General features: G+C 38.3%; 5 protein-coding genes across 12 annotated transcripts in view; 2 read left to right on the top strand and 3 right to left on the bottom strand.

Moving 5' to 3' along the window:
- FRY (FRY microtubule binding protein) overlaps positions 1-78,360 on the top strand; it is a 258,661-nt gene extending 180,301 nt beyond the window's left edge. For 2 of the 5 annotated variants that reach the window (XM_039239839.1, XM_039239843.1), the window contains 28 exons: positions 2,013-2,095; positions 7,237-7,387; positions 7,936-8,039; positions 8,803-8,988; positions 11,400-11,598; positions 13,059-13,180; positions 18,367-18,554; positions 19,849-19,943; positions 21,177-21,784; positions 22,702-22,799; positions 23,188-23,358; positions 27,098-27,238; positions 29,307-29,486; positions 31,338-31,499; positions 34,134-34,208; positions 36,691-36,861; positions 39,981-39,989; positions 42,903-43,103; positions 43,649-43,810; positions 46,485-46,651; positions 48,106-48,295; positions 53,221-53,370; positions 54,503-54,601; positions 56,656-56,739; positions 65,262-65,279; positions 67,163-67,273; positions 75,796-75,998; positions 76,901-78,360. In XM_039239839.1, the coding sequence (XP_039095770.1) occupies positions 2,013-2,095; positions 7,237-7,387; positions 7,936-8,039; positions 8,803-8,988; positions 11,400-11,598; positions 13,059-13,180; positions 18,367-18,554; positions 19,849-19,943; positions 21,177-21,784; positions 22,702-22,799; positions 23,188-23,358; positions 27,098-27,238; positions 29,307-29,486; positions 31,338-31,499; positions 34,134-34,208; positions 36,691-36,861; positions 39,981-39,989; positions 42,903-43,103; positions 43,649-43,810; positions 46,485-46,651; positions 48,106-48,295; positions 53,221-53,370; positions 54,503-54,601; positions 56,656-56,739; positions 65,262-65,279; positions 67,163-67,273; positions 75,796-75,998; positions 76,901-77,159 (4,387 nt within the window). In that variant the 3' untranslated portion in view covers positions 77,160-78,360. The remainder of the gene's footprint in view (positions 1-2,012; positions 2,096-7,236; positions 7,388-7,935; positions 8,040-8,802; positions 8,989-11,399; positions 11,599-13,058; positions 13,181-18,366; positions 18,555-19,848; positions 19,944-21,176; positions 21,785-22,701; positions 22,800-23,187; positions 23,359-27,097; positions 27,239-29,306; positions 29,487-31,337; positions 31,500-34,133; positions 34,209-36,690; positions 36,862-39,980; positions 39,990-42,902; positions 43,104-43,648; positions 43,811-46,484; positions 46,652-48,105; positions 48,296-53,220; positions 53,371-54,502; positions 54,602-56,655; positions 56,740-65,261; positions 65,280-67,162; positions 67,274-75,795; positions 75,999-76,900) is intronic. The other 3 variants (XM_039239840.1, XM_039239841.1, XM_039239842.1) reach the window with 3 other exon arrangements.
- Positions 78,361-103,110: 24,750 nt separating this feature from the next.
- Positions 103,111-110,582, bottom strand: ZAR1L (zygote arrest 1 like). The gene is given in 5 exon segments (XM_039239827.1): positions 103,111-103,254; positions 107,611-107,685; positions 109,116-109,208; positions 109,955-110,015; positions 110,017-110,582. Coding segments are annotated over 5 exon segments (939 nt in total).
- Positions 110,583-113,072: 2,490 nt separating this feature from the next.
- On the top strand, positions 113,073-173,071 carry BRCA2 (BRCA2 DNA repair associated). Its single transcript, XM_039239825.1, is given in 27 exon segments — positions 113,073-113,617; positions 116,115-116,360; positions 121,384-121,489; positions 122,141-122,187; positions 122,283-122,323; positions 122,509-122,620; positions 123,376-123,425; positions 126,761-126,872; positions 127,681-128,799; positions 130,729-135,534; positions 137,373-137,468; positions 139,162-139,231; positions 146,289-146,725; positions 147,181-147,362; positions 148,665-148,852; positions 151,132-151,302; positions 151,808-152,162; positions 155,820-155,975; positions 156,079-156,223; positions 158,060-158,181; positions 160,820-161,018; positions 161,235-161,398; positions 161,488-161,626; positions 168,764-169,008; positions 171,045-171,191; positions 172,101-172,635; positions 172,638-173,071. Coding segments are annotated over 27 exon segments (10,158 nt in total). The 5' UTR covers positions 113,073-113,550; the 3' UTR covers positions 172,739-173,071.
- A 163-nt stretch (positions 173,072-173,234) lies between these two features.
- On the bottom strand, positions 173,235-207,717 carry N4BP2L1 (NEDD4 binding protein 2 like 1). Of its 3 annotated transcripts, none has more exons than XM_039239828.1 (5): positions 207,371-207,709; positions 180,157-180,284; positions 179,782-179,870; positions 177,345-177,421; positions 173,235-176,265 (listed from the first exon to the last, which is right to left on the bottom strand). In XM_039239828.1, exons 1-5 carry the CDS (start codon positions 207,541-207,543, stop codon positions 176,007-176,009), a joined length of 726 nt encoding a protein of 241 aa, XP_039095759.1. In that variant the 5' UTR covers positions 207,544-207,709; the 3' UTR covers positions 173,235-176,006. The 3 variants fall into 3 exon arrangements, with proteins under 3 accessions (XP_039095759.1, XP_039095760.1, XP_039095761.1); XM_039239829.1 differs by lacking the exon at positions 177,345-177,421 and adding an exon at positions 177,227-177,295 and having other exon boundaries at positions 176,116-176,265; positions 207,371-207,713; XM_039239830.1 differs by lacking the exons at positions 173,235-176,265; positions 177,345-177,421 and adding exons at positions 176,288-176,790; positions 177,227-177,295 and having other exon boundaries at positions 207,371-207,717.
- A 5,579-nt stretch (positions 207,718-213,296) lies between these two features.
- N4BP2L2 (NEDD4 binding protein 2 like 2) lies at positions 213,297-281,120 on the bottom strand. 2 transcript variants are annotated; one of them, XM_039239832.1, is made up of 10 exons: positions 280,950-281,120; positions 278,394-279,649; positions 268,451-268,575; positions 264,750-264,838; positions 264,280-264,356; positions 260,790-260,936; positions 219,496-221,255; positions 216,853-216,938; positions 215,845-215,888; positions 213,297-213,726 (listed from the first exon to the last, which is right to left on the bottom strand). In XM_039239832.1, exons 2-9 carry the CDS (start codon positions 279,647-279,649, stop codon positions 215,865-215,867), a joined length of 3,564 nt encoding a protein of 1,187 aa, XP_039095763.1. In that variant the 5' UTR covers positions 280,950-281,120; the 3' UTR covers positions 213,297-213,726; positions 215,845-215,864. The 2 variants fall into 2 exon arrangements, with proteins under 2 accessions (XP_039095763.1, XP_039095762.1); XM_039239831.1 differs by lacking the exons at positions 213,297-213,726; positions 215,845-215,888; positions 216,853-216,938; positions 219,496-221,255; positions 264,280-264,356 and having other exon boundaries at positions 260,849-260,936.
- Positions 281,121-288,358: the final 7,238 nt, after the last annotated feature.

Raw genomic sequence — 288,358 nt, 5'->3', positions numbered from 1 at the left:
CTTCAAATTCCTCTAAAGCTCAGACCCAAAATTATTTTCTTCAAGACAGGAAAACAAAGGAAAATAACAGATATTACACTTAGGTGCCAGTTTTTACTCCTTTTTTTTTTTTTTCTTGTCAAGCTAACGCTTTGCTGCACTGTAGTTTTGGTCTTCTCCAGAGCAAGAAGAACAGTCTAGAAGGGACTTGCTGCTCTTGTTCATCTTGGCTTCATGACCTCTGCCTAACTCTCCTTTAGATATATGTCAAAGGAAAAGAGAAGGATTGTCATCCATTCTATAATTCTTCCTGCCTGGTCCCTGCAGAGCATGATTATAAAACCAACATGTACCATATATAGATCTTGAGCTCTCTGTCCCGTGGAAATCTCCAGATGTGGAATTTTTCATTATTCTGCTTTTGTTCCTTGATGAATGAGGTCTGGGCTCTGTGTACACCATTTTTAACGTTGCATTTAGCAGTATAAATATGATTAAAGAACATCTTCAGAAGGTAATAGGCTTCTCACTTTACTCATCTTGTAAGCTCAGTCTGGTGTAGACAGACTGAGCAGATGTCCTAGATGTTCTGTTTTATGGATTCACAAAGCAATAGCCCAATAGATATGACAATAATGTTTGAAGTACAGAGTTACTGGGGAAAAGATGACTGTGTTAAAAAATCTGTTGCAAACATTTAAGAGGTGCATAAAACCAAAGTCATCACTGTCCGAACTGTGTTCAGCAAATCTAAATGAGTGATGCAACGTTCTGAGGTTATACACCCGGGACAAGGCAAGCATCTTAATGGCACATCCAGTACTTTTTCCTAAAGTGTGTCTTTTTTCCATACACTGGAAGATAGCAATAGCCCTGAACTTCCCAGTGTTCTAGAGGGAAATAAAGCATTGATCTGTGGTCAATTAAGGCAGAACACCCCGTCAGTAATGAAGGGGAACACACCTGCTCTGGTTTGAATTTTCCAGATGTTTCTAGGTATTTTTAGCCTTAATTCTTTTCTTTGGTTGCATGTATATTAAGTGGATAAGACCTGTTTATGTCATTTTATATAAAACAAATATAGATACAACATTTTATCATCACTTCTCCTCAGCCACACCCTTGCACCACATATAAGCCTTTAGATGATAAAAATGCTATTGATTTGAAAGCCTTTGGTGCCTTGAAGATAGAAGGCATTTTAGATATTCAAGGTAGAAATATAATAATTAATACCTTGGTAGTTGGATGTCTCATGGGTTGAGAAACATTCTTGCATTATTTCTTTCGATTCCCACAACAATTCCAGTGAAGTAAAGGGTGAAGTATTTATTTTTCATTTTTGGCAGGTGTGGAAATAGGGCCCCCAGGGAGATGCAGGACTGGCCAAGGTCACAGAGCTAGTGAGTGAGAGCTCAGTCCTAAAATCCCGTGTTCCTCCTGCCCAGAGGCAGTAAGTCACTAAAAGAATCCTTCTAATGCTGTCTTCCTCTTGTTGACACTGGACAAGTTATACAACTTGTATATATAACCCTACTTACCCCGTTTCCTCACCTATGACCTTTTCCTGAAAACCTTCAGATCATTTCAAGGAAAACTGTAAAACAGACAAAGCCCAAGATTTGTTATGAAACCATTTTTGTATATTTCCAATTCTATCTACTTTTCCTTAATTAAGCAGCAATTATGTATTGACCACCTACGACATGCCAGGCAGCTGTGTGAATAAGGGGTTCCTATTATTCAGTGCCATTCCTAGTTTCTTTCTAACCAAATGCCATTTCCTAGTCAATTCAAATATTAGCCTTAAAATATTTATCTTATCGAGACTTGAACTTGTGCTCCTGAGCAAGAGTGACCACTGGCCCTCTTGAGGAAAACAAAATGTTTGGGGTACAATTTTTACAGGATTTCTTTAGGAAAAGCATCATTGGAACTTGCTGCCAAAAACTCAACCAATAAATAATAGTATGAGTTTATGAACAATAGCACACGTGTGTCAGTATCTCTGATGGTCGTTCTTGTATTTGAAGGTTTAGTAACGTCATTAGAGCCCACACTCGCCTAGAGTCAAGATACAGCAATAGTTCTGGAGGATCATACGATGAAGATAAAAGTAAGTACCAGCGGGATGTGAGGGTTCAGATGGAATGCAGGTATTTGGAGAGTAGAAAATGAGTGCTTTGATTATTCTTGTTCTAATTACTAAAAAGGGACCCATAAATATTAAGTAATCATGTGATCCAACTGTGCAGGTGGGCATAAAGTCAGCATCCTAAAGTAAAAAGAAGCTCCACAATGGGCAAATCAAAATGAGAAAACCTTAAACTACTGCCCCAATCTGTACTTTTATATTCCCGGCAATTTTCCTTGGTGATACATATGGGAAAAGGCTAGTAAGAAATTGTCGATTTGAGAATCGATGTTGCAGCTCAGTTATTCAACCTATCTTAGAGCATTTGACCTTTAAGCTCTGTCCGTCAGCTCACCCAGGGTAGGATCTGTTTTCACCCTGAGACTCTCAAAGGCATAGTCTCAGTAGCCAAGCGAAAATTACTAAACTGGGAGATATAATTGTCACAGGAATTTCTTCATACCCTGAGAAGGAAGGAAAACCAAAACGGCCAATACATTCATTTATTTTGTTTAAGCCCTGAACAGCTTCTATGGATGAGGAACAGGTAAAGGGTATCATTTGGTAACAAGTTACAAAAATTCTGGAACCAAAGTACACCCCCTGTGACATTCAGTATGGTGAGGGAATCAGTAAACTATCTGATGGGATTCATTTGTCTGTTTTGGAGGAAATTGTAAGTATGATGGTATTTCATGGATTAGGTTCATTTTGTAAGTCACTGCTTAGGACCTTTGTAGCTGCTGTTTTGATTTGTTTTGTTTTTATGGAAAATGTGCCCAGTGGGTAAGAGCTAAGTAAGTCTAATGACAGCGTATTTCAACTGCTATTACTCTGCTTCTTAATGCACAGATAGGCAATTCTCTAGCATTGAAAATACCAATGGAGGGGATGTCTAAAATCCATATATAGTTACCATACTCTAACTTAGGTTAAGTTTCAGCTATGTCCCTATTAAACTTCTTACTAGTACCATCAGTCTGAAATAAAATAAGCTGCTTGTATTTTCACCTCTTTCTGTGCCCCATCAGGGCACATCCAAACACTGGATATTTGCATCTCAGGAGAACCAACCATCAGTTTTAGATGGGACTAGATTTTACAGAGGAGGAGAGTAGTAGTTGAGAAATGGAGAGTTGTTGGTACAAGAAAAGTCTGGATTGCTGTGCAATATTTAAAATTTGGGGACAAAAAAATTACATCATAAAAAGGTGAAACAGTCAAATCCTGCCGCCCTCCCCCAGAATATGCCAAGCATAACAAAACATAACACTCTATGACTGTGGATCTATGTTGCTCAATTTTTGGTGCATTAGTAAGACCCAGCAGTTGTTTTCTGAAGTGAATCCTGACCTTGCCCCTGGAAACTCTCTTTCCTGACATCCCAGAAGTGGGCTGTGTCCTAGTACCTGCCCTTGTTGGGAGACTCAGTCTTCACAGTAGGAAGGCACCCCCTCCACCTGCTCTGCTAACTGGTTATTCAAGAATATTGCTGTCTTGCAATTGATTCCTTTAAAGTGTACCTCTTTGCTCTGGCTCCAGGACATAGAATTTGATAGAATCACTATAATAAAGTAACAGTTATTTTGAAAATACATAAATAGTAAATTTCAAAGGATAATTATAATAAAATAATAATTAGGTCATTACATAAACTCAGATCACGGGCTCTAGGGACAAAAAGAAAAAGTAATGGAAGTATTCGTGAAGAGGGGAAAAAAAACATTGTGAATAGTTGTGAAGGCATAAAAAGAAGTCTAATGTTATTGTTATGGCATCTATTTCACCTAGAAATACTATTTTATAAATTTGTTGTGCCTACATAAGCAGCATTTTAATGGGAAAATTTTGGCATAGAATTTGAATTCATTTGAGTCATGTGTCAATAATATACCTTACATGATTACGGTTGTTGACCAGAGAAGTTCCAATTCATAGCATGTCTGTCATTGGAGAACTGAGATCTTATATTTTAAATTACTCATATTAAGAGAAAATGAAATCAAGTTACTCAAACATATCCTTCCTTATCACAGAAAAGTCCAGAACATATGTATACGAAGGTCCTTTTCCAAGTGTTTAAGTGATAAACCTGGACTCTGGCTATCTGGAGGAAGCAGAGCATCTAATGGGGGACAAATACCCTTAGGACTTTGGTAACTGGTTTTTCCCTGATGTATTTTTGGTTCTGGTTCTACACATGAGGGATATAGCCTATGCTACAAGAAAAGCAAAGATTGGTAGACTCAATTCTAAAACCTTATGGCCAGCCATCTGGTATATGTTAAGGGTGATTATTTTCTCTCTGAATTCCTGGGAGGATCAGTACAGATAGGAGGAGTAAAAAGAATCAGGTGAGACTTAGTGGCCTGCGGCTTCATAATCTGGGTTTATCCAGATGGAATGGCCATGTGCAGCCTCTTAAAAGTATTCTCTATTTATTAAAAAAAAAAAAAAAAGATAGTAACCTTGAGTAAAATGGACCAGAAAACTGATTTAGACCTAGATCTATAAAGATCGCCCTGTTAATATTATGTAAGCTGTTTTAGAACTACTTAAAATACTTGGATTATTTTCCAAGGCCATAGGTTAGTGTATGTGTCCCCATAATAAAGATACAGCTAGTTAGCCTGGATAGCAGCTGAGTCCTAGAGGTTTAGACCTAACTGTAGAAAACCAGCTTCAGGCCAACTTATTCCTAATCCAACCACCAAAAATCCAACACATTTTTGCTGGTATCCTGTGTACCTGAGAACATTGTTGAAACAAAGAAAAGTGTATCCTTTCTTAACAGAAATATCGCAAGTTTCTTTTTTCTTAATTCTTTTATATTCTCTCCATTTTTGTTCTCCTTTTAAGTTTTATTATACAGTAGCTGATTACTTACAAGTGCATTTTGCAACCAGTTTATCCTGGATGGTTAATTTGCTGAAAGTGAAACATTCTGTAGGTAATTTACCAGGAGGTCTGAAATGAGATGAGGAATTATCATATATGCTTTACATTTTTTCTGGGCTAAAATTGTTGTGGCCTAGCTTCATAGCATAGAATTTATAGGGTTCCAGTTGCTCAATTTTTGATGCGTTAGTAAGACCCAACAGTCACTTTCTAAGGCGAATCCTGACCTTGTCCCGGAAACTCCCTTCCCTGACATCCCAGAAGTGGGCTGTGTCCTAGTACCGGCCCTTGTTGGGAGCCTCAGTCTTCGCAGTAGGAAGACACCTGCTTCACCTGCTCTGCTAACCAGTAAGCCCAGCATTCTACATAGGACCAGCAGCCTTGGATCTATTGCCTCTCACAGCCTTTCAGAGTGCAGCCAAAAAAACTTTATGTGGGAGAAATTGCCTAAAGATGATCCAACACATCATTCTTCTTAATACACTATAACCTATCCCAGGATTGAGCCAGCTTGTCTGAAGCCATGTACCGGGCTCATATCATGTGACCCCAAGTGGAACTGCTTGTCTTTGAATGCCACTGGCCTCTATTGAAAGCATTATTTAAAAAAAAGCTCCATCACGAGTCTGGCTAGAGGTTTATCAATTTTGTTGATCTTCTCAAAGAACCAGTTCCTGGTTTCATTGATATGTTCTATTATTGTTTTGTTTTGTTTTTAGTTTCTGTATCATTTATTTCTGTTCTAATTTTTATTATTTCCTTCCTTCTGCTGGATTTGCATTTTGTTTATTCTTTTTCTAGATCTTTTAGGTATAAGGTTAGGTTGTTTTGGAACTTGTTGCTGCGCTTACTTTAAAGGTATTGTTGAGGAAGTTCATTCATTCAAAAAATACTTGTTGATTCCCTGCCACATGTCAGATACTGTTCTAGGAACTAGGGAAACAACAATGAAAAAAATAAAGTCTCTGCTGTTGTGCAGCTTATTTGAGAGTTGGAGGAGGCAGTCAGTGCTGGAGAATGGGTGATCTGTGCCAGAATGGAAACTTAAAGCAGGGTGAGAGGATAGAAAATGATTGGATTGGGGGGTAGATTTCAAATAGAGTGTCCTGAAACTCCTCTGCGATAAATTGGTACTTGGGCAAAGGCTTGTGTGAGGTGGAGTGAACCACATGGCTCTCCAGGAGAGCACTGCAGCCAAAAGGGAAGCTAGAGTGAAGGCCCTGACGCTGGACGATGCCAGACGTGATCACAGAGCAGCAAGAAGCCCAAATGACTGGGGTGGTATGAGCAAGGGGAATGGAAGTAGGAAATATGGCAAGAGAGAGACACCAAGAAGACCGTGTAAGGCCTTTAAGGCCATGGTGTAGAGCTTGAGTGGAGAGGGGAGCCACTGGAGAGTGTTAAGCAGAGAGAAAGACATGAATGAACTTCTGTTTTAAAAGGATCGCTCTGGCTTATATGTGGAAACCAGACTGTAGAGGGGCCATGATGGAAGTAGGGAGCAGTAGGGAAGCCATTGCAGTAACCATGTGAGAGTGCATGATGCCTTACCTTGGCAGTGATGGAGATGGTGAAACGTGGCCCCATTCTGGATATGTTTTGAAGGTACAACTCACTGAATATGATGTCAAGATACCTAACCTCTATTTCCCCTCTGTTAAGTAGGGGTAAGAGATACCTATTCCTGGGCTAATTAATTATTAATATAATGTGCAATGCCTCGAGAAGTGCCTGGTAAAAAGTAGGTATTCCCTATGTTAGCTTTTAATGTAATTATTTTTAATATTACTATTATCCTCACCATGATTATCATGATTATGAGTTGGATGTAAGATGTGAGAGAGAAGTCACGGATAGCTCTAAGGCTCCTGTCCTGAGCAGACTTGAAATATGGAATTGCATTTTACTGCAGTGGGGAAGACTGGAGAAAGACCAAGTTCTCACAGTGATGAGAATGATTTAATGTTTTCTTTTTGCATGTCTGTATTTTCCATTGCTCTATAGTACATAATTGTATATTAGATTATCAAAACATAAAGGCACTAAAAATCTAATCAAGTAATTCTAACCCATTGATCCTATAATTCATACTCACCAAATGGGATGGTTAGAGGGTTTATTTTTACTAGCCTACATTTGTAAGATTCTTTCTACAAACACCTAGTAGGGAAAACAAAAATCATCACTCCTAAAAATAATACATGCTTGTCTTTCTCATCCTATAGATGACCCAATTTCTCCATATACGGGCTGGCTGTTGACTATAACAGAGACCAAACAGCCGCAGCCCTTACCCATGCCTTGTACTGGAGGATGCTGGGCCCCCCTGGTTGACTACCTCCCAGAGACCATCACTCCCCGGGGGCCTCTCCACAGGTAAGTAGCATCTGTGGGTAGTGGGAAACGACTGCTTCAATTTAACTGGACTTTTCTTTCCATGAGAAGAGGGAAATCATTCCAGGTCCTATCAAATGAAAGGACCTCTGAAGTCAGAGGGACCATGCGTAACTTTAATTGCAGCTCTCAGCATATTTGTAGAGTTTGGTTGAGTATTAACTAATGTGCAAAGCTGCCTTGTAACTCAGAATTTTTTCTTGATGTAATGTGGATGTGGATATGCATTCTGTGATAATTTTTAGATTGTGAGTAACTTGAAATGAGAGCCCTTTTCTCCTCTTCCTCCCTCAGTTCTTATTACCTAGTGACTAGTAAGACTCCCTAGTATGTGATTAGCTCAGCCAAAGTTTCTCCCTTTTGTGGAATTCTGTGCTTTTTCAGAAATTAAACTCCATTTCCCTGGAATAAGGATCTCACATAATTCTTCAGTAGGGCTCAAGAGTTGTATTTAATTGTGACTTAATGATCTATCAATGTATTTCCATCCTCTTCAGAAGTTACATTAATTTCATCATGTCATTGATTAGGTGCAATATTGCTGTAATTTTTATGACTGAGATGGTGGTGGATCACAGTGTGAGAGAAGATTGGGCTCTTCATCTACCATTATTACTCCATGCGGTCTTCTTAGGTAAGACTGGATCTAAGAGGAACTCTAGACAATACGGTCAAAACTCTATAGACATAATCCAGAGAGCTTTCCTTTTACATTGACATCCTGTTTTCCTCATTTCTGAAATATTTAGTCTCTTCCATTTATCATTGCTTCTATGTGACATCTGCTTCTACAATTTCAATTGATCAGTCATTGCTTAAAATTGCCCTATTTCTGCAATATAGAGTGGTAACTCTGTAATGCTCTATCTATAAAGATACCCAAAACACATTGAGCCTCTTTGAGGGTCTTTGGCTAGATGTGATCAATTTAAAGCCATGAGACACTGTCAGCACACAGACAAAAAGAATATAGAGCACAGCAGGCCAAGGACCGAGATTTTTAAATAGCCAAATTGTAGAACAAAAATGGGAAGAGGAACAAGCCAGGGAGGCTCAGAAGTTTAGTTACGGAGAGATGAACAAAATTAGAATCCTTCAGTTAATAGGGAGACCCAGGGAAGAGACCATCCTAGGAAGGAGGAATGCTAACCATGTCAAATGCTACTGAGAGGTCAAGAAAAGTCCACCTATCAGCATTTTATTAGAGCATTTGATTTAAGGAATAAAACATTTTTCCTAAGCTCAACTTCTTTATGTTGGTAACACAAACAATAACAAAGAAAACTGAACATTCTTTCAACATGTTCCTCCTGAGTAACTTGGAATCTTTACTATCCCTGGAATCTAAAGGAGCTGAAAACTTGTTTATACTAAGAGATTCCACTGTTTTGTTCCAGGTTTGGACCATTACAGGCCTGAAGTCTTTGAACACAGCAAAAAATTGCTTCTTCACCTCTTGATTGCCCTCTCTTGCAACAGCAATTTTCATGCCATTGCTTCTGTGCTCCTGCAGACTCGAGAGATGGGTGAAGCTAAGACTCTAACAGTTCAGCCGGCTTATCAACCAGAGTATCTCTACACAGGTAATAAAAGAAGGAGTGACAGAAAGCCTGAGACAGAATCACAAATACAAAGATAACTTAAGGTGTCCATGGAGCCCAAATTAACTTCTCTAATGTGATCACCACCCCTCCCCCTGCAACTTTCCGAGTGAGCAAGTAGGAGCACAGTAAATATGCACCCTTTCACTTGATATTACTTTGGTTTTCAAAATCCTTTAGTATTGAATGTTTTCAAATGTCTTTGTCTTTATTATTATGATTGCTGCTCTCCTTAAATATGTTCCTACTGATACATTGAAAATTATGTCCTTCAGGGGCGCCTGGGTGGCTCAGTCCGTTAAGCATCCGACTTTGGCTCAGGTCATGATCTTGCAGTTCGTGGGTTCGAGCCCCACGTCAGGCTCTGTGCTGACAGCTCAGAGCCTGGAGCCTGCTTCAGATTCTGTGTCTCCCTCTCTCTCTGACCTTCCCCTGCTCATGCTGTCTCTCTCTCTCAGAAATAAATAAAACAATTTTTAAAAAAAAGAAAATTATGTCCTTCAGCCAAGAGCATGTCTAAAACACTAAAGGATGAGAATGTACCAAACAGTGACTGCCCCCCATCACCTTGAGAGCAGGTTATTGCCAAGATGCCAGTTGTATCATTTGTGGACCTTCTAGTTCCCCTGAAGGAATTTTCACCTTTTTAAGTGACTGCTTTTTCTGGAAAGCACCATGAGTGGAAGTCTACTAAGAACCTTGGCTGTTTTGAAACCAAAACTTTCTTTTTAGAAATGAGAACAGAAAGTGTTAGCTGAGTCATGTTTGAGTCAAAGAAATTATTGTGATGTGTCCAGCTATTCATGAAAACTTTCCCCAAAGAGTTCACCAGTGGGTTTCATTAAGAATCAGAACATTAAAAATACCTTAAAACTATAGTGAACTAACATTCCTGAACATTTTGTGCATTGCATTGGCACTCAATATGACATGCACTTCATCTGTCACCATGTACTTTATTCATAACCCTGAAGAGGATGTGCCTGTTACTTAATATTTGTACCCAGTGCTGTCCTGTCCTTTGACAGACGTTAAGATATTCCTTTGGGAAGCAAATACAGAGTGTTTGAGTCTGAGACATAAGGACTACTGACCTCAGTGTAAGCCATTTATTTTAAACCAAGTTACACTTAATTGAAAATAATCCATCAATAGTCACTCAAAGACACAAAACTCTCTTCACTATAGATGTTTAATGAAAAAAATCTGAAGATTTTTGGCTGTCCTGACTCCCCAGGATAAGGATGTATTCCATTAAGCACATGGTCTTAGACTGAAAACATGCCCATTAGGTTGTGTATCTCTGAGTGCATCGGTTTTGCATTCACTACACCACTGGTGTGGCATAAAGTGGGGATTTACAAAACAAAACACAATATACCATAGGCAAGACAGACAGTGGAAACTAAAATGATTGAATCTGTAGCATACATGGAATATGAGTATGTGGAAAATGTCTCCTTTTCATAAACATTTATTAATACTTACTGAGCACCTACTTTCAACCTATGCTTTCAAATCCAAGCTAAAAACCTGTATGCTAGAAATTGTTGTCTTTTTCTTATTATAATAGGAGACTAAGCTACAGAGAAATTATATATAAACTCCCTGAGATCACACAATAAATGGCAGAGATGATATTCAGGCCCAGGGCTCCTTCTATTTCACTATATCTGTCAGATACACCAGAACTATGTACTTTTTGTGGTCATTAAGTAGTAGAAAAGGGATGAGTATGTATCTACATTTTCAAATCAACAATACCCAGAGATGTAGAATGATAACCAAATATGAGGTGGGGAACAAACATAGTATTTATTTATACCATATTTCTTTGACTACCGTGAGACATATTTTATCAAAACATAGTAATAGACATAATACTCACAGTTGTAAGCACACTTACTCAAAACATTATAACTTACCCATTATTAGGTGCTCGTATCATCAAAACTGGTACCATTTCACATATTTAAGTGGTCTAATACCCAAGAATAATTTGCTACCAGTACAGTTGGGTCCAGATGTTTAGGGGAACTGTTTGTCAGCCTGTGCGTGTGTGTGTGTGTGTGTGTGTGTGTGTGCGCTCACAGACACATGTGCAAACACACACACAAGCATACACCACTTCTTTTACAGAAAGCATCAATTCCAACACCAGGCTACAAAATAACAGATCACACTCCTATTACCAAATACACTCTGGTTTACACAGCAGTGCAACTAGTCCATAAGTAAGGAAAAAATATCAGTCTCATTTCGTCGTAACCATAGTCAAAATCAAATGTTTTCTCCAAAAAATTCAAATAACTACACCCTCCTGTATGCTCACCTCCTCACCTCAGTAAGCACCCTGCCTAGCACATTCTACCTTGATCTTCTTGTCTCACCAGGTGGCTTTGACTTCCTGAGAGAGGACCAGTCATCCCCAGTGCCAGACTCGGGGCTAAGCTCCAGTTCCACGTCCTCCAGCATCAGCCTGGGGGGCAGCAGTGGGAACCTCCCACAGATGACCCAGGAGGTGGAAGATGTGGACACAACTGCTGAAGCGGATGAGAAGGCGAACAAGCTCATTGAGTTTCTGACGACCAGGTAGTAAGGGGTCAGGAGACAGAGGCCTGTTTTTAGGTTGGTCTTTGGGGGAAATATCATCACTTTAGAACTACACAGATGAAAAAGTAAGCCCGCAGTTTTAGCAAAGCCTTCTTTTCGCTTCTAAATTGCGTCTGCCAGCGTCTGTGTACAAGGAAGATACTGGCAAAAGCTGTCTGAGATCCCACTGACGGCACAGTTGATGGGCAGCAAGTTCTGTGTATAAAGAGAATACAGCAGATGGAGGCAGGACACGGTAGCACCCCACAGTGAGGATGACTTTAGTCATCTATTAGAGCTGCCAGGATCTGAGAGTTCTGAGACTTGGCAAAGAACATCCTCTGGAAACCAAATATATTAGCCATGGTCGACCCAGGAGCAGCTGCAGAGGGTACTATTGTCTGCTCTTCTCATCCAGAGCCATTTATAAATGAAAGTCAGAAACAATAGGAAGCATGATGGAAAGGAAGCAAATAATCAAAATCAAGAAAAGCTGCAAGCAAGCAATCCCATTTTGTCAGCTCTTCTGTTTCTTCCTTCCACTGAACAATTTAGCTTGTAAGACTTCAGAATGTCTCTTACCCTGAGGTCCAGTATTTGTACCAAGAAAATCATGCTTACCTGGTACTGTTTGGGGGGAGGGGACTCTATCCTTTCTCGGTACATTAATCCCAGAAGTCTAGTCTGTATAGATGCTATCTGATACCCCCATGATTTTTCTTTCTCCCATGAACGCATCAATTAACGCAAAAAAGGGAAAAAAGAGCGTTTTCTTTCCTCGGTTAATGATTCAGAGTATTCTTTGCAGTTCTTAGCTCAATATAGGACTTAAAGAAAGGAAACTTAGGAAGGGGTCTGATGGTAACTACATCCAGGATGCTTCAGAGACCTGAATGGTCGTTGGCGAAGAAAAGTATGCTCGCCACTCGCCACTGTCCATACCTTGTGTTGGAAAAAGTATTCTGAAATTATCACATCTGGATCCATTCTATTCTTTCTGTTGAAAACCAAGTAGATATCATCAATTCATTTCTACAGTATTTGGTAGTCTAATGATAGGATCCTGATAAAAGCATTATCTCTGCAAATCTAAAAAGTACAAATGTCTAAGTCCATATTTTAATTAACATTTTATATCATTTTATTTGACCAATATGTAGCGCCTATTATGTGTAAACACTGTTCTGATGAATTGAGAGGTTTTAATTTTGTGAGTAAATTTTGTGAGGTTTGCATTTTGTGAGTAAAACATAAGAAAAAATATGCCTCCCTCTATTGGATAGATCCATTTTGAGTATGTTCTTAAGCTTTACCAGACTGAAATTTACACCCACATTAATCACTAAAATTTAAAAATCATATTGCGCTTTCGGAGTTACAACTGCATAGGTGGTTTTTAAAATACAAAATGATTATATTTAAGTGGTTATATTTTTAACATTTTGTATGTTTTGTTTAAGAGCATTTGGTCCACTTTGGTGCCATGAAGACATCACACCCAAAAATCAAAATTCAAAGAGTGCTGAACAGCTCACTAATTTTCTACGTCATGTCGTATCCGTATTTAAAGACTCCAAATCAGGTACTTTATCCTATTTCCCCAAATGCCACTTTCAACATTTTCTGTAATGGAGTGTATTCTTCCCATTATAACCATACACTTTACATATATGTATATGGTTCTGTATTTGGCATTGATAGCAGGAGAATATTCATAGGGGAGCCTTGAAGCTTGTTTCAAATGTGCCTAACTGGATGATTATTAATGTCATGTATTTTGCATTATGCATTTTGCATAATTCCCAGAGGTCACTGTTCTCCCTGCTCCATTTACCTCACTAGAATTAAACTGTTCCCTATAATATTAATTTTATTTCAAGGAGGCCATGACACAACACATGCATGGAAAGATGCTCAACATCAGTGATCATCAGGGAAATGCAAATACAAACCACAATGAGACATCACCTTACACCTTACATCTGTCAGAATCAAAAAGACAAGAAATAACAAGTGTTGGCAAGGATGTAGAGAAAGAAAAACGCTTGTGCACTGTTGGTGGGACTGTAAATTGGTACAGCCATTATGGAAAATGGCATGAAATTTGCCCCAAAAAATTAAAAAATAGAAATATCATATGATTCAATAATTTTGCTACTGGGTATTTACCCAAAGAAAATGAAAACACTAATTTGAAAAGATATATGCACCCCTATGTTTATTGTAGCATTATTTCTAATAGCCAGGATATGGAAATAACTCAAGTGTCCATCCATAGATGAATGGATAAGGAAGATGTGGTGTGTATGTGTGTACATGTGCAAGCATATATATAGAAGTAGATATATATTCATTCCATATATATCCCATTTATACAACATATATATTTTATATATAATGGAGTATATATAACAGAATATATAATAATGGAATGTTATATAGCCATAAAAAGGGATTAGATCTTGCCATTTGTGACAACATGGATGTACCTACAGGGTATTAACCTAAGTGAATTAAGTCAGATTGAAGAAAAAATATGCGATATGAATTTACTCATGTGAAATCTAAAGAACAAATGAATAAACAAAAAGCTGAATCAGACCTATAATTAAAGAGAACAAACTGATGGTTGCCAGAGGGAAGGCTGTAGGAATATGGGCAAAGTGGGTAAGGGGGAGAGAGAGATACAGGCTTCCAGTTATGGAGTGAATAAGTCACAGTAATAAAAGGCACAGCATAGGGAACCCAGTCAATGATACTGTAATAGTATTGTAGTGTTGCATAGGGATAGATAGTAGCTACACTTGTGGTGAGCTTAGCAAAACATAGAAGTCGAAGAAGTTGAATCACTATGTTTTACATCTGAAACTAATGTGACATGGTGTGTCAAGTATACTCAAATTTTAAAATTTTACAACAACAACAAAAAAGGCAGCCACGAGTAATAAATCTTATTGGCTATGTTCATACTCAACTGTGATATGCTATCAGATTTGAAAATGGGTTTAAAAAAGAATTTTGTGATAAAACATCTTTGACTTTGAAAGTATTTGCTAATAATTCCTGATGATCATTCAATATTCTGAACACAGTGTGATTTGTATTTAGCTTATAGTAGCATCATGATGTGTAAGCCTTTAGCTGTATACCATTCAGATTCGACTTGGCCTGGGCTGATCTGTGTGTGAAATTTAAATTTGGTTCCTCAGCATAATGCAGCAACTACCGCTACCTTTTTTCACACACCAGGCTGACCAAATGAAATATGGCTTGCTGGCTTTCCCAGCTGCTCTGATAAATAGCACATCTCACAGTTTGAAACATTCCAGATTAGCCACACCTCCTCTCATTACCAGAGGGTGCTTTCTAGAAAAGCAAACAATACTGATAAACTGAAATGAGTTTCTCATTTCAGGAATAGGATTGACATTTCTTGTTTGGAATGCTTTTGAAATGTTACCACCTCTTCTACTGCTTTTCCCCCCACTTAGAAGTCAGTTGTAAATGGTTGAACATAACCCAAAGGAAGAAACTTACCGTTTGTGTGCAAGCCATTAATCTGCTTAAAATCTTTGATTGCATGAAGATAATGAAAATGAAAATACTCATGAATCCCTCTACTGTTTTCTCAGAGGGTGCTTAGAGTCTGAGTTTTTTCACATCTTGCCCCAGATGCTTTTACTCACTACAGTTTCTTTATACACCCCTGCTCTCTGCCTGTTTCCACTGTAGCACAATAAAATATGTTCCTGGAAACACTTGTAGGAGTCAGGGTAGTGTAGCTGCTGTAACACACAACCCCCAAAGCTCAGAGGCTTAACACAGTAGACGGTTACTTCTGATCACATAACAGTCCAGTGTAGAACTGAACTGTTAAATAGTCTTTAATTTAAATAGCCTCTCTGACATCCAGATGGCCAATAGGCACATGAAACTATGCTCAGCATCCCTCCTCATCAGGGAAATACAAATCAAAACCACACTGAGATACCACCTCACGGTGGTCACAGTGGCTAAAATGAGCAAATCAGAGGACTCTAGATGCTGGCGAGGATGTGGAGAAACGGGCACCCTCCTACACTGTTGGTGGGAACATAAACTGGTGAAGCCCCTCTGAAAAACAATGTGGAGGTTCCTCAAAAAATTAACAATAGAACTCCCCTATGACCCAGCAATAGCACTGCTAGGAATTTACTCAAGAGATACAGGAGTGCTGATGCATAGGGGCACATGCACCCCAGTGTTCATAGCAGCACTCTCAACAATAACCAAAACATGGAAAGAGCCTAAGTGTCCATCAACGGACGAATAGATCAAGATGTAGTTTATCTATACAATGGAATACTACATGGCAATGAGAAAGAATGAAATCTGGCCATGTGTAGCAACATGGATGGAACTTGAGGGTGTTGTGGTGAGCGAAATAAGTCAGGCAGAGAAGGACAAATACCATATGTTTGCATGTATAGGAGGATTAGGAGGAACTTAACGGAGGACCATGGGGGAGAAGAAGGGAGGAAAAACTGTTGGGGAGAGGGAGGGAGGCAAACCATGAGAGACTCTTGAATGCTGAGAACAAACTGAGGGCTGAGGAAGTGGGGGGGTGGGTGATGGGCATGGAGGAGGGCACTTGTGGGGATGAGCACTGTGTGTTATATGGAAACCAACTTGACAATAAACTATTTAAAAATAAATAAATAAATAAATAACCTCTCTTAAGGATACTGGCGTAGTTTGGCAGGTGGCCTTCCACATTTGAAATTTGAAGTTTGAAGGCAGGCCTTCAGTGACCTTCCTTTGTGGCTCTGACCACCTCAGCTCAGAGGCCTCTCCTCAACCCTCTTCAGCCTGCCAGCAAGTGGAGGAAGAGACTGAGTGGAGCATTACTCAGGAGGAATTTACACCACATGCGGTTCTAATGTGGCATCCAGCGCTGCGTCCCATGTTCCACTGGCCATAACCCAGAAACAAGCTCCTGCAAGAAAGCCTGGGAAATGTAGGCTGCTGTGTGACACGTTAAATAGACTTTCTTAAGGACATTGTCATGTCACTGGTGGCATTGTCACCAAGAGCATGGTGGGGTTCTATAGTCCTACCAGTATAGTTCTAGCCTTCAGGTCCGTTCTGATTTCAGTAAGGTTTTGTTCATTGACAGAGGACCTAACCCCACATGTAATAAAATTAAGTAGGAAAATAAAACAAAATAAAGGTACAAATTCTGTTTTGAAACATAATCCATTCATAAATTGTGAACTGCCTATGTGGGTTTAACCCTGTATTTGCTACTTTGAATATATCTAAGTCCATCTTCCAGGACCCTTTGTTTGCTCTGCAGGAACATTCTCTTATATAGTCTAAAGGTCCCTAAGGTCAGATAGCCAAGCAGCAGCTAAGAACAATGACGTTAAATGATCCCTCCTGGTTCACTTTCATGTGACAATCAAATGTACCATGGAGTCCTCTAGATCACAGAGACAGCCAAAATCACGGTTTTCATCATGTCCTCTGACTTTGCAGTCAGTTTTTCTCCCACAGAGAGGCACAACAGAATACAGATCAATGGCCCAGAATTCAATCATGTGTTTTACTTTACATTTTGACTTCCATCTGATCCAGTGGTTTCCTGATGACTAAGATTAACCTTCGTGCTATTGGAAGAACCAATATTTGGGCAAGAGTTTAAATGATGGCTGCCTTCTTGGCAACATCTGCATTTCAATATCTGCATATTTATAGACTATTCTGAAGAACAAAGACTTTGGTACAGGCCTCGGTTGTGTTTAGAGTTGACTAGATCCACTAACAGCTTTCCTCTACAACAGTACTCTGAAAACTTGTTCCTAACAAATTCTCTTATGAAAAAAAGGAGTGAAAGTACTCCATGGAAAAAGGACTTCAGAAGAACAATGTAAAAAATGGGAGGGCAGTAAACAAGAATACCTTTGTGAGTATATTATGTGTCAGATGGTACAAAGCATTTTTTATTTTATTTATTTATTTATTTATTTATTTTTACAAATAGTTTATTGTCAAGTTGGTGTCCATATAACACCGAGTGCTCATCCCCACAAGTGCCCTCCTCCATGCCCATCTCCCCCCTCCCCCCCAACACCCATCAGTCCTCAGTTGGTTCTTGGCATTCAAGAGTCTCTCATGGTTTGCCTCTCTCCCCCTCCCCCACTATTTCCCCCCTTCTTCTACCCCACAGTCCTCCGTTAAGTTCCTCCTAATCCTCCTATACGTGCAAACATATGGTATCTGTCCTTCTCTGCCTGACTTATTTCGCTCAGCATAACACCCTCAAGTTCCATCCACGTTGCTACACATGGCCAGATTTCATTGTTTCTCATTGCCATGTAGTATTCCATCGTATAGATAAACCACATCTTCTTGATCCATTCGTCCGTTGATGGAGGTACAAAGCATTTTTTAAAACATTGAATTTTCGCAATGACTCTATGATATAGATACTATTATTTTCCAGTTAAAAACAAGAAAATAGGCTCATAGAGACTACATTTCTTTCCAGAGTCCCAAAAACCCCTGTTCAAAACTTTGCACTTTGTTGCAAAGCTTCTGACTCTACTACACTATGCCTCTTTAAGATCTGTTCAAATTTGGTGTTTTTTTAATTCTAAAATGGTTAATTCTTAAATAAGTACCACCAAAGGATAGCTCTTTGCAGTTAGCCTGATTGAAACCTATAGATAACTGATGCTCTGGGTTTGCAGAGTATAGATTGACCATCTCTGGCCTCCTGGTGCCCAGGTTTTCATCTGGAGCAACACTTGAGTGAAGTTGCACTGCAGACAGCCCTGGCAAGCTCTTCGAGGCACTATGCTGGTCGATCCTTCCAGATATTCCGGGCGCTGAAGCAGCCCCTATCAGCACATGCCTTGTCTGACCTTCTCTCCAGACTGGTGGAGGTGATTGGAGAACATGGAGATGAGATTCAGGTACAGAAGGAAAGGCCACCAAACTCATTCGCCTTCTCTCATGTCAAAGACGAGGACTTTCTTTGAGCCTTCTTTCTTTCACCAATTATCCCAGCCATTTGGACATATACAATTTATTTTAAAAGTTTCCAGATGTTTATATTTACAAAAATCACTTTGGGGGCGCCTGGGTGGCTCAGTCTATTAAATGTGCAGCTCTTGATTTTGGCTCAGGTCATGATCTCACAGTTCATGGAATTGAGCCCTGCATCAGGCTCTGTGTGGACGGTGTGGAGCCTGCTTGGCATTATCTCTCTCTCCCTCTCCCTCCCTTCCTCCCCATCTCTCTCTGACTCTCCCCTGCTAGCACACACACACACACACACACTCTCTCTCTCTCTCTCTCAAAATAAATAAACTTAAGAAAAATCACTTCAAGGAGCATTGTATAAATTCAGTGGATATTGTTTTATTGAGCCAACAATTGAAAATCCCCTGGTGACTCCTTGGTTGTTTTTGTTGTTAGTTTTAGTTGACTGGGAAGTGGGGAATGATATGAATTGTTTTGTCCTTCTGCCATCAGCCTAGGACGCTGCTGTGCTGTCTCCCCACCCAGAGAAGGAATCTCCATCATATCCATTGAGCACACTCCCCCTCTCTGTATAACTAGCCCTCGGTACACTGAAAAGAGCTGAAGAAGTAATGAACAGAATAGATGCCACAAGAAGACCCTGTACCTCAATCCCAGGGACCGGGGAGCATTACATGGGCGTTACAAGCTCTGTAGCTTGGGCCAAGCCCTTCTTTCCTTTCTTTTCCATCAGAAAAGTTGCTACATCCCAGGAGACTTACACACTTGCAAGCTCTAGCCTCTTCTCCTCTTTCTGGACATTGGATATGCTCTTCAAAATGCCACTGAGGCACAGACCTTCTCATACCTCAGCTCTTCATTTCTGGCTCAGATATTGACACTCTGTATTTGGAATGTCTACCACCCTCCTCATCGAGGGGCAATGATTGCCACCTTTAGCCTTGCCCTCTCCCCATTGGATTTCAGAGGAGGTTGGTCTGTTGAGGACGTCAGATCTAGGGAAATAAATCTTTGTGATTACCTACTAACTGCTAAGCCATCTGAATTTACTAAGTGGCCATTAAATTGTGTTTTTAGGCTTGGTAAGTTAAGGTAACATAGACTGTCTAGCACTCAATGATGTTAACGTTAGATTTGAATAAAGTTCGTGTTGATTACATTTATCTTCCAGAAGGGAACAGCAGTTTTAAGCAGTACAAAATGTTATCTTTGTGTGTCCGGCAGGGTTACGTAATGGAAGCCCTCCTTACGTTAGAAGCCGCCGTGGATAACTTGTCCGACTGCTTGAAGAACAGTGATCTCTTAACGGTGTTATCTCGGTGAGAAGAAGCTTAATGACTTTTGAAATCAAACATGCTGGACTCAATAGTTGAGACATGCCTAGACTTTGGGCAAAATCCAAAGAACAAACCTAGTTTTTGATGTATGACATTTTCTTTAGTTTAAAAAAAAAAAGGAAGCTATGACACACACAGATACATGTTATATAAGCAGTTTCACACATCTGAAAGATAGAGAAGAAATGTTAGTTCTAAATAATACAAATATTAATGCTTTTTCATTTTCTGTTTTATGACTTTGAGTACTCTTTCAAATTTTATAATTATACTGCTTATTTCATTGTAAACAAACCAAAACTACATAGTTTTTGAATGAATATACATAAAACTCATCTTGAACCATTACTATAAAAACAGCTGGAATTAATGTCGATTTTATATGAATAAGTTCCTATCTTAGGACCTTCCTTTTTAAATTTTTATTCCTGTTGCTCCTGCCAATGTTTAATTGTCCATTTCAAATCATTCACAAGTCTGTATTCCGTTTATATAATCAAGCTCATTTTGCTTGCAGTTGAGTCAGTGATGTTATCATAAATCACACTGAGCCTTGTTTCACTTTTAAGTTGGGCATTTTTTATGGATAGGTAATTACTAACATCATACATATTTTTCTATATAAATCTACAGATTTATCTCAATCAGTAAGAATTTACCAAGAATGTTGATAAAGAGTTTTATCTTTTCAGCCTGAAATAGGCTTAGAGATCATTTCTCATAGGTTTTTTTAGAAGTGTAAAAAAATTCCTTTGATGCAGTTACTAACTTTTTTCTTTCTAGATAATATCCTTTCCATTTCTGTTCTCCTTATCAGTCAGTTAATAAAATATTAAACTTGGTGTCTATCAGTCACACTTTATTTCTAAATTACTTCTGCCCAAATGCAAACAAAAATATAAATGAAACATCAGTAAACTTTACCACCAGCCCCTCTTCTCTAGCCTTTCAATATGCGTAAGTCAGTATTAGGTTTTATTCTCGTTTTGTTGGTAAGGGTTCTCATTGGCTTTTTCCCCAAGAGCTTTAAGTTTAGGAATAAGGAAATTTATCCCTGTAAGTTTAAGAGTATGGGGGTGGGGTGAACAAAAGAATAGATAGTATTTCCAAAGAATGATTTCCTTCCCTTATAGTTTGTCAGTGGATCTTAAAAGGACTGGCTCTTCACTAAATTATGTTGGCTTTCTATTGAACCTTTTTTATTTTTACACCCAGCTGTTCATCACCAGATTTAAGCTCTAGCACGAAACTAACAGCCAGCAGAAAGAGCACAGGACAACTAAATGTGAATCCTGGGGCAGCCAGTGGCAACACAGCAACCGCAGAACGGAGCCGGCATCAAAGAAGCTTCTCTGTGCCCAAGAAGTTTGGTGTTGTCGACCGATCCTCAGACCCACCCAGGAGTGCCACATTGGACAGAATTCAGGCTTGTACCCAACAAGGCCTCTCCTCAAAAACCAGAAGCTCATCCTCCTTGAAGGACAGCCTCTCAGACCCATCACACATAAACCACCCAACCAACCTGTTGGCCACCATCTTTTGGGTCACAGTGGCTTTGATGGAATCTGATTTTGAGTTTGAATACCTAATGGCCTTAAGGCTGTTGAATAGACTACTGGCTCACATGCCACTTGATAAAGCTGAGAACCGAGAAAAACTTGAGAAACTCCAAGGGCAGCTCAAGTGGTCAGACTTCTCAGGGTTGCAGCAGCTACTGCTGAAAGGATTCACCTCCCTCACCACCACTGACCTTACCCTGCAGCTTTTCAGTTTGCTGACACCAGTATCCAAAGTATCCATGGTGGATTCGTCCCAAGCCATTGGTAAAGCCAACGTCACTCATTGTCTTGCACAGTTCTGGTGGTTGTTATGTTTACATTTGGTGTAATAGATAATGGGCTTAGTACGTTTAACAATTCTATTTAGAAATGTTTCTTTGGGAATAGTTTGTATATTTCAAAATTATACATAATGTAAATTTTTAAATTATTTATTACTATAGAAGACATTTTTAAGGCAATAGCATAAAAGGCACAGAACTGATATATATATTAATTATCTCTCCATGCTTTCCAGATCAAATTGCAGATACAGTCAGTTTATTCCATTTTTCTTGTACAGATAAACATTTTTCTCTCTTTTTTCTTACCTCCTAAATCTCTTTTGTTTTCTTCACCTTTTTCCCCTCTTGAAAATTCTCTTGGTTCCCTCTTGTTTTGAATTAAGCCAAATCACCAGACATATTTTTAATACTATGGCATGTGGCCCAGACTTCTTTTCATGAAGGTAGAGCTTAACACAGGAGTACTAAGTCGTTACTTACCATTTTAAAGAGTTTTTTTTATTGCATTACATGAGCAAGACTTAAATTGGTTGGTCTATGTCCTCTCAAACAAGCTTTTCTTCAAATATGTTTTTTGACAAAAGTTTCAGAAACTTCGTTCATCTTCCATTCATCCTAATCTGCTTTTAAAAATCTGTGCCAGTCATCCTTATTCACAAACAGTCCATAGCAAGATAGTCACCATATCTCAGAATTACAAATCTATATCAGTGCCTCCTCTGTAACTGGTGTCATTGTTGTACATTTTTTCCCTGGATTTTGTGTTAGATCATAATAAAGCTGGTTCAAAAGACTGCTTTTGCATCCCCTCAGAATAAAATCTGCAATATTCTTCCCACTGTTAACAGTTAAAATGCACCATATTCAGCTGTCTCCACTGCCTCTTCTCTGATGCAGGGTTTCCACTGAACGTGTTGTGTCTCCTGCCCCAGCTGATTCAGCATTTTGAAAATCCCAATCAGTTCTGCAAGGATATAGCTGAAAGGATTGCTCAGGTATGATTTCTGGCTGGATGCTCAGGTGGATTCATATGGGCCTTTGGGAATGTCCAGTGCCAAACAAATTATCCAGAGAGGGAAATGAGTTTCCCCAAACCTTAAAATAATAACTGGTATTGCTAGTAGTTGACATCTCTGAGTAGCTGATGCACATTGTCTTTTGGTTTCATTATTGAGAAGACAGGCGGAAAGAATTTGTGAAAATCATATTAGCTAATTACTGAGATAAGCACTTCTGCAGCTTACCAAAAAGAAAAAGGAAAAAGTATGGATGTGTTTTCCAGATTCCAGAGCAAAATTGCAAACATATCTTATAGCACAATTGCTAACACATCTTTCTATTTATCAGGCACTTTTATCCTAATGGATTTTCTTCTCTTAAAAGGTGTGTTTGGAAGAGAAAAACCCCAAACTTTCCAACCTTGCACATGTCATGACCCTGTACAAAACACACAGTTACACAAGGGACTGTGCCACATGGGTCAACGTGGTCTGCCGGTACCTTCATGAAGCATATGCTGACATCACCTTGAACATGGTGACCTACCTCGCCGAGGTAAACTCTTCAATTAAGGACAAACCTACTATAGTTTCTATGGATAAAATACTTATATGGAATGGATAGCAATCTCTTAACTTCACTGAGTGTCTATTATATATTGTCATAGATGCTATATAGAATCATTTTAAATCTTCACAGAAACCCACTGATGTAGATACTATTATAACAAAGAATCTGAGGCCCAACCAGGTGAAATAATCTGCCATGTGTTTAAAGCCAGCCTTTGAACTGAGGTATACCTGCCTCAAAAGCTTAAAATCCTTCCTTTTACTAAGTAATACCTGTCAGGACATTCCAGAAATGGAGAAATTTTATCCTAATCACTCCAGGTGTTCATATGTTATTTAAGGAGTTACTATGTGGCTTGATATGTTTAACGGTTGTTTGTTCCGAACTAATTAACACAGCATATATTCTGAAGTAAACTTTTTATCTTCATCTTTAAGTTTGTCTTTAAAACTGGAATGGGATTTTTGTCCCCATAGAAATGTGTTTCTAGCACATTCTTTCCAAGCCCCTGTGTCCATTGGTGCTGCAGATACACAGCAAATGAAATGTATTCTGTGTAGCCCCTCCAGTCACCCACCAGCTTAACACACAAGGTCATGAAAGCTATGAGGCAAGTGGTCAGTAACAGCCACCTTGGGTTAGCACGTTCAATATTGCTCTTGCCTGAGGGATATGCATGCACCCACCTTGCCTGGGCCTTTTCAGGAGCGATCAGAGCAGTGCATTCTAACTTTCCTTTCAGTTATATCAACAGTACAGGGTTCAGATAAGTTATAGAATCAATGATTGTCTTAGAAGAGGGTCCTTGCCTCCTCCATCAACGTTGATAGTTGATCCTGCAGGATTTTGATTTGCAGATGGGGTCAGCAATACGTGAGCTGTATTCAGAACGTCAACACGCCAAAGAGCCTCTCTTATATGCCACCCTGCTGCCTTTGACAATCACGTTGGTCACATCAGCCCCACAAGAGTTGCTAAGAAAGCACACACATACCTCAGCTCACAAGAAATACTGGGACAACTGACTCAAATGCCCTGCTTACAATGGCAGACGGTGCCTGTTTTAAAACAAAGTGAAGTGTAAGTTAGCAAGGAGGCAAGACTTGTTTGGATCACTAGACATAGAGTCAGTCAGAGAGAGACAAATTTCGTATGAGTTCACTCATATGTGGAATTTAAGAAACAAAACAGAAGAATATAGGGAAAGGGAAGGAAAAATAAGATAAAAAGAGAGAGAGAGAGGCAAACCACAAAAGCCTTAAATACAGAAAACAAACTGAGGGTTGCTGGAGGGGAGGTGGATGAGGGATGGGCTAAAGGTGATGGGCATTAAGGAGGGCACTTGTTGGGATGAGCACTGGGTGGTATAGGTAAGTGATGAATCACTGAATTCTGCTCCTGAAATCATTAGTAACTGTATGTTAACTAACTTGGATTTAAATTTTTAAAAAAATAGAAAAAAGGAAAATAAAATAAAATGTAGATTTTAAAAGCTTCAAAATTACAAATGGGATGTGGCATATACATACATATTATTCGAAAAAGAATGAGCACTGACATAGGCTGACAATATTATGCCAAGTGAAATAAGCCAGACACAAAAGTACAAATATTATCGGATTCCACTTGTACGAGGTGCATAGAATAGGAAAATCTGTAGAGATAGAAAGTAGAAGAGTGGTTACCAAGGGCTGGGGGTAGGGGGTGATGGAGAGTTAGTGTTTTACAGTTAAGAGAGTTCATTTGGGATGATGAACAAATTCTGGAAATAAATAGTGGCCCAGGTCACACAACAACGTGAAAGCACTTCATGCCACTGTATTGTACAGTTGAAAATGGTCAAATTGGTAAATTTATGTTATATATATATATCTTACCACCGTGAAAATAAATAAATAAGAATAGATCACCTAATTTGTTCCATTCAGCCTTTGTCACAAATTGTCACTACAGATTTTATTATAAACCTCCCACCACACATAAGATACACTAACTTCTATTTCAAGTACTCACATACTTGTTCATTCATGTGTTGCCCAGGCATGTATGTATAATTGTAGGTCGCTGTGGTCAGGATTGCCACTGAATCTGTTCCGTTCACTTAACAGTAATTGTGTGTGTGTTTACATGTGTTGACATAGCTCACATAGTGTCATTTTCAACAATTGTGGGATTCTAACAGGTTAAGATAACACAATTTGCTGAAACATCTCCCTTTTATTTACAGTCATAACTTTTCTCTTACAAGTGGTTCTTTTATGTAGACTTCTTATCAGATAATATTTAGGTTATTTCATCTGGTGGTATTTCCCAAAGTTACTATCCAGATGAAGGAATACACTTTTTAGTTCTACACATTTGGGAAATTGGTCTCACAGAGACTTTCCCACTTTATGATACTGCCAACAATGTATAAACGTGTTCCCCATATCCTCACTCTATCTTATGACTCCACTTATTCCTTTTTTCAGCTTAATATTTTTATTGGTACTTTAAAATTATTTTCTTTATGTATTTCCTTTCTAGGAATAATCTTCATTTTTCCACACAATAGATTTGTATAATTGCCCATTTCCTCCTGTGTTAACTGCTCAGTTATTTCTTTTGACCCCATTTGATGTGAAATTTAAGCATTTATTTGAGTCCTTTCTACATTTCTTTATTTAGAATAGTAATATTTTATCCTCATAAATGTCTCTTAGATTTTCTCATTAGTTTGCTTTCCTTTTTGATAATATTGTTGATATCATAGTATATATCCATAAAAGAAAGTTTTGCAGGTACAGAAAAGGGGGGAGAGGACAGGAGGAGGAGGTGGGGTAAAGAAAAATCATCCAAGATAATTACATTATCGAGAGATTTCTTTCCTTTGTTATTCCTATATAACACACATCCATTCACATTTATTTTGGCCTCATCTACTATATAGAAATTGTATACCCTTCCTGTTTCAATTAATATTATCTGATATTTTTTATCTCTAAAAATGCCATTCTATTGATGATATGATATTTTATCATGCAATTTGCCATAATTTGTGCATCCATTTCCCTAGTGTTCAGCATTTACATTACTTGCAGAGCTTTTTTGTTTAGTTCTTTTGTGTGTTTCTTACCATCATAAAAAACACCTCGGTGAAATCTCATATATAAATCTTAATGTCTATCTCTAGGTTTGGAAAAGTTTCTAGAAGTACATTACTGTTTCAAAAGATAAAAACTGTATAGACATATGTAAGACATAATGTGAGTAAAAAAATATCATCTGTGTTAATTATATTGGTTAAGACCTATTTAAAAAAAAAAAGAACATAAACTGTTCTTAGTATTCTGGTTGTCACTTGCCAAATTATCCAAGTTACATTTCCACTGGTGTTTCATTTCCATCTTATATCCTCAGCAATACCAAGTATTATCACCTGCTAAACTTTGCCAGTTTGATAACGAATAACTTGTCTCTCTTGTTGTAATATGTGATTTTCAATAATTGGTGGTATTTGATGCTTTCCTTTTGAAGGTTTTTTTGTTGTATTTCATTTGTGAATATGATATTTATCTATTCAGACCTACTTACATTGCCTTTAATGATAACTTTGTTTCTTCAGTAGCCAGGATTTTCTTTTCCTTCCTAAGGAAAGGTGCAGTCCTAACGGTGCGGGAAGCACTGGCGCTTCGGTCTGAAGGCTGGTGTCTCCCTGACTGACGCTGCTCCTTGCCTCCCACAGCTGCTAGAGAAGGGTCTCCCCAGCATGCAACAGCCCCTCCTCCAGGCCATCTACAGTCTGCTCAGCTACATGGATCTGTCTGTCGTTCCCGTAAAGCAGTTTAATGTGGAAGTTCTGAAGACCATTGAAAAATATGTACAAGTAAGTATTCGGATGCCTTCACTTAAGAATTAGGATGTTTCCTGAGAGTCATTCCAGAAAGAGTGAGGCTTTGCTTATAGCTTATTCTTGGCTGGAGAGCTCTACAGGCTCCAGGCTGCACATTCATGCACTGATATCCCTAACCCCCACCCCCACCCCAACCCAAGAGCATTCGGGTGTGGTAGCTGACCACACCCCGAGTGACACACTGATGAGAAAGACGTGACCAGGCCCTGGTGTGTTTCTGAGCCCTCGGAGGACATGGTTCTGCCTCTTGGGGCTCACAGATGGGGGTACTGAAAGCATGCACCTGGCTGGGAGTGCCCAGCAGGGTTGTATTTGTGGGATCCTATTTCAAAGAAGAAGGAACCAGGGTGTGCCGGGTTCTAGGCCAGGCGTTTCAACGTACAAAGGGTTAATTCAGGGATTAAAATTGTCACTTTAGAGTTGAGGGAAGTAAGGTTAAGCAACCTGCATAAAGGTATTTGAAAATATTACAGCAAGCAAACAGAGGAGTGTACTTGGTGAGTTGCAGAGTTCAAGGGCAGATGCTAGGTTCTATCTGGTTAAACTCATTGACAAAGCCGTACACTGTAAACATTAGACATTTTTTACCCCATCCTCACTTGAACGTTGCTTACAGAAATTATTTAATGCTAAAAATGTTTTCCAAGAGACCAACTTGACAATAAACTATTTAAAAAAAAAAAAAAAAGAAGTATAAAAAATGTTTTCCAAGCTTTTTTATTGTTCAGGTTTCATGTGGCATTTCTCCAAAAGTAGTTGTGCACTTGGTAGGCATTCAGTAACACGTTCTCACTTCACAGCAGTCCTGGGAGCCAGGAGTTCAGTTCATATTTGTCTACAAACCCCTTGCCCCTAATAGAAAGAAAAAATTGTTTTACTAGACTGCCTATTCTAAGTGGCTCAGGACTGTGGGATATCTCTGTTATTCAATATCTTATCTTGAATGGTGACTGATTCCACCTTCAAATCATGACCTCCCTTTACGCAGAATTTAAGAGGGAAGGAAATATGTTTTATTTCATATGCTAGGCTAGGTAAATAATAATAATAATAATAATAATAATAATAATAATAATAAAACTTCTATCAAGTTAGTTTATCTGTGCTCAATATTTTTATGAGAGAAGCCCATCAGTCTGCCTGCGGGTTGTCAGGGAGACAAAGATGGCAAAAACAAAGTGCGTCTTACAGAAAGAGTAGCCCGTGACAAGCCAATAAGGAGAGGAAGGGCATCCCAGGACAACAGACTAAGGAAAGAGCTTGCCTGGTGTGGGGAACTCCAGAGGCAGCCTGGGGGAGATTACCTCTGTAGGCTGTGCTCAGTGTGTGTGGACTCCACGCTGCCCACCAGAGGGAGCCCTTGAGGGAGTCTAAACTGTTCTGAAGAGTTCTAGAAAGATCACTGTAGCAGGGGTGGGTATGCTGGACTTCAGAAGAGGCTGCAAGTAGAGGGACCTGTTAAGAGGCCATTGAAATCGTCCAGGCAGAGGCCAGAGAAGGATTCAGCTGACCCAGTGCAAGCAAGAATGGAGTGGAGGAAGCAGTTTATCAGGAGGGAGGGAAAAACAAGAGCTAAGAAGGGCTCCCAGAGTCCTGGGTTAGTTCATGAGGAAGATACAGAGCAAGAAAAGAAGAGAGCTCAGGGAGCAGATGGGGCAGGAGGAGGACCAAGGGAGACAGGAGACTGGAGGTGGGGAGAGTGTTGAGAAAGAGTGAGTGGTCAGTAGCGTAAATGCATATTGGGGGTTATTCTTATTCATATGAAGGAGCTACCTCATTGACAAAAAATGGTACCTTGTAATTTTAAACTCTTATTTATTTGAATGTGGACAAAATTTGGTATTTTCTTATTTGCCTGTTTCCTAAATGTATCTTCTGTATAAATTTTTTAGGGCATTTGCCTTTTACGTATGATGGAATTTTCTGCACTATTTTAAATCTATGAATTCTGACTGATCATAAGAAATTTCAGTAGTTGGCAATTGATTCGTTTTTAAAAAATGAAATTGTTTTTAACCACTGAATGTTTTATTCCCATCAGAGTGTTCACTGGAGAGAAGCTTTGAATATCCTGAAGCTGGTAGTTTCTCGATCTGCCAGCCTAGTCTTGCCTTCCTACCAGCACAGTGACCTCTCGAAGATAGAAATACATCGAGTGTGGACCAGTGCTTCTAAGGAATTACCCGGAAAAACTCTAGACTTTCACTTTGATATTTCAGAGGTATGTTATCTGTTTCTGTAAACTTCAGCAGGAAGAGCTAGTGACAGAGGTCAAAACTAGTTGTCTGGGGAAAGAGAGGCTTATTTTACGTGTATTTCAAGTTAAGTTTTCTAAGACCTGCACTAGGTCATGTTTTTTAAGAACATACTGAGTGTCGTATTCATCCAGAGCTCTCAATTGACAGCTTTGAAAAATAGAAACTAGCCTCAGTCATATAAAAATGATTTTTTGAAAGAGGTAATTTTAAAATAGAATGATCATAAGCATTTTAGGGGCGCCTTGGTGGCTCAGTCGGTTAAGCATCTGACTTTGGCTCAGGTCATGATCTCTCAGTTCATGAGTTTGAGCCCCGCATCAGGCTCGGTGCTGAAAGCTCAGAGCCTGGAGCCTGCTTCAGATTCTGTGTCTCCCTCTCTCTCTGCCCCTCCTCTGCTTGCTCACACGGTCTCTCATTCTCTCTCTCTCTCTCCCTCCCTTTCTCTCTCTGTCTCTCAAAGATAAAATAAACATTAAAAAAATTTTTTTAAAGAATGATCATAAGCATTTTATTTTTTTTTTATTTTTTTTTTTTTTACAAATAGTTTATTGTCAAATTAGTTTCTACATAACACTCAGTGCTCATCCCCAAAGTGCCCTCCTCCATGCCCATCCCCCCCTCCCCCCCACATCCATCAGTCCTCAGTTTTTGTCAGCATTCAAGAGTCTCTCATGGTTTGCCTCTCTCCCTTTCCCCCACCATTTCCGCCCTTCTTCTCCCGCTTGTTCCTCCGTCAAGTTCCTCCTAATCCTCCTATACGTGCAAACATATGATATTTGTCCTTCTCTGCCTGACTTATTTCGCTCAGCATAACACCCTCAAGGTCCATCCATGTTGCTACACATGGCCAGATTTCATTCTTTCTCATTGCCATGTAGTATTCCATGGTATAGATAAACCACATCTTCTTGATCCATTCATCTGTTGATGGACACTTAGGCTCTTTCCATGTTTTAGCTATTGTGGAGAGTGCTGCTGATCATAAGCATTTTAAAGCATGACCTTCACTCCTTTATCTGGCAGGTGTCATGTCATATCTTTATATCCACAACTTTGCTCCCTGACCTCCCAGTAAGACCAGCAAATGACTGAGATTTAAAGAAATACAGAATCTCTCTTTACAGATGTTTCCCCAAATCACACTACTTTTTACACCAGTAAAATGATCTGCATTCTTGCTTTGAGGGAGGGGAAAGGAAAGAAAAGAAGACTAGTGAGCCAAGCTCACTCTTTTCAGGAAGAAAAGAGAGGTTGGGGGGTACCTGGGTGGCTCAGTCCATTAAGCATCTGATGCTTGATTTCAGCTCAGGACATGATCTGGAGGTTTCTTGAGTTTGAGCCCTTCATTGGGCTCTCTGCTGTCAGTGCAGAGCCCTCTTTGGGTTCTCTGCCCCCCTCTCTCCACCTGTCCCCTGCTCACTCATATGTGCTCTCTCCCTCAGTTAGTGAGTTCGAGCCCCACCTCAGCTTCTGCTGACAGTGCAGAGCCTGCTTGGGATTCTCTCACTCTCTCCCTCTCTCTCTGACCCTCCTATGCGCTTGCTGTCTCTCTCTCTCTATCTCTCTCTCCCTCTCTCTCCACCTCTCCTGTGCTCATTCTCTCTTTCTCTCTCTCAATATAAATAAATAAACTTAAAAAAAAAACTGGAATGTGCATTTGAACATCAGGAAAATGAGCCTACTTGTAACCCTGATCTTCCCTAAGGTTTAATCAAATAAGCAATGTTTGGGTGCTACTGGGTAGAGCGATCCCATATTCCACAGAACTATTGAACAGGTAGAAGAACATGAGTTTTTTATTCTTTCTTGTCAAGACGCCAATCATTGGGAGGCGATACGATGAGCTGCAGAACTCTTCTGGGCGTGATGGGAAGCCCAGGGCGATGGCCGTCACCAGGAGCACGTCCTCCACCTCATCTGGCTCCAACTCCAATGTCCTTGTTCCTGTAAGCTGGAAAAGGCCCCAGTACTCTCAGGTACAGAATCCTAGACTCCCAGGATTGGAAGGGAGCTCAGGGAGACCTATCAAGTCCAACTGCCCATGTGATCTGGGGTTCCTCCATCACCATCCTGACATTGCCCAACTAATTGTCAACACTTGAGTGATGAGGATCCCATGGCACCCCAAGAGAACCTTTCTTATCTTTGAACAGCTCATTTCATTGAGTTAACATCTGACGTTTGCCACTTCTACCCATTGGTCCTAGTTCTCTTAGAAAATGAAATCTGATCTCTCACATGGCAGCCCTTCAAATGGATAAAGAAACCCTCTTCCCTCTGTCACTCGTTCAAGTGAGTTCTCTTTTCTCCAAATACCATATCCTTAGCTCTTCTGACCAGTTCTATATGATAGGGCTTCACAAAAACACAGAATCTGCCCTTCTGGTTGCTTCCTCAAGCCACAGTGCTTTTTATTTTTTTAAAGTTTCTTAAAATATAATTTATTGTCAAATTGGCTAATATACAGTGTGTCCAGTGTGCTCATGGTTTGGGGGGTAGATGTGTAAGCGATGACCACGGGAATCTACCCACACTGCTTTTTAGACCAGTAAAATGATGTAAATTCTTACCTTGATGGAGAGGGGAGGGAGGAGGGAAGGGACAAATGAACCAAGCTAAGGAATCAGGAAGAAAAGAGAGGGTGGAAAATAGTCTGATATCCTGCTGCTCCTGCTATGAATGAATACTGGGGGAGGCCTGTACTTTCTCGAGGAGGTGCAAATGCTTTGCTTTCCCACGGCCATCTGACTGCTGTCCCCTGAGCATGCACTCCGGTGGTTTCCATGGACAGTATGAGCCACACGGAGCAGAGCGGGCCGCTAGATCTCTCTGCAGTTCTCTTAATCACACCCCAAAACTGTATTTGCTCCACGGGTGACTGTATTAATGTCATCAGGCTCGCTGTCAAGTAAAACTTCTGGATTATTCAGGCCTCTTTGGTGACATTAATTACCGTAAATGGAAAAGGAATTTATTAACTCCCATAGCTCGGCTTCAAGCACAGCTGGATTCTAACTGAGGAACTGGATCCTTAGACTCCCTCTCCCCTTCTCAGTGTTCTCACCCCACCCCCACCCCCAGTCTTGGCCCTCCTTTCCTCTCTAGTGACTTCCTTCCAAGGCAGATTTTTCTGTTAGGAAGCACCAAAACCTTCCAGCAGCTCCAGAGTTATGTGATGATTTCAGGATAAAGGCATTCCCTTCCCAACACCTAAAGCAATTCTAGAAAAAAGACTCTTGCTGCACGTGTGAGGGAAACAAAGCCCCACTTAGTGGGAGAGGGGCTGCTCCCGAGATAAAAAGAGAGACTGTATTACTGGCAGAAAGCCAAATGGGTGGGTGCTGAGCAGAGACCACAGACATGCAGGTCTCACTGTCACCCTCCAAGGTTGGAGGAGTGGAATATATAGCATGGGGGCTGCTGGAACATGGCGGCTTCTCAGTGAGGGCTCACTGGGCTGTAGAGTAAGAGAGACTACTATACGTTCTTAGGGATTTGGAAAAGAGAAGAAAAAAATACATCCCAACTCCATGTTCCTCAGTATGGATTCCTTCCCCGAAGTGTAAAATGCCCACTAAAACTTAGGGAGATATTTTAGCAAATCTCTTCTCATCCTCCAATGTCAAGGTCTTCCTGTCTTTGGCCTTGAAAAGATACTGTATTGGGTGTCCCTTCTATAATACGGAAAGAAGAATGCAGTGAGCCACATTCCATTAAGAAAGAAAAACTATGAGCAATATTGGCCTCCTAGCAGTCTCCACATTAACTTAAATCAGATTAAAAGGGTAAGAATCATTTTACAGGGCTAGAAAGATTGCTTTAAGAGCATATCTGAAGTACATTAATATTTTTTAGGCTCTGGGTTTCTCTTCCTTTTCATTCTCAACTCCCCAATTATCAATTATCCCGAGATCTAGTTCGTCTATGTCATTGGAAAATGTGATGGTTTATAGAAGAATCTCCGTGCTTAAGTGTCTTAAAAATAAGGCTCATGAAGCAGAAGGAATCGAATCTGTTTAACTTTAGAAAGAATAAATTGAGAAAGATTTAATATGGCTTGCAGGTAATTGAATTTTTTAATTCTGCAGAAAGTAAAGTTATTCTCCCATCTGAGGAAAATAAATGTGTGCTATCACATAATAGATTTAATTTAGGTGTAAGGAAAGCCTTGCTAATGCTGGAAGTTGTAACAGACAAGAAAAGTTGATCAAGGGGAGTCATGAATATCTGCTGAGTTTCACACTCCTCCCTCAGGAAAACTTAGGTCAGCACTGCCCAGTAGAAACATAATGTGAGTCTTGTTTTTAAACTTTCTAAAAGTCACTTTTTTTAAAAAAGTAGAAACAGGTAAAATCAATTTTAATAACATATTTTAGTTAACCTAATATATCTCAAACATTATTACTTCAAAATGCAACCAACATTTTGCAATATTAATGAGATATTTTGCATTCTTTTTTTTTTTTTTGTACCAAAGTCTGTGTATTTTACATCTCAATTCTCACCGCATGTCAGGGGCCATAGCCTTGTGTGGCTAATAGCTGTAGTATTGGAGCAGATTTGATCACAGAACTGCATGATTAAAATGTGTTTTTGTATCTCTTTTTCAGAAGAGGACAAAAGAGAAGTTGGTGCACGTCCTTTCTCTGTGTGGCCAAGAAGTAGGATTAAGCAAAAATCCATCAGTAAGTTCCATGATTTATCACATTTATATTGATATCATATTGTTGGTCTTTTTTTACATTTAGAAAAGTCCGCTATAAATTACAGGTATGAACACACTCATAGGTTATTTCTCTCCACACTAAGATTTTTAATCTCACTTAGTTCAGAAACAATGAATGCTTTTGTTAGCTATTTGCTCCAGTTTGTTTGTAAATAAACACTGTTATTTTTATTTTTTTTAATTATTTGGATTTTTTTATTAATATGCCCAGACTTCCTTAAAACATATATATTTGTGTGTGTGCATATACATATATGACTGTCTCCTCTATCACTATATTTAATATTCCTTTGGGGTGTAATTTTGCTCTGTGTATACACATGTATATATGTATACACACACACACATATATATATATACACACACACACACATATATGACTATCTCCTGCATCATCATATTTAATATACCTTCCTTTGGGGTATAATTTTGCTCTGTGTATATACATGTGTGTATATATATACATATATGACTGTCTCCTGCATCACCATATTTAATATAAATTCCTTTGGGGTATAATTTTCCTCTGTGTATACACACCTCTTCCTGTGATGTCCTTATATGACTTGTGCACAATAGGGATGGAAATAATGATATATCATTATGTTTCTTTTCTTTCTTACAACATCCATTGATGTTACAGTTAAAACAACAACCACCACAACATGCTATTGGGCTTTGGAATAAATGAATAATCAAAGTATTAGAATTTAGCTCCTGAAGCTTTTATAAAATTTACGGAATTATGATTGTCTGTGAGACTATCATAGCAAAAGCAATAAAAATCTCGGGGTCTGGTTTCCCTGGCTGTTTTTATTTCATGTTCATCTCAGCCTCTTTGTTATTAACAAGAACTAAATATCAAACTAAATAATTTCCCAAATGAAGTAAGAACTAGCAAACAGTTGCTCCCGGGAGCTGTGTTTGAAACTCAAAATGTATCTACGAACATAGTTCACGAGCCCGTGAAATGTTAGAAGCCTGTAAATACTTGCTACAGTGCAGATTGGTGTTTCTTATGGTCGGTCGGGAATGTGCCCCTGCTAGCCAGCAGCTAAGCTCAGCTTCCACTGAAGCCACCTTTTTAGTGTTATCGCTCAGTGGGTTTGTTGCTGCTCCTGCGACATTACTGGGGGCAGAAGGGACGAGGAGATAGTGGCAGTGGATGAGGGGGCTGAGCAAGGGCACTTTACCTCTGTGGGGTGAGGACCATTTCCTATCGCCAGCCAGAATGGCACGTCCTCCTCAGATCTCAACTGCCTGTTTCCGTGCTAGAAATATTTACCTAGAGTATGTCACCCGTCAGAGATGAAGTGCCAGCCGGGAAAAAGAGCCTTCCACTGAGGAAGTCCAAATTGTAGCCCCGTCTCTCACACACTAGTTGGCTGGCCCTCGGTGCTATTTGTCTCATAGACCCATTTTCAGTTCCTGAGCAAACTGTGTGTTGTGGGCCATTGCATGAGAACATAGTGCAAGTCACAGGGCTGTGCTTAAACACTGGAGGAAAAAGGGACATTTCGAATCCATTCATTCTTTTTACTTTCGAGAGGCACTTGTTATATTAAATTCATACAATGATTTGCCTGCTTCTCAAGGACTAGACATTATAATGGCTAAAAAAATCATACTGTTCACTTTTATTTAATATCAATATGTTCAGGAGAGGATGGATAGCAAAACATTGAGGTCCATTTGCAATTTCTTATTTCTATAAAGTTATATTAAAATGTCCCAGTGGGAAAAAAATCTAAACACAGAAGATGGCTTTAAGATTATTAACATACAGGAGGTCTTAATAGGAAAGAAATGTTCTGTCCTGTTTATACCAACAGGAAGAGAATTTAGGTATAAATTATGAGCATGGCTGCTCCCATACTCGTCTGTAATTCAAATGAACAAGGACTGTACTTTCTGTCCTCTGTATCTTATTCTTTATTGGTTTGCGGTTTATCTCTGAAAGGGTTAAATGCTTTGCACTCACAGGCCTTTCTTTAATAACAATTCTTGGTATCAGTAGTCCTTAAAATAATATGTGATAATATGCATGTGAAGTGTACGTGCATGCGTACAATTTCTAACCTCAGTTGAGAAACAGTGGAAAATTTCTTGGCTGGTCTAGTTTGTCTGTGAATACACACTTGGTTGTCACACACACACACACACACACACACACACACACACTCCGATGGGATCCAGTCTTCATTAAGAAGCAGCAACGTGACTTGAACTTTTTCCTCCTGTGTGAACTTGCGTCTTTGCAATGAGTTTAATCTGAAGGCACCTGTCCAACATAAATAATAAGAGAACATTCTAAAAATACCCACTTAAGGAATTAGGTGTGTACTGGAAATAGATGGCCACGAAGAGCCAATTACAGTTTTTATAGCACAAACAACCGAAGGGAGAACTGTCTCTCAGGAGAGGACTCTTGTGATTCGTAGGTGATTTTTTCATCGTGTGGGGATCTGGACCTGCTGGAGCATCAGACCAGCTTGGTATCTTCTGAGGACGGCGCCCGGGAGCAGGAGAACATGGATGACACAAACAGCGAGCAGCAGTTTAGAGTCTTTAGGGACTTCGATTTCCTAGATGTGGAACTGGAGGATGGAGAGGTACAGTATATTCTCTGTAAAAATACCCCCTCAGCCTTTCCTTGCCTAACGAGAACAGTTTCTTTTTACCTGCTAACTAATCAGGTTTTATAACAGACTCTTTAATTGGAAAGCTGTAAACTTTATTTTCAATCAACTTATTCAAAGTACAGCGGCTTAACTCTGGCAAAAGTTACCACACCCTTCCTGTCTGAGTCCACAGCGTATAAGCTGCCAAGTTATTTCTAAATGGCAGGGATCTGACGTTTAATGACCACACAAAGACTGTGTGTGTGCAGTCCAGAGATGAACTTTAAGGAAAAAAAAAATCACAGACACATTCAGGTCCTGAGCCTGTTCGCTGGTACCTGGGTAAAACATGCTAAGCGTCTAATTATTTCAAAAGTGAAATGACTCTAATTCAGTTACTTCAAAGCTTGCCTGCTCCGACAGGAGAATACAGCCTCAGGGCTCCGCATCTTTGTGCCGTTTGATGAGATCACGACAACTTGAAACAAGATCTAGTGCACGGGAGAGCTCTTTGCTCCGCTCTGGGCTAGTGTTCCTGACACCTGGAGCAGCTGAATTCATGTCTCAACCGGCAAATGCAGATTTGTGGATTCGAATTATAATTATGGTAATAGGATGCTTTCAGTTATGAATCATGTTTTTGAAAACCGGGATTGGAAGGAGGGGCCTCATTCTGACCCTCTCATTTCAGTAGCTTAAAGGCACGTTCCAGCTGGGGGTAGTCTCTGCCTCATGGAGGAAAACGAAATTGACCAAAGGGAGACTGGCATGAGTAAAACTGCCTGGTACTGAGCCGGGTCCTGGTATGACTTAACGTACTGAGGCTCACATCCAGCTAAGCGCACTGTCTTTCCCAGACAAAGAAAGGGCTTTCTGCCCAGTCTTACAGTTAAAATGGAGGCCCAAATGCAAAGTTTATTCTATCCTGTGACTGGTAGGCATCTCCTGACTCAACTAGAATCTTGTGGGAAACGGGCTTCTAGCCCCTGCTTACCTTCCCTAAAAGGATGTGATTGCAGACCAGTCCTCTTATGTTGAGGTAAGGCCAAGAAGCTATCCGTTTTTGTTCCTCCCAGCCAAGGCCCACCCTGGATGTCTGGGGAGAATTATGTCCCCAGAATGAAGAATGTTTTCTTTACCTGCTCTTTCTATAGAAAACAAGTTTAGCAGACCCAGTCATTAAAGAGTGTAAAGACGCGAGCTGTAAAGCACCTTTAAAATAAGTGTCAGCTTTTCACCTTGAATTATTCCAGAACCAGTAAAAAGTATTGCAGTTTTTTGACTGTTAACCTTAATGAGTGATAAAGAAATCAGTCACTAGATGTGGCGAGGACTGTTTTAAAAAGTCTAAGCCAAAATACAACAGTTTAGAATACTTTCAAAATGTCTCTGAGTCAGAGCTATATGGAATGTCAGAAAGATTAGCTCCCTGATCTGGGCCACTGACCTAATCTTTGTTCTTGGCCTAGAATTCAAGCTTAGGCACCCTCTTCACTCTGGAAGTTAAAGTAAGGAGGGAAAATTTGATGAAGCAAGAGAGGCATCATTTTCTAGTCTCAGCCAAAGTTAAAAAAAGAAAATGTCTCATGGGACATGGCCTGGCAGGAGTTATGTAAAGTGGAGGAATCAGACACAATTTCCGAACAGATTTAATTTCTATCAAAATAAAAGAAGGAAAATATAAGGTGCCCCTCACTTGAAAATAAATATTATACTAATGTTTTCGGGGCACCATAAATAATGAATGCTATATCTACCTTCTAGTATTCTTATTCTATTATTCTAGCAAACATGAACTCCAAAATCATAGTGATCATTTTATCTTACATGATTAAGATTTTATAAGAAACTTGAGAGTGTGGGGGTGCCTGGGTGGCTCAGTCCGTTAAGCGTCCGACTTTTGATTTTGGCTCAGGTTGTGATATCACCATTCATGAGTTCGAGCCCTACCTTGGGCTCCATGCTGAGTATGGAGACTCCTTGGGATTCTCTCTTTCTCTCTCTCTCTCTCTCTGTTCCTCTCCCATTCACACTCAGTCTTTCTCACAAATAAATAAAACTTAAAAAAAAAAAAAGAAAAGAAACGTAAGAGTGTGGAAGTATATATTTCATCCAAATAAAATAAACCATCTGAGAATATTTTGCTACTTCTCAATAAGATTGTAATAAGGGGTTCAGCAAGCTTACAGGGTGGTATAGTAAAAACGCTCGAGGTTTAGAATCAGGCACGTCCAACTCTGAATTTCAACTCTGCCACTGACCTAGCTCTATGACTTTAAGCGTGGATGCGGTTTCTTTGGCTTCCTCATCTGTTAATTGGTTATGATAATAGCCTGTCGAGTTGATGTGAGGATTAAGAACCTCTATAAAGCTTCTAGCACAGTGTCAGGCACATAGTAGGCATTCCTTTGTCCTGTGATTGGTGAATACTTTTAGCATATCCTCATCTGAGAAAGCCAAGCATATCTGGCATCTACAGCAAAACACAATTAACAAAAAAAGACAACTTTTTTTATATCTATTCCTTTTCATTAAATAGTCTCAGAATTTACTGACTCTTATCTGTAACACTTTGCCCTTGAACTTCCTAGACTCTTTACAAGGTGCCATATCCTTGCTATTAATTGCACATTAGCAGTGAACACCCCAGAATGACAAACACTAGTCTTGTGAGACGAATCAGGCGATGCCACCTTTTTTTTTTCTCCCCGTTGATGACCCTCATTCATTTCCCCACAACATTTAACAATTTTCTCACAAAGAAAACTTTAAGCATCCCCCCCATCCACAAAAAAAGACGTTGAGGAGCACAAGTTGTCAGTCACTGAAGGGGCAAGCTATTTCAGAAAGCATATTTATGATCTGTTACCCCAGGTACATCATCCACCCCTCAGAGGATTGGAATGGCTGGTGTTTGGTACTGATTTCCATCTTTGGGGGTTTGTGTAGCTTTACCTTTTTTTTTAAGTTGCATCAACTGAAGTATATATTGTTGCCACTGTTTTTTGTTGTTGTGTTAAAACTAAGATAAATGCACTTGAGTGTCTTTAATATAATCATTTTAAATAGACCTCTTATTTGTTTTTCTGTCCATTCAATCTGCTACCAAGGAACTTCAGGTAAGATGATGCTATGTTTAATTCAGATCCGCTAAGTAGATGTTTTGCAACATTGCAGATTTATAACAACATAATTGCTTTTTTCCTCCCTTCTAGCGTATGTGTGCCTATCTGCGTGCATATTTACACTGAGGTGTGTGTGAGACAAGAAGTGTTTTTCTTTGTTGTTTCAGGATGGGAATAGTTTGTAAACTATAAGTACAAGATAGTTTTAAAATCTTTCTATGCCTAGGCTGGAAGTTACATAATTATATCTCTTGAGAGAAAGTGAGGTTTTAAATATGATCCATAGAAATCTTATAATGCCTGAGAATAATGCACAACAGAATTGGTCGTGTTGTTAAACTCCCTGATTAAAGGTAAAGTCAACAAGCTGTGTCTAACAGTCTACCACAAACACTTCCAAGCAGATCCACTTGTTTTCCAGGAATTAGGAGCTGTCTTTGTTTGCAGCTGTATAACGTTTCATCCAAATGAGAACCATTTCTCAAGTAAAAGGGAGTGCTAATAATAATTGCGTCCAGGCAACAGGCATTAACCGGGACCATTGTGGGCATACTAACCTATGATCACCCTACTATCCATTGCCATGTCAGACTTACTCTGATTGGTATATTTGGGGAAATATATTTTGACCACATTACACCTACATTCCTTCACCAGTAATTCTTATTTGACAGAGTTCTAGTATTTAAAAAAATTATTTCAAAGAATAGTATTTCTAACATTTCCAGAATGTTCAATCACTAAAACTTTCTCATCTCAGTATAAATTCTGAGTAGTTAAGTTTGATAACTGACATATGCAGATTGTCTTAAATAATTAGCCACCTCCTAAATTTTCTCACACTTGGAAAAATCTGATATAATCAGTAAAACACTGTGGGTTGACTTTTAATCACCACACACACTTGAGCTAGACGATAGCACTCTTCCATCTAAATTCTTTAGCCACCACCGGGGAAAGAGCTTCAACACCTTTGCTTCTGATGGAGAGCTATTGCATCCTCCAGAAAGCCATCCCAATATTATTCCTGCGACAGAAGCCTTCACTTACCCCCAGTTCTCATGCCTGGTCCATCCAGGTCTTCAGTAGAGGTGCAGTCATATCCGTAGGAACAGCCTTCCTTGCCTGACCCTAAGTGTCTGTCCATGTTTCTCTGCAAGCTCATGGCTCTGTCTCAGGCTCAGTGTGGGAGACTTCCGGAATTGTTGTCTAAGATAGTCCATCCAGCCCATCCACTGATTTGATGCATGAGAATCAGCATTAGGGTTTATGTTTTACATTCATATTTTGTGTATTTCTCCCAGTAATTTGTGCATTCTTTTCCTCTGTATTCTTATTCTTTCCATCTTTTTAACTTCTTCACACATTGCATTTTCTTTTTCTTTCCAGAACTCTTGCCTCTCCCACATTGTTTTTTCATTTTTTCACTGAAACAGCTATTTTAAAATCCCAGCACAACAGGTTACCTTTTCCACTAGGAAAAAAATTATTTGGTGACAGTTTATCCCAGCAGATGCAGATAAAGGTATAGATACAGGTAAGACAGCAGATATAGCTACAGATATGGAAAGCATATTCAAAGTCTCCTTTCTCTTTATAGTCAGAGAGTCCTAAGAACAATCATAAACATCACACATGGGGATCAATAATGAAAATAATTTCTGTGTCATTTCCAGAATGTGTTCAGGATCATTACCTGTTGCCTTCTACCATGAATAGCCAAAACAGACTTTGGAAAAGCTAAGCATCTGTTCTATGAGAGATCTATGAGAATGGCAAACTTTCCTTCATTAGCATCCAGGAAAAATAGGTCCTTAAACCAGAAGAAGATTAATAAATTTAATGTTCATAGTTTTAACAGTGATTTGCATCTCTGTTATGGTTACGCTACTCACTGAGCTCTCAACAGTTGTTTCTTTTCAGCAACCCATCAGACAGTGTTTCACCCGACTAATAAATGAAAAGATTCTGGGCTAGATTTTGTTTAGATTACCTGTTTGTGTAGGTTAAAACTTGCTTATCAAGGGGTTGGGTACTGTTTCCCTTGCTTTATTACTGTTTTAACAGAGAGAAAAATAAAACCCAAATTCCTTTCTAGGAAGATATTTTGTGTGGATAAATAAACTTACTTAATATCAGATGGTTAGTACAGAAAGTCTGAGATGCAGCTAGAAGCTTGAACACTTGGATTGCTGCTTAGCGCAGTTGTTAGTAAATTAAAAGGCAGCAATAGTAATTTAGGACCAAGTCAGTGATTTCAGGGAAGCACCTCTTTTCTACGCTGGGACAATTATTTAAAGATGAGCCTAAAGCAAAAGTCAAGCCACGCTGCTCTGGCCTCTGTGTAGTGCATGATCCGTCAGACTTCGCCCAGCTGCTCTCAGATGTTCTTTTAACTGCATTTGATCTGCAAAAACCGCTGTAGCAGGAACAGGCTGGAATGTTTACCTAATGCTCTTCTACTTAATACCCAAAGGATGTGGAATGTGCTACAGCATAGCTCCTACTTTTTCTCCTTCTGAAAACGGTACTAAACGGGCCGGGGAGGGGCATACCTCTTTAGAGATTGTTTTAATATCAATGGTCTCTTTCTTACAGATTTTCGGAAACACAGATCATTATAGAATTTACTAAAGTCACATTTTAAAAAATAAAATATCACCCACTGTGCCACCAGGGAGAAGTGTGTAAATGCTTCTCCCTGTGATTTAATATGCATCTAGGTGAAAATAGTATGCTTTTACTACCTTTCACATCATGGGAACAAATTGTTTGGTACCAAAGTAGTCGAGGGCTTGAGAGTTCCTCATGAAAACATTTAATTCTAAGCTGTGACTTAATCAGATGTGTGAAGGTGTGAGTGCAGGAAGATCCTGGCATAAAAACCAGCCGATGGTGTGATTTCAGGGTGAGAGTATGGACAATTTCAACTGGGGAGTGCGCAGACGTTCTCTGGATAGTTTGGACAAGTGTGACATGCAGCTTTTGGAGGAGCACCAACTTTCAGGAAGGTCTCCCAGCCTAAACAAAATGAACCATGAGGATTCTGACGAGTCCTCCGAAGAGGAGGACCTCACAACCAGCCAGATCCTGGAGCACTCAGACCTCGTAAGTAGGAACCTTCCCACCATAGGAAACAGGAGGCCTATTTTCGTAATTAAAGCAGTTGTGTGATTTCCAGTTGCTGCTAAAGAACCTTTCCACAGCTGCTAAACTAAAATCTGAAATGTCAGGTGGTGTCTAGCTGATTGTAACACGCCTCTTGCCTATAGGTTGCTAACGGACACAAATACTGGGGTATTTGTTCTAAGCCCTTAATGCCATCAAGTCTGTTCAGGCCTGGACTTTTCCTCAAATAACTTTTATGAGGCTGGAATCTTTTTAAAAATTCCTGAGACATCTGAAATTTTGGGAAATATAACAGACGTGGATGTGGTTCTCTGCAAATATGAGTGTTCATGTTTTTGAGTTCTGTGCCTTAATACCCTCTCTCAGCTGCTGTGTGTATGTTCTGACAGTGAAATATGTGCGTTAAATAATACCTACCAACCAGCAGCCAGCTCAGACAATGGTTCATAACTCTGGTGTAAAGAATAATTCAAGCTTTTAGAGAAACTTCACTCTGTGTTTTATTTGCTTCGCTTTCTCAACAGATCATGACTCGTTCCCCTTCTGAGGAGACGAATCCCTTGGAACCGCTCACCACAGCCTGTGACATGACTCCTGCGGACCCTCATTCCTTCAACACCAGAATGGCTAGCTTTGACGCGACTTTGTCGGACATGAATAATCTGCAGATTTCTGAGGGCTCCAAGGTGAAGAGATTTTGGCAATTACAATGGCACTTAAAGAAAGAGCACCTTCCATCTTCTGAGACATCTTAGGGGGTTCTAAGTGGAGAGACAGTCTTTATCTTTTTCTTCCTTGCTTTTCTGAAATACTTGAGTTTGTGCACCTGGGCCTTTGTTTTGAAGCGGTTATACTCTCACAAATGAGCAGCCGCCTTCTTGTGGGTTGAAAGAGATTCAGTCTGAGGTCTTTTTCAAATGGAACACTTTGCATCTCCCCTATAGCAGAAACACTGCTGATTAATGGCAAAACAAATCGGTGTGTGTCTGAGATGGCTGTGGCTTAGAAACTGCTGTTCTTTGTCATGACTTTTACAAAACAATATGCTAAGTGAGGAGTGCGTGTGTGTGCATGTGTTTGGGGAAATTTTTTCCTCTGTAGGAACCAGCTCTACAATCTGTGCATTGATTCCATTCTGGCCTTTTGACATACTATTGGAATTTTCAGTGTTGATCACAATATTATGCCAGATTTGCACAAAACTATCCTAGCCAGACTGAGGAGAGAAGTAAGTAATGGATACAGTTTTCTTATTTAAAAGGTCAGGTCTTTAAAAAGGTAACAATGTACATTTCATTTAAAGTTTATTTTATCAAATTTCCCTAAAATATGGCAAGCAGAAAACCACCCACTCCCACACTGTGTTCACATAAGTGCCCACATTTATGCCCATCGGTATAGAATTTTATTCTCTTATACTGGAAATACCAAATTAATCTCCAACTGGTGTTAGGAGAAAACTTCCTTTCTCCTGAGTTTGGCAGTACAAGTTTGAAGGAGAAAATCATAAACATAATTTTTAAAATGTATAAAAGTACATTCTTTCTGATACTTCTAATGGAAAAAATATATAATATAGGCTCTTGTGTGTTCTTTTATAGTAGGCTTAAGACAGAGCTGAGATCAAGGGAAATCTGTGTCCTTCAAACCAAGGACAACCAACCAAATCACAATCACTTAAAAATACTGAAGCTTAAAAAATGATTTCTAAGAAAGCCTCATTGCAAAAGGAGTATGGTCAAATTCTTAGAGTCAGCAAAGTCCTTGTTTAGCCAAAAGGGGTCCAGAAAGGATACTTGTCTGAGATTAAAATACCAGAATCCTAAGGTTAGTAAATTTCATGGAAAGGACATCACAAAATAATTGTGAGGTTAGCATTATTATTTGCATTTGCTATTTTTCAGTCCTAGAAAAGTCATTTTCTCCAGTTTTTTTTTCTAGTTTGAATACTAAATCACATAGATTTCTCCTAGAAAGCACTACCTAAGTGGTAATATATTTATGGACTCACACAGAAATCATCTAATTCTATCAAGGAAAAGTTAAGTCTAATTTCTGAAAGGCTGTCTCTGTTTTCCACATGAGCTGGGTTTCTGTATCTGTGTGATACAGCCGTGATGTTAGAAAAAGAAAATAAAGGATATTTTTGTAAGAACCCAGCCCTCCCCTAATAGATTAAGTTTATATGCACTAATAACCCAGACCAGTCACCGACAGCCAGTCTCGTTGGCACCACTCTAGTTTTGAAAAAGCAGATATGGATAAGCCTCTGAAACTCAGCATTTACGAGCAATTCCTTCAAAGACATGAGATATCTTGTTTCCCTACCATATCTTTAAACACTCCTCTTAACTTCCCCATTAATCCTAGATTCAAAATACTAACCGGGTGGCCAGTGGCAACCTGTGATAATGCTCTAATTCATATATATTTCTCTTTGGCCTTGCTTTGTTTTGTTTTTTAAGAAAATGACTCACTGAATGTGTGCGTGTGATGTCTTCCTTTCCTCTTCTGGTCTGTAACCCCGTTGCCTTCCTTCCTCTCATAAAGAACAGTCAGTTTCCCAGCTGACTCCCCCTGGCCCACGTTCAAACCCAGCCTCCTTTTCCATTCTACTTGCTGTGTCTCTCTCCTGCCCCTCACTGATCCCAGTTCTGCCTGACCTAGAGCCCTTTCATTTTGCTGCTCACTCTATAGCAGGGCGAGAGGAGCGACTCCCATCCATTAGCTTCAGGGGTTATTCCCAAGAGCAAAGAATGTGTGTGAATGGGTCTTAGAGATTTCCAGTATGGAAAGACCTATCGACGGGGCGGGATCAGTGAACAACTCTGGCTCACTCGTGTACTCTGCAGGTATTTATTGGGCATTTACTATACCAGTCACTGATGATTCTAAATTCCAGTTTCCAGAGGTAAAGGAATTCTCTACCAGAGAGTTCCCTCCAGAAAGGCTTGCTTTAGAAGGTGAGGGTTGTACAGTGAAAAGAGTGAATCCAAATGCTCTGATCATCTCTGGTGTCAGGCAAGTCTGTTTCCCACACATGAGCTGTCTATAAAATATGAGGGGTCTCTGTGTTTAGCATTTATACCCCCATAATCATGGGTCGAGTATGGCAGTCTACTGAGAACCTCCTTGCAAACTATTGCAGACAAGAATGAAAAGAAAGTAAAGAATTAAAAGTACCCCAGAGAATGCCCGAGTCTAGTTCTAGAAACTCACTGAATTGTAGCTGGGAAATAAGGGCCCCCAATTTCTATCACTCTCAGGATTTGTCTCTTTTATTTTTCCTTTAGTTGAACAGATTTTCCCAAATATATTCTCACATGGTGGGGGGATTCCTTCCTCGTTTTCTTCTTCCAGGCTGAAGCCGTCCCGGAGGAGGAGGACGCCGCCGTGCACGAGGACGATCTTTCCAGTTCTGTCAACGAACTCCCAGCAACTTTCGAATGCAGTGGGAGCTTTAGCCTGGACATGACCGAGACGGAAGAAAAAGGCAACCGAGCACTGGACCAGTTTACTCTCGCAAGGTAAAGCAATGAGTGGTGATGGTGTACCTGGCTCATCATCTTGTAGTCACTGTATCTCAAGTGAGGTCACATGGACAGTTGCTGGGACTTATGAATGAGGAGTCCAAGTTGACTTCTGACTCGGAGGACTCTCTGCTGGTCAGAGTGTGCAACCTAGTGTGGAACTAAAAAGGATACTCGTAAAGCCATTGAGTAACACAGAGTCACATAAAGCCATAGAGTAACGCAAAAGCCAAAGAGGGGTCTGGGGACATTGTCCAAGCTTTGCACGCTTTGAAGATAAGCAAGACTGGCAAGTCCTTGGAAATAAGGAGTTCTTTCCATTTCGAGTTAAAAGACGAGAACAAGAGGCTCTTGTTAAATACCTACTCTTTTTAAGTGGGCGGCTTTCAGCCTAGTCACTGATTGTTTCTGAGACTGGTGAGCTATAGTCAGAGAACATGAATGGACAAAAATAAAGAGGAATAGATTTTAAAAAAACCCACCAGTGCAGGGTCTAGAATAAATCACAAGTGATATAGGCTACAGATTTGCTTCTGGAAAAGAAAGTCAGAATCCTAAAATCTCTCTTCTGAATGCGGAGACAAGAACAAAATAGGTTTTGATACGGCTAACAAAGACCTTCTGTTATGGTGAGCTGTATCTGGCCTTCGAAGGACAAGCTGACGGTAATAATACCTAAGGAAGAATCTGACCTTTCACTTGTGTTTATTATCTTGCCTTTCCTCATTCCCCCTTGGTCTCTCTCACCCAGCGTTTCTCTTCCTGAATTCTCCCTTTCTCCCTCGTCCCTCTCCCCCTGGGCATTCATGCATGTGTGGCCATTGATACTTTCCCCCTCAAAGGAAAAGTTAAAAGATTCAAAATTTTTGTAGTAATGATTTATAATGGAAAGTGAAACGGAGAGAAAGTTCCAAAGCATGTAGTGTCTGTGTGTCTGGGGAATGGCCACTGGGAAAGGCAGTTGCTGGAGTCTCCAAGAGACCTGACTCTCTAGAAAGGAGGTTAAGGGGAGCCCAGGTGGCTCAGTCGGTTAAACCTCCGGCTTAGGTCATGATCTCCTGTTTTGTGAGATGGAGTCCTGCATGAGGCTCTGCGCTGAGAGCATGGAGCCTGCTTGGGATTCTCTCTCTCTCTCTCTCTCTGCCCCTCAACCCTCATGCACACTTGCACTCTTGCTCACTCTCTCTCTCTCTCAAAATAAATAAACTTATAGAAAACTTAGATAAAAAAAAAAAAGAAGAAGGAGGTCAGAAAGGGAGAGATCACAGAACTTCTAGAGGTGAAAATCCTCTTTCCAGGAATCAGAAGAGAATATCTGTGAAGGAGAGCCAGTCCCCAAAGCAACCTCAAAGGGAGGAGGGGACAGGACGGCTGACGGGGTTAGAATTTATGCAGCCTGGTAAAGGATGAGGACGGTCACTTCTTGACATGGTTGTTCTCGTCTTTCACAGCTTTGGAGAAGGTGACAGGGGGGTCTCCCCTCCTCCCTCGCCCTTCTTCTCGGCCATCCTTGCTGCATTTCAGCCCGCGGCCTGTGATGATGCAGAAGAAGCCTGGCGCAGCCACATCAACCAGCTCATGTGTGACTCAGACGGCTCCTGTGCGGTGTATACGTTTCATGTGTTCTCCTCCCTGTTTAAGGTACGGTGCTCACTCGCAGTTCAGAGGGCTTGGTCTCGTGGGGGAGCCCGCTGGCTTCCGATTTCAGGAGGGGTGCTTGTTGCATTCTGGGTTTGTCTTATTTCCTCCTCCAGACTCCCCTCAATCGCCTCTGACTTCAGCCTTTCTTCTGTGTAACCGCAATCTGCTCAGCCTTCTTAAACTGGAATTGCAAAGGCCTTGCCCCCAAATGAATGAGTCTACACACTGTCCTGTTTGCTTTTGCCATTCTGCCTGTGTCGATGCCATCAATCCCAGGCAAGCATGACATGATGTCAGAACCATGGAGCGGTATCTTCTGCCGAACCTCTCCTGCATTCCTTAGGCCCCTCCTGTATCTCTTTTTTCTTTATTATTCATGTTTACCCTTGTGTTTAATCTCTTTTCCTGGCCTGAATTCCTTAAACATGTCAGCCGTAGCTATGAACACTTGCTTCTCCTCACAGATGCTTCTAGACACATGAACAGTCATACTTTGCTTCTCCTGAGTGAACGACAGCCTGGCTAGTCCATATTGTGTCTTTGGGCAGATTGGAAACAGACATCCCTTCCTCCAGAGCATTGCAGTGCCTGGTGTGGCCAGCAGAGGGCAGGCTGGATCTCAATCCCTCTGCCAGGCACCTGTGGTATTTTGCACACAACTCAACGTAGCAGTCTGTTTGTGGACGCTTTCCGATTTCACTTATTATCCCCAGACACTCTTACAACAACTACTGAGACAAAGAGATGGAGGGGACTTGACTTTTGATGGGGTGCCCGAAGGTTTATTTTTATGCTCACCTGTCTGTTGGTGTGCAAATACGTCAGTTCCTCTGTGCATCTTGCTCTGAACTTTACTCTCTAAATTTCATCAAATGATTGGTGGTGGGTGGAGGGAGGCAGCAAAAGAAGAGAAACCCACTTGTTATGAAGAAACCCTGAAAGTCTTCAGTCATTACTGGAATTAACTAGCCCTGTGTGCTGTATTCGAAGCAGAGCTTGTCTGGGAAAGTGGCATGGCTGGAAATAATGCTCGGCTATGAAGATGAGGCTATAGGTGAAGACTGACTGACATGGCAACATGGTTACCATAGAGTTTAGGAGAAAACTAGTTTTAAAAAACCCAGCATGTACAGTACTATTTTTTTAAAGAGTCTAGAAAACAGTGAAGATTATACACTAGTTAACTCAGGGTGATGAGATTATGGGTGTGTTTTTCTCTGCTGCTTTTTACTTTGTTTAGAGCTTCTATTTTCCTCTAATGAAAATGCCTTTCTTTCAGCATTTTTTTCTAAACTTGTATTTGATCACTTACAAAACAGAACTGCCACTAAGAATCCAGGGGAAACAGGAAAAGGGACTTATGTAGTTCCAGCCTTCAATAGACATGAGTGGTGGGTGAATGAATGAGCAGACAAGGAAGAACCCTCTTACACTGTTTTGTAGGTAGAGTTCTAGGGAGTATATACCAAGAGGGACAGTTACTTGGTTGGACTGAGGGATGGGCCCACTGATCACCTTCAGGAAAAGCCATCACAGAAGGGAAAGGCAGGAAAATAAGGAATTCCGTTAAAAGTGCAAAATGAACCACATCTTCTTTATCCATGTGGTTTATATACACAGTGGAATACTACTTGGCAATTAGAAAGAATGAAATCAGACCATTTGCAGCAACGTGGATGGAACTGGAAGGTATTATGCTGAGTGAAATAAGTCCATCAGAGAAAGACAGATATCATATGTTTTCACTCATATGTGGATCTTGAGAAACTTAACAGAAGACCATGGGGGAATGGAAGGGGAAAAAATAGTTACAAACAGAAAGAGAGGGAGACAAACTATAAGAGACTCTTAAATACAGAGAACAAACTGAGGGCTGATGGAGGGGAGGTATTGGGCAGGGCAGAGGGGAAAATGAGTGATGGGTATTGAGGAGAGCACTTGTTGAGGTGAGAGCTGGGTGTTGTACATAAGTGGTGAACCACAGGAATCCACCCCAAATACCAAGAGTACACTTTATACTCTATGTTAGCCAATTTGGCATTATATTAAAAAATAATAAATAAAATTAATTTAAAAATAAATTTTTAAAAAGTGCAGAATGAAGAAAAAAACTAGGACCACCTTCCTTAAAGAATTTCAAATTCAAGAAGCCACTATTTAGTTACTATAAAAAGTAAAGTCTGTTTTTGAGCCCGATGACCCTTCTTATGACCTATTTTTGGAGAATTGTATTCTGCTAGTACTAATAGCTATACTTGCTCGCTTTGTTATTATGCTGCTCTCTCCCAAGTCTTCAGTTTCATTTTAGTGCTATCTTTTAGAAAGTCGACTGGGCAAAACGAGGGCTGTGTCTGGGATTAACTGGGAGCTGGAGGGGTGGCTCGGTTAAGACAGAAGACAACTGGCTGCTGAGAGATAAGAATTCCAGAAGCATTCTAACACTGCGCTGACTAAAATTTTAACACGAACTATGAGAAAGTTACCATTTGTTGTTGTTAAGGATTTAGGAGCAAAGTAGTTTATTTGTAATATTGTTCTAAAGCCTATTTTAAAATAATGGTTAATGGTTAATAATTTACGTTTGGCTGCTGTAGTAATTTTTTCTCATTACAGTCACTAGTTATTTGTGCTCCATTCCCTAGTCACGAGCAATACTTTTCCCTCTGCCCAGCATAGCCATTTCCTCTTGGCCCTCTACTGTACTCCCAGTTACATGCAGACCCCTGACTGGAGCTCACTTCTGCAAATGAAACCTTCCCTTCCTTCTTTCTCCCTCCCCGTCACCTGGGATCCCAAGCACATTGTGGTTACTTCCGTCATGCTTGTCACATTCTATCAGAATCCCTTGTCTGTCTGCCCCGGAGTGGGCAAGCAATGGTGCCTGATTTTGATTTCCCAGCAGCTGGCACCATTGCTACCACACAATAGGTGCTCAGTAAATGTAAGAAGCATGAATAGGAATCTTTTTTTAGTGGAAATCTTAGACAGTTTCTGACTTGATGCCGGTAGGCCAGCAGGCTATAGCATGAGCTGAGAGGTGGGGCTGGGCCCTTGGTGGGGCACCTTGGGATTTGGACTTTATTTTTCCATGCATGCATGAGATCAATCCCTATGGAGCATATCTGCAATAATAATAATACAAATGTGTACCTCCTATTTCAGTTTTTGGTATTACACTTTGTCTTAAGAACTTTCTTAACTGTCATCAAATGCTATGTGATTGAGAGCGATACTAGTAACAAAATAGGTATTAATAAAACATGCTGGAAATGAAATACATTTTGGACATCCAGCCTGCTAAGCTGTTGGCCGATCCTCACCGTGTCTGTTTACTCATTTCCAACATTTTTCTGTGAGTCTGAAGGCCACATTTCCCTATATTTAGTTGGATTTGGGAGGGGGTAGAGAGGAGGTACCGTTGCTAAAATAATTTGGTTTAAAAACAAGGAATTGATTTCTAATGGTCCAGTGTGGACATCTTCCCAAGTGTCTCAGTCACTATCCATCCTTTCTGCCGCTCCTGTGTTAGAATATTATCATTATCACACAGTGTCACCAAATTATACAATGTGTTTATATGGAAGTCAGGTGAGGACAAGACTGAGAGTCTATCCCATAAATATCACCTGCCTTTATAAGAAGCTCTAAAGCTCCCTAACAGATAGCTTCCCAGACCTCACCTTATCCTTAGGTAAAGTGGAACGAACCCCAAACCCTTTGGGGACCTGGATCCTACTCCCAGTTCAAATCCAGCTGCCATGTGTGATGCTAGACATGGCACTTCTTTGTTTCTGCTCTAATGTTCAGCCGCGTTTTTTTATTTTTTCTAATGGCATATAAAAGTAAGTTAACACCATAAAGACATATGTATGCCACACATACACCAAGATTCTCATATATGTTAACTAAAAAATAATTAATATGCAGCATGATTGGCACTTTTCTAATATAAATTATAAAGAACCAACCTGCCGTTGTTTGGGGGACATGCTACTTTCCTCACAACAGGGCAGCGAGGATTTCTCCCAGATTAGGTTCCACAACTCAAAAAACATGACATCTCTTTGAGTTTGAAAGCCGATACCTAGGACTGGAATTATTGTTTGGTTCAGCATTGTGTTCTTTTTGTTAAAAAAGAACTGTGTGTTGGAAGTTTAGGGGCTAAGAAATGTTCCCATTTTGGCACTGACACAGGCACAGTGAATCAGATTCATCCTAATTCTGGCTTTGCCCTCAGACAGTACAGGAGGACCTAGCTATTAGGAAGCATCCTCGATTTGTGGAAGGAAGGTGAGCTCTGGGGTCAGGCTCACCCTTCCTCTGTCACTTCCTAGTTGCATGACTGTAGGCAAGTCATCTTAACCTGGACTTCTTACCTGGTTGCGAGGATTAATGAGGCAACGTATGCAATGGTTAGAGACACCGGACCAGATGCGCTCTCAGAGGGAGATATTATTCCAGACCCATGTAGTATTTACTTCCATTCTCCAGAGGCTCAAATGGCACTGTTTTGGTGCTCTTTTCTCGGGAAGCTGTGGTCTTGGGGAACAGAAAAGGGTTACATCTCATGACCTGTTCTGTCTCATGCACATTGACGTAACCTCAGTAACTTCTCACTGATCTGACAGACAAGCGAGGTGGACTCAAGCTGCTCACCAGCACTGCCCATCAGCAAAAAGAAAAACACAATTTATTTAAAAGATTATATAAGCATCCACAGTCTGAGAAACACTTTAAGAAGAAACTTTGCCCACACTGGGTGATTATTTACTTGACTTTAGACCAACATTCACTGTACTCCCCATCTCCACCTCCACCTGAGGACCTACACTCATTTGATATTTTTATAAAGATCTAAAAATGGTTTTTTTCTAGTATATGAGTTAAAACTCAACCTTACAAATGGTCATTATTTTGCCTTTCAGAATATTCAGAAAAGGTTCTGCTTCCTAACCTGTGATGCCGCCAGTTACCTAGGAGACAATCTCCGGGGAATCGGGTCCAAGTTTGTCAGCTCTTCTCAGATCCTCACATCCTGCTCCGAATGCCCTACTCTCTTTGTAGACGCGGAGACTGTGAGTGCCCCGGCCCTGCTCTGGGGGCAGATGGCCGGCCCAGCTAAGGGCATGAAACATACAGGAAGCACGTTTGTCTTGTGGTTTGTTTGAAAGATACTGTCAGTGTTTGCGAGCAGCACCATGTAGTGTCATGACCCCCAAAGGCCTGAGTCTGCATAGTAATGACTGTACATTGCCAGCCATGGCCAAGTCATTTCAGAGACTCAGGAGAAAAATCCACCTTGGTGCTTCCTCCATGTCCTTGGCACCTCTCTCCACTCGGTCTGGATTTGCCAGCTGTTACAATGAGCTAACCCCCAGAGGTGACCTAGCCCATCCCCACAATGCCAGGTTGTCCAGCCAGATGGGTCCTCATTTTCCTTACTCCCAAGTCTCAAACAGAGATAGACTGTTCGCTGGAGGGATTCATCCAGCCCAAACTGCAAGTGATGAGTTTGAGTGTTCAGCAAAGCATCCTCTGACAGACTGCTAAATCATGACTTTATATATAACTCTAAGCCTGCATGACCAGTGAGTTCTCTGAGGGCAGGGGTGTGTATTACCTTTCGCTACATCCCCCATGCATATCACACAAATGTCTCATCTGCTGAGTGATGTACTAATAAGGTTTAGAACCAATGAGGATGTGCTTTGATTTCAGAAGTCTCTGAGGAATTAATCTTTCTAAGAACTTGGTGGTTGGCTATCTTGCAGCAAAGAATACAGTAAAAGAAATCATTCTATCTTAAATGATTTGAATCAAAGATTAAGTATAAATTGTTCAAAAGTCTATTTGGAGGTCTGTCTTCACACTACGTGGAATATTACTGGATGAAGATATTAGAGTTCGTTCATCAAAGGGGTATATTTTAATGTGGGCTCCTATGGGATACTTGTTAAGATTTGAGTATACTGATAGGAAGAAACTTGGATATTTTTGTAGGAGATTTGGATTAGTGAGCTAGTATTCAGTTACAATTGCATCTGATAGTGGAGCAAAATTACACATTGCACACCTTACTAAAAATGGACCCACTGGGTCCTACTTTACATTATTTCTATATATATTTCTCTTTTGTATTTGTGTAGCCATGCCTGTGTCTAGTTATCTCTCTAGTTGTTTTAATACAAATTATTTTCCTGTCTTTAGCTCCTTTCTTGTGGACTTCTGGACAAGCTCAAGTTCAGTGTTTTAGAACTGCAAGAATATTTGGATACCTACAACAACAGGAAAGAGGCCACTCTCTCAGTAAGCTTTTGTTTCTGTGCATCTGCTCTCAGTTAAAAATCTAATGGGGGCGCCTGGCTGGCTCAGTCAGTTAAGCGTCCGACTTCGGCTCAGGTCATGATCTCATGGTTTGTGGGTTCGAGCCCCGCATCAGGCTCTGTGCTGACAGCTCAGAGTGTGGAGCCTGCTTCGGATTCTGCGTCTCCCTCTCTGCCCGTCCCTGCTCATGCTCTCTCACTTTCATCTCAAAAATAAACATAAAAAAATTTTTTTTAAAAAATCAAATGAACCCACTTATGAGCTCTGGAGAGGTGCTGTGATTAAGATAGGATCTTTGGGGGAAGAAAACTTCATCTATTCCTCTGTTAAGAAGACTACAATTCCAATTTAATACTGGTAGAACTGTAAACAGTATGGATTATACAAAAATGATACTGCAAAAGAGAAATTTTCAGCTTTCATTTTAGCCCCATAATTTCCCTACTTAGAAACTGGGAAACATGGGTATCTGCTTGACATGTCTCCCTGTCAATGTTATTAACTTTTCTTAGGGATGTGACATTGTTAATTATGTCCTTCCGGTGTTTGCGCCTCCTGAAACTCTCTGGGATGGGTCTCCGCCCTCTCCTCCTAACCACCCCCTGGTAGCCTTCTCTCCCTGACCCATTGCTTCTCTTGATTTCAGCTCCAGCTCTTTACTCTTTTTCCTTCATAGAGCTAGACTGCAAAGTGTCAGAAACAGAAGTGATCCAGAAACCAGGCATGCAGACCCCCTGATTTCTGACAAGTAATTGTGTGTAATAATTGTGGGACACTTCTTATAATGAGTCAGGCACAATAGGAAAGTCATGGATTTTGAAATCAGATGGACGTGTGTTCAAATCACAGCTCAGCTACTTAAGGGTTAGGGACCTGGAATAAGTTACTTACCTCCTCATCTCAGATTCATCATCTATTATAAGACAGTGATAATCAATTGCAGAATTGTTGTAAGGGTATAACGATTATAATAATCATATCACCTATCATCTCCCGAGTCCCTTCTACGTGTCCAACTACCTGTTAAGAGTTAAATTTCTTAAATTAAATCATGTAATACAACTACTCTGGGAGTTGCTACTATTGTCCTCATTAGCTCGGAGGTATTGAAACCCAGGTCTAAGGGACTCAAAAGTCCATGCCCTCAAACACAACACAATATGTACTGCCTTTAAAATAGAAATAACATATGTAAACTGTAGCACAGTGCCTTATACATAGAAGACACTGATTACAAAGCTACTTGTGTTTTATTTGTTGCTCTTGTTATTGATCTTTTCACGACCTGTCCAAGGGCAAGAGTTCTGACATTCTACTATAACAGTTCCCATTGTCTTCTACTTCTATGGCTCCTTACCCATCATGCTTCCCATTCTCCATCATCAGTTAATACAAGTAATCCTTCCATCCTTCTTGGTGCACAAACCAGTCTTTTGATGTCAGACGCAAGTTTCAGTTCTTCAGTTCTTATTGTTTTGTGTCCAGAGGTTGCTTTTCACATCTGAATTAGTTACCATCCCAGATACTTAAGGCTGGTAGAATCTCTAAATAGCTGAGCTATTATTATTATAATATCCTTTCTTACACTGAAGTAGACCCGCACCCATAGAAACCACCCAACGTGACAGAGAGGTAGGTAGGCCGTGAGTCACGTTACATGGTCCAGTACCAGCCAACCTGTGAGGAAATATTGATTTGTATCTCCAAATATCAATCATATGAAATATTCCTAACCGTATATGATTTTTTAAAAATTATACATAAATTAGGAGTGGACTGATGAAACCATTCTCCAGGAATGATATATCACAATGTTGAAATTATAAATGAGCATCACTGAACCCAAATGAATATATATTTTAATCTCAAATAGTTCATCTTTAACCAGAAAAAAATACTTTCAAAAAGTTATTGTAGCAAAATTTTATTTTACTGTGATTAGAAGCTTAATCGATTTTCCCTGTCAGGATAGATGATAAAAATGTTTTCAGGACATCACTGATTTTACCTATGTCTGTATCTCTTTCTAACAACAGTGGCTTGCAAATTGTAAGGCAACATTTGCAGGAGGATCAAGAGATGGAGTAATTACCTGTCAACCAGGGGACTCGGAAGAAAAGGTAATAAAAACCTGTTAGAATTTATCTTTTCCATGCTCTGACACCATGTGTTGATTTTGATCCACCCAAGAAGCATAGAGCATGAGAAAGAAGCAGCACAATGGGGCCACCCCATTCACGAGAAGCCAGTAGAGTAAGACACAATGATGTTCAAGCCAAGCATGACTGTGTGTTGATGAGATTTCTGGGGGGAGTCTTCTTTTTGGAAAAGCAGAGGTATAAAAATGATTTTTGTGCTGGACATCATTTAACTATACTAATAATTTCCTAATAAATCTGTTTAGAACATAAAATGAAATTTCATTCGTTCTTCACTGAATCGGTTTCTTCAGTGAAGGAAGTCTTTGTTGACCTTTCAGCGATCACTCTAAAACAGATGTTTTTTCTCATTTAGAATTGCTTTAGGTAACACACCTCAGACCAGCTGGTTAGTAAATGTATGCTGTATTGTCAGGGAAATGGAGCAGATTATGAATGAATTAAAATAATTCATTCTGCAGTTATGCACTAAGTGCCTCCTGTGAGGTCCATATGGTGGACACGATAATGAACAACAGACAGGCCTGTGTCCTTGTGGAGCCTCTGATCTCGTCAGGGAGACAGACATGAATCAAAAACTCATCTAGGTGCAAATGGCAATAAGTGCTATTAAGGAAAGAACCGTAAGCTATGGAAGGGAATCTGATCAAATGAGGAGGGCAGTTCTGAGAAGATTTCTCCATGAAAGTGCCATCTAAGTGGAGATCACAAATACGAGCTACAGATAGCCAAGTGAAGGGGAATGAGTAGAGAGCCTGTGCAAAGGCCCTGAGGCAGGAAGGGACCTGGCCCTTTGTGAGAACCAAAGAGAGCCTGTCTGGCTGCAAGTGCAGAAAGAGACTTGGAGAAAAGTTTGAGAAGAGGCTGGAGAAGCTGGCACAAGCCAGACTATGCAGGACTTGGGTGTTTATCTTAACAGCAATGGTAGGCAATTGAAATGTGGTTCTGAGTAGATTCAGGCTCTCACACGCTACTGTGGAATCAGACTGAAGTGCTCAAGAGTGGATTAGGGAAGTCAAGTGAGGAGACTCCCTTACAGTCAGGCAGAGGTGCCACCCTGGAATGACATCATCACTACTGGAAAAGCATTTGCGATTGTGCACCCTTCAGAGGATGAGAAATCATCTTCCTGTGTTAGAAACAGTGCTTTACTCAAGTGTAAAAGCAAAAAAATTGAAGAGTAAAAATCTCCCACAGAGTGTCAGTGGATCAGTTTCAGTTTGGTAATTGTTTAACAAGTTTGCAGTGCTGTTATGAGAGCGCTTAGGCAAGCTCCCTGGTAAGCGTTAGTGAAGAGGTGAGAGATCAAACAAGCAAACTACAAGACTGACAAATATCTAGATAGGGTTTTGAAGTGTGGGTTGCATTTGCACATCACTCCCCTCCTTGAGGACACATTTATATTTCATATTGTGTCTTCCAGAAAATTTTCATATCCCTGGAGTCATTGGTCTTCCTTGGCATGGGAGGCGGGGCAGGCGGTGTCAGCCCCACTCTGTAGATGAGGAAACCAAGCTGGACTTGTCCAAGGCATCACAGTTGATAGGTGATGAGCATAAACATTGCCTGGCCACAACATCTGGAAACAGGCAAATGTATACAACAAATGGTTTACCTAATTACCTTTTTAAAATACGGGTTTGATGACACCACGAGATGTCTCCCCCGAGCAATGCACAATTGAATGTGCAGTTAAAACTATAACAAACTCTAGCCTTTTCCATCAGTGCCCATATGTGCAGCTGTGATGTGCTGCCTCAAAGGACTGTAACTCGGATTTTCACGGAATACCATGAGCATACCCCAGAAGCAGCTTTATGTTAAAATACATTACATATCTTGCCCTTGTTACAGATTTTTTTTAGCCATCCAGTAGCACCCATGCCTTCTGATTCTAGGCCCAATTCCCCCTCCGCTATACTCTGCTATTAAAATAAATTCTGGGGCGCCTGGGTGGCTCAGTTAATTAAGTGTCTGATGCTTGATTTGAGCGCAGGTTATGATTTCATGGTTTGTGAGATCAAGCCCTACACTAGGTTCTATGCTAACAGCATGGAGCCTGCTTGGGATTCTCTCTCTCTCTCTCTCTCTCTCTCTCTCTCTCTCTCTCTCTGCCCCTTCCACATTCATGTTCTCTTTTTCTCTCTCAAAATAATTAATTAATTAATTCAGTCCAGAGATAAGTTACCAGGTTACGACTTTTGGTTAGCAAAACCTAGTCTAGTTCAAGATACAGTTTGTATAGTAGAATATAAACACAGTTATCTAAACATTTACCCTCAACCATGTAATCCTGTTACATTGTCTATAATCAAATCTCAATCAGGAAAATGGATTAATACATTGCAGATTTTTTACAAGCAAGTGTCTAAAACAAAATTTATTATTTAATTATTTGTTCCTTTGCTTACAGCTTCCTGGTTAAGTCTACAAACTTAGGACTTCTGGTTAAATTATCCTATTTCCCAAACATTCCAGTTTTCAAACATGTGTTTCTGTTGAACTTGTAGTTTTTCTATTATTTTGTTCATTTGCTCCTTTCCCACACCCCATTTTTTCCTCCACATCTCTCAAAAGGAGATTTTTGTTGTTTTTGATTAATCTTCTTCTTGCCCATTTATTCTTTTCCATTTCCTCCTCATCCACCTCTTTCTGTGCTTCTATGTTGTAGTCCTTGTTTCTTCCCTTCTCTTTTCTTGTTTTTAGACTTCATTTCTTCATTCATTTATATGTGCCAGATCTGTTAGTATTATAATAAAGCTTGAGGATACAAAGATGGAAAGAAACTAATAGTTTTCAAGCACTGTAGATCTATAATCTCGTTTGATCTATTCCAACAGTCCTCTGAAGGATTTTTCCAATTTTGCAGACAAGAAAGTTGAAGCTGAGAGGCTACCTCTGCAGGCCAGATTAGTTTAAAGGTAAAAACATACACATAGAAAGAGGCTGGTGGACAATTTCCAGCATCTGTCTAAATGTCTGTATGGTTTTAGGCACCTGTGTATATAAAATGCCCAGAAAGGATGTGAGTGGGCTCATAGGAAAAGGTCAACAGAAGGCCAAATTCTGAGTCGGATGTTTCCGGCATTTTTGCAAAACCAGTTCGGCTCTCTTCCCATTGCTGGTATTAGCTCAGTGCATTAGAATTTCCCTGCACAACCTATAGACACACTGATGATAGGGAACTCAGACAATGAACAAATGTCCTGAAGAAGCTGCTTTTGGTCCTTTGTGACAATTCTGAGGATGAAGCTGGACTGGAAGACAAATTGTATACCATCTACCAGAGAGGCTGCGCTCTGAGTCAGTTGAGGCTGGGTAATTTATTTACATCCTCAGGATCCTTTGTCTAATTCTGTTTAGTAGACCCTGGATGTAGTTTGGCCCTGGGCCTGCAGCTCAAACCACATATTCTCTAATCCCACCCACCTGCCTGAACCACTGCTGACTGTGTGGTATGGCTAGGTGCAGTGGGGAGTGTCAAAATGAGGAAGACTGTGTTCCCATTGCAGATAACATTCATACAGGGCTGAAAATGGGCTCTAAGGGCAAACTGGGGGAAAAGTCTTTACACGCTACTAAAGGTGGGCCTTGAGGATAGATGATGGTGTCACTCCATTGAAATAATGATCTCATGTCCAGAGTTGCTAAGTTCAGTTACCATTTGGCTTCCATCCCAAAGCAAAACCCAACAAATGTTTGACCTCAGAACCCAGCTTTATCTAATCTCAAGTGATTAGAGGTTAGATAATCCTCTAACTCTCCAACTCTTTTGTTTAGTCAGATTCCCTGTCTTCTGGAACAGTTTGATGTTGCCAGTTATCCTGAGCACCATTTGCACGGAGACAAGTGAAATGGGGATGGGAAGAGATGATTCACAGAATCTATGTCTGAATATAAATAGGGAAGTAAACACGCCAATGAGTAAACAACATGAGTGTTTGTTTCAATGAGGTCTGTACTTTATGAAAGGATTAGTACTTGCCTTACCAAACTTAAACGTATTTTGTGAGCTCTTAGAGATGTCAGTCTGCTAGAGATGGAGACAGTGTCCACATGGGCATATAAAGTCTTCCCACCGCAAGTCCTACCCAAGTCTGGTCTGGTCTTTGCACAAGCTGATTTCTGGTCATTCCTAACAGGTGACATGAGTGAGAAATCACTACAGAATGGTTTATAGAAGAGAATACAACTCCTTCCTGGATACTGAATATTTATTTTCCAGTTTCTTTTTTATTCCCAGCATGAAATTCCAGACAGCAAAATAATGTAGAAAGTTTACACTGGTGGCCTATACACTGTAACCCAGTTCACGGACGTGTTTTATTAAGCTTGTACAATATTTTCTTAATTGACCTCACATTAAAAAACTAAAATTGTTCACACATGCACATACACTTACAACAGAATGCATCTCTAAAAAGGGGGAACCAGAAACACTAGGCCTGCCTTCTGACATGGCGGCAGTGAGCTTGGGCTCAACACCAGCCCCTCTGGTCTGCTGTCCTCCATTCCTGCTCCACATTGACTTCCTAACACTGAAGCCAGGAGCCAGGTGCCAATCATTATGATGATCATCACTGCTGTTTTGTTTTGTTTTTGTAAGAGAAATGTGTCTTTGTACTTAAGGCCCCTAAATGGGGAAGTGAAAGGTAGATAAATAGGGCTGTGTGTTTCAAGAAAAATGGGCTACCCATCAGCCCCCACTTGAGAGTGTAACTTTTTGCCTGTGTGAGAAGCATTTCTACATGCACAAGATTCAAGTGCATGTCTGCTGAAGCGCTCACTGGGGCATATGTTAGAGGTACTGTACGTGCTCTCAGTGCATGTACAAAACAAAAACGTTTCTTAAAAAAAAGTTTGTAATGCTTGGGGACATATTTTGAGAGGAGGCTTATTTTAAAAGGCACAATTAGTAAATGATGTAGGCTTCTAGATGATTATAATGGCGATTCTCCGAGAATAACGCACAGCATTCACTGAATAGAACATAAGACAAGGAGTATGATCTGCATGTGTCTCATGTGAGCAGTTTCACTCATTTGCAGACACTGCTTTACCAGTGTTTTCTCAGCGTGAGCAAAAGGAGGGACACGTCTCTTCATGACCCAAAACAGCACTTCTAATTAAGAATTTTGGTTTCCACCGACCTCTCCATTTCCTGTGGAAGACATCTGGCATGGCTACTATAGGCAGTTGAGTTAACACCAATGGGGGTCAAGGAAGAGACCCTCAGCTCCAGGGGCTCCTGGAGGCAGCTTGGGTCTTAGCCCTACAACTAATGAAGGCCGATCACATCCCAAGTACTACAAAGCTGGAGATATTTCCATTTCACTTGTTACAAGTGAGTTTAGTTGGCACACTCCTAATTTGACAGGTATTTCTTAGCACTGCTTGAACATCTGACTCTTTGGACACTAGTACAATAATTTACAATTAGCCCTACTGCATTTCATTTTATATTCAAATCATCACTCCAGTTACTAGCATCTTTATGGGCAGTAACTCTCTCATTTACATACTACTTGTCCCTGCATAATCTATGAGTGAGTTGGCCTGCAACCAAATTGAACAGGACAGGTGACAGTTTCTGCAGTCAATCTATTAAACATCATCCTTTAGATGGAGTCAATTGCTCTTCTTTAAGGAATCCTCTTTCCTTTGTTGACTGAAAGGAAAAGTCTGCTGAACTTCAAGTTTTCTCAGAAAGAGTAAATACCAGGGATGCTTGTGTGGCTCAGTCAGTTAGACATCTGACTCTGGATTTAGGCTCAGATCATGATCTCACGGTTAGTGAGATTGAGCCCCGCTTCAGGCTCTGTGCTGACAGCGTGGAGCCTGCTTGGGATTCTCTCTCTCCCTCTCTTCCCCTACCTCACTCATGGGCGCTCTCTAAAAATAAAAATAAATAAATAAATAAATAAATAAATAAATAAATAAATAAAACTTGAAAAATCTTTTTAAAATAGTAAATACCTCAGGCTGTGTAATCTGTATCATAGGCTTAAAGGTGTTTGTCTTTCAAAACGTTAAAAGACATTTATGACCAAGGTCCAAAAAACTCTTCAACATAATACAATAGTCATCAGTATGCCATATCCAAGTGGTATTAGCAGCAGGTGAGTACATGTTGTTTATACCTACCTGGGAGATTAGATGCATCTATGTATTCCTGAGTTAAGAAAGCTGCAACATTAGGCTAGATTGTCTAAACTTTATCCCGTTTAATTTAAACCAGTGGCTTTCAGAGATTAACTATCATGAAAATAATAGCTATTACGTTACACTGTAGCTCATCTTCTGTCATGGTGAAAATTTCTTGGGTGTTTACCTGACTGGCTACATTATAAGCATAGAACTCATTTCAGAGCAGAATACAGAGAAACAAGAATGGCTATGCTACTGTAAATGAACAAAAAAATCAGATTATTCTGGGTTTTTAAGCTACACTGCCTATAATCAGTTCTTAACATCTTGGTTTCTTGACTTTTTTTCCCTCATTTTGAGAAAACAAACCTCTAAATCCAATTTATAAATCAAGTTATATTAGGAGTGCAGGAGTGGGGCTTGAAGAAAATCCTTCTGACCAAACAAAACGGTGACATTCCCATAACATTTTCAAACGGAATCTTAAGTTACCAAAACATAAACATGTTAATAAAGACTGATGAGGGGATTATTTTTAAAACCTGAATATAGGAAAACATTAGCACAGGAGAGATAAAAGGTTTTAACATTTTCCATAAAATCACCCCTGTAAAAAGGCATTTTTCACTATCTTTTCGAGAGCTCTGACTGCCTATGAGGCCCCAACCTGTGGCCTAGGAAACAATTCTGAGATAATAAATATCAAGGCGGCTTGCACCAACCTACCTAAAAAGGAGAATTTAAGACAGACACTGAGAACTGGTGTGTGTCAAGTTGGCCATCCCCCAAGAAATACAATTTTGTGCCCTGAGAGCTGAGTGGGAGGAACTGATTGACAATGAAATTCCTCAGCACCAAGCTGGAGTCAAAAAGTCTCATTTGCCTTTATTGAATGGAGGACATTCTGCTTTAACTGATTTGATGACCTTCTTGGATTACAACCTTGTTTTGGAAAGCGGTAAAAAGATAGCACTTATTTTCAGTACTTAAGGTTTGGTTATAGAAACAACTAGTCATAAAGTTTCCTTGAAAACAGTAAATACCTCAGGCTGTGTAATCTATATCACAGGCTTCAACATATTTATCTTCCAAAGCTTTGAAAGATATTCATGGCCAAGGTCCAAAAAACTACTCAATAAACACAACAGTCATCAGTGTACCCAACTCACACAACATTAGTAACAGGTGAGGCAAGAAGAGACCATCAGAGACCAGAGGGTAGAGTTGGGGGTGGTTGGTAATGGTGAGGCTTTATGTTTGAAGATACTAATAATTTGATAGTTTTATTTTTTCTGTATACAGTACCTTATATTGAGTATAATACATTAAACTGATAATAACAACCCAGAGATTTTTTTTTAGAAAGAGCTTTAAAATAAGTAGTTTTTCCTATCAAGGATTAGAAACTGAGTTAGATATGTCTTTAAATATTTTGAAAATCCAGAACCAGATATATTGATCCATAATTAGGAATGAACAAATTGACTTTTTAATATTCTGTCAGATTCTGGTTATCTTTCCACACACTCACAGTTTCCTTAAAGCCAAGTCTATGATTACAATGATACCAAAAAATGGAAGCCATAATTGAACATGACCCAGTTACAAATGTATATGCTAAACTACCCATCAGTTCTAGATTACTTTTAAATATTGTCTGAGAACAAAATTATAAAAAAATGAAATACAAGAAAATTACTGGTCATAATCTTACTCCTGTTTGGGATTATACAGAGTAGGCTTATTCCTTTGAAATGACTACATCTAGAAATCCTATAAAATATTCTTAATGAGGATGGCAAGCTGACTCTAAAGAAAATGCCATTTAGATTGTGAATTATATTCTATGTTAACCAGATAGTCATAGTTCAGGAGATAAGAAGCCAAACAGATGAAAGATTTTGCCTTAACCAATAGTTAGCAATAGCATAAGCTGTTTGGGCTACAGTTTTTTGAAATTACTCAGTTGGTCTCCTCACAGTTTTACTATATTCGCATATTATTCACAGTTAAACACTAAAATCTTCAAGCAATAAAAGTTTTGACTTCTAGTGTCCAAGACTGACAAAACCTAAACCAACTAATCAGGGAATCTAAACGATTACAAATTATATTTTTCAGTGACATGTTTCCCATTCCAGCTTCTTTTTAACTGGACCGCTGTGCATGTGGAATGGGTACAAGATGTGCAACCATTTATCAACTTTGGGCAAGCAATGCTAATACTGCTGACGGTTCTGCTCTTGGAAGAGGGCCATGCTTTCCGTTGCATGCATTACACTGACCCTGTACTTTCTTTCCTTTCCTTTGTTTCCTGTGCCATGCTTGCTGTGTAGCAAATGGAATCTCTTGCAGTAAGTTAACTTTCTTTCATACTCTTTGTCCATTTTAGGCATGGACCCATAACAAATCTTATTTTTACTGTTACTATTATATCTCTTAGCATGTTTTCCCCTTTGCGTTTCATTTTATTTTATTTGGTAGACTCACATGCAGTGAACTAGTAGCATTCTGGGCTGCTTTCGTCCCAAAGAAGAAACTTAAGTTGCTATGAATTCTCATGCTATCGGTGGGATATTCTGAATAATAACCAGCGTTATCCTACACTTACAGAGGTCACAGTTCTCATAACTAGGTTTCACTCTAAATTGTGAATGTAATGTTTCTAAACAATGCTTTTTTATTTATCTGCAAGCCTCTGGCAGTTACCTTTTATATCAGATTTTAACAAACTTCCATAAAGAAAGGTTTAAATGATCAAAAAGCAAAATGCTTTACTGAAACAACCAAAGATCTAATTTGGGTTAAATTAGATCTAATTTGGGTTAAATTTGTGAGTGTAGCTACTTCTTTAAACTTACATTCATTACCAGCATTGAGAGATCAAATAAATCTAAACCTAAATCTAGAATGGTTATTTTCCCCCCAGGGGCCAGGAAAAGGACAGAAGAAAGAAAACTTCATTCACCATAGCCTTAGCATGATTTTGGTAACTTTTAACAGTTAGGATCAAAAGTCTGTTAACAACGCTATTTATAGGATAGCTTCCTGAAGCCTAAATTTAAATTCTTACAATTCCTCTCCCTCAACTGATTTGGGGGAACAATTTTAAATGACCTCAGAAGCTCTCAGTTCTAAGCTGAGTTCTTTGTGACTATTAGCAAAAGAAAGGCCCTATTTATCCTTACTTAACCACATTTGAAAGCTGAACAGTGACATGTTTAGTTGAAGCCACATATTTAACCCACTTTCACTGGTGCCTGCTGAGCCATGAAATTCTATCTCATGGAGGCTGCTCTTTTCCTTTCACAGAATCCACATCCACCACCCGGGAGCTAACTCAGTCTTTGAATAAAACAGGCAAAGTGTAGAGGCCATTGCAAGCAGATACGGCTCAAAGAGTAGTACAATCCTTGATGTTGGAATTTCTTGAGATGTATTTTTCCCTCATGGTATACATAAGCCATATAGTGAAAACATTTTAAATTCCAGAGGTATCTATAGGGCTCAAGGGCCATTTTATATGACTAGTTTTTAATGTTCTTTCCACAGAAAGTTTTGAATGTGTACTTAATTTCTCCTTTTCATAAGCGCTTGTAGCCCTTTTTATCTCTGTAATTGAACAAACATTTATTGAGTACCTAGTAGAAGCACTGTCAATAAAACTGATACAGCACCTTAGAGGAACATATGACTGACTGCTGTGTTTACACAGACTTTAACATTAGCATCTGCACACTAAAAGGCAGCCACAGTTGTCACAGTGTAACCTCCCAAAATGCCGAATTTATAAATCTAACACCTAGAATGACTTTAATGTTTTGCCTTTCAGTAAACATTGAAAAATTTTTTCAATTGAAAAATTGCCTTTGAATAAAAAATAAAACAATTTTAGCCTAGAAAAATCAAGACAACCACAATTAAGATGACCGTGGTTATAATTTGTAGATATGTAATTGGCAAATATGTGGGAATCTGGCAATTCACTGAGTCCCTTTATAGCTACTCCTCCTCTCTAATTAGTCCTCTTCTGGGAACGATTCTATATTATATTGTGATTTTTCTCACTGATATTTATTGACTGGATTTGATTGTTCTGTTTCGTCTGGAATAAGAACAGCTAGTTATGTTTCCTTGATTTAAAGAAAAAAAAAGTTTTTCTACCCCGAGATTTCTCACTTGTTCTACAAGAGTGATCTTTAATAACTATTTCTTCCCATGCGAACTCTCTCTCTAGCAATTGGAACTGTGCCAGAGGTTGTATAAGCTGCACTTCCAGCTGCTGCTGCTCTTCCAGTCCTACTGTAAGCTCATCGGCCAGGTGCACGAGGTCAGCTCCATGCCAGAGGTGAGCCACACACCTCCCGCCCCCAAATCCCACCGTGAAAGCCATTCCTTTCCTTTTGTTCTCCCCTCCCATCCCGTGTATAACTGTCCAGGTGATTTTATTCCCACGGATTGATCTGGCAGCACCAGGAGTAGGGTTAGGCAAGCGACAAGCCTAGGCTCAAAAAGACAACCCTGCGAGGGAGGGCCTCCCTGATGCTATCCCTAAAGATCTCTCTTGGCCCACCCTCATCCTGGCCCCAGTTCCGGACATCGATTTTTTAAAATGTTCCCGGTGTTATGGTTTCTCTTCTTTAGATTTAGCTTCTTGTACTTGCCACATCTGCGACAGGGATAGCGAGGACTGAATCCACAGTGCGTTCACACCTTCTAGACCTTCTTCTCCCTACTAGACTATGCGCAGGCTTAACGACATCTGTCAGGGAGTTAAATGTGAGGAGCTGAGGCCATAGGACAGATGTGGACTAAAGGTGCAGATGTGCTAGGTGCCTGTGTACAGCCAGGAGCTCATGAAACCATCCGACCAAGAGTGGTGAGATGAGGGTGGAGCCCAGGAAACCTCACATCGGAGGAGGGGAGAGGAGGGGAAACACACATGCCAGCCATGTCACCCTATTTATTACTCAGTTTGATAAAAATGAAAATGACTGGATAGTTTTTAAGGATACTTTCAAACACCAATTTCAAGGGAGGGGTATGAAGACCTGTTTCCAAACTGAGTTTCCTCCACAGAATTACAAAGTATTAGATAAAAGAGAACACAGTTGATACAAGTTATAGGATCTGTTGTCAAGGCAAAGTTTGCTCATTACTATTCTAGCAAATATTAACAGGACCCTTAGAGTCCATCTCTGCTCAAAAAATAATGCACATGCAAACATAACTCATATCATTTTCTATATTTGCAAAGCAATTTAAGTTTCACCTTAGAGTAATAAATTATCTATTCATACCATGTGTATATGTGTTATGCATAGTTATTTAAATCTAGTACATTTAAAGTGAGTTTCTCATTATTTTAAATATAGGTAAGTTTTAAATGATACACACATTCACACAGTATGTAAAATATCCCTAGATTTAAAGTAATTAGGATATTGACTTTCAAACTTAAAAATCATACACATGAATTTCTGATATCTTTTTTAATTAAAGTATATTTGACATACAATATTATATTAATTTTAAGCATACAACATATTGATTTGACATTCATATACATTCGGGAATGCTACCCCAATAAGTGCAGTTACCAAAGTTATTATAATATTTATTTTATGCTATACTTTTCATCCCTGTGACTTATTTCATAACTAGAACTTAGAACCTCTTAATCCCCTTCACATCTTTCACTCAGTCCTCAACTCCTCTCCCCTCTGACAACCCCATTTGTTCTCTATTTTTAATCTGTTTCTGCTTTTTTTTGTTTTTTGTTTTTAGATTCCATATAAGTGAAATCATATAGTTTTTGTCTTTTCCCATCTGATTTGCTTAGCATAAAACACTCTATGTCCATCCATGTTGTCACAAAGGCAAATCTCATTCTTTTTATGGCTGTGTAATTATCCATTTATGTGTCTGTGTACATCATCTTTATCCATTCATCTATCAGTGGACACTTGGGGTGCTTCCATATCTTGGCTATTGTAAATAATTCTGCACTAAACAAAAGGATACATTTCTCTCTTCTAATTAGTGTTTTTGTTTTCTTTGGGTAAGATACCCAGTAGTGGAATAAGTGGACCATATGATAGTTTTATTTTTGATTTTTTGAGGAACTTCCATACGGTTTTTCCACAGTGGCTGCACCAGTTTACATCCCCACCAACAGTGCACAAGGGCTTCCTTTCTCCAGTCTCGCCAATGCTTGTTACTTCTTGTCTTTTGGACATTAGTCATTCTGACTGGTGTGAGGTGGTATCTCATTTTGGTTTCGATTTGCATTTACTGATGGTTACTGATGTTGAGCATCTTTTCATTGGACTATTGGACATTTGTATGTCTTTTTGGAAAAATGTCTATTGAAGTCCTCTGCCCATTTTTTCGTCAGGTTGTATGAGTCTTAATATATTTTGGAGATTAACCCTTTATCAGATACATCATTTGCAAATATCTTCTCCCATTTAATAGGTTGCTTTTTCATTTTATTGATGGATTCCTTTACTGCACAAAATATTTTTAGTTTCCTGTAATCCCATTTGTTTCTATTTGTGCTTGTAGCTCTTGCCTGAAGAGACCTATCCAAAAAAATATTGATAAGAACAATGCCCAAGAAGATACTGCCCATCCTTAATCCATTTTACTTTTGTACAGGGTATTAAAAAGTGGTCTAGTTTTTCTAACACCATTTAATGAAAAGATTTTCTTCTCCATCATATATCTGTGCCTTGTCAATTAATTGACTGTGTAAGTATGGGTTTATATCTATGCCTTCTTCTCTTTTCCAAACATCTGTGTGTCTTTTTCTTCCAGGACCATACTGGTTTTGATTACCATAGCTTTGTAGTAGAGTTTGAACTCTGGGATTAGGATACCTCCAGCTTTGTTGTTCTATCTCACAATTGCTTTGGCTTTGGGGGCTCTTCTATGGCTCCATATAAATTTTGGGATTTTTTTTTTCTAGTTCAATGAAAAATGCCATTGGTATTTTCACAGGAATTGCACTAAAGCTGTAGGTTGCTTAGGGTAGTTTTGACCTTTTTAAGATAATCTTCCAATACATGAGCACGGTATATCCTTCCATTTGTGTCCCCTTCCGCTTCTTTCATCAATGTCTTGAAGTTATCAGAGTGCTGATCTTTTACCTCTTTAAAGTTATTCCTAGGCATTCTATTCTTTTTCATGGAATTGTAAATAGGATTGTTTTTCTTAATTGCTCTTTCTGATTAGTGTACAGAACTAATTAGTTCTGAAATGTAACAGATTTCTGTGTATTAATTTTGTATCCTGCGACTTTACTGAATTCATTGATTCTAATAGTTTTTTGGTGGAGTCTTTAGAGTTTTCTATATACAGTATCCTGACATCTGCAAATAGTGACAGTTCAATGTCTTCCTTACCAGTATGGATGCCCTTTTCTTTTTCTTTTCTGATTGCTATGGCTAGGATTCCCAGTATTATGTTGAATAACAGTGACAAGAGTGGGCATCCTAGGCTTGTTCCCGATCTTAGAGGAAAAGCTTTCGGCTTTTCCCTGTTGAGTATGATGTTAAGCTACAGGTATGTTATATATGACCTCTATTACATTGATATATGTTCCCTCAGTACCCACTTTAAGAGTTTTTTTATGAATGAATGCTGAATTTTGTCAAATGCTTTTTTTCAATCTATTGAGGTGATCATATAATTTTTATCTTTCATTTTATCAGTGTGGCTTATCACATTGATTTGTAGCTATTGAACCATCCCTGCAATCCCTGAGATAAACCCCCTTGATCACGGTATATGATCTTTTTAATATATTGATGAGCTCTGTTTGCTAATGTTTTATTGAAATTTTTTACATATAATTAGAAATAGTGGCCTTTAATTGTTTTTTCTGTACTGTGCTCATCTGATTTTGGTATTAGGGTAATGCTGGCCTTGTACTCAAATGAATTTAGAAGCATTCCCTCCTCTTCAACTTTTGGAATACTTAAGGAGGAGAGATACTAAATATTTTTTACATGTTTGGTAGAAGTCACCCATGAAGATATTTGGTCTTGGACTTTGTTGGGAGTTTTGGGATTACTTATTCAATTTCATTACTAGTAATTTGCTCAGATTTTCTATTCCTGATTCAGCCTTGGAAGATTATTTCTAGGAATTTATCCATTTCTTTTAGATTGTCCAATTTGTTGCTATACAATTTTTCAGAGTAGTCTATTATAATCTTCTGTATTTCTGTGCTGTCAATTGTAACTTCTCTTTCAGTTCTGATTTTATGCCATTAGTGTTTTCGCCACTGGTCCTCTCTTTTATTCATAATGAGTCTGGCTAAAGGTTAATCAGTTTTTATCTTTTTAAAACATATTTTTTAATGTTTGAGAGAATGTGAGAAAGGGGGGAGAGAGAACATGCACAAGCCAGGGATGGGAAGAGAGAAGGAGAGAGAAATGCCCAGGAGGGTCCTCGCTGCTATCACATAGCCAGATGTGGGGCTTAAAATCACAAACTATGAGATCATGACCTGCTCTGCAACCAAGAGTTGGACGTTTAAGCAACTGAGCCACCTGGGCACCCCCATTTTTATCTTTTCTAGTAAGCCACTCTTAGTTTCAAAATTGATCTTTTCCATTTTTTTTTATTCCATTGCATTTATTCCTACTCTGATCTTATTGTCATTTCCTTCCTTCTGCTAACTGTTTTGTTTGTTCTTCTTTCCCTAGTTTCTTCAGAGGTCAGGTTAGATTGAGATTTTTCTTATTTCATGAGGTATGCTTGTATCACTGTAAACTTTCCTCCTGGAAATACTATTGCAAGGGGGCCTGGATGACTTAGTTGGTAAAGTGTCCGACTTCAGCTCAGCTCATGATCTCATAGTTCAAACCCCACATTGGCCTCTGTGTTGATAGCTCAGAGCCTGGAGCCTGTTTTGGATTCTGTGTCTCCCGGTCTCTCTACTCCTTTCCTCGCTTGTACTCTGTTTATCTTTCTCTCCCTCCCTCCCCCTCTCTCAAAAATAAAACATTAAAAAAAAATACTATTGCTAAGTTCCAACAATTTTGGACCATTGTGTTTCCATATTCATTTGTCTTGGGGTGTTTTGATTTCTTTCTTGATCCATTGTTTAACAGCATGTTGTTTAGGCTCCATGTGTTTTTTCTAGTCTTTTTTAATAATTAATTTCTACTTTCATACCATTGTGGTTACAAAAGCTGCTTGATATGATATCTATCTACTTAAATTTATTTAGACTTGTTTTTTGGCCTAACATGTGATCCTGGAGAATGTTCCACATGCACTTGAAAGGAATGTGTATTCTATTTTTTGGACAGAACGGTCAGTATATTTCTGTTAAATCCTAAATCCATCTGGTCTAATGGCACTCATATCTGCTGTCATTTTCTGTCTGAATAATCTATCCCTTGACGTAAATGAGTGTTAAATTCCCCTACTAATTTTGTATTAATGTCAATTTCTCCCTTTATGTCTCTTAATATTTACTTAATATGTTTAGGTGCTCCTAGGCTGGGCATATAGGTATTTACAATGGTTATATCAGATAAAATAGACTTCGAAGTAAAGATTAACAAGGGACAAGATACCTTATATCTTCCAATGAGAAGATATAGGTATTGCCACCCCAGCTTTTTTTTCCACTTCCATTTGCATGGGATATTTTCTCCATTCCTTCACTTTCAGTCTGTATGTGTCTCTAGGTCTGAAGATGGGCTCTTGTAGGCTGCATATAGATGGATCTTGTTTTCTTTTTATACTCTCATTCATTCTATGTGTTTTAATTTAGTCCAGTTACATTGAAAGTAATTATTAATAGGTATGAACTTAGTTTGTTGTTTACTGGTTATTTTTATAGTTCTTCTCTTGTTTTTTGATGACTTGTCTTCAGTGTTATGCTTTCTGGTTTTGGTTGTGGTTACCATAAAGTTCATATATAACATCCTATGTGTTTAAGCAATATGTTTTAAGTTAAAGTTCGAACATGTTCTAAAAGCTACATTTTTAATTCCCCTACCCCATTTTATGTATATGGCATCATATTTTATATCTATTTTGTGAATCACCTAATTTTTGTAGATACAATGGATTTTACTAGTTTTTTATTTTAGCCATCATACTAGCTAAGTAATTGATCTACCATCTTTAGTATATGTTTACCAGTGAAATTTTTTCCTTTCATTATTTCTTCTAGTTATGGACTCTTCTTTGCTTAAAGGCGGCTCTTTAACATTTCTTGTAAGATTGCTTTAGTTGTGATAAACTCCTTTAATGCTTGGGAAACTCCATCTCCTTCAATTCTGAATGATAAGCTTCCCAGGTAGGGTATTCTTGGTTGTAGACTTTTTTTCCTTTTAGCACTTTGCAGGCCAAAAGGAAGTGGCATGATCTATTCAAAGTTCCTGCTAAGAAATCAGCTTATAGCTTGATAGGGCTTCCCTCCTGTGTAACTAATTGCTCTCCTATTGCTGCGTTTAAAATTTTCTTTTTAATTTTTGACATTTGAAGTATTATGTGACCTCCTTGGGTTCATCTTATTCAAGGCTCGCTGTACTTCCTGGGCCTGGATATGGAGTATTTCCTTCTCAAGGTTAGAGAATTTGTCCGCTATCACTTCTTTAAGTTATTTGCCCCTTTCTCTCTCTTCTCCTTCTGATCCCTATAATGAAAATGTTAGTAAAATTGATGTTGTCCAAAAGTCCTTAACTTATCCTCATTTTTTAAAATTTGGTTTGCTTTTTGCTGTTCAGCTTGGGTGCTCCCCATTACTCTGTCTTCCAGATTGCTGACTCATTCTTCTACATCCTCTAATTTTAACTCCCTCTATTATATTTTTCATTTCAGTTATTATATTTTCCAACTCTGGTTCTTGTTTATCTGAGTTCATCTACTCAAGTCTAGGGAATATCTTTATGGCCATTCCTTTGAACTTTTATTAGATAGATTGCTCATCTGTTTTGTTTAGTACTTTCTCTCAGGTTTTATCTTATCCTTTCATTTGGAACATATTTCCCTCTTTCCTCATTTTGTCTGTTTCTTTGTATTAGATCTTAAAAGTAGTGGCCTTCTGTAAAAGGTGTCCTCTGGAACCCCGTAGTGCATTCCCCTGGCCACAAGAACCAGGCACTCAGAGGTGTCCCCTGTGTGGGCTGTATGTGCCTTCCTTTGGGGACTGGGCCAGGATTCCTGCAGGCATGTTGGGGAGCAGGGCTGACCCCACCTGGGCTGGCTGAGTCAGGCCTGCTGCTAGATGGAGTTTACCCCTGGTGCATCTGGCTGAGAGGCCTGCCTCTCCTGGCAGGTCTGCTTGTCACAGCAGGCCAAGCAGTGCTAGAGGTTGTCAGAACTGGCTACCCCCAGCATCAGGCCAGCCAGACTTGAGAGGAAGAAACCAACACTTCTATTCCCTGAAAAAGTTCCTATAGATCACTGCCTATCTGACACATGCCCTAAAATTAGTCAATAAATCTGCTTCATAGATAGCTCAGATGCTTTTCATACTGCTGCCTCTGGAATGAGTCTCAGAATGATTGATACAGTATGCTGAGACTTTAAAAGCAGAATCTCAGTTTACTATAGTCCTCCCCCTCATCTGGAGCCCCACTGCTTCCCAAAGCCAGATGTTATGGGCACTCATCTTCCCCATTTTGATTCCCAGGACAAGGGGTGCCTGATGTGGGGCTTATTTCCCTCCTCCTTAGGGACCACCACACCTAGAGTTTGGTTCTTTACAATATCTCTGCCCCTCCCACCCTTATCAATGTGGCCTTTCGTTATATCTTTAGCTGTGAAAGAGCTGTTCTGCTGTCTTCAGGTTGTTTTCAGGTTGCAATCTATGAAGCTGCAGCCACAGGCTGTCCATGGAGGAGGTGAGCTCAGGACCCCTTCCTCTGCCATCTCCCCTAGCACCTTCTCTAGTATCTTACTTAAAAGGATTACCTCAGTAAATTTTAAACCTAAGACTGCAGTAGGTAGTTGTGTTTAATTGGCATCTGTATGAAGACAATCCTGGACCAGTGGGCTAGCTGGGCATGAAGACAGATGAAAATGTTCAGTAAATCAGCTTTCCAAAAGAAGACATCATCGACTTACATTACAAAAGACCAAATAAACCTTTAAATGCACATCTTTTTAAAATGCCCTTGAGATCAAATTGTAAAACAGTGGACTTCCATAGAGTATTTGGGGGGCATGAAGAAGTGACTAAGTTCTCTTTTTATGATTTCTCTTTTGGTACCACTAATTTTGAGGTAAAATATCTCTTACCTCTGTAACATGAATACTAACATTACCCTGAGATTTTTCTTCTTCCTTAAATTATATCTTCTTTTCCCATAGCATATGAACAGTGAGAAAATATTATTTTGCAAACAAGATCTGTGTTCATGATTACAAAGTAATCTAAAGTATACTATGCACATTATATACATCATCTCATCTTTAAAGTTACCTGTGAGGCAGGTAATGTCTTCAATCTCACAAATGAGAAAACTGAAACAGATGCAAGTCTGCTTACTTGACTGTGGTCCCACAGTACAGTGCAGAAGAGGCATTTGAATCCAGCTCCACCCAAGCCTGTTGTCTTAGGCATTTTAACTCTGGGTATGTCCTATTTAAATAAAAAACATGTTAAAGGCAATGTTAACCTCTCATCTAAGAAGAGCATCCCCATGGTTGATACATAAAGTTATCCAATGCATACAACCTGCTACACATACCATGTAGTAATTTTGTTTGTCCTATTTTAGTTTACCAAGAAATTAAGCTTATGCTTAACCAAACCTTAATATAACGAAGATTTCTTCTCTTAGGGATGCAAAATCAAGACTGCAACTAAATACAGTAAATATAACTTTTTTTTAACAGCTGCTAAATATGTCCAGGGAACTGAGTGACTTAAAGAAAAACCTGAAGGAGGCCACTGCGGCCATTGCAGCTGACCCTCTCTATCTAGAGGGTGCATGGTCTGAGCCAACCTTCACATCGACCGAAGCAGCCATCCAGTCCATGCTGGAGTGCCTGAAGAACAACGAACTTGGCAAGGCATTACGGCAAATCAGGGAATGCAGGTAACTCTACTATTGCTTTTAGAAATGGTTAAAGGACATTCATACCTAATAGTTACTGTGTCATGGTTGGGGACTGAATCACTACAGAAGGGACATCCAGATATTTTATACACATCCTTCTCAGCTCTTTACCATTACCATGCCAGAAATAGCAGATTTTAGAACCTATATGTTTAAAGTAGAGGTGTTATTTTTATCCTTTTGTCATCCCTAAAAATGTGAAACACTTCAGATTATGTTGGGGTATACTTTGAGGACTATTATCTGAATAATAATATTATAACTATTATTATTAGATATTATTATTAGATATTAGAATAACTAATATCTGTATCATCATCCCCCTACATTTTGATACTATCTTCACATTCATCGGAACCGGAATGTTATAGCAAATAAATGTTTTATGGTTATCAAATTCCGTTCTGGTATTTAGAAGCTTTAGATGTTTTCATCAAAACCAGTAACATTCTACAAGGTTATGGTGATGTTTGCAAAACTCTGAATATGCTAAAAGCCACTGAGTTTTATGCTTCAGATGGTTGACTGTATAGTATGTGAGTTCTATCTCAAAGCTAGTCTTTTTAATTTTTTTAATGTTTTATTTATTTCTGAGAGGGAGAGAGACAGCATGAGCAGGGGAAGGTCAGAGAGAGAGAGAGAGTTACAGAATCTGAAGCAGGCTCCAGGCTCTGAGCTGTCAGCACAGAGCCCGACGTGGGGCTTGAACCCACCAACCGTGAGATCATGACCTGAGCTGAAGTCGGACACTTAACCGACTGAGCCACCCAGGCGCCCCAAAGCTAGTCTTTTTAAATAATATTCTTATATTACAGAGGCTCATAACCTCTCACCATTGTGATCAATAGGGCCTCTTACCTGTGTTGTTTTCTTAACTGCAGAAGTCTGTGGCCCAACTACATCTTTGGAAGCAGTTCTGATGATGAGGTCCAGACACTACTGAATATTTACTTCCGTCATCAAACTCTGGGACAAACGGGTACTTATGCATTGGTGGGATCTAACCAGAGCCTGACCGAAATCTGCACCAAGCTGATGGAGCTGAACATGGAGATCCGGGACATGATTCGCAGGGCCCAGAGTTACCGAGTCCTCACAGCTTTTCTTCCAGACTCCAGTGTTTCTGGCACTAGTCTCTGACAGGAGCCTTCCACCCCCCATGGATTCCAAGCTGGGGGTGCTGTCATGCTGGGGTGACGTCATTCAGTGTCTTTTCAGCCTTCAGAAGGCTTGGTCAGACTGTTCTCCCTCTTGTTACCTGTAGGACTTTTTCTAAACAGGATGACAGAACTTCCAACATGTAGCAATACTGTAAGAACCAAGGTAGCATAGAACATTCTGGGACAGACTCCATCCACCATGCTGTGTGGCACAAAGGTGTTCTCATTTTACTGAGCAGATGCAACTCACTACTGAAGAAAGTGACTTCCATTGCATACCAAAGCTGACTACACTGAACAATACCTTCCTTTCTAGAAACAATTTTAGATTGGCAAAAGTGCAATGTTTTCTTCACTTAAAAAAATGTTTTATATTCTAAAACTTGTACATTCTTTTATTTGTCCTTTTTTTTTCTTTTTTCTTTTTTTCTTTTTCTTTTTTTTTTTTTTGGTGGGCTGAGGAAGGGACAGGCAGAATGAAGCTGGCCACTGAAAATTGTAAGACGGTCAAAAGCTGACAGCCTGTGTATGTGAAAAGGGAATTGTAAATGGACAATTTAATATACACTGTAATTTGAATACAATTACTGTATCTAAAAGGAGCTGCTATGAAGTACCTTTCTTATGTTGCTAGGCTACTGTTTCTAAAAGCCTTGGATCTCTTTGCAGGAGTCTGATTAGGACCCTAGTCCCAAATATGGTCCAGACAGACCTTTTTGTAAAGGTCTTGGCTGCTTTTTACTAGAAGGTTGCTTAGATGAGCATATTTATACTACAAAGGATGAGTGTTAATTTTAACCGACTTTGCCATTTTGTAGAAAAAAGTTAAAGAAATTCACATTACAAATTCTGAGTCTTTTCACCGGTCACGCATGCATATTTTAATATCCATTTGGATAGCCAGAAGTAGAATCATAAGCTATGAGTTGTCACTTTGTTACTTAAGAGATGTCATATTTTATTTGTAACATATATGTAAAGGGCCATTCTTCATTTTTCTCCTTAAACTTAATGCTGTCAAGTGTTAGATGTGTGCATGTAAAACTGTTGCACATCAGAAGCATATTCAATGTTTATCTATGTAACTTATTCACTCTGTAAATACATTTAAAGTTTTTGTGATGTAATCTTGGTTGATATTCTATTCAGAACTTCCTTTAGACTTAAAAAAAAAAAAAAAAGACAAAATACATATTGACCCTGGATTTTATTTCTGGTTTAGAAGATCTTTGCCTTTGACATACATTAAAAGTTGTGCATGTAGGTTGCCATGGTGACAACCATAAGAGGCACCATCCATGTATGGCCCACAGTTGGCACTCACTGGGGCTGAGCACCAAGCACAGTTCCTGTTCCACAGAGGGCCTGTCTGTAACCTCTTTGTGAGTGGACACGGCTAAGACTGTGACTTTCAACCAGCAATCTCTATAATGAGCCAAAGAGAGAAATCTGAAGAGTGAGAGCTCTAATCGTCGACCTCTATCATTGGGTTGTCAGCCTTAAAATTGTGAAATAGAATTAAAACTCCTACTCTGCAGTATAGAGTTTGTCACCAATACTCACTGAGCTCTACCCCATGTGTAAAAAGAGAGAGACACACAACAATCTAATGGCTACAGTCTTCCTTCTCATTTTAACTAGATTAACAAATATAATTTGCTTTTCTAACATACAAAAGCTAAATCTTAAGTAGAATTTTCTAGAAGTAGCCTGTTAACAAGGAGTATGAGCCAAGATGTTTTTTATGTTCCCATAGGTACAACTATTAACTAATTGTAGTAACTTTGAGGAGGAGAGGGTTCAAGATGGCAGCATAGAAAGATCCTGAACTCACATCCTGCAATATACAAAAAATCTATAATTATATTCAAAGCAATTCATACAGAAGGGGACCTAGAAACTGGATGAATAGAGCCTTCACAAAAAGGAAACGCACTGAGACAAGTAGAAGAGGCAGAGATACGGTCATTAAAGAAAACACACACTCCTGGCACACTGTTCCATGGTCAGGAAAGTTCTCAAACTTACAAACTTTCTTCTGAAAAGCAAGATATGTGAGATCTGTATCAGGAACCCTAGCCCTTACATCCTGCACAGGAGACAGGAGTTCCCAAAACTTTGCACCAGACTATGAAATCCAAAATGAGTGTGTCCAAGAAAATTATAGAACTGACGGGAAAGGAAATCCTACTCCCCTTTTTATGTTGTTTTTTATTTTATTTAAATCCAAGTTACTTAACATATAGTATAATAATGGTTTCAGGAGTAGGATTTAGTGCTTCATCACTTACCTATAACATCCAGTGCTCATCCTTCAAAGGCCTCATGTACAGGTACTCGCTCAACCCAGAAACCAGTCCATAAATAGCAAATCAAAAGTGCACACATCACAGGTGAAGGAGACTTACTTCCTAATTTTGGAGTACCTCCCAGAGAGTCAGGAGGCACCTGAGGCTCTCCATGGAGACAGACACACTGACAGCAGTCATTTTTGTTTCTTCTGCTATGCTGACCCCAGCACTGGGAGATGCCACTTTGGAATCCTCCCTCTAGACTGCTAATGCCAGGAAACATGCCCCCACTGAGGGCCCTATACAACCCTGCATCTCAGCAGGTCCTCGCAGCCAGCCTGGCCAGGAACCAGCCCAACCGCATTTGCACAGCTACCTTAGCTACTGCCAGGTGCACAGCCGGCTGGGACAGGGGCCGCCCCTGCACAGCACTGCACCACAGCAGTGTGGCACCAGTGCAACAGGGGGGTGCACACAGCTCACAGAGCTAACGGGCCTGGCGCATCGGAGTCTAGTGTACAGGGGATTGTGCTTCTGGGCCCCGTCGGCTCTCCTACGTGAGGCCACTCCTTCAAGACCAGCAGCCATAGTTGAACTACCTAATACACAGACACAGAGCTTGGCAAAATGAGGAGACAGAGCAAGATGTTCCAAATGAAAGTAAAAGCCAAAACCTCGGAAAAAGAGCTGAATGAAATATATAAGCAATCAGCTCAGTAGAGTTCAAAGTAAAGGTCATAAAGATGCTTACTGAATTTAGGAGAATGGATAAACACAGAACTTCGACAAAGAGAAAACAGAAGAAGGTACCAATCAAATCTCAAGACTACAGTAACAAATGAAAAATACACTGAGGGAATAAACAGATTAGATAATAGAGAAGAATGGATTAGCAATTTGGAAGACAGGTAGTGTAAATCACCCAAACTAAACAGCAAAAGAAAGATGTTTTTGGACATAAGAATAGATTGACATAGCTCTGGGATAACATCAAGCATACTAACATTTGCACTATATAAAGATCACATGAGAAGAGAAAAAGGAGCAGAAAACATATTTAAAGATAGAATAGGTGAAAAACACCCTAAAATAAGGAAACAACGTACAGGTACAAGAAGCGTAGAGTGTCCCAAACAAGATAAGCCCAAAGAGATCCACTCCACATCAAGGGATATTATAATAAAAATGTCAAAATCCAAAGATAAAAGAAAAATTTCAAAGAAAAAAATTATTTGTATATAAGGAAACCACCAGAAGACTATCACCTTATTTTTCAGCATAAACTTTGCAGGTCAGAAGTGATAGGCATGATACACTCAAAATACTAAAGGGCGGGGGGGACCACTTATAAAAAAAAGAAAAGATACCCTACCCAGAATGGTTTTTGTTCAGAATTGAAGAGGAGACCAAGAGTTAACCAGATAAGCAAAATCTAAAGTTCATCACCACTAAACCAGCTTCATAAGAATATTAAAGATTACATTAAGCAAAAAAGAAAAGACAATAAGAAAATATTTGAGGGGCACCTGGGTGGCTCAGTCAGTTAAGCATCCGACTTTGGCTCAGGTCATGATCTCGCGGTTCGTGGGTTCGAGACCTGCATTGGGCTCTGTGCGGACAGCTCAGAGCCTGGAGCCTACTTCAGATTCTACCTCCCTCTCCCTCTGCCGCTCCTCTGCTCATACTCTCTTTCTCTCAAAAATAAACATTTAAAAAGATATATTTGAACGACAAATCTCAGTGGTAAAAGTAAACATATATAAAAAGTAGTGAGTCAACCAATTAAAAAGCTAAGATGAGGTTAAAACACAAAAGTCGTAAAAACTAAACCTCCAATAATTAGTTAAGAGATCGTCTAAGTAAAAAAGATGTCAAAGAGACAAAACATGGGGAGCAAGGCAAGTTAAAATGTAGTATCTTCAGGATGCGTTGACACTTATAGGACCACCTACTTAAAATAGGCTACATACGTACATTTGTATACATGAACTTCATGTAACCATAAGCCAAAAACCTATAATTGATACACAAAAAACAGAAAGGAATTCAAACATGACACTAAAGAAAGTTATCAAATCACAAGAGAGAACTACAAAACAACCAGAAAACAATTAATAAAAGGAGACTTACTTCCTAATTTTGGAGTACCTCCCAGAGAGTCAGGAGGCACCTGAGGCTCTCCATGGAGACAGACACACTGACAGCAGTCTATCTATTGATAGATACCTATCAATAATTAATTTAAATGTAGATGGACTAAGTGTTCCAATCAAAAGATACAGGATGACTAAATGGATTTAAAAAAAAAAAAAAAAAGACCTATCTATAGGCTGCCTACAAGAGACTCACTTCAGACCTAAAGACACATACAAACTGAAAGTAAAGGGATGGAAAAAGATAGTCTATGGAAATGGAAAAGAAAGGAAAGCTGGAGAAGCAATATTTATATCAGACAAAATAGGCTTTAAAACAAAGACTGGGGAGCACCCGCATGGCTCAGTCAGTCGTGACTTCAGCTCAGGTCATGATTTTGTGGTCTTTGGGTTCAAGCCCCACGTCAGTCTCTGTGCTGACAGCTCAAAGCCTGAAGCCTGCTTCAGATTCTGTGTCTCCTTCTCTCTCTGCCCCGCCCACTCACTCTCTCTCTCACGCACACTTGCACTCTCGCTCTCTCTCAAAAATCAACATGAACATTTTTTTAAATAAATAAAGGCTATACCAAGAGACAAAGAACAGCATACATAATAATCAATGGATAAATCCAACAAGAAGATGCACAGTTGTAAATATTTATGTACCCAGATTAGAAGCACCTAAATATATAATACACTTAATGACAGATACGAAGAGAGGTATTGACAATAGTGTAACAGCAGGGGATTTTATATCCCACTTACATTAATGGATAGATTTTCCAGACAGAAAAATTAAGGAAACATTGACTTTGAATGACAGTTTACACCAAAAGGACTAAATAGTTATATACAGAATACTCCATCCAAAAGCAGGAGAATACACATTCTTTGCAAGTGCATATGGAATATTCTCCAGGACAGATATTAGGACACAAAAAGTCTCAATGAATTTAGGAAAATTGAAATAATACTAAAATGTCTTTCCTGACCACAACTACATGAAGCTGGAAATCAACTGCACAGAGAAAATTTTAAAAACACAAACATGTGAAGACCAAACAATATGCTCCTAAACAACCAAGGAGTCAACAAAGAAATCAAAGAAGGAATAACAAAATACATGGAGATGAATGAAAATGAAAACACACTGCTTTGAAATCTACAGGACACAAAAGAGGCAGTTCCAAGAGGGAGTTTGTAGCAATGCAGGCCAACTTCAAGAAAACAAAAATCTCATCCTAATTTTATACCTAAAGTAGGTACAAAAAGGACATACAAAACCAAAACTTAGAAACTTGGAAGGATAAAGTAAAAAAAAAAAAAAAAAAAAAAAAAATCAGAGCAAAAATGATGCAACAAAGATAAAAAGGAAAGATTAATGAAACTAAGAGATTAGCTTTTCGAAAAGATAAAATTGATAATGTTTAGCAAACATTGGGGAAAAAAGGGGATCCAAATAAATTCAGAAATGAAAAAGAAGTTGCATCTGATACCATGGAAGTACACAGAATCTTAAAAGAATGCTACAAATAATTATATGCCAAACATTGGACAACAATAAAAAATAGAGAAAATTCTAGAAACATACAATCTTCTAAGACTGAACAGGAAAAAGAAAATCTGAAGAAACCAATTCCTAGTAATGGAACTGAGTCAGTAATCAAACTCCAAACAAAGACCCAGGACCAGATGGATTCTACCAAACATAATTTGAAGAAGGAATTCTTCCAAGCCCATTCTCTGAAGCCAGCATTATCCAGGCACCTAAACGAAAAACACTATGAAGAAAACTGCAGGCCATTATCCCAGATGGACACTGATGAATAATTCCGAGAAAATATCAGCAAAATGAATTCAATAATACATTACAAGGAGGAAAAAGGCGGTCCAAAATGGCAGCATTAGAAGTCCCTGACCTCACCTACCCCATGAACATACCAAATCAACACCTACACATGGAATAATTTCTCCTTAAAGAGAAACAGGGCTGATTGAACATCTTCTGCACAACAAAGAATAGGGGAACCACACAAAGAACAGCAGGAGTGACAGATGCCTGGTACTGATGGAAATTCCACACCTGACCCTACAAAATGCAGTAGGAAGGGATAGCATTAAAAGGGACCATGATCAGGGGTGCCTGAGTGGCTCTGTTGGTTGAGCTTCTGACTCTTGATTTTAGCTTAGGTCATGATCCCAGGGTTGTGCGATCAAGCCCCACATTGGGCTCCACACTCAATGAAGCCAGCTTAAGATTATTACTCTCTCAGGGTACCTGAGTGGCTCAGTCCACTTCGTTAAGCGTCCAACTTTGGCTCAGGTCATGATCTTGTACTTTGTGAGTTTGAACCTCCTCATTGGGCTCTGTGCGGACAGTTCAGAGACTGGAGTCTGCTTTAGATTCTGTGTCTCCCTCTCTCCCTGCTCTACCCCCACTCACACTCTCTCTCTAAAAAGAAATAAACATTAAAAAATTTTTTTAAAGATTCTTTCTCCGTCTCCCTCTGCCCCTCTCCCCCACTCGTATTCTCTCTCTAAAATAAAAAAAATGGGGGGTGTGGGGAACCATGCTCGGATTTCCCTAACTTAAGGCACAATAAAATAAAACAAAAAAGACAGCAGTTTAAAGGGCAACTAGACTGTAAGTGAAGGAAACTCATTTATAACTCTAGAGCTTCTGCCAGACAGTGTGGGAAAATGGCTGCAACTCTCTGTGCGCTCATGAGTGCTGCCAAGCCTCACTGTTCATGCCCCTCCATCTGTTAGCAAGGGCAAAAGCAGGCCACAGAGGCTCTCGCCATGTAGCCACCTCTGCAAGCCCCAGACCCCTAGCCCACACCAGTTCTAGCTATCATCCCAAGGCAGCCACCTGCCAGAACACATCCCAGCCTCAACCATCCCACCACAACTGCCTTTGGGTGGCACACACCTTAACACCCATGATGTATGCCCACTGCAGCTCCAGCCACTCTCACTAACGTAGTCTGTAAGTGGAGCACCTTACGACATCGCTGGCACGTGCCAGCTTCTGCTTCACCCACGCCCCCACATACAAAGCCCCAGCCTATGCCCACTCCAGCTCTAGCCATCCCACGAGAGAATCCCTGGTGCAAAGTGCCCCAAATCCTCCATCTGCACCTGATCATGCTCCAGCCAGCTGGCCAAAGCTGACAAATACATGCCATCCACACAGGGGATGTTTCTCCAAAAGGCTACGCCTTCAATATTGAGAGTGGTAGCTGTTTTGCCAGATGCATAGAAACCAAGAAAGTCAACATGAGAGGAAAGATATGCTCCAAATGAAAAAACAGTACAAAACTTCACAAAAATAACTACACAAAATAGAGATAAGCTATCTGATAAAGAATTCCAAGTAATGGTCATAAAGATATTCACCAGACTTACAGAAAAATGGATGAATCAGTGAGAACTTCAACGAAGAGATAGAAAAAAATATAAACAAGAAATAGAGTTGAAGAAAACAATGATGAAAAACACACTAAAGGGAATCAACAGCAGATTAAAGGATGCAGAGGAATAGAGCAGTGATCTGAAAGACAGAATACTGGAAGTAACCAAGCTGGGAAAACAATGTTTTTAATAAGAAGATAGGGAAGTTGGGAAGATAGCAGAATAGAAGGATTCTGAACTCACTTCATCCCATGGGCACACCAAGGCAGTAACTACATCAATGAAACTAACTTGGAATGTGACTGAAGACTGGCAGAACAGATCTTTCATAGCTAAGTCATAGAGAAAAGGCCACATCAAAAAGACAGGAGGGGCAGACACTTGGTTAAGGAAACTGCCAGAGTGACTAACCACAAACAGGAGGGCCATTACAATCACTGAGAAGCAAGGGGATCAGACTTCACACTGGGTACTCCCAGCCTGGAGACCCACACTGGAAGGATGAGTTCCCTAACATCTGGATTTGAAAATCATAAGGGCTTACCACTAAGAGCTTTAAAAGTCAGTGGAGCTTAACTCCACAAGAGCCTGAGGGTGATAGGAGACTGATCCCCTACTCTAAAAAAGCCATCTCACTAAATTTGGCCTGAGACACAGCACAGAAGCTACAGCTTGAAAAACACTCAAGGTATACATGAAGGAGATTTACTGACTAATTTTAGAAAGGGTACCTGAAAAGCAGGGATCTGCAGAAGATTTCTCTGAGAAGAACAGTGTTGATAGGCACCATTTTTTATGCCCTACCCCAGCCTAGGGAGGAGCTAGTTCTAATAATCTTTACCTCACCAACACTACATGCGCTGCCCCAACACACCACTGTAGTCCTGCCCCACCCAACCCACAGGGCATGGAAGGTGCCCCTACAAAGTGGATCCTGCCCCTCCACTCCCAGAAGGCAGCTATGGCCTGACCAGACCAGCATATCAAAGTGATTCCTGCCCTGAGGAGGTGGGGAAATAACCACACACACAAGCGTGCTTGCATTTCCTACAGTTGGGCCTTTTAGCTGGCTGTGCAGAAAGCAAGCCTTGCCCTTCAGTGTGCCTGCAGCTGTGACAGAGGCTACTTGCAGACAGCTGGTCTGAGTGCTGACCCCACGCACCAGTGAATTCAGGTAGCTAAAGCTGGGTCTCTAAACAGTTTAGGAAGCAAATTCTGCCTAGTATCCCCACAGAAGACAAAGTAGGTCACTGGAGTTAGTTGGGCTGAAGAACAGCCCCTACCACCAGAGTGCCCATAGCAATCTCACCTCAGCCACAGAGGGGGAGCACATGCAGCCCACACAGTGGATGGGCAGCCCTGAAAAGCCTAGTTTTGGTGACCAGGGAGTGCTACACTACAGGGCACCACAGGATCCCTTCTACACAAGGCTGCTACATTCTGGACCATGAATAGTAGCTTACGTCCCTAATGTAGAAACAAAGAGAAAGTGGGGACATAGAAGACTGTCTCCCCCAATGAAAGAACAACACAAACATCACAGAAAAAGAGCCGCATGAAATGGAGAGAAGCAATATGCCTGAAAGATTTCAAAGGAAAGGCCATAAAGATACTTCTCACTTGAGAGAAAAGCAAATACATCAGTGAGAATTTCAACAGAGACACAGAAAGTATAAAAAGAACTAGTCAAAAGAGAAGAACCCAATAACTAAACTGCAGAATACAGAAAGGGAATCAATAGCAGACAAGAGGATGCAGAATGGTGAATTAGCAACCTGGAAGGCAGGGTGATGGGAAGCAACCAACCGCAACAGTAAAAAGGAAAAATCAATAATAAAAAATGAGAATAGGTTCAAAGGAACTCTTCAACATTCAAAGTATAGGGATCTGAGGAGAGAGAGGGAAGGAAGGAAGCAGAAAACCTACTTGAAGAAATAGCTGAAACTTCCCTAACCTGGGAGAACAAAACAGATATCCAGGTCCAGGAAGCAAAGGGACCCTAATAAGATAAATCTAAGAAAGTCCAAACGAATATACATGATAACTTAAATGGCAAAAAGGAATGATAAAGAGAATTTTAAAAGTAGGAAGAGAAAACAGTTACCTATACAAGGAAAATCCTATAAGGCTCACAGCCCATTTTTCAGCAGATACTTTGCAGGCCAGAAGATATGATGTTTTCAAAGTTCTGAAAGGAAAAAAACTTACCACAATGAATACTCCAGCAGTCAAGTTTATCATTCAGAATTGAAAACAGATTAAGAGTTTCCCAGATAAACAAAAGTTAAAGACGTTCACCACCACTCAACAAGACTATATGTATGTGTGTATATATATATATATATATATATATATATATATAAGCAAACTGAATTCAACAATGTCTTATTTTTTAATGTTTATTTTTTGAGTGGGATAGGGTCAGAGAAAGGAGAAAAAGAATCCAAAGCAGGTTCTGCACTCTCAGCGTAAAGCCTGAGGTGGGGCTTGAACCTACAAACTATGAGATCATGACCTAAGCCAAAGTTAGACACTCAGCCAACTAAGCTACCCAGGCACCCCTGAATTCAACAATACTTTAAAAGGCTCATTCATGGATCAAGAAGATGTGGTTTATATATACAATGGAATACTACAAGGCAATGAGAAAGAATGAAATCTGGCCATTTGTAGCAAAGTGGATGGAACTCCAGGGTGTTATGCTGAGTGAAATAAGTCAGGCAGAGAAGGACAGATACCATATGTTTTCAGTCATATGTGGAACAGGAGAAACTTAACAGAGGACCATGGTGATGGAGAAGGGAAAAAAATAATTAAGGAGGGGGAGAGGGGCAAACCATAAGAGACTCTTAAATACTGAGAACAAACTGAGGGTTGATAGGGGTGGGAGAGAGGGGAAAATGGGTGATGGGCGTGGAGGAGGGCACATGCTGGGATCAGCACTGGGTGTTATATGGAAACCAACTTGACAATAAACTATAAAAAAGAATTTTTAAGGCTCATCCATTATGATCAAGGGGGATTTGCTCCAGATTTGCAAGGATGTTTAATATTTGCAGGTCAATCAACGTGCTAGATCACATTAACAAGAGGAATGAGAAAAACCATCATCTCCATAGATACACCAAAGGCATTTGACCAATAAAAGCATCCACTCATGATTTAAAAACAAACAATTTGATTTAAAAACAAACAATTTGGCCTCAGCCTCTACTACAAAGCTGTCATCCTCAAGACAGTATGGTATTGGCACAAAAACAGACCCATAGACCAATGGAACAGAATTGAGAACTCAGAAGTGGACCCAAAAGTATACAGCCAACTGATCTTTGACAAAGCAGGAAAGAATATCCAATGGAAAAAAGACAGCCTTTTTAACAGATGGTGTTGGGAGAACTGGACAGCAACTAGCAGAAGAATGAAACTAGATCATTTTCTCACACCATGCACAAAAATCAACTCAAAATGGATAAAGGACCTGAATGTGAGACAGGAAACTATCAACACCCTAGAGGAGAAAGCAGGAAACAACCTCCTTGACCTCCACCGCAGCAACTTCTTACTTGACACATCCCCAAAAGCAAGGGAATCGAGAGCAAAAATAAACTGTTGGGACCTCATCAAGATTAAAAGCTTCTGCACAGCAAAGGAAACAACCCAGAAAATTAATAGGCAACCAACGGAATGGGAAAAGATAGTTGCAAATGACATATCAGATAAAGGGTTAATATCCAGAATCTATAAGGAACTCACCAAACTCCACGCCCGAAAAACAAACAACCCAGTGAAGAAATGGGCAGAAGACATGAACAGACACTTCTCCAAAGAGGACATCCAGATGGCCAACAGACACATGAAACGATGCTCAGCATCCCTCCTCATCAGGGAAATACAAATCAAAACCACACTGAGATACCACCTCACGCCAGTCAGAGTGGCTAAAATGAGCAAAGCAGAGAACTCTAGATGCTGGCGAGGATGTGGAGAAACGGGCACCCTCCTGCACTGTTGGTGGGAATGTAAACTGGTACAGCCCCTCTGGAAAACAGTGTGGAGGTTCCTCAGGAAACTAACAATAGAACTCCCTTATGACCCAGCAATAGCACTGCTAGGAATTTACCCAAGGGATACAGAAATGCTGAGGCATAGGAGCACATGTACCCCAATGTTCATAGCAGCACTCTCCACAATAGCTAAAACATGGAAAGAGCCTAAGTGTCCATCAACAGACGAATGGATCAAGAAGATGTGGTTTATCTATACCATGGAATACTACATGGCAATGAGAAACAATGAAATCTGGCCATGTGTAGCAACATGGATGGACCTTGAGGGTGTTATGCTGAGCGAAATAAGTCAGGCAGAGAAGGACAAATACCATATGTTTGCACGTATAGGAGGATTAGGAGGAACTTGACGGAGGACCAAGGGGGAGAAGAAGGGCGGAAATGGTGGGGGAAAGGGAGAGAGGCAAACCATGAGAGACTCTTGAATGCTGACAAAAACTGAGGACTGATGGATGTGGGGGGGAGGGGGGGAGGGGCATGAAGGAGGGCACTTTGGGGATGAGCACTGAGTGTTATGTAAAAACTAATTTGACAATAAACTATTTGTAAAAAAAAAAAAAAAAAAACAAACAATTTGGTTTTAGAGGAAATATACCTCAACATCATAAACACCATATATGAAAAACCACCACTGGGGCGCCTGGGTGGCTTAGTCGGTTAAGCATCCGACTTTCGCTTAGGTCATGATCTCACGGTTCGAGGGTTCGAGCCCCGCGTCGGGCTCTGTGTTGACTGCCAGCTCAGAGCCTGGAGCCTGTTTCAGAGTCTGTCATTCCCTCTCTCTCAGACCCTCCCCTGCTCATGCTGTCTATCTCTTTCTCCTAGAAATAAATAAAACATTTTTAAAAAATTTTAAGAAAAACCACTACTAACATCATATTCAATGGTGAAAACCTGAAAATATTTCTTCTAACATCAGGAAGACAAGGATATTCATTGTCATCACTTTTATTCAACAGATTACTGGAAATTCTAGCTACACCAGAGAAGAAAAAGAAAATTCATCTAAATTGGTAAAGAATAAGTAAAACTGTCACTATTTAAATATGACATGATACTACATATTGAAACCCTAAAGAGTGCACTAAAATCTATTAGACCCACTAAATGAATTCAGTAAAGTTGCAGGATACAAAGTTAATATGCTAATATCTGTTGCATGTCTATATACTAATAATGATATGGCTTAAAAGGGAATTAAGAAAATAATCCCATTTACAACTACACCAAAAATCATAAGTACCTAGGGATAAATTTAACCATGGAGGAAAAAGACCTATACTCTAAGAACTTTAAAACACTGATGAAAGAAAATGAAAATGATACAAAGAGATGATGCTCATGAACTAGAAGAATTAATGTTGTTAAAATATGCATCCTACCCAAAACATTCTAAAGATTCAATGCAATCCCTTTCCACACATTTTTTACAGAACTAAAATAATCCTAAAACTGATCTGGGACCACAAAAGACCTCAAATAGCCAAAGCAATCATGATAAAGAAGAACAAAGCTTTAAATATTAAAATCTCATCTTTCAAAATATACCACAAAGCTATAGTAATAAAAGCAGTATGTTAATGGTGAAAAAAAGACACATGATCAATTGAACATAATAGAATCCAGATATAATCCCACACTTACATGATTAATTGATCTATGACAAAGGAGGCAAGAATATACCATGAGAAAGAAAGATACGGTCTTCAACAAATGGTGTTAGGCAAACTGGACAGCATAAAAGAATGAAACTGAACCACATTCTTACATCATACATAAAAGTAAACTCAATGTTAGTTAAAGACCTAAATGTGAGACCTGAAACCATAGGACTCCTAGAAGAAAACAAAGGCAATAAACACCTTGACATCATCATTAGAAACATTTTTCTAGGGGCCCCTGGGTGGCTTAGTCGGTTAGGCGTCCGACTTTCGCTTAGGTCATGATCTCACGGTTCGTGGGTTCGAGCCCCGCGTCGGGCTCTGTGCTGACAGCCAGCTCAGAGCCTGGAGCCTGTTTCCAATTCTGTGTCTCCCTCTTTCTCTGACCCTCCCCTGCTCATGCTGTCTCTCTCTCTCTCCTAAAAATAAATTAAAAAAAAAAAAAAAAAGAAACATTTTTCTAGATAGGCCTCCTCAGGCAAAGGAAACAAATGGAAAAATAGTGGGACTAAACCAAAATAAAAACCTTTTGCACAGTCAAGGAAACCACCAGCAAAATGAAAAGACAAACTAACTGAGTGGGAGAAGATATTTGTAAATAATACATCCAATAAAGACTTAATGTACAAAATATATAAGGTTGTCATATAACTCATACCAAAACAACAACAACAAATAATCCGATTTGAAAATGGGCAGAGAACATGCATTTACAGTTTTTCAAAGAAAACATACAGATGGTCAACAGTCTAATGAAAAGATGCTAAACATCACTCATCTTCAGGAAATGCAAATCAAAACCACAATGAGACATCACCTCACACCAATCAGAATACCTGGTATCCAGCAAAAAGACTCTTAAATACAAAGGATACGTTGATGGTTGCCAGAGGAGAGGTGGGTGCAGAGATGGATAAAATAGGTAAAGGGTATTAAGAGGTATACACTTGTATTATCAAGTAAATAAGATGAAAAGTACAACATAGGAAAGAGTCAATATCATAAAAACTTTGTATGGTTACAGATGGTGACTACACTTAACCATGGTCAGCACCGAATAATGTATAGAAATGTTGAATCATCATGGTATACACCTGAAATATAACAGGATATGTCAACTATACTTTAGTAATAAAAAAGAAGTAATGTTAATGCTCTATATCTCAATAGGTGTTTGGGTTACATAGTTTATGCATGTATGCATTTACTAAAATATAGTAAATGTACACTAAAAATATGTGCAGTACATTGCATCTAAATTGTATATCAAGGGGTGTGTCGATGGTTCAATTAAGGGTCCAGCTTTGGTTCAGGTCATGATCTCACAGTTCTTGAGTTTGAACCCTACATCGGGCTCTCTGCTGTCAGTGTGGAGCCCACTTAGGATCTTCCGTCTCCCTCCCTCTGCCGTTCCTCTGCATGCATGCATTTGTGCTTTCCCTCTCTCTCTCAAAAGTAAATATTAACAAAACATTTGAAAAGAAAAAATTGTACATCAATAGAAAAAATAGAACTGCAAACAAAACATTGGTCTAATGATATGCATGGTGACAGATTTAGGATGAAATGTTACTGTCTGTATTTACTTTGAAAACATTTAAAAAAACTAAAATGAAGGATGGGCAGAGGAATGGATACATGAACAGACTGAAAAATCAGGTATAGTAAAATGCTAAAGTAGATTCTATGTGGTAGATATAGGAGTATTTACTGTAAAGTACTTTTTTGTAATTTTTAAAAAGTTTTATTTATTTTCGAGAGACACAATGTGAATGGGGGAGGGGCAGACAGAGAGGGAGACACAGAATCTGAAGCAGGCTCCAGGCTCTGAGCTGTCAGCACAGAGCCTGATGTGGGGCTCAAACCCACAAATGCAAGATCATGACCTGAGCCGAGGTCAGAAGCTAAACCGACTGAGCTACCAGGCACCCCACTATAAAGTACTTTTGATATTTGAATATTTTCATTAAAAAACACTTTAAAAATGAGAATAGGTTACGGACCTGTTGCACAATATCAAGCCAATGAACTTTTGTCTAGAGAGTCCTCCTAGAAGAAAGAAAATGACAGAAAATTTATTTGAAGAAATAATAGCTGAAAACTTCCCTAATCTGAGAAAGGAAACAGAAATACAAGTCTAGGAAGCACAGACAAGATGAACCCAAGGAGATCCACACCAAGACACACAGTAACTAAAACGTCAAAAATTAAACAACCTGAGAATCATAATAACCTAAATATATAAATTATGTAAGTATATATATAATAGTACCTTATATATAATTAGTTTATATATATTTAAATATATATTATACATAATTTACTTATTTATATACATGTATATATATACATATACACATACATATTATATAAATAAACCTATTACATACAATGGAAACTGCATGTGGCAATAGGCTTATTTTTCAACAGAAACTTTGCACTTGATCCTAGCCAAGGCTGAGAAGTGATCAATGGAAATTTTGAAGGCCAGAAAGAAGTGGCATAATATAGTCAAAACATTGAAAGGATAAGCCTGCAATTGGTAATACTCTATTTGGTGAGTTGATCATTTAGATCTGAAGAGATAAAGAAAAAAAAGTTAAAAGTTCATTACCACTAAAACAGCCTTGCAAGAAATGTTAAAGAGATATCTTTAAGTGAAAAGAAAAAATCCTAACTAAAAGTGTGAAAATGGTAAAAGGAAAAAACTTCACTGAGAAAAGCAATCATACAGTAAGGGTAGTAGGTGAATTACTTATAAAGCTAGAATGGAGGGTATGAGACAAAAGTAGTGAAATCAGCGTTCTGGTCCAAGATGGTGACACAGAACACCCTGAACTCAACTCCCTCCACAAATACATCAAATCTACACCTATGCATAGAGTAATTCTTCCTGAAGAAGAGCTAAGGGCTGCCTGAACAAATTCTGCACAACAAAAGATAGACAGACCACATAAGGAATGAACCGCAAGACATATGGAGATAGTAATGAAAAGAAACTCTACCCCTAACCTTGTGAACTGAAGTGGGAACAATACTGAGGGACCATGAGCAGATTCATCTGCCTTGAGGCATAGGAAAAAAAGCCATGGTTTCAATGCACAATTGAAATATAGAAGAACCAGTCCTAGAACTCTGCTACATGTCAGAGGGTACTGCTGGTAGTCTGTCCTGATCAGGAGGGCTGGGAAGCACCAGAGTTTAAGCTCCTCTGGTAAGCTACACTGGTAGCACAGATGGAAGCATGGTCTGGGCAACAGATCTGGTCTGTGTCCTCAGTGATCCCTAGGCACCCAGCTCTCACCAGACCCAGCCATTCTACCAAGGTGGCCCCAGTACAGCACACAGCAGGACCTCTGGTCAGTATTTCCTATAGCTCTGGCCATATTGTCAAAGTGATACAGGCACAAAACACCCTAGAACATTCCAAAACTGCACCACTTGGGCTCCAGATGACTTGCTAGGCCTCCGCTATCCACAGTACCCCAAGAACTTACCAGCCCACACCTACCTTGGCTCCAGACAACTCACCAGGGTACCATATGCACAGAGAAACCAGGGTTCACTAGCTGGACCTCACCTTGACTCCAGACACACCACCAGGTTACTTCAGCATAGAGTGCACCAGGATACCCTGGCCCGTGACTGCCTCAGCTCCAGCTACTCTACCAGAGCACCCCTGTATGGAGTGCCTTAGGACCCCGAGCATACACCCTGCCTTGCCTCCAGCCACCTGCTAAGTAGAGTGTCCAAGACACTCTGGCTTGAACCCACTTCACCTTCAGCTGTCCTACCAGGGCACTACCTGTGCAGTGAGTCCCGGAACGTCCTGGCCTGCCCCAACTTCAGCTCAAGCTATCCCCACAGGGCATACCCAGCATAGAGTGTCCCAAGAACTCCAGGCAACACCAGCCACGCACCCAAAAGTCATCATGAAATTACAATGTACACAGGAGATAACCATACTCAAGACCATTCCCTCAAGTCTTAGAGAAGTATCTGTTCCACCGAATTCAAAGAAACACAGAAGTCAAGCCAAATGAGATAGAGGAATACACTCAAATCAGAGAACATGATAAAACTTCAAAACAAGAACTAAATGAAAAGGAGATAACCTGATAGAGTTCAAAGTAATGGTCACAAAGATGCTCACAAAACTAGAGAGAAGAGTGAAAGAACTTGATAAGAGCTTCCATAAAGAAATAGAAAATATAAACAAGTCAGTAAGAGTTGAAGAATATAATAACTGAGATGAAAATTACACTCAACAGGCACGTGGATGGCTCAGTTGGTTAAGCATCCGAGTCCTGATTTCGGCTCAGGTCAAGATTCAGACGGTTCATGGGTTCAAGCCCCATATCAGACTCCATGCTGACGCTATAGAACCTGCCTAGGATTCTCTTTCTTAGTCTGTTTCAAAATAAACAAACATTTTAAAAAAGAAAAGAAATAAAATTACACTAGAGGTAATCAACAGATTAGAGAATGCTGAAGAATCAGTGACCTGAAAGGGAGAGCACCTGAGCTAGATGGTAAAAAAAAAAAGAAAACAAAACAAAACAAAAACAAAAACAAACAAAAAAAAACCCACCACAAAACAAAAAAACTATTTTTTAAAAACTGAGGATAGTCTAAAGGATCTCCTAAACAACCTTAAGTGAACAAACATTTGCATTATAGGGGTCCCAGAAGAAGGAGGGCAGGGGAAGAGGTAGGAAACATTTTAAGAAATAATAGCTGAAAATTTCCCTAACATGGGGAAGGAAACAGACATCCAAGTTCAGGAAGCATAGAGAGTTTGAAACAAGATAAACCTAAGGAAGTCCAAAAGATGACACATACCAATTAAAGTGTCAATAATTAAACACAGAAAAAGAATCTTAAAAGCAGCAAAAGCAGCTACACAGGAGAGAATCCCCATGGCTATTAGCCAATTTTTCATCAGAAACTTGCAGGCCTGAAGGAAGTGACATGATATATCAAAGAGCTGAAAGGGAAAAACCTGCAACCAAGAATATACTCCCCAGCAAAATTATCATCCAGAAGTAAAAGAGAAGTAAAGAGTTTCTCAGGCAAACAAATTTAAAATTCATCACCACTAAAGTGGCCACTCTTTAAGTGGAAAAGAGAAGGCCATAATTAGAAATAAAATTGTGAGGTCTATTAAAACTCATTAAACTTCACAACTGGTGGCAAAATCTATTCCATTCTTGAAGGCTAAGTTTCATCCATGGAACATTTCATTTATTTCACACTCAACCTTTAGGTGTGGGAAAGTGTATTGAATTTTCTTTTTCTAGTTCCTTTCTGGAACACATGTTATTCTGTAAGAAGAAAGAACCTTAGAGAGCCCCCCAGGAAAAGAAAGATAAGACACATCTTTCGTGACACAAGAGAAGTCATTTTAGGCCCCCAGCTATTTTCCATGATCTATGATACCCTACAGGCTCTACCTGCCAAAACAGACTTCTTAAAAAACTTCCTAGGAGGTGCCAAACTTAAGAAATTCTGGATGTTCAGTGAAGATTTTAAAGGAATATATACAGTGCAGAAACTAAAAAAAGAAAGAAAAGAAAGAAAATTATGAAAAGACAAGTTTTATGAGTAAAAGCAAACATACAATAAAGGTAGGAGAATAATCACTTTTAAAAGTGACTTAAAAGTAGCAAAATCAATTCTATCCACAAAATTAAAGAGATCCACAAGATTTTAAAATGTAACAAGTGACAATCTGTACATAAAACATGATGGAGGAGGGAGTTAAAATCTCATCCTTTTAGATGTGCTATAACTTAACTGACCATCAACCTAACACAGACTGTTAAATACTAAGGGTGTTATATATGACCTGGTGGTAATCACTAACCAAAACCTATCATTGATAGGGAACGTTTAAAGAAAACCAAGCATAACACTGAAGAAAGTGAAGAATCATAAAGAGCAAGGGACAAAGAAAGGAGAAGAGAAGAACCACAAAACAACCAGAAAATAATCAAATGGCAATAAGAACATACCTATCAATAATTAAATGTAAATGATTTAAATGCTATAAGCATAAGATGTAAAATGATAGAATGGATGAAACACCAAGATCAATGTATATGCTGCCTATAAGAAACTCACTTAAGACCTAAAGACAAATACAAGCTGAATGTAAAGAGATGGAAAAAAGATATTCCACATGAAGAGAAGCAGGAAAAAAAGCCTAGGTAGCTATACTTGTATCAGACAAAACAGAGTTTAAAACAAAGGCTGAATAGCCAAAGCAACTTGAAAAAGAAAATCAAAGCTGGAGGCATCACATTTCCAGACCTCAAATTATATTACAAAGCTGTAGTGATCACTATTTTTCTAGTGGTACAAAAATAGACACATAGATCAATAAACGGAATAGAAAATCCAAAACTGAAACCACCACTATTGAGTCAATTAATCTTTCACAAAGCAAGGAAGAATATCCAGTGGGAAAAAAAGTCTCTTCAAAAAACTAGTGCTGGGAAAACTGGACAGCAACATGCAAAAGAATGAAACTGGACCATGCTCTTACACCATATACAAAAGTAAACTTGAAATGGATTAAAGATCTACATATGAGACATTAAATCATCAAAATCCTAGAGGAGAACACAGGCAGTAACCTCTTTGACATTGGCTGTGGCAATTTCTTTCTAGACATGTCTATTGAGGCAAGGGAAACAAAAGCAAAAATAAACTATGAACACTGCATCAAAATAAAAAGCAGTGAAGGAAACAACCAATAAAACTAAAAGGCAACCTACTGAATGGCGGAAGGTATTTGCAAATGACATACCCAATAAACGGTTAGTGTCCAAAATATATAAAAAAAACTTCTACATCTCGACACACACACACACACACACACACACACACACACTCCAACTAAAAATGGGCAGAACACCTGAATAGACATTTTTACAAAATGACATACAGATGGCAAACAGACACATGACACGATGCTCAACATCACTCATCATCAGGGAAATACAAATCAAAAACACAATAAGATATCAATTCACACCAGTCAGAATGGCTAGTATCAAAAAGACAAGAAACAACAAGTATTGGCAAGGATGTGGAGAAAAGGGAACCCTTGAGAAATACTAGTTTATTGAAGAAGTAAACTGTTACATCCTCTATGGAAAAGAGTATGAAGTTTCCTAAAAAAATTAAAAATAGAACTACAATATGATCCACTAATACCATTTATCAGAAGAAAATGAAAATCCTAATTCAAAAAGATAAATGGACTCCTGGGGAAGATGGCAGAGTGGAAGAACCCTAAACTCACCCCATCCCACGGATACAACTAAATAATACTTACATCAGAATAAACAATCCAAAATAAAGAACCCAAAGACTGACCAAACAAATTCCACAACTAAATGTGGAGAAGAGGCCACATCAAAGAGGACAGGAAGGATGAAGACTCATTGGGAACCTAAACTTCAGGGATCTGACCGCTGGAGGAAGGGAAATCTCCATAGCATTTGGGTTTGAAACTCATAGGGACTGAATTTCATGAGTGCTTACAAACAGCCGGACTTAAAATCTGGAAAAATTTTACTTATTTATTTATTCATTATTTACATATAATACCCAGACAGTCACATGTTAAATTCTAAGCAATGTGTAGACTGTAGATTCATTAAAAGTTTAGTGATGTGCACCCGAAAAACAAACAACCCAGTGAAGAAATGGGCAGAAGATATGAACAGACACTTCTCCAAAGAGGACATCCAGATGGCCAACAGACACATGAAACGATGCTCAGCATCCCTCCTCATCAGGCAAATACAAATCAAAACCACACTGAGATACCACCTCACGCCAGTCAGAATGGCTAAAATGAGCAAATCAGAGAACTCTAGATGCTGGCGAGGATGTGGAGAAACGGGCACCCTCCTACACTGTTGGTGGGAATGTAAACTGGTACAGCCCCTCTGGAAAACAGTGTGGAGGTTCCTCAGGAAACTAACACTAGAACTCCCCTAGGACCCAGCAATAGCACTGCTAGGAATTTACCCAAGGGATACAGAAATGCTGAGGCATAGNGCCTAAGTGTCCATCAACAGATGAATGGATCAAGAAGATGTGGTTTATCTATACCATGGAATACTACATGGCAATGAGAAACAATGAAATCTGGCCATGTGTAGCAACGTGGATGGACCTTGAGGGTGTTATGCTGAGCGAAATAAGTCAGGCAGAGAAGGACAGATATCATATGTTTGCACGTATAGGAGGATTAGGAGGAACTTGATGGAGGAACAAGGCGAGAAGAAGGGGGGAAATGGTGGGGGAAAGGGAGAGAGGTAAACCATGAGAGACTCTTGAATGCTGACAAAAACTGAGGACTGATGGATGTGGGGGGGAGGGGGGGATGGGCATGGAGGAGGGCACTTGTGGGGATGAGCACTGAGTGTTATGTGGAAACTAATTTGACAATAAACTATTTGTAAAAAAAAAAAAAGTTTAGTGATGTGTTGTATGGAACCAGAAAAGGCCCAAAATAGCCAAATCAATGCTAAAAAAGAAAACCAAAGCTGCAGGCATCACAATCTCAGACTTCAAGATGTATTACAAAGCTGTAATCATCAAGACAATATGGTATTGGCACAGAAACAGACATTTTGATCAATGGAACAGAATAGAGAACCCAGAAATGAATCATAAACATATGGCCAACTAACCTTTGACACAGGAGGAAAGAATATCCAGTGGAATAAAGACAATCTCTTCAGGAAAAGATGCTAGGGAAAGTGGACAGGGACATGCACAAGAATGAACCTGGACCATTGTCTTACACCATACACACAAATAAACTCAAAATGGATAAAGGACTTAAACATAAGACAGGAAGCCATCAAAATCCTAGAGGACAAAGCAGGCAAAAACCTCTTTGACCTCAGCAACTTCTTACTCAACACATCTCCAGAGGCAAGGGAAACCAAAGCAAAAATGAACTCTTGGGACCTCATCAAAATAAAAAGCTTCTGTACAGCAAAGGAAACAATCAGCAAAACTAAAAGTCAACAATGGAGTGGGAGAAGATATTTGCAAATGACATATTGGATAAAGGATTAGTATCCAAAATCTACAAAGAATTTACCAGACTCAAAAAAAATTATCCAATGTGAAGAAATGGGCAGATGACATAGACACCTCCAAAGAAGACATCCAGAGGGCTGACAGACACATGAAAAAACTGCTCACCATCACTCATCATCAGGGAAATACAAATTAAGACCACAAGGAGATATTACCTCATACCAGTTAGAATGGCTAAAATTAACAACTCAGGCAACACAGCTGTTGGTGAGGATGCAGAGAAAAAGGATCTCTTTGGCACCACTGATGAAAATGCAAGCTGGTGCAAACATTCTGGAAAACACTATGGAGGTTCCTCAAAAAGTTAAAAATAGAACTGCCCTATGACCGAGCAATTGCACTACTGGGTGTTTATCCAGGTGTGCTGTTTCAAAGGGGCACACACACTCCAATGTTTAAAGCAGAACTATCAACAATAGCCTAAGTATGGAAAGAGCGCAAATGCCCAACGACAGATAAAGAAGATGTGGTATAAATACACAATGGAGTATTGCTTGGCAATGATTGATGTTAGCAAAGTAAATTGGAAAACTTCTCAAAAGGATTCACCATCCTAGATGCCATTAAGAACATTTGTGATTTAGAAGAAGATACCAACATTACCAGAAGTTTGGAAGAAGTTGGTTCCAAACCTTATGGATGACTTTGAGGGATCCAAGACTTCAATGGAGGAAGGAAGTACAGATATGGTGGAAATAACAAGAGAACTGGACTTAAAAGTGGAGCCTCAAGATGTGACTGAATTGCTGCAATCTCATGATAAAACTTTAATGAAGGAGGAATTGCTTCTGATGGATGACCAATAAAAATGGTTTCTTGTAACAGAATCTACTCCTGGTGAAAATTCTGTGAATATTGTTGAAATGACAATGAAGAATTTAGAATATCACATCAACCTCGTTGATAAAAGCAGCTGTGTAGTTTGAGAGGATTGACCCCAATTTTCAAAGAAGTTCTACTGTGGGTAAAATGCTATCAAACTGTATCACATGCTACAGAGAAACTATTTGTGAAAGGAAGTCAATGGAGGGGACAAACTTCATTATTGTCTTATTTTAAGAAATTACCACAGCCACCCCAACCACCTTAGGGTGTCAGTCGGCAGGCAAGCTCGACCCTGATCAGTCAGCAGCCATCAACATCAAGCCAGTACCCTCCACCAGCAAAAATTACAACTTGCTGAAAGCTCAGATGATGTTTAGCACTTTTCAGCAATAAAGTAGTTTTTAATTAAGGCATGTACATTTTTTAGTAATGGTATCACACACTTAAAAGACTACAGTATAAATCACAGCATATATAAACTTTTATATGCGCTAAAACCCAAAAAAATTCATTTGACTCACTTTATGGAGCTACTCATGTTATTGCGGTGGTCTGAAACTGAACCTGCCATAGCTTTAAGGTATTCACATAATTTGCCCATAATCTTGCATCTGCGACACCCAGGATTTGAAATTAGGGGCATGCTGTGGAGTCCTATTACCTAAATGTATACCTCTCAATTCCATAGCTCAAAGTAGAAATCTAAAAGTCCTTTATTTCAGGTGCCTGGATGGCTCAGGGAGGCGAACACCCAACTCTTGGTTTCAGCTCAGGCCATGATCTCATAGCTTAGGAGTTTGAACCCCGTGTAGGGCTCTGCACTGACAAGGAGGAGCTTCTTGGGTTCTCTCTCTCCCTCTTCTTCTGCCCCTCCCCTGCTCCTGCTCTCTAACTTTAAAAAAAATAGAAAAATGAAGGCCATTTATTTCTGCATTCCCCACTTCCAATCCTTTATAATTCCAACATTATCTTGAATTGATGTACTACTCTCCATCTCCATGGCTACCACACTTGTCTGACTCATCATTTTGCTTGTGCATTCATTAATCTCCTAACTGGTCTCCCACCTTCCACTCTACCTGGTTTTCCCCAAACAGAGTGAGTTATTTTAATAATCTGGGGCACCTAGGTGCCTCAGTCAGTTGGGCATCTGACTTCAGCTCAGGCCATGATCTCACAGCCTGGAGCCTGCCTCAGGTTCTGTGTCTCCCTCTCTCTCTCTGCCCCTCCCCTGCTCACACTCAGGGTCTCTCTTCTCTCTCTCTCTCTCTCTCTCTCTCTCTCTCTGCATGGGCTGCTATATGCTTGATTATGGCCAAAAGAACTTATTGTAACCAGAGCCCTGTCTTCTCCAGCTTCTGTCCCACATTAGCCTCAGAGGCTCCTATGCCTGGGACATGCCAAAAATGTGGCCCACCTGCTCAGATCAGAGACTTTGCTCTTTCTGTTTCCTTGGATCAAAACCATTTTCTTTTCTCTAAGCTTCCTTATCTCACAGGTCTCCATTCTCATGCTGCCTCATCCTAACCACCCTGCCTAAAAGCTCACTCTGTCATAGCACCGTTCCCTTCATGGCACTTACCACATCTCAATCTGAGAAAAAAATGTATCTGTGTATAAATGCTCTGGAGCAAGTCGGAGTCCATGTGATTTCAAATCCTGGCTCTACACTTTGATCTCTCTGTGGCTCCCTCTCCTCATCTTTTTTTTTTTTTGTTATGTTTTCTTTATTTCTGAGAGAGAGAGGGAGAGAGACAGTGTGAGCAGGGGAGGATCAGAGAGAGAGGGAGACACAGAATGTGAAGCAGGCTCCGGGCTCTGAGCTAGCTGTCAGCATGGAGCCTGATGCGGGGCTCAAACCCACAAACCGTGAGATCATGACCTGAGCCAAAGTCGGACACTCAACCGACTGAGCCACCCAGGCGCCCCTTCCTCTCCTCATCTCTTAAGAGAGGATATAATAGTTTCTACTTAATATGGCTGCTATGGTGAGTTACAATCCATAGCACATAATAAATGCTGTTTAAGCACTTGCTATAATTATTATGAGTAACTGAAAGCCAGGACCTTGCCCCCTGATCTTCTCTATATTCCCAGTGCTTAGAACAACCAGCTGAGAAAAGTCTGTCAAGTGACTATTGTTCCCCTTCATTGTTCCTTTCATATAAGTGACAGTATCTACCATTTCACAGTGCTATATGGATGTTTTTACCCCAGGATCACCAATTAATGTGACTTCATGGTCTCTTTTACACGCATTTATTTTATTCTACCCACATTGTTAAACAACCTACAAGAAGTACAAAAGCCTAGTCCATTTTCCAATACCAGGTCAGATCTAAGCTGCAAAAAAGGAACAGTACCATAAATTACAAGGAAAGCCTGGGTGTCCTGTACGAGTCATACTGCCTGTCACATGGTGGATTTAAAGCTGTAAGTATGGTCACAGGAGAAGCTCTCATCTTCGCAGCAGCCACACAGTTTCTGTCAGTGCGGCTTCCTTAGATCAATGCATCTTTTCTTTTGATGACAGGAACAACAAGACTTGGAACAGGTCTTTAGAAAACAAGGAGCAGTTTGAACACTAAATAATTATATCAGTGTTTCAAATATCATCAAGTCAAATACTTCTCCCCACCATCCCTATCCCTGATATCTTCCTACTCCTTTGAATCCTAGGAGAAGTCCTAGACCAAGTTGTACAGAACCACTCATATCCCATTAAATGCCATGCATTTGTTGCGATCAAAGAGCAATGATGACATTTGAGAGGAGGCCAACCAAGAAGATCTAATGTCAGAAAAAGGTTTTAGAAGTTAGAGTTTATAGAATGTCTTCACAAATAGGTTTTTCTATCTATAGCCAGGTAGGGGTGAGGGGCAGTGAGTCAGTATTAAGTGATTTGATGATCTAGGCTGGAATATTTGAAAACACTAGAGCAGTGTCTCAGCCAGCTGTACTGTACCCACCAGCAGACATCTGGCAATTTCTGGAGATGCTTTGGGTTGTCACAACTAGGAGGAAGGTGTTCTAGAGGAAGCTAATTCCCTTTTTGCTCCCGAAATGCTTCATCTTTACTATAAAATGTTCTTAACCATTATCCCATTCTGTTTTCTAAAATCACACCCCATGGAGACCTGTATATCGCCATTGTCCACCCTTTCAACTCTGTTAATCTTTAAAATTGATCAGTACTGCTCTATTTTCTGCATAGGACCATAGCTAAAAAAAGGAAGTTAAGCTTTACAATTTATATTGTGGAAATAGATGAAAGTCTAAATGATTATTTAAGAAATGTTGTACTACATTGATAATTTCTACCCTTCTAATGACAAATATGCATCCTTATAAGAAAATTCTAGTAGCTAATACTCACATAGTGTTTGCTGCATGCACTATTCTAGGCACTTGATATAAATTCATTTAACCCTCACAATACTCTTACTGTGGAAGAAAAGGCATAAATAAATAGATAAATAGATAAAGGATTTACTCTAAAGGTAGGTTTCTGTTTCTGGCAATGGTGGAGTAGGTAGTTTTGACCAAGCCACCTGCTTAGGAGAATTAGAAAAGCTGAGCTAAGGAAGTAACTTTTACAAAGAACTATTTGAAGCACTAGAGAATTATCAAAGCATTAGAGAAAGAAACCCAGCAGTGGAAGGGAGCCTGACATTTGGGACTATTTCCTCCCTAAAGGTCTGCCAATTATGGAAAAGATGAAAGACAGTGGAAAGCTGAAAGGAAGTCTGACAAGTTGATGTAGCTGAGGGATCATCTTAAACATGCCGAAATGGAAAAGACTTGCTAAACAGTTCAGGTTTTATTTTGGGACCCTGAAAGGCTACAACCTAAGAATAAAGATGAACCAAAAATTGACCAGTTTTACAGATGCTGAAGCCCAGTTTCAAAACAGCTCAACCCTGATTAACAAACAGCAATCTAAAACTGTTCATGGTCCTATCTTCCCACTGGAACAAAACAAATCTTCTGTGAAGGAACATACTATCCTATGCCTCAAATTATCACTATAATTCTTCACATTTAATAGGCAACACTCAATCAAAAATAACTATAGGAGGTATATGAGGAGACAGAACAACAAATTTGAAAACCATGGAAAATGGCAAGGATAGCAACAAAACCATAGGCCATTAAGCTAATGGAGTTATTGAAAACAGATTTTAAGATTATGCTTACTATGTTCAAAGAAATAAAGACTAATATTTTCAATAGAGAACTGTAAGTCATTTTTTAAAATTTTTTAAAATTTTATTTTATTTGTATTTATTTCTAGGAGAGAGAGAGACAGCATGAGTAGGGGAGGGTCAGAGAGAGAGGGAGACACAGACTCTGAAATAGGCTCCAGGCTCTGAGCTGGCAGTCAGCACAGAGCCCGACGCGGGGCTCGAATCCACAAACCATGAGATCATGACCTAAGCGAAAGTCGGACGCTTAACCGACTAAGCCACCCAGGCGCCCCTGTAAGTCATTTTTTAAAGACAAAAATGATAGCACTGAAAATAGGATAACTTAATTCAACAGATGGATTTAATAGCAGATTGGAAATAGCTGAAGAAAGAATTAGAGAAATGAAGATAGAGTGAGAGACGGAGCATTATGGGGTGAAATACCCATTGGCTGATACTTGTTTTCTCTTATGAAATCTTGAAGCATCAACATTTTGGCAAAACCTTCAGCTAATTCTGTTTAAGTGTGATCGTCACACAGCATTGAGTAAGTGAAATTTGTGAACAGAGAGGAGATATTGAAAATGTAATGTTATGGCCTCTTCATTTAAAAGTGTGTGCTAAGAGACAAGTGATTATGAGGGACATAAGTGAAATAGGTTTCCTTTAGTGTAAGTTTCTTAGCATTTTAATAGATCTTTTTCAAGGGCATATCTTGTAGTCCTATTCCACTGGTTGCTTCAAATGTGAAATAGACCTACTGACAAAGTCCTTTCGTTCTTTGTCTTGTAACTTTGAGAAGCTATTTACCCTCTAAGTTTTCATTTCTAAAAGGGAGATAAAGAGCATGAACCTCAGAGGTTTTGTAAAATAAATTTAAAAAAAAAATTTAAGTTTATTTAGTAGATGATACCCAAACTGGAGCAAGGAGACACAAAAGCATAGGAAATACAGAAAAGAACATAAAAGGCATAAGGGATATGGTAAAAGGTCTAATATGAGTCCCTGGAAAAGAGATAATAGGGCATAAATAATATTTTAGAAGATTATAATTGCTAATTTTCCAAGAGATAAAAATCTTCAAGCTATAGATTCAAGAAATGCTTCAATCACAAGCAGGATAAATACAAAGAAACCACAAGTAGGCATATAATTGTACAACTACTGAAAAGCAAAGCAGAGAGAAAGATCTTAAAAGCAAGTAGATTTAGGAAGGAGAGAAAGTGATAGATATTACTTCAAAAGAGCTGCAGTAATACTAATAGCCAACTTCAAAAACAATAAAGGTCGGACCCATAAAGGGCAGAAAGAAAACTACTGCCAACGTAAAAATTCTATACCCAGCAAAATTATCCTTTAAAACATCATCCAGGCAAAAGAGGATGTGTCACCTTCAGACCTGCACTACAGTAAATATTAAGACATATTCTTTAGGTAAAAGGAAAGTGGTCCCAGATACAAAAAGGAACAAAGAGCAGCAGAGAGGAAATATACATAGCTAAAGTTAAATGAATGACTATGTAAAATCATGTCTTATGAAGTTTAAAATTAAAATATATAACACTAGTTTATAAGTTAGGAAAAGATAAGCGGGGTTAGAGTGTTATAAGTTCATTGTGTTGTCAAGGAGAGGTAATATTAATGATTTATGCAGATGTTGATAGGTCAAAGAATCATGTTTCAGTGTCTAAGGTAACTGCCAGAAGAATAAACAACCCATGAATAACTACCAGTAGAGATGGGGAGTTATTTTTTTATTTTGAAGAAGTCATTTCAACTGAACACAAGAGGAATATAAGAAAATATTTTTAAATGTAAATTATGTTAAACATAAAGAGATTAAATGAGAATGTCCAACTAGAACATCTAAAGGTAAATCATTCATAAACTCTTAGGCTAGTTTTTTAAATATTTATTCCTAAGTAGGACAAGAAAGAGTATTTTTAACTAAGTGAAGGATTGAGACTTCTGAAAAAAGTCTCGGTTATGAAAACCAATTATGTCACACTTCTCTGAAAAGTTTAAAAAGAGGTCTCCTGCAAGGTGTTTTGGAGAAGATCTAATTATGTGACTTCCTAGACCCTGGAGACATCATCCAATATGATCACAGTTCTAATATTGATTACTTACCTTAAACTTGATAATTTATTTTCTTAATGAACTTTAAGCCTTCTAGTCTGTACCATGGGCATAACACCTACCTCAAAGCTTAGATTCCAGGAGATCATGTATGCAAAGCACTTAGCCCAAAGTTTGGCACATAGTAAAAGCTTGATACAGGTTCCCTATTAAGTTACTACATCCATATGTGTTTGTTGAAACACTATGTTGTACACCTGAAAATATGACACTGTATATTAACTAACTGGAATTAAAATTAAAGCTTAGAAAAACATTACTACATCCAAACTACACAAAGGGTGATTGATAACCCACACACGAGGCCCATATATAAAATACAATATAAAAGATTTTTTTAAAGAAAAAATAAATTAAAAATAAATTTTAAAAATTAAATAAAGCAACATAAAAGAGTCAATATGTCTCCTCTCCTACACTCCCCAAAATCCAGAACTTTTTTCCAGAATGTTATAAAAAGTCAAAGCATAGAGAACTTAACACTCCTATGGAAATACCCAGTTCTATCAGATTCTAACATTTTGCCACAGAAGGTTCTTACTTAACAACGGCAACATTATAGACTCAAAGTTCTCTACATGCTTACCTGATATTGGACTGCTTATACTCGATAAGGGTTAACACTCTTTTGGCATTTGGAACACAGGTGTTTGAAATAAACCTAAAGAGAAATAAGGGTATTTTAAACACACACACACACAGATTATATGTACCTCGGGCTCCCAGTTCTTAAATTAAGTAATCTATTCCCCACTCTGTGCCCTACTTTCACCCAAGCTCTTAAGTGGTGCTATCAGTCCCTTTTTCCTCACACTTTGAACCTCATTTTCCTCACCTGTAAAATCAAGATACTACCACTTGCTTTTTCTATAATTCTGACAACAAACCAATATTGGACACAAAGTACCATAGTTAAAATCTTCCGTGGGAAGTAGTTATTATAATTTTACTCATTGCATGGGCTGAACCCTTGACCTTTGCCTTCTGTCTTAGTCTATTAGCCTGTAGTTTTTCATTTTCTCATTATTTCCCCACATTTTCTCCTTGCTTTAGTTGGTGAACTATTCCTACTTATCCTACTTATCCTGCCTGGACAGCATGATGTCCTACACGGTTACCTCCTGTGTTATTTCTGCACCACTTCCAGGCCACAGATGCCACTGTGTCTATCACCATGTTGCATCTTATCTCCTAGGAGAATAAATTTCTTAAGGAGGAGTTCTAGGTCTTGTTCCATTTATCCTAGCGTCTTGGAGTATGTTAATGAAACCCATTGTTTTTCTTCTGGCAAAAGAGGGAAGTAATTTTAGAATAGTTTAAAAATCTATTTGCTTCTAGCGTCTAGTAAATGGCTAATATGAAAAGTAAAGTTTTCATTCAGGTCTTAGCACGCCTCCTTATGGGCCTTGAGCCACAAAGCAGCACCTCAAATGTGAAAGCCGAAGGACTCCGACTCAAATGCTTGTTGAAGTGAATGAAATAGCCAGGTGTAGACTATTCCAAAATGAAGGGCCCATGCCCCAGCAAAGGAGATAGAAACCACTGAGCCCAGCCTACTGTTTTCATAGAGTCTATAGTGACCAGAGTCGAATCAGGGGAACTGGAAAGGCAGATCATAAAGTCTTTCCCAATCTTAATATGTTGACAGTGAATTCAAATTAAGGATGAAAACTGCTTAGCCTGAAGAAGTCTCTCCCAGTCCAACCTTCACAATGAATTATTTCTCTTATTGCTCCACCTTGTGGACAAACTGTGGAAATTTCCTAGAACTAAGGTCTAAAAACAGGTTCAAATATACCAACTAAAAAAGGATTACAGATAGTTCCATTGTACACAAGAGTTCCCCTAAATAATCTGAAATTTTGTTCCACAGAACTACCAAACCAAATTTAACATCAATTTTGAGAGCCTCAAGTGTTCATGTGGACAGTCCAATTCAGTTCGGTTCAAATATCAACTAAGTATCTATGAATTCCCTGGCACAAACGGTGCCAAATGAATGAGACAGCATTATGGTCATGCTCCATTAGGAAACTCTCTGTTTAACATCTGTATCTGCCCCATCCTCCTCCATGCCCCACTTTTACTTACCTTGTTAGTTCTGGAAATGCACCACACACAAGCACTCTCCCATCTGGTCTTACAATCTTTACAGTGAAAATAGCCATATTTGGGGTCCAAAAACTGCAGATAAGGGGAAAAAGTCTTTTGCAATCTTTGGGGGGAAAGCCAGATCCTCTTTCCTTATGGTTTTGTATAAAAAACAAAAAGCCTGGGCACCTGGGTGACTCAGTCAGCATCCAGCTCTTGATTTCGGCTCAGGTCATGATCTCACAGTTTGTGAGACCAAGTCCTGCATCCGGTTCCATACTCACCGTGCCAGAACCTGCCTGGGATTCTCTCTCTCTCTCTCTCTCTCCCTCTGCCCTTCTCCTGCTTGCATGCTCTCTCAAGTTAAATGAATAAACAAGAAAGAGAAAAAAAGAACAAAAAGCTTCCTTAACCCCATTCATAGCTCTCCTCAAGGCTACTATGAAAATGTAGCATTTCATCTCTCAGGGATTACTCTGGGATTCCTATTTCTCCTCTCAAACTTTTCTAATGTTCTTTCAACAATCCCATCAGCACAATCTCCCCCAAAAGAAAATCTGGTCACATATTTGACAGACCTGAAACCCCATTTTATCTCATACCCAATAGCAATGGTTGCCAGACTTCTGGTTTTCACACGCTTAAAGTGACCACCCTATTTTACCAAAAAGTTACAAAACATATAGGCCATTTAAATCACATTATCAGAACCACCTCTCCTCCATCAAGTATAAGAAGAAAGTGAAAGATTTTTCTCTGTTGCCCCAGAAATGGAAAAGAAAAGAGCAAAGACAGGGTGAGGCTAGCAGAGGACTGAGGACAGGGAGGAGAAAGTTCACCTGGAAGTTGGGTTTTCTGAGCAGATCTGCTCTGCCGACTCTCTGTGTCTGCTTCATCTTCCTCCCCCAACTCAGGATGCCTAAGCTCCTCCTGTGTGTCCTCTTCAGACGTTGGCATTGGTGGTGACTGCTGCTGCTGCTGGCTGGCCTCTGCAGGATCCAAAAGTGCCTTTGTCTCCTGCTCTTCCCCCTCCTTCTGCAGCTGGATCAAGTTCCTGCGACCTATCGCTGGTGAATAGATTCCCCAGGCCAGCAGGGGTAACTTGTGGCCTGTGCTGCCCCACGGGGAGTGTCTGTGCAAGGTGTGAGAACCCAGCGAGCACTGCACGGACTTGTCCACCCGTGGGCTCACCTGCACGCCCACCTCCCTGGTGTTGGCCTTGCAAAGTCGCAGGGTGGGGTTCATCTGGGAGAGAATGGCCATAAGCCGCTCCCTCTTAGAAGGGTCCATGCAGTACTCAGAGGCATTTGAGGGCACCACCAACCCAGTCCTGGCCAGGAAAGTGGGGGAACCAGTGTTTCGCCTCCATTCAGGCTGTCTGTGCTCATAGAGTCCTGGCTGGCCCAAAGGCATTGTATTCCCATAGCCCTGGTATGAGCCATAGGGAACACGGACAAAGCGTTCCATCTGCTCACCCACCCCGCAAGCACAGCGCAAATCCCAGTGTGGTCTCCTTGTTTTGCCTTCCTTCCCTTCTTTTCCAGATCAGGTTAGTTTAGGTCCATTTCAAGCTTCTCAATTTATTGCGGATTCTGATGGGAGCTGCTGCTTATTACCCTAATTAAAGGATGGGAGATCTACCCATCTACAGAGGTCTCATTTCCACCTGACCTAATTGCCCTTCCTATCTCTTCAATTAACTCTTCCAGAATCTGTTTTCTTTTTTTTTTAAATTTTTTAAATGTTTTATTTATTTCTGAGAGAGAGAGAAGAGAGAAAGAGAGACAGCTTGAACAGGGAAGGGTCAGAGAGAGAGGGAGACACAGAATCTGAAACAGGCTCCAGGCTCTGAGCTAGCTGTCAGCACAGCTAGCTTGAACCCACGAACTGTGAGATCATAACCTGAGCCGAAGTCGGCCACTTAACCGACTCAGCCACCCAGGCGCCCCCAGAATCTTTTTTCAAAGCTGTTTTTCACTTGGATTTCTTATTCACACACATGCTTTCATTAGCAAGTCACTCAAGTATCCTATAGTGACTATTTTATAAATCCTGTTTTAAAGCACATAGTAAATCAAATACAAGTAGTAAGTTATTTGTGTAGCAAACTAGAAGAGTACATGGAAGTATATCACAGTAGAGCCAGTGAATGTAAAGACCCTGGTACCACAGAAGCAAGGAAAATAAAGTTATTGGGGTGAGGGGTGGGGTGTATATGGTACCAGAAAAATGTACTTTAGAAGGTTGTACTGCATGACAACAGCTCTCATTAATTCATTCTTAGTGAGGACCGCTCTCCCAAAAAGGTGAAAAAAGCAAATTGTTCTGATTCAGAGAGTAAATGGAAACTTAATCACAGGATAGTTAAGTATCTGAAATTAAAGGGACTTGAAGTGAAACCCGGGCCTTGTTACTAGGCAAGCCACTAAACTAGGTTGGTTTCCCCATGTGACAATACTAACCAATGTATAGGATTATTATAAGATTAAATGTGATATTACCTATAAAGCACAGAGCAGAGTAACTCATGAGTGTTCAGTAAGCGTTAACTAGACCTGGATACGGATCACAGCTGTGTTCCTCTATTTAGACCTGGATGATCAGAAGCTTTGCTATCTGCATCGGTAAGGCTTCCTGCTGGAACAAAAGAATAGGACCACAGTAAAATGACACATATGTAACCACGAAGAGCCCAGCCTTTTGATCCAAGGTTTGTTTCTCGCTGTTTACTGCTCAAGAGCTTTGTGACAGCAGCAAGATCTATAAGCAGCTCTCACCCCAAAATCTAGCTGCAATCTCGGTTATACAACAAGCGGTAATCAAGCATCCTGCTACACAGGTCACAGGGCCTGTGAATGATGAGGACAGATTCCAGTCTTCCAAGGCGACTTGGGGAGAAGACAGGCACAAAACAGGATGACTGGCCGCTGTAAGAATGTAAAGAATACTACGGAAGCCTTGTAGAGCGGAATACCCGCCGGAGAGAGTTAAGGTGGTTTCAGTTTTTCAAGGCTTAAGAGGTCTTGGAAACCTGCCACCTACGAGCAACGCGGGGACTGGAACTAAAGTCCTCTGGCTTCAAATCTCAGCCCTTTCCACTCTGGAGAGCACGCAGCCGGGAAGGCAGTTAGCCGCAGCCACGGACCACTCTGGGGGTTTCCGAGGGCGGCCACTTTGGGGGACGCCCGTTCTTAGGGGAGAGCAAAGGTCTTTCAAAGAGCCCAGGCCGTGCCCCCTAGCGGCCACGCAAACGTGAGGCGGAGCAGAGAGAAGGAGGAGGAGTCGCGGAGAACACAACGCGTGCGGCTGCCCCCGGCAGCGCGGCCTGGCGCTCTGAAGTCTCAGGGAGAAGACAACAGGCCCCCCCAGCGCCCTCTTTACGTGGTTCCAGACAGGCCGTTCAGCAGCGGAACCAGAACTCGGCTTTCGCCACACAGACGCTCCAGAGCCTGACTTCCGGGTGGCGCGCACGTACGTGCGCGTCATGGCGTCACCGCGTGACGTATCCGGAGAGCGGGCTTTTGGCGCGAGCGTCTGAAACAGCGGCGACGGAGGCGGAGCTGCTGGGACTCCGCGCCCTGCTTGTTGTCAGAACGGTGGGTCGCCGCGCGCAGGAGCCTGCGGGTCAGCTTTCTGATCGAGGTGCCGGCGCCTTTTTTGTCAGCCTTCTCCGGCCAAAAAGAGCTCCACTGGCGGAGGCGGTTAGTGTTGGCTGGGTGGAGACGGATTGGCCGGGCCTCCGCCGTGAGAGGCGGCCGGGGAACGCCTCTCCTTCCCGGGGTGGGATCCGCGGCCGACCTGGCCCCGACTGCGCGTAAGGGCCGAAGGTTCGGCTTCTCCGCCGAGGATTCTCGAGCCCTGGCCCTCCCTTGGGACTCCTCTTCCTAACTTTGGGCCCCGCCAGCCGCCCAGGGTTTCCCCTGAGCTGCCCCAGATGTCCCAGTCTGTAATGTCCTTAATTGGGAAATACGATGAAGTTACTTTAACGGAATCTTGTTTTACAGCTCCTGGTGCGCTGTATCCGTCTTGCTTCAATCCTCAGGCAATTGCCGTATTACGAAGATTTACTGATTTGAAGTTGTCGAAAGATACTGATCTCTCACTGACTTGCAGCCCCTAGCCGCTCGTGACTAGTTAGTGAAAAGTAAATATTTAAAATTCTGAACTTGAATCGCGCTTCCCACGTTTTAAATGCTTAATGTGGCCAGTGGCGACTGCATTGGACAGCACACAGACGGAATGCTCCCATCATCGCCGTGAGTTCGATTATCGTCCCAAAAGATAGGACTGTGGTAAATAAACCATGTAACTTTAGGCAAGTTTACCTGGCTCTCATTGTACCTTAGAGTCCTAAGGTCTGCGTCCCTGTGAAGTGTATTTTGGTGTTGTGTTTTGCAGTTACTTACCAAGCACTGGAGTAGTATTGTAGATAAAAATGCCTCTTGGATGCAAAGAGAGACCAACTTTTTTTGACCTTTTTAAGACGCGGTGCAATAAAGCAGGTATTGACCAATTTTATATGTATTGATCATTTACCTTCAGAAAATGTTTTCAGAAAAATATGTAAATATGCATGCTTGCTGAAAAGAATTCAGTACTTCATGTTTATGTTTACACTATAAACTGTTCCTTATGGAGTCCTACATCCATTTAAGAAAATGGTCCATCAACAGTTAGCCTAGCCGAATGATGAGTGTAGAACCCTGGGGATAAACAGGAGACTAGCCTCTTAAAATCAGCAGTAGGAAGAATTGCTTTTAAAGCACAGACGTTCTAGGAAATCAGAGCTTTGGTAAAAGCATTGGTGCTTTTTTTTTTTTTTAAAGAAATTTTTAAGGTTTTTATTTATTTCTAGGAGAGAGAGACAGCGTGAGCAGGGGAGGGTCAGAGAGAGGGAGACACAGACTCTGAAATAGGCTCCATGCTCTGAGCTGGCAGTCAGCACAGAGCCCGACGCGGGGCTCGAACCCACGGACCACGAGATCATGACCTAAGCGAAAGTCGGACGCTTAACCGACTAAGCCACCCAGGCGCCCCAAAGCATTGGTGCTTTTAAACATTTTAGTCTCAATACTCAAACTATTAAAAATGATTGAAGCCCTCAAAGAGCTTTTGTTTATGCAGACTGCTATGTAGAAACTAAAACTAAGAATTAAAAAAAAAAGTTTATTAATTCACTTAAAAATAAGCCCATTGCATGTTAACACAAATAACATTTTTTTAAAAAACTGTATTTTCCATCCAAAAAGAAGGATGGCACTGTTTTTCTAGTTTTGCCTCATGTTTATTTATATTTGAGAGAGAGAGAGAGAGAGCATGCAAGCAAGTGGGGGAGGGGCAGAGAGGAAGGCAGACAGAATCCAAAGCAGGTTCCAGGCTCTGAGCTGAAGACAGGGTTCAAACCCACAAGTCATGAGATCATGACCTGAGAAGCAGTCTGATCCTTAGCGGACTGAGCCATCCAGGAGCCCTTACAATTTTGCACTTTAATATCTGGCTTAATAGAAGATGGCTGGATTCTCATACCTGTTTCTACATTTAATCTATTGCAGTATGTTGTTTTGGTAGAAGTACATAAAGAAGCGCCAGCCTCATACAACAATATAGTTGAAAAAAGGAGTTTCTTAACAGTCTTCAGTTAATTGTGGATATTTTTCTTTGATAATACACCAAAAATTGACAAGTGGTAGTTTAAGGGTTGCATTATGGGTTGGAAACCATATCATCAGCTTTTTATATGCTTGTTACATTGAATTCTGTTAGTTTTTCTTGCACTTTGAATAATGTTGGGCATTGATAATTTGTAAAGTATCAGTGTTGTGGATTACAGATATTCCATATATTGATACATTGTATTAAACTAAAAATCACATGTATTAATTCACTAATCTCATCAGAAAAATCTAAGATTAAGAAGATAAGTTTACAGAGACTTAACAAACTTTAACAAAATTTGAATTCCCATTTAAAAGCTCTCATCTTATCACTGGCAACAAACTTTATTCTACAGTGATAGGCTCATTTCATTTTTGAGAAAATGTTCACCAATTCACCTGACTCAAAATGACATTTGTTCATTGTTCTTTCTACTAAAAGTGGCTTTCCATGAGAAATGTACTAATTCAGCTCGTAACTCATCACTTGTGCTTTTTTAGACAACTATTGTACTTAATATGAAGACTTGCTTTATACATACTTACCATTTTGTCACAGAGAATATTAAAAAGATGTGCTCAAGGGTGGGGCTTTATAAAGCTAATTTTTACTGCTTCACTAATGATATTTTAAGTTGGACTGGTTTTTTGGTTTTGTTTTTGTCAAGTGCATGATGATGATGGATACATACAGTTACTAGCACCGATTATTGCCACTGCCTTGACTCATGCAAGCATGTCATCAGTTTTACACATGAGGGGTGCAAATGTCAACATTGTGAAAAAGAGAAACAATGCCTTCGTGTTATTATGAAAATAGTTTTGGCCTAATGGAGCTCTTGAATTTGTCTTGGGGACCTTCCCGTCCCCTATCCCCAGTAGTCCAGAGACCACTACTTTAAGGGTGGATAGATCATAGTAGAAATTCTGTCATTTCTCTTTAACAGGGAGTCTTTTTATTCCATTTGATTTGTGAGCCTACGTGTTCCCGTACTTACAGATTTATCACATCCCTTTATGTACTCTTTGTAATTAAATTATATATCTGTGGAATGCATTCTTACTATGAATGACTTGTTTCTGAATCATGAATATAAGAGAAAGAAATCTTTAGAAAAGCTAACTAATATGGCTAGGAGCAAGCACCTTCTAACATTTGTAAACTCTTGTGAGACCATTAGATTGGAAGGAGAACAGATTAATGACTTGTTTAATTAATATGCTTTAACAAAAGTAATCTACAGTCAAAATCTCAAGCATCCTTTTCTTTGTTATGAGCCTCACTGGCTCATGAACTTGCCTGCCATTGATTAAAACCAAGACGGAATTTTTATTTTTCTTACAGATTTAGGGCCAATAAGCCTTAATTGGTTTGAAGAACTTTCTTTAGAAGCTCCAACCTATAATTCTGAACCCACAGAAGAATCTGGATATAAAATCAGTTATGAACCAAACCTCTTTAAAACACCGCAGAGGAAACCTTATCATCAGTTGGCTTCAACTCCAGTAATATTCAAAGAGCAAGGTCTAATTCTCCCAGTGTACCAGCAATCTCCTTTAAATGAATTCAATAAATACAGAGTAGACTCGGGTAAGTAATGTGGTCCAGTAGACCAGGGAAAAACATGAACCAGGGATTGAGACAAACTATGTTAAAACTCCCAGCTCTACTGGTAATTGTGCCCTACTGGTCAGATCAACCTCTTCGGCCTCACTTTCCTCACCTGAAAAAAATGGAGATGCTGAAAATAATGCCTGATAAGTTTGGATTAAATAAAATAATGCACTTAATAAGTGTTTCTTCCCTCCTTTGATTTAAGATATCCTGCCTCATTTGTTAAATTATATCTTTCCTCTACCAGAAAAAAAAAAAGTGGGACTGGTTTGATGTTAATTAAATAAACTCTATTTCTGCAGGTTATCACAGAAGACAGAGAAGGGTATTTTTATTAATTTTCTATACATGTCTTTTGATTTGGTAACAGTTTCCCTGGCATACATGCCAGATATTCTAATCAATCATGTAATAAGATTATATATTCAGTCATTCAAATGTTTATTACCTACTTAAATGATATATTCTCCCTTTCTCTAGAGTATTTATTACTGTCAAGTAAGAGGAATTAACAGGAGACAGATAAAAAGAACAGTTTAAGATTGAATGTGGTATGTGTCAAAAGCAAAGTACAAAAAGTACAATGAAAGTTAGGAAGAAAACATAAATAAGTTTGGGAGGAATTGAGGAGTGATTTATTTGAATTAAACCTTCAAAGAGAGGTGAGATTCAGAAATGTGAAGATGATAGAGTAATAATGCATGTACTAGGTGGAAGAGAAAACATGAGAAAGATGTTTGTTAAGAGAATGTCATGTAATTCAGATTGTTGGAGTGCTGAATGTCTAAAAGGGACCAATAAACAACCTAAAAATAGAAAGAGCACCTAGAGCCAGGTATTGAATGCCAGACAATTGAATTTATTTGATAGGTTGTTCAGCAGAAAAATCACATGTAAATTTGATCATGCTACTTCCTGCTTCATATCTTTGATTACCTCCCTTTGCCTTCGTGATAAAATCTTAACTCCTTAACATGATTCACAAGGTTCTTTTTTTTAATCTAGTCTCTCATTGACTCTTGCCTCCTGCCATAATCCCCCTTCCACCCATCTGCAATTTACCATTCATTCATACCGAATTTCTTTTTGAAGGCAACTTGCTCTGTGGCTTTTTATACATTGTGACCTCTACCCAAAAGTTAGTTACTTTTTCCTATCTTTTCATCTAACAAGCTCATCTTTCAGGTCTTGATTTATCCCTTTGCTTCTGGGAAGTTTTCTCTGTCACACTCATTTAGCTTCTAGTGGAGGAGACTTAAAATAAGCAATTACAGTGGAATACATACTATGAAAGAGGAATTCGTGGTAATGCACATACAAAGAGGATATAATGGCAAAGATTTTTCTTGTATGTTATTGGATACCAAGTGGCACACAAAGTGAGTATACAGTAAATATTTATGGAATAAATGAGTATTTGTTTTGCTTTAGAAAGCCTAAAAACTGGCCCCAATTGTTGGAGATTTGTTCTTCAAAATGTGATGCCTAGATTGTGAGAATCTCCTGAAGTCCTGAATGAAAAGGTAGATTTCAGGCCCTACTTTGAATGTACTAAATTAGAATCACTAGGAATAGAGCCCATACATGTACATTTTAAGCTAATGGGGTGATTCTCATGGAAACGGAAGACTGGAGGCAGGGAGGCCAGATAGGAGACATGCTCTGGTCCAGGTGGTAGTGGGCCAACAGCCTGAATTAGAGCAATGGTAGTGAGAGTGGATATGGAAGATAGAAAATGTAAAACCCCACAGTCATCTAAACCTGGAGATTTCAAAGGAAGGATCCAATCACAGGTTTAGAGCATAACTAAGAACATAATGATGACATTCATAGACATTATAAGCACTGGAGGGAAAACAGGTTTAAGAGGGAAAAGGCTTGAAAGGATGAAAAAAAGTAGGTTGAGTTGGACTGTAATTTGAGAATGATGTTAAGGTGGTGTCCTGAAGGATTTGGGGAATACAAGAGCACACAGACAGGAGAGAAAGTTCTAGGAATCAAAGTGATAAAGTCATCACATGTGGTGAGGAAACTGATGATGACGAGGCTTAGGATAGAGCCTTAAGGAGTATTTAGTATATGAAATGTAGACCACAGGAAAGAATCATTCATTCAACCAATATCCCATACTTACTTTGTGCATGGCCAATTTATTAGGCATTAAAGGTACAAACATGAAGAAGATGCCTTTTACTTCTAGGAACTCAATCTTGTGTAAGATAAAATATGTAAATAAATGTACGGTGTGATGTATGCTATAATAGGATCACCTGTGAAAGTGCTATGTTGTGGGCATAGTAAAGGGAGCAGCACTGTTTTAATGTGCTCAGGAAATGCTCTGAGCATTAAACCAGTTGATGCCCAGTCTACTGAATCTGGAAAAACATACCTAAAATCACAGGTTTATTCTCTAATTTAACCTGTTGGAATTAGTCTATCTATAATTAGGGAGGGACAGGAATAAATTAATAAGGCCACTCTGGACTCGCTGCAGAGGAATCCAATTTTTTAAGGTTACAGTGCATAAATAATTCTGTCTGTAGTTTCGTGATACTTCTGTTTTTGTTTAGTTTAAATTCAGTATTTAAATGTAAGACTTAAGTTGTTTTTTTAACCTACTTGTTTAGTTCTAACCTCTTTCGTTTTAAAAAAAGAATAATCCCTAAAGTTTCATGAGGAAATGTGCTATTTCTGCTTCTCCGCAGTCCTTCCTTTTGCATAAAATCCTATGAGTTTATGTCACCATTATTCAGCCTTTTTAGGAGATTCTCAGATTACTTGGCAAATGTTTATTTGGATAGGACTTATTTTTACCTGGTTCATTTTTTTACTCTTTATTTTTTACATTTGGGTTTTTCATTGCTAAGACATTATTGATACTTTATTATCAACCGAAGTTCTTTGTTTACTTTAGTGTTCATTCTTTGTACTGGTCTGTGGTTTTAAACAAATGTATAATGTCGTGTATCCACCATTACAGTATCCTACAGAATAGTTTCACTGCCCTAAAAACCCCTGTTCACCTGTTCCACCGCACCTCCACCGCAAACCCCTGGCAATCACTGATCTTTTTACAGTCTGTGGTCTTCTGCGGTCTTTTGCAGACTGTCACATAGTGGGAATCATACAGTATGTAGCCTTTTCAAACTGGCTTCTTTTACTTAGCAACATAAGGTTCTTCTACATCTTTCATGGTTTGATAGCTCATTTCATTTTATCACTGAATGATGCTCTATCGTATAGCTGTACCAGTTTGTTGATCTGTTCATCTATTGAAGAACAGTTTGGTTGCTTTCAAGTTTGGGCAGTTATGAATAAAGCTACTATGTCATGTGTAGATTTTTGTGTGGACCTAAGTTTTCAGCTCATTTGGGAAAATACCAAGGGGCATGACTGCTGGATCTTACTTATGGTAGGAGTATGTTTAGTTATATAAGACACTTCAAACTGAATCCCAAAGTGGCCGCGCCATTTTACATTTCCATCAGCAGTGAGTTTTTCTTGTTCTTAATCCTCATCAACATTTGGTATTATCTTTGTTTTGGGCGTTAGCCATTCTCATAAGTGTGTAGTAGTAGCTCATGGTTTGGTTTATTTAAGTGTGTGTTGTTGTTGTTTCCCTGATTAAGATTTTTGTTAAAGTGAACTTGGAAAAGGTGAAATTTTAAAAATGCGGTCAGCTACTTTTTACTGTCTTTAACTAAAAGTCTCATTAGAGAAAGTTGGATATTTTGTTGAAGTGGGGTATACCTCACACATATATTTGGCTTAGTCATGATTATACCCATTTCCTGTTACTTGAGAAATGAGTAATAGAACGCAGTGCTTTGTGTGTGCTGCTGCAAGTAGTTCTGTTTGGTCTTTGCCTTATTTTATTAACACTAATAAACTAATTTTCCCCCAAACTTTTCTAAGTTGGAGATTATAGGATCAGTTAAAGCAACTATTTTTTTAAAGTAGTTTTTAAGAGTAAGAGGAAGTGCCTTGAGTGCCATATTTGTGATACAGAAAACAGGAATATTGACAAACTGTAAATTGGATTTGATAGAGCCACATATAGCTTTAGAAACCTGGACTGAGCCTTATTGCTGAGAAAATAGATGTATTAAACAACTGTGGAAGTTTTTTCTAATCATTGCTAATTCATCCAGCCAGGAATTGTGGCGTGACTGTAACATTAGGCACTGATTGTAGTTCCTAAGGAGACAGTGATAAATAAGAGCCCTACATCAAGGAGCTGACATTTCTAGGAGGGGAAGCAGTAATGGTGTATGATAAGCTCTGTGGGGAACATACAACAGCAACAGTCATTTAATCTCCTGTTAGGGACCACTAAATTTTTCCAGAGGAGGTAGTTGTAAAATGGAAGCCTGAAAGAGGATGTTCAGGTCAAGAGAAATAAAAAGAGAAAATCAGTTTGTATAAAGGCCTGCAGTGAAAGCATTCTTGCAGGATATGCAAGTGGTTGTGTATGGTTGAAAAGTAGAGTGTAAAAGAATGTCATAGAAATTAAGTCAGATCATGAAAGTCCTTGTTACTAGAGACTTTTGTTTTGGAGTGTGAGCTTGCTCTTGAGAACCAGATCTTGAAAGGTTTTCAGCAGAAGACTGATATGATCAACTTTGGTACATTCGTAGGTTTTATCTTCCATAATACCATAGTGCATGTGACTTAATAATAGGGCATAAAACATGCTATTCTATGTTCCACTTGTGTGGAATTTAAAAACATTTCTCCTGCTATCTCATGAATTCCTTGAAGTTAAAGCAATTGCATTTCCCCGAGTGTCTTACATATATTATATACTTGTTGAACGGGGGCCCACATCCTTTGAGACCTCCACTTTTGGAAAGAATCAACAAACTGAGAAACCAACCGAACTCCCCATACATTTCCTTCCCAGTATAGATAAGGCTTTTTGTTTTTAAATACTTCCAGAGAATAAGAGTTCACAATCCAGAGCATATACATACTCAACTGAATTACTGTACTGTTTCAGGAAAGGATATGACCAATCATAAACATAAAAGTTGTTGCACAATGAAGTCTAAAATGGATCAAACAAATGTTACCAGCCCACCTCTAAATTCTTGTCTTAGTGAAAGGTATGTTAAAGCTGTTCTATTAAAATATTTAAATGAAGCATTTTCCTACATATGCTGTTTGTTTTCTAGAAATGCATCTAATTTTCATGCTAACATTTTGGCTAAAAGCCTGAAAGAGGATCTTCTATTTTTAAATAATCTCTGTTTAGGTTGAATTTTTTAATTCAATAATTTTTACATTAGAAGCATTTACTTTGTTTTTCTTATAATGTTGAATTCACCTTTTTTGTCTATATTCTATGACATTTTTTAGTTTCATCTTATTACTGGTGAAAAGCAATGCCCTTGATATAGCAGCTTAAAATAATTTGTGTACTTTGAGAGAATATGATGATTTTATAAATTCACTTTACATAATTACATAATTTTTAAGTTCAAGATGTGCAGTTCCTAGCAGTTGAAATTTGTTAGTGCTTTATACATTACTTCTTGTGGACATTTTAAACTTATTTTAGTTGTTACTTAGTTTTTCATGAGATATTTACTTTTTAAAAAGTAACAAAATATTACAAAGTAGTATAATTCTAATAAATAATATGACTGAGTCTTTTTTTCAATAAGATAAATATTTTGTTTCTTCTTGCCATTTCTGTTATCTTTGAATAATCTGGGGGATTTGTTGTTTTTTTTTTTTTTTTTTTTTCATTTTAGTCCTGTTCTACGAAGTACACATGTAACACCACAAAGAGAAAAGTCAGGTATGACTAAAAATAAGGTTTTGTTTAATCTCTAAAATACTCTTAAATTTTAATAAAAATAAAACTTTGTAATTTTCCCCTTGTTTTACCCCCAGTGGTCTATGGAAGCCTATTTCATACACCGAAGCTTATGAAGGTAAATAGTCCACCTAGTTCATTTTTCTTGTGTAGAAGTGAGAATTTGACAACAATGTCCTGCCTTTGGCCCAAAATTTACAAATATGTATCTATGCTAGGCATTCAGTAAACAATAAATGAAAAAATACTTTTAATCATCAGTGCATTTATGTGAAATAAATAAACTGTTTTTCTTATTTCCAGGGTCAGACACCAAAATGTATTTCTGAAAGTCTAGGAGCTGAGGTGGATCCTGATATGTCTTGGTCAAGTTCTTTAGCCACACCACCAACCCTTAGTTCTACTGTACTTATTGGTAATACGAGCAAATGTGTATCATGTACGATGGTAGATAATGTTGATATAGTGTCATCTCTAATGCTTCTGACAAAAAGAAAATAGGAAAAGATAATTAGGTAGTAATTAGATTAGATAATACCTTCTTTGATAAGTGTGTTAGTAGTTGAGAATAATTGTATTCTATTTAGTGTAGCTTGGGGTCACAGGTACATTATGTGGTGTCCTAGGAGTGGTATTCTGTAGGAGTCCATCTATATGCAAGCCCAGAGTTTTTTAGTTATTATTCTGGCAAAAACACATTCTGTTTAGATTCTTTCTTTGGCTAGGATTTAACTTTTTTTGTTGCTCAGATGAAATAATAGAGGTAAAGGCATGTTGAAAAGTAAGAAGTATTTAACATATAATAGGCCTTTGCAGTATATTATTATCTAAATAAATGCTAAAGTCTGCAAGCTTTATCTGTTAAGTCATGACCCCATAACTCCATCTGATTTTCTCAGTCTTTATGGATAATATCACCTTAAAGTCAGGGTCATCAAACCACACTTTCTTAGCACCTGATGAGTGGTACTAAAGACTTGAATGTAGCTTATTCACTATGTTGACTGACCTAAGTACCATACTTGAGTCAATTCATTTTGTTTCAAATGCATCATTTATTCCAGTAGTGTATGTCTCTCGATGTATAACCAAAAAATACTGTAGTTTTCACATTAACTTTAGCGTCTGCTGTATAATACAGTACAGATAAATTGAATTTTTTTTTTACAGTCAGAGAGGAGGAAGCATCTGCAACTGTATTTCCTAATGACCCTACTGCTGTAAGTAAATATGACAGATTGATTATGCTATTGCAGTTGCTTACAATTTTGGAATGCCTGGAAAGATTATTTATCTTGCATTTTTCATTCTTTAATTTATGATTTATCTAAGCCTTTGAGTAAGTCTCTAAGCCTGATCCTATATGTGATTTTCTTGACTTCTAGGAAGTAATGGTGTCTCTAAGTTGAATATACGTATAGTGAGACTTTTTATACTAGTGACTTTAAAATATAACTTTTTAGGGGCGCCTGGGTGGCTCAGTCGGTTAAGCGTCCGGCTACGGCTCAGGTCACGATCTCACGGTTTGTGGGTTCGAGCCTCGTGTCAGGCTTTGTGCTGACACCCAGCTCAGAGCCTGGAGCCAGTTTCAGATTCTGTGTCTTCCTCTCTCTCTGACCCTCCCCTGCTCACACTGTCTCTCTCTCTCTCTCAGAAATAAATAAAAATATTTTAAAAATAAATAAATAAAATATAACATTTTTAAGTTTATTGTCAAGTTGGTTTCCGTATAACACCCAGTGCTCATCCCCACAAGTGCCCTACTTCATACCCATCACCCTGCTTCCCCTCCTCCCGACCCCCATCAGTCCTCAGTTTGTTCTTAGCATTCAAGAGTCTCTCATGGTTTGCCTCCCTCCCTCTCCCCCACTATTTTTCCCCCCTTCTTCTCCCCACAGTCCTCCGTTAAGTTCCTCCCAGTTCTCCTATACATGCAAACATATGGTATCTCTCCTTCTCTGCCTGACTTATTTCGCTCAGCATAACACCCTCAAGGTCCATCCGTGTTGCTACACATGGCTGGATTTCACTCTTTGTCATTGCCATGTAGTACCATTGTATAGATAAACCACATCTTCTTGACCCATTTGTCAGTTGATGGACACTTAGGCTCTTTCCATGTTTTGGCTCTTGTTGAGAGTGCTGCCATGAACATTGGGGTACATGTGCCTCTACGCATCAGCACTCCTGTATTCCTTGGGTAAATTCCCAGCAGTGCTATCGCTGGGTCATAGGGGAGTTCTATTGTTAATTTTTTGAGGAACCTCCAAACTGCTTTCCAGAGGGGCTGCACCAGTTTATATTCCCACCACCAGTGTAGGAGGGTGCCAGTTTCTCCACATCCTCACCAGCATCTAGAGTCCTCTGATTTTCTCATTTTAGCCACTGTGACCAGCATGAGGTGGTATCTCAGTGTGGTTTTGATTTGTATTTCCCTGATGAGGAGGGACGCTGAGCATCGTTTCATGTGTTGACCATCTGGATGTCCTCTTTGGAGAAGTGTCTGTTCATATCTTCTGCCCGTTTCTTCACTGGGTTGTTTGTTTTTCGGGTGTGGAGTTTGGTGAGTTCCTTATAGATTTTGGATACTAGCTCTGTATCAGCTATGTCATTTGCAACTATCTTTTCCCATTCCATCGCTGCCTATTAGTTTTATGGATTGTTTCCTTTGCCATGCAGAACTTTTTATCTTGATGAGGTCCCAGTAGTTCATTTTTGCTCTTGATTGCTTTGCCTTTGGGGATGTGTCAAGTAAGAAATTGCTGTGGTTGAGGTCAAAGAGGTTGTTTCCTGCTTTCTCCTTTAGGGTTTTGATGGTTTCCTGTCTCACATTGAGGTCCTTTATCCATTTTGAGTTTATTTTTGTGTATGGTGTGAGAAAATGATCTAGTTTCATTCTTCTGCTTATTCCTGTCCAGTTCTCCCAGCACCATCTGTTAAAGAGGCTGTCTTTTTTCCATTGGATACTCTTTCCTGCTTTGTCAAAGATTAGTTGGCTGTATACTTTTGGGTCCATTTCTGAGTTCTCAATTCTTTTCCATTGTTCTATGTGTCTGTTTTTGTGCCAATACCATACTGTCTTGATGATGACAGCTTTGTAGTAGAGGCTAAAGTCTGGGATGGTGATGCCTCCCATTTTGGTTTTCTTCTTCAATATTACTTTGGCTATTCGGGATCTTTTGTGGTTCCATACAAATTTTAGGGTAGTTTGTTCTAGTTTTGAGAAGAATGCTGGTGCAATTTTGATTGGGAATGCATTGAATGTGTAGATTGCTTTGGGTGGTAATGACATTTTAACTATATTTATTCTTCCGATCCATGAGCATGGAATGTTTTTCCATTTGTTTGTATCTTCTTCAATTTCTTTCATAAGTTTTCTATAGTTTTCATCATACAGATCTCTTACATCTTTGGTTAGGTTTATTCCTAGGTATTTTATGGTTTTTTGAGCAATTGTGAATGGGATCAGTTTTTTGATTTCTCTTTCTGTTGCTTCATTATTGGTGTATAAAAATGCAACCGATTTCTGTATGTTGATTTTGTACCCTGCAACTTTGCTGAATTCATGGATCAGTTCTAGTAGGCTTCTGGTGGAGTCTCTCAGGTTTTCTATGTAGAGTGTCATGTCGACTGCGAAAAGTGAAAGTTTGACTTCTTCTTTGCCAATTCTGATGCCTTGGATTTCCTTTTGTTGTCTGATGGCTGATGCTAGGACTTCCAGCACTATATTTTACAGTGGTGAGAGTGGACATCCTGTCGTGTTCCCGATCTCAGGGGGAAAGCTCTCAGTTTTTCCCCGTTGAGGATGATGTTAGCTGAGGGCTTCTCATAGATGGCTTTGATGATGTTTAAGTAAGTTCCTTCTATCCTGACTTTCTCGAGGGTCTTTATTAAGAAGGGATGCTGTATGTGTCAGATGCTTTTTCTGCATCTATCGACAGGATCATATGGGGTTTTTTTTCTTTTGTTGATGTGATGTGTCACATTGATTCATTTGCGAATATTGAACCATCCCCGTAACCCAGGTGTGAATCCCACTTGATCTTGGTGGATAATTCTTTTTTATGTGCTGTTGGATTCGATTTGCAAGTATCTTGTTGAGGATTTTTGCATCCCTATTCATCAAGGATATTGGCCTGTAGTTCTTTTTTTTTTTTTGCTGGGTCTCTGTCTGGCTTGGGAATCAGAGTGATGCTGGCTTCATAAAATGAGTCTGGAAGTTTTCCTTCGATTTCTATTTTTTGGAATAGCTTTAGAAGAATGGCTATTAATTCTGTTTTAAATGTCTGATAAAATTCCCCAGGGAAGCCATCTGGCCCAGGGCTCTTATTTGTTGGGAGATTTTTGATAACTGATTCGGTTTCCTCACTAGCTATGGGTCTGTTCAGATTTTCTGTCTCTTCCCATGTGAATTTTGGTAATGTGTGTGTGTGTTTAGGAATTTGTTCATTTCTTCTAAGTTGTCCAATTTGTTGGCATATAATTTTTCATAGTATTCCCTGATAATTACTTGTATTTCTGAGAGTTGGTTGTAATTAAAATGTAACTTTTGCAGATCTTTAAAAGCTATTTTTCTAACCATGATGAAAGTCTGAAGAAGAATGATAGGTTTATCCCTTCTGGGCCAGACAATGAAAATAAAAGTCTAAGAGATGCTAAAAGTCAAGGTAAGTCCTTCTATTGAATTGAACTACTGTTTTTAAGTGACAGCATCGGAGTATTGCTCCTACCTTTCTTAAAAAGAAAATACATTGCTTTTCCTTCTTAATTAAGGTCCTGTGAGTAGAAGCCAATGTGATTTAAATGAAAATGTTTAATCTTAGTAAAATAACATTCAAGATCTTATTGTGACACCAAAACAAAACCTGGAACATAAAACTTACAGAGATAAAAATAAGACTGAAAATTAACAAAATGTGAAGGCCTTATTACTAATTAGAAAGTAATTAGGGTTGCAGATGCTAAAAGTTTCCTAATCAGATCATTGAAATATTGCATTTTTCTTAGTCTCTATGTAGGCCTGTATAAATGTGTACGATTGGATGACTCTGTGTGTGTGTGTGTGTGTGTGTGTGTGTGTGTGTGTAAAATCAGATTTTACTCTGTTATTGTAGGGCCACAAAATTAATTTGGAACATCTGGTTTGATAAATCTTAGAATGTTAAATTGCGAATTATATAGTAAGATTGCGTGAGATTTAATTGTACAGAACTGGTAAAAAAGGTTATTAAGACCCTGGAATGTGAATAGAAGGCTTTGGGGACATTGGAATCAGCCTTTACCAGAAGAACAGAGGAAGGGTGGCACCCTCCACCGCTCCCTAAAAACACTAGCACTCAGGATAACCCTTTAAAATACCACAGTACATGTTATATAGCATATGCTATCTCTATGAGAAAGGTTGCAAGAATAGTATAAATTCTATGTCTGTATTATAAAATGTTATTAATATGCTTCTGTTTTAAATTTTAACAGGATTGGGGAAAATGTTAGGGAATTCATTATATAAAGTAAATAGCTGCAAAGACCATTTTGGAAAGCCAACACCAAATGTCTTAGAAGATGAAGTACATGAAAGAGTTGCAGATGTTTCTGAAGAAGATAGTTTTTCATTAAGTGTTCCTAAATGTAAAACAAGAAATCTACAAAAAATAAAAACCAGCAAGACTAGGAAAAATATTTTCCATGAAACAACCAACAAATGTGAAGAAGCCAAAAAACAAATGAAAGAAAATAAACATTCATTTGTATCTGAAATGAAAGCAAAGGTCAGGGATCCATTAGATTCAAACATAACAAATCAGAAGCCCTTTGGGAATGGAAGCAACAGAATCTCCAAGGAAGTTGTACTGACTTCAGCCTCTGAATGGTCTCACCTAACCCTCTCAGGTCTAAATGGAACCCAGATGGAGAAATCACCTCTATTGCATATTTCTTCTTGTGACCAAAATAATTCAGAAAAAGACCTCATAACCACAGAGAAAGAATGTACCAACTTTATTACTTTCAAAGATTCTTTGCCACAGATTTCAGGTGTACCAAAGTGTACAGAGACGATATTAAATGAGGAAATAGTGGTAAATAAGACAGATGAAGGGCAATGTCTTGAATCTCATGAAGACTCCATTCTGTCAATAAAGCAGGCGACATCTGAAACTTCTCTAATAGCTTCTCCACTTCAGGGTATCAGAAAGTCTATATTCAGGATAAGAGAATCACCTGAAGAGACGTTCAGTGCTGTGTTCTCAAATAATGTAACAGATCCAAACTTTAAACAAGAACTTGAAGCCTCTGAAAGCGGATTAGAAAAACATTCTGTTTGTTCACAGAAAGAGGATTCTTTAAGTACGTGTTCAGTTGACAATGGAAGCTGGCCAGCCAGTATCAAACATACTTCTGTAGCTTTGAAGAATTCAGGTTTAATATCCACTTTGAAAAAGAAAACAAAAAAGTTTATTTATGTTATTAATGATGAAACATCTCATCAAGGACTAAAAACACAGAAAGACCAGGAATCGGGACTGATCAACTCTTTGGCCCAATTTGAAGCAAATGCTTTGGAAGGACCACTGACGTTTACAGATGCTGATTCAGGTACCTGTGTGTGTGTGTGTGTGTGTGTGTGTGTGTGTGTGTGAGAGAGAGAGAGAGAGAGAGACAGAATTGTGCATATAGTTTTGTGGCTGGTGACAAGTTCTCTTATTTGAATATGTGAGTCTCTTTCTCTAATCTTATATATTACCTGCTTTCCTCCAGTAGTTTCTTTTTTGGTTTTCCTTCTGTAGTTTTTCCGTTTTTTTAAATCGCTATAGCTGGTATTCAGAAATATGTCTACATATATTATTGTTTAGGCCTTTGATTACCAGTGTTCAAAATCATTTTATTCAGACTTGTTGGATCAGTTTGCAGAGTTACACTGTATACAGTATCCCTCTTGAGACAGAACATGTGATTCAGAAGCATCAAAAATGTGACTGCTTCATTCCTGCTTTAATTTTATTGTATGCAAATTTGACAATTCTGTACATATGTTGTGCTGTTTAGTATGGAAAGTCTCTAAATCATGTAAAAAATAGGGGCGCGTGGGTGTCTCAGTCGGTTAAGCTGCCGATTTCGGCTCAGGTCATGATCTCACGGTTCATGGGTTAGAGCCCCGCATACGGCTCTGTGCTGACAGCTAGCCCAGAGCCTGGAGCCTGCTTCGGATTCTGTGTCTCCCTCTCTCTCTGACCCTCCCCTGCTCACGCTGTCTCTCTCTCTCTTTCTCAGAAATAAATAAAACATTTAAAAAAATTAAAATAAATAAATCGTAAAAAATAGAAAAACTAAGTTTAATGTAATTAGCTAAGTTTAATATAAGTCACTTCTAAAATAAGAGTGGTTAGGGGCGCCTGGGTGGCTTAGTCGGTTAAGCGTCCGACTTTCGCTTAGGTCATGATCTTGTGGTTCGTGGGTTTGAGCCCCGCGTCGCGCCCTGTGCTGACTGCCAGCTTGGAGCGTGGAGCCTGTTTCAGTCTGTGACTCCCTCTCTCTCTGATCCTCCCCTGCTCACGCTGTCTCTCTCTCTCTCCTAGAAATAAATAAAACATTAAAAAAATAAAATAAAAAAAAAAAGAAAAAAATAAAATAAAATAAGAGTGGTTATTGTTGTTGTTATATAGTTTTCTTAAATATTTAGAGACTACTTAGAGATATTAATATCCCTGGGTGCCAGAGTATCCACAGTGAAACTCCATTTTTATTTGAGCAATGATACTTTTATTAGTAGCTGAATTGTATATTAAAAAGGCAATTTTATCTTCCTTTGAGAAGATTTTAGTAGGTTCAATACTGGAGTGTAAAGGAACTGTTTGAGATTTGGGTTAATTTCCAGAAAAGAATGTTTGATACTTTATATATCAGAATTAAAATCCGTGAAACAGCTAATAGTGGTGATCACTGATTAAATGAGATTAACATTTTTGACTTGCTAATAGGGAATTGAGAGGGTTGATTAAACAAAAAAACTCTGAGCAGTTTCATTCATTTGCCTTTAAAGCTGAGATTAGGTCATCTTGCAGTCCCTTCATCTGTAGAACCTATTTTTAAAAGCTGATTTTTTTTTTTCAATATCAAAGACTGAATTAACTAAAGGAAGTGATTACTTTTCTAATTCCTTTCCTTTGCCTTGCTTTGTTTTTTATCTTCTATTACACCCATATTAGCAATGGATTTTTTTTTTCCAAGTTTGTTTTCCAATAAAACTATGAATTTTTCTTATGGTGGCCACTTTCTTGAACTGCATACTAATTTTAATTGAATTGATACATGGTAGAAAAGAATATTAAGTTCAATTTGTTTTTAGTTGACAACGTAATAACTTCTGACAGAGACTGTTTAGAATTCTTTGTTTTAAGCTTGACATTCACTTCTTGCTTTTCATGTAATTCTTACCATAGATGCTACCTTTTTACTTAGTGGAATATATTTAATAAATGTGATTGATGGTACTTTAATTTTATCACCTTGTGTCTTTTTGCTTAGGTTTATTACATTCTTCTATCAAAAAAAGCTGTTTACAGAATGATTCCAAAGAACCAACTTTATCTTTAACCAACTCTTCTAGGACAATTCTGAGAAAAGTTTCCAATAACGGAAGCAGTACTCCTAATTCTAAAATAATATCTCAAGAACTTGATTATAAAGAAGCAAAAATTAAAAAGGAAAAACTACAGTCATTTATAACCACAGAAACAGATTGTCTGTCATCCTTGCAGGAAAAACACTGTGAGGATGATACAAAAAGCCAAAGAGTTTCAGATAGAAAAGAAGAGATCTTGCCTGCAGCAAGTCCCCCTTCTGTGCCATGTTCAGAAGTCGAGGATAGTGGTATTCACTTTCAGTCTCTGGAAAGCTTTTCATCTGACGCAGATAATCGCAGCCAGTTAACTCCTGGCTCCAGGGATCCTCCATCAAACCCAGTCATGCGTGCTAGAGGAAGAGAATCATGTAAAGTGCCAGAGACACTAAAATGTAAGAATCCTGCAGCTGGTTTTGAATTAACCAAAACCCTGGAAGAGAATCAAGAAATACGTGTTTTAAATGAAAATTCTAAAAAAGCTAACCTGTCATCAACTGAAAAATATGCAACAGAAGCATCACCTTCTCTGAAGGTACCACTCAACCAAGATGCACATCTCACAGTAGTCCAAAAAGACCAAAAAGAAACTGCTTTAATTTCAGAAATAACTATCAATACAAACTCTGAAGAGCTTTTCCCAGATGAGAATGATTTTGTCTTTCAGATAACTAAGGAAAGGAATGTTCCTGATGTAGGAAGTATTAAAGAACTTGATGATGCAGACCTGTGTTGTGTAAAAGAACCTGTTCTGGAGAACTCTCCCGTGGTAGTGTATACAGATAGGGATGACAAACAAGAAGCTGAAGTGTCAATCACAAAAGATTTTGATTCAGCAGACATAGATGATCTTACAGAAAAGAACAGAAATAGCATAAAGCAGCAACTCAGAATGACACTAGATCATTATTCAAAATCAGATATCACCTTGGATTCAGATATGAAATCAAATGGAAATAATGATTACACGGATAATCCAGCAAGACTATCAGATCCAGTTCTAAATCACAATTTTGGAAATGGCTTCAGAACAGCTTCTAATAAAGAGATAAAACTCTCTGAACACAACATTAAGAAAAGCAAAACGCTCTTCAAAGATATTGAAGAACATTATCCTACTAACTTAGCTTGTATTGAAATTGCAAATACTTTATTAGAAAGTCAAGACAAACGGACCAAACCTCATGCACCTGAACCACAGTCAATTAATATTGTATCTGGGTGTGTGCAGAGGAGCGCATATGTTTCTGATAGTGAAGGTGATCACACAACTCCTCCAACTTTATCTGTAAAGCGAGATTTTGATTCAAATGATAATTTAACACCTAGCCAAAAGGCAGAAATTACAGAACTTTCTACGATTTTGGAAGAATCGGGAAGTCAGTTTGAATTTACACAGTTTAGAAAACCAAGACACATGATACAGAAAAATCCATGTGAAATGCCTGAAAAACACCTGACTATCTCAAATACCATTCCAGAGGAACGGAAAGATTCTGATCTTCATCTCACAACTAATGGCCCATCTGTCGGTCAGGGAGATAGCAGCAAGAAATTTGAAGGTATAGTCGGAGGTAAGCAGAAGTTTGCTTGCTTGTTAAAAACCAGCTGTAACAAAAATGCTTCTGGCCATTTAACAGGTAAAAATGAAGCAGAGTTTAGAGGCTTTTATTCTGCTCGTGGCACAAAACTGAATGTTTGTAGTGAAGCACTGCAAAAAGCTAAGAAGCTGTTCAGTGACATAGAGAATATTAGCAAGGAGCCGTCTGTAGAAGTAGATACAAGAAGTTTCTCTTCAAGTAAATGTAATCCTGTTTCAATGTTTACGATAGAAAATTATAACAAAGAGAAAAAGTTAAATGAAAAAAATAATAAGTGCCACCTAATACTACAAAATAATATTGAAAGGACTACTGGCATTTTTGTTGCCAAAAATACTGAAGGTTGTGAGAGAAACACAGAAAATGAAGCTAACAAATATACTGATGCCAGTGGAAATACTTACAACTTTGGAGAATATGATGGCAGTGATTCAAGTAAGATTGATACAGTTTATATTCATAAAGAAGAAACTGGCTTGCCATGTATGGATCAGCACAACATAGATCTGAAATTATCCAGCCAGTTTATAAAGGAGGAGAGCACTCAAATTAAAGAAGGCTTGTCAGATTTAACTTGTTTGGAGGTTGTGAAAGCTGAAGAAACATTTCATGTTAACACATCAAACGAACATTTAACTGCTAATACAATGGGGCAAAATATAAAAGATTTTGACATTTTTGATGTATCCTTTCAGACTGCAAGTGGGAAAAATCTAAGAGTCTCTAGAGCGTCATTAAATAAAGTTACGCATTTCCTTGATCAAAAATGTACAGAAGAAGAATTGAATAACTTTTCAGATTTCTTGAATTCTGAATTACTTTATGGCATAGATATCAACAAAATAGACATTTCACGTCATGAGGAAATGGAAAATATTGAAAGAAAAGACAAAATAATGAAAGAAAGTGACCTCATTGGTACTGAAAATAAATCACTGACTCTCCAGCAAAGACCGGAATATGAAATCGAAAAAGTCAAAGAACCTACCATTTTGCATTTTCATACAGCTAGTGGGAAAAAAATACAAATTGCAAAGGAATCGTTGGACAAAGTGAAAAATCTTTTTGATGAGAGAGAGCAAGATAAAAGCGATATCACTAATTTTAGCCATCGAGGGGCAAAGATGTCCAAGGGCAGAGAGGAGTGTAAAGGTGGGCCGGAATTAGCATGTAGGACAATTGAAATAACAACTGCTTCAAAGGATGAAGAAATGCAGAACTCTCTAGAGAAAAACCTTGTTTCTGACGAGATCGTGTTGGTACCCAGCCTCTTAAGTGACAATTTATACAAACAAACTGAAAATCTTAAAATATCAAATCGTGCCTCTCTGAAAGTTAAAGTACATGAAAATACAGAAAAAGAAACAGCAAAAAAGCCTACAACTTGTACAAATCAATCCACTTATTCAGCCACTGAAAATTCAGCTTTTGCATTTTACACAGGACATGGTAGAAAAATTTCTGTGAGTCAGGCTTCCATACTTAAAGTAAAAAAATGGCTTAGAGAAGGAGAATTGGATGATCAGCTAGAAAAAACAGTGTATGATGAGTCAGAATATCTTTCAGGAAATAAAGTTGATAATTCTGGTATTGAGCCAATAGCAAGGAATGTTAGAGAGAGAAAAAACACCAGTGTCTCTGAAATAATGTCCACTGTAAGAGAAGCAGACACAGACCCACAGAGCATAAACAAAGACATTTGTGTTCAGAAACCTGTGACTAATTTCTCATGCAAAAATGAAAATACAGCACTTAAAGTGACCATTTCTGATTCAAATAATTTTGATTCCATTCAGAAATTGAATTCTGATTCACATAATGCTGTGCCTGCATACGCTACAGCAAGTAGTGAAAGAGTTTTAGTTGCACACAAGACAAAAGTGACAGAGGAATTTACAGAAAACTGTGATATGGCTACTAAGCAAAACACCAAGAGTAAACCAGACACTTACCAAGGGAAAATTGTGGCAGGTTATGGTAAGGCGCTGGATGATTCAGAGGATATTTGTCCTAACTCTCTGGATGGTGCAGAATGTAGTTCACCTTCACATAAAGATTTTGCTGAGACTCAAAGGGAACAAACTCTACAACTTAGCCAAAGTATATCTGGATTCGAGAAAGGTTCTGAAATACTACCTTGTCAGATTAATTTGAAAACTTCAGATATGTGTAAACTTAGTACAAGCAAGCATCCTCGGTCCGTCTCTTGTACAAGTGCTTGTGGGATTTTTAGCACAGCAAGTGGAAAATCTGTACAAGTATCAGATGCTGCATTACAAAAGGCAAGACAGGTGTTTTCTAAGGTAGAAGATAGTGCCAAGCAGCTCTTTTCCAAAGTATCATCTAAACATAATGAGGAACACTCAGACAAGTTCACAAGAGGAGAAAATACTATGATACATACCACCCCAAATTTACCATCATCTGCTTTCTCTGGATTCAGTACAGCAAGTGGGAAACAAGTTTCAGTTTCTGAAAGTGCCTTATACAAAGTTAAGGGAATGTTAGAAGAATTTGATATGATCAGAACTGAATATAGCCTTCAGTGTTCGTCTACATCTAGAGAAGATGTATCAAAAATGCCTCCTCCCTCTTGTATTGATAAGAGAACCCCAGAACACTCTGTAAACTCCAAATTGGAAAAGGTCTCCAATAAAGAATTTAAATTATCAAGTAACTCTAACATTGAAAAAGATTCGTCAGAAAATTACTCTGTGAAAGCTTTTCCATATCCCTCTCAGTTTAAGCAAGACAAACGGCACTCGCTACTAGGAAACAAAGAATCGCTTGTTGAGAACATTCCTCTTTTGGGAAAAGAACAGGCTTTACCTAAAAATATAAAAATGGAAATCGGGAAAACTGCAGCATTTCCTCATCTTCCTGTGAAAACAGATATAGAAATTCATTCTACTGACTCCAAGGATCCAGAAAACTATTTTGAAACAGAAACAGTAGAGATTGCCAAAGCTTTTGTGGAAGATGGTGAGCTGACAGATGCCGAACTGTTAAGTCACGCCAGACACTTTCTGTCTACATGCCAACACACTGAGGAGACGCTTCTGTTAAATTCAAGAAAAGGGAAAAGAAGAGGAGATGTACTTGTGTCAATTGGTAAGTGTCTGTTTTTTCCTTTTAGGTTGCCAATCACTTAAAAATCAAGTCTTTAATAATCCTGGTATACTAGCTTACAGCAATTCAAGTATTAGAAGCTGTATTTTTACAGACCTTTGTGGATGGTTTAGCGGAATGTGATTTAATCTCTGAGCCTGTACCAAGAAACATGTTCTGAGGTTATTTTAATGTATTTTTAGAAATTACTAATCTAGTTATAATTAAGAAGCTGCTGTTAAAAGTTTGTTTCCCTAGAAAATCTGAAACTTGTAACAGCTTGCGTTTTACAACTTACTGTTTTCATATAAATATGAATATATAGAGAGAGGAAGATCACAGAGGTTCTAACTCTGGCTCCTGTGAACTTAAAAAATTGGTTTCAATTATAGGTGTTGGTTTGCCTCCTTTTTTAAATCTAGGAAGTGTTCTAAAGTCAGTCATTTTTGGCAGATAGTATTCTGGTCTTAATGCCATTTGGACTTTATTCTGACTTCTCTTTTAAGTGTATATGGAACAACTTAATTTAATTAGGTTATTTGACTAGGAATAATCTTAAATCATTGAATCTGTTGATCAAATACCATTAAAGTAAATGCCAAAAGTAAAGTGGATGATCCTAAATATTAAATAACTAACTCCTTTTTAAAAACTATGGACTCTTAAGATTGAGTTGAATGAGTTACCACAGGTCTTGCCCAGTCTCTTCTTATTATAGAGAAAGACACTGAAGCCAGTGTCTTCAGCTCTGTGCCTTCAGTTGCCCTGGTGGATACAGAGTTTCTTAATTGTTATCCAGGCCACGTTCCATATCAAGTTTATGTTATGGGAAAAGTAGAAAGTTTATGATATTTACCTTAAACTGTTGCTGTGCTCTGGTGAAAATTTTGAAGTGCAGATGCTTAAAGAGATTCACTGTTCTTTTATGGAAAATAATGGCTTTGTTTATAGGAACCCATTTTGTTCATGTGTGCTCCCAAGTGGGTTAGCCTGCTTAGGGAAGAAAAAAAAACAAAACTCCTCAGACTTGTAATAATTGTTCTCAGCATCATCACTATTTAATTTCCCTCACTTCTGATATATATATGAATATACAATTTAATCAGCTTCTGCTTACTTGTTAAACAGTTAAATCACTTCATAATCTAACAGTTGATAAAGCTTTGCATGGACATTTTTACTTTCTATTAAATTCTACAAATTCATTCCCTTTAATAAAGCATCAGAACCCAGTGTACCTATTATCACCTGTTATCCCAGTATGCCATGGACATGCATAATTTGAATTATGGTTAACTTTTGCTCTCAGCCCTTGTAGAATTTTTAAATAAATATTGCTAATATTTTAATGTAATTTTGGTAATTTCAAAAAGTATTTCTTCCTACTCACTCTACTTGAAGGACCTGTGTAATAAATTTCTATTCGAATTTAATGCAGAAAAAAAGTTTTACTTGAAGAAATTCTGTTTTTTCTTATTTCCGGTAAACTTATAGTTACATTTAGTGCCAGTTTATCCAATTAAAAAGTAGCTTATCACTAGTATCTGGTAACATCTTTTTATCCCTACACCCTAGCTATTAAATAGTGTTATTTTAAATGGTAATAAAGAAAGAAAGAAAGAAAGAAAGAAAGAAAGAAAGAAAGAAAGAAAGAAATTAAGTTGATATAGAAAAATGAATTGCCTCTTTCAAAGTAGAATTATTATGTAATTATTATGTATTTTTTGCTTAATAAATTGTAAGAGTCAGGACTTTAGTTTTAAAAAATGTACTGTATAGGCTTTTGAAAAATAGAATTGCTACTATTTGCTTTAAAAACATGTATGGAAATTTCTTTTTAGGAGAACCCCCAATCAAAAGAAATTTGTTAAATGAATTTGACAGGATAATAAAAAACCAAGAAAAATCCTTAAAAGCTTCGAAAAGCACTCCAGATGGTAAAATTTGCTTTGTATTCATATCTTTTCCCTCTCTATAGGTACTACACACAATATTTTTTTAAGTTAACTTTTCTCAACTTTTTTGGGTATGTAAATAATTGGACAAGACTTTGCAGTGCGGTTTGTTAAAATTATGTCTTGCTTTGTTCTGTGAGCTTTTCCTTCATAACACCAAGTATGATGTGGAGCTTCTCTGTAATGACTTTTTAAATTACAAAGGCTATAAAAATTTAGGAATCTCTTAGTATAATAATTTAAGGCTTAGGTTCTGGGAATCGAGTCAAGTTTTTGACCTTCACCATTCCACCAAAATCACCCTTTCCTAAGTCATAGTGATCTCCATGCTGGCAAATCCAACAAGCATTTTTTGTCCTCATTTGACTGTCTTTCAGCCACATATGACAGTTGGTCACTCCTCTGAGACCATCACATACTCTAGGTTCTCCTCCTGCATAGCCACTTCTCTGTTGTCTTTGCTGGTTCTTCTTTATTCTTTCCTTCCTCTAAACATAGGAGCGCCCCAGGGCTCTGTCCTTTGAGCTCTTCTCTGCCTAAACTTCAGTTTCAGTGACTAGCAACATTGTTATCTATAAGCTTAGCCCATCCTGGAGCTCCAGACTTACTTATGCATTTGCCCTTGATACTTTTCCTACTATGCTAATAGGCATCTCTAAGTCACTGTAGGCAGTGCTGAACTCCTGATTGTTGTCCCAGACCTGCTCTTTCTGTTCATTCCTTTCTCACTGCCATTCTGCCAATTGATACATCAAAACCTTGATGTCCTCCTTTACTCTTTTATTTCTTCATACTTCATTCATATCCAGCCCGTTAACAAGTCCTTTATGTTTTACCTTTGAAATATAACAGAAATCTGATCATTTCTTCACACCTCTACCCCATACCATCTTCATCTAAGCCACAGTCAAAGTTTGTAATTCCTTTCTCTGTTTCTGCATCTGTCCCTCCTCCAGGCTGTCTCAGCATAGCAGCCAGAATCATCCTAGTAACAAAAAGGTCAGATCATGCCTCTTGATTGCTTAAAACTCTGTGTGGCTTCTTATTTCATTTAGACTAAAATCTGAAATTCTTACCATGGAATAGTTAAAAAAAAAAAATGTAACTATTGCTCACTATATATTTGGTTCCTGAGTTTGGAAAGGAAGAATTCAAATAGTAAGGGATAACTATGTTAGACTGTAGAGGCTTAGTTCTGAAACACATGCAGTAAATCCCACAGTAAACCCTTAATGACTACACAGGATCTTCCTCATTCTTTTTTATGGTTGCATAGTATTTGACATGTGGCTGTATCAATGTATTTTAGTTTAGGCAGCCAATCTTGTACTATTGAACTATTTGAAAGTTTTAAGAAGTACATGTTGCATAGTGAGAACAATATCTAAAGTTTGGCTTGTAAACCTTCATAAGACTAAATTTTAAGTTTGATGCATGGCAGTTAACTAACACATTTAAGTTATGATTAACATCAGCTGACTAAATTTATACTGATTTTGTTGATATGTTTATGCTGAGTTATTTGGTATATAGTTATCAATTTGTGTGTCAAATATATCAAGTCTATAGTATAGATTTTTTATGTAAATATTTACAATTATTTGTAATAAATAGGCATAGGAAATAAAACTTCATTTAACTTTTCACTAATACATAATGTAAAATATTTTTCTAGGCATCATAAAAGACAGAAGCTTATTTATGCATCATATTTCTTTAGAGCCAGTTACCTGTGGACCCTTTAGGTAAGACCTGTTCAGTTTTTTTAATAGGAAAAGTATGTTTTTTAATAAATATTTCTAAAAATATTCTTTTATCTCTCCTCCCTTTCAAAACCCTACTCAAATTACTAAGAGAATTTTTTAAACATATAAATCCACAAGGACAATAATCAGAGAAAAAACAAATTTTGGAAGCCAAAAAGCATAAATGATTTAGAACACCATAGAAAGCTGAAACTTGACATTATAGCAAGCAGAGAAGCTACCCAGTTTCCCCTTAAAAAACCAGGAAAGACTCAAATTGGCACAACATGTACTTCTGACGGTGAGGTAGAAAATAGGAAGATTAGTTGAAAATCTGTTTAAGAAACACCTATACCCCTCTCCCATACTGAAGGCAGCCAGTTATCCCTTTTGTGCTAGAAGACCTGGTAGGAGATTGTCTGGAGAAGATGAATTGGAGGGATTCTGAATTGGGAGGTGGGGAGACACAGCAGACACAGTTGAAGGGAGGGTACTGAAAACAGAGATTAAGTAAAAAATCTGCTTCTTAAGTATTGAGACTCACCAGCCTCTTTCTCAAATACTGGCAGCCAGGTCTCTAGGCAGAAGACTGGAAGGTTGTTTTTTTTTTTCTGGGGAACATGACTAGCCCAATAGAAAAGACTGGAAATACTTACAAATGCAGGTACTCAAATGAAACCACGTATCCAGAGCACCAGACAGTGATGCCAACAATTAACAAGTCCCTCCACAATACACTTCATTGTTTGTTTGTTTGTTTGTTTGTTTTGAGAGAGAGCAGGGGAGGGGCAGAGAGGGAGAAGGAGACAGAGAGAGAATCCAATCCCACTGCCCACACAGAGCCCAACACTAGGCTCAGTCCCATGAACCGTGAGATCATGACCTGAGCCAAAATCAAGAGTCAGGTGGCACTTAATCAACTGAACCACCCAGACACCCCATACCTTACTCTTAAATAAGATCAGAAAATCAAGGATCACTAGTATTGGAAGAAAGCCTCTGTGATAGTTTCCATAGTGCAAAAACAAACAAAAAAAGAAAGGAACTTGGAGGAAATAGACCATGCTTGGAGGTGAATAAAATTTCGAAAATATATACTAATATTCCCAGGATAGAGAACCAATAGAGGTAATAGAAGATAAAAGTTATGAAATCTCCAAGAATATAGAAAAAAAGAAAAAGATGAAAAAAGAAAAGACAATTGGAAAAGTCCTATGGGCCTAACCTCTGAAAATTTGGAGTTGGGGAAAAAAGAAATAAATGGGAAATGAAGTTTTCAAAGAAATAAGATACTTTATCAATACTGAAGGACATGAGTTTCTTTGATTAAAAGAGACCTCTGAGTGATTGGTCACATGAATAAAAACTGACTCACATTAAGGCACATCCTTGTGAAATTTTAGAATGCTGCAGGCAAAGGAAAACCTTAAATTTTCTAAGAGGGGGGCAAAGAAATCAGGTTTCTTAAAAAAAAAATGTTTAATATTTTATTTATTTCTGAGAGAGAGAGTGTGAGCAAGGGAGGGTCAGAGAGAGAGGGAGACACAGAATCTGAAACAGGCTCCAGGCTTTGAGCTGCCTGTCAGCACAGAGCCTGACGCCGGGCTCGAACCCACAAACCCCGAGATCATGACTTGAGCTGAAGTAGAACACTTAACCAACTGAGCCACCCAGGCGCCCCAAGAAATCAGGTTTCAAAGTTTCAAGAGTCCTAATGGTATAAATCCTCTCATCATTAACAATGGAACCTTGAAGATTATGGATTCTATAATGTATACTACAGAGCAGTGACTTGAAAATTCTGAGAGAAAATGATCTCCACCCTAGAATTCTGTCACTGGCCAAAATATCAAATAAGTGTGAAGTAGACATTTTTCAGATGCAGAGTACCAAGAGGTTTATCTCCCATACACTTTTCTTGGGGAATCTCACAAAACCCTCCCATAACCAAGAAGGAGGAAGATGTAGGATTTAAGAAACAGGAAGTTAGCATAGGAAAGAGGCAGAGGGAGTCACCCAGATAGACAGTGATTTTAGGGGAGACCCCAGAAAGATAGCTGTGTCGCTAAGCCGAGACTGGCAGCTAGCCCATTTTTGACCAGAAGAATAGTGTTCTGGGATAGTTTGCCTACAGGATAAAATTGAAGCAGAACCTGATGTCTTAATGCAGTAAGAAACTTCTTGGTAAAGATGGTGGATTGAGCATACTCCCATCCTTCCATTGCCTTCCAGAATTTTACCAAAATCACAGTGAGGGAACCTGCACATACCAAAGATAGGGAGAACAGGAGAGGAGACCACAGTGGCTGTTTTTCCAAGGGTATGGAAGAAAACAGATTAAAAGGCTTGTAGGGGGGAGAGAGAGAACCAACCATTTCACACCAAAGAAGTCTCCAAAGCTGAGGAATTAGTGGATCTTCAGAATTGGTAGTGAAGAAGGAAGGAGCCAGAACAAGGGTATGGGGTGAAAATACATCACCCCTTCCACTCCATGAATCTAGACAACTTCCTGTTCAGTGTAACAGAAGACTAGGGTTAAGTCTCCAGAGAGGGTACACAATTAAATGTTGACAGTCAAATGCATAACTTGGGAAGACGGGAAGATGAAATAGAAAGGATGGTTAGTGAAGCAGAAATGGTGTTGACAAAGAGCTAAATCTTCGTCTTCCAAGTGGCTCTTCAAGAAGAAGCAGTTACAGAAGTGTCACTTAGAGATAATGGATGTGAATATCACAGAAGCATCTAAAATTGTAGAAAGCAGTTATAAAAACTTTTCTAGCTGGTAAATTATTTAGTCCAAAGCTATGGTTTAAACTTTTTAATGTTACCTTTTCATAAATAACTATCTGTGACATTGTTGAAAAAAGTCATTGGTCTACATTTCTGGAATATATTCTCCAGTAGGCTCCTAATATACATATTTTGAAAGTAGAAACCCAGGTGATTTTGTTTCCGTTTTCAAAAGAAGGTTGTAATATTTAAAATAAATGCTATTTATCTGCATATTGCCTTAAATTTCACACACGATACAATACTTTTATGCATTTAGTACGCATGCCTAAGGATCTAATTTACCTAAGTATCTGATTTATACTGTGCAGATAGATACAAAGATAAATAAGTCTACCTCAGATTGCTAGTCCTGGAGCCAGGCATGGAAAGAATTACTGTGATAAAAGTACTAAACTAGGTACAACAAAGTGACGTGACAGCGTAGAAAAATTGGCACCTAATTATGGGACAGAAGCTTAACAAGAGCAGTTCTCCAAACGAAATGTAAAGAACGCTTGGGCGAGGAGGGCACTCCATACCCTGGGAAGAGAAAGAAGTTGTGTGGCTTTCCTCATGGGATTCAGTGGGCTGGGGTGCAGTGGGGGCTGGGAGGAAACAAAACAAGAAATGGGGAGGTTAGCACCTATAAATAGGAAGCCTTCTGTGTCATTTCTGACAAGTCGCAACCTGGGTAGGTGACCACTTGTGGAAGGTTGTAAGAAGAGGAGCAGCATAACCAGACTTGTGTTTTAGAAATAGACCAAAGTGAAAGTGTCGCAAGGAGATTAGTAAGGAAAATTTAACACAGGTACTAGAGTAGAGACTATAAATGAGTGGGAGATTAAGATTCAGAAAGATTTGGCCAGGGGCACCTGGGTGGCTCAGTCGGTTGAGCCCCCCAACTCTTGATTTCAGCTCAGGTCATAGGATTAAGCCCTGAGTCAGGCTTGTGCTGAGCATGGAGCCTGCTTAAGATTTTCTCTCCCTCTGCCCCCCCTCCCCCAACAGACACACACACTCTAAATAAATAAATAAACAAACAGAGAAAAACATATTTGACCAGATAATGGCTAACTGGGAATGTCAGAGTATCTCCACTTATTCAAGTAGACATGTTAGTCATGACCTACAAAGCAAATGCCTCATTTTCACAGGATTCTTAATATTTAAAAACAAGGGAATACAAGATAAATGAAAATAAGTTTTGGAGCAGAAGCTTTATTTATTCTTCTGCACGAGATCTCTCAATCATACTGATCTCTACATCAGTCCAGCAATTGCCCCTCTCTCTCCTGCATTGATACCTGTCTTCCTCTCTACTGGCTTAGTCCCATCAGTCGGGTAACTGCTATAAGTCTCTGTCTTAACAAGAAACACTATTCTTGATACCTCTAATCCCACCAGTCCATTTTCTTACCCTCTAAATCACAACTCATTAAAATGGTCTCCACTCATGTTCTCTACCTCATGTCTTCCCCTCCTCTCCTGAACCCACCCCACTCTCCAATCACTGTGAACTACTCTTTATCAAGATTGCCTGTTACCCAGCAATTGTTGAATCTTGTCCACTCTCCACCATCTGTTAACTTAGCATTTGCATAGTTAATCACTCTATCTTCTTAACACTTTCTTTAACTTCTGGGACCTCTCTCTTCTCCTTTTCCCACTGGCCATTCTTTCCCTTTTGTTGGTTCTTCTCTTAAATCACTAAATGTTAACTTCCCTCATGGTTCATTTGCAGATCGCTTCTCTTCCTGACCTTCCTCCTTCATAACTGTCTCATCCACTATCATGACTTTATATACCCTCTATTTACTCATGGCTCTAAAATTAATATTGTTAGCCCAGATTTCTTCCCTGAACAACATATGCATTCATCTAGTTACGTCCTTGACATTTGTATTTGGCTGACTAATAGACATCTCAAACTTAACAGCTTCAAAGTTTACCCTAGTCGAATTTACCCAAGGGATACAGAAATGCTGAGGCATAGGAGCACATGTACCCCAATGTTCATAGCAGCACTCTCCACAATAGCTAAAACATGGAAAGAGCCTAAGTGTCCATCAACAGATGAATGGATCAAGAAGATGTGGTTTATCTATACCATGGAATACTACATGGCAATGAGAAAGAATGAAATCTGGCCATGTGTAGCAACATGGATGGACCTTGAGGGTGTTATGCTGAGCGAAATAAGTCAGGCAGAGAAGGACAAATATATGTTTGCACGTATAGGAGGATTAGGAGGAACTTGACAGAGGAACAAGGGGGAGAAGAAGGGCGGAAATGGTGGGGGAAAGGGAGAGAGGCAAACCATGAGAGACTCTTGAATGCTGACAAAAACTGAGGACTGATGGATGTGGGGGGAAAGGGGGGGATGGGCATGGAGGAGGGCACTTGTGGGGATGAGCACTGAGTGTTATGTGGAAACTAATTTGACAATAAACTATTTAAAAAAAAAAAAAGAAATAAGTTCACTAAAAAAAAAAAAGTTTACCCTAGTCTTCTTTCCTATGAAAGTAAAAGTCTAACAACTCTGCTTTCAAAATACACTCACAACATAGGATAGAGTGTGTCATTTTTTTGCTCAAAAACTAGCCCATGACTTCCCATCAGAGTACATTTGGGAAGCCCTACCAGGGTGTATGGTTGTCTCTGATCTGGCCTTCTTGCTTTATTTCCAATCCCACCTGCTGACTTTCTATGCTCACTCTGCTCCAGGTATACTTAGGCGTAGCCTGGCATGTGATGTCTGTGTGCTCACAGCCCTGCAGCTCCTCTCCCAAACACCTACCTGGCTCTCTTTCTCATTTCCTTCAAGGCTCTATACAAATGTCACCTTATCAATAATGTCTTTCTTACCAACCTTTTTAGAATATTACTTATTTTGCTGGACACTTCCTGTCCCCCTTACTGTGGTTTTAATTTTCTCTATAGCATTTAGTACCAATTGACATATTTATTTGTTTGTTTCCCTCCACTAGAATGTAAACTGTATGATTTTGTTTTGTTCCCACTATATCCTCCAGCCAAAACAGTGCCTGGCACACGTAGTAGGAACACATTAAATATTTGACGGCTAGATGACTGAATAACTAAATGAGTTCCAGGGTAGCTTTAATCTCCAGGGGTTTAGGGTTGGGTAAAAGGAAGTATGCAGTTTTCAACAAGATAGCAAATATTAGGAGAAGTATGAATGCTAGGGAAGGTGATAAATTTAGTCTTGGACATGTTGAGTTTGAGATGAGTGTGGAACATCAAGTTAGAGATATGTGGTACTATATGAAGTTTAAACTGTAGGAATAACACCTAGGGGGAAAGTCAAGCATGAAGATACAGATTAGTATTTTTAGATACTAATGTTAGATGATAATTTAGGCAAGGAAAATGATTCAGTCACCCAGGGAAGGAATCCAACTTTAGAGACGGGAGTTTTTTTAAGAGTCAGAGGGGGAAAAAAAAAAGAAACAGAGGGACAGTGGTGGTGTAGATGTTAGTGGTGAGAATTTTAAGAAGGAAAAAAGTCAACTGTCAAAGGTGATGTGGAATGAGTTTACATATGAAACTATGTGTGTATGTATGTACATATATATTTTAGACACTTGGAGGTCATTAGCAACTTTGTTGAAGATAATTTCTGTAGAAGAGTGGAGAAATGAGAGTTCAATGGAGTAGAAGTTGAGGAGGTAAAATAGCTAGTTTAGATTACCTGTTTAGGAAGGCTGGCCATGAAGCTTACAAGGAGTATCAGCTTGAAGGGGAGGTAAGTCTGAGAAAAAAACATTTCAAGGATACACAAAGCTTTCTGGCTAAATGAAAGGAGCACTAAAAAACAGTATAAACAGGTGGTAGAAAGAAACAGGAAGGAGGTAGAATAATAATGGAAAGACTGGGGCTCCTGAGGAGACTGAGTTATTAGATGGAGTCAAGAGTACAGTTGAAGGTGCTAGCCCTGAGAAGAGGACGGACTGGTAGAGGAGGTAATAAGGAAGGAGAACAGTGCTAGAACTGGAGAGAGAGGATCTGTGTTTGACTTTCTGTTATGTGAAGTAAGTGGTAAAGTCAAAGGATGGAAGTCAGTGTGTGAAAAAATAGTTACAGACTTGAAAAGTACGGTATTGTTTTGGATGGCAACCATGATGAAATGCAACACAGTTGCCAGACTAGGATTGCCGTATGGCAGGTGAGGTTTACAAAAAAATAATAATACATATATATTCTAAAACCTTTACGTATGTGTACATTTACTGGCAAATAATCAAATACTTTTTCCTTATTGTAGCACAACTAAGAAACGGCAAGAAATACAGAATCCAAATTTCACTGCACCTGGTCCAGAATTTTTGTCTAAATCTCATTTTTCTAAACACCTGGCTTTAGAAAAATCTTCAAGCAATGCATCCGTTTCAGGGCAAACATTTTGCACAGTTCCTGCCACGAGAAATGGAAAAAAGAGACCTGTGATTACTCCAAGCAAACCAGTGAAAGTCTTTGTCCCACCTTTTAAAACCAAATCACGTTTTCACCAAGATGAACAGCACATTAGCAAGAATACTACTAATGTGGAAGAAAACAAACAAAAACCAAAAAACATGGATGAGCATGGTTCTGGTGATAGTAAAAATAGTATTAATGACAGTGAAATTCATCAGCTTACCAAAAATAAGTCCAGTCAGGCAGCAACTATGATATTCACAAAGTGCGAAAAGGAGCCTTTAGGTATTGTGTGAAAATTTGTCTTGACATATTTTTGCCTTCCAGTTAGATGTTTCTCATATTTAAATAATGCCTGGAGAACCTGACCCCTTTTGTGATGATTATAATAGTTTCAGGACCTTTTTAATGCTTTAGATTTTTCCTAAGTCCAAAGACTAGCTTCAAAGTATTCTAATGCTTTCTTTCAAAGGTAACTACTTGTGGGCTTTCTTATTAAGAAAGCAATTAGACACACAATCTAAGGCTGCTATTACTGGAATATATATATTTAACAGGCTACTAATTTTCTTCCAAATTTGAAATAAAAATAATAGATCTATCGTTTGCAAGATGAAACTTTGCTTATCCCTGATGATCTAAAATTAGAGTGTATTGATGCATATGCCTTTATGAAACAAAGGTGGTGCTTTTTAAATTTTATATTTAAGCTTATTTTTTGTTAATTTATCCTTGAATAGATTTAATTGCAAGTCTTCAGAATGCCAGAGAAATACAGGATATGCGAATTAAAGAGAAGCAAAGGCAGCATATTTTCCCACAGCCCGGTAGCCTGTATCTTGCAAAAACTTCCACTGTGCCTAGAATCTCTCTCAGAGAAGCCGTAGAAGGCCGAGTTCCCTCTGCGTGTTCCCATAAACAGGTACGCTTTTGTCTGCAATGCTGCTAACTTTTGTAGTCTAGTATAATTTCATTTTATTAACTAGTATCTCTAAACTGTTTTGTTCAAAGAAAGAACCAATGAATGCAGGAACGGATAAGTGAAATAATTTTGTTTCCTAATCAGCCTACAGCAGCAGCTTCCTTCTCTGCTGTTCCACCAAAGTGATCTGTGCCCCGAAATTGCTATTTCTCTTCCCTCTTCAAATGTAAAGTGTAAATAACCCATAGCCTTGAATCCATTAAGAGCTCTTTACATTTAAAAAAAATTTTTTTTAATGTTTATTTATTTTTGAGAGAGAGAGAGACCGAGTGCAAGCAGGGAAGGGGCAGAGAGAGACTGAGACACAGAATTGGAAGCAGGCTCCAGGCTCTGAGGTATCAGCACAGAGCCCGATGCAGGACTCGAACTCACGAGCCCATAAGATCATGACCTGAGTGGAAGCCGGATGCTTAACTGACTGAGCCACCCAGGTGCCCCAAGCTATTGACCTTTTTGAAAGAGGGTTCTTATTAAGCCAGTACTATCTACTTAGAATTTTAGGCAATGGAAAGGTGAATATAATACTGATAATATTAATAAGTAACATTTATTGAGTAGTTTTTATGTGCTAGCCGCTCTCCTGAGCATTGGGCCTGCGTTGGTTGCATCTCCCTTAATCTTCCCAAGTGCCTAAAAGAGAGGCACTGTTATTTTGTCCGTCATTTGCAGTGGAGAAGGCCGAAGCACAGCAAGGGTTCAGGAGGTGTCCCCAGAGTCACTTACCTGGAAACTCTCATCCACTAGCCACAGTTCCAAAGCAAGGAGTGTGACTCCGGAGTCCAGTCTGAACAAAGGAAGAGATAGTTTGGAGTGAGGCATGCAGGCTGAACGGAGGCCAGGCCTGGATACAGATCTGACCTCCTGAGGTCAGATGCCCCAAAACAGTTACACTTTTCACTCTCTTTTCCTTTCTGAATTTTTTAACTTAAGAAGCTTTATAAAATATTAAATTACTTCCTTATACCCAGAATGACTTCCTGTGGCAGCTGTAGCAGGAGACATGTACACAGGGGGAATGAAAACAGTACAGAAGACTCTTGAATGTAGGAGTCATTTATACTACATTAAAATGTTTAGCTCCGAGTAACTGAGTTCAGTATTTTGATGGTGAATATTTTAATATTTAAATGGAAAATTTTGGCAAATTCGGTTTGGGTTTATTATAATTGTTTTTTATTCTGTGAAGCATGTTTTTTTGTTCTGCATTCATTATCAAATGTTTCTATCATTTATCTTGTGCAGTTATATATGTATGGCGTTTCCAAACATTGCATAAAAATCAACAGCAAAAATGCAGAGTCTTTTCAGTTTCACACACAGGATTATTTTGGGAAGGAAATCCAGTGGGCTGGAGAGGGAATACAGTTGGCTGATGGTGGATGGCTCATACCCTCCGATGATGGAAAGGCTGGAAAAGAAGAATTTTATAGGTACTCTATGCAAAAAGAGATTTTGTTAACTTTTCTATATTCCACCATCCCTCTTTTTCTCTCAAACTTAACAAGTTGGCCATAGGTCAAAGTTATGTACAGTGAATTATTTTAAATACATTGTGGTTCAATTGACATTCTGTTGCAATCTTTGAAAAGTGAATTATGGTTTGTCCTTAAGATTTAATAATGACTTGTTTTTTCTTAAATTGGGACATTTTTCATATGTGCTTATAAAATAAAAACTGATAAGAAAAGTTTGAACGGGCTTAGCATAGATACATACACACACACATCATATTCTCTTTCATTGTGTATTTCAACAAATACAAAATATATTTAAATACTATAAGTTAAGCAGAAATACTCAAGTATTAATAATACCAGATAACTAGTAAATTTTACTGCCCTAAAACATCAACAATTTAAAAACTATATAACCTCTTATGTTTCTAACGTTTATAAAAATGTGATTTAAAATTTTTGCTACCGGGGTGCATTACCATTTACCTAATTAAAAAAATTAATTTAAATTTACCTAATTTAAAAAAATAAATACATAAAATAGGCTAAGTAGTCAAGAGGCTTTACTGAGTCCCTGACATTTAGTCAGTGTCCTGAAGGAGGGCAAGGGAATGAGCATAATGTGAGGAAGGTATCATTGGCTATAAGCAAGATATGCTTATTTGAGGAACAGGAGGAAAGTGAGTGTAGCTGGAGTAGAATGGGCAGGAGAGGAATCCTAACAGATGAAATAGAGAGATGGGGCCTTATAAACCTTTTAAAACCCTTGGTTTTAACTGAGTAACCATTTTTGCCCTAAGTAAATCATAAGAAATGTTTAAAGCAGAGGGCTTACATGATCTGCTTTAATTTTGAAAGAATGACTCTGGATGCTTGTGGGGATTGGATTGTAGGGAGGGACAATGATGGAAGAAGAGAGACTACTTAAGAAACTGTTGAGGTGATCCAGGTGAGACATGGCTTCTTGGGCGGAGGAGACAGCAGTGGAGTTGGTGAAAAGCAGTTGGATTCTGGGTATATTTTCAAGGTGGCGCCATCAGGATTTGCTCATGGATTGGATAAGGAATGTGAGAGAGAGAGAGAGAGAGAGAGGAAAAAAGCCCCAAAGATCTTAGCACTGGCAGCTGGAAGGGTGCAGTATACTGACAATTGAGAAGACCAAAGATAGAAGAAAACTGGGGTTCCAGGTGGGACATTTGAAGCTTGGGATTTTAGTAGGCATCCAAGTGGAGATGTTGAGTAGGTAATTGGATATGCAAGTCTGGAGTTTATAGGCGAAGTATGAACAAAAGAAATCAGCTGCATAGTTGTCAGCATATCGATGGAACTTTAGAGGCATAAAACAAAGTTTGAGAAAGAGCAACCTGAAAGTTAGAAATAAATGCCAGAGTGTGGTGTGTTGCAAGCCAAGTGAGGACAGAGAGCTTCAGGGAATAAAGAATGACCAGCTGTCAGTTACTGCTGATAAGTAAAGGAAGATGAGGACTGAGAATTCACCATGGATTTAACTATGTAGAGGTCCCTGTTAGTCTTAATGAAAATAATTCAGTAAATTGAAAGAGGCATCTGGAGAAGGAAAGAGGAGCAAAGGGTGTTAGTTTTGTTGTGTTTTTTGAGGTAAAAAAAAACAAAACCCTATTTTTTTCAAACTGATGGAAATTGTTCAGTAGAAAAGAAGGAAATCTCCCCATCATGGAGAGAGAGGATCAACATTCCTGGATCAACATCCTTGACTAGGCAAGAAGAGGTGGAAGCTAGTATACAAATGGCAGGAGATGGTGAAGGGGAAGGGTCCAGATGCTGGTGTGGGGGTGGTAGCTTCTGGAAGTTTGCTTGATTACTTGTTTCCCTAGTACTCAAAGGGAGAATGAGAAAGGAAGAGGGGTTAGAGATTCGAGCAGAAAGAGGAAGATCTTTAAAAAGCACCTGGGCTAGAGAAAGATGTTCTTAGATGATTTGTAAAACAATCTCTTTGAAGAAAAATAATTTAAAATAAAATTATTTTAAATTATGGATCTCATTCTCTTTAGAAATAATTGTACTAATATGCTAAGTGAAATTTCTTAGTATATTTTGATACATGTTATATCATTGTCTAAACTGTATTACTTGTTATACACTAACTCAAAAACTTTTATTGAATGATTTTGTACAGTGTAGTGTTAGTGTTTGTGCAAAGAATAGTCATGTTTATTGAATTCAGTATCATCTTATGTGTTTTTTTTCTTCATAGTATTTTACCTTTATTTGTTCAGGGCTCTGTGTGACACCCCAGGTGTGGATCCAAGTCTTATTTCTAGAACTTGGGCCTATAATCACTATAGATGGATTATATGGAAACTGGCAGCTATGGAATTTGCCTTTCCTAAGGAATTTGCTAATAGATGCCTAAGTCCAGAAAGGGTGCTGCTTCAGCTAAAATACAGGCAAGTTCAATGCATTACATTATGTAATCACGTAATATGGTAAGGTTGGGACATCTGTGCAGACTGTGGCTTCTGCATCACAGACATACACGATCATTTGTCAGTGACTGTGGCCATCCCACACCACTGCTCAGTTGTACACAGCAGTTCTCTGGTCATGCTCCAGCCCCCTTAGGAGAAGTCACATTCATGCACCTCCCTTCTCTCTTCCCCCACACTCCCTTAAACTCTTGGCTTATGAGAAGAATATGAATTACTAATTTGATCCATTATTTGGGGATTGCTATTAAAACATTTTTGCATTTGGGGAATTTTAATATTTAATTCCTATTTTAACAATATAAAACTTGCTATATTACTAGCTATCAAATTTTAAATTATCTCCTGTCTCAGTAGTTCTTCAGTAAAGGTATTTAATTTTTATTGTCAATTACTTGGTGACTTTTTAAAAATAAAAATCTAGACTCAGAATTCCTAAAATAAACATTTTTCTTTTTCTTTTTAGATATGACATGGAAATTGATAGAAGCAAAAGATCAGCTATAAAAAAGATTATGGAAAGGGATGACACTGCTGCAAAAACACTTGTTCTCTGTATTTCTGAAATAATCTCATCAAGCACAGATCTATCTGAAACTTCCAGCAGTAAAACTAGTAGCGTCAGTACCAAAAATGTGGGCATTGTCGAGCTTACAGATGGATGGTATGCCATTAAGGCCCAGTTAGATCCTCCGCTCTCAGCTTTCGTAAAGAAGGGTAGACTGACTGTGGGCCATAAGGTCATCATTCATGGCGCAGAACTGGTGGGCTCTCCCGATGCCTGCACACCACTCGAAGCCCCAGAATCTCTTATGTTAAAGGTAAATTAAATTCGTGCACACTCTTGGTAATAATCAGTCACTGATCCAGTTAAATTCTAGGGAGGTTTTACATTTAAAATTTTAAACTTATGCCTGTTAAAGATGCTCCATTTCTTGAAAATGTACTGATAATCTTAATATAAGTGGCATATTTCTCAGTCTGTTCCATTTATTTGTGCCGTTTTTGGGAAACCCAGAGATATTTATTGAGCTAAAATAATTTGCAGGAGCAAAGTTGTACCAGATTTGATTTTGTGCTATGGGTACCTATAGCCGTTGGTGCCATCGTGTTCTCATAGTCCTACTCTGCCTCCACCCTGATTACTCCATTAGACTTGTATTCCAGTGTGATTTGAGAATTCAGTTTCAGGGATTCTTAAAGATATAATAATAAGGCACCTGGGTGGCTCAGTTGGTTAAGCATCTGACTCTTGGTTTCAACTCAAGTCATGATCTCACAGTTTGTGGCTTTGAGCCCCGCGCTGGGCTCTGTACTGACAACTTGGAGCCTGTCTGGGATTCTTTCTCTCTCCCTCTCTCTCTCTTTCTCTGCCCCTCCTCTGCACACACTTGCTCTCACTCTCTCTCAAAATAAGTAAATAAACTTAAAAAAATGTACCTTTCATCTCTATGTAAACTTAAACCTACATAATAGGATTTTGTCATATTGAATAGTTTACAATACTGATATGAGAAATTACTAATATTGCACAATCAGATTCACTTATGAGGTAGTCTTATCAGCAGTTTATTTCTGTTGTATTCTGGAAGTCATTTTATAAATGCCTTAAACATTTTTAAGGTAAAGAGATACTTTGTCATTAACTCCACATTGTATTGCTTTTAGAAATCAAGCTGAAACAGGCTTTTGTTTGTTGTTTACAATACCAGCGTTGCCGTGGCTTTCAGCCTTTTGTTTTGTTTATATCAAATCAATGCATGTGCATAGTTTTAAAACTCATATGATATAAGGCTTATGACCATCCACCCCATCCACAAAGCAGTTGTTGATGCCATCCTGCCTAACCTCCATTCAGTGCTCCCCAAAGGCAAACCACTTTGAATCCCTTTGATACTTTCTTTTGCTTATATTGCAATGTCATCTTTTCCCCTTCCATTTAGACATTAACTATTAGCTTCCTGTTGTGTAAGTTGAGGAGTGAAGTCTCTATTCACTGTTTACATTATAATGACTGAAAAATATTTTTTGCAACTCAGCATATAATATACTAATTACATTTTCTTTACAACTTACTGCTTTCCTGGAGTTAACTATCTTGCTTTTGTATGCACATGTATGTATTTTTAATTTTGTGTCCTTATCACCAACTCATGTCCACACAAGAGATAAAATTAAAAACCATCTCAGTCTGTTAAAATACCTTTATCAATTCCATTTCTTTTTCTTGGAGCTCTCTGGGACTTCTCTACACTCCTCCATTCTGAAGTGGTTATCTTCTATGTATGCTGACCTGTTACCATCCTGGAAATTATTTTCACCTCTTTCTGTATTGGAAACCCTGTTTTCTGGGCTTCATATCTGTATGGATTTATTCTCTAGCTCTGAGGACACATAACCAACCCCCACAGGCTTCTTGAGAGAGGGAGCATGCAGCTTTTTCTTTGATCTTATTGTAAGGTGGCTGAATATAGAATTTGAAATGGAAATAACTTCTTCAGAAATATCTTCTTATTTCTGGTATAACTTCTGCTCAATTCTATGCTATTCTTATTCTCAGTCCTTCACTATATTTTCTATTTCTAAGATCTGTTTGAAGATCATTTGTCTACAGCATCCAGAAATTTCACAGTAAGTTAATTTGGTGTTGGCCTGTCTTTTAAAATCAACATCCTGGGTACAATCATTGAGTTCTAGGAAATTTTCTTGAAGTAGTTCCTTTGATAATTTCTTCCTCCTCTATTTTTTCCTTTTCAGTTTTCTTGAACTCCTAATATTTGGGCAGTAGGCCTCTTTGGTCTTCTCATATTTTCTCCTATTTTCTATTATCTTTGTTCCCCCTGCTTTCTAGTTTTAATTTTCTAATTTCTAAAGTGAATTTGTACCTATCAGCATAATTTTCCACTTTCAAGAGGACTTTATTATTCCCTGAATGTTTCTTTTTTTTATTATTACATCCCATTCTTGTTTCATTTTAGATACAACATCTTCTCATATTTCTCAAGCTACTGATTAATATTTTGTTTTCTCTTAGTTTTTTCTGCTTACTGTAATAATCTCTGTTTTTGGTTTGTTTGGATCTCTCATGTTGGAGAATTCCTTCAACTGGTAATTGTTAGCTGTTCTTTCCTCTTCAAGAGGGGCCACTAATGAGCTGATCAGAAGCTCTGTGTGAGGTGGGCTTTGTCAACTTGTCAAGGGATAACAGAGACTTGACTATTTTCATTAGGAGACCCTCAAATATCAGTGACTGTTCTGAGAGCTGAACAGAGTAAGAAAACCAATAGACTCATTTTCAGCATAAAGATTTTCATTGCATTTTTGTTTTCAGTATAGAATCTCACCCTTACCCCAGCTGCCTCTGCCTTGTGTTCCAGAGTCCAGGATGTGTATGGCCTGTTGAGAAAGTAAATCGTCCTGAGTTCTTGGTGTGAGGGAAGGACAGTCACCTGGCTACTTGGGATAGGAAATGAAATCTGAGGTCTTAATTAACTTTATGCAAAATCTCAACCATTCTATTTTCAGCTGCACCTCACATTCCTTCCTCCAGAGGTACTTGCTGCCTCCAAATTCTGAGTGATTTCCCTAAATTATTTTCTTCCACGTTGGCTCCATACAAGGTTGCCAGCTGAGTAATGTTGGGCAGATTATACTTCAGGTTTGTCAATCTGTAAATGGGAATAAGAATGAAGCAGGAGTATGGAATGGGAATAAGGATTGTTGTAAGGATTAACTGTTAGTAGGTGTAAGGTACTTAACACCATCCAGGCACCATGATAAGTGCTTTAATACTGTTTGCTATTTTTATTAACTGTAAATGTTCTTGGGCTGCTCTGTTATTTACTGGACTTAGTTGTCCAGTAAGCTTTTAGATTCCAAAATTTTGCCAGTATCTCATCTGTTGTCCTCCTATCTCTAGTTCTCTTTGTCCTTGTAGGGTTTTTGAGGGAACTTAGATAAATAAGTACATTTTAATCCATCATGTTTAATTTGAAGTCTCTTTTATTAATTTTCTAATAGTAATATTTACATTAAGACTATAGCATCGTAAAAAATTTTTTGAGAGACTATATTTTGAAAGTTTTCACTTTTGTATAATTTTTCTTCTTTTCTTCATGGGGCTTTTAAAAGTGAATATGTTTGAAGTGAAAGGAAGAATTAATGAAAATGTTATATAAAATCTGAAATAGAATTGGACATAAACTTAGAAGTTGATCTGTCCAGGGGCGCCTGGGTGGCTCAGTCGGTTAAGCGTCTGACTTCGGCTCAGGTCATGATCTCACGGTTTGTGGGTTCGAGCCCTGTGTCAAGCTCTGTGCTGACAGCCAGCTCAGAGTTTGGAGCCTGTCTTTGGATTCTGTGTCTCCCTCTCTCTCTGACCCTCCCCTGCTCACACTGTCTCTCTCTCTCTCTCAGAAATAAATTTTAAAAAAACATAAAAAAAAAAAAGAAGTTGATCTGTCCATTAATTTGTCCAGATTTCTGCAAACAGTACTCGACCTGCTTGCTGGTATGCCAAGCTTGGATTCTCTCCTGATCCAAGACCTTTCCCTCTCCCCTTGTCATCACTTTTTAGTGATGGAGGCAACGTCGGTTGTGTTGATGTGGTTATTCAGAGAACGTACCCCATACAGGTAAGATACATTTTTGACGCTTACTATGTATTTCTTTCTCTGGGGACCGTTAATTTGAATGACCCCTTCCTACCTTGTATTTTTGTTTCCTACATCATCACAGTGGATGGAGAAGACTCCATCTGGATTATGCATATTTCGCAGTGAAAGAGAGGAAGAAAGGGAGGCAACAAAATATGTGGAGGCCCAACAAAAGAAACTAGAAGTCTTATTCAATAAAATTCAAGCGGAATTTGAAAAGCATGATGGTAAAATGAGTTGTATATTATAAGTTGTTTTAAATAGGAGGACAGGTTTTGTTTTGAGTTGTTTTAATTAGATGTTTTAGAGACTTCTCTGATTTAACTCTTATAATTGGGTGAATTGTCTTTACTTTGAGTAATAGACTTTTTTTTCCTAATTCTATATCTGAATTTTTAAATTTTTAAAAAAATATTACATGGGGGCACCTGGGTGGCTCAGTTGGTTAAGTGTCCAACTCTTGGTTTCAACTCAGGTTATGATCTCACAGTTTGTGGCTTCAAGCCCCATGAGGGGCTCTGTACTGACAGCACGGAGCTTGCTTGGGATTCTCTCTCTCCCTCTTTCTCTGCCCCTCCGCTGTGTGCGTGTGTGCATGCACATTCTCTCAAATGATAAATAAATAAACTTAAAAAATAAAAGCATTACATGGATATACAGATAAACATTGAACTGACCCCTAATTATCACCTCTTTATTCAATACACTGAGCTTTTAGATACTTGTAATTGTCTTAGGCAGTAAAACATTATATAACCACAGTACTCTTCAGAAGTCTTATGTTTTTTTGTTTTTTAACATATATTTTCGAGAAACAGGGAGAGACAGAGCATGAGCAGGTGAGGGGTAGAGAAAGAGAGAGACACAGATTCTGAAGCAGACTCCAGACTCTGAGCTGTCAGCAAAGAGCCCAGCGCAGGGATCGAACCTACGAATCGTGAGATCACGACCTGAGCCAAAGTCAGAAGCTTAACTGACTGGGCCACCCAGGCACCCCTCACTTTTCAGAAGTCTCAAGTAAACTTCCTCTTAAGCTTCGGTACTAAAATATTTATGGTGTCCTTTTTTGGTATTACAAAAAGAATAGAAGCAAGAGAAAAAGTGCCAAATTGTTTTCCCCCAGACAAGTACCCTATGGTATCACTTACATGTAAAGTAAAACAAAGTCAAACTTATATAAAATAATATAGTACTTACGGTGGTTACCAGGGAATGAGGGGGTAGGAGGATAAAGTTGATGGTGTTTAAGGATAAAACTTACAATGAGCAGTAAATAAGCTGTAGTGATGTAACACACAGTATAATAAACATAGACAATATTGTACAGCTGTGCTGTGATAAATATTGATATAGTGGCAATCCTATTGAGTATATAAATATATCAAGACAACACATACACTTTAAATTTACACATTATTATATATCAAATATATTAAATACACAAGAAAGATAAACACTGAAAAAACAATGATTTTCCCTAAGCTGTTTATCATTTTCTTTTTTTTTTTTAAGCTGTTTATCATTTTCTTTCCCTGTTGTCCTGGTCTACTTTGTGTAACTTCTGCATTTTTGCTGCTGTGGTTGTTGGTTTCATTTTATTATGTCTGGAGCTAGATCTTGTTTTCCCTGTGGCATCACTTTTAATAAAAATATCATAGTATTTTTTATATAAAGGATATGAAATTTATGTTTTTTATCTATATTGCTGAAAATTTTATGTTCTGCATTTTTTTCATGATTTTCCACTTCATGTTCTATATAAATCTGCAGGAAAATTGAACTGTTAATGTTTGATTCACCAGCTCATGCTGTTTTCATGATTAAATGAATGATGAAATCATTTACTTAATTTAAAACTTTTACTCTTAAGTAAACACTCTGGGTGACAATTTTTTAAACCATGCGTGAGTATACTAGTTTCAAATTTTCCTGGAAAACTTATAGCAGATAAATTGTGTTTTGCTTTTTAGGCTCCCTTCTTTGGGTACTTTTTGCTTGTTTCTCCAGTTTTCAGTGTTCTTAAAAATGTGTGGGTTAGCTAATTAGTGATGCATTATTCCTAGAAAATACAACAAAACGACGTACATCAGTACGTGCATTAACAAGACAGCAAGTCTGTGCTCTGCAGGACGGTGCAGAGCTTTATGAAGCAGTGAGGAACGCACCAGACCCGACTTCCCTTGAGGTGAGAGAGGAAGAGGGCACAGCGAGTCCTACCCTTAATCCTTTAAGGTGGGAAGCTGCTGTCAGTCTTCTGGCCATTACAGGAGATGCTGTGTGGAATTGGTGTGTTTCTCAAAGATGATGTGTACATTTCTGGGGTCCTCAGTCATGTGCCAAACCAGTGCATTTCAAGTCTATACCAAATGGAGGAGAGAAGGATTAAATAATATTTCTTAATGTCTATTTCTTTTTGAGAAGCAGGGGAGGGGCAGAGAGAGGAAGACACAGAGTCCAAAGCAGGCTCCAAGCTCCAAGCTGTCAGCACAGAGCTCGATGCGGAGCTCAAACTCACAAACTGTGAGATCATGACCCGAGCCAAAGTCGGACACTTAACCAACTGAACCACCCAGGCGCCGCTTAAATAATTGTATATGTTAAATAAACGTGGTTTAAAATACAGGCGAAACTTGTTTACTTTTCATATAGAACAAGTATCTTCAAAGCAGTGTCTTAGTTTCCGTATTCTTACCTCCTTCCCAGATCCTACCTAGAGTTTATCTCATAATATTCTACCTTAAGAATATTTTGGTGGAAAAGTGTCAGAAGCACTAAACGGTGTTAGAATCACTGCTATGCCATTTATTAGCCAACTGGGCATAAAATAGCTATAGTATGGGCATAAAATAAGTTGTTTCAGCATCAAATCAGATAATATATGCAAGAATGTACTGTTATAAAGTTCCATATCAATGTGAGTTACTATTATTAGAATATTATATATTAAGATGAGCTACCTCCTAAATTTTTAGACACCTGGGTATCTAGTTAATGCAAATTCTAGGGTTAGTTGGCTAGATAGGGAGGAGAGGAAATTTTAAGAAAACTGTTGTTTATTGATTAATCTCATTTATTTGATGGCAATAAATCTAGTTTATAGCCTTAACTTTCTTAACTAGTAGGACTACAAAATAAATAGCACTCCATTAGGAGAGTGAGTAGTGCTGTTCTGAATAGAATTCCTTCATATTACCAAATGTTACAACTCAGATTGTCCCTGTGAGGAGTGAGTCCAGGTTTAAATTCCATGAATATATATACTTGCTGCAAGTCTATAAGTTAAGGCTTTAATATGCTGTCCTGAAAAATGCTCTCCCTCTATCTCTTGTATTATTACATACATTGAAGCTGTGCTGCGAGTCGTCGTAAAGGTAGTTTTAATTGCATCACAAAATTTAACAAAATATTTATTAGTCTGGTTTCCTTTTATGGAATTTATTTGTAAGGAGGATATAAGGTGACAGAATGAGCGTTGGAAGCCTAAGTTGTAAACCTGGTCCTGCCACTCTGTAGCGATGGGTGATTTATCTCTTGGGCCCCCCTCCACTGGTGTCCAGGGAAAATCTGTGAGTGGCTCATCACTAGGTCCTAAGAATATATGATTCTGGAGCTTCCATGTAGATAAAGTTGTCCGTGCAGTTCTTGGAGTGAAAGCTAGCCATCCATTTCTAAGAGACCTTGTCAAAAGGGTTTGTTTTCAGTGACCGTGTTGAATGTTGGGAGACTTGGGAAATCAGTTTGTTTTTTAATTGTGTTTAAACTAAACTAAGTCTTCATATTTAGAAAGACCTTTTCAGGGAACAGGGATTCTGTAGTTTCTCTTCCCGGTATGGATATTAACATGTGTGAGGCCATGTCTAGTATGTTCTGTGTTGGGATTCTATTTCCTGTTTCACTTGATTTTATTTTTTGTTCATTTATTTTTGTTATACTGGGTGAGAATCCCAAGAGATGTAGACAGCAGTTTGCTAAAATGACTGGGAGAGAAGTGTGAAGGCAGAAGTGCTTGTAGCACATGTCTGTTTTCAGTCATACCTGCTGTTCCAGAGAGTTAATAAAATTGTACTACAGCAGGCCAAGAATGGGAGTTCTTAGTGATTCATTCTCTCTGCACATCAGTTTCGTCATCTATAACATATATACAATATAGTGCTCATCTCCACAGGGTTATTTTAAGGATTAAAGAATTAATACATTTATCACACACAGATCCATTTCTTAGATGTAGGGAGCATGTCAGTTACAATTCACATGTCAGTGATTTGTAATGTTGATGACAGTTATGATTATTACAGTACATTTATAAGTAGGGGGTTGATTTAGCTCTGGGGTAATTTGTCACAAGATAGGTGAACAGTTTAAGGCATCTGAAAATATTTGTTATGGGATAATTTTTATATTGTCATATTATTAAAGTGAACTCAATTCTGTTGTATTTTAAGCCCATTTAAAGAGATTCACGGGGCACCCTAGGTGGCTCAGTCGGCTAAGCATCCAACTTCAGGTCATGATCTCATGGTCCATGAGTTTGAGCCCCACGTTGGGCTCTGTGCTGACAGCTCAGAGCCTGGAGCCTGCTTCGGATTCTCTCTCCCCCCCTCCCCTTTCTCTCTCTCTCTCTCTCTCTCTCTCTCTCTCCCTCCCTCTCCCCCTCCCCCTCCCCTTTCTCTCTCTCTCTCTACCCTTCCCCTGCCCATGCTCTATCTCTCTGAAAATAAACAAACATTAAAAAATAAAGAGGTTCATTTACAGTGGGTGAGGTTTCTTGTTTTATTTGCTTTTTAATCTAATAGAATTTGCCTTAATATATTAAATGGCCATAGGGTTATCTCAGTGAAGAGCAGATAAGAGCCTTGAATAATCACAGACAGATGTTGAATGATAAGAAGCAAGCACAGACCCAGCTGGAGTTCAGGAAGGCGATGGAGTCTGCTGGGCAAGGAGAGCAGATGTTACCAAGGGATGTTACAGCTGTGTGGAAGCTGCGCATCATCAGCTATGGGAAAAAAGAAAAAGATTCAGGTCAGTATGCAAATGTTTTTAAGTTAAAGCACTATTTATTAACAAAATGATGTCAAATGCTAAAGTATAAAGTTAACATGTATCAGAGGAGCAAAAATGGACTACCAGTGCCCACAAAATAATGCTGTAATCCTTGGATCTTTGTTGTTACCATGTTAGTTTTATAAGAATTTTAATGATTATTAGTTCTGTTATGTCGTTTTTCTCTTTATCTAGTTACACTGAGTGTCTGGCGTCCATCATCAGATTTACATTCCTTGTTAACCGAGGGAAAAAGATACAGAATCTATCATCTTGCAACATCACAATCTAAAAGTAAATCTGGAAGAGCTAACATACAGCTAACAGCAACAAAGAAAACTCAGTATCAACAACTACCAGTATAAACTTTTCATTATAATTTTTTAATTTTGATGAATGCCTATTAGTTTAGAGAGTCTGCATACACTGATTTTTTTTTTCCTTGTAGGCTTCAGATGAACTCCTATACCAAGTTTATCAGCCGAGGGAGCCCCTTTACTTCCACAAACTATTGGATCCAGACTTCCAGCCACCTTGTTCTGAGGTGGACTTAGTAGGATTTGTAGTTTCTGTTGTGAAAAAAATAGGTAATCCACAGTGTATTTTTAATTACAGCTTTTTATGAATGCTTTTGGAAAATGTTATCTTTTAAAATCCGTCTTCCTTAAGATTAGTTGGAGTTACAAATCAGCAAATTCGGTGACTAGTGATTTGAAAGTAGGCCTGTGTTAACCTCCATTTTTAATGAAAAGCAATTTTACGTTAGTACAGGGAAAGAGCCTGCATCCTATTCTGTACTATTTAATTTTAAAGAAATTGCTAGAAATGTTTTTGTAGCATTTGAATGGTTACTGGATAAATAATTCTAACCTCTCTCTGCAGTTTACTGAGCTCTCAAGCCTCCACCTTCCTCTTCTTTGCAGTATCCCTCATTATCCCAAATAACGTTCTAAAGCCAACTTTGCTTAGTATGGCCACTCCAACTTTTGTATGGTCAGTACTCGTTTATATGGTACATCTTTTCCCACTAGGTATTTTTAACCTATCAGCATCTAGATACAAAATTGGTTTTCTGGCAGGCAGCCCACATCCAGTTGGATCTTGCTTTCTTATCTAATCTGAGGGTCTCTAGTCTTTTAACCAGTGTGTTTAATCTGATCAGCTTTAATGTGATTATAAGCATGGTTGGATTAAAATGTACTACCTTGCTAGCTTTTTCCCTCTGTCCCATTAGTTCCCTGTGTTGGAAGGTTATTCTCTGTGATGTTTCTACACATTTTGTAGCAGCCATTGTCTCAGACTCTCACTTCAAGAATGCTTGTCTAGCCAAAAAAATCTTGGAAGGATGGAGATCGTGTCTGCCTCCAACACAGAGGGCACATTTGTTTCCCAACCAGGAAATCTGATCTCTTTTTCTAGGAGTTTGATTTTTTATTTGTTTATTGTTGTTATTGTTGTTGCTGTATAAATTCCATGGGTGAGATTCTGATTATATTCTGAAGGAGAGAGACTGTGTGAGGTAAAGAGAGGAGTCCAGGAGTACAGTGCCAAGGTGTTTGGTTGAGCACATGGGAAAAAGCTGTCATTTACTGAGAGGGAAAGAGTACAAGAAAAACAGATGCGTGGGGAGGGTGAGGAGCTCAATTTGGTCATTTAAGTTTTAGGTGCTTAGTCTAAACAGAAATTTCTACTTGACAGTTGAGTATACAGGAGTCTGGGGAAATGGTCTGGGCTGAAGATATGAACTGGGACATTATCGACGTTTAGGTGCCGTTTAAAGCTGTGAGACTAGATGAGGTCACTGGGTGTGGAATTAGCTGCAGAGGTGGCTCGGGCGTTCTGATGCTTAGAAGCAGGCAGATGTAAAGGAACCAGTGAAAGGAACAGAAGGAGCAGCCTGAGAAGTGGGAGGAATACTTACAGGAGTGAGCTGCGCTGAAAGGCCAGAGGGAAGAATTCCAGAGAGAGGAGAGTGATTCAGTCTTGGATGGTATTTGATGGTTGAGACAGGGAGGTGAGGGCCAGGAAGGGGCTGTTGGCTTGAGCGCCAGGGAGGAGCCACTCTAACGGTATGGTGGGTAGGGGAGTGGAAGGAGAGGCACGCACACAGTGAATGCAGGCACTGTAAGAAGATCATGCTTCAAGCAAAGAAGGGAAATGGAGCATCACAAGAAGGAGATTTGGGATCAAGAGAATGTTTGTTTTTTCCAATAAAAGTGCTAGTAGCATCCTGATGAGATAGTGTACACTGATGAGAAAGGTCCAGTAACAGGGGTGAATGTTTTTAGAGGGTGGGGAGCAGCAGCGAGCGAAGAGCAGGGGAGACCGCTACCCCAGCGTGACGCCCTGCAGCACACGAGGGCGGCGGGGCAGCTGTGGCATCAGGAGGAGAGCCAGGCTTCAGTTAGAGCAAGCCCGCGAAGATAGCCGTTACATGAATGGTCGAGGGTAGAGGGGACTTGGCCAGTGTAGGTGTTCCAGGAGGCAGGGAGAGGTAGGAGATGGTGGGAAAGGAGGTAGTGTACGAAACTTTCTGGAGACAGGAAATAGGGCAGGACCTAGGCGCCTGGCTGCTTGTGGAGACTTTACCTGAGATCTCATGGCCCTGAGGTGGAACGTGGTGAGGAGGTGAGGTGTGCAGGGAGGAAGACGTGTGGGGACCTACCAGGACCCAGTGGTTCTTGACTTCCTACTGTATCCAAGACCATTTTGATCCCCTCTTACTGAGTAGTGGCTGAGTACTTGAGTTTCTTTCCAGTATATATTGCATATCCCTGGAAGATAACTAGCCCTGTTCTACATCATTTTTCCTAGTTCAGTGAGATGCCCTGTGATTCATTTGCTTTGCTGCTGTAACAAAGTACCACAACTCGGGGAGCAGAAACAACCAAAACTTACTGTCTCCGTTCTGGAGACCAGAAGTCCGAAATAAGGTGTCGGCAGAGTCAGTTCCTTCTGAGCCTATGAGGGAGATGTGTTGGGTACCTTGCTCCTCGCACCTGGTGGCTTGCTGGCAGTCTCTGTTCGTGGCCTGTAGGTGCAGCAGCACGATCTCTGCCTTCATCTTCACGTGCTTTCTCCCTGTGTGCTGTCTGTGTCCAGATGTCCGCTCTGTATAAGGACATCATCGTAACGACTTCATCGTAACTTGATTATGTCCACAAAGACCTTGTTTCCATATAAGGTCACATTCACAGGTACTGGGGGTTAAGACTTCACCATCCTGAGTAGGGGACACAGTTCAACCCACCAACACCCTGGAATGTTCACTTCTGTCAGTCCTGGTTGTCTGCTTTTCCCCTGCAGCTGTAGTCATTATTTCTGATCGGAAGAGGAAAAAAGTAAGATAACCATTCCATTTGCTTTTCTTCAGATTTATAGATACTAGAATTCTCACATTTTGTGTCATTTCACCAATTCAGAGAAGGAGATGAGAAGCTAAGCCGTTCTGTGCCTGGCCAATCCACAGCCTTGTTTCTTTCATCACCAATTTTTAAATTTTACATCAGAATATTCCTCATTTCACTTTTGAATGAACAATTTCTTTTTTTTTTTTTTAATTTAGTTTGATGTTAAGTGTTAGAGGAAGAAAATTCTGTTCAAACGTTTCAACGTGCCACCTTAAACTGGAAGTACTAGTTATCTGTCACTCAAATCTAATGCTGATGTGTCCTGACCTAAAATCTTCAGTGGCTCCTGTCCCTTAGAAAATGAAACCCACACTTCTCAGATGTCTGAGAAACTTTTCAACTCTGCCTTAAAGCACCAGCCCACGTGCCTCAGCTAAACTATGTCACTTTAGGTTCCTGATGCAGCATGTAGAATATTTAACACTTCCGACCTTTACAAAATTAGTAAAGCATTCGCCTTACTAACAATGCCCTTTGTCCTCCTGTCTTAAGGAATTGCAGAACTGCTCTCATTCGTTGCTCAGCCCAGCCGAATAATGTTCCACCCCAGCTGGGTGCTTATGCCAGCATCAGATCGTCCCTCCTCAGTTTCTGCGGCGTCCATTGGTTGTTTCAGCACCATCACGTGCCTGTCATCTTGGGTCCACATTTCTGAATCTCCTCCAATGATACTGTGATCTCTTCAAGGACAGGGACTCAGTTTTAGTTTCTTTCTATCCCCACTTCTAACAAAATGGGGTGGGGGAAGTGGGTAATTGTTGAAAACTTCAGGTATATGCAATTTCGTAAAGTGCTCATAGTAACACTGTTCATTTGCTGTTATCATCCCTTTGTACAGATGGGGAGACTGGGGCTCAGAGAGGTTAAATAACCTGCCCAAGGTCACAGTTACATAAAGGATTATAACACGTATGTTCAGGCTCTAATGCCTAAGTGTTCTTAAACTTCCCACTAACAAAACCAAACCGAGTTCAACCATCTGAGAGTTGGGCTTCAAGTAGGAACTTCTGGGTGTTCAGTCTGCTGTGTTACTATATTACAGAAACTGGTATCAAATGAATTAATTAAATGAGATCACTTCTTAGGATAGTTTCCTGAGAAACAGTTTACAATGATCCCTCCCCCAGTGTCCCCTGATGTCAGCATCCTGGGTGACCATGGCACCACTATTAGAATCAGGAAGTTCACATTGGCACAGTATTATTACCTGCACTGTAGACCCAAGTAAATGGGAAGTTTGGTATACTGTTTTCCTTCTTATGGTCCTGGATCCCACTTTCATGGCATCATCATTGCTCCCAGTCTTCTCTAGTCTCTAACAGTTCCTCAGTCTTCTCTTGTTTTTCCCAATCTTGACTCTCTTGAATAGACTGATCAATTATTTTGTAGCATTTTTCCCAAGTTGGGTTTGTCCGATGTTTTCTCACGATTAGAATAAGGTTATACATGTTTGGCAAAAGTGCCCCAGAAACAGTGTTGTGTCTGTCCTTCTCCCTTAGCAAGGGAGAAGACTATGCACATCATATTTCACCTCATACTTTCACCAATTAATTGTAGCATCTATCAGCTGACTTCGGTTGCAACAGTTTTTACTGTGCTATTTGCCTAATGATTTTTTTTCCTTCTTTCGTTCTCCATTATTGGAATTCTGCTGTAAGGAAGAGCTGCCCCCTTTCCCCAAATTTACTTACTTGATAAATATATCAGTATGGAAGAATGAATATATATTTTATTCTGTGCATTAGAATGCAATACCTACATTATTTTGTTGTTTAGATTGTTTCAGTTTTGGCCACTAGGAGTGTTTTCAGGTTGACTCCTATAAGTTTGTGAGCACCTCTCTTTAGCATGACAAGATGTTCCGGGTTCACCTTGTATGTTCCTTGCCCCAGTCAAGTTGAATCAACTAACTACTTCTCAAAGAAACCCTGCATCTTTTTTTCTTTTTCCTTTATTGAGAAAATTGTGTTTAAAGCCAAGATCTGATTGCTAGATGTACTCATTACTACAGAGGCATCATTGCTTCTAGGCCCTTTCAGACAGAAACAGCTAGGAAGTGTGTGTGTATATGTGGGTTTCCTCCTTTGTGGTTGGTCTTGTTTGTTGGTGGGTAGGTGAAGTGTGTGTGAAATACTGTGGTGCTTAGAATCAGCTGCACAAAGACATACTGACATCCCTCCCACCCCAGTGCTGTTCCTCCCCTTCATTCTACACATGCCCTGTCTCTGTAATTTCTGGTTTAGCCTTCCTGTATTTGTTCTCCACAAGTGGACAGACACATGTACAATTTCTTATATCAGCTTCTTTCTTATATGAAGGGTAACACACTTTTATTCTTTGTGTATGTGTGTGTGTACACACTTTTCTTTTTTCACTTAAATGGTATCAGTTCATAGCAAGCTCTCTCTTTTTCTTTAATTCATAGATATTCTATTCTTTTGAGTGCAATTGTAAATGGGATTTTCTTAATTTCTTTCTGCTACTTCGTTATCAGTACATAGAAACACTATAGATTTCTGTGTGTGAATTTTGTATCCTGCAACTTTACTGAATTCATTCATAGTAGTTTTTTGATGGAGTCCTTATGATTTTCTGTATAGTGGCATATCATCTGCAAATAGTGAAAGTTTGATTTCTTCCTTACCAATTTGGATCCTTTTTCCTTTCTTTTCTTTTCTTTTCTTTTTTTTTTTTTTTTTTTTTTTTTTGTCTGCTGCAGCCAGGAAATCTAGTACTGTGTTGAATAAAAATGGTAAGAGTGGACATCTTTGTCTCGTTCCTTTAGGGGGAAAGCTCTCATTTTTTAACCACTGAGTATGATGTTGGCTGTGGATTTTTCATATGTTCAATAGAAGCAGGGTTGTCTGCTTCTATTGAGATGATATGATTTTTTATCCTTTCTCTTCTTGATGTGCTGTATCGTGGTGATTAATTGCGAATATTGAACCACTCTTGTGTCCTGGGATTGAATCCCCCTTGATTGTGGCAAATGGGTTTTTTTTAATGTATTGTTGGATTCAGTTTCCTAATGTTTTGTTGAGGATTTTTGCATCCGTGTTCATCAGGGATATTGGTGTGCAGTTTGGTTTTGTTTGGAAGTGTCCATCTGGCTTTGGTGTCAGGATAACGCTCTCCTCATAGAGTGAATTTGGAAGTTTTCCTTCCTCACTCTGTTTTTTGGAATAGTCTGAGAAGAATAGGTATTCACTCTTACCTAATAAGTGTTCACCTGTGAAGCCATCTGGTCCTGGACTTCTGTTTATTGGGAATTTTTTTATTCCTGATTCATTTTCACTGCTGGTAATCAATCTGTTCAAATTTTCTGTTTTTTCCTGATTCAGTTTTGAGAGGTTACATGTTCCAAAGAATTTATGCATTTCTTCTAGATTGTCCACTTTGTTAGGATGTACTTTTTCATAACGTGATCTTTGTGTTTTTGTGGTGTCAGTTATTATTTCTCCTCCTTCATTTCTGATTTTGTTTGGGTCCTCTCTCCCTTTCTTGAGTCTGGCATTAGTCTGGTTTATCAATTTTGTTTCTTTTCAAAGATGTAACTTCTGGTTTCACTGATCTTTTTTTAATGTCATCTATTTCTGTTCTAATTTTTATAATTTCTCTCCTTCTACTAGCTTTGGATTTTGTTTGTTCTTTTTCTATTTCCTTTAGGTGTAAGGTGAGGTTGTTTATTAGGGATTTTTCTTGTTTCTTGAAGTAGGCCTGTATTGCTATAAACTTTCCTGTTAGAACAGCTTTTGCTTTATTCCAAAGACTTTGGATCCTTTTTTTACAGAGCACTTCCTCATTTTTTTGTATGTATAGCTGCATAGTATAAAATGATATGAACGTGCCACTGTTTATCCTACTACTCTCCTGTGCTTCAGTGAGCAACCTTGTACAGAGTGTTTTCATGAATCTTGTTCATACATATGTCACTATTATTAGAAGTACATCTTCAGAATTGAGTACTAGAAGTGGGGTTGCTGGGTGGAAAGGTAAGTGTGCGTCATTTTGCTAGGTTCCACCAATTTTTTCTCTAGAGGGTTGCACAAATTTGTTTTCCCACCAGCAGTGTAGGAGTATACCTGCTTCTCCACGGCCTCAGTAACAAAATATGTTGTCACATTCACACTGAAATTTTAGCACCATAAGCAAGAGGTTATTTTGGAAATTCTGAGCTTTCTCTAAACTTAGTTATTTTGATCTGTTTTTACTATTAGCATACCAAAAAATGGACATATTGCAAGTTTCTTGCATTTTTAAAACTTTATCTCACATATATAATGAAGTGGGATTTTTTGTTTTGTTTCATCTTAGGTTTTGCGCCTTTGGTCTATTTGTCAGATGAATGCCATAATTTATTGGCTATAAAGGTCTGGACTGATCTTAATGAAGACATTATTAAACCTCATACATTAATTGCTGCTAGCAACCTCCAATGGCGACCAGAATCTAAATCAGGAATTCCTACTTTATTTGCTGGAGATTTTTCCAGGTTTTCTGCCAGTCCAAAAGAGGGCCATTTTCAAGAGACATTCCACAAAATGAAAAATACTATTGAGGTAAAATTACTTTGTGCATTACCACACATTTTGGTGTTTTCTTATTTTGATGGTCAAATATCAAGGAAATTGTGGCTTCTGTGAAAATTGGATAGTTGAGAAATAAGGTGAGGGTTCCTCATAGATGAATTGCTTCTGAGCCTGAGGAGATGGGGGCACGACAGCTGGGAGGAAGTGATTTGAAGGAGGTGAGTGAGGAGAAACTCTGAGGAGGATGTTCAGAGCTACAGGCCAAGGGGGGAGCAAGAATAGTTACCCACAATTCGTAGCAGTATAGTTAATCACCTGCAGATTGCAAATCTAAATTTATAAATTTATAGTTTATATCTGTCCTTGATTTGAAATAATCTCAAGTAGGAGAATACTGAAATTATTTTCCGGGGCGCCTGGGTGGCTTAGTCGGTTAAGCGTCCGACTTTCGCTTAGGTCATGATCTCGCGGTTCGTGGGTTCGAGCCCCGCGTCGGGCTCTGTGCTGACTGCCAGTTCAGAGCCTGGAGCCTGTTTCAGTCTGTGACTCCCTCTCTCTCTGACCCTCCCCTGCTCACGCTGTCTCTCTCTCTCTCTCTCCTAGAAATAAATAAAAAACATTAAAAAAAATTAAAAAAAAAAAAAGAAATTATTTTCCATGGATAATGTATACATTTTATGCTTACATTGATATATATGCAAGTAATAATTATTAGCTACAGTTTAGAGTGCTTACTGTATGTCAGGCCTTACTCATAGCCTGTTGCATTCAATTCTTCCACTAATCCTATGAGGTAGGGAACTGTTTTTCCATTTTATCGATGAAAAAAACAGTGAGGTTAAGTCACACGGCCAAGTTGTTAGAAGCAGGATTCATACTTAAGCTCTTTGAGTGCATAGCCCCAACTATATTTTTTTAATATTTATTTATTTTTGAGAGGGAGGAGGAGGGGCAGAGAGAGAGAGGGAGACACAAAATCCTTAGCAAGCTCCAGGCTTTGGGCTGTCAGCACAAGCCAGACACAGGACTCAAAAACCCACAAAACCACAAGATAAGACCTGAGCTGAAGTCAGATGTTTAACTGACTGAGCCACCCAGGCCCCTGCACAGCCCCGACTATTAACCACTATGCAGTGCTGCCTCCCAGTACAGTTTTGGATTTTATACATTGCTAACCGGTAAAGAATATTCAAGAGAAGCCTCTTAGTTTAATATTAAAAATGTGTGTTATTCAAAATATATATATAAATAAAATTATATTTTAAAAGCATTAGAGTAGCCAGCTGTATAAAGGAAGCTTGGGTAATATTTTACCTAAAGACTCAATACGTATAATAAAGAATAACACCCTCATTTATCTGGTTTCTAAGTTGGGGGTGGAGTGAGAATCATATTCACAATTTGGCTTCCATACAGAGGAAAAACATCCCAGGTTATCTCCTAGGTTTTATTCAAGGATAGTTCAGAGACAACTGACTTTCATTTACACAGCACTTTCAAGTTTTACAAAATACTCTCATCAATTAGGTTAAATCATATAAAATTACAAGATATAATTTTATAATAATCATATAAAATTGCTGATATTTGACCAATTGTAACTTCTGAAACAACAGTTTTATGTGGCTTAACCTACACATTGTTTCCATTAGTTCTTGGAACAGACATGAGGCAGTTCTCTCATTTTACTACTGACCCAGGCCGTTATCTATAGATGTTAGATGATGTACAGCTATTAGTTAGGAAATAGAGCCGGAACTTGAGCCCCAGTCCTCCAGCTTCTCATCCAGTACCACATGATGCCTTGCTAATTAAACTGGCTGGTTGGGAAGATCTCTCCCATCTCTTTCCTTCTCTGATATACACACCCTCTCTCTCTCTCCTTCCAGCATGTTGGCTTTGCATTTTTACAGGAATATATGGTTGGACAGTTGCTATCAGATTTTAGGTGTGTCAATCTGTTTTTCTGGTCTGCACCTTTTATTGTTTTAAAGGCAGCATTTTCTGAAAACATGAATATGTGTGTTTTCATTTTACAAAACACCTTTTCCAATTTATTTTCTTAGAATATTGATATGTTTTGCAATGATGCTGAAAAGATACTTATGCATCTACTTAATGCAAACAACCCCAGGCTGTCCACCCCGACGAAAGACTATGCTTCAGAGCCACACACTGCTCAGACAGTCCTTGGCATAGGGAATAAAGTTTTGGTAAGTTAACTTAAGGAATTTTATAAATATATATCAAGGCAATACTGTATTCTGGTGTATATGGAGTAAACTTGGTAAAATGTAATTAAGCTTGACTAGAATGTATGGTTTATTGTTATGTGGGTCCTATAAATAATCTGGAAATTATATCTTGTTTATCAAAGCCAGAATGTAACCTTCTCTGGGGGCAAATTTGACAAACAGGTGCTTTCATTTTTAGCATTGCAAGTATATGTGATAGAAAGTAATGTTTTGCCTATGTCCTTTTGCTAGGAGAACTGACTATTCTATACAATTAGGGCTGTGTCTAAGCTCAGTTTAACTCTTTAAATCACCGTACATGCAAATTAAGCTATAAGGTCAGTAATACTGACTGATGACTAAATCTCAAGTAGCTAACAGGTGCTTAGTGTATCTATATTAATTCATTTAATCTTCACCACAACCCATGGGATGAAAATCATCTCTGTTTTGCAAATGAGGAAACTATGGCCTAGAGAGGCTGAACAATTGCCTAAAGTCATAAAACTAGAAAAGTAGGTATTAGAACCTAGGCAGTCTGTGCTCTTAAAATGATTTAAAAATGCTTATCTTTGTTTAAGTTGTTTATAAAAGAAAGATTAAAGCATAAGTTAAGTTCCCCTGCCTCCTTTTTTGTCTTTTAGTACAATTAGTCTTCATTCTTCTTTCTTTTTGTGTCATTTTTATATCCTTTATGCAAAACTGTTTCCTTCTGGAATGAGAACAATAATATAAGTGTCTCTTGAAATCATCTGACCTGTGAGTCATGATGGGCGTGAGAATGTGTGTGGTATTTGTGTGCTTAAATATTTCTAATGAAAAGCTAACTTAATGATGTTTTATATATTAGTGCATCATTAACTAGGCTGCTTTTTGTCTTTCTATTAGATGTCTTCTCCCAATAGTGAGACGAATCACCAGAGTCCTTTATCACTTTGTAAGCCGAAAGTAAAGTCTGTTCCCACACCTGGGCCAGCCCAAATGACTCCAAAGTCTTGTTATAAAGGGGAGAAAGAGATGGATGACCCGAAAAACTGCAAGAAGAGAAAAGCCTTAGATTTTTTGAGTAGACTGCCTTTACCTCCACCTGTTAGTCCCATTTGTACATTTGTTTCTCCAGCTGCACAGAAGGCATTTCAGCCACCACGGAGTTGTGGCACCAAATATGAAACACCTATAAAGAAAAAAGAGTTGAATTCTCCTCAGATAACTCCACTTAAATTTAATGACACTTCCCTTTTGGAAAGTGATTCAATAGCTGATGAAGAACTTGCATTGATAAACACTCAAGCCCTTTTGTCTGGTTCGGCAGGAGAAAATCAACTTCTGTCTCTCAGTGACTCCCCTAGGACTGCTTGCACGAGCTCCAAAGATTATGTCAGGCTGAAAAGGCATTCCTCCGCGTCTGGGATCAGAGACTGCGAGAACCCCAGGCCTGCCCCGAAGGATGGGACACTGGTGTGCAGGACACACGTACAGTGAAAAGGATATCTATGAGACTGCAAAGGCAACAAAAGCAAATATGACAATAAATCAGTTACTGACTCAGCCTCTCCAGTTTGTAAAAAATACAGTTTCAAATTGCACATCAGTGTTCGCATAACGAGAAAAGAAATAGTTTCTGATTTCCCTGTGTGCCTGTCCATCACAGGAATGCTCTTTGCCTGCCTCTGTACTTTTATTTGTTAAAGGTCTTAAAATTGACTGTATATTTATTAACTAATCAAGAAAAAAATCTCCTTTAAATCTTTATGATTGGATTTGGCCACTGGATTTGATCAAGTATTATTTTACGAAGTAAACATACCTTTTTCTTTAAATTGTATCCTTAAGTAAATTAAACTAGGTGTCTAAGTACAGTTATTTTGACTCCTGTAATTCCTTTTAGTTTAGTTCCTATTTTAGGTGGCTTTGTTTTGTTTTGTTTTTCGGAGATAGCTTACTGTGACCCGTTTTTCCCTAACGAATGTGTTGATTTTCTTATAGTTCTATCCTGATCAAACGTCAGGAAGCATAAGGTACAGCAGTGGTGGTTTCTAAGACCCGTTCTTCAACCCCACGTCAGCATAACTACAAGAAAAACAGAATTCTCAGTGTAATTCCTCTTTATGATTCCAGTGTGATCTCTGAAATTATTTTAATTAAAAATTCAAATACTTTAAATCAGATTTCATAGTGTTAATGTTTTTTTAACAAAATAATCATCTGCAATTTAAGAGAAAATCGTTCTTTCAAATTGGCACTGTTTCTACCTGCTTTATTTTTAGCCCTGTCACAGGACTCGGCAAGTACCTCCTTTAAACCTGGTTTTTTTCTAACCACCAAGGCAGACAGTAATAGTTCAATATGTGAGGATATTCTCATTTGTGACTTTCTTATGCTTAATAGAGAAAAGAGAACACAGTTCTAACCAGGAGCCAATAGGTTGGAGAAGCTCTGAAATCAGACCATTTACTATGTCTTAAATTTAGATAAAATATCGTGTTTTCAAATCTAATTATAAACACATTTCAAAGCCAAGAATAAATCTTTTAAAAAGCAATTTTTTTCTTTCATAACTGTGATCCGTGGTTTTTCTCCCCCTCTAAAAATTAACATAACGCTAGTCCACTCTCCAGTTCTTTTTAACTCAAGTGTTCTGCCAGTCTTATTAACATGTGATTTAAGTTTGGGTCACAAAACAATTTGGTCTTCCCATCCTAATCATGTACCAAGTGATCTGCTCTGGAACAGGGAATAAAACTTGAATCTCAGATGAACAAAAAGAATTAGGAGAATTTAACCTGAACTGCCAGTACCTCCTTCATTCTTCCTTACCATTTAGACTACACATTAGAGAGAAATCTCATGCACACACTCCTTTTTTATACGTTGTAAAAAATATAGGAAGCTATATAAGCAAAATATGAAGCTTAAGTATATACGGATATTATCCCCTAAGAAGTGATAATGATTACAAAGTCAAGAATGTACACCGTAGGATAAGGGATAAATGGTAAAAGCAATTTGTGTTACTCAGCAATCACTTAACAAGAGCCTGTCTCAGACAGAAAGCACTATGCCAGCTCTGTGAACAATGCAAACATTAATAATACAAAGCTACAGGTTAAAGTTGAGTGTTCAAAAAATTAGATAAATCAGGAAACTTGGGAATTGAGAGAAAAAAATCACTTCTAGCTGGCATAAAGTTGGCAGCATTTAATCAATTATTTTTATGCTTCCAAACCAAGTATTTCAAGAGTCATCTAGGGAAAAAAGAGACAAATAGGAAAACTACTCTCCCGAGCTCTTTAAAAGCTCTGGGTCTAAACCTGGGGCCATGTCATAGTGGTTGCTCAGAAGAAGTGAATAAAAAGCCATAAGATTTCTATAGTGTCAGGTATTGATGCTAAAGTAATAGTCTTTCCAATGTGCACAGATCAAATAATTTATATAAGCATGTAAAGTATAAGGTTGCTTTTGTCTCCTACTTACTGAAGAAGACTGGTAAATAAGTTTATGATATAGAAAAACTGGTTCTTAATATGGTAGAATTCTGTGGGATTTAGGTAATTATTTTTTTATATCGTTGAAACAAAGTCTAGATTCAATGACAAATTCATATAAAGCAATACCATATATAATTTTTAATAACCATAAAAGCACCATTATATAGGACACTTAAAATAATATTTCACAGAACATCAGAAAGAAGCTGTTGGCCAGCAAAAAATAAAGCATACATTCTACATGATCTTATCTATCATGGTCTCACACCAAATTAATCTGATTCTAACCTGCTGAGGTTTGATTTGGAATCATAAATTCAGTATTGGTATACGGGGGGCATCCCAGATTTGTGGTAGAACTGTATTGTCTTAAATAATGCCACAGAAAATGCCAAGACTGCTCATCTTATAATGAGCGTGAGTTTTACATATCCCTATATGATTTATATCTTGGGATGCTTATTACTTCCTTGTACTCCCACACATTTGGGTAGTCAACTGATTATACACATATCTAATAACTGCTGAATTCTTTCCTCTTTAAAACTGGTGTTTATAAAGTCAGGCTTCTTTAATTTACACTATTAGCACAACAGCCAAGAAAGTTAATCAGGTTTCATCCTATTTGATAAAGTGGCAGTTAAAACACAAGATGTGACTTGAAATAATGACACTGATTTTCCTCCGTAGCTTTTAGAGCTATTGAGAAGGGTCCAACAGACCTTTTCAACAATGACACATCACAAGAATAAAGGAATAATTTGTCAAAGTGTCTACTTTGAAGAGCGATATTCCCTTAGACATATGCTATCTAGCAAATGCATTTTAAAGGAAAATCACTATCATCATGACAGCCACACATCTCACATTTTTGGATACATAGATTATCAAAGTAGCAACGGCACTAACATTTTCCTGTCTCCCACTTCCCCACCTTTCAAACTTTCCTGGTGGAGATGAATTTCCTGGAAAAATAGATTACTTCTGAAAAAGTGGTACTGAAACTTCTATATATTGAACTTATGTGACTGGGTACGTTCTCAGGTTTCTGTTTCCAATTAATTGTTACCCTAGAGAAAGTGACTTTGTTTAATCAAATCAGAATTCCAGCATCAGACCATGTATATAGTATCCCTTTTAACAAATGCTTGTTGAAAATGAATATAATGACCTCTGCCGAAAAACTTTCAGGTCCGACTATTTACACCGGAATTAGAGCTCTGGCTAAAACAGAACAAAGAATAAATACCAAAAGTTGCGGTAAAAACTGATTTAGGAAAACTGTGAATGCCTGTACGGTAGGCCTCTAATATCCATGGTGACAGCCACCTCTTCTGTTACAGGCGCTCTCGTTTGTGAAGCCACTGTGAGCCCTCCGGGTTGGAAACTCCGCGCAGGCGTTCCAGTATCTGGCCCGGTCGGAAGGCGATGGGTTATTCCTGTCCTGGTTTCTGTTCATTCTGCTGGGCTTTTCCGCATGAAGCACACTGTGAAAGGTAACACCGTGTTCATACCGTTCCTTCATTCGATGTATTTTTTCTCTTGGGACTCCGTGAATGTTCCTTCTGCATCGAAAAATGCAAACATGTACTTAAGGCAGTATATCAAAAGGAGTTACATGTATTTTACAAGTCCTGCATCATTATATCAATATCAATCCCTAGCCTCAGGATTTAACTCTCACTAAAGCATAACATCTCTTTAAGGAGTTATCTTTCAGGCTCCACTCCAGTTTTTTTCTGCTGCTCTAAAGCTAACAGAGTTTCAGAAATGCTTTGTTTTTGGATATCTCAATTCTGTGCTTCAAGGTATAAAAGAACACCATGAGATCTATTTATTATATATTTGCCTGTTAATCAATGCATATATCTATAATCAATTTGTATCAGTTCGAGATACTTCTAGATGCTAATTAAAATAATCTTAAATTCAAGTGGACATCAGAATCAACTGGGGATATAGTTCAAAATGCAATTACCAGAAACTCCCACTGTGGCGTGGGGCCCATGAACTAGGATTTTTACAACCACCCCAGGCAATCCTGATGGTTTGGGCCACAGACCCATTCTGGAAGCACTATCTGCTTGTAACTATAGGATAAATCAGTCTTATTCCTAAAAAGTAAATTCTGATCTCACTGATTACTTTAAATCATTGACATTATCAAATAGCACAGTGAGTATCAACACCCATGCACTCAATCAACAAGTTAGTATTATTTGGATACTTACTGCTTTATAAATTAGAAGCAGCATCTAGGTCATAAATGAACCACAGACTGTTCAACATCTAAAGATCTTTATTTAACCTCAATGCAAAAACACCACTGACATGTGCAATCTCATGCAGAGAAAAGTGCTTTCAAACGTTCATTAATGAAGAAGCATTTTAGCAGAAAGTTAAATGTGTCCTTTAAAAGGACCAAGTCCAAGCCAAAGTATAGCATTTAGCATTATATTAGAAAACTGACCCAAAACTAAAGTCTTCACATTAATAAATCCGAAGTTATCAATTTCCAAGAATTACCATTTCTGGCCTGAAAACTACCATGTCCATTTCCAGCCTGAAAAGATTCTTTTGTTCGGTCTGAAATACCTGAAAACAGCAGGATACATAATGAGGAACTAGAAAAACAAAGAAGTACCTTGCTAACTCTTGAACGTTGAATTTCCAGCGAGTGTCAGGTTCTCGGAATATAACTTCATAGTTATTTTCAAGTGCCTGATTTTTCAAAAGTACATAAAACATTGAAGACATGGTATGTATGTTTGGGAATGTTTATGCTGCCATTTAACATTTACTATAAATCTTTTCTAAAAGTCCTTTCATTTTACCAGTAATCCAAGGCTTTAGTTTATCTTAACAAGTACTGTTGGTTCATTTCCATACTTAGCCACACTCAGATTATATTATGGTTCCCAATGATAAATTTTGGTCAATTATGTCTACTACGTAGGAAAATGATAAAGGTTTTTTGTTTGGGGACTTTTTAAAAAAGATAGCTGAACTAGTTTTAAATATCCTGTCCACACATATGAGAAGTGAATTCAGGGGCTCCTCAAAGTCCCTTATGTGATTATCACTGAGTTTCCCTCGGCCAAATGCCTTGTCCCATTCCTCATGCCTCAGCTGGAAAGTGAGGGTGCCCTAGGAACAGACCTTATGCGATAAAAGTGATTTCCCAATACTCTTTTTTTTTTTTTAAATGTTTTATCTATTTCTAGGAGAGAGAGAGAGCGAGCGTGAGCAGGGGAGGGTCAGAGAGAGAGGGAGTCACAGACTGAAACAGGCTCCAGGCTCTGAGCTGGCAGTCAGCACAGAGCCCGACGCGGGGCTCGAACCCACGAACCGCAGGTACATGACCTAAGCGAAAGTCGGACGCTTAACCGACTAAGCCACCCAGGCGCCCCTCCCAATACTCTTGAGAAACTCTTCCCGCCAAGAGGGGCTTTCACCACTATGTACTACAGTCTGGTCCAAAGCACAACACCCCATTTTCCTCAGGTGTACAGTCTGCATATAAACATCCAAATAGTCTTTACATTCATAAATTGCCTACTCCTTTTTTATCTCAAAATGTGACCTCTATCGTCACTATTGTTTATTGTGTTATAAAATACAGAAACAAAACATCTAAAAGATTTTCTCTTCATTCTTGACATTGAGAATGGACCCTTCTAATTAGAAAAAGATTCAGATATCATATCTGGAAAATACCTAATTTCTGGGTCTTAATAATAGCTGTGGGTGGCTTAAGAACATTGTACATTCCAGGGGCACCTGGGTGGCTCAGTCGGTTTGGCGTCTGACTTCAGCTCAGGTCATGATCTCTTGGTTGGTGGGTTCAAGCCCCGTGTCGGGCTCTGTGCTGACAGCTCAGAGCCTGGAGTCTGCTTTGGATTCTTTGTCTCCCTCTCTCTCTACCCCTCCCCTGCTCATGCTCTGTCTCTCTCTCAAAAATAAATAGACATTAAAAAAAATTAAAAAAAAAAAAAAAGAACATTGTACATTCCAGATAATAAAAAAATAAGATGATGTTTTTCCTTAAGCCACTCTCCCACTAACTGTTGGTTTCGAGTTGTGCCTTAATTAACTTGACTGTTCATGTCCCCATTGGTTTCTCCCCCAAGTGGACTCTTGGTCCATGAACTGAAGTAACTACGAAGTTGATGTTCATTCCTTCCTACATTCACCCAAAGTCCCATAGGCGGGGCCTAAGTAAACCTGATGGATGTACAGTTGGAGAAAAGCACACCTGTATGTAAGCCCTTTTGCCCCCAGATTAAAATGAAGCCATAAATAGATGCCACGAGCCCAGTTTCTCAGAGATCTTCACTTTACAGTCAGACAAGTGGGTATTATGTGTAACAAAATTAGACTACTCAGCTCTCGTCTTCTTGACCTGTGTGTTTCAGGATCTTTTCTCCTGTCTATATGCCCAATAGGGAATGAGAACTTATTACCAGAAAAGGTGAAATATGTCTGAAAATAGAGCATAATTTAAAATACAAACATAGTTTTGTTCCTCTTACTGTTCTTTTCTATTCTGACAATAGGGGAACTAAGTTGTTATCTTTGTATATTTATATTTGTATTCTAGTATCTTAATAGGGTTACAGTGTTAATCCTAAGTCTGTTTAAAAAAGAAAAATGTTGCCCCGGGACTCTCATGCGGCAACACTAAGCAGTACTAAAATCCCTGCTTGTGTGGGATTTCAGTGTCCTGTTAATATAATCTACAACTTGGCCAAGAAGCACCACCTACCCCAATATTTCTCTGCAAGTTTCAGAGGGCGCCCCTGTGTATATATGTCTCCCCTTCGAAAAGCAAGACAGAAAAACTATCAAGAATTTGGACCAAGGAGTATTTAAAAACGTACCCTAAGGGGTTGTTAGCATCTCAGCAAGTTTCAGCCATTCAACAATAAACATTAAAATAAAACCTGTTTACCTGCTCTCTGAGAGAACTACTATTAATCAAGATGAGATCATGGCAGATCAGAAAAAGAGGAAAGAACAAATGGTTCAATTTTCTCACAAAATTTCTGGAACTGAGAAATCAGAATGATGCTGGTTCCTACCATGACTGCATAGGGCTTCATTTCCCAGGCGTGGAGGTTGGTATTATCAATAATAATGGGGGATATGCCATTCCTCATTGCTTTTCTGGCTGCAACACAATGTTATATAACAGTGAGCAACATGCAACAATCAGAAGGGTGAGCGTACTCCACATTTTATTTTTATCACAGGATGTCCTCATTACACAACTTTAGTGCCACCTATTTCAGAACCCATTATCAATAATTTTCTTTTTCCTGTAATCTAGGGAGGTTATGCTCTGGCATTCTCTTTGGGAAGGGAAGGATAGCAGAACGTTTTACTACATTCCTTCCATAAAACGTATTCTATGTGCACAATAGGGTTTCCCGGGAGTTTGGAAAGGAATTTGTCACCTCTTTTCTGGTTCCACTTATGCGCTTCCTCCAGGAAGTCAGGATTGAACTCATAGGCACCATCTTCCCTGAAGAAAAAATCATCCGTGCTGAAAATCAGAGCCCTGGGAAAGTCGTGTTGCAATTGTCTAGAAAGTGGGGAAATAAGAGATTACTTTATGACTAGTCACAGTCATTATAGAAATTATTTCCTTCCATCTCTAACATTTAGTGGTTTATGAGTCCACCAGGTTGTGTGTTGCTGAAATTCAATTTAAGGAGAGAGATGCTTGTTATTCATAGGAGGCAGGAGAAAACTGAGAGGCGGCTGTGTGTGCAGCACAACTCCTAAAACTCAGAAGTGTGGTCACCACATTGACTTCTGCTGCACCAAAATGACTCTAGACACAACTCGAAGGTTAAGAAGAAGGCACGATGACTGCGGGCACTAGTCCTCCCAGCCATTGTGCAGTGAGGTACCAGTACCCCCCACAGTCCTGCCCCCGGGTGCCATGCTCCAGGGCTGCGGCCCCTCCCTTCCCCCACAGGCTTTCCCTTGTCCTGGGTCCCTCTCCCTGGGGCTCTGCTCTCTGTAAGGACCCATCTGAGAAACTAGTTCTTGCTGAGGTATTATGTAGATAAAAGTGATGTGTGTATGTGTATGCACCACCCCAATAAGGTAACATATTTACATTTTCACAGTGACCTAACCCAAATGAAAAAAAGCACAGCAAGAGAAGGAAAGAGGTAGACCCAGCATTCTCCATGCCTTCTTAAATTTCTATCACATTTCTCTGAATATGAAAATATCACGGAAAAAAAGGAAAAGTATCATGGAGTGCCCCGTATAAAACAAAACAAACAAAAAACATACTAAAGTCTGCACAAAATCAAAGAGAAGATGTTTCCACTTGAAATCCTTATTCAGACAATTTGGTGGTGCGTTGGGTAAGATGCATATTACAGTAGTAGTAACTGGGTAAACCTCTGAGCTTCCTCTCATCTGTAAAAATCAAGTATAATTTCACCTATCTTGCTAGGTTATGAGCTAATAACATGCAAAACATGAAATGTGGCACCTGACACAATGAGCGTTGGTTTCTTTTTCCCTGCAGCACCAAGACAAATTTAATAGGTAACCAGAATATATGACAAAATGAATACACTCTGAATAAAAGGGGGGAAAAAAGAATATAAAAAAGAGAAAGGTTGGAAGAAAAAAAAGATTGGGAGAATGACAAGAAAAGGAAATGCAAAGAGAAAAGCAGAGCTGTTCAACTGTGTTTGTTTCTTCTTCATGAGAAGAGTTATCTTTAATCAGAAAAGAACAGAATGAGCCCAGATCATAAATAATGTCCTAGGTTGCTCTGAAAAGCTTGGATTCAATTCTTGACTCTTCGATATCCAGTCATATGACCTATCTCTCTAAACCGTTTTCCTGACTGAAAAACACAGATAGTAATCACTACATAAGATACAGGAACTTCTAGTAAGGCTCAAATGAGATAAGATATGGGAAAACATTTTGCAAATGGTAAGGTACTTTTTACAAGTGTAAAGTACTATTATTTTATCAATAATTATAACACAGGAGATCAAATTTACCAACCCAAACTATTTATATGCCACAGTAATAAAATGCATTGGAGTGTGTTTGTAATCATGAAACTACTGTAAGTGAAGAAGATGAAAAAAACAAAATAAAGCAAATGCCTCAATTTTCAAGAATGAGTGAACATACTCCAGAAACAGTAAATAAACATTTTGGTCAGAATTCTTCAGAAGGCTTGATCCAATTTAAAAAGAAAGCAGCATAGGGGCTCCTGGGTGCCTCAGTCAATTGAGTGTCCCACTCTTGATTTCAGCTCAGGTTCTGATCTCACGGTTCATGACAAGCCCCGCATGGGGATCTGCACTGACACCATGCAGCCTGCTTGGGATTCTCTCTCTCTGCCCCTCCACTGCCTCTCTCAAAAATAAATAATAACACTTAAAAAAAAATTCAATGGAGGTAATCTTACATTTTGATTTAAATAGGAATCTGATGGTCTGTTGATAGCCTTGTGGAAAAATGTAGACAAGAAGTTATAATGTAGTTTAATACCCAGAGATTATTAGATAACTATCTAACTCATTAAACATTTATTGAGCATTTAGTATATGCCAAGTGCTGGGTGAAGTTAAGGTACAAAAATAAAGTAAAATAGCTGCTTTCAAGGAATTCACAGCCTAGCCAAAGGGCCAGATGCAGCCAATCTACAGATGAAGGACAAGAGAACTTGGGGGTGGGAACAAGATCTGACAGGAAAGTATTATGAAGGAGATGATATTTGACTTGGATCTTGAGAAATGAGAAAATGCTGTTGCTTGGGGGAAGCGGTTAAAAGCATGAGAGATGAGGGGCACCTGGGTGGCTCAGTCAGTTGTGTCAGGTCATGATCTCAGGGTTGTGAGGTTGAGCCCCACATACGGCTCTGTGCTGACAGCAGGCCTGGAGGCTGCTTCAGCTCCTGTGTCTCCCTCTCTCTCTGCCCCTCTCTCACCTGCACTCTGTGTCTCTCAAAAATAAATAAACATTGGGGCGCCTGGGTGCCTCAGTCGGTTGAGCGTCCGACTTCAGCTCAGGTCATGATCTGATCACGGTTAGTGGATTAGAGCCCAGCGTTGGGCTCTGTGCTGACAGCTAGCTTGGAGCTTGGAGTCTGCTTCGGATTCTGTGTTTCCCTCTCTTTCTGACCCTCCCCTGCTCATGCTGTCTCTCTCTCTCAGAAATAAATAAAACATTAAAATTTTTAGGGGCGCCTGGGTGGCTTAGTCGGTTAAGCGTCCAACTTTTGCTTAGGTCATGATCTTGTGGTTCGTGGGTTCGAGCCCCTCGTCGGGCTCTGTGCTGACTGCCAGCTCAGAGCCTGGAGCCTGTTTCAGTCTGTGACTCCCTCTCTCTGGCCCTCCCCTGCTCACGCTGTCTCTCTCTCTCTCTCCTAGAAATAAATAAAACATTAAAAAAAATTAAAATTTTTTAAAAAATAAGTAAAAAATAAACATTAAAAAGCACAAGAGGTAAGGGGAGGAAGCTAATGCTTTAGGGCTTGTCATGAGAAGGGAGCTCTAGGGAAAAACAAGAACAAAGACGCTAAGGATTAAAAGTGGCAAATCATATTTGAAGTGGTTCCCCATTCTGTGTGCTACACAATTTAAAGAGAAATTTGGCAAGCTGGAATATATCTGGAGAAAAGTGACCAGGTGTGAAAACCATGGAAACCATATCAGGTGAGTAAAGATCATCAAAAGAATGTACAGGTGTTTAAACTGGGAGCAGATGATAAAAGTGATTCATGACAGTTACCCTCTGATACCAGAAAGTCTGTTGCATGGAAAGGTAATGAACTGATTTCATGGATCAGCAATTTGGGCTGGGCTCAGCGCAGCTGTTCTGCAGGTCTGGCCGGGGACTGACAGTTCATTGCAGCTACAATCATCTGACAAGCGAGGGGCTAAATGGTCTAAGCAAGCCTCATTCATTTACAAGTCTGGTGGTGCTGGCTGCCTGCTGGCTCTTGGCCCACGTGGTCTCTCACCCTTCAAGAAGGCTAATCCAGGCCTCTTCACAAACTGCAGTGCTGCAGAGGGCAAGAGTGCAAGCTTCTAGGCTTCCACCACATTCTACTGGTTAAAGCGAGTCACTGGGGTGGCCCACAGTGCAAGGGTAAGAAACAATGGGACAGGTGGCAAGGAAAGCTGGCCATAAAAGAAAGTAAGTGACAGAAAAGTATAAAGGAGATTTGATGAAATAAATGTTTCCATATAAATGTCTTTTATTTGACTTCAAAGATACTCAAACTGAAAAGCCCAAATCTCAAATCCAAACTTTAACCTCGGACACAAACAATTATTATAACGACACCTTAGAAAATAATCTATAGGCAGCACTAAACACATGTGTATTTTATATTTATATGTGTGTGTGTATTTTGTACTTGTGAGCATTTTATACAGTTTTTAAATTCTTTTCATCAATGTTATCTAGTCTAAATAATGAAAGCTGCATTCAGAGGTTAAATAATAGTGTATTTTTTCCTTATCTTTGTATATACTAAGTTAAGCAAGCAACTATGTATATGGGTTCTGAGATTTATTTTTTCTTTTTGGTTCCAGATTCGATATCCTTTCAAACTTTGGTTTCATTTGTTTTTTTATTAAGTCTGCCATTCATCAGTTTTGTTGTACTTTTTTACCATTTTCAGAGTTGGATTTCCTTTGTACATAGTCTTGTCTGCTCTTGTTCTCCTCTTTATGGTTCAAATTATCTATTGGAAGTTACTATTCTCATTCTCTAATGTTTCCTTCAAAAAAGCTTTAAGGGGCACCTGAGTGACTCAGTCTTTGGCATCCAACTCTTGATTTTGGGTCATGTAATGATCTCCTGGTTCGTGGGTTTGAGCTCCACGTCAGGCTCTGCACTGGCAGTGTAGAGCCTACTTAGGATTCTTTCTCTCCCTCTCTCTCTGCCCCTCCCCAACTCACACTCTTGATCTCTCTCAAAAATAGTTTAAAAAAATTTATTTTAAAGCTTTAAGACATGAGTGTCCAACTGACATTTTATTTCAATCCTATTTCCTTCTAGAAAACAAAACAAAACACACACACACACACACACACACACACACACACACACACACCAGAGAAACTACTGCCTTCCTTGATTGTAAAATTTTGACTTAAAGTAAAAGTTAAATTGTTCCGGACCACCATGGGGTTAGGCCACCTGCTCATCATTTCCTAGGACATATCTGACCATAGCCTATTTAGTCCTCACAACAGTCAGGCAAAGATAGGAATGTTTTTCACCTTTACAGCTCTCATGGGATCTGGGGAGGCTCAAGGGAGTAGGAGGTTTATATGATCTTCCTGAATAATCATTCCTTCAGAAACTTGTTTTATCTTCACCTGAATGTTAAATTAGCACTGGCAGGTACACTAGCATCTGGAACCTACAGGACAATGAAAGCTCTCCTAGCTAAACAAAGAACTGATTAAATAGACAAATCTTGAGATTCCCAAACTTAGGTGGAAGCAATAAATACCATTCCATCAGCTTCAGAAGTGATGAGGACAATGCATTAGCTCTAGCTTTCTGTATGGTGGCCAGGAGCCACATGCTTTGGGGAAATGGAGAGAATGAAAATAAAAGAAAAGGAAAAAGTAGACAATTACTGCCACAGCACCTTCACTTCCACAGCTCAAATTCCCCCCTCAAATTCACTTAAAATCACTACTATGAGAGAAACTCAAGGTACTCATCTTGATTTCACTACTTATCACTCTTCCATGTAATTCTTTCTTTAATCGTAAACACCCATGGAAACATATTTAGGTATCTATTAGCCACTCACTGACAAAGTCCAATGTTCCTATGCAATTTTGAATTGGATGCCCAACTTTTATATGGAAATTTTCCAACATGCAAAAGTAGACAAATAATACAGTCATTCCCCCAGTACCCATGACCCAGGTTCATCAATTATCATAGCAATTCTCATTTCATTTGCTTCATACTTCCTTTCACCAAATATCCCATCAGTGCTCACATTGCCCTGCTTGTCTCCTAAATGTATCCCTAGGGCTGATTTGTTTGAAGCAAGAGCCAAACAAGATCCACACATTGTATTGGGATGCCAAGTCCCTTACATCTCCCTTCTTCCATCACTTTTCTCTCTTCTTTTTATTTCCGCCTGAATTATTCCCCATAAGCTTTCATATTTAGAAGACCTTTAGAAGTAAGTTGAAAGAATAATTCAATGAATAGTGCCTATCCTTTATCTAGTCACCCCGTTGTCAACATTTTGCCTCGTTTATTTCTCACGTACGAGCTTTTGATGAACCACTCAAAAATTAAGTTGCAGACATCATGGCACTTTCTTCCTAAATTCTTTGTCAAGTATCTCCTATGGATAAGAACATTCTCCTACGTAACTACAGTAACATTATCACATTTAGAAAATGAACGCTAATTTATAATATCTAATGGTAATAGAATTTTTAAATTTTTAAATATTTCCCTGATGGTCCCAATAATATCTTTCATAGGTTTGAGTACTGCATTTGGTTATTATGTTTGTGTCTTTAATCTAGAGCTGCCCTTGTGACTTCTTTGGTTTCCCTTTTTGAAGAGTCCAGATCAGTTGGCTTAAGTACACCCCACATTCTATGTTATTTTGGTGATTTCCTCATGATTAGATCCAGGTTAGACCAGGTTACACCTTTTTAAAAGGAAAGTACAGAGGTAATGTTTGTGTACTTCTGTTTGCACATAATGACAATTTGTACTGTCATGTTCATTTTTGTCACATGGCTTTTAAAAGGTGGTGTCAGCCAGATCTCTCCAACCTAAAGGAACATTGTTTCCCTTGTAATATTATGTAATGGCAGGTCGGATGGTAGGGGTGGGTGCGAAACTGTGAGACCCCAGGTAACGATCCCGTTGCCTACCAGCCTTTTGCCCAGTGATCTTCACATTCACTGCTGACCACTGCCTGAACCAAGTATTACATCAGGAACTGCAGAATACTGATTTTTCTCATTATGTAATTTCTTCTATATTTACTTTGTGGCACTATCTCATAAAGAGGCGCTTTCTCTCCCTTTTACTAATCTTTACCATCATCATTCTTTACAATATTCAAATCGTCCCATATTTGGCCAGGAGGTCTCCCTTCAAGTTGGCCCCCGTGTCTTATATAGGCTTCTTTGTCTATACAATCGTAAAAATACTGTTTTTCTTTCTAATTAGAAAAGACATACATATTCACTACAGAATGTTTTTAAACAGAAAACTGCAAAAAAGGGGAAATGCCTATATTCCTGCAGCTAAAAATAATTATTAACATTATGACCTTCTTTTCAGGAAATAGATAAAAAGATAGATAGCTGAGTGAGTAGATAAATAGGTAGGTAGAATTTCGTATCTGATGTTCTGTTACATAAAAACAGAAACATAGACCACACCAAATTTTCACAAACTTACTTCCAAAACTATTATTCCAAAACTCATGAAATATATTTCTATGACATAATTTTTAATGATTCTGACATAAATATTGACTTGGATATACCATAATTTACTTCACCAATACCCTAGAGGAAGGCATTTATTTTTATCCCCAACTTCTTTGATTATCAGCAAGATTATTTTACATGTGCTAATTATTTAGAGGTACTCTTTTATGAATTGCATTTTCATGTCCTTTGCTAATAAACATTATCTGTTTCTTACTATGTAATGTCTTTTTAATTTTGCTTATGATAAACTCTAACAGAAAAGTCTTAATTTTTAGAAATATTTCTAGTCACATGTACCATCTTTTATTTTCTACTTTCTACCTTTGATGATACATTTACAGCAATCTTTCCCACTCCACGTTTATATAAATATTCATCCTTGTTCTATTACATTTTACTCCCCAGTCCATCTCAAATTTTATTTTGGTATCATGTATTGGTTAAGCATCTAACTAGATTTTTCTTCCACATGGAAAACTGGTCATCCCAAATCCATTAATAGAATAATCTATCAGTTCCCTATTGTTTTGAAATACTTTTTATTATATACTAAATAATAACAAATAATGAGGCCTCTTATTGGACTTTTGATTTTTTCTACTAAGCTTGATGTGTAAATTCTTCATTATCTTCTTTTCCATTATCTACTGACTATTCCAGTCAGTAGTTGTGAATTTTTCCTTTATATTATTTATATTTTTATTTTCTCATTTTGTTGAAGAGGACTTTCTGAACACTACCACACGAAAGGATATTTTTATGTAAGCTCTTCACCCAACGTGGGCTTGCGAATCTTGAACTCAAGAATCACATGCTCTACTGAGGCAGCTTGGCACCCCAAAGGCCTCCTTTTATTGTGTCTTTGATTCTCCTCATGGTGGGCTAAAATTGGTTGTTCCAATAAATTTCCTTTTCTTTTCAAGAGTGCTAAACACTAAAGAAGGAGCTTGGCATATATCATCTCTCCTTTAGCTTTATAACAATCTTATGAAGAAAATATTTTCTCTAGTTTTTAGATAAAGAAACTAAGGCTTCAAGATGTTATATAACTGATCCAGGTTTACACAGCATGGGTGCTGTCCCTGAATTTTACCTCAGGTCTACACAGAGTCAGGATACATGGGTATTAGGTACTTGGCAAGCTCTTGTGGATCTGAGAAAGACTGTCTATTGTCTTTACACATTAGCAGTTTGGCTCGAAGAGAATTACTGGATTACAGTCATTTGCCACAGATGTTTAAAGTTCAAATATGTCTTAGTTAGAAATGGGTTTAACTGGGGCACCTGGGTGGCTCAGTTGGTTGAGCGTCCAACTTCGCCTCACATCATGGTCTCACGGTTTGTGGGTTTGAGCCCTGCGTCGGGCTCTGTGCTGCCAGCTTGGAGCCTGCTTCAGTTTCTGTGTCTCCCTCTCTCTCTGTAGACATACCACCTGGATCTGATAAATGTTAACATTTTCTTTCTTTTTTTTTAATTTTTTTTTGTATGTTTTATTTATTTCTAGGAGAGAGAGAGACAGCGTGAGCATGGGAGGGTCAGAGAGAGAGGGAGTCACAGACTGAAACAGGCTCCAGGCTCCGAGCTGGCAGCCAGCACAGAGCCCGACGCGGGGCTTGAATCCACGAACCGCGAGATCATGACCCAAGCGAAAGTCGGACGCTTAACCGACTAAGCCACCCAGGTGCCCCACATTTTCTTATATTTGTTTTGTTGGCTTAAAATTCAAATAACTTCCCCCCACTGCCGCCCTTAACTCTGGCATTCCCAGACACCTTTACTATATTTCTCTTTTCTCTTTTCCAGGGAACTTATCACCTCCTAACATAATATCCAATTTCTTTATATTCTGCATCTGCTTCCCTACAGCTGGCATACAAGGTCCGTGAGGGCAAGATCTTTGTTTTGGTCACTAATTATTCTCAAGCACTTAGAAGACTACCTGAAAAATAGTAGGCGCTCAATAAATATTTCCTGAATGAATAAATGAAGGGAAAGTGTATTTTTATATGTATTATACGTGTGGACTTAGTCCACTCCTTTTAATGACTGTGTAGTACTCCATTATCAGCAAGCATAGCTAACATTTTACTGTGTTCTAACACTATTTGCATGGCTTTACATTTCTTATATAATGCGCAAATAGATCTGTGAGATAGGTACTGTATTGTTAGTAACTCCTGTGTTACGGATGAAGAAATTAAGACCAGTGGGTGGATACAAAATCAACATACAGAAACTGGTTGTGTTTCAGGGCACCTGGGTGGCTCAATAGGTTAAGCCTCTGATTCTTTATTTTGGTTCAGGTCATAATCTCAGAGGTCCTGAGATTAAACCCCATGTTGGGCTCCACACTGAACCTGGAGCCTCCTTAAGAATTCTCTCTCCCTTTCTCTCTGCCCCTCCCCCACTCACACGTGTGTACTCTCTCAAAATATATATTATATATTATATATTAATTATTAATATATTATATAAATATTAATTATATAAAATAAATTAAAAATATAAATTGGTTGTTTCTATATACTAATATCAAAACATCTGAAAAAGAAATAAAGAAAACAATCCTGTTCACAATATTGATAGAAACAATAAAATATGGGGAGTGAATTTAACCAAGGAGGTGAAAGATCTGTATATTGAAAATAAAAGATACAAAACATGACATCAAAAACATAAAACATGGGTGGGGGAGTAAAACTGTAGTGCTTTTATTTTATTTATTTTTTTAATTCCAAGATTGTATTTAAATTCAAGTTTGTTAACATATAATGTAGTATTGGTTTCAGGAGTAGAATCTAGTGATTCAGCACTTATATACCACACCCAGTACTCATCAAAAAAAAAAGTGCCCTCCTTAATGCCCATAACCCATTTAGACCAACCCCCCACCCAACTCTCTTCCATCAACCCTCAGTTTATTCTCTTAAGAGCTTCTTATGGTTTGCCTCCCTCTGTTTTTATCTTATTTTTCCTTCCCTTCCCCTATGTTCATCTGTTGTGTTTCTTAAATTCCACATATGAGTGAAATCATATGGTATTTGTCTTTCTCTGACTGACTTATTTTGCTTAGCATAATACACTAGTTCCATCCACATCATTGCAAATGGCAAGATTTCATCTTTTTTGATGGCTGAGTAATATTCCACTGTGTGTATATATGTGTGTATACATACACACATACATATATATACACATATACCACTTCATATTTATCCATCATCGGTCGATAGACATTTGGACCTTTCCTTTTTCTTTTCTTTTCTTTTTTAAGAGAAAGAGAGAGAGAGAGAGAGAGGGTGAGTGCCTGCGTGTTAGCAGAGTAGGGGCAGAGAGAGAGGGAGAGAGAGAATCTTACGCAGGCTCCATGCCTAGCATTCAATCCCAAGACCATGAGATCATGATCTGAGCCAAAATCAAGAATTGAATGCTTAACCAACTAAGCCACCCAGGCACCCATGGGCTCTTTCCATAATTTGGCTATTGTTGATAATACTGCTATAAACATTGTATGTGCCCCTTTGGATCAGTGTTTTTGTATTCTTTCAATAAATACCTAGTAGTGTAGTTGATGAGTTGTAGATTAGCTCTATCTTTAACATCCTAAGGAAACTCCAGGGTGTTTTCCAAGTGGCTGTACCAGTGTGCATTCCAACCACAGTGTAAGAGGGTTCCCCTTTCTATGCAACCTCGCCAACATTTGTTGTTTTCTAAGTTGTTAATTTAGCCGTTCTGACAGGTGCAAAGTGGTATCTGATTGTGGTTTTAATTTGTATTTCCCTGATGATGAGTGATGATGAGCATTTTTTCATGTGTCTGTTAGTCATTTGTATGTCATCTTCAGAGAAATGTCTCTTCATGTTTTCTGCCCATTTTTTAGCTGGATTATTTATTTTTGGGGTGCTGAGTTTGATAGGTTCTTTATAGATTTGGGATATTATCCCTTTATTCGATATGTCATTTGCAAATATTATCTCCCATTCTGTAGGTTTTCTTTTAGTTTATTTGATTGTTTCCTTCGCTGTGCAGGGCCTTTTTATCTTGATGAGGTCCCAAATAGTTCATTTTGCTTTGTTTCGCTTCCCTCCAGAGACGTGTCTAGTAAGAAGTTGCTATGGCAGAGGTCAAAGAGGTCAATACAGTTGCTGCCTGTGTTCTCTAGGATTTTGATGGTTTCCTGTCTCACATTCAGGTCTTTCATCCATTTTAAATTTATTTCTGTGTATGGTGTAAGAAAGTGGTCTAGTTTCATTCTTATGCAATTCACTGTCCAGTCTTCCCAACACCATTTCTTAAAGAGACTGTCTTTTTTCCATTGCATATTCTTTCCTCCTTTGTTGAAGATGAGTTGACCATATATTTGTGGTTCTATTTCTGGGCTCTCTATTCTGCTCCATTAATCTACATGTCTGTTTTTGTGCCATTACCATGGTGTCTTGATTATTACAGCTTTGTAATACAGCTTAACCTCCAGAATTGTGACACCTCCCAGTTTGCTTTGCTTTTTCAACATTACTTTGGCTATTCAGGGTCTTTTCTGGTTCCATGCAAATTTTAGAACTGCTTGCTCTAGCTCTGTGAAAAATGCTGGTGCTGATAGGGATTGCAAGATTTCTACACAGATTGCTTTGGATAGAAAAGACATTTTAACAATATTTATTTTCCCAATCCATGAACATGCAATGTTTTTCCATTTCTTTTTGTCTTCTTCAATTTCTTTCATAAGTGTTCTATAGTTCTCAGAGTACAGATCTTTACCTCTTTTTTAAAGGTTTATTCCTAGGAATCTTATGGTTTTTTTTGTGTGTGCAAATGGGATAAATTTCTTGGTTTCTCTTTCTGCTGCTTCATCAATGGTATATGGAAATGCAGATTTCTGCACATTGATTTTAGATCTTGTGACTTCACTGAATTCATGTATCAGTTCTAGCAATTTTTTTATGGAGTCTTTCAGGTTTCCCACACAGAGTATCATGTCATCTGCAAAGAGTGGAAGTTTGACTTCTTCCTTGCCTATTTGGATGTCTTTTATTTCTTTTTGTTGTCTGGTTACTGAAGGTAGAACTTCCAACACTATGTTGAACAACAGTGGTGAGAGTGGACATCCCTTAGGGGAAAGTTCTCAGTTTTTACCCATTGAGGATGATATTGACTGTGGATCTTTTGTATATGGCCTTTATGGTGTGGAGGTATGTTCCTTCTATCCCTACTTTCTTGAGTGTTTTTATCAAGAAAAGATGGTATATTTTGTCAAATGCTTTTTCTGCATCTATTGAGGGAATCATATAGTTCTTATGCTTTCTTTTATTAATGTGGTGTATCACATTGATTGATTTACAGGTGTTGAACCACCCCTGCATCTCAGGAACAAATCCCACTTGGTTGTGGTGAATAATTATTTTAATGTATGCTTGGAATTGATTCACTAGTATCTTGAGAATTTTTGCATCCATATTCATCAGGTATATTGGTCTGTAATTATTCTTTTTATTGGGATCTTTGGTTTTAGAATCAAGATAATTCTGGCTTCATAGAATGACGTTGGAAGTATTCTTTCCATTTCTATTTTTTTGAACAGTTTCAAAAGAATAGGTATTCACTCTTCTCTAAATGTTTGGTAGAATTCCCCTGGAAAGCCATCTGGCCTTGAACTTTTGTTGGGAGATTTTTGATTACTGATTCAATTTCCTTACTGGCAATGGGTCTGCTCAAATTTTCTATTTCTTCCTGTTTCAGTTTTGGTAGTTCATGTTTCTCAGAATTTATCCATTTCTTCCAGACTGCCCAATTTGTTGGCATATAATTGTTCATAATATTATCTTATAATTGTTTGTATTTCTGTGGTATTGGTTGTGACCTCTCCTCTTTCATTCATGATTTTGTTTATTTGGGTCTTTTTTCTTTTCTTTTTGATAAGTCTGGCTAGGGGTTTGTCAGTAAAGCCCAAAGCTAGCAGAAGAAGGGAAATAATAAAGATTAGAGTAGAAATAAATGACCTAGGAGAAGAAAACAATAGAAAAAGTAGAGTTTTAGAATGTGTTAGAAATTAAGTGATTATCATCTGAAAAATAGTTTGCTATATATATATATATATATGTCTACATATATGAACCTCATCATAACCACAAATAAAAAAACCTATAAGGGAAACAAAAAATAAAGAGAAAGGCCTCAAATCATAACACTAAAAAAAAACCCATCAAACAACAAGAGACCAAGAGAAGAAACAGAGAACACAAAAACAACCCAAAGAAAAATGTAAATGGCAATAAGTACATACCTATCAATAATTAGTTTATATTTAAATGGGCTAAATAGTCCAATAAAAATACATAGTGTGGCTGAAAGGATTTTTTAAAAAATCTATAGAGGGAGCCCAGGTGGCTCAGTTGGTTGAGCATCTGGCTCTAGATTTCAGCTCAGGTCATGATCTCCCGGTGTGTGGGACTGAACTCCTTGTCAGGCTCTGTGCTGACAGCATGAACCTGCTTGGAATTCTCTCTCTTTCTCTCTGCCCCTCCCCTGCTCACACAAGCACTCTCTCTCTGAAAATAAATATTTTATTAAAAAAAAATCTAGGGGCTCCTGGGTGGCTCTGTCAGTTAAGCATCTGACTTCAGTTCAGGTCATGATCTCACAGTCCATGATCTCAAGCCCCACATCAGGCTCTGTGCTGAAAGCTCAGAACCTAGAACCTGCTTTGGACTCTGTGTTTCCTTCTTTCTCTGCCCCTCCCCCATTCACACTCTGTCTCTCTCTCTGTCTTAAAAATAAACATTAAAAATTTTCATTAAAAAACCTATATGCTGCCTATAAGAGACACGCTTCAGCTCTAATGACACACAGGCTGAAAATGAAGAGATGGAAAAAGACATTCAATGTCAATGGAAAAGAAAAGTTGGACTAGCAATACTCATATCAGATAAAAACAACTTTAAAACAAAGACTGTAACAAAAGACAAAGACATTACATAATGATAAAGGGGTCAATCCAAGAAGAGGATAGAACTTTCATAAATATTTATGCATCAAAAATAGGAGCACCTAAGGGTGCCTGAGTGGCTCAGTCAATTAAGCATCTGACTTAGGTTCAAGTCATGATCTCAACGGTTCCTGAGTTTGAGTCCCCCATGAGACTCTGTGCTTACAGTTCAGAGCCTGCTTTGGATTCTCTGTCTCCCTCTCTCTGCCACTCCCCCACTTGTGCTCACTTGCTCTCTCTCTCAAAAATAAATAAGTAAACACTTAAAAACAAATAGGAGCACCTAAATAGATAAAGCAAATATTTACAGACAAAACGGGAGAAACTGACCGTAATACAGTAATACTGGGGACATTAATGCCCCACTTACATCAATAAAGATATCATCCAGACAGAAAATCAATAAAGAAACATTGGCCTTAAACAACACATCAGACCAGATGGGTTTAATATACAGAACATTTCATCCAAAAGCCACAGAATATGCATTGTCTTCAAGTGCACATGGGACACTCTCATAGATAGATCATATATTAGGTCACACAACAAGTCTCAAAAAATTCAAGGAGACTTAAGTCATATCCAGCATCTTCTCTGATAACAATGGTATGAAATTAGAAATCAATTAAGAGAAGAAAACTGGAGAAATAAAACCCAAATATTTGGAGACTAAACAATATGATACTAAAGAAACAATGGGTCAATGAGTACATCAATAAGAAAATCAAAGAATAGCTTCAGACAAATTAAAATGGAAACACAACTTTCCAAATCTATGGGATACAGCAACCACTGTTCCAAGAGGGATGTTCATAGTGATACAAACATACTTCAGTAAATAAGAAAAATTCCAAATAAACAATCTAACTTTACACCTAAAGGAACTAGGAAAAAAAGAAAAAGAAAAAACAAGGCCCAAAGTTAGTAGAAGGAAGGAAATAATGAAACTCAGAGTAGAAATAAATGAAATAGAGACTAAAAAGGATAATAGAAAAGATTAATGAAACTAATAGCTGGTTCTTTGAAAAGACAAACAAAATCAATAAACTTCATGAAGAAAAAATGACTTATCAGACTCCTCCAGAAAAAAAGAGAAAGGACCCAAATTAATAAAATAAGAAGCTAAAGAGAATTACAACCAGCATCACAGAAATACAAAGAATTATAAGAGACTATCACAAATAATTATATGATAACAAATTGGACAACCTAGAAGAAATGGACAAATTCCTAGAAACATACAATCTTCCAAAACTGAATCAGAAAGAAACAGAAAACCTGAATAGACCAAGTATGAGTTATGAAAATGAATCAGTAATTTAAAAATCCAAAAAACAAAAGTCCAGGACTAGCTTCACAGGTGAATTTTACCAAACATTTAAAGAAGAGTTAGTGCCTATCCTTCTCAAATTATTCAAAAAAATTAAAGAGGAAGTAACAATTCCAAACTCATTTTATCCTGATACCGAAGTCAGACAAAGACACCACAAAAGAAAGAAAATCTCAGGCCAGTATCCCTGATGAACATAGATGCAAAGATCCTCAACAAAATATTAGCAAACCATATTCAACAATATATTAAAAAGATCAAACACCATGGTCAAGTGGGATTTATTCCTAGAATGGTACACACCATCTGCAAATCAATCAATGTGATATGCCCACATTAACAAGGCAAAGGATAAAAATCATATGACCATCTAAATAGTTACAGAATAAGCACTTGGCAAAATTCAACATCCATTTTTATCCTCCTGGCCATTAGGCACCGTGATAGCTAGCCTGTGTGGCCCAAGCAAGGTCTTTCAGGCATTTGGCTGGGCAGCTCTACATGGGGTCCTAGCCATGAGGCCAAGAACACAGCTGGAAGTAGAGGCCTGGTATGAGGGTCCTGGAGGAAACCATATTATGGGATGGGTGCTCCAGGCTTCAGGGAGGTTGGGGGGGGGGAGCCTGCAGCAAGGGGGCCAAACTGTAGGTGGCCCTTGTTTCACTCCAGTGTTTGCCTTGAGTTGTACCTTCAACATCCATTTATGATTAAAAACTTCCAAAAAGTGGGTATATATAGAAGGAACATACCTCAACATAATAAAGGCCATATATGATAAATCCACAGCTAACGTCAGGCTCAATGGTGACAAGATAAAAGCTTTCCCTCTAAGATCAAGAACAAAACAAGGATGCCCTTCTTGCCACTTTTATTCAACATAATACTGGATCCCCTAGCTACAGCAATCAGACAAGAAAAATAAAACGCTTCATTCATATTGGTAAGGAAGAAGTAAAACTGTCACTATTTGCAGATGACATGATACTATACAGAGAAAATCCTAAAGACTCCACCAAAAAACTATCAGAACTAATAAATGAATTCAGTAAAGTTCCAGAATACAAAATTAACATGCAAACTTGGTTACATCTGTATATACTAATAATGAGCTATCAAAATAGAAATGAAGAAAACAATCTTATTTACAACTTCATCATAAAGAATAAAATACCTAGGGATAAATTTAACATAGTAGGTTAAAGACCTGTACTCTGAAAACCATAAAAAGAGTTTATTGACGAAATAAATTGAAGACAACACAAATAATTGGAAAGACATAACATGATCATGGATTGGAAGAATTAATATTGTCAAAATGTCTATACTACCCAATGCAATCTACAGATTCAATGCAATCCCCATCAAAATACCAATAGTATTTTTCATGGAACTGGAACAAATAATATTAAAATCTGTATGGAACACCAAAAGACCCCAAATAGCCAAAACAATCTTAGGAAGGAAAAACAAAGCTGGAGGTAGTATGCTCCCTGATTTCAAACTACACTACAAAGCTATATAACTCAAAATAATAAATATTACTGGCAAAAAACAGACACATTGATCAATGAAATAGAAGAGAGAGCCCAGAAACAAACCCACATTTGTATGACCAATTAATCTATAACAAAGGAGGCAAGATATACAATGGGGAAAAGACAGTCTTCAATAAATGGTGCTGGAAAAACTAGACACCACATGCAAAAGAATGAAACTGGACCATTTTCTTACACCATACATCAAATATACTCAAGATGGATTAAATACTTCAGTGTAACACCTGAAATCATAAAACTCTGAAAAGAAAATATAGGCAGTGAGCTCTTTGACATCAACTCTTAGTAATATTTTTTGGACCAGTCTCCTTAGGCAAGGGCAACAAAATCTATAACAAACAAATGGAATTACATCAGACTAAAAATCTTTTGCACGTTGAAGGAAACCATCAACAAAATAAAAAGACAATCTACTGAATGGGAGAAGATATTTTCAATTCATACATCAAATAAGGGATTAATATCCAAAATATATAAAGAACTTATATAGCTTTAAAAAAATCTCATTTAAAAATGGGGAGAGGACTTGAATAGACCTTTCTCCAAAGAAGAAATTCACTAATAATCAGGGAAGTAAATCAAAGCCATAATGAGATGTCACCTCACACCAAGCATAAAGGTCATTATCAAAAAGATAGGCAATAAAAAGATTTTTTTTTTTTTTAGTAAGGTAAGGATGTGGATAAAAGGACCCTCACACACTGCTGGTGGGAATGTAAGTTGGTGCAGCCACTTTGAAAAATAGTATGGAGGTTCCTCAAAAAATTAAAAATAGACTACCATATGATCCAGCCATTCTACTTCTGGGTATTTATTTGAAGGAAACAAAAACACCAATTTGAAGAGATATATGCACCCCCATGTTCACTGTAACATTATTTACAATAGACAAAATATGAAACTAACCTAAGTGTCCATAAATAGATGAATGTATAATGAAGATGTGGTATATATATGAAATATTACTTAGCCATAAAAAGAATAAAATCTTGCCATTTGTGACAGCATGGATGGACCTAAAGGGTATTATGCTAAGTGAAATAGAAAATGATTAAAATACAAAATGATTTCAATTATATATGGAATCTCAACAACAAATGTCATATGTCAATGATATCTCATTAAAGATGAAACAAAAGAAAGACCCATGAGTGGTACAAGCTAGATTAAACCTAGACTTCAGGCCCCAGAGCTGCACACTAAACCACTATGCAGGAGTGCTATAAAACAAACAAATCACATTTATTTACCCTTTTCTCTGGTGACATTTAGGTTGTTTGCAATTTTCCTTACTATGAACAAGTTTCAGTGAACATCATTGTTTCCTATCTCCCTTTGTATATGTGGAACATTTCCTGAGGGTATATACATCAAGAGGAATAGCTTTTTTGTTTGTTTTTTGAAAGAACAGAGCAGAGCAGATGTTGTTTAAAACTTTCTTCTTCCTTTCAGAAAAATATTTTTTCTTTGATAGAATATATGTTCCATGAAGGCAGGGATTTTTGTCTGTTTTGTTCACTGCTATATCCTAAGCAAATAGAAGAATGTCAAGCACATGAGACATACTCAATAAACACCTGGTGAAGATATGAATGGTTCTGGAATATTAGGCTCTATTGCCTTAATTATGCAAACTCTTTTTATATAGCTCCACACTGTATAAGGAGATTTCTGGTTACTCATCTTTGTACATTGAGAATTTTACTTAAACCTTGGGTTTTTCCACAAAAGGGGGCTGGAAGAGAGGATTCTTCTTGGATCCCAGTACTTCCTCTGATGTTACTGGTATTTTTTCAAGGATTTTATTTCTTTTTTAATCTTTATTTATTTATTTTGAGAGAGAGAGAGAGAGAGAGAGAGAGAGCGAGCGTGCAAGGGAGTAGCAGAGAGGGAGAGAAAATCCCAAGCAGGCTCTGAGCTGTCAGTTTCCCAGGAACTGCGAAATCATGACCTGTGCTGAAACCAAGAATAGGATGCTCAATCAACTGAGCCAGCCAGGTGCCCCTCCTCAAGGACTTTAACTGGGAAGTAAGGAACAAGTTCTATGACCCAACAGCCTGAAGAGAATGGGGAGGGAACCATGGATGTAAATGACTTGGGATAGTCTCCCCTGAGGCCTGGTGTGGCTTGACCTTGTTGGTGCTGCCACACACCATGTCAAGGCCATGTCAAGGCCATGCCAAGGCCATGTCCAGGCCTTGCCCTTGGAGAGATGCAGCTCAACCACTGCTAGTCCCATGGATACCACCAAGCCACCGTGGCTAAGGACACTCCAGGGAGGAGTTCCCAGCCTGTCCTAGTGCTCATTGTTGTTCTTACCCCTCGTACCTCCAAAGTAGGGCATGTGAATGAGATCCCAAACCAGACTCCCAGATAGCCCTCAGGGGCCAGTGCAAGCCATCCCTCTCTACCCACAAGAACTTCCTTTCTTTTGCATCTAGCAATGGTACAGGCATCCCCATGTTTCTACTGTTGGTCACTTCAGCCATGTTCCGAATAGGAGGAATCAGAAACACATCTACCTCGCTATTAACTTATTTTTAGCTGTGTTTTCCCAAGATGTCCTAAGTCAGCTAGAGACAGCAGAAGAGTGGTTGAACAGAAAATGGTGGACTGCTGCTTCTCTGTGAAAGCAGCTGCATCTCTGATTCTAATTTTTAAACCCGTTTTTAGTTTGATACCTGGGTGGTAGAGATGGCACATCTGACATCTTCGCATGTAAAACACAGGAATGATTTTCTTGCTCACTGATGGAAGAGGACTTTGGATTGGGTGGCTGTCCCTACTGTCTTGTTTCCTCTTGTCTGTTCTCCACAGCCCATTCGTTCTTTTACACCTCTCTTTGTGTGAGTAATCTCCTTTTCGCTTTTGTGCCTTACTCGAGACCCATGCTGACAACTGAGCTGGCAACTGTTAGGAAGCTTCTAGCATTGACAAATCCATCAAATATCGAGTGAGGGAGGCCTAGTAGGTGCCAGACCTTCTCTCGGAAGCTGAAGAGAAAATATTTCCCAATCTCATAGAGCTTACAACACATCTCACAAAGCTACCTTCTAATAAAAGAAATAGATAATAAATACTTAAGCATTATGTCAGGTGGTGCTACTGTAAGGGAGAAAAGGAAGTCAAAGTACAGGGCAAAGAATGCTGGCGAGGTGCTACTCAGAGGGCAGAGAAAACCCCTCTCAGACCCACTTCTTCCTCATATCCTTAAAAAGGTGACAAAGAACATTGAAATATCCTAGCTATACAATCATACCTCGACAGGATTTCCTAGTAGCTATGAGAAGCAGACAGACATATGTGTGTTTGTTCATGAACATCCCTAGTAAGGTAAGACCACTTTGTGTATTATGAAATCTGGAATCTCGAAATCAAGTACATGATTCTCTAATGTCTATTAGTGACTCTAATGTCGTCACTTACAAAATGAAATCAACCATATCGTAGGGTTATTGTAAAGATCTAATAAGGCAGCATATATAAAGTGCCAGGCATACACTTAGCACTCAATAAATGTACACATTTTTTTCCTCTCTCCCTTCTCTTTTCCCAGGCTCTTACCTTGATAAAAACAGATAGCCTTCTCCCCAAGCCATACACATGATACCATAGAGATGCTTATGAAGAAACAATTAGAAATTAGATTAGTTTTTCTTCATTGTACAATGTCCTCAATCCATAGAGCCTAGATCTCTTTAGATAATTTGTAGTGAAAACAAACAATTCCTTACTGGGTTCCTCCTGGAGGCTGAATGGGCCCAGAATGATGCCATTAAATAGAGAGAGAGTTCAATGAAATGCCAAGAGGTAACTAAGTCACTAGATAAAATTACAAATGTCCTGTCATGTGAGCAAGTGAGGAAGGGGTTTTAGACCCTGGGAGGTGGGTGTTGACTACATCTCTCTCCAACATATCATAATCAGGATAAATATGGGTACTTATTTAAAAATATAAATCATCCCCTCCCATTGTCCCCAGTGATTCCACATTAATAAAGAAAATAAATTCCCTGGTATTTTTTATGGCCAAAGAAATATATCATCAGTAATGACAAATAATAAAAGATGGTTTTCTCATCCTTAACAGTTGAAATCCAGGTAAACTTAACCTTTTAATAAACCATGTAAGTGTTTTTTAATTAAACAACAAATTCAAAACCAATTTCATTATTCTTTCACGAGGGTCACTCCCAGGCACCTCTTCCTTCAGTGTAGAAGTAAAAGCTCTGGACTAGAAATAGGAAGTCATCCCTATGACTCTGATCAAGATGTCTGACTTCTCAGAAATCAGTGTCTTAGGCTTGGACTGGATTAAAGGAACATCTTGTGCATGTCTGCGATCTTCCTATTAAAACTTTCTTCTCCTTTTGTTTCTTCCTCTATTTCTGCTGCTTCTCTAATCATAAACCAAACCTGAAATATTATCTGGGTTCAGTTCAGCAGCGTGTTCCTCCACTTTCCCAACAGCTCCAGGACTACGATGGTGGAGAATCTCCTGTATAGCTGGGTAACCTTTCCACCAAATAATTATAAACACATATCTCACTGTATATTCTTCCTCTCCGTGAAACATTTAAAGCATTTATAGTCCTTATTCCTCCCAACCTCCAGAGAGAGGTATTATAAGGACTCTCAGGCGATGGACCAAGGAGATTTAAAATCCACCTTAGGAAAATCATTATAAATGTAAAAGGCTAGTAGTTTCTCCAAGTAGACCTAAGTGAATAAAGATCTGATATGTCCACCTACCTGATGCTTTATTTTCATATACACAGACTTGGAATACCACAAACTTTCTATTTTGGCTTTGCTTTTATTTACGAGAGCCCTGGCCTCATAAACAAAAACGCCGTGGCCCAAGCCTGCTGGCCGGGTAGGCTGTGGAGTATGGGGTTAACCTCTCACTACTTAGCCAACCTAACTGATCCCCCTCACTGCTTCCCATATTTCATTGTGTCCCTTGCCTCTGTCTTATCATTGTGTCACCTCAGGGAAGTTTAGTGTCAAAAAATAATGAAAAGGTGTTTCGCCTGATGGAAAATTTCATGTCATCCAGAGACATGAACAAAATAAAAGATAGCTCTCAGCAAGCGTCCTTTGAGCCTAGCTGAATCCATGTTACAAACCATTTGTGATAGTGCCAAAGGGAACCGGAAGATTGCAAAAGAAGCTACATGTACTAGAGTGCAGTTCCCAGACTTTGATAGGTAAAGATTTAAAGAAATTCCAGGGAACTGACATAAGGTTGACAGCATTTTTCAAATAAGGCCTTAAAAACAGAAAGAAAGACTACCCTCTACTATTGCCACTTCATTTCAAATGGACAATTTAGTGGTATATCCATGCAATGGAATATTATTCAGCCATAAAAAGTAATGAGGTTCGGATACAGGCTACAGCCTAGATGAACTCTGAAAACAGTAAGCTAAGTGAAATAAACCAGACACAATACACAATGACAGAAAGAAGATCAGAGGCTATCAGGGGCCAAGGAGAAGTGGGGATGGTGGGTTATTGCTTAATGGGTAGAGTTTCTTGAAATAGATACTGGTGATGGTTACACAACATCACATAATGCCACTGAATTGAACACTTAAAAATGGTTAAAGTAGCCCCACAGGGGGACATTTTCTCACACACATACACACACACACACAGTGCAAAGCATAGAGGTAAACAGGTCGTCCACAGATGCTTTCATTGATATAAGAGGAAAGGATAGATGCAGATCCAGGTGAGTTTGTCAATGAAGCTGTGGAAACAGATAGTTCTGGATCATCTGCTGAAAGTGAAAGGGTCTTGGGGCTGGAATCCTATCTCTTCTATCAACTCGATACTCTTTTGCAGGTTTTGATGTTCCTGGTGACCTGGCTCTGTGTTTACCTAACCAACACATTCACGGATATGAACCGTCCACTTTAGTCAAGCCATTCTCCTCACTAGCCTAGGAGAACATCCAGCTCTCTCCCAATGCATGTTGCTAATCCTTTTTCTCTGTTCAGCCACATCCTCCCCATCTTCAAGGCCAGCTCAATAACCATTCCCACATGGAAGAGACTATCTCTTCCATAGTTTTCCTAGCTTCCAAATCATCCTCAGTGACTTCCCTGGCCTTGAACACCAAAAGCAAATAAAATGTTCTTCCCCATCAGAACTTACTTACCCACAGTAGTGTATTGATTACTGTTTTCCATTTGTTAGACTTTTGTAAGCTCCTTCTCTTAATCTTATTTATTGAGCAAGTACTAGTAGTCTTTTAAGTACCCAGCAAATGCTGCTGATTAGTGAATAATTAACAACAGTTGGTATTTATGTAGCCCACGCATTCCACAGTGCTTTCACACATATAATTATCACTGTTTACCATAGTATTTTAAATCCCCACAACAAACTTATTAATGAAATATTAGCCCCATTTTAATGAAAAAGAACCTGAGGTGTCAAAGAATCAAGTGACGCGTGCTAGTTCATATGCTAATAAATACTTAATAAAATAATTGCTTAATAAAAAATTAATAAGTAATTACAATCAATCTTGTGTATTAAAAAAAGTTTGCTACTATATTTCCAAATAAGAATAAACCTAGGAAAGGCTTTTCATATAGGAAATAACACATTTATTTTGTTATTTAGTCTTTTGTCACACAACCTGAGTCTATCTAGCCAAGTCATTTCACAAAACTATTTTCAACTTTAAAAACTTAACAAGTAATACGTATTTGTCATAGAAAAATGAGAAAGTCAGTCTGGTGGGAAAAGTCCATAATCCTACTATCTAAAGTCAACAACTACCAACAGATACCTCTTTACACATTTATCTCTATAGACCCTCTTTCTTTGAACAGAAAATGGGATTTTTGATAGACAGCTTTGTTAATAGGCTTTTTAACTTAATGGGGGGAATGAATATATTTGCATGTCAAATACATCTAGGTTCCCATTAATGACTGCATGACTTACAAGCTAATCCTCTATTTTTGTATGTTTAAGTTGGCTTACATTTTTTTCTATCATATAAAAAACTCTGTGATGAACACTTCCCTATATTCATGAGCTTGTCCAATTACTACTGCCTTAGGATGAATTCCTGGGAGTAGGAATTCCAGATCAATGGTAAGAAACTATTTTTGAAATGTTTGTGGTTTGGTTTTTTGTTTTATTTTGTTTTCCATGAAATAGAGGTGATAAAACAGATTTAGGGGGCATGCTAAGTTTTAGGTACTCTGTTGTACTCAAAATTTTTTTAAACCAGGTAAAACTCTGTTTTTTAAATATGTCCAAAGAATTTAAATAGGTGGTTTCAACATTCAAGCCCCTTCAAACTATAAAAACATATTGGTTGAAAAGCATAGAACTCTAACAGTGATTTGGAAGACAAGACGTATCCTAATTTCAATAACCTTTATTATTTTTTTAATCAAATGAGAAGTAAAAGCAGGAAAAAAAGAACCATTTGTAAAAACAATCTCCTCCAACTTTGAAAATTTTTATTTTTCTGATTCAAAAAATACATATTCATTATAGAAAATTTGGAAAATACATAGAATAAAGAAAATATGAATTTCCAAGAATCCAACAATACATAAGAGAGCCTTACAGTTTTACTACTTTCTACACAGGTGTGCTTTTTAACAATTTGCCATTTTCCTTTTCTTGCCCACCAGACGCCCCAGAAGAGAGGGGAAGACAGATCCTTGAGGGCCACGGCCTGTGACATCCACCACACCATTTCATCCTTACTGCAGGCCTCCCTTCTTGCTGAGCTGTGGCCTGGTTCCTTGCTTTCTCCCCAGATTGCTATATAAATGCACGACCCACCTGCCAAAGTGCTGAGGCTCCCGGGCCTGCAGAACTCCCAGCCGGGAGGACTCACAAAATCAACTTCCAGCTAGCTGCCTGCTTCATTTCCGAGCCAGGCTTCTCCCAAGTCACACCTTGAAGATTGATCTCAGCTGATCAACATCTGAAGCAGCAACTCATACTTCTTAAAAAGTATATAGTGCTGTAAAGTTTAGCGAGTTCTCTCACACACATTTAACCTCTGCAAAAGTCTTCTGAAATGGACAGAGCAGATATCCTTATTTAACAGAGAAGGAAACAAGGTGTAGAGGAGCCAGGTAGAGATCATGGCTAGTGAGTGGCAGAGCTTGGATTGGAAGCCATAACTTGACTCCAAGGTCAGAGCTCTTTACCTAGCCATTAAGCCATGCTTAAGTCTGACAACTAGATATTAAGAACCAGAAGGGTCTTCAATATATCACCTAATCTAATACCTGCTTAGTATTCACACATAAGGAAAATAAGTCCCAGAGAAGCTAGGTGATTGCCGAAAGTCACCAGCTTTCATGATGAAGAGGATCTAAAGGCACAGTCTTCAGACTCCCAGGCCAGTGCTCACGCCAGTCGTCCCTAGAGAGATGTTCTTTAATAAGCTGGTCTCTCATCCGGTGTCTTCTTATTAGCCAAATGTCAACCAGGAATTAAAATCCTAAAAGTGTAGAATGTTAGAGCCAGAAGGAACCTTCAAGACCACCCAGGCCAACCCACTCATGTTCCAGATGAGGAATCGAAGATCCAGAGCCCATGGCTTCTGTCATTCAGTTCTATTTACTTTCCTTCCAACTCATCGTATCACTTCCCTTCTGAGTAGTTAAAAACAAAATCTGGCCAAAGATGTTTACTTCCTTCTTTGACACTCAGTGTGCCACAGGCCACAGATCAGCAAAGTCAAAGTGAAACTAAATGGGATTTGAATTCAAAAGATGCTTAGTTTGTAATAGATATACCCACCATGACTGTAGCACAAAATATCTCAGTTCTGGTGCGTTCTAAAGCAGCCGCCCCCACTCTCCACCCTTCACCTCCATAACCAGAGAAAAGGCCTGTTGAAATGTGTGTGTCTTAGGAAAGGTACCAACGACCCTTCGGAAGTCACCCATTACTTGAATCTGTGAAAATGTAGCAATACTGTTTGGCTAAAGACTTTTACTCCACAAATCAGCCAGGAATCCTGATTAAAACCGGCAGCACATCGCCAGGGCTGCCAGTTCCCTGACCCCAGTGGACCCAGACCCTGCTCTCACCATCTTTGTATCATCTGTGTATCATCCAGATCAGCTCCCGAAAGTATGCTACCTTGATTCTCCTGAAGCAGGTCCATGGTTCTATGGCTAGCCTTACTTCTCTAATGAGATGGAAAGCTCTTTGAGGGCAAGGCACTACTTCTTCCATTGCCCCTCGCTTCAAGAAACTTGAAGAAGGATAAACAAAACCATGTGTAAAACCAAGCGCAGTCACAGAGGTGTAACAGGAAGCCAAGGAGCCCAGAAGACGAGCATCTACTGATGGGGAGGGGTAGCTGCTGGGTAAGGTAACAGATCCGAGCCTTAAAGGGCTAGTGGAATCAGTCGGGCAAAGGTAGGCGGAAGGCAAGCCAGGCAGGCGGGCCAGCGTCAGCAAAAGCAAGGAGAGGAACAGTTCAACGTTGCCGGGGCATCCAGTGCAAGGCGGGGAGTGGCGGGAACTGGGGCTGTAGCGGTGGGCCCAGCTACGAGGCGGCAGGCAACAAGCCCGCGCAATTCGCGCTGACCTGTACCGGGAGGGCCGCTTACGCGATCCGCGAGTAGACGGATTTGGGCGCCCACTGCGAGGCTCTGTCAGTGACCGCCGGCGGTGGCCGCGCCAGCCCCCTCCCCCGTGCACCTGTGCGCCTTCGCAGCTGCCAAAGCAAACGCAGCGCTGCCTCAATCCGCTAGATTTTCAACGCGGGCCGCACGCCCCCCCGGCCACTGCTGCCTTGGGCCCCCCGCCCCCTGGCCCTCTCGTTTCTCCGCTCCGATTTAAAACGCCTGTTGACGCACTGTGGCGAGTGCCTGCGCGCTGGCGGGCGGCCCCGCCGTTTTCTCTGCAGTCGCCACCGGGGTTCCTGGAGAAGAATCCCTGCGGGCCTCCCGACCCCGGGCTGGGGAGGCTGGGGGCGGCCAAGGCTCTCTCGGCCCGGCTGGCCCGGGGCCTGGCGCGGCGGCCGGGCAGGGGCCGGTGCCATCTGGGGCTTGCGCAAGGCGCAGTGCCGAAATCCGTCCTCCCGGGAAGCGCAGCATGGAAACAAACAGGACGGGCCGCCCTCCGCTCCCGGCCCGCGGCCGGCCGGGCACCGGGGAGGGCGCGGGCTCCCCCGCAGCCGGGCTCGGGCCGGGGCCGGGGCCAGGACCCGGGCGGGCGCGGCGGCGGCGGGGCGCGGGGCGGAGCGGCTCGGGGCAGGGGCTCGCTCGGTCCGCGCGCCGGCGCCCAGGCCGTTGTCATTACCTGGCCAGTGTAGTTTTCCCCGAGCCCGGGAGGCCTCGCAGGAGGTAGAGATGTTTCCTAAAGCTGTGGCGGCGCGGAGGTGTCCCACGCGGGGGCGGCGGGGCCGGCGGACGAGGTTGCTGCTGCTGCTGGAGGCTCAGCCTCCCAAAGGATTCAAGAAAACTCTCCTCCATGGGGTGGGGGTTGGTTGCAAGAGCCCCGGGTTCCCTTTCCTGAAGTCACGGTCTTGGCCAAAGCTGTTGTTTTTGTGGCTCTCCGGCCATGTGATAGATGGAGGGGCGGGCGCTTGGAGCCCAGCCCCTCCTTCCCACCCGACAGAACCGCGCTGCGTGGGAGGGGGCGTCCCTACCTGAAAAGCTGGGGACGCTGGGAGACTGACAGCCCGGAAAACCTGAGCGGCGCGCTCCCCACTCTCCTCCACCCCCCCCCCCCCCCCCCCCCGCCCTGCTCTCTGACCCCCTCCGTTGCCTCTCGGTGCCCTTCGCCCTGTGGGGACAGGGCCTGCCTGCTGGGACACTGGGACACTTCCCCTGGGCCGCCCGCCGTGGAAGTCAGGCTCTCAGCAACAGCCCTCTTCCACCCCACCCCCGACTGGCCTAGACCTTGAAAGTGAAATAATTTTAGTCGACGATTAAAGAACGTGAACAGCATTTTGAATAGTTAACAATAAAGTCCATTGTCCTCCCCCTATTTGTGAGCACCAATATCTGGCTAGTGTCCCAGCTGCTAATACCACTGTCCCGGGGCCTGTATCATTTTTTTTATCCTTCTTTATCAGCCTGCCAAAAAACATTCTTAGAAAGCTTTGTTGCTTCAACATAACTTTAAATCTCTTCATCGGAAAAAGCACCCCTTAAAACTCAGATGTATCTATCGACGGTAGCATAAACTGGGTCTCATGGGAAGGAAGAACTAGATTGCCCAGGAACCCACTCTGCTGCCGCCTGAAAAGCCAGGGCCTCTCTGGACCGATTTCAGCTCCCCAGGGAAAAGAGCAGTCCACTGAAACCCTTTCTAGAGAAGTATCCAGAACTGAGTTCTAAGTTCCAGGAACTGGGGAGTGCCAGTTGGTTGATCACCACAGCGCTCTCCAGTATTTCACACTCAAAGAGTGTGACAGAGTGATCCTATTTTTTGAACCAAAATTCAAGATGCATGGACTGAAAGAGACAATATTAAAAATACCATGCTGGAAAAATCCAGGAGGTATAGTGGCTTTGGCTGTAATAATTATTGGAGAGGAAATACATTTTGCTTCTGGCAGCTAAGGTATGAAAAATTTGTAAAAGGAATTGTGAAGAAAAGCAATTTTATTCTTAAACAAAATCCAGAGATTTCACAAGACACTTTGGAAGGAAAGCCCAAGTAGGGAGGGGCTCTTTGCTGAGAATCCAACCTAGGGATTCCTCTGGATGGGTGGGGGAAGGCAGATGAGCTGTTCTTCCTTGAAAATCCCTTCCTAGAATCAGAGGTAGGATCTTGGCACTGCTGAGAAACATTAGAATTTCAAAACCTTCTCTAAATATTAGGGGGAAACCATACGGGAACAGAGAACACACATGACTCATAAAAAGAGTGATGCTTTAATGTATGTATCCCTTACTTCTATGTATTCTATCATACTTCTCATGAGAGTGTTTGTGCCCAGCCTCAAATACTACCTTTTTCATTCTAGACTTGCACCATCCAAAACAGGAACCACCAGCCACGTGGGGCTATTGAGTATTTGAAATGTAACTAGTACAAACTGAGATTAAAATACACACTGAAATTTGAAGGTGCAGTATGAAAAAAATGTAAAATATCTCAGTAATTTTTATATTGATTATGTGTTGAAATGATAATATGTTGGATGCGTTGAGTTAATATATTAAGTTAACCTCATTTGTTTTTTGTTGTTTTTTTTTTTGCTTTTTTAATGTGGCTAATAGAAAAGTTTAAATGACACATGTGGCTGGTGTACTCTTAGTGCTGCACGAGACCTCCATCCACTTCTATGTCCTCCTACAAAGGGGGGCCCAGGCAATGTGGGATGGGGCACAGGAGGACAAACAGCTTTGGGGTCTAGAGGCTTTGGCACATGGAATCTGCAGTGTCTGTGGCAGATGGAACTACCTAGTAGATGCTGGGAAATATGAGTGTGTTGCTCAGAAGAAAAGTCTGAGCTAGAGATGGAGCTTTGGAAATCCTTGGCCTATGCAAAGAATACAGAAGATAGAGCAGACCCAGGAGGGGGCCCAGGAGACACTAGCATTTGAGGCCCGTGTCTTTGAAGGGGGTCTCCTAAGGGAGAGTGTGAGAGAATGGGCAGCAAAGCAGACCGAACTCTAAGGTAGAGAGAGGTGTACGGAGGCCCAGGGAGAAAGAGCTTCAGGAGGAGAAAATGGCCAGCAGTGGAATGACCTTAGATCCTTGTCCTTTCTCTCAACCCCCACATTTCAGTAGTCAACAAGTTCTGGCTGTTCTCTCTGATTTATTCCTCAAAACCACACTGTTTATCTGTGTATCTGTTTCCTCCCACTAGACTGTAAGTGGAAACGATGTCACCCTTGTCACCCCAAGATTTAACAACATAGCCTGAACAACATAGTTCTGAATGTCAATTCAGAAGACGCTTAGTAATTGTAATGTGGACCTAAACCACTTTCTACATAGTTAAGTGGGAGCTTGGGATTTCCTAACTATTAAGAATGAACAAGATAGCAATAATGTCAGCTAAGGGGTGAACAGTCAGTAAACATATTGACAGATGTGAGACCCAGTTTGCTGTCAGCCTGCATTCAGACTTTCCTGGTTCTGTCTAGGTGCAGCCTCCAGAGAGAGGGGCTGCCCCAAAGTCAGAGGACCCCTGTGATAGAACTCCTTAGTGCCCTCATCTCATCCAACCAACTTTTCAGCTCTGGGGTTTTGTTCCATCTCTCATTTATGTGATGACCAGCACAATCCCACTTTGCTGCACTAGAAACCATTACCATGACAGATGTAAAGAAAATTATAGGTCGTTTTCAGCAAGTGAAGATACACTCAAATGTTCCTCTAATTGCTACTGGTTAAAAGACATGGAAAAAGGAGGAGGTACACAAGAAGAACACACAGTAGAACCGTTTAAAATATGCAGGCAGTAGCATTCCCAGTTCTCTCTCCTGTCTCTTCTTTCCCTACCAAAATTTTTCTAATTGTTTTTAATCAAAAACATATTATTAGTCTTATCTCCATGTATATGTCTCTTGTCACATAAGTGGTTTGCATGGACAGGACAGGAAAGAAGTCTGTTTGCGGGCTTAACTGTTTCCGTGGTGGACTCCTGATTTCCGGCACCTCCAGCTTGCACCTGCTGTCACATTTCTGCACAATTTGACCAGTCGGAGGGAGGACCTCGCCCTCCTCTCTAGTTACACTGCGCCCTCCTGGCTCTTCTCTTATCCTTCCCCCTGAAGCCACTTGGAGGCTGCAAGGAAGCTAGAAGTTCCGGGAAGGAGGACAAAGGGAAGAGAAGCAATGTGACATATGTATTCCACTTGGCTGACGTGACAGAGGAAATGCACGGGACTCTGGTGGCTTGGGAGAGGCCTGCCGTGCAGAATGTTCTCTGGACGAGCCTGATTTTGCTCCCTGTACCCCACCTGCTTCTACCTCCCACACTCCACCCTTTACTCTCTTTAGTGCCTCACCTTTCCCCCAAGGGGAAGACCATATCTTCTTTTCCACAGCACCTATGTGCCACTGTGCAAAAGGCCACTTGAGGATTATAAGCTTTGAGGAGGAAGCCTGGGAGCAGAACAGAGCAGCCTCTGCCCATTTTTCTACAGCTCTATTCTGGAAACTGGGGCAAGAGGATAAAGACAGGGCCTGGGAAGCTGGGGACATTCTGGAACCCAAGTACAAGCCTGAGTGGATAGGACCCAGCAGGTTTGCACCAACTGAGCAAAGGCATTTCAGAACTGATCACTATTCATGCTACACTCATTGTTAAAATATTTTTGGAATTGTTTTAATGTTTATTTATTTTTGAGAAAGAGAAAGACAGAGTGTGAGCAGGGGAGGCCGAGCAGGGGAGACACCAAATCTGAAGCAGGATCCAGGCTCTGAGCTGTCAGCACAGAGCCTGATGTCAGGCTCGATCGAACTCACAAACTGTAAGATCATGACTTGAGCTCAAGTCGGACGCTTAACTGACTGAGCCACCCAGGTGCCCCTCTCATATTATTATCTCATAACATTTGTAAGAATACCCTTGGATAAGGCATGGCAGTGTGATTCTAATGTATTTGTTAGAAATCAATAAATGGGGGCACCTGGGTGGCTTAGTCGGTTAAGCGTCCGACTTTCGCTTAGGTCATGATCTCACGGTTCGTGGGTTCGAGCCCCGCGTCGGGCTCTGTGCTGACTGCCAGCTCGGAGCCTGCAGCCTGTTTCAGTCTGTGACTCCCTCTCTCTCTGACCCTCCCCTGCTCGCACTGTCTCTCTCTCTCTCCTAGAAATAAATAAAATATTTAAAAAAAAAAAAAGAGGATAAAATGAAGGTACATACTTAAAGAAATTGAAAACTATATATCCAACAAAGGACTACTATATGTAGTTCATATTAAAAATTTTTTCAAAATTCAACAAGTAAAAAAATATCCAATTAGAGANCCTCTCTCTGACCCTCCCCTGTTCACACTGTCTCTCTCTATCCTAGAAATAAATAAAAATATTAAAAAAAAAAAAGAAATCAATAAATGTCTCTGGCGAAGGCCTCTAAGGAAGCAAGGATTTGCCAGAGGCCAGAGTAGCTGTAGCTCTCTGGGCTTCGACCCTATTACTGGTCAGCTCTTCCCTAAAACCTTCCCATGCTGGGCACAGGCAAGTCCAGTTTCACAATGGCTCAGAGAGTAAGATTCTTAAGGGGTTCAAGCAAACACTGAAGACCCTGGTCTCTGTCTGGAACAGACCCACTGCCTAGTAGAAAGAGAAACTAAAACTGTATGAAAGAAGTGTAAGAAAAAGTATAGCTATTTTAAATAAAGCACTTAATTTCCAATAACTATGGCAGATGGAGCACAAATATTTAACTTCCACTCCCTCCTTGAAACTCCACTAAAATGTAAAAGCGCTTTTTTTTTGGGGGGGGGGAGTTAGTTTGCTATTATTTTTAAGCATAAACTATAGGAAAAAAAGATAGGATATCATAGTAACAAAAATTTAAAAACTAGAAAGCAAAGACCAAGTGTTAATTTGGCAAAAACAAACAAACAAACAAAAAACCCAAAACTCAAAAAAGTCCCTTGAATTATAGAAAGACATGAGTCAACACAATTTACCCTACATAACTCCTAAAATTTCAGGCACTAGAAGATTTAGGGCTGGAAGTGGGCTTTAACAGGAAGGTCAGTGGAAAGTCTGCTTAAGAAACAAACATCCAGAGTCAGGCAATTGCCCATCTGGTAGAGAAGCCCAGAGGTTTACTCCCTGGAGAAGGTATAGGGTGGAGGAGGAAGTAAGATAAGACAGACAAGCCTCCCTTTCTGAAACTAGAGGGATTAGGTAAATGCCTATGCGTTGCATAATAATCCCCTCATTTCTGTTTTTCAAATATGAATTTTCCTTTTTGAAGACTGGAAAGTGCAACAAAACTAAAACAGAATTTTGAAAGATAGTTACCTATAGATGGTGCAAGTCCCACAATCCCTAACCAACATCCCTGAGGTCAGATATGTTTCAGAATTCAGAAAGCATGTGTTTGTCTGTTGAAGATATGTAGTATGTGTGTATGTGTATATATATATAACCTCACATTCTGAGTGGGGACTGAGCACCATGTGGTAATTACCCCGTGGTAATTAAACACATTCATATTTCTGCAACGAAATGTATGAATGAATAGTCACACCAGGTGGGATAAATAAGGAATAAAATAAACCTTTTGGGTCAAGTTTTGCTGCCAAATTAGTTTTAATGCCAAACATTTAAGAAACAAAACAAACTAAAAACAATTTGTGATTTTCAAAGCTTTTTGGATTTCAGAGTTTTAGAAATGGAATCATGGACCCATACTTGGATGTAAGGCCTACCCTTCCATCCTGATGCAATTTTAAAATAAACTACTAAAGTTTTCTGTGCCTTATTTTCTTCCATACAACAAATTAAAATAGGGCAAACATCTTCAAAATTTGATAATAAAATATTCAAGTTATTACCTCTTTTGTTGAGTTTTTACTATTCAGATAACTAATCAAGAATGGCTGGACAGACTATCCAAACCAATTTTGGTATCCAATGAGTGTATTGTTGAAAATAATCCTTAGGGTGGGCACTGAGCACTCCTTCTTGACGATTAGGATCCTCAACAGCCCCAGGAAGCCTGGAGAATTCAACTACAAAACAAAAACAAAAACAAGAACAAAAAACCAAACTACAAGCCAAACAAGTCTTGACAAAATGGTGACATACACAGAGTCTGTTGTCAGTTCCCCAGGCTCTTTCCATATTTAAATAAGCCACTACCTAGGTACCTAGGCCTTTCCTCTGTCCCCACAATCCCCATGCCCTGCCCAGCCCTGTCTCACTGGAGAGTCAGTGTCCCTCACATTCCCCAACCTCCTGTCTCTAAATCCAAACCTGTCCTCTGTCTCATTCCCTGAGGATCCAGCTATTTACATTATAAAGTTAATAATAAATACTCTAATTCGTGCAAATGTGTTACCAAGTTTATTAAGTCAATGTGTTGCTCTCCTAGGTAACACAATTTCTATTTTGCCTAAGACATTTCAAAGACTATGCTTTAACCCAAGGAGGTATTTAAAGAAAGGGAATTAACCCTTCTAAGAGCCTGTTATTTTTCAGGCACTATGTTAAGGACTTTGCAGAAGTTATTTCGCTTAATCCTCATTTAATATTCCCATGACAGGTTGCTATAATAAATCTATGTTCTACACATGAACAAACTGAGGCTCTGAGAGGGTAATTTGTTTAGGGCCACACAGCCAGTCAGCAGTAGCTTCAGGATGGGAACTCATTCTCTTCCAGCACCCTGTCCCACCTCCTTACAAGAGTGACACTATAAACACCCCGGCCGCGTCCAGGAAGAGGATTTTAAAATAGGCAGAGACTTGTGGTTCCCAGAACCAACCACATTCTCCTGCTATTTCCCTCTTTATACATTTCTATCTACCCCTTGTGGCCCACTAATCAGCACATTATGCCAAACACAAAACAGGGAGGTGTGTTCTCATTAGAACTATAAAAAAACCTGTAGAGCCATAACACTCATAAAGTTCTCCAACAAGAAAAGATTAATAATTAATAGTTAGGGGTGATTGTTCTGCAGGAGGGGACCAGAGGCCAGTTTAGCACAAAGGTGGAAGAGGAATATAAAAATCAAAACTATGGTCCAGGAAGTGTCCTTGACACAAAACATCCAAATTTAGCACACAGAAAGACCCCAACTTTGCCACAGCCAAATGTGTCCGCTCTTGTTGCATGCTGCTTGCACTGTGTCACGCTGGGGCCGCCTTATGGGTGGGGGAGGGGGAAGGGAAACAGTCCTTTCCTAACTGAGGTCCTAACATAAATGCTATGAGGGCAGGAATGTTTTCACTGCTAGAGCCTCTGTCCATAGTACAATGTTTGAACTGAGGCAACACAATTAATATTTGTCAAATAAATAAATGAATTTCTTTACCACCTTTCTCTGGAATTCCTCATGGCCTCTTATCCTTTCTCAGACTACACTTATCCCACATTTTCAAGCGGTCCCTTCAAATCCCTAAACTCTTCTCCCAAACCTTCAGTCCTTCTCCTTCTTGCAGCAGAACTAGGTTTAAAACAAACAAAAACATTTTTATGGAGTATATGTATATTTCTAGCAGAGAAATGGAAACAGAAAACTCTTAGAAATAAGAGTTCAAATGAAGAAAGAAAACATATGGGTAAATGCAGAGTGCATTCAATTCTTATCAAATGCAGGCACATATACACTAAAATCATAGCAGCTGTGTTTATTTCATAATTTAGGCATTTCGAAAAAAGTGCAATGTGTTTATTTTAATGTCAGCTTGATGTCAAGTTTAAAATATAACATGAGTTTGTCTCCATGTTTTACCTCCTTCCTAGAGAATCTTTTAATATTTAAATATAACCTATATCCCTAATTCCCAGCCCTCATCACATAACAATCTGGGGCAAAGGGGCGGGGGTGGTAACCCCTCATAAACTGTGAGTTTACATAATGCTCTAAAATATGTTCTAACCAATAAAGTTGGAAAATAAATTTGGTAACAATAATCTAAGCTTTGTTGTATTTCACAAAAAGATCTACATTTAAAGGAAATAGAACATCACATGTGCACTAGCACGCAGGGTTGCTATGGTAACAGACTACATCTTTTATATTTACTCTTCAAATTGCGGTACATGGAGCTATTACAACCAAATAATGTCAACATCCACTTCCTTCTGATCATACGGAGGTCTCTGGAATAAATTGTACTTACAGTTCCAGAAATTCTCAATTTTAACCAATCTTCTTCTGTCTTTTCTAGAAATTGTAATTAAAATACATATAATAATGATTAATATTTGGCATTGGGGTTAAGACTGCATCATCATTTAACTCATGCAGGAACATTATCAAAACGGCAAAAGAAACTTAATAACCACTAATGTCCATTTAAACATTTAAAGTATTGGAATGTGTGTGAGTGTGTGTGTGTTTAGGTAGCTGTAAGTTCTACGTAGGGAATGAAGAGAAATAAGAAGTTTAGAAAAATGTATTTGGTTTTACTAACTCGGCACACCAAAGAAATCTACTTTTCCCACAGCTGTGCTTATATGAACACTTAAGAGATACCTACTATCCTGGAGTATATAAGTTTATGCTTCACTAAACCTTGTTTTTACCATCTATCTCAAAATGTACCCTTAGCATTGCCTCCAGGCACATTTAAATCACTATCAACTAATGTAAACCCTCTCCCCAGTATGTTATATAGTGTGCTACCTCTTCCAGAATTTCTATTACCTTTCTAACCGTCCCCACCAGTCCTCCTCCAGCCTCCTGGAAAATTTACAGCCCATCAGAATAGTTATGTCTCTCACTGTAGACCAACAGAAAACACCAATAATGAGGTGCTTCCAAGCCACATAAGTATGAATCTAATTTGTAGCTGTTACTCTATCATAACAGAGTAAGACTGAGGGCTGGACAAAAAAATAAAAAACTCTCCTAAAATGGGCACCTCAGTTATCCACAATAGGCCCTCATACCAGCCTACACACCAGCAAAGTTAGGGAATTAAATGCAATTTTCTCTTGGGACTTACTGAAAGAACATGGATATATTATCTACTCATCCACATATATTCTTTCTCTAATTTAATGTAAGGGGTGTAGCCCTTATATTGTGTTTGTGTGTGTGTGTGTGTGTGTGTGTGTGTTGTGTTTTGTTTTGTTTTAAAGAAACCAGTTGGAGGAGGTCTTCTTTGAAAGCCATAAATATATACCTCTACTGATGTCTTCCATTGCAAATAGATCATCTTCAGTGTCTCCCAGTCAAGGGAAACCACACAGTCATCAGGCAACAAAGATTCTGTGAAAATGAAAGGGAACATATTTCATCTCTAATGTCATACAGATTTTTACCCTAAATGTGAAGAAATGCAAACGTGATTATTTAGACTGACATAATAGTAAAAGCCCAGCTTGAAGGATATTTTGCTGATGGCTAAAGTAGGAGTTAGTTTGTCTCAAGTCTTTATTAGTAAACACTATCCTGACTCATTGAAAATGAGTATATGTATACATATAAACCAATATGTATTCTCATTAAGTATAAATACATATATCAATAATAAATATATAATAATATTATAATATATACATACATATTATATATACAATAGCTTCAAGTGGTACTATCACAGGGCATAGAATTTAGGTAGTCATCCTTTCTTGTGACATGTATAAACAGTGCTACTATAGCAAGTTTAGTCTTCTTGCAAATTATTCCTTCCACCTAAGAGGATGGGGGTGGGGGAAGGGAATCCTCACAGACAATTATGATGTTCATAAATAAGCCCAAACACTGATACATACATACCAGCCATACCAAACCACACAAAATATTTTTTCTATGCTCACATAGCCCTGGCAACATGGGTAGTTTGGTTTCTTCGGGCCTGTGTCTGGCTTTACTATCTAATCGTGCTGTGTCTACAGAACTCCTAAGGCTAGGATTCCTTTGGGTTCCCTGCCCTATTTACAAGGCCACTCACTGACCTCAGATACAGCAGAAGTTTGCTTGTCCAGCCTGGCCAAACAAGTCAGCTGACAGTTTCCACTTTCAGTTTTTTCCTTGCCTTTTTTAAGTGCCTGCCATATCCAAACGTGAAATTCTTTTCCTAGATGTTTCTTTTAAGCCGCATTTGTATAAGCACTACTTATAATTCACTTCTACATCAAAGCCACCCCCCAAAAACCATAACCTCATATGTTTTTCAACAACCCCTTAAGCACTGCTAACCTCACTCATAAAATATTCATAAGCTTGTCATTTATATTTTCTATGTGCAATAATTTTGTTTTGTGTTAGTCTTGTCTCCCCATTTAGAAGGTAAGCTATTTGATGAATGAGGTCTATTTCCTTTAGAAAGCTTTCCAAAGCTTAATTAATGGATGCTTGATCATTATTGCTCATTATGTCGGTATTGTGCATTCAAGGCAGCGGATTTAGAATCTTTTCACACCAGTGCCTTTATGCTTTCTGATGCTGATCTAAAGCAGTGATTGTTAATCTTTTGGAGTCAGGTGCCACCACCCCCTCCCCTTGCTCCAGAAGCTGACAAAAAATCTATAGACTTTCTCAGAAAAACAGTTCAAAGTGACACAAACATGTTTGCATATAATTTTAGAATATGGACCTAGGGCTAAGACCTCTGACCTAAAATGACTTCATTTACCTTTTAAAATTCCCTAAATTTTAATTACGCTAATTAAATGAATTAAATTAATTTTTAATTAGTATGTTTCTTTGGTGCATCTAGAAAGATAGCATATTGCAGCAAACAGTTAAGATGTGATTATTCACAAAGTTTACAAAATGATAAACATAACACTAGAACCTCAAGAGCAGGTGAATAATTGTGACTCCCTCGCCCTGAGACTTAGCCAATCTTGGGTCAGGATTCTGGGCACCAATTTTGTCCACAACAGCAGAAGTTTAAGAGCAAAGTAAACAATTCTGGAAGATAAGCTGTGAGACAGGAGCAGGGCCCAGGCACCTGGCAGGTGCAAAAAAGAAAAAGCATCTTGAAGATACAGGAGAACTGTAGGGATTGGAGCTTTGACTTCTTGGCTGTTACAATTTCTGTCCTCAAAGAAGGATACATATTCAACTCCATGAAATCACTAATACATGCAATTGACTTATGATAGGAAAAATTGGGATGTGTGCTAGATTTCCTGTTTAAGACATTTAGCGTCTTAAATGTATTTCTTATTTAGAAGAAATTTACTTAGAATTTTACTTAGAATATTAAGAAAAACATTTTCATGTGTTTTATTCACAAGTGGATTTTTCATTTCCAAAAACAGCAGCAGCTGGAAGGAATATTTCTAGTCAACAAGTCAGACTCTGTAATCTTCTTTTCAGTATCCTTCTCAAATAGTCTTTAAAAATTAAACTCAACTTATTTCAGATGATATGTTTTCATCATTTAATCTTCCCTGTCCCCCACTTTACTATTCTCATGTCTATGAGCCATATGATGAATGAAAAAGGAAAGAATCATACACCAAACAAGGGAAATGCATAAAATAGATTTTTAAAAAAGGACCCCATCTCTATTTGTTATATAATTACTGTTTGCCTGCCTCATCCTTGTTCTTCTCAATGTCTATTTATATTGAAAATCCAAGTATTCTAAGTGCTCAAAGATATTTAAGACTATGGTTCCTGGAAGTGAAGGCAGGCACATGACTCTGAAGGTCAAGCACCATTTGCTATGGGTCCTTTACTTCCATTGCTGAAAAGCATCACAAGATCAATTAACTGCATGATATCACTAATACAAGGTAGCAACATTTCAAAAAAGTACTCATATATGTTAAACAGGAATTTTTGTTTGTAGCAAATAAACACAATTTACCCATTGGAACTCCAGGGGATCCAAAAAGCTTTACTAGTTGAAAGGCAAATCCTAGTGATAATTGCAGTTCAAGGGAATCAAAGCCAGTGCTCGTTAAATCTTGGTTATCCTCAGTTTGTAAAGACTGTAATGGCATAGGTTCTTCCCGTGTCTTCAGCTTTTCATCAAAACTTTCATTTAAAAAGTGAAGATCAGAAGTGTCCCTAAAAGAGTACAAAGTATCAGGCTGGCTACTTAAAATTTCTAAAGAACTCAACCCTATGTCATGTAGTTGGTTACCTACTCTTGTCTGAGATTTGAAAGTCAAAGATGGTTTCTTGTTTGTAAAAGATACTATCCAAAAGCTGCAGGTATACTGTAGCACAAGAGAAGGAATAGGGTTTTTATAAAAATACACAGGGTGCCTTAGTCTACTGAATGGCAGGTAATGAGAATAAGATTGTCTACCAAAATTTAAAGGAGGATCTTTAATAATATGAAAGCAAAACCATGATGGGTGATGATCAAAGGTCATAAGTTTTTGCTTATTCTCTTCTGTATTGCTTATTTCTAAAATTCTATGTTTTTCTGCTTCCAAAATAATTTTTAGTCCATGAGTTTCTGTTAACATGACACATTCTCCTCTTTCTTTTACATTGATATATCTCTGTCCCAGTAAGTTAAAGTTTGGTGCCAAATTGAAAATCCTCTTCTCCCTCCTTTTCTCATTCTTTGTTGAGCATAAGTCACTCTTTGGCATATCCAGTTTAGGCAAGCAGCTTCTAAAGACATTTGTTTCCGTTTCTATGGTTGAATCCATATTCTCAGTTTGAGGTGACAAATCTTCATTTTCTATCAATAGCTTCTCCTCTATCAATGTTTCTGGACTGCTTCCTTGTCCTGAAGTTCCTTCAGAAGTGGAGATCAATTTAATCAATTGTTCCCTGCTATCCGGAGAGGCCAGCCTTTGCCATCTATCTCTCTTTGGTCTTTGTTCGCATATAAACTTATGAAGACCCTCGGGCCAGTTCCCATAACAGGGTTGCCTCTCAGAGCTCATCTGTAATTCGTCACCAGTCAAATTGTTTGAAGAGAAAGCCCAATAGTCATTTTCAGTTGTATTTACTCCGTGGTCCTTTCTTAAACTTTTATCTGAAGTTCTAGATCCATATTGATTGCACAGAAATGTTTCATTCAAGAGTCTTTTATCTACCCTCTCTCTCTTCTGCATAAATGAGCATGGGATGGCGGCAGACCCACCCTGGATATCTGATGTCAGGGGGTGCCTATCTCCCCTATGCTTTCCTACTTTCGTGCCAGGCCACTCATCACTTGCTGTGCAGGAAAGATTCTGAGTCATTGTTGGACAAGTAAGAGGGTTTTCATTTGGCATCAATGACATATTTAGAAACAAATCATCATGTTCTTTAGGGGGGTAATTTTTTGGTGTATTGTCCAGCTCAACTACAGACGTAACATTTGGAAAATGATCTTCAGGATTTATGCTTGTCCACATTTCATCTTTGTGGCTATTTACTAAATCTCTTAGTTCATTTCCCAGGCCACCAGTGAAGGTGCACGCCGATTCCCTTTTGGTGTCTTCCATGTCTTCGTCCTCACTCGGAGAGGGGTCCTGATCTCCTGCTGTGTGATAACTTAAGGTTTCAAATGAGTTTTCTCCCATGATTTTACCATGACTGTTCTGCTTTTTACTTCTTTTCCTGTTTCTCTTCTGTTTGTTTTTGTTGAACCGGTGCCCAGTTTTCTTCAAATTGCTTTCTCTGAAACGTAACAAAATTAATTATAACTTAATTTTTTGTATAACACTAGCAAACTAAAACATTATACTCTTAATGTGCAAAATTACAAATCATTAGCACAAGAGATTCTAAATTACTTGTAAAAAGGGATATACTTTCTCTACGTTAAAAATGAGTACACTTTGGGGCACCTGGGTGGCTTAGTCAGTTAGGTATCCAACTCGTAATTTTGGCTCAGGTCATGATCTCGTGGTTCATGGGTTCGAGCCCCAGATCGGGCTCTGGGCTAGATGTCACAGAGCCTGCTTGGGATCATCTCTCTGCCTTTCCCCGCTCTCTCTCTCTCAAAGTAAATAAATAAACTTAAAATATTTAAAAATAAAAATAAATGAGTACACTTTGAGAAAGTTACAACTCATTTCCAAATAGTGTTTCATAAACCAATAGCTTTATGAAAGCCTAATATTTTCCTTGAAAAAAATATTATTTATACATGTGAATATTTTGTACATACATATAACACACACATATATACATATACCAAGATGCTTATTTGTACATTTATATATATATTGCTTGCAGGGGGGTGATATTCTTAGCTAGCAGTTCAAAACGAGAGGTTCCATCACTATCTTGCGGGGTGTTTGTAAATGTGTGAAGGCATTTTTGGTGGTTAAAGTGACTGGAGATGTGTTACTGAGGCCAGGAATGTTTATCATCCTGTGATGCCAGGAACAATTCCACAGTAGAAAAGTATCCCATCCAAAGGAACAATAGTATTCCCTAAAAGGTCTCAGCTCCCCTTAATTGAAGATCAACTTTGATTCTAACAGAAAAAAGATTGAGACCATTTTCTAATTTAATTTTTTAATGTTTATTTTTGAGAGAGAGACAGAGACAGAGAGACAGAGTGTGAGTGGGAGAGGGGCAGAGAGAGATGGAGACACAGAACCTGAAGTAGGCTCCAGGCTCTGAGCTGTCAGCAGAGACCAATGCGGAGTTTGAACCCACGAACCATGAGATCATGGTCTGAGCCAAAGTTGGACACTTAAACGACTCAACCACCCAGGTGCCTTGAACATTTTCTAATTTAGAATATAAAGATCTAGTTTTCTTCTCTAAGGTACAGATAGAGAATATTAAAATGCAGTGGGGGGTGGAGAGAAGGACAATAGACAGAGCTGAAGGAAAAAAAAAACAGGATAGAGGATAAAAAAAACAACAATTAAACAAGCAAACAAACATGGAAGCCAAAACAGATAATGAAGAAACCACCAATCAGCTGGGTGTTGGACAAAGGAACTTGTTCTGGCCTGTTTTATTCCACCCTGTGACAATGGGCAATTTTCAATAGGCAGGAGCCCTGAACACCTTGTTCTTTGGCACCTAATTGCTGCTGCCCTTGTTTACAGTTCCTGGATTTTAGTTTAGAAATAACATTAAGGAATGCTAAATTACTGAGAAGCAGTTGTGATGGGACTTCTAAAAAAGGATACCAAATAAAGAATCCAACTTTGGCAGTAACGTCTCCTCATTGTCAGTTCTGATTCCAGTGAGAGCCTCAGCTGAAGCCTAAGTGCAATAGCTTTTACAAAATTCATACTGAAACTAGGATGTTACTCTGAAAACAAACTCCACCGTCTTCATCAAAACATGAACCATCCTGTTTCAGGGAAAGGAGAAAAGAAATGGTCAGATGGCCTAAAACTTAGACAGGCCAATGGACATAAGGGTCTTTAGAGTGAATTCATTTGTCACGGTGGAAGTAGTGAGAAATGATCACATTCTGGATATATTTTAAAGGAAAAACAAGATTTAAAAACAAATTGCATATGGAGTATAAGAAAAAGATGAAGTACGGGTAAAAGGATTTGAGCCTGAACAACTGAAGGATGAAGTGGCCATTTACTGATTCACTGAGACATTGAAGCCTATGAGAGGTATGAGTTTGGAGACAGGGTTGCCAAATCAGTCGCCACAAAATTCAGTTCAGAGTTTGAGCCAATAAGCTAGTCTGTACTTACAGCAGAGGTTAGAAAGTAGAAAAGATAAGGGCTTTGTTAATATTCCTCAAGGATTCTTTTGTTTTCTGAATGGATTACAACATAATAGAGATTGTATTGAGTAGATCTCAGTCTACTTAGAGAAAGGGTAGTAGAAACTTGCTAATGATGAAAATTCACTGTGCCTACAGAGAAGTTAACATGGATTCTGAAAGAATGAGGTGGCTTAAAAAATAAATCATTGGTCAGGGAGATCAGGCAATTATTAAGGTAGTTTGCCAAAAGAGATAGAGGAGACCCTAAGGATTGGAATTCCAATTGAAAATACAACACAATGCCAAGAAGTATGAAAATCAGACGACTGACTCCACAGGAAAATGTGCCTGAAACTTGTACTAGTTCTGTGTCATGAAGCTCTATAGAGCTACCATACTTGTTCCAGGTCTTCTGGGAAGGAAACACAAACCAGTAACAGTGACTTGTGAAGCATTTGGGAGAGAAGAGAAAGGATAGTGGTGATAACTTCCTTTAGAATATGTATGCATGGGATGTGGCTTATCAGTAGACATATTTATAAAGTGTGGGAGGCTCATCAAACCTGTGTCAAGGCTCATTAACTTGATCTCATTTATGCTGATTCACTTAGGAATGAATGGCACCATTAGAAGAAAAGAAACATCATTACATAAAAGTTAGCCATGGAGAAGAAATAGGAGAGCTGGAGGCACAGGCCATAGCTTTAGAAAAGAAAGGAGTAAGTAGAAGTGAACAAATAGTAATATATTTCTAATTAATAATATTCTGTTCTCTAGATGGTAGCTGAAAACCGAAGCCCCTGGGTAGGACTGAGTGTACCTCTTAATTATGAGAAAAAGAGTGTTTGCTCAAAGACAAGCTAGCCTGATCAAGTGAGCTGTGACTTGAAAACAGAGGTGACAGAACATCCAGATAAAGATAAAACTACCTACTAGGGAGGAAAAAAGTATTGTAAGTGCCTAAACTTCATGAAAAAAATTATTAAGGGGGTGGAAACAGTATTTCTCCATTGCAGAGGCCTGTATACTAATTCATGAAGCAAGATCAATAAATGAAGTAAAATTCATTTAAAACACATGCAGATTGTAAAAGAAAGCTCTCACAGCTTTGTAGAACGACTGTGGTTGAACTAATACAGGCCTAGATCCTAGTTTAGTAATAAGCTAGTGGTGGGATCTTGGGTAAATCAGATCACCCTTCTGGTTTTTTTTTTTGTTTTTTTGTTTGTTTGTTTGTTTGTTTGTTTTCTGAGAGAGAGAGAGACAGCGTGAGCAGGGGAGGGTCAGAGAGAGAGGGAGGTACAGAATCTGAAGCAGGCTCCAGGCTCTGAGCTAGCTGTCAGCACAGAGCCTGATGCGGGGCTCAAACCCATGAACCATGAGATCATGACCTGACCCAGAGTCAGATGCTTAACCACCCAGGCACCCCCAGATCCCCCTTCTAAAATGAGGATAACATTACCTCCTTGTACAGTTACAAAGTTTATTAATACAGAGGCTCCTAAATGACCTCTACTTAACTGGCATGGCGGATTAAATAATTCTTTCCATTGCCTCTGTACAATATAATGACTTATCCAACGGCACAAAAAATGTTCCCAGCTAAATAGTTGCTTTCTAATTCAATCACTCCCTTCTGTATATTTACAAGAAGACAGATGAGTTTATTCCCAAGTCTGTTTATACTAATCATAATTGTTATCGTAACTATTTAGTTTGATTAAACATTATGTAAGCATTACATCAACCAGTGAAATAGGAATACAAGAAAGTTTCTTTTCTTTCTTTTTCTTCTTTTTTAAAGAGAGAGAGACCATGTGAGCACAAGAGAGGGGAAGAGGGAGAAGGTGGGGGGTGGGGAGAGAGAGAGGATGAGAGAGAGGGGGGGAGAGGGGGAGAGAGAGAGAGAGAGAGAGAGAGAGAGAGAGAGAGAGAGAGAGAGAGAATCTTAATCAGGCTCCATGCTCAGTATGCTCCATGCACAATCCCATGACCCTGGGATCATGACCTGAGCCAAAATTAAGAGTTGGACACAACTGACTGAGCCAGCCAGGTGCCCCAAGGAAAAGTTCTATATAAAATTAAGGTAAGTGACTCAATAAAGACGAGGTATTAAACAACTGTTATCAAATGAGGTGTGGGCAGGATAACTATGAAGTTTGGTTCAAAATCAAAAAATCCTTTAATTCTGCACTCATACTGCTTTGAATATTTCTTTGGGTTCTTCCTTCAATTTCATCAATAGAAACTAGAAATTCTTGACAATGCATTATAGGTGTGGTTTATACATTAAAAAAAAAAACTCCACTAAATAAACTTCAAATAAGCAGACTCATACATAAATAGTGGTGAATGGATGTATATGTAAGCATGCATTTTTAAGTTCAAATAAGGTGTTTATAATATGTATCATTTCTTTTTTTTCTTTTAAAATTGCAATGTTTGTCTTTATTTTGTTCTTTATATTTTGAAAGTGAAAAGATAGTATCATTTCTTTTTGTTTTTTTTTAGTTTTTTAAATATCTGTTCTATGTATTTATAAGCCTTAAGTTTGCTCTAAAGATTTCAAAAGTATTAAGAGTACTTTTCCCAGGGTAGCACTTTTTTTTTTTAATTTTTAAACAAATCATGGAGTTCTCCGGTCCACAGCATTTCCGTCTGTTCCAAGGTTATGTATGTTTTGATTACTATTGTGATTAATATGTATCATTTCTTAATGATTCCTCACTTTAATCAACCTTTTCAATGAACTAACCACCTGCTTGTCCCAATTACGTTAGATAAAAAAGTTTTATTGTTAAATAAAGCACCTAGCACAATACCTGGCATCTGGTGGATATTTTCTAAATGGGAGTTCTTATTTTTACCACATATTAACAACAACAAAATAATCTTATATATTTCACTGAGACTCCGGGGTACTATTCAAGATTAGAATATGATAATGGCTAGCATGACTTATGCAAAAAAGAATACATGAGAAGGAAGAACTGGAAAGTTCTCAAAACATGATTTAATATATGTTTGCACATTATTCGAAGTAGAGAAGATTTTTAAAGTGGCCAAATATAGACAAACTGACAAATCTACCATTTTTATCAGAGATTAAAATACCTTTCTCAGGGGGTGCCTGGGTGGCTCAGTTGGTTAATCATCCAACTTCAGCTCAGGTCACAATATCACTGTTTGTGAGTTAGAGCCCTGCATCAGGCTTTGTGTTACCAGCTCAGGGTCTGGTGCCTGCTTTGGATTCTGTGTCTCCCTCTCTCTCTGCCCCTCCCTGACTTGCACTCTGTCTCTATCTCCCTCTCTCTCTATCAAAAGCAAATAAACATTAAGAAAAAAAATTTTTAAATACCTTTCTCAATACCGTTCTCAAAACAAGCAGACAAAAAAATCAGGATATTAAAGTCATAAATAGCACAATTAATAATGTTCAATATAATGATTATGGAACACTACATTTAAAAATGAAAGAAAACACATTCTTTTCAACCATATGGAATATTTAAAGAAATTAACGGGCCATCCATCAGACTAGCCTCCACAAATTTCAAAGCATTATTTAAAAAAAATTTTTTTAATGTTTATTTTATTTTTGAGAGACAGAGAGAGACAGAGTGTGGGTGGGGAAAGGGCAGAGAGAGGGAGACACAGAATCTGAAGCAAGCTTCCAGGCTCTGAGCTGTCAGCATTGGGCCAGATGTGGGGCTTGAACCCACGAATCGTGTGATCATGATCTGAGCTGAAGTCAGATGCCAAACTGACTGAGCCACCCAGGTGCCTTTCAAAGCATTATTAATATACAGACCACATTCTTTGACAATAATGCAATTAATTTTGAAATTAGTAATAAAATTATTTTGGAAAAAAATTTAAATGTTGAAGAATTCATAGGTAGAAAAATGTTAACAGAAATACATAGAAATGAATAATAGTAAAAAATAATTACATATAAAAGTTTCCCATATACAAATATTTCTCTTAAATGTAACTTCAAAAAAAAAAGGCAAGGTACAAAATTAAAGAGTTAACCACACAACTGAAGATGTTAGACAAAGAAAAGCAAAAGTAACCCCCAAAAAGTAGAAGGGAAGGAATCATAAAGAATCAAAAAGGTAACAAAGAAACATAAACTTAACACACTGTAATCAGGACCAACAATTCAGAAGTTGGTAATTTGAAAAGATTAATAAAATTCACAAACCCTTGGTAAGATTAATCAAAGGAAAAAGGAAGCAATTTAGTCGTAGGGATGAAAAAGGGGCACAAATCCAGTTCCAGAAGAGATTTTAAATGATATATATATATACATATAAATATACACACATATACATACAAGGGAATATTACTCAGTCATAAAAAGAAGGAAATCTTGCCATTTGTGACAACATGGATGGACCTTGAAGGCACTATACTAAATATAATAAGTCAGTGAAAGACAAATACTATGTAATTTTACTTGTTATTGAGTTTCTTCTGTAAATATCTCATTCAGTCTAGCTCAGTCTCTGGAACTTTATATCTCAATGCAGATGGTGACCCTGTCTTGCTGCAGCCTCTGGAGCTAAATGCAAATGTGGCCCATACTGTCTCTGTTTTGTGTAATGAACTTCATAGTATGCCGCAGTTCATAACTTAGATGTATGCATGTATACGTATATGTCAATGCAAATACATATGATTTAGACCCTCATGTCTCTGTTGCTTATATATTCTAGGGTAAGGGTATGTATATGTATATGGGTATGTATATGTATCTTCTAGGGTAAGGGTATGTACATGTATTTATGGATGATCTGTGAATAGATGAACAGACACTGTTGACTTAACTCCTATCTTTTATTTATTTCTTTAATATTGCATTAAAATGTCAATAAGGGGCATCTGGGTGGCTCAGTCAGTTAAGTTGCTGACTCTTGATTTCGGCTCAGGTCATGACCTCACAGTTCATGAGATCGAGTCCTGCATCAGGGTCTGCATTAACAACATGGAGCCTGCTTGGGATTCTCTCTCTCTCTGTCTCTCTCTCTCTCTGCCTCTCTCTGTCCCTCCCCTGCTCATGCTCTCTCTCTCAAAAATACATAACTTAAAATCATACAAAACTTAACCAAATAATACTCTCCAATATCCTAGAATATAACCAATGCTTGATTCATAATCAGCAGTAATTTAGTGAATAAGTAATTTAGTGAGTAACTCTTTTTCATAGTGAGTTTAGTTGTTATATCAGATTTTCATTATAATTAGATAACAAAATGCATTTTTTGGAATAGGTGAATATATACAATGAGTTGTATTACAATGTGGCTTTACACATCCAGTGTGATTACAAATAGATTGCCTATAATTAGACTCTTTACCTTCATCTTATTTTTTATAGTTTTCCTATCAGTGGGTAGATGAAAAAAAAAAAAACTGCTTCTACCGTAAATCCTAGAGAATGAAAATAGAGAATCTAAAAGCAGACATAGTTTATATACATTTTCATGTTATTTTGTCTGTCTTTTAAGAGGAGTTAGAGGTTTCATTTTGTTTGGGATACAAAATTTAAATTTCTCTTACACTAATTGGATGCAGCAATATTGTCCTTTGTGTTGAATTTGGTATTTGGTTCTATATGCTGCCGGTTTGTCAAACAAATGTATTCAGACTTTTATGTTTAAATCAGTGTATTCTACATTTGAATACTTTTTCAAAGAATTTTCTTCTAATTATTTCACTATGGTGATAAACCTAAACACTGATGTTGGAAGCACTGGCCATTATTTTAGGCCTATTAGATCACTTATAGCCTGGCACTAATGTTTATGAGCAAAATCAAGTTTCAAGTTGGGAAACCCTCTTACACATGACTCTACACACATATACAGAGACTTTCACAACCAGCATTTTCACAAATGTGTGTATCTGAAGATGAGTCCTGTGGGAGCATGGAATGGGCAAAGCAAATCCATCAAGGTGCTAGAAAAATAAGTCAAGTTCATATGCTACTGATGGGTAGAAGTGCCATCTTGTTTTTGAAAGAAAAAAGTCAAAGAAGATGGCATTTGATAACTAGACTGTTTTTCTTCAGCTTATTATAACCCAGATAATCTATATTCTTATTAAATTTTTATTAAAACTATGTTTCTTGCTGATAACTACTTAGCAAGGCTAATTTGTGCATAATAATACAATTGATTTTTTATAGTCTGTCCATCATTAAATTTCAGAAACATCTTGGCATCTAGACTGACAACCTGGTGAAATACAGGAACATGCCAAATACCCTTTACTATACCTACCTATATGGGGGTGGAGCAGGAGTGGGTAATGGTATATTACATGATTACTGTTTATTTTATTTGCATTTGCTTTTTAAAACCTAATTTATAAAATAATAATCTGGTAATTTTATGCCACAGCGTTTCTTACTAACATCCTTCATATCTACATAAACACATTTACCAGATGGGACTGATACTATCAGGCTCACTATGAGGAGTTGTGTAAGTCCTAGTCTAAGTTAAATCACTTTGAAGTGCTATAAATTGCATTTAACTTCATACATATCATTTTAAAACATCTAGCTATAAAATGTTTAAGTTTAAAAGAAAATCTGGGGTTCCTGGTGGCTCAGTTGGTTGAGTGCCCAACTCCTGATTTCGACTCAGGTGATAATCTCTGGGTTGCAGAATCCAGCCCCATGATGGATTCTGCAGTCTGCATGTAGTCTGTTTGAGTCTCTCTCTCTCTCTCTCTCTCTCTGCCCCTCACTACTGCTCATGCTATATATATATATCTACATATCTATTAAAGCATTTTCACAGTGATATATATATATATCTTTATATATGCTTTAATGGTGGCATCTGTATAGCACGTGATGTCAAGACAGGAAAAAGAACAAGTGCACAATAAATAAATAAATTTTAAAAATAAAATAAAATAAAATAAGGGTACCTGGGTGGTTCAGTTGGTTAAGCATCTGGCTCAGGTCATGATCTCACCGTTTGTGAGTTCAAGCCCTGTGTTGGTGTGGAGCCTGCTTGGGATTTTTTCTCTCCCTCTCTCTCTACCCCTCTCCTGTTAGCTCTCTCTCTGTCAAAATAAATAAACTTTTTTTTTTAAAGTTACTTTGATGATTATGATTTAAGGCAGTAATTACTAAAAAATAGCTAGAAAATCTAATATTATTTTAAAGTATATGAAATACTACATTAAGCTATGTTGGATCATTTCTACTTCAATAGCCTCATCATGAATTATTGCCATAATATGGAATAGCCTTTAGCTATAAAATTAAAACATAAGAAACAGAATATAATAATTAATGAAGATACTTAAAATGCAGGGAATTTTCAACTCACAAAATGGCTGTTTTTAAAATGGCTGTGAGGTTTTGTTTTTTACTTTCCAACAAAATTGATACAATCTTATAAAATAACATTATTATTTTTGTAGGCCAACCACAAAAAGCATTTCATTGAAAATGTGTGGTTTGTTTTCTCTACTTCCTTTATTCCTTTTTATTTTGTTTTTGTTTTGTGTGTTTGGTTTTGAAAGTGGTTTAATATAATTATTTCTCTTGTCAAATAAGATTAAGGTCATACTTTTTTACTCACACAAGGAATGGAAAAGAGTTCCTGAAGTAAATTAAAAACAGTTGGAAAGGAAAGCAAATTACGTTTCAGAAGATGTTCAGAACTTCCCACAAAGGAAAGTGCACATGCCCAGATGGCTTCACAGATACTTAATTCTATCAAGTATTAAAAGAACAATAATATACCATTCACAAATTCTTCCAAAAAATAAAATAAAAAACACACCCCTATTTATTCTATGAAGATAGTACCAGTCTTATACCAAAACCAAACAAAGACACCACAAGAAAACTATATACCAATACTTCTTAGGAGTGTATTTTCAAAAACCTAAAAAAAAAAAATTAAAAAAAAAGCAACAAATAAACAAAATAACAAATTGGATCCAGCAACACATAAAAAGAATTATACACCATGATCAAGTAGAATGTATCCCAGCAATGCAAGGTTGGTTTAACATCCAAAAATCAATTAGAGTAATATGCCATATCAATAAAGTCAGAAACCATATATAATCATTTCAATAGAAGCAGATAAAAGATTTATAGAATCCAACATTCCTGGAGACTAAAATACTTTAAAAACCAAGAACAGACAGAAATATCCTGAACTTCATATTAGACTTGTATGAAAAACTACAGCTAGAGGCGCCTGGGTGGCTCAGTCAGTTAAGCCTCCGACTTTCCGACTTCAGCTCAGGTCATGATCTCATGGTTTGTGAGTTCAAGCCCCGCGTCGGGCTCTGTGCTGACAGTTAGCTCAGAGCCTGAAGGCTGTTTCAGATTCTGTATCTCCCCCTTTTTCTGACCCTCCCCTGTTCACACTGTTTCTCTCTCTCTCTTACTCAGAAATAAATAAAACATTAAAAAATTAAAAAAAAAAAAAGAAAAACTGCAGGTAACATCAGAGTTACTGGTGAAAACCTGAATGTTTTCTCCCTAAAAACCAAAAGATAGGCAAGGATAGGCACCTTGCTGTCTCAGTTGGTGCAGCATGCGACTCTTGATCTCAGGGGTGTGATCTCACATTGGGTGTGGAGCCTACTTAATTAAAAAATTTTTTTTTCTAAATGAAGACAAGGATGTTTGTTCTTACCATTCCTATTCAATATTGTACTAGCGGTTCCAGTCAGGGTAAATAGGGAAGGAAAAAAATTTAAATCACCCAGAATGGAAAGAAAGAAGTAAAATTATCTCCAGTCACAGATGATATGATGTTATATATAGAAAATCTTAAGGAATGTACTAAAAAAATATTAAAATAAACTAGCTCAGCAAATGTTCAGGATATGAGAACAAGATATAAAAATCAATAGTATTTCTATACATTACCAATGTACAATCTGAAAATTAACAAAATTCCTTTTACAATAGCATCAAAAAGAATAAAATACTTAGGAATATATTTAACAAAGCAACTATAAAACATTGTTGAAAGAAATTAAAGAAGACCTAAGTATATGGAAAGGAATCACATGTTCATGAATCAGAAGATACAGTATTATTAAGATGGTAATGCTTCCCAAATTGGTCTGAAGGTTCAATGCAATCCCTATCAAAACTCAAGCCTGCCTTTTCTGCAATCTGATTCTAAAATTCATATAAAAACTCAAGGCCCTCAGGATGGCCGTATCAATCTCAAAAAAAAAAAAAAAAAATTGGAGGACTCACACTTCCTGATTTCAAAATCGGCCATAAAGCTGTAGTAATCAAGGCTGTGGTACTGGCATAAGGATCAATGAAACTGAATTGAACGTTCAAAATATAAACTCTTATATTTATGGCCAATCAATTTTTGTCAAGTAATTCAATGAAGAAAGACCAGTCTTTTAAACAAATGTTGGACAACTGGATATTTATATGCAAAAGAATCAAGTTGGACCCTACATCATACCATATACAAAATTTAACTCAAAATAAAGGCCTCAATATAAAAGCTAAAACCTACAAAACTCCTATTAAAAAACATAGGTATAAATCTTTATCATCCTAAATTAGGCAGTGGTTTTTGAGATGACTACAAAAGCACAAGTGATTAAAGAAAAAAGAGATAAATTGGAATTCATCAAAATTCAAAGATTTTGTTTTCAAAAGATCTCATCAAGATGGTGAAAAGACAATCCAAAGAATGGGAGAAGATATTCACAAATTATACATCTGATATGAAATCTGTACCCAGACTATATAAAGAACTCTTATAACTTAGTAATAAAAAGACAAATCCAATTTGAAAAAGGGGCATCTGGGTGGCTCAGTCGGTTAAGGGTCCTACTTCAGCTCAGGTCATGATCTCACAGTTCATCAATTAGAGCCCCGCATCAGGCTCTGTGATGACAGCTTCTGATTCTGTGTCTCCCTCTCTCTCTGTCCCTCCCCTGCTCTCTCTCTCTCAAAAATAAACATGAAAAAAAAATGGACAAAGGAACAGAACTGACCTTTCTCCCAAGAAGGTATACAAATGGTCAATAAGCACCTGAAAAGATGCTCAACCTCATTAGCAATCAAAGAAATGCAAATCAAAGCCACAATGACATACCATTTCATACCCACTAGAATGGCTATAGTAAAAAAGATCCACAATAGCAAGAATGGGTGAGAACTTGGAGAAACTGAAATTCATAAAATGCCTGAATTATGTACTCTTTGATGAACTATGTACCTTGTTTGCAGTGACAAAATGTTTGCCCATAAACCATTTTAATGTGCAATCAGTAATTATTATAGTTACAATTAAAGTTTATGTAAGTCATTATTTTAATTAAAATTTTATTATTTTTAAAAATTTTTTAATGTTTTTTATTTATTTCTGAGAGAGAGAGAGAGAGAGAGAGAGGCAGTGTGAGCAGGGGAGGGTCAGAGAGAGAGAGATACAGAATCTGAAACAGGCTCCAGGCTCTGAGCTAACTGTCAGCACAGAGGTCAACAGGGGGCTTGAACCCAGGAATGGTGAGATTATGATCGAAGCCGAAGTCGGACTCTTAACTGACTGAGCCACCCACGCGCCCCTAATTAAAAATTTAAAAGTAAAGATAAAATATTCAGATAATAAACTTCAGTTAATAAAGTAGGAAATATTCAGAAAAATAAAGATTGAGCTTGTAAAAATACTTACAACATATTCAAGTAAAAAAAAAAACCCGATACTACAAAACAGCAATAATGGCTCATATTTCCTCTATACCTGCTATGGGGCAGATATTTGTTATGTACATAGAATTTCACTTAATCTTAGCTATGAGCTACCTTCCTCATTTAACACATAGAGACTGAGGCTCAGAAATTTGCCCAGTTCACATAATTAATAAATGTGTGGAGTTAGACTTAAACTCGTCTAATTCCAAAGTCTATGTTCTCAATCACTATGCTATATAGCTGTCAAAATTATAAATCCCACAATTTATAAAGATATATACATCTTAAATTTAAAATAAAGATATATATGTTTGTATTTATATATTTAAAAACACAGGAATCTGCAAAATGGCAGTGGTGGCAAATTATGGCATTGATTTCTTTGGGATTTTCTGTGTCCAGAACTCCCTACATTGAGCATGTACTACTTTTTTAATAGAAAAAATACACAAATGCATCCCTAAGATCTTTTTCAATAAATAAAGTAGGCAAATAAAAATGATAAGTGTTTAAACTTTTTCAATACTTAAGCTTTACCCTAGAATAATAAATACAATTATGCATTGACTGAACATGAATGTATCCCACACAAAAAAGTCTTGTGCAAATTCAGTTCTTATTAATAATACCCCCAAATTATGGTTAACTACCATCTTCTAAAAAAAAATTCTTTACTACTTAATGACTTCTTTATATCCTCATTAGTCACGAACAAGAGTAATTCCAATGAGAACTACAGTACAGTGTACTGACTCCATTTTCCTGTTTCTATAATGGGAGTTCTGAAGATTCCTCTTTCCTTTAAATTTTATTATTGCCAGTAATGATAACTCAAAGATCCTCAAAATTAACATCCAGCTTATTCTTAAATATACTGATTTCATTACGTCCATCCTCAAATTGTTTAAAAAAATGTATGAGATAAAGCAGCATATATTTTAAATACATTGGATAAAATTCACTGTTTTCCTGAAAGTTGAATGCCCCAAGGGAACTAGTTAATTTCCAAATCTTCTAACACCTTTTCAAATAAATTCTCATTACTGCATAGGGATTATTTCAAATACAGAAGTCTTTTTACTTTGCCTTGACAAGATCATGCTGCTGTGTGCATAAAATTCATGATTAGCAAGGTAAATGAGTTCAATATTCTAACATATTAACTCCAATTTTATAAATTACATTTCCCATCTTCTATTACTAATCTAGTTTAATTGCCAATATTTGGGTGATTCTAATTCTTTTTAAATGATACTTGTGGTTAATTTTCATTGCTAAGTAATGATTTACACTGATAGTATTGCTATGCAGACACCCACTATTCACTAAGAAAAATGTATGGCTAATTATAATTTATTTTGTTATGTGGTCATATAATAAACACCAAAAAACTTGGCTTGGATTTATGTTGTTCAAAAATCATTATAATTTAATAACTGTTTAGGCCAAGACTGGGAAATCGAAGGTACTTAAATGTCACTTTCTCAGGTAAAGTTTATCCTATCCCAAGTTTAAGATTGCAACCACTCCCTCCTTCCCTCACCCCCAATACATGTGCTCTGACCCAGGTCCAGATACTCTTTGTCCTGCTTTATTTCTCTCCTTAGCACTTATCACCTTCTAACATAACATAGGATTAATTTGTCTTCTTTGAGTTCTTGTAAAGTTTTTTTGTTTTGCTTCCAGCTGACCCCCAGTATCTAGAATAGTGCCTGTGACATAGAAGGTGCTGTTAAGTGAATGATAATTTTACCACTAGGTTAATGGTGGGAGCTGTTTCTCTTGTCCGAGCCTATTTGGTGACTTATACAAATATGTGGGGAATGCATGTTTAATTTTTAAATTAGAGTAAATCTTCATTTTTCACCCTGTTTAGAGTAGGAAAACACTTTCTCCAGTAGCCTTAACTGAGACATAGCAATGCCTTCACAGTTGAAGAGAGGCTTATATCCCTAGGACAGAGGCTGAGAACCTGAAAATACAGAATAAACTCAGAGAAAATTCATAGGTATGGAATTTTACAGCGAAAGAGGGTAGGGGGTATTTTTCTTTTTTTATATTCTTTGGGTCTCAAATAACTCTTCTTAAAATGTTTATTCTTTAGAGACAGACAGACTGTGAGCAGGGAGGTGCAGACAGAGGGAGATACAGAATCTGAAGCAGGCTCCAGACTCTGAGCTGCCAGCACAGAACCTGACAAGGGACTTGAACTCAGGAACCACAAGATCATGACCTGAGCCAAAATCCTCCACCTAACCCATTGAGCCACCAGGTGCCCCATGTATTATCTTTTTAAGTCTTCACAACAAAACCCTATTAGGTAGGTACTATTAACAACCCCATTTTTAAACTTAAGTAATTTTCCCAAACATCAGGTAGATGGTAGAGGTCTCTGACATTTATTCTGTGTTATTAAACACTATGCAGTGATGTTCCCCCATTCATCATAACAAATTACATGCTCATGATGAATTCTACAAAGTCATAGATTTCAACATCACTATTATTACCTAGCTAACCCTGCTCATTTTATACTAAGCAGCCACCAAATACACACACACACACACACACACACACACACAGAGAGAGAGAGAGAGAGAGAGAGAGAGAGAGAAAACTTCTGTAGGTTTTTCTAGTAAAAAGTTGTAGCAATTTGAAATTATTAACAATATATTTTGATAGACTAGTCATACCAAAGAAAGCTTAGGCTACAAAGTAGCTAAGCCAATAATCAAAAGGGAAAATAATAAAATTAAAAATCCAGAGGGTCATAATTTATGATTCAAAAACTGCATAAATTCTACTTTACCAGAAGTTCTTCCTAATTGAAATGGCCATTTATTATGGAATTTTGCAAATGTGGAAAAAATAAATATTACTTTGTAAAAAAAATATTTTTACATATCCCTCCCCAAAGCCCTGACAATTTGAAAAGCAACAAATTAAATACTAAAGGTAAACAACTCTGAAAATTATAGGAAAAGAAAAATACATTATGAAGCTTTTTAATTTTACTTCTTGTCCTGGGCCTGAAATGAGATACGTGATGCCCATACATGATCTCATATGCACATCACCCCTACTGCCTCAGGATTTAGCACTTTCAAATGATGCTTAAATATCCTAAACACCAAGATAAGATTCTAAAGTGATTTTTTAAAGTTTACTTATTTTGAGAGAGAGAAACCAGAGGTGCAGAGAGAAAAGGAGAGAGACAGAATCCTAAGCAGGTTCTGCATTGTCAGGGCAGTGCCTGATACAGGGCTCAAACTCACAAACCATGAGATCATGACTTGAACCGAAACCAAGAGTCAGATTCTTAATTGATAAAGCCACCCAGATGCCCACAAGATAATTTAAAAAACCATTCTTACTACATGTATCCTACAAGTATTTTTAGGCTCAATGTCTGTTTTCTTATCAGAAATTAATATGATTAAAGTGAAAATTCATTAGTTTAATATCCTTGAAAAGAATATTTATAACATTTCAAATTACAAACTTAAATCTGCTTGGTAAATCCCATTAGGGGCATGCAGGCTTAAGATAGCCCTGATTTGCTACAACTTTTCAAGCTCTTAACATATTTGACACATTTAAAAGTCACAGCTGTTGTTTTAAAATAAATACAGTGACTACACATCTAAATCTTTCCAAACATGAAGTTAAGATATCATCCCATCTAAGAATAAACAATTTCCAAAACTGGATGGTCCATAAGCAGAGAGTTAAATTTTCATGCACTTAAAATTGGGGGTTTATTTTTAAGCCCATCATTTACGCAAACCGAAAGCACTGATGTGTGTATTGAAGCCCTTATTTCCTAACACTCAAAAAAAAATCATATGCAACTTGGTCAATTGACAAACATCAATAATTCTATTCATTGGAAAATGGTTGATGACCCTAGACGTTTTTAAACAAATGTTTATGTAAATTCCTGCCTTCTATGTGCTGTCACTGCAAATAAGTTACCATTACTATACTGACCTGTTGTTACACCTTAAATAACTTCAAATATATTGGAACTACTTACTGGCTCTCTTTCAAATGGCCCCACATAGTTCAGTTTTTTTAGTTCTCCTATCTGCATTTTATAGTGTTTTTGTATCATGAAATGTTTTCAGGCTATCAGATCTAATTTCTTATTCTTTCTGAGATGGCCCTAACTTTAACTACCCACCACCTGCTACTGCTGAAATATTTGTGGTAGGTAAACCATTAAAATAGCCTTATTGGGATTTTGTACAAAAAAATGCAAATTGCCTCATTTAGAGAGCCTTTAAAATAGGGACGTGGGTGTACAGAACATGTGCCATCTCCTTTAGCAAATCAGAACTCCTTAGAGATTTTAGTCATGTTCCAAACAAAGTGCATAAGGAAATGACTCCTGAATGAGTGAACTGTTCTTATATTTCTGATTTGTTTTGGAGTGAAAGAACATCTAGAACAAGATCTGGAACACAATAGATCCTCAATTAACGTACATACAGATTGCCTGCACGTGTGTGTGCATGTGTGTGTATTTAACATAGACACAAAAAGGGCCTAAAGGATGCACATCAAAATTTTAACTCTGTTTATGAAGTAGACTGTGAAGCAGATTAGGAATAAAAAGGACCGTTACTTTTACTTCACTTACGAGATTATTTTTAGGTCATGTTTGAATTATCTATATGTATAGTTTATATCCCAGTTTGCATATCCAAGAAGACAACTCAAGCACTACCGTTCATTTCCATACTACGTCCTTGGGATGACCGTCCTCACTGTGTACGTGCAGTCACACGTGACAAAGTTCTCTTTTGCCACAAGAAATGCTCACACGGGGCAGCCCCACTTGTGAAAGCTGCACAGCATACTAACCAATGCTTTCCCCTCCCTCATGTCAGTTAGGGAGTATGGTTTTAAAGCATGCTTCAGAACACACTGGTAGGTTTTTTACTTTCCTGCTTACAGTTGTTCACCTTTTTCTTCATGACATATTATTTAAGTGGATCCTAACACATACAGTACCAGTGGAATTAATTATCCATATTTCATAATCTTTGTGATGGGCTGGCTACATTCCTGGACCTCACCAGTGACTATTTTTCCCTTTAATACTGTGCTCCAAAGGAGAAACTGTCTGAAAACTTCAATCTGGGATCATCTAAGCCTATGGTCACAAAGGTCAGACAATGGTATTCTTCACAGACCTCTATTTCCTTTTTTAAGAGATAGTTCATATCACACATTCTGGCTGTCTTCCAGGCAGCAGCTCGACTCCTTGTAATCAGTTCTCACCTCTCTAGTTCATGCACCACTGTGTTGTACATGTAGAATTGTGGCTTTGTGACAAGTAGAATTAACTTGTGTGAAAGTAACAAAAACCTTACCTATGTATAGTAACTTCATGTTTTAAATTCGTACACGACCCTGGTCTTCCTTAGGTGGTTCTCATCAGTCAATATCCCTACAATCATTTCACAAAATAGTTGATAAAGCATCACCTAACTTTTGGTTTCCTTATGACTATCAGAAGAACTCAGGATGCTAAGCATTGCTGAATTGGCTACGTGTCCCCACCTTACCCCTAAATGATAACAAAGTCTCTTGTCAACATTTCCTAGTTAAAATGTTAAATGTAGTTAAAAACATGACCAAAACTGAGCCTATTTTCAATCATGCTTTATACTGTTTTTAATACATAAATTATGAAGGAAGTCAACTTTCACATAAAAATCTTCATGAATTTCTCTGGGCATTCAACATTTACTGATGAACCATTAAAACACTACAAGCTGCGGCGCCTGGGTGGTTCAGTCGGTTAAGCTGATTTCAGCACAGGTCATCTCATGCACGGTTCCTGGGATCACGCCCTGCATCAGGCTCTGCACTTGACAGCATGGAGCCTGCTTGGGATTCCTTCTCTCTTCCTCTCTGTCTTCCCCTCCTCCACCCACACTTCTGTCTCTCTCAAAATAACTAAACTTAAAAAAAATTAAACACTACAAGCTAATATTACTCACCATACATACTTACTATGAAAGAAATGACTGGATGCCAGGAGTCCTGGATGCTAGTCATAATACTTCTACTGAATTTTAGGTGGTGAGTTATTTCACCTCTTTGGAACTCAATTTCTTCATCTACAAGATGTGTTTTTAGCTAGATGTCCTGTAAATCCCTTTTAGCCCTAACATACCATTTCTTAACATGTTAAATACTCTGCCAAATAGAAGCCAGCAATGTGTTTAGTTTTTTTTTTTTGCAGAATCGAGTATACCATAAATAGCACTTCATTAATATTCACAGTATTTATAAGAAAACAAAAGGATATTATATTTATATGCAATTTTTGAGTTATGAACTGGGACAGTAATGTCACAAAACTGTAGTATAATGAGAACAATGATTCTAATTTCTTGATTGTAGTATTCTATTCACTGTACTATCTTTCTTGCTTTGTTATACTTAGAAAGCAGTGTATTTTAACCCTTCTCACCCGCAATCAGCCAATCTGCTCTCTAAAGTACTTTAAAGTACCCTGCTCAGTTTCTTACCCAAGTGTTCACAGCACTCTCTTTCCCCTTCAACTCTTTCATTTGAATGACTTACCAATGGTACTTTCTTGGCTGTTTTCTATGGACATACTTTAGAGTTTGGGTGCAGTATTTGTCTCATTTTCTACATAAATTCTATAAATTTTCTAATAAATTTCAACCACATACAGAAAGATGTCACTACCATCTCTACATTTGCCAGTACCTGCTTAGAGTTTGTACCCTTATACAGACCCAATTCATCTAAGTATCAAATGGTTGAAAAGGATATCATATATTCTTCATACGGTTTGCTTTGAAGATTTGGGACCTTCCTCTCTCTATGGCCTTTCTCACATTCCCTTCTAGGACTCCAAAGCTCTAGGTCTTTGACATCTCTTTATGAAACTGGTTTTCTAAGCTTTCCAAAAATTTGGTTTGAATGCCCTTCTGATCAGTCCTGGCTTACCTGAGCAAAATATCTTGCTTTTGCTGTGGTCTCCAACACCTAAGCTTTCTCACTCACCTGTCTGACCAGAATCTCAGCCAAGTCCATTTGCTCCCACCTCCCCACACAAGTTTTCAGACTTGTCCCTAATACTAGCAGAGAGACACTGTTAATTCAACATGTGCAAGTGAGAGGCACACTCAGCTCCCTGGATACAGGAAAGAGAGTGAGGGAGGCAAATTCTAATCAATTCCAGTGAATACTCAAGGTGAAGGAGGTGCTATTCGCCTGATACCAGGCATTTTGATTTCATATTCTCTCTGGGACACCACCTACTCCACGAAAGAACTAGGAGAAAACTGGAAAAAACTGCACAACTTCCTTATGTGAATAAAAACTGCAAGTCCGTGACTCTCAGATCTCAAAGAGCTAAAATAATGTGGCCAACACAGTTTGTTAAAATACTAAACTTCTTCTGTACCGTTTAGTATATAGTTACCTTGGGACCCTTCCAATTTGCAGCGCAGCCCCCACTGACCCACCAACTAGTATGACTGGCACTACAAACAGCCCATGGGTTTCTGCTCTAACCAGCCTCAACTATGACCAGTTGGTGCCCATGAACTCCAAACCCCAGAAATCTTGTCTCCCAGGCGTTGCTACAGGCTCCCTTCAAGGATGGACTCCCAAGGGCACGCCTGTGCTTTACCTGCCTTTCCTACTCATTCCTGGGGAAACTCACGTGGGTCTTGACAAAGAACAGATCTGGCATTAGCCGCCAGAGCAATCAGCGGCCCAGAACCTGTTCCTTCACATCCCCTCTGCCAGAGCTGTCCTGGAAGACAGTGGGAGATGAGATGATGAGATGCCAGTGGCTGTAGCACTAGCACCCCAGTCGGCAAAGGTCTAGTGCCCTTTTGGTTCTCTGACCAAAAGGCTGTTACTACTCACCACTGATTCCCCCAGGATTTTTTCTGATGTAGTCAGAGAGATGTGCAAACTGGCTAACTGGCCGACCACACCAACTATTAAATAATTTGAATATTACCTCTGCAAAAACATATATGCAATCATATTCCCTCTGGGTTTTCACCACCCTTCTGACATACCAGATACCCACTGCTGGCAAGAAAGATAAAGATACTCATTGACTGTGCCAAGGGGTGGGTTAGCTGACATGTCACCAAATTCCAAATTCTGACTGCATATTCAAGAGCCATCTTGCAATGATTCCCTCACTCAGAGTGTATTTGTATCAGTAAGAACTCTCAAATCTTTCATCTACCTTAAGAATATAAGTTATGACCTGATAGCACCTTCTCACAATTCTTGCCCAAGACTTGACTGGTCAGCCCAAGTTAGGATGAATAGGGCTAGGGAGGGGTGTGGTGAGGAGTCCATACCAATGGAAGTGTACTTGTGCTTACCACAGACAAACAAGGCCCTTTTTAAAGAAACAACAAAACAAACAAACAAAAAAACAAAAACAAACAAACATGGGTTCAGGAGGACCCCATTTTCTTCTGATAAATGCTGGTACTTTTATTAGGGGAACAAAAACAAAAATAGGAAAAAAAAAAAGGAACAGTGGCTCTCTGAGGACAAGGGTAGCCTTCATGCACTAACTATGTAAAATCATTCCACTCATCTTTAATTTTAGTCAATTCAGAGAGGCTTCCTTGCTCCAAAGTTTTTAGTTTTTTATAACCTATATATCAGACATCTAAAACAACCCAGGTATTTTTTGCCACATGATCTGGAAAACCAGGTAACAACAAAAGTCACTCTACCATGTTCCATCCAAATCTTTTGTAACCATCTGGTCACCACTGAAACTAAAGCAAATAATCAAATTTTACCAACCAAGAGATGGTTAAACATAAACTATGCTTGATCAAGTTCAGGACGACCCTGGAGGGGTCCTCAACAGCACAAAGCCAGGCAAGAAGAGACCATGCTATCAGAATAGCAGCTTGTACTTATCAATAGAGTAAGCTCCACCCCAAGTTTTAGGCCTCTGTCAAACTACTGCCTTGGGAGGCTTCCTCAAACCTCTCCACCTATTCAACAAACACAACAAAAGGTTTGGTGGCTTTCCAACTAACTAGCAAGATGTCTACAGATGCTTCCTTCTTTCTATTAGTAGCCTGTCAAGTATACTCCATTCCAAACATTGCTGCTCAAAAGTATTATCCACACTGATACCAGTCCATGAGCAGTTTGCTACTAGCCCACAAAAGACAAGTATAGAAACTGAGAGTAAGTTTTAAAAACTTTTATAGCAATCTGGATTTTTATATCTGTTGAATTTAATAAAATATTTTACTTATATTCTTTTCTAGAATATAAGAATTTCTTTTCTAGAAATTCACTTTAATGAGTGATGTCACACTTTTGAAATTTCTCTGTTGATAACCATTATCTTCAAGACAAAGTCTTAGTTCACTAACACTGTGTCAGGTTCTCCTTGATTTGACCCCTTGATCTGATTCTTTAGGGCAGAACTTCCCTATCTGTGTGCTTGGCAATGCCTCAAGTGGGTGAAAGATAAGACCACTGAATGGAGCCTGTGCCAGGTGGAGTTCCCAAGCCCTAGGACTTACTCCAGTAAATCTACAAATTTTGTTTTCTGTGTCATGAGGAAAAGACTGAGAAGAACTGATGCCTGGAGTTATCTCCCACTACACTATACACCAAATTTTATGTTCCAACAACAATGAAAAAACCTGCTCTCCCACCCATACCCAAATTCTAACCCAGACCTCTCTCCTGAGTACAGTACATATTTTACATCTCCATTCAGATGCATTCCAGAGACAACAACTCAAACTTAACATGTCTGGAACTGAATATCTGTTTTCCTTTCCAAATGTGCTCTTCTTCCAATATATTATTTCCCAGAAAACCGCAACTTTTTCTCTCTTATACCCATTATTTGATCTACTCAGCAAATCCTGCCAACTCAGCTTCAACAATCCTCAGCACCATCTTTACCCCCTGGTTGAAGTCAGAATCATCTCTCATCTAGATTATGCCAAGAGCCCTGCTTCCACTCTTGCCTAAAACGGATTCTCAAGACAGTAGCCAGAAATGACCTGTCTAACTCAAAATTCTGAGTATAACTCAGAACTCTCAGTTTCAGAGTAGAGGCCTATGTTCCCTCAATAATTTACAAGGCTCATGTTATCTGGTTGCTTCTTCCTCTTGGACTCTCTACTTTGCCCTGGAATCACTTGGCTCCATGCAAATGGATCTCCTGGAGTCCTTAACCACACGAAGCACAGTCTCACCTCATCCAGACCCTCACTTGCAGGATCCACGGTCTAAATTGCTCTTCCCTCACTGCTGTCTTTGCTAATTCACTCTTCAAGTCTTTGCTCAAATGTTACCTCTTCAGTTAGGTCTTTACTGAGGACTCCAGGGAAAGTGGTACCCATTCCCCTACACCCCACCTCCCTGTTCCATTTATGCTGCTTCAATTTTTCCCATAGCACTTATCATTTGACCTATTAGGTACTTATTTATTGGTGTAGAATCTGCCTCCCTACACTGACTCCAGGAGGGAAGATTTGTCTATTTTGTTCACTGCTATATCTCTATCACATAGAACAATGACTGATACATAGTAGGCACTCATGAAATACTGTTGAATAAATACACACACAAATAAATACATTACTGTTTTTTGCTACTGATTCTTTAATCACTCAGTTGCTTTGCCTACAAGCCCTTTTCCTATACTCTTTCCCTTGCTAAAACCCCACTTTTAGACGAGGCTTAGCCATCACCTCCTCCAGGAAGACTCCCCTGAACCTAGTCTTCCACATTTCACTCACTACCAACTCATTAACTGAACAGTAAAGAAGTAACTCCACTGCTACACATTCATGCAGAAAACATCTTACTGCCTCTTCTCACTACTGATTCTTATTTCCCAACACATTCCTCCAATAAGAAAACACCATTCCATCCCCAGTAAGCTGTTTCCACCTATTTCCCTACTGCATTGAGTATGTCTACTACATATTTGCTTAGATTGTACCAAGAGTCATGATACAGCTGATGTACTTAGGAAAAACAAAGCATTCTGATATGCAGTAGGCAAGACAATTCAAGGAAGAAGCCTTGTTCTCCTAGTCCAATTCTGTAACTTAAAATCAGTCCATTCCCCACCAGGAAATGATACAGCTAACAACCAGTAAAGCAAAGCCTCCCATATTTCACCACTCATGACATCTTTGTGTGCAGCTCACTGTACTCCGTTCCATTTCAGTTTCTGGCTCCAGACTCTCTTTGTTTTCCAGTTTACCATACCTTTGCTTCATATCTGTCAACTGAACTATGTTTCCTCAGCATAATCTTAGTGTTCCTGAACTTCTGTTCTGGAGACCTCCTAGAGGCTCTGTGCCCTCAGCCAAATCTAACCTATAAAGGGAGAGTTCAAATAACAAAACACACGTCTTGAACATTCCACATTGTTTCCATACCACAGCAATTTATTGACATCTTGCTTGGAAAGTCTCAAGACTAATTAAAAACTGCTTTTCCTTCTGATTTCCTTTCTTTGTAGAATGCTATGTATTCTACTTACAGAAAATCTCATTTTTCTATAAGCAAATTGTTTCTAAACATAGTAATTTCTTCTACTTCACTGTAAGAGTACAAAATAATCTGAGTCAAGAGGTATGTTATTAAAAAGTTAGAATGCTATGTCATGTAAAAAAATAAACTGAGGTTCTAGTAATTGTGGTTTTTCCTTAAGTTTATTTATTTAGAGTGAGTGTGAGCAGGGGATGGGCAGAATGAGAGGGAGAGAGAATCCCAAGCAGGTTTTGCGCTGATATAGGGCTTGATCTCATAAATCATGAGATCATGACTTGAGCCAAGATCAAGAGTCATATGCTTAATGGAATGAGCCACCCAAGCACCCCAAGGTACAAGTAATTACATCTTAAAGTATTACAAACTGCTTCTAACCTTCCAACATAAACCTTCTCCTTTGTGTCATGAATCTGACAGCTCTAACTGTATTACAAAAATAGAAAGCTGACATACACTCAAACTGATGTTCCCATCTTGAATAACTCATTTTACAGAAGCGTGAAGTACAATTAACTGTTTGACGAAATTATAGGTAACTTTTATATTACATCGTTACATGAACGTTATACAGAATGTAATGTATGAAAAACAAGGGGAAAATTGTCACCATGAAGACCAAGGTGAGATGGGGGCAGAGCCTCACTACTTTCATTATGCTTGACATTCAAACAAACAAACAAAAAATCCTTCTTTCTTCTTTTAAAGAAATGTGTTTGTGTGGTACTGCTCTACAAAACAAATCATACCAAATTTGTCAGTAAACATTGATGTTAATGTTTGAAACAATATTAAATTGATTCAATCATATCACAGGCCTCACAAATGCCTGTCCATACAAGTGAACCTACAGTGCTGAAATGTATGATAAAAAGGCACATGCAGCTACATAAATTGTTTTGAGCTATTCTACAGCTTAACTCAAATAAATGCCTTTGCTAAAGAGGAATATGAGTATCTTTGGCAAATTTAATAACCAAAACACCAACCTTTTCCTTCTTGGTTATCTCCCAGCACTTCTAGCTAGTATAAAAATCCATTGGTTTGGGGGTGCCTGGGTGGCTCAGTGGTTAAGCCTCCAACTCTTGATATCAGTTTAGGTCATAATCTTGTGGTCAGGAGACCAAGCCCCACTTCAGACATGAATGTGGTGCCTGCTTGGGATTCTCTTTACCTCTTTGCTCCTCCCTGGCTTTCTCACACACACACACACACACTCAAAATAAATAAAATACATTTTAAAAAATCAATTTGTGGGGCGCCTGGGTGGCTTAGTCGGTTAAGCGTCCAACTTTCGCTTAGGTCATGATCTCGCGGTTCGTGGGTTTGAGCCCCGCGTCGGGCTCTGTGCTGACTGCCAGCTCGGAGCCTGGAGCCTGTTTCAGATTCTGTGACTCCCTCTCTCTCTAACCCTCCCCTGCTCACGCCGTCTCTCTCTCTCCTAGAAATAAATAAAACACTAAAAAACATTTTTTTTTTAAATCAATGTTTCCTTCTCTGCCTATTCCTACATCAAAAGAGGTGAAATTATCAAAAGGCAAAACAAAATCCTGGAATCTCAAGGCTAACACAAGAGCTATTTGTTATAATTCTAACATAGTCATCTCATTTAATCCATCCAATAACTTTATGTTATAGATTGGAAAGGTATTGCCCTTATTTAACTACAAGGGAAAGTTTCAGAAAGTTAGGTGGCTTACCCAAGCTGCAGTCAGAACTGCAACTTATCTTCTAATTATGCAATTTGGAATTCTGTGCTCTACTACAATGGAGGTTTCCGTCCTTCACAACAGTCCCTAAGGTGCCTGGAAGGAACAGTCTAAAACACAGAACTCAATTATACGGTAAACACCTCCAGTGTCATGCAACCCACCGTATACTTCTTAATGAAACACATGCTAAAGAAGGCTTTGAATTAAAAATTAAGAACCATTGATCCAGTCAAATATCCTTACTTTACACACGAAGGACTGCAAAAGACAGAAGGAAATGCCTCACAAATGCCTGTCAACTAGCTAGTGTAATAGATATTAGTTTGGTAAGGCTGGGAAAAGTACCATAGACTGTGTGGCTTAATCAACAGAAATTTATTTTCTCAGAATTCTGGAGGTTTTGAGTCTGAGAATGAAGTGTCAGCAGGGTTGTTTTCTTCTAAGGCCTCTCTCCTTGGCTGGCAGATGGCTGTCTTCCTCCAGTGTCTTCATACAGTCTTCCTTTGTGTGTGTCTGTGTCCTAATAGCCTCTTTTTATAAGGACACCAGTCATATTAAATTAGAACTCATCTATATGACCCTATTTTATCTTAAATACGTCTTTAAAGGCCCTATCTCCAAATACATTCTGAGGTACTGGGTATTAGGAGTTCAGCATATAATTTTGAGAGAACATAATGCAGCCAATAACACTGTACCTTCTCCCATAATTCATGTCCTTCTCATACACAAAATACATTCACATCATCCCAACAGCTCCCAAAGTCTAAACTTATTCCAGCATCAACTCGAAGTCCAGTATGTCATCTAAAAATCATTTACATCAGGTATGGGTAGACCCGAGTTAGGACTCATTCTGAGGTAAAATTCCTCTCCAATTGTAAACTGTGAATCTTGGTAAGTTATCTGCTTTTGAAATAGAACTGTGGGACAGGCATAGGATAGACATTCTCATTGCCAAAGGGAAAAATCAGAAAGAGAGGGGGTAATGGATCCCAAACAAGTTCAAAACCAAGGCAAATTCCATGAGATTTTAAGGCTAAAGGATAACCCTTCCTTGGCTCCATGCATTGTCCCCTGGGCCTCTGGGGTGGAGGACCTGCCTTCCAGGCCCACCAGTGTGGTGGCCCTATGTCCTCGGGCTTGGGGCTCTGATCCCACAGTAGCAGTGGCAGTCCTGTCAGCCTCTGAACCACCTTGAGGAACATTCTTCTGTGTTCTTGAAGGACAACACATGATCACAGCCAGAAGGACAACAAAGGATCACAGCCAGCTGGTTCTACTGACGGTCTCATGGAAACCCAGAAGTCTGAGCACCTCCCTTCATTTCATTCTGTTTCATCCCTTTTGGTCCAAGCTGTTAGGGTCTCCGCTAGCATAACTCCATCTATAGTTCTGCTCAGACAACTTAATGCATCCATAAGTCACATGCCTATAATCTTTTTAGCAAATGGTTGTTTAGCAACAACCTTGATGTTGTCTCCAGAACATATACTTTCTAAGGTTTCATACTAAGCATCTTCAAGTTTGGTTCCTTTCTGCTTAACATTTCTTTCCTCAATTTCTCTCTCTCACATTTTACTATAAGCAAGGAGAAACCAGGCTGTGGCTCTTAACACTTTGCTTAGAACTCTCAGCTAAATATTCAAGTTCTTTATACAAGTTCTATTTTCTACAAAACACTGGAATACAATTTAGCCAATTCTTTGCCACATTCTAACAAGATTGCCTTTTGTCCATTCTCCAATAACATTTCCATCTGAGGCTTCACCAAAACATCTTTCACATTTCTACCAACATTCTGTTCATGAGCGTATAAGTAGATCTAAGACAAAAGAAGCCATCTCAATAGCTCTTTCTTTTCATAGCCCTTACCAAAATCACCTTGAACGTCCATATTTCTATCCACCATCTCCCAAGACAACCTTGCCTTTTTCTAAAACGCACCTCGAAATTCTTTAAAACTCTTCCACACCTAGTTCCAAAGCCACTTCAGTATTTCTAGGTATTTGTTAAAGCATTATACCATTTTTCAGTATGAATGTCTGTTGTTAGTTTGCCAGTTCTACAAAGTACCACATTCGGGTGGCTTAAAATAGCAAAAATTAATTTTTTCACAATTCTGGAGGTTAGAATTTCAAGATCAAGGTGTCAGCAGGATTGTTTTCCTCAAAGGTCTCTCTTGTTGGCTTTTAAGGTTGGCTGAGTCTTCACAAGGTCTTCCCTTTGTGTGTGTTTATCCTAATTTCTTCTTGTAACTACACCAGTCATATTTGATTTGGGCCCAACCACAGGATCTCATTTTATCTTAATTACCTTTAAAGGCCCTGTATCCAAAGAGTCACATTCTAGTACTGGGGGTAAGGACTTCAACACATTAACTTTGAGGGGACACAATTCATCCCACAATGGGGTGAAGACTACTCATATTCACTCACTGTATGAATACTGAATATCGCTCTTTCCTAGCCACTGTGCTAGCTGATGACCATGTAATGGTAAGCAAACCAGATACGATGTCTGACTCAAAATCTCAGACTTAAAAATAATGAGTGGAAACAATGATATACTCATACAAATTAATAAAGAAAAAGTACATGAGAACATATAACATGTATTTTGGACCTCACCAAGCCTGCTATGTCCAAAATGGCTTCCTTGAAGAGCTCAAATCTGATGGATGAGTATGGAAGGGGAGTGTGCACACAGAACTTTCCAGGAAGGGAAACTGAACAGCACAGTCAAGGAACTGAGAGGTGGTCAGTAAGGCTGCAATACAGAAAGTAAGAAGAGTAATAAACATGAGATTGGCTAAAAGGTAGGGGTCACATCACCCAGGGTCTTCAGACTAACAACATCTGAAAAGTTTTACATGTGATTATAATTTCTTTTTATAAAGATCACTCTGGCAAGGTGGGTGCTGGCAATGTTCTATTTCTTGAGCAGAGTTCTGGTTACATGGATATGTTCATGTTGTAAAAATGTGAGTATATATACATATATATATATATATATATGCTTAAATTATAATGTATGCTTATAATTTAAGTACTTCTCCATTTTCCATATGTCCATTGTACTTCAGTCTGGTTAGACTATAAAAGACAGTGCAGAACAGAGCAAGTATTGATGTGGGGACCCCAGTCTCAATAACAGACAAACTAGATGATAATTCAAACTAGAAAGATGGCAGTCAAAAATGGAAAGATAGAATCAAAAGATATTAAAGTGGCAAAATCCACAGACCCTGATTGATGAATTGAATATGAAGAGGGAAAGGAGGCATTAAAGAAGACTCCCAAGTTTCTGGCTTGCAGAATTGGATGGTAGATCCATTCACTATGCAAGGAAATCCTAGAAATCCAGAGATGGGAGAAAAGATCACTGCTCAATCTTTCAGGCTTATAAGTAGAAATATCAGGTAGGCAGTTAAGTAAACAGGTTAAAGCTCAAAGGACAGGTCTGTAGAAAATACACTTGGAGATCAATACTGTTAATAACAGAAGCACTGGGCAAACCATCCTTCAGCCAATATTTAATAAGCTCCTTTCAGGCACTGGTTTAGATTCTGTGGATATAGTTGTGGACAAAATAAACAAGTTCTCATGGGACTCACATTCTTGTTCAAGAAGACCCCCAACAAATCAGTACTAAGTAAGATAACTTCAACTACTAGTAAATACCATGATGAAGATAAAACGGACAACGTATTAAGAATGATACGGATAGCTCTATTTGCATTAGACTGGAATAGTCAGGGGAAGGCCTCTTTGCAAAGTTGACATTTGACTTTAGACCTGAATGTTGAGAAAATGGTAGGCAGAGAAGAGTAGGATAGCATTCTAGGAAAAGAGTTAGTGCTTAAAGCAAAATCGAGCTTTGCATGTCTGAACAACAGACAAAAAGACGAGTATAGATAGAATGTAATAAGGGAAGGGGAGAGTTGTGTAAATCAGGGTCAGGGAAAATGTAGAGTTTAAGCAAGCAGTGATGTAGTTTATATTAATTTTTGTTTTGAATCTCTGTTGACAAACTTACAGGGCAACAACAAAAGCGAGACTACTATGTCCGACAAAGAAATGATGAAATCTCCTGGGGTAAGCAAAGAATAAGAACAGAAGGTGGTCTAGAACTAAAACTTAAAGAATTTGGAAAAATAAAAACCAAGAAAGGCAGCAAATGAGACCAAGAAGTACACACAGAGATAGGAACAAAAGCCTCATCAAGGAAAAATATATATATATATATATTTTAATGTTTTATTTATTTCTAGGAGAGAGAGAGAGACAGTGTGAGCAGGGGAGGGTCAGAGAGAGAGGGAGTCACAGACTGAAACAGGCTCCAGGCTCCGAGCTGGCAGTCAGCACAGAGCCCGACGCGGGGCTCGAATCCACGAACCGCGATATCATGACCTAAGCGAAAGTCGGACGCTTAACCGACTAAGCCACCCAGGCGCCCCGAGAAAATATTCTTTTACAACAATGGCAGGTACTGACAGAAACTAAATACGCAAAGAAAGTAAAAGTGGAGCTTTTAAACTAAGTATTCTGTTGTAGGTACATTTTAGGGTTGTGTAGTGAAAGAGTCAGCTTTATNAGCTGGCAGTCAGCACAGAGCCCGACGCGGGGCTCAAACCCACGAACCGTGAGATCATGACCTAAGCGAAAGTCGGACGCTTAAGCGACTAAGCCACCCAGGCGCCCCAAGGAAAAATATTTTAAAGAAAAAAGTAATCAAGAGTCAAATGCTGAGTCATCATATGAGGACTGAAAAAGGCTCATAAAAACAGAGGAACATTCTGGAAACCTTAAAATCTATTTAGAATGGTAGAGGAAGAATCTAAAAAACAGAGTGAGCTGAATCAGATCAATAACAGTTGAGAGGAGGTGCCTGAGTGGCTCAGTGGGTAAAGCGACTGACTCTTGATTTCAGCTCTGGTCAAGGTTAGGTGGTTCAGTGGTTCAGTTCATGAGATCGAGCACCTCCTCTGGTCCTGCTCTGATGCTGATAGCACAGAAGTGTTTTTGGGATTCTCTCTCTGCCCCTGCTGTGCTTACATGCTGTCTCTCTCTCTCTCAGAATAAACAAAAAAAATGATTTGAAGGAAACATGACAATAGGTGTACACAGTTCTTTAGAGGAGTTTGGCTATAAAGGAATGGTGTCAAGAAAGAGGGGCATTAAGAGATAAGACTTGATCATGTCTGATGTGGACTTAAAGAAAGCAAGCAAGATTGAAGTTACAGAGAGAAGGAATAATTGTCAACATATATAGATTCCTGAAAGTAGTAAGAGATGCAATCCAGAACACAGGGGTACTTATTTACCTTAGATTGGAGGGTTACCTTCTCCACTGAAACAGAAAAGAGAATGCAAACAGAACTCAAACTGCCCGACTCTTGCAATAATGTGTTCTTTCCACTAAAATCATGCTGTAGATATTCTGAATGGTGTTCAAAGTAGGACAACTAAAAAAACGAAAAGCTTTTTATGTTTATTTATTGGGGGGGGGCGCGGAAGGACAGGGAGGGATGACAGAGGATATGAGGCAGGCTCTGTGCTGAGAGCAGAAAGACCGATGTGGGGCTTGAACCCACGAACCATGAGATCATGACTTGAGCTGAAGTTGGACACTTAAGCAACTGAGCCACTCAGGCACTCCAAAAAAGAAAAGTTAAATTAAGATTATTTAGCCTGAAGAAGGCAAATAATAACTCAGTATTAGTTTTCAAATAAAAAAATTATATGAAGATGTGTATCAGTATCAGTTACTCTTTTTGCTGAATAAAGATAAATGTGTTCAAACTGAAATGAGGTCAAGCACTTGTTTTTTAAAAAATGTTTATTTATTTTGAGAGAGAGAAAGAACACTCAGGGGAGGGACAGAGAGGGAGGGAGAGAGAGAATCCCAAGCAGGCTCCCCACTGTTAGCACAGAGCCTGACGTGGGGTTCAAACTCACACTATGAGATCATGACCTGAGCCAAAATCCAGAGTCAGAGGCTTAACTGACTGAGCCAATTCAGGTGGCCCTGATTTTTTTTTTTTTTTTAAATTAGACTTAGGATCAGTGCTTCAGAAGAAGGGTTCCGAAAAATGACTTTAGGATAAATACTTGAAGTATTTTTCTCAGATTGTTTGGGAATTCTGCAAAGTGTTAAAGCAAAACGCCAGAGAATAATCTCCAAATGACCCTAAAAGAATTGATAGTCAAAAGCCTCAAGGTTGCCTTATTTTTCTGTATTCTAGGATTTAATTTCTTGATCACAAATCACAAACCTAAAGACTGCTGGTACAAAATCTGAAACATAAGGCTCTGATGGTGCTAAACACAACAAGTTAAGTGGATGAGCACTCCTCTCTGCTGGTCTGCACACTCTGCCCCTAGCAAGCATCAAACCCAACTAACTCATCAACTAATTACCTCCATGTTTCCTAAATTACAAACTACCCTATAAATACTCTACTTAGATCAATGTATCCTTAATATCAAAAGGTTGTTTTAGGAAGAATACTCAACAAATACTTTATTGACTCTTTTTAAAGGACAAAGATCCAAAAACTCAGTAGTGACCAAAGATGACAAGGATGACCCTGTTTCATGGCACTTAGGGTACAGGATCATCTTTCTTCATAGCTTGGGCTCTACTGGTTTTTAAAAAGCAAAGGGAAGATAAGGAGGAAGAAATACCACTTTTGACTATTATCCTATGTCTACCCTTAACAATTTCTTTCCTATCATTCCTTATAATTTAAAAAAAAAAAAAAAGTTTTTTCTCATTAATTTTTAATTAAGTCAAAATGACTAGTCCCAGCCTCCTATCACATTTCCTGTACATACTTCAATTTATTTACATTTGAATTGAAATATTTTAACTACATCTTTGCTAGTGTTACATTGTACTATATTCCGATAACCTCAATTCCACAATATTCTGCTTTCTAGATCCTGAACTGAAAACTATTTTAATCTATTAATGAAACTAATGCTCTTTCTTTTTTCATAAAGTCTTTCTTATTCTAACAAAAGTTCTACCTCTGATTTCATATTTAGAAAAAATAAAAAATAAGTAAATCACAATCGACTCTAAGGATTAAGAAAAACCAAACAAGAATCAGTTCTATTTTTAAGTTAACTAAAACAAAATAAGACAAATACTCAATAGTTAGAAGTCTTCATTCTATACTTAAAGGTTTTTCTTGTAGAATCTATTGATTCAATATACTAAGTTATATAGTAAACTTAAGTAATTGCCTCTTTTATTGTTCTTTAATTTTGGAAAATTACACAACACAGAAGATGCTACTTCAAAAGAAAGAAAGGCCTAATTTTTGAGAAATTCAAAACACTGATATAATTTCCATAACATCTACTACTATAGCACACTTAAGTAATAAGCAAATATTTAAAGAAAAATAAATTAAGACCACTTACACATAGTGTTGACCTATTCAGGTAAATATTGCCTCAAAATTAATCAGCAAAACAGATACATAATTTAACAATCCATTTATTGAATACTACACACTGCAAAGGCTAATTGATATCAGAAATTAAATTTTAAACATTAAAGCACAACAGCATATGTAAAAATTCAAATGCAAAGATGTTGCTGAAACATAGTTATTATATGTATATCTTATAGAAAACATCAAATACTAAATCTTGACTTTTAAAATTAGCACTCTAAATAAATGGCCACTTACAGGTTTCTTCACTTACTTCTGCTGATAAATCAACATACCTTCAATCCTACAAGTTCAAAGGTACCATTAAAGATGTACTTAATTCTTCACCGGAATTTCTTTCCTACCTTAAAAGAAACCTAAATTTATATTAATTTTTAAAAAGAAGGTTATGTTTAAAAGATAAAATGGAATATAGTAAGGAATATGCCTGACCTAGATTTCCATCCTGGTTATAGCTGTCCCTAGAGAAATTACGTTGGGTGAGTTGTGTAACCTCTGTAAGTTTTTGTTTCCTCTTTATAAAACTCTTGTAGGACTGTTATGAAAACTTGGAAGACTGTTAATCACATTTACAATACAGCCTGGCATTGACAGGTATTAAATAAGTAGCAGCTGCTTAAATGAACATTATTATATTAAGGCTTGTTACTATTAAATTTCTACTATTTATTGTAGCAGCACTGCCCAATGTGAACATCCACTTGTAGAGGTTAAGCTCAAAATACATACCAACTTTCCTTCAAAATCACTCAGTTCTTTAATAAGGGTAGACTGCAGAATCATGATGTAATAGTGAATCCTACAATACTGAATTCTCAGCTACTACTTACCAACAAGTCTATCATCATGATGTTTAAGTATTAAAGACTAATTTTTCTCGAATTCAAACATCCAAATACTATGCCATGTTTATGGGATTCTTAACCATGAGTAACCATTGTTAGACTTACACATCTTTCCAAGGATTTTCATATCTAAGTTCTAACTAAACAGCAAGGTCAGGAAACCAACTGCAAAGCTGTTGGTCTATAAATATAACATGGTTAAGTACGTTTCATAAGGAACAATGAGTTCAGTAAAACATAGGAGGGAAAAAGTTACCTCCATTTTTGTCAGCCACTTACCATCCCATCATCTTCATTAAAAATGTTATGAAGTTACCCAAGGATAGCTGAGCAGAAAATGGACAGAAAATGTGTGGGAAAAGACTACCAAAGAAACAAGAAACATGATTTCTAATACTATTAAGAAAGACAGAAAAAAGAAAAAAGAATAAAGGCAGAGGAATAACCCACAATCCCATCCCAAAATCCAATTTCATTTTGTTATATTAAGAAACTGAAGAGTTCAGAATTACAATTGAAGAGACAGTATAAAGCTGTACAACTGTAATTAATAGTTGTAGATGAACAACCCCAGGGGGTAAAACTTTGTATTTCAATGGACTCTACTGAGCTTGTACACAATTTTAACCATAAATGAAGATTAGTTTTACTTTTTTTCCTTTAGTTACTAATAAAGTTGAGAGGCAAAAAGCCCCTGGGTCACATTAAAAATCTCTCAATCTTCCCACTAATTTATAAAAAGTTCAATAAAAAAAAAACAACAACACTGAAATATTTACAACTGGACAACAGGCCCAGATAAAGTCTTCAGTTACTCACCAAAGCAGGTACAATGCTTGCTAATGTGACTGGGCCTAGTTCTAAGACTAGGAGTCAAACTATACCTGTGCCCATATAAATAATATAATCTATTTTATTCATACTTAAGACAGCTTATTGACGTTAATGGGTTCTACACTGGGAAATATAATATGTGATTACTGCAATAATCACACCTGGAACATGATAGGGTTATCATTCAGAAAACAAAATTTGTTGGGAAAAAGGAGAAAAAATTTATTTCTAATCTAAATGACTAAAATAAACTACTATTAAATGTATCAAGAAGTCAAAACTTTCAAACAGACACAATCTTAGCTTGAGGTTCTCTTTTCTAAGTTATTTGTGCTACTCTTTCCCTTTGTTTCTGTGTGCATAATTCGACAGTGACAACGTATTAAGAATTTCCACAGGAGATATATTAAAAATTAATCTTACAAATGTATATTCTATTGCAAAAATTATGCCCTTTACTGTAGCCCAAATAAAGATACTGAGGTTAGATAGCCATTTTATTACAAGTTTTTGCAAAACTCCTAATTACAAACTTCCTAAGGCTTGTTCTGCAATTTATAAACCATGCAAAAAATGAAATTTTTTAAGACTTAGCATACTTTGGGGCTCCTGGGTGGCTTAGTCGGTTAAGCGTCCGACTTTCGCTTAGGTCATGATCTCGTGGTTTGTGGGTTCGAGCCCCGCGTCGGGCTCTGTGCTGACTGCCAGCTCAGAGCCTGGAGCCTGTTTCAGTCTGTCACTCCCTCTCTCTCTCTGACCCTCCCCTGCTCACGCTGTCTCTCTCTCTCCTAGAAATAAATAAAACATTAAAAAAAAAAAATTAAAAAAAAAAAAAGACTTAGCATACTTAGCAGTTTGAACTGAATTAACTTAAATGTTGTTTTGCAATGTAAAAAAAGGAATCAACAAGACACAGGAGAAAATAATTACTCCTCCTTGAAGAACTATTTCAACAAACATAATAGTAATTTTTATCATCCTAAGGATATTTTAAGGAAAAACCTGATATACATATAGGGGGACCAATTATTTTAATAGTAACCTTAATTTTAAAAATTAAAAAATTGGTATGCCAATTTTAATTAATAAAGAGAAAGCCATCACCAAAGAAAACATTCATTAATCCCTTAATATAATCCTACCTTTCTCTGTAAATTCACAAGAATTACAGCTAACAATTTTAGTGAAAAAAATTTTTATTTATATATTGTAACCTATAAAATTGAACTTCAAAAAACACTAACTCAACCTGCGTTTTCCTGCTACCACCAAATACTTATTCTGACTGGTCATTGTAACAAAAGTAAACAATACTTTTTCATGATTCAGATATATGGGTTGCAAATGTTAAAACAAAAACACACACACACAAATCTTCAGCTCTAATAACGAATAACGAATTCTCAGTAATTGTATTCATGTTAGAATACTATATAAAACTTCAATAAAGACAACCAAACTATCTGGCCAAGGCACTAACGTATTAACAACATTTCTTCAACATTTTCCGAACAGAACACCAGCAATTTTCTTTATAAATACTTAAAAAACTTGACTCAGAAAATCAGGTATTTCTGCAAATAACAAAGACTTGAATATGGTCAAAATAAATATCTCATGTCCTTTGAAATCATGAATTCTTTCAAAACTTACCTATACATAAAACAAGAAAATTCCACAATCCATATTAGACAAGAAACTAGCAAACTTCAAACACTTAATCCACCCTATCGCTCCACTAACAAAATACAACCAAATATTTTGTAAACAATCTTACGTTAAAACAGACATAAAATATTAAAAAGTTAACATTTTCTTTTGAAAAAGTGAACACTGAAAATAAAGATTACCTACCTAAAAAGTAGTACCAGAAGTTCAACATAATTATCACATAAGTATTTTTGTTAAGAGGATCATGACATATAGAAATTATAAATCTGCTTATTAAAAAAGAAAAGTATTTTTACACCAAGCCTATGAAAAAACAAGTTAAGCTGCATTCTGCTTAACTAAATGTATTTTATCTTATTTAAATATGAGGATTAATGCCTCATTTATTCTTTGGAAAAGAGACCTACGACTCAGATTTGGGCATAGCAACTGGGGGCTATTCCATTAAGAATATAACTGAATAAAAAAAAAAAAAAAAGAACATCTGAATAGAAAAAAAATTTTGATGAAAATAATTAGTAAATTTCATATTTTTATAGATTTTTAACATCAAGCAATGACTTATACTAGTGATTATGGTATCTTATAGCATATTCATGCCTCATTCTACTATTGTTCAAAAAATAAAAAAATTAGCCAAAAATGCTAATTTGGGAACGGGATTTAATAATATGCTTTGTGCAACTATTAAATTAGTTTTGTCTTAAAAAAAAATCCTTCAAAGTCTTTCAGAATTTAATTCCCTTGCCTCAATATGGATTTATAATTTAAAAAATCAGCAATGATTAATGACCTCTACATGATTGTTACAGTGCTCAGAAGTACTAAAAGATAAAATTGATCCATTTTAAAATCTGAAAATTTATTTCAGATTTAACTAACATGAACATATTTCCTTATAATGTGTATCTTTAAGGGCAATTTTCTACTTCCTTGAAATATGCTTAATAGATATTATGCATCTATTAATCAAAATCTATAGATTCATTGTACTATTCCTCCCAACAGTTTTATAAAGACGAAGGAAAGGAACACATAGTATATATATCAAACAGATGTTTCATCTGTCCCCAAATTAAATTCTTCTGTACTATTTTCAAATAGTGCCAACTTACATAACAATGGGAAACGCAAGCCCAAATTTACCAAGTGTTACTCTTAAATAAAAAAATACATGAAAATAGTGGATGAAGAAAATGTGTATATGTATATATATACATTTACACACAAAACATGGGTTAGCATATCCCTACTGTATCACATTTAGTTAAGATGAACAAACACATACAAACACACATGTTAAACAAAATAGAGCAAGGTAATATTCAAATGTAAACAGCATTGAATAGTACAAACAAATAGAAATTATATTATCTCACTAAAGGCAATGTAAAACAGACCTTGTTGAGAGTGCTATATTTAGTTTTGAGCCCTGCACTTAGTATTCCTTAAAAAGTAATATATAGATGTATGATAACATTTAAACTAAAGTGGAAATGAACAGCAAATGGTTTTAAGCAACATATAAAGGCAGATTATTAGGTTCAACATGGACTGATTTAGGAGTCAGTTAATGGGCCATGAAATATTATCATGTAAAACATCTGAAGGATCAAAACATTATTTTTTAAAAAGCATGTAATTAGCTGGGGTTTTTTTTCCCAAAAAAGAGCAAATCAAAGACTAGGAAGAATTACAAAATCTCTGAAATGAATTCCTTCTCAGTTTTTAAAGTGACACAACACAACCTAACATAGAAAACTCTCCAGTGAAACATACAGTGGTCTATAGGAAAATTAAAACCAAAAGAAATAAAATACCCTACAGGACAAATCTTCTTACAATTAATGCTAAGGACCTGTCCAAAAAATTTTAATATTAGAATTATACAGTGCTAAATTAAATAGAGAAAAGTGATTTAATATCAGAATAACCTGACGAGCTTTTTCTAAATACAGAGTGATTTCCCTATTTATCCACTCCAGAACTGAGGAGTGTGAAGTGGTAGGGGAATGGTTTGAGAAGAATGAATACGTATATGATATATTATGAATATGTATATTGTGGAGAAAACCACCCAGGTCGACCGTAACTACTGTTGTATAGCTTTTGATGGAGAATTTAACTAAGCAATATGCTCTAATTAGCGTATAAATATTTTTGTCACACAGATGAATCTGCAGAAACAGTAATTTTACCTGTGTAATTAACAGGGGAATCAACTGAGGTGCCTATAAAAAGTTAGTATCTTTTACGTATTTAAAGGTAGGAAAGGTGGTTAAGGAAAATTACATTTTATGAAAAGTTAGATTTAGGTATGAGCTATAAACCTGTTAAACGTTATCTAAAAAATAGGTAAAATTAGTTTAAAATTCAGTTGTAGAAAAACCATTCTAAGTCCTACCCACACTACTCAGGTATTTTCATAATAACCAAGGGAATTACAACAAAAAAACTATAAAAACATTTAAAAAACCATTTTATATAATTTTTATTTACACTTTAGGATTTAAACAACTTGCTGGGAACATCCTTTGTGGGGCAACATAGTCTTTTTTTAATTTGAAACTATTTAAACTTCAAGGTAGGCTCACTAATTTTTTTCAAGGGCAAGTAACATACGTGTTAGCTGAAAATAGCCAACTTAATGATTATTTGTAACACAGACTTTATTAGGTGAGCCTAGAGATCCTCCCCACCTCTGTCTCCCCTGTGAAGGAGGAGGTCTTTGCATGCTTTTGTGTGCCGGCTCCACTGAATTCATTACAATAGAGATGGACATTTCGTATTCATAACGATCCAACATCTGAGCAATCTTCTTTCGAGATACACCATGTTTATTCCTCCTACCAAAAAAGAAAAGGATTTAATTCTTTAGAGTAACAAAGTACAGACTCTAAATTATGTTTTGCCAATAAACACAAAAAGATACACCTCATTCACACACATTTTAGATAAAAAAAAACTTATACTGGCTCTCAAAAATTTTAACAGTTTTTAAATGTTTAAAGATACCATAAATCACAGCAAAATGTTAAAAGAAAATATCTTCTTTACATAGACTACCAATTCACTGAACCATGGAGTTAATCTCCCCCTCTTCTTATAACAAAATCAAAGAGAATGAGAGAGTGTTTTGGGAATTATAGAGGAATTGAGTGGACTACTAGAACTTACAAAAATCAATATAAAATATTTCTCACTTTTTAGTTACTTTAGGACACTTCCTATTGTATTTTTATAATTTATTATCAATACCAAATTATTGTTAGAGATATAACAACTTGGACGTATTTTACAAAACAAAACGTTGAGTGACAGAAACTAAGCACAATAAATATACATTGTATTTTATTTAGGTCAAGTGTGAAAAAACCATTAAACCATGGTGTTAGGCAAAAGATGTTTTAGAAAAAGAGATGCATTAAAAAAAATAGTGAGATGCATTAAAGGAAAGGAAGTAATTACCAGAGAATTGTTACTAGGAAAAGGAATCAGAAGAACCTTTGAGGTGTGAATAATATTCTTATAATGTGGGTAAGGATAAATGAATATCTGCCTTACAGGAAATCTGTTAAGCTGTGTATATATATTTTACATAATTTTCTGTGAGTTTAATTATGACAACAAAAAGTGGTTTAAAAATTATTCTTGACCCTCAAAAAACTTTTTACAATTTACTTTACCCTTGTAGTTTCCTGTAACATGACTTGGATATGGCAAAACACATAAGAACATATTTTGCATTTAATGTTATAGTTCTAGATTTACTAATGCTAATTCATTTTTCCCAGAAAAGGGACAAAAAAAGAAATGTTTATGTTTTAAAACTATTGATATTTATGTTCAAGATGAGAAGAGAAAGCAAAAAAGAGTAGAAGAAAAAAAAGGGAGGGGAAAGGATCTGAGGTTGAAATGGCAAGCTATAACTAAATCTACAAGATAATCAAAATTGATAATTCAACTTACCAAAAAAAAAACCTGTCAAACTACACTAGATATCCGTTAAACTGACTTTATTTTATAAAGTCAGTTATACTGTTATATTAAGAATTCTAATAAATTTCAATAGTCCCTCAAATGTTAATGAAGCCTAACTGTATTTCATCAATTCATTTATTCTGCATAACCCCAACAGCTTTAGTACTTAAACTTCTGTCTCTTCTACTTGAGGTGAAATACACACAGAGAAGCAAGCAAACAATACTGAATATTAATAAGTCTATCAGTTTTATTCACATATGATCACAGTATGCAAATCAGAAAGGGAAAAGGGGTAACCAAATGAATAAAAGGCAAAGGGAAAAGAGATTAGTTGAACATCATACACAGAATATGTGGAGGAGGGCAAGCTGAGGTGGGAAATAAAACCGGTTTTTAAAAAGAGGAAGTGATGGCTGCACAACTGTGAATATACAGTTGACCCTTGAACAACACAGGTTTGAACTGTGACTTTTCTTCAGTAAATACGGCGCAGTACTGTAACTGTACTTTCTCTTCTTACGACTTTCCTAATAACACTTTTCTTTTCTCTAAAACATCTAACATACAAAACAGGTGCTAATCAGCTGTTTATGTGACCAGTAAGGCAGCAGGCTATAGGTAAGTGCTTTGGAGGGAGGAGGGGGAATCAAAGGTCATTATCAAAAACAGAATCAAAATTCCATTATCTGTGGATTTTCAGCCATACCAGGGGTCAGCACCTCTATCCCCTTAACTGTTCAAAAGTCCACTGCACTGAAAACCATGAATATGGTTTTAATGTGTAAATTATAAGGTATATGAATTATATTTCAAAGTTGTTACCAAAAGCAGGGAGAGAAAATAAAAAATAAAGAAAAAGAGTCATAGGAAAACCAGTGACATGAGGGGAAAGAGATCAAGGTAAACACAAATGGAAGGCCAGGGTTGAAAGTAATAAAAATCCAGAATCTCATCACAAAATTTGAAACTGACAACGCTCTGAAAACTTGGTCTTCTGTTGACTCATATGGCAGCAAAATCTAATCAAACCTGTACTCATCTGACAGCACAATCTATTCAGAACGAACATTAGATTATGCAGAATCTTTCTTACCTAATTACAGGACTAGTCATGATTTGCCGCAGAAAAATTAAGATGTGTGATTATGACATGCTGCTTCTGACTCAGCTAAGGGTATGATGATTTCATATATGCACCATATCACCTTTCTTGAAAAAACAAACAAAAATAACCAAAACCTGAATCTAAAACACACTGATTACAAGGATCTCAGTTTTGGGATTATGAAGCTATAGTAGTAAAGATGAAAAGAGACAGCAAGTTGAAAACCCCAGATAGGGGCACCTGGGCGGCTCAGTCAGTTAAGCGTCTGACTTTGGCTCAGGTCATGATCTCATGGCTGGTGGGTTCGAGCCCCATGTCGGGCTCTGTGCTGACAGCTAGCTCAGATCCTGGAGCATATTTCAGATTCTGTATCTCCCTCTCTCTCTGACCCTCCCCTGCTCATACTGTCTCTCTCTGTCTCTCTCAAAAATAAATAAAACATTTTGGGGCGCCTGAGTGGCTTCGTCGGTTAAGCGTCCGACTTTCGCTTAGGTCATGATCTCGCGGTTCGTGGGTTCGAGCCCCGCGTCGGGCTCTGTGCTGACTGCGAGCTCAGAGCCTGGAGCCTGTTTCAGTCTGTGACTCCCTCTCTCTCTGACCCTCCCCTGCTCATGCTGTCTCTCTCTCTGTCTCCTAGAAATAAATAAAACATTTAAAAAATAAATAAATAAATAAATAAAACATTTAAAAAAAATTAAAAAAAGAAAGAAAACCCCAGGTAAAAAGGTGATGGTAGCTAAAATGGGAAGAGAAGCTTGAAGGGTATTACAGATAAGTGGCCTCACTAAAAACCAGAGAAGTTCTTTTTCTTCAAAGTATTCTGGATCACCATTAGCATTCAATAAACTATGAAACAGTGGTAGGAATTCACTTAAGAAAAAGTAACACACTTAACAAGGAAAATTTAATAAAATTAACAAGGCAAGGTGCCCCAAGAAGCCCTGAAGTCATGCTTCTCTTAACAGAAAATGAGCAGTCCCTGTTCACAAGCAGCAAACATGATAAGCAAAAGCTAGTAAAGAAATTGTGTAAGAAAAAAAGATAAAGATTCAAAAATTTTTTTCAAAGATAAAGATTCAAAAGCAATTTGAGTGCCTTACTTTTCTAATTCTTCAGGGTCAAATTTCCACCAAGTTTCAGGTTCATGAAACTCTACTCTGTATCCTTTTCCTATGGCCTACACAAAGGAAAGGAAGAAAACAAAAACCCAGAGAATTCTTCTTAAAGTAAAAACGAAGGCAGATAATTAGGAGTTTCATTTAGACAATACTTCTAACTTTGCTCTACCAAGAAAAATTTTACTTTTAAATAATATGGTTTATGAATATATTAAGACAGCTTAACTGGACAATTTCAAATTACTGTCTTCAAGTCCAGGCAAAACTAACAAGATGAACATGTATCTTAATAAGTACCAATTCCAGTTTTTTATAAACTAAGTAAACAGACACACCTCTTTAGAAAACAGGGGAAAATGTTTATATAATAAAGATAAAAGCAACCAAAATTTCAGAATATGAAAAAACTGACAGGAATAAAATATTACAATTCTCTCATATTTTGTATTTACCATTTCCACATACGGTTTCATTTCCCAAGCTTGTGTATTAGTGTTGTCTATTATAACTGGAGATCTCCCCTGATTGATAGCTTGTTTTGCTGAAATGAAAAATAAATTTAAAAAACAAAAACAAAAACCAGAGAACTATTAGGTTAAAATATATAGTAAGAAATTTTCTACATCTCTGCACTTAAAAATAAATTATGCAATCTCTTGAGTCAGTGCCATGAAAAAAAAGGACTCCAAATTTATTAAAAGGGAATTAAGAGACATAACCACAGGCCATGTGTATTCTCTAGACCAGATACTGGTTTTGACAAACTAACTGTAAAGAACATTTGGGGGGAAACATTTTGTTGAAATTACAGCTAAGGAAGCCTTCAGTCTAGAGCTAACTTTCATTTAAAGAAAACACTGAATACAGTCTATGAAAACGGGTGAATATTTATCAACATGGAAAGATGAAAGCTGTTAACTCAAAATGGCAAATTATAATATAATATAGAAGTATGACCTTATTTTGGTCAAAATACAGAGATCTGGGAAGAGCTACTAAATATCAATAGTGATCACCTGAGGGTAATAGGAATATAAGCAATCTATGCTTATCTATATTTCCCAATGTTCTACAATTACAAATAATGATTTTGAAAGAAGAAATGTGTTTTTTCTTTCTTTTAAAAAGAAAGCTATCGATATATCATTACTTACCAGCAAAACTTTACATACTAGGTAGCTAGATAACCACAATTAACTGACTTTGTAAGTATTTCTTAGGACTAGAATTCTCAAATGAAGAGCTGAGATCACATGGAACTTTTCCAAACTACTTCTCCTATCCCTGAGCCATCTCTTCCCTATGAGGTTAAGAATCACAGCCACAGTGAGCCACTGTTAACAATAAGAGTGTGCATACTCCTAGGTGTTAAGAGACAAGAAATATAATTAAGAACCTACAATAAAATTAAAAGCCAAGGCAAAAGGCAATGCTATGGAAGTTTTGTTGGTGCTTAGAATTCAAAACATTAAGTTCTACATGATGAAACATTTATACAGATGTCTAAGGACAAACAGAATTCTAAAGGTTAAGTAGTAATGACTATGGTGGAATATATATTTGGAAGATGTCTCTAACTAACAAAAGGAATTCAGAATTTGGGTCATAAATGTCACACCAAAATGCTATTATCTCCCACTGCTCTATCCCAAATCATAAACAGTGATCAAATCTTTCTTTAAAAAAAATTACTAAACTAATTCTCTTAAATGTCTAATAGTTAGGCTATCACCTCCAAGGAGTTATATTCTAGAGAGAAGCTCAATAACCAAATTAAATCTCTGATTTCAAGAATGGGAAGACTATCTTCTTTCAATGAAAGTTATCATGTAATACCATATTTCAGTACACTCTAGGAGAAGAGTTCCTAAGTAAACAATGTTTGAATACCCAAATAATGAGAGTCATTTCTTAAACAAAATAACCATCATATTTTAAGAAACAAAGTAATGACACCTTGGAGAGATTTTTAATTTACAGACAATCTAACATGAATTTAGAGTCTTCTAACAATACATACATGAAGCAGAGACAGATATTCCCAGAAGGTACCTGGCATTTAAAAGAATTCAATAAGAAGGTGCCTGGGTGGCTCAGTCAGCTAAGGGTCTGACTCCTGATTTCGGCTCAGGTCATACATGATCTCATGGTTCATGGGTTTGAGCCCCACACTGGGCTCTGCGCTAGTGTACAGCCTACTTGGGATTCTCCCACCCTCTCCCTCTGCCCCTCCCAGCTCTCTTTCTCTCTCAAAATAAATAAACATTAAAAAAAAAAAAAGTATTCAATAGGGGTGCCTCGGTTAAGCCTTTAGCTCAGGCCAAAGTAATATTCTAGACTAGTACTGCAAAGGGAAAGAACTGTCCTACACAGATTTCACAGTCCACTAACTTCTACTTAAGGAAATACAGGAGAAAGAACAGGTTAAATAGTTACCACAAGGAAGCAAACAGACAACTACAAAATATGGGACATTTTGTAGGATAAATAACCAAGCTTGACAACAAATTAATGTTATGAAGACAAAAAGAGGGGATAAAAGAGAATCCAGCTTAACATAATTAAAATGAAACCTAAAACCAAATGTACTACCAGGACCTAGCTTGTATCCTGATTCAAAGAGAACAACCATAAAGAAATACTTAAGAGGAGAAATTTCATTACAGGGTATTACATAATGTCAAACTGGTTTTTTTAAATGATGTTGGCATTGCAATTAAATAAGACGCCATTAAGAAAAAAGTTAATTTGAAGTCCATAAAGTATGATGCCTAGAATGTGCTTTAAAAACCTTAGGAAATAAAAAAAGGGGGAGGGGGTTAAAACAAAAAGGATAAAGCCACTAAGGCAAAATCTGAATAACTAATAATAATTCTGAGTGATGGATGTATGAGGTTCATTGTACTCTCTCTAATCTGGGTTTAAATTTTTTCATAGTAAAAACAATTGGGGGGAGCCTGCGTGCTCAGCTGATTGAGTGTCTGACTCTTGATTTTGGCTTAGGTCATGAACTCATGGTTTGTGGGATAGAGTTCTACAACAGGCTCCACGCGGACAATATGGAGTCTGCTTGGGATTTTCTTTCTCTCTCTCTCTCTTTCTCTCCCTCCTTCCCTGCTTGTTCTCTCAAAATAAATAAACTTAAAAAAAATAAAAATAGAAACAATGTTTAATCATCAATGTATTCTTCATCTTTTTAAAAAGAAATTAACTTATAATGTAAACATTTACTTACTAGTTCTAGATCAAAAGTTTTCAATCCTGACTGCAACATCAGAATATATGGATAACTTAAAAACAAACAAAAACTAGTGCTTAGATCCACTCCAGACCAATCCACTCCAGAATCTCTGGGGCTAAGATTCAGGCATAAGTTTTTTTAAAAGATCCCCAGGTGGAGCACCTGGGTGGCTCAGTCGGTTAAACTTCCAACGCGATTTTGGCTCGTTCATGGGATCAAGCCCCACATCGAGCTCTGTACTGACAGTGCAAAGCCTACTTGGGAATCTCTCTCTCCCTCTCTGCCTGCCCACCCTCCCCCAGCTCACATGTGCACACACAATACTCTCTCTCTCTCTCTCTCTCAAAATAAATAAACTTTAAAAATAAAAAAGGTCCCCAGAGGATTCAAATATGTGCAGCCTATGTTATGAACTACTACTCTAGAATGAGAAAAAATTGACTGATGTGCTTCTAAAACATGTATTAAGTAGATTTTTTTGGTGGAATAATGTCAATGCAAAAAACTTTTAACATTTGCAGGCATTATATGAAGACTTAAAAAAACATTAGCATTATTTCTAGGGAAATACTTTTTGGGAATATGCAATAGTATTGAGTTCTCTGAAATTTATTCCTGAGGTATAAAATAAAGGTTATTAAATAACCCACATCTCTATTTTGCCAGCTTATACTGGTACATTATTTACAATTTACAAAATATACCTTTCTAAATTCTCTAATCTCATAACAGTCTTGATCAAGTAAGGCAAGTATAACTATCATTGCTTCAAATAGATGAAAAAATTGGGTCTCAAAGTTATTTAAATGGCTTGCCAAAGTCATTCTGCTGGTAAAAGTCAAGTTGAGAATAAAAACTCAGTCTTCTGACTCAGTCAAATATTCCATCCCAGAGACTTGGCCCAAAACAAACCTCTGTTCTGGTTCCAGTCATGGGCATCACCAAGTTGATTAACATTATACCTGTACCCATCTTGATGGTGAAAATAGTCATCAGTGCTGAACACAATGCCATCACGACTCTGACCAAGCAGAATTCTGTTAATAAAAGAAATCATAAGGCGCCATTTATAAAATTTATAACCATCAAAAATAAACCACACAGGAATGAATCTCTGATACTTACCTGTATATATATTGCAAACAGAATAGCTCAGTAGCAGATTTCAGATTTCAAATATCACTTCACACTTAAATCTATACAATTACAACCAGTAACATTTGTAGGTGGCATTTGTATTGCCACTTTAAAAAAAAAGTTCTTCATTCAATCCCCAAATTATGTTATAATCCATGTTTTAACTTTAGTGAACTTGTATTTGGTTTCTAAAATTGCCTAAATTTAGTGCAATACTTAACCTAAAAGGCAAATAAGCCCAAGCAAGAAATTCATATGGAGAAAACTTTATTTGACCTAAAGCAACTTTGATAAACTCATTTCCACAAGGCACAAACACATTTGACCTAAAAGTGAAAGTGAGAAATAGCCTGAGGCTTAAGGTTGTGAAATAGCTTGTAATCATCCAAAGTATAATCAAATTTTAAATCTGCTAAGAGATTAAATTACTAAATGAATTACTAAACACATAATAAAAGCACAATCTTCAAATAAGTCATAATCAAACTTTGTTCTCACAATATGATACCACCTTAAATTTCTAGGCACAATGAGATTAACTAGTGTTCAGATTGTCAGAGAATTCCCAAAGCCAGTGACTCATGAACGAAACTGGGGGTGGGCTAAGAAAAGGTAAAAAACAGTGAGAGTATAATTTGGATCCAACAGTAATAGAAGTATTTTGTTGTTTATCTCTGCCTTCTCAGCCACTGGGCAACTGGATATCATTTTACAATTTTTTTTGAGAAGGGAAAGGAGTGGAAAGATGGGAAGGGATTAAAATAAAGAGTACTGTCAGGGGATGATTCAAGAATACATACCTCCTACTACAAAGGAATAGGAAGAACTCCAACTAGTAAGACAAACCTCTCCTTTCCTCAGCTTATAAAAAACTTGTAAATAGGCATACCTCAGAGATACTGCAGGTTCAGTTCTAAGCCACAATAAAGTGAATATCACAATAAAGGGAGTCAAATTAACTTTTTGGTTTCCCAGGGCATATAAAAGTTATTACTAAAAAATATATATATATGTCTTAATTAAAAAATATTTTATTGATAAAAATGCTAACCATCATTTGAGCTTTCGGCAAGTAATAATAATCTTTTTGCTGGTGGAGGGTCTTGCCTCAATCTTGATGGCTGCCAACTGATCAGGTGGTGGCTGGAAGCTGGGTGGCTATGGCAATTCTCTAAAATTAGACAACTGTGGCCCATGTATTGACTCTTCCTTTCGTAAAAAAAATTCTCTGTCATGTGATGCTGTTTGATAGCATTTTAATCACAAGAGAACTTCTCTGAAAATCAGATTTAATCCTTTTAGCAACTAAGTCTATAGAATATTCTAAATCTTTTGTTGTCATGTCTACAGTGTTTGCAGCATCTTCACTAATGGACTTCATCTCAAGAAACCACTTTCTTTCCTGTCCATAATAAGAAATGCCTCGTCTGTTAAATTTTTATCATGAGACTGCAGCAATTCAGTTACATTTTCAGGCTCCACTTCTAATTCTAGTTTTCTTGCTATTTCTACCACATCTGCAGTTGACTACTCCACTAAAGTCTTAAGCCCATCAAAGTCATCCATGAGGGCAGGAATCAACTTCTAAACTCCTCTTCATATTGATATTGTGACCTCATCCCATGAATCATGGATATTCTTAAGGGCATCTAGAAGGGTAAATCCTTTCCAGGAGGTTTTCAATTTACTTTGAATTTCCTGTGATCAAAGAATCACTATCTATGGCAACTATAGCCTTACAAGATGTATTTCTTAATAATAAGACTTGAAAGTCAAAATTAGTCCTTGATTCACGGGCTGAAGGATGGATGTTGTGGTAGCAGGCATGAAAACAACATTTATCTTCTACATCTCCACCAGAGCTCTCGGGTGAGCAGGTCAGTGAGCAGTAATATTTTGAAAGGAATCTTTTTTTCTGAGCCATATTAGAAGTGGGCTTCTAATATTCAGTAAACCATGCTGTAAACAAACATGCTGTCATCCAGGCTTTGTTGTTCCATTTATAGAGCTCAGACAGGGTACATTTAGCATAATTCTTAAGGGCTCTAGGATTTTCAGAATAGTAAAAGAGCATTGTCTTCAACCCAGTCACCAGCTGTATTAGCCCCTAACAAGAAAGAGTCAGCCTGTCTTCTGAAGCTAAGGCACTGACTTCTCTTCTCTAGCTATGAAAATCCTAGATGGCAACTTATTCCAGTAGAAGACTGTCTACACTGAAGATCTGTCATTTAGTGTGGTCACCCACCTTCATTAATTATTGCAGCTATCTTTTCATTATCTTAGCTACATCTTGCGACAGGTTTTACAACAGCACTTCTGCTTCACCTTGTACTTTTATGTTATGGAGACAGCATATTTCCTTAAACTTCATGAACCAACCTCTGCTAGCTTCACACTTGTGTAGCTTCCTTACCTCTCTCAGCCTTCACAGAACTGCAGAGTTAGGACTCTGGGTTAGGTTTTGGCTTAAGAGAATGTTGTAGCTGGTTTGATCTATTATCCAGATACTCCAACTTTGTCCATACTAGCAAGGCTATTTTGCTTTATTATCATTTGTGTGTTCACTGGAGTAGTGTTTTTAATTTCCTTCAAGAACCTTTCCTTTGCAGTAACAATCTGGCTGCCTGTTTGGCTCAAGTGGCCAACTTATGGCCTATCTGAACTTTTGGCATACCTTCCTCCCTAAGTATAATCACTTCCAGCTTATGACTTAAAGACATGCACAACTCTCCCCTTTCACTTAGAGGCCAGAGTAGATTACTCATTATTGTTGTATCTCTGGGAATAAGTAGGCCTGAAAACAGGGAGAGACATGGGGGAACAGCAGGTTGGTGGAACAGTCAGAATACCATGTTTATCAATAAAGTTTCCTATCTTAAATGGGCACAGTTTGTGGCACCCCAAAACAATTACAATAGCAACATCTAGGGCACCTGGGTGACTCAGTCAGAGCCAGTGTCCAAATTCGACTTAGGTCATGATCTTGCAGCTCATAAGTTTGAGCCCTGCATCTGGTTTTGTGCTGACAGCTCGGGCCTGGAGACTGTTTCAGATTCTGCCTCCCTCTCTCTCTGCACCTCCCCCACTCATGCTCACTTGCTCACTCTCTCGCTCTTCTTCAAAAATAAATAATATTTTTTAATAGTAACACATCAAAGATGACTAATCACAAATTACCATAACAAATATACTAAAAATAAAGTTTGAAATATTCTGAGAATTGCTCAGTGACATAAGGACACTCTGAACAGATGCTGTTGAAAGAATGAAGCAAAAGACCTGCTTGACACAGGGGTTACCACAAACCTTCAATTTGTAAAAAGTGCAGTATCTATGAAGTATAATAAAACAAGTATGCTTGTATACTTTATAATAAAAATAAAATTGCATATTTAAGAATAAAAATTAAAAAAAATTTTAAATGTTTTTATTTATTTCTGAGAGAGAGAGAGACAGCGTGAGCAGGGGAGGGTCAGAGAGAGAGGGAGATACAGAATCTGAAACAGGCTCCAGGCTCTGAGCTACCTGTCAGCACAGAGCCCAACATGGGGCTCGAACACACGAACCATAAGAGCATGACCTGAGCTGAAGTCGGATGCTTAACTGACTGAGCCACCCAGGTGCCCCCAAAATAAAAATATTTAAGCATGCATTTCCACTCATAAAAATAATAGTTCAAGTGACTTCAAACAAAGCAAATGAAATTAAATGGTTATGTTATTTCCAAGGCTGCAGTTGGATTCCTTTTTTAACTTGCCATAATTTTTCCAAAATATACTAACATATTTGGTATCTTACTTGTTTATACAGATAACCCAGAATATAAAAATGCTACAATATTAGCATTCCAAACCAAAGCTCAATAACCCAAAAACATTTTGATCGTAATAAGCCTTATCATATCAAATTATATTCAACAGTATCAGAAAACTGATTATCATCTTTCTTAGACATCCTGTTTCATTTTTTCCCCATTCTTTTGTTAGCACTGATTTTTCAGATATTAATACCATACAAGAAACATATAGTAGCTTTTGTATCCAAGAAATGTTTTAAACTCAAAAAAAGGTAGAGGGCAGGTATGGAGTGAGAGGGGAGGAGATAGCAAATCAATTTACATCATTAAACCAAGTAAATATCAAACATGAATAAACCTCTATGAAGAACATCTTAAATACATAAATCATGATTACAGCAAATAATTTTAGCTTCAAGAGAGATTTTTCCTCTCAGACTGTTCATGCAGCTTTAAAAATTCCCTGAATTACCTCAGACTGTGAAGCTTTATTTTGGGGATTTGTATAAAAAAATACTTATAATCAATTTGGATATATTTGGTGCCATACCAATCATGTGAACCAAAAATAAGTTACTTAAAAATATTAACATTTTCAAAATTCTTTCAGAATCCATTAGAACTCTCACATGTGGATGGGGAGTGGGGGAGAGAGAAAGTGGGTAATGGGCATTGAGGAGGGCACTTGTTGGGATGAGCACTGGGTGTTATATGGAAACCAAATTGACAATACACATATTTAAAAAAAAAAAAGAACTCTCACATGTTAATTAAGGTATTAAAATGAATCCTTCAAATGTCAAAACTTAGAACTCTGAAAAATCAAGTATCTAATTAAAAAAAATCAGGTATGAACTCACTGGCTACTTGATTTGTATTTTTTCAGAATGTCTATCTTTTTGAAAACTTACCATATGACAAGCATTTTATGTGTATCTATGACCCCATTTAACTCTCATGACAACTCTGCTAATTTGATATTAAACAAATCCAGAAAGGAAAATGATTGCAGAAATCAGGCCACTGGAGTTACGTAGCGGTGGGAGAGCCAAAACCAATGACTTACAATGACCCCTGCCTCCTGGTATTCACTCCCTCCTATAATCCCTTCCCCTTGAGTAGAGGTGGGAGTCAGTGACTATAGCTTCTAACACAATATGGCAGGGTTGATGTAACATCCCTTTCTGATATTCGATTATAGAAAAAAGTGGCTTCTGTCTTAGGCTTAAAGCTGGCTCCCCCTCTCTTATCACAGCTGTGAATGGAGAGCAGCCCAAGGAGCAAAGAACCAAGGGAGGTCTCCAGCCTATAAGCCAGCAATTAACTGAAGCCTTTCAACCCAATAGCTCACAAGGAATCAAGTCTTGTCAATAACCTCAAGAGAGATCTTCCAAGCACATCCACCCCAACCTTCAGATCAGAACATAGCCCTAGGCAACACTTTAGTCAACAGCATTGTTAAAGACCTTGACCCAGAGACACCCAGATAACTGCACCCTGACTCCTGTCCTTCAGAAACCGTGAGATGATAAATGCTTTAACTCTGTTTTTAATAAGGTAATTTGTTACCCACCCCTAGATAACTAACACAGACTGTGCTTATAATTCTTCACTTAAGTACGGAACAAGTGAATCCTGTTCCTTAACTCTGTTTTGGGAACCCTAGTGGCCTATCATGAGTTAATTTTCATAATTTATTTTTAAAATTTCTATTAACTGTTCATTATTTTCTTTAATAATCCATGTGCATTTACAACCAGAAGTGATTTTTCAAAAAAAAAAAAAAAATGAGTAGAACTGACATTTCATGAATGCTTTCTCTCATTTACTAAGTGGCCCTGCATACCCTTCATACCTCCAATATCTCCAAACCCCTTCACTGGGGCATTTCACTCTCTAAAGACTACTTCAATTAAGAATAGAGATCTATATAAGGAAAGGTCAATCTTTCCTCTGGAGTTTAAACTTAGATCTTCTCCAAAAGCACGGAGGGAAAAAAAATCTCTTTCCATTTCTCTTTAAACTGTAATTTCTTGGGCACCTGGGTGGCTTAGCTGGTTAAGCTTAAGCATCCAACTCTCTCAGCTCAGGTAATGATCTCACAGTTCCCATGGGATTGGGTCCTGCACTGGGCTCCATGCTGACAGCAGGGAGCCTACGTAGGAATCAATCTCTCTCTCTCTCTCTCTCTCTCTCTCTCTCTGCCACTCCCCCACTCACTCAACCACACACTCTCTCTCAAAATAAATAAATAAACTTAAAAAAAAAACTCCCTTGCATTTCCTTACGGCTGCTATAACAAATTCCACAAACTTAGTGGCTTAAAACAACATGCATTATATTACAGTTCTGAAGGTGAAAAACCTGAAATCAGTTCCACTGTGCTAAAATCAAAGTGTGGGTAGGCTGGCATTCCTCTTGGAGACTGCTTAGGAGAATCTGTACGTTTGCCAAGTTTTCCAGCTTCTAAAAGCCAGCTCCATATGGTCCCTTCCTCCATCTTCAAAACCAGCAGTGGAACATCTTTTCCCCTCTCTGAAAGTGCTTCAGTATTTATCTCTTATCAACTCTCAACATTTTGCTAATGTTGAAATTATACTTATGCTAATATATGAAATTATATATTATGCTAATGATGAAATTAGTGGCCCATTTCTGAAAATACATTCTCTTGATAGTGAAATTAGAAGAGTAGAAGAAATGTGTATTACCTCAAATATCTTAAGTTCAACTTTCCTCCCTTGTATAAACAGGGTGTAAGAATCTAGCAAAATCTATAGTCCATGCCCCTAGGAATGACAATCAAAGCTTGATCCCTAAATGATCCTGTGTCCAACCCCTGATTCAGAGGATTCTGTTTGGCTGATGCCAATTACAATGGTAACAAAATTCCACATCCAGAAATTGTTGAATTCTGCCTGAAATAAACCTTTAATCAAAGTGCTGTAAGTTTTCCTAAAAGGACAAAGAGCTAGCACTTCCACACACCTACAAAGGGGTACAAACAGTTTTGCACTAGCTTATTCATAAATATTTGAAACCTGTACTTGTGTTAGAATTTAATTTAAAACTGATTTCATTAAAATCTGTTAGCAAAGTTGTGGGTAAGCTACTAAGTAAAAATTTGGTAAAGTCAAATACTACATGAGTTCAAAAGGATAATTGAGGGCTGAGATGATAAGCCAAAACCTCAAAAGGCAGAAACGTTCAAGAGAACCTTTGACTAAGTAGAGTAATGAGAACAATGAACAGACAGGTATTATGTCTCCTGCTATAGAGGGCCGGATCTAGTCCAACTACAGAAGGACATGAAGATGGAGAGGTGGGCAAGGACTAAATTAAGGAAGAGGAGACTCGAATGCCACCCCCAGAAAATTTGAAATTTAACCTCCTATACTCATTACCACACAGCAATACTAAATAATGCTATCTTCTCATTTAGTGCCCCAAATCAACTCTGATCTATCAAATCTTGACTCCTTTTATGCTTCAAGTTTCATTTTAGGAGCGCCTGGGTGGCTTAGTTGGTTAGGCGTCTGACTTCAGCTCAGGCCACGATCTCATGATTTGTGGGTTCAAGCCCCGCATCTAGCTCTGTGCTGACAGCTAAGAGCCTAGAGCCTGCTTTGGATTCTGTCTCCCTTTCTCTGCCCCTCCCCAACTTGTGCTCTGTCCTTGTTTCTCTCTCAAAAGTAAACATTTAAAAAAATAAAAAAAACAAAACAAAACCAATTTTGAAAGCTAATTCCCACATAAAAACATTCTCCACCACAGACTATCTGGTTTTACCTCCAGTCCCAACCAACCAATCTTACATCATTTAAAAAGTGGTGACCTAGGGGCGCCCGGATGGCTCAGTCTGTTAAGCATCTGACGTCAGCTCCGTTCATGATCTTGTGGTTCATGAGTTCAGACCCCCCACTGGGCTCTCTGCTCTAAGCACAGCACCCGCTTTGGATCTTCTGTCTCCCTTTCTCTCTGCCCCTTCCCGACTCATTCACTCTGTCTCTCTCTCAAAAATAAATGAAAACATTAAAAAAGGAAGTGGTAACCTAGAGGCTCATGAGTGTCTCAGATGGTTAAGTGTCCCACTTCAGCGCAGGTCATGATCTAGCAGTTCATGAGTTCAAGCCCTACATAGGGCTCTGTGCTGACAGCTCAGAGCCTGGAGCCTGCTTCAGATTTCTCTGCCTCCCTCTCTCTCTGCCCCTTCCCCACTCCCACTCTTTCTCTCTCTCAAAAATAAATACATTTTAAACAACAAAAAAAAAGATGGTGACTTAAACAGATACTCGTGCTTCTTTTAAACAAGCTCCTTAAAGTCAGGAGTCAGGTATTGGGCCCTGCATGCAATAGATATTAAAGTGAAGGAACAGGGAAGAAACACACTATCATTTATATCTACAGTTTGATCTTGTCCCAGGTTTTCTAACTTCTCCCAAGCCCTTTAACCTGAACTTAATCTCTTAAGCCTCTGCTCCTTCTATGAAATGAAAATAACACAACCAAAATTACAAGATTTTTATATGTCAAAGTACCTGTAAATTGTAAATCATGATACAAATAGTGGTTAATACTATACCATCCACTCTTATCTACCTAATTCCTCAAATACACATATTATATATAATCACCTCTATAATCTCCTGGTATAATTACATTCTTGAATGTAATAATTACATTCTATCACATTACCACTACCTTATTCATCTTCAGTTTCAACATATTCCAATGCTATCTCAAATCTCGTCTTTCTTTCTTAATTTATTCTATACCCACATAGTCAGGTGACCCTAGCTAGGAGATCCCTTCATACAATTTCCAAATTGCAACTGCTTCTTTCCTCTGGTCTTATATACTAAATCTAGAGGACTGCCCATGTTCATGAGACTTCACTCTTCTATCCCTTCTAAAGAGTAGAAATCTCATCTTCTCTACAAAATCTTCATGAAAATAAGAGGAATCAAAATGCAAAGACCTAAATTTAAATTCCTTTACAAAGACCACTGCTTATGATCTAGCTTAAAAAACATGTCTAGGCCATAAGTTTAATCTTTCCTTAATTTCTTGCTTCTGAAGAAACTTCTAGTCAGACTGTTTTGGAAGTAAATATAAAACATTTATATAATGCTTCTTTGGACTTCTTTATCTTCACCACCAAGACATCAAGGTTTCTTTTTCTCCTTACCTAACATAAATCTTGAGTCATCCTAAAAAAACTGCAAAGAATTTGTTTTTCTTGTGTTATTTTCCACAACTGCACACTAGAATTCAAGCACATCAATATTTTTTCTAAAAAATGTAAACAAAATGAGAATTTGAAACATTTTGTCATTCAATAAAATATTATCAGTTGTAACTCCATTTTACTCAGGTACTGCTCACTTCAGACTCCTTAAATTTAAAGAAATCAAAAGGTTCCCTCTATCAATCAATGGAATGAACACAGCACAGTGCTTAAAACACACTCACACCTCCTTTCCTTGGGTTATCTCATTTACTTCTCACAATTATTCCAGGAAAATAAGTATTACTCGTTCTATTAACAAATAGCAAAACTAGTCCAAGGCCATAAAGTTTGAAAAAACGGAATCAAAAGCCTGATTCCAGCTCTTCTTGAATCTGACTTAAAAAGGGAAGGCCAGTACAGTTCTCAAATAGCATTTACTTACATCACTGTCATAATTATACAATGGTGTATCTATTTTTAAAACCTTCAGCAGAAATCTTTATATGCCAATTCTCCTTTACTCCATCAGGAAAGATCTTTTTAAATATTTACACTGTCCGATGCCATTCTCAGGTGTAACAAATTAAACATTTTCTACTAGAAACATGAAAGCATTTGTCATTGATTCTAACTATCATCTATAATTTGTAAGTAATGAATTTCCAAGTGTTCACTTGGTATCCTTTACTCACCGAGACAACGTTGTTTTCCCAGAACCAGGCAAGCCTCTTAAAAGAATAAGTAGCTTCTGCATTTTATTTAACTTTTCTTCTTGAAACTGCTGGTTCATAAGCCTGTCTGTTCCATTATGGTTGTCCATAGAAGGATCTTTCCAACATCCTTCACTGGCTTCATAGAAACCATTACTCACATATCCATCTTGCACACTGTAGCCATTTGTAGAGGAATGATCTCTACTGGCATTCTCACTACAGTCAATATAGTCATTATTCGGATCAAAAGTCAAACCATTCCAGTTAACGTGACCACTATTTACATAATACCCATTTTGAAGCTGAGAGCCATCTTGGGCCTGGAAAATATCTGATGGTGGATTTGGTGGAGCACTGAATCTTTGAATATTTAAATGATAGTTAAAACTGGGAAGAGGAGGACCTGGGGGTATTATAAAAGAATGTACTGATTGCCATTCAGGCCTGAAGGAAGTAAACGAATCGTCACAAAATGCAGGTATTACTTGTCCATTACAAGGATATTTGCCTGGCTCATTCCCCACATGCTGTTGATAATCACAATGTGACTGTAGAGCATCTCTAATATCTCTTTTCTTTCCTTCTTCAGATTTTAACAGATCATTATTATGGCCCTGATGATATGTATTAAGTTGTTCCTCAGAGGGTTCGGGTTCTCTACAACTTCCTTCCAAATCATCTTTTTCATTTTCAAGCTCTTCAATTTCTTTGTAAAACTGGAATAATTCATTGTCAAGCTCTGATTCTTTGGAGTTAAACTGCTGTTTCTGTACTCGTCCTCTGTCAGCTATACCACTAATAGTGTCTGACTGGTTCCTTGCTTCATTACATTTCCTCTTCTCAGGGGGTTTGTAAATGGGTCCTATAAATGCTTTACTTGTACTATATATCTCATCATCTGTGGACACTGATAGAGGACCTGCATCCTGTAAAATCTGTGCATCAGTGGATTCAATAACATCTGGTCTATTATTACCAGGCACCTCCTCACGCACAGGTTTCAACGAGTCTGTTGCTTTGGTTTTGTCCTCCTGAGAACTATGTCCTCTGACATCAACAATGGTCACAGGGACCCAATCATTCCCAGTTTTCTCTTGGATTCTGTGAAAGTTAGCACTACCGTGGTGGGAAAAAACATAAGCTTCTTCAGTTGACTTTAATTTTTTATAGCATGGTTCACTTGTTAGTTCTTCACCATGATCCAAGGATTTCGCTTCAATTTCACCATAAGGCATCTGGGGAACAAATAAATCCCATAATTAATAATTAATATTTTAAAAACCTAAACAAAAGTTTTTCAGAAACAAGAAATCAGAAAAGACATATAAATGTGTGATATAAACAATTAATGGTAACATTTTCCCAAAATCCAAAACTTAGAAAGTTGTAATTTTATTACTGCATACTATTTAAGTGTTGTTATAATGATTTAAGGGAGGGAGTCTCACTGAGGGTAAGTATGTTTTAAAAGAAAAAAGATATATCTCACCTTTAATGGAAATGGATGCATTTATGAAGTTAAAGAACTTAAAGAATTTAAGTTTAGAAAATTAAATCAATATATATTTTGGAAATATACACAATTGTGTACTAAGATGGAGAGTAAATCTGCCAGCCAAACTGACACATTTCCAAAATGGTTGTGATAAATGGCATCAGTAACTGTTAACTGTTTAAAATCACTAAATCAGAGTAAACGCGTCCAGCTCCCAAACCTCAGCGACTCCTTAGCAATCAAATGTTAGATTACCTGAAATGCCAGACTTTACAGACCCTATCCCTGCTACTAGCGTAGAAGTGGCTTCGAAATGGCTGTACAGCATTAATTTGAAAGAATAATAAATAAATAAAAAACTTAAGTGGCACTAAGAATGCCTCAAATATGTCACATCACGTTTAAAAATCTGGCAACTCTCCAAATCAAAGCGCTGATCTTTTCCACATGCTTGGTCAATCTCAAAGATAAATCCTGCTTCCCTTGAAATTACTTAGGGACCCTCAAAAGTGCAATCCCAAAGGCTGTTTTACTCACTACTTCTTCATTCTGCCCGCTCTCTGGTGTTCCTCTAACAGAGAGAGAAAAGGACAAAAAAGACGAACTGAACAATGATACAGGTAGGCCTACAAAGACTGAAGATGATACAACTGTAAACGCCGTCCTTTCGGAAACGGCCCTCTTACACAGCGCCTCCGACCATCTCTCCGCTTCTCACTTCCTCATTCGAAATATCATAAAAGTCTCAAAGAACAACAAGACGATTGCATTAACAAAGCGTGGCCTATATACAACCAGAGTCCCAAGGCCTCCTGACCTCCAAAGAGGGCAGCCCGGGCAAAAGTGCGTCAGCCAGTTTCTTTATCCCAATGGAGACCTGTTCGGGTTGTCAGAAATTCTAGAGACCTCCGAGACTCAAAGCTTCACTCCACGCTAATCAAAAAGGTCCTTCCAGAAACAGACGAGAAGCCAAAACAAAAAAGAAAAGAAAACGTCACCATCACTACCCCACCCTTACTTAAAATGAGGTGTTTACTCACCTTACACTATAGCTCTGCATTGACTTTTACCTCCCAATAAAATCTCGTCTAGAAAGACACGAACATCTGAAAAGGTGAAAGCAACGGGCAAACACCGCCCCAAAGCTGAGGAACTAAAACCCAACTCCTCAACAGCTGGGCAAGCTGCACCGCCGTACGCAAGATGGCGGCCACCGCGCTGGTACCCCGGTAGGAATTACGGGTTTGCGCTCGGCATTGTGGGAACTGAAGTCCAGCTTTCACACAAGGCGCTGGTAAACTCTGTGCCCGGAGACTCGGTCTCCCAGAGTTCATTGCGTGAGACACCCTAGCGGTAACAAACGTAAACCTTAACTAGTTCCCAGAACCGAATCGGGAAAGTTATTTAGAAATGTCAACTTTAGCTAAAAAAGGCAGTGACCCTACTCTGGGATTCATCCGTAAAGGAAAAGAGAACGTGAGTGCCTGGCACCCCAGATACATAAGCCGCTTTCAGTGCAATGCTTTTGAGACTTTCTAGGAGACCGTCAATGAGGCTTTTCAAAGAGGCCTCAACATTTATCGCCAAGTAGGGTTGCCGGCATTTCTACGGAAAACCACTCAGTAGTTTTAAGTTCACGTTCTTCTGTCCATGGAGACAGTCATTGCAGCAGAGCCTTAAGTACTGAAGAGAAAATTATTTAGTATCGTAGCTATGTTGTATTTTGAGAAACAAAGGCCAATTACTGAGCTTGCCCATTAAAAAAAGTCAATTTGTAACAAGCGCTTGGAACAGCACCTAGCGAAAAGTAAGTGCTGTGTGTCTGTTAAATTAGAAATAATCATTTTTTAAATGAACAACTTGACAATCCTGAGCTCAGAGCCCTTTCTGACTTCCCACTATGTCCCCACACTTTCGAGGCCCGCTCCCTCCCCGCTGTTCTTTCACTGCAAGTGAAACTGCTAATGTCTTCGTATTTAAATAAATCTTTCTGTTGTGATAATGTTTTAATTTATAAATATATAGTTAAAGTCATAGTTTGGAATATTTGCATTTAATTATTTAACAGCTTTATGATCAAGAGGGCTTATGCTTATCACCAAAGCAATCCATCCCCTTGTAAACAGTCTTCCTCAAATACAAATTCCTACGTCGACCATTGATGTTTCCTCGTAATTAGCTTCAAGTTATGCATTCTTGGTGGAAACAACCACTTAAGTGAAGTTGTGTCTTTCTCAGGATATTGTGTATGGAGGTTCAGGATGTCTGTCTGTCCCTCATAAGGTGTTATTAGTCTTTTTTATCCTATCAAGATGTTTCCCAGTTTCTCCACTGTATATTTTACCACTTGCAACTAATAATCGATCTATGAAGGGATACTTTGACATGAAGCAACTATCTTTTTCCTGATCAAACTCTACGTTTGATCATCCATTGATGATCCTTGCTGCAACATCTTTATGTAACAATGATGGTTACAAACTGTAGATTTTTTTTACCCCTAACTCCTTCAAGCCCTTCGCATTTATTACAGGTGATTCTGCTATAAAGAAGAGCTCTTCTTATTTACTATCAGCATGAATTTATGCATTCCTTTTTGTTCAAGAAGTTATAGTCCATTACTTTCTTTTACTTATTTAATTAGTTATTTTAGACTATTTTTAGGACAGTTCAGGATTCATAGAAAACCTGAGTGTGTATATATATGTATATATATATATATATATATATATATATATATATATAGTACAAAGCTCCCATGTAGTCTACCCTCCCAACCACACACACACACACACACACACACACACACAGAGTTTCCACTATTATTAACCTCTTGTATTATCATGATACATTGTTATAATTAGTGAACCAATATCGACACATTAATTACAGTCCATAGTTATTTAGATTTCTTTAGTTTTTACCTACTCTTTCCTTTCCACAATCCCTTCCAGGACACCATATTACATGCAGTTGGCATTTCTCCTTAGGCTCCTCTTAGCCATGTCAGTTTCTCAGACTCGATTTGTTTTTTGTGACTTTGACAATTTTGAGGAAAACTGGCCAGATGTCTTGTAGGATGCCCTTCTGCTGGAATTTACCTGATGTTTTTCTCATGGTTAGGCTGGGGTTATGGGTTTTTGAGGGGAAGACCGCAGAGGTAAAGTGTCACTTTCATCACATCATAGCAGGGGTGCATACTACCAACATAATTTATGATTGTGTATGTTAAACTTAATTACCTGGCTAAAGCAGCATTTACAGATCTCTTCACTGTAAAATTAGTCTTTTTTCCCCCATTCCATACTGCTTGGAAGGAAGTCACTGTGCACAATGCACATTTCTGGTTGTTAACCTCCCCCTCCATTACAGTATTTACATAATTTGTTTGGAATTCTGCATGGGATATTGTTCTCTTCTTCCTCATCCTTATTTATTTTGATGCTCAAATTTATCAGATTTGGCCAGCTTTACCTGGCTCCCTTTTTTTATTATTATTTTTTAACATTTATTTGTTTTGAGAGACAGAGAGAGACAGATCATGAGCATGGGGAGGGCAGAGAGAGAGGGACACACAGAATTGGAAGCAGGTTCCAGGCTCTGAGCTGTCAGCACAGAGCCCGACCCGGGTCCCTAACCCAGGAACTGGGAGGTCATGACCTGAGCGGAAGTTGGATGCTCAACCGACTGAATCACCCAGGCGCCCCCACCTGGCTCCCTTTGACCTGCATGTTGAGCACTTCCTTACCTTTGTGGCACATTATTTTCCAGACTTTTCTTGTATGTTTGTTACTTTACCCTGGAGTCAACAAATTCTCCAAAAGCCTTGGTTCCTTTTGTTTTTTACTGGAAAATGGTATTTAGAAACTAAGACCTTAGAACTAAGTGTGCTTATTGATAGGCCCTCTCAGTAGACAGAAGTGAGGAAGAAGAGAATATATATTTTTTTCACTTAAGAAATCATGAATATTGATACTTACAATCCAATCTAATTCCTCAGTATTCTTTGTTGCCTCCCCCATTTTGTTTCGTCTTTCTTCATTAACAGTGAGAAACTTGTTTCCTAACAGCAACAACACATTTTACTTATAGCCTAATCCTACATTGCACATAAAATAGTTTCAGAATTGTTACTTCATATAATTACAAAAGAAACCTACTTAAAGAGGTTCAAGCCTTGTTTGTAGTTACCCCACCCTAGACTGAAATTTGAAAGTTAAAGTACTATGTGCAAAAATAATTTGGATTAGTTCTCTGACCTTATGCTATCCTACTTCAGTGGGTAGTCATTTGAAATACACTTGAATTCACTTGCTTCTATATCTAGTTTTAGCTAGCTTTTCCTTCCATTATTGATAATTTCATTTTACTTTTGGAATATGGCTCGAACCCACGAACCGTGAGATCATGACCTGAGCCGAAGTTGGACGCTTAACTGACTGAGCCACCCAGGTGCCCCTAAGAGGACTATCTTTAGAATAAATCCCCAAAAGTGGGATTGCTAGATCAAAAGTTAAATCCGTATGTATTGCATCCTGCCAAATTTTCTTCCATAGTGATGATATCACTTTGCATGCTCACCAGCAATTTATGAAAGTGCCAATTTATCTGAACTTTTGCCAACATAATGAGTGAGAAATGGCATGTCAGTGTAGTTTTAATTTACATTTACATTACTTATTGTTAGGTTAGGGAGATTTTTATATCTTTTCTGTGGATTGTTTATCTTTGGCACATGTTTTATTGGATTTTTTTTTAGTCTTTTTAAACTCAATTTGAAGATGTCTTTATATATTAGGGATATTGGCCCTTTATATGGCATATTTCTTACAATAAGTTTCTTCTAATTTATGTGTCTATTCATGTGTGCCTGGGGTTTTTTCCCTCCACATAAAAATTGTTATTTTTTTTGGCAAAACTCATCATTCTTTTATTGCATCTGGACTTTAAGTCATTGCTAGAAAGCCTTTACAGACATGCAGGTTAATAGGAATTCTTTTATGCCTTCTGCTAGATCTCCAATCCATTTGGAGTTTATACTTGTATATGGTATAGGAAATGAGTTTCTAATTTTCCCAAACGTGATTTATTAAACAGTCCATCTTTGCCTCAGTGGTTTGAGATACCACTTTTATCAAATATTAAATGTCCATAGAAGCCTGAATTTTCTATTTTATTTAATTAGACTTTCTGTCTATTCATGTACCAGTACTACACTTTTAATTATATCTTGTAGGGCTATCCACCCCGCTCCCAATAGATCTTACTTTTTAGTATGACCTCACTATTCTGAAATAGTTCTGAGAAAAGGTCTTTGGTATTTTTTTAACTTGGGATTGCACTCTACTCATAAGTAAGCTTAAAGAAGAACTGATATGTGAATAATATTAACACATCCTGAGATTGAATATCTTTCTATTTTTTCAAGTCTATTTTTGTGTAAGAATATTTATAGTTTCCTTCACATAGGTTTTGAACATTTTATTAGGTTTATTCCCAAGTATTTTATCTTTTTAGTTACTATTGTAAATGATACAGTCTTTCTTTCATGGGATTGCCTAACTGGTTGTGTAAGTTATTTTTCATATTAATTTCATATCTTGCTACCTTACTGAATTATTTTTTCATTTGAGGTAGTTTAGTATTGCTTCCTAGGGCTTAACAGGTATGAGATTTCATCTGTAAATAGAGGTCATTTTCTTCTCCTTTTTCTTATATCTCTAATTGATTTGTCTAATCGTATTGGCTAATACTTTCAGCACAATATAATAATGAAGATAGTGATAATCTTTGCTTTGTTCCTGATTTAAGTGGAAATGTCTTCAATGTTACTTTATTAAATTATGGAAAATATTTAGAAAATATCCATCTGTTTCCCTATTTTCTCAGGAGTTTTAGGAATGAATGTGGAATTTTGATAGTGTTTTTCAGCAACTAGACATACTCACATGGTGAATTAAATTAATATTTCCTAATATTAAACCACACTTTCATACTTGATATAAGTCCCACTTGGTCACAATATATTATTTTCTTAATGTAGTACTAGAGATTATTCACTAAATTTTCTTTATGATTTTTGTATTGATATTTGTAAGTGATGTTGGTTTGTAATTTTTTGGGCCATATAATAATTAGGTTTAGGTATCAGAGACTAGTCACTGATGGAAAAATTAGCAACAAAATAATTGGGATGCATGGCTGGCTCAGTCAGTAGAGCATCCAGCTCTTGATCTCAGGGTCATGAGTTCAAGTCCCACAATGGGTGTGTAACCATTTAAAAACAAACAAACAAACAAACAAAATAGTTAAGAGTTCTGCCTTCCCAGTCTCCTTTGATCTTCTTTCTCTGATCATCCTTTAAAAAGCTTTATTTTTTGTTGTCCTCACATTCTTTGTTCATGCGAGCCTTCAACTTTCTTTCCCATTAATATTCTTATGAGTAAGAACTACCCTTGGTGTGCACCATCTTTGAACTTTTGTATATAGCAATAAAAAACACCTTACCCACTAGAATGTCTCCTATGGCATGCATTGGTTTAGGGCCCTTTTGTTTTCTTCCGCCTTTAAGTTATTCTTGTTTGCAAAATGAGAGTTTACCGTACTTTGGAGCCATTTTTTCCTTTGTCACATATATAGTGCTTATTATGTTTAGCCTTTCTGTCCCTGACTGCTACAAACTCAAAATTGATAGGATCAGCTTTTCCTGGTTTCTCATCACACTCTGGTGATATGTACAGTGGTTCACTTGGCTTTACCTTTATAATTTTAGGCCCATGACTTAAAGTCCATGTCATTTCTTCCAGCCCCTGTTCTTAAGACCTATCCATCCTGATAGAGCTTAAGAATGGACCGTGCCTGGGGCTCCTGGGTGGCTTAGTCGGTTGAGCGTCCGACTTTCGCTTAGGTCATGATCTCGCGGTTTGTGGGTTCGAGCCCCGCGTCGGGCTCTGTGCTGACTGCTAGCTCAGAGCCTGGAGCCTGTTTCAGTCTGTGACTCCCTCTCTCTCTGACCCTCCCCTGCTCACGCTGTCTCTCTCTCTGCTAGAAATGAATAAAACATTAACAAAAAAAAAAAAGAATGGACCGTGCCAGTTTGGTCATTCACAATTACTAAGTTCTTTTTTTGCCATAAGTAGCCACCAATATCTAGAGATAGAGGATCTTGTATGGCTTCTTGCCACAGATTTGCTACCAGGTTGTAAAGAAAGAAAAGTAGTAAATTCTACTACAGAGGCAGACATTTATTAGCAAACCACCACAGAACAAAGCAACAACTATTTTGTAAGCTCAGTGAAGTCCTAACTTTGTCCTAAATGTGTTAACCACAATTTGCATGGAGGTTTCATTGAAACCAAGAGCAACAGAGAAAAATTCAGTTACTTTATAGATGGCAGGCAATAGGAATCCTCCAAATAGGTGGCTGAACACAAACTGTTTCAAAATAAAACTCCATGCCACTCCATAACATACCCTGTTAGTGCATGGGTGATGATTGTTTCTATATTCCAACACACCTATCTTTCTATCTATCTACACATGCATCTTGAACATCACTAATTTCATCAACAAAAATCTATTTCTAATATCAGATAGGCAGTGGTTGGAGATGAATAGAGCTAAAGTGGAGGTAATAGTCATCTCTAGAATGTGATGGAATTATTAAATATAGGCTAATCATCTCTGAAATATATATTTCTATTAGGGTACAGACCACCCTTAGGGTATAAATTTCAGCTAACACATAGACTTTGATATCATATTGTTTATACTGAAGTGTTTAAAAATAAACTACAGACAACTTAAAACAATATAAGCCAGTCCCAGTTTGTTTGTCCTGCCTGTCTGACTTGTATTGCCCTGCTCCCAAAATGACACTAGAAGGCATTTTGTAAATAAGAAAATGGGGGCACCTGGGTGGCTCAGTCAGTTGAGCATCCAACTTCTGCTCAGGTCGTGATCTCATGGTTGGTGAGTTCAAGCCCCACATCGGGCTCTGTGCTGACAGCTCAGAGCCTGGAGTCTACTTCAGATGCTGTGTCTCCCTTTCTTTCTGAGCCTCCCTCACTTGTTCTCTTTCTCTCTTTCTTAAAAATAAACACTAAAAAAATCCACAACAATACATTTATTTAACTTACTGTGCTCAGTGCACATGTCCCTGAAAGTGACAGTGTGAGTAAATCCTAAACAGAGAAGCAAAGGAGAGCATTTTTCTTTTCTTTTTCTTTTTTAAATGTTTTATTTATTTCTGAGAGAGAGAAAGAGAGAGAGAGTCAGCGTGAGCAGGGGAGGGTCAGAGAGAGAGAGGGAGACACAGAATCTGAAGCAGGCTCCAGGCTCTGAGCTAGCTGTCCGCACAGAGACTGACATGAGGCTCGAACCCACAAACCATGAGATCATGACCTGAGCTGAAGTTGGGCGCACAACCGACTGAGCCACCCAGGTGCCC

This window comes from Hyaena hyaena, unplaced genomic scaffold (assembly GCF_003009895.1).
Source record: "Hyaena hyaena isolate Hyena2069 unplaced genomic scaffold, ASM300989v1 scaffold_163, whole genome shotgun sequence".
Taxonomy (NCBI): Eukaryota; Metazoa; Chordata; class Mammalia; order Carnivora; family Hyaenidae; genus Hyaena; species Hyaena hyaena.
The sequence above is the reverse complement of the archived record's forward strand: the minus strand, read 5'-3'. Positions and strand labels throughout refer to the sequence as shown.

Bases quoted from the DNA above. Each gene is read 5' to 3' on its own strand.
- N4BP2L1 (XM_039239828.1), bottom strand. From the start codon at position 207,543: ATGGAGGAGAGTTTTCTTGAATCCTTTGGGAGGCTGAGCCTCCAGCAG. The intron at 179,871-180,156 runs GTGACAAATTCC...ATTGTGTTGCAG, and splicing joins TAAGTGGAACCAGAAAAGAG to CCAGAAAAGCAATGAGGAAT. The intron at 176,266-177,344 runs GTACTTCTTTGT...TTTTCGATGCAG, and splicing joins AACGTTCAAGAGTTAGCAAG to AAGGAACATTCACGGAGTCC.
- N4BP2L2 (XM_039239832.1), bottom strand. From the start codon at position 279,649: ATGCCTTATGGTGAAATTGAAGCGAAATCCTTGGATCATGGTGAAGAA. The intron at 264,839-268,450 runs GTTTGTTTTGGG...TTTTCATTTCAG, and splicing joins TGACTGGAACCAGAACAGAG to CAAAACAAGCTATCAATCAG. The intron at 264,357-264,749 runs GTAAATACAAAA...TCCTTTGTGTAG, and splicing joins TGAAACCGTATGTGGAAATG to GCCATAGGAAAAGGATACAG.